Source organism: Ranitomeya variabilis, chromosome 1 (assembly GCF_051348905.1).
Source record: "Ranitomeya variabilis isolate aRanVar5 chromosome 1, aRanVar5.hap1, whole genome shotgun sequence".
Lineage (NCBI taxonomy): Eukaryota > Metazoa > Chordata > Amphibia > Anura > Dendrobatidae > Ranitomeya > Ranitomeya variabilis.
The window spans coordinates 1,169,221,752-1,169,510,109 of record NC_135232.1 but is presented as its reverse complement, the minus strand read 5'-3'; the positions used below and the strand labels follow the sequence as shown (position 1 = coordinate 1,169,510,109).

The 288,358-nt window shown below is 45.6% G+C and overlaps 1 protein-coding gene and 1 long non-coding RNA gene across 5 annotated transcripts; both read right to left on the bottom strand.

The window, feature by feature from the left end:
* Positions 1-95,038: 95,038 nt before the first annotated feature.
* Positions 95,039-106,887, bottom strand: LOC143793489 (uncharacterized). The gene is made up of 2 exons (XR_013220144.1): positions 106,386-106,887; positions 95,039-100,716 (listed from the first exon to the last, which is right to left on the bottom strand). It is a non-coding gene; the product is annotated as an uncharacterized LOC143793489 (long non-coding RNA).
* An 8,610-nt stretch (positions 106,888-115,497) lies between these two features.
* Positions 115,498-222,108, bottom strand: LOC143793490 (uncharacterized). Of its 4 annotated transcripts, XM_077280503.1 has the most exons (8): positions 222,005-222,066; positions 192,680-192,771; positions 191,861-192,001; positions 191,592-191,756; positions 175,313-175,436; positions 175,107-175,201; positions 171,409-171,466; positions 115,498-117,429 (listed from the first exon to the last, which is right to left on the bottom strand). In XM_077280503.1, the coding sequence occupies exons 3-8, from the start codon at positions 191,936-191,938 to the stop codon at positions 115,781-115,783; spliced, it is 2,169 nt and encodes a 722-aa protein (XP_077136618.1). In that variant the 5' UTR covers positions 191,939-192,001; positions 192,680-192,771; positions 222,005-222,066; the 3' UTR covers positions 115,498-115,780. The 4 variants fall into 4 exon arrangements, with proteins under 4 accessions (XP_077136618.1, XP_077136620.1, XP_077136617.1 ...); XM_077280505.1 differs by lacking the exon at positions 192,680-192,771 and having other exon boundaries at positions 191,861-191,940; positions 222,005-222,108; XM_077280502.1 differs by lacking the exon at positions 192,680-192,771 and having other exon boundaries at positions 191,861-191,957; positions 222,005-222,061.
* Between the last annotated feature and the right edge of the window lie 66,250 nt (positions 222,109-288,358).

The following is a 288,358-nucleotide window of genomic DNA, read 5'->3' as shown; positions in this document are numbered from 1 at the left end:
AGGGACATTGCCAGAGTTTTTGAACTCTCGCGTGTCAACTCTCTTTACGCCAAACTGGAGAAGTGTCTCTTTGAGCAGGAGTCTTTACCATTACTTGGCTATATCATCTCAGCCAAGGGTTTGGCTATGGATCCTGCCAAGGTAGATTCAGTGTTAAACTGGCAGGAGCCACATTCTCTTAAAGCAGTGCAGCGCTTTATGGGATTTATTAATTACTACCTCCAGTTCATTCCCCACTTCTCTACTCTCGCGGCTCCCTTGTTAGTGCTCACCAAGAAGGGAGCTAACCCTAAGCTTTGGTCTAAAGAAGTTTCTGAGGCTTTTTCCTCCCTGAAATCCCATTTCGCTAGGGCTCTTGTATTGCATCAGCCAGATGTGGATAAGCCCTTCATCCTTGAGTTGGATGCTTCTTCTGTTGGTGCAGGAGCTATGTTGTACCAGAAGGATGCTCCCGGTCGGAAACGGCCCTGCTTCTTCTTTTCTAAATCCTTCTCGCCAGCAGAGAGGAATTATTCTATTGGGGACAGGGAGCTTCTGGCCATGAAGTTGGCTTTCTCTGAATGGAGATATTTCCTGAAAGGAGCTCGGCATCCCTTCCAGGTGTACACTGACCATAAGAATCTGCTTTATCTGCAGACTGCTCAACAACTAAATTCTCATCAGGCTAGGTGGTCACTTTTCTTCTCCCGATTCAAATTTTCCATACATTTTTTTATTGGGAGAGAAGAGTTTACAGGCTGACGCCTTGTCCTGTTCTGTAGTGTCTTCCGAGGAGGGGAATAAGCCGTGACTGATTGTCACTTCGGAGAGTCTGCGAATAGTGGCTCCGTTTTTTTTGGAGTCAGTGCCTCCGGGCAAGACACGTACCACCAAACCTGCGGCCAAAGGTTCTATCGTGGGCTCACATGTCCAAGTTGGGTGGGCACTTCGGGACCAAGAGGATTACTGAGCTCCTGGCGAGGTCATATTGGTGGCCGCAAATGGCGCGCGATGTCAGGGACTACATCCAGGCATGAGTCTCCTGTACCAATAACACTGGTCAACAGCATTTTTGGTGCCAAAGATATTTCATCGAATTTAGGGTATTTTTGGGGTGCTGATTCTGAATATGTCATCAGTTTTGCCAGATTGGCTCAAGTTTTTGAGATTTTTGGTATCTTATTCATAGCACTTGTTGGTAAATGCGACGCATCATCTCATTAATTTCTTTGGATTAGTACTTGAACTGAGCAGTTCTCAATATAGTTTTGTGTTAATTAGTGTTCTAAAAGTTTGTTCATAGCTTGATTTTTGCACTAACTTTATGTTGTTGTCTGTTTTCCAGTGAAAAGCATGAACTCATCAAGAAGAAGTTGTCTTAACGATCCAGACTCATTCTGTTACATTTGTGGTGAATACACACTGCCAAAACATAGAAGAAACATAACAGACTTCGTAAAAAAAGTGTATTTTGCCTATTTTGGGGTTATGCTTGGGGACCAAGACAAGTTTTGGGCACCACACATAGTGTGCAAAGCATGTATCGAATTATTACGAAAATGGAGCAAAGGACAAAGAAAAAGCTTCAAATTTGGTGTTCCAATGGTGTGGAGAGAGCCAAAAAATCATCATGATGATTGTTATTTATGGTAAACACAGGTACAGGCACATCTTCACAATGAGGGACAGGCCTTCTTGCAGATTCCATGTTACTCCCATTTTTGTTTCTTATGCTTATTGAATCCTTGCACTTGCACTGCACAGAAATAACAGTCATCATGATGATTTTTTGGCTCTCTCCACACCATTGGAACACCAAATTTGAAGCTTTTTCTTTGTCCTTTGCTCCATTTTCGTAATAATTCGATACATGCTTTGCACACTATGTGTGGTGCCCAAAACTTGTCTTGGTCCCCAAGCATAACCCCAAAATAGGCAAAATACACTTTTTTTACGAAGTCTGTTATGTTTCTTCTATGTTTTGGCAGTGTGTATTCACCACAAATGTAACAGAATGAGTCTGGATCGTTAAGACAACTTCTTCTTGATGAGTTCATGCTTTTCACTGGAAAACAGACAACAACATAAAGTTAGTGCAAAAATCAAGCTATGAACAAACTTTTAGAACACTAATTAACACAAAACTATATTGAGAACTGCTCAGTTCAAGTACTAATCCAAAGAAATTAATGAGATGATGCGTCGCATTTACCAACAAGTGCTATAAATAAGATACCAAAAATGTCAAAAACTTGAGCCAATCTGGCAAAACTGATAGCATATTCAGAATCAGCACCCCAAAAATACCCCAAATTCATTAAAATATTTTGGACACCAGAAAAAAAAATTTTTTTTTGTTGACCTGTGTAATCGGCCTTCCTGACAGAGGCCTGGAGGCTTGTTACATCCCCTTCCAGTGAAAGATAGGCCTTGGGAGATGGTCGGGATGGACTTCATTGTGGGCTTGCCCAAGTCCCGTAACATTACAGTAATCTGGGTAGTCACCGACTATCTCTCCAAGATGGTACATTTAGTTCCCCTTCTGCGGGGCTTTGGCAGTGCTTTTTGTTTAGCACGTCTTCCGTCTACATGGCATGCCTGACAAAATAGTCAGTGATCGGGGTCCCCAGTTCGCTTATCAGTTCTGGAGACAGCTCTATCGGCTGCTCAGTATTGAGCTCATATTCAGCTTAATCTCTCTTCAGCATATCATCCTGAGATGAATGGGTTGGCGGAGAGGGCCAATCAGACGCTTGACACATACTTACATCACCTCCTCTCTGCCAGGAATGATGACTGGGCATCCTTGTTGCCATGGGCAGAGTTTGCTCTTAACAATGCCATTGCTGATTCTACAGGGCAGACTCCATTTCTCCGTAATTACGGTCAGCATCCGCATGTTCCCATCCCCATGCTCATCTCGTCCTCCGACTTAAGGGTGGTAGACTGAGCTGTGGAGGCTCGTGACATCTGGGACCACACAGGATGCCATCAAGGCCTCTAAGGAGAGAATGAGGGTCTCTGCTGTTGTGCATTGCTGCCCCTCTCCTGTCTTCGTGCCTGGTGACTTGGTGTGGCTCTCAGCTCGTAATATCAAGCTGCACATAGAGTCCACTAAGTTTGCTCCCTGCTATCTAGGTCTTTTCAAAGTCTTTGAGCAGGTAAATAAATGCTGTAGTATATCGCCTGTCCCTTCCACCTCACCTGAATATTACTGACACCTTTCACGTCTCTCTCTTGAAACCGGCTCACATGTCCCGGTTTTCTGAGTCTTCTGCCGGGACTTCGGATACATCTTCCGACAAGTTTGAGGTGAACGTGATTGTCGGTTCCATGGTGGTGCATGGCAAAAAATAGTTTTTGGTCGACTGGAGGGGTCATGGGCCTGAGGACAGGACCTGGGAGCCAGTTGAGCACATTCATGCCCCCAGCTTATTGCTGCCTTTGAGTGTGGCAAGACTCACGGGAGGGCACTAGGAAAGGGGTAATGTTAGGTGCCGGGATTCTCCCTCTGCACAGGATGGATCCCAAGCCTTATCTTCTGCGGTCTCCCATTTGGTCTCGACCGCAGTAGATGCTGCTCAGCAAAGACGTTGGTCTCAGCGTCTTGCTGAGACTCGGGCTGTGTGCATTGTTACTGCTGCCTCTCCAGGTTCAGCTATGGTAACTAATAATAGACAGCAGTGAGCAGTCATTCCTGAGACTAAGTCCAGGATTTGCTCTACTGAGCATGCTCATGAGGTGGCAACCTATCATTGGTGGTCGGTCGTCAGCTGCTCAGGTCCTGTGCCGGCTTCAGATTGGCCCACGAGAAAGGTCCTTTCTGATTGGCACAGTCTATAAAATGATCTTTGGCTCGCCCGTCGGTGCGCTAAGATCATTTATGTCATATGTGTGTGTGAAACACTACGGTAGTGTGGACTTGTTTGTGTATGCTCAGGGTAGGTGTATAGCCTTTAGAATTTCAGCACATCTATGGGTTGAAAAGTCCATAGATGAAATGTAGCTTTAATATCTGTACAGTGTCACCTTTCAAGACCTGGACTTACATTGGTTCGCCTTGAATATTTCTGGAATCCTCCATGTCATGGCAAAGGTGTGATGTCTTTAGTCAGCACAGCAAGGGTTAAATTGACTCTTCCTTGCTAAACATAGCACCATAACCAGACCTTAGTCCTAATACACAGGACACACGTCAGGGTTGTAGCTTCCGGACAATTACCTTATTGTTCACCAGCTTTCAACAAAGCTTTATAGGTAATAGGAAACCACTGGAACTTGATAAAAACATAACACAGTTCATCTTAGCATCATAGGATCATCATCCTCTGTAATTCTGGTTGTCAATGGTGAAATGAATTGTAATGGACACAGTCTATTACACAGGTCAACAAAAAAAAAAAATTTTCTGGTGTCCAAAATATTTTAATGAATTTGGGGTATTTTTGGGGTGCTGATTCTGAATATGTCATCAGTTTTGCCAGATTGGCTCAAGTTTTTGAGATTTTTGGTATCTTATTTATAGCACTTGTTGGTAAATGCGACGCATCATCTCATTAATTTCTTTGGATTAGTACTTGAACTGAGCAGTTCTCAATATAGTTTTGTGTTAATTAGTGTTCTAAAAGTTTGTTCATAGCTTGATTTTTGCACTAACTTTATGTTGTTGTCTGTTTTCCAGTGAAAAGCATGAACTCATCAAGAAGAAGTTGTCTTAACGATCCAGACTCATTCTGTTACATTTGTGGTGAATACACACTGCCAAAACATAGAAGAAACATAACAGACTTCGTAAAAAAAGTGTATTTTGCCTATTTTGGGGTTATGCTTGGGGACCAAGACAAGTTTTGGGCACCACACATAGTGTGCAAAGCATGTATCGAATTATTACGAAAATGGAGCAAAGGACAAAGAAAAAGCTTCAAATTTGGTGTTCCAATGGTGTGGAGAGAGCCAAAAAATCATCATGATGACTGTTATTTATGGTAAACACAGGTACAGGCACATCTTCACAATGAGGGACAGGCCTTCTTGCAGATTCCATGTTACTCCCATTTTCGTTTCTTATGCTTATTGAATCCTTGCACTTGCACTGCACAGAAATAACAGTCATCATGATGATTTTTTGGCTCTCTCCACACCATTGGAACACCAAATTTGAAGCTTTTTCTTTGTCCTTTGCTCCATTTTCGTAATAATTCGATACATGCTTTGCACACTATGTGTGGTGCCCAAAACTTGTCTTGGTCCCCAAGCATAACCCCAAAATAGGCAAAATACACTTTTTTTACGAAGTCTGTTATGTTTCTTCTATGTTTTGGCAGTGTGTATTCACCACAAATGTAACAGAATGAGTCTGGATCGTTAAGACAACTTCTTCTTGATGAGTTCATGCTTTTCACTGGAAAACAGACAACAACATAAAGTTAGTGCAAAAATCAAGCTATGAACAAACTTTTAGAACACTAATTAACACAAAACTATATTGAGAACTGCTCAGTTCAAGTACTAATCCAAAGAAATTAATGAGATGATGCGTCGCATTTACCAACAAGTGCTATAAATAAGATACCAAAAATCTCAAAAACTTGAGCCAATCTGGCAAAACTGATGACATATTCAGAATCAGCACCCCAAAAATACCCTAAATTCGATGAAATATCTTTGGCACCAAAAATGCTGTTGACCAGTGTTATTAATGAATACTGTAGTTCACCACACACTCTAATAGAATTGCGTACAATAGGTCATGCAAACTAAAGTGTAAATTTATTAATAAGTCTGGGAGCGTAACAGAATAAAGCAGCTCATGCGATCTTACACAACGTTTCGGCTCCACCGGAGCCTTTTTCACGTAATCGCTGTAAATAAAACATATATACATCCAATAAATAAAATATAACGAAAATATAACATAAAGCAAGAACCTATACGGGGGAAAAAACATACATAATATACAGAAATGCATCCTCCTGGTGACAACATAGTCTGATCACTTCTGCTAATGCAAGCCTGCCTATGGGTCATTTCAATTGGAGAATCGATATAGGAGGCACATAAACTGTTTCAGGGATCAATGTAGGGATCAAAATAATGCATTGAGGTGGGTAAGAAGAAGGTTCTCGAGGTGGGTGCCTTATAGAAAGTAGCACTGATGAAAGAAGTAGTGTACACCAAGGGATACATCTATAGTGACAATGATGGATATACTCTCTACTTTCAAAACAGAAAAATATATTACAAAATATAGGTATATTACCTTAATCCAATATGAGGAAAACATGCAGAAGGGAGGGCAGAGGAAAGAGATCCCAATGGTGACACTTATACTGAAAAGAACAGTGAGAAAAAATTAGCATAAAGCTGATAAGTAATAGAGGTGCCCTATTAATACAGACAAGTAAAGTACCTAGTTAGAATGCAACTGCCCGTATGTAGTTGGTAGTGGCCAGACGTAAACACTCTGTAAAAAAATGAATGGTACATATGTACATCCTTGATGATTAAATATAGTGGTGTCCAGAGGGCAGTGCAGGACCCTCGGTGGTTACCTGTCAATCTTGCTGTGTAAAGCGGCGCTCCCGCGCCCTGCTTGTGCTTGGCGTGTGTAGTCCATGTTAGGGGTCTGGGTTAAATGCGGTACAGCAGCGCCGCACTGGAAGTGCGTGGTGGGGACCGGATGTGACGTATCGCAACTAATACTTGTGTAGTGCGCATGCGCTGGTGGTGTTATGGTAACCAGGTAAACTTCATGTCTGTCCACCATTGCTGTGTGTGTAGTGCGCAGGCGCTTGCAACTCCGGACTGCAAATAAGCACTATCAAGTCTGTACTGCTGTTATGGGCAATAGGTGTTATATTACTGGTATCTAACAGGTGGGGGGGGAATATGGAGGGGGCCTAAATAGAGAACCAATTAGTGTAACTGGGAAAGTATGGAGGGGTTATAGATGAGTAGTTGGATATTATGGCCAGGAATGGTTATACAAAATACAAGAAGGGGGTTAGGGCAAACTCACCTAGTGCCATAACATACTAGCGGGTCTGTAAGATAAGAGAGAAGAAATGTATTAATAAAATGCTCATGATAACCAATCAATCTCCCTGTTGAGCCCTTTTGGGGTAAGGGTGTCTAATTTGTGTATCCAAAAAGTCTCACGCGATTTAAGTAGTTTAATATGATCACCCCCTCTTCTGGGGCGGGGGACATGCTCGATGACCTGAAACTTAAGTTGGGCCACTGTATGCCTGTGTCTCGAAAAATGGTCTGGAAGGGGAAGCCATGTCTTGCCACACCTGATTGTAGACTTATGGCTAGCGATGCGGTCCTTTATGTGCTGTGTGGTTTCTCCCACATAGAGGAGTCCACACGGGCATTTCACCAAGTAAACAACAAAATTAGAATTACATGTATAGAAACCACGTATTGGGTAGGTTTTTCCAGTCCTGGGATGAGTTATGTTATCCTTTTTAATGATAATGGAACAGGCTGCGCAGTTTAAGCAAGGGAAGGTGCCGTTGCGTCGTGTCTTAAGAAATCTTTGCGTAGTGTTGGGACGTGCACTGCCGATGCCTGCTCTGACCAATTTGTCTTTAATGTTGGAGGGTCTTTTCCTACACATTAAGGCTGGTTCTCCAAAAGGGGCAATTTTGGGATAGGCTTTCGCAAGTAAAGGCCAGTGTCTCTTGATAATGGAATACACTTTTGGCATGAGTGGGTGGAACGTGTGTACAAAAGGGATCCTTTCTTTTGGACTTACTCGAGGAGAAGGAGATGGAGGTGCTAAAGTGCGTATTTTCTCTTGATTAAGGAGTCTAGGAGGATAGCATCTTGACCAGAATTTAAGTGTCATTGTGTCCAATCTATCATTTAGGCTATTGAAGTCCGAGACAATACGCGCCACTCTATTGAACTGAGACCGTGGCAAGCTATTTTTCATGCTTCGTGGATGGCAGCTGGTGTAGTGTAAAAGACTATTGCAGTCTGTGGGTTTGCAATAAATATCGGTAGAAAGATGTCCCTCACTATCCTTCACAACCATGGTATCCAGGAACGGTACAGATTGAGTGCTATGGTGGATGGTGAACTGGAGTTCCTTAAAAATGGAATTAAGATGGGAGTGAAAAGATCCGAGAGCGTCAGGTGTGCCTGTCCAAATCAGAAAAATATCATCAATATCACGATGATATCCTGAGACGTGTTGTAGGAACAAGGTGTTATTGAATACGTACGTGGTTTCGAAATTATTCATAAAGGCATTAGCGTAGGCTGGCACGACGTTCGAGCCCATCGCGGTGCCACACTTCTGAATGTAAAAAGTGTCCTCATATAGGAAATAGTTATCATGAAGCACCAGATGGAGCAGGTCAAGGCAAAATTGAATGGCTTCTCCTGACAAAGAGGATTGATGTAACAGGTACTTTGTGGCCTCAATACCTTTTGTATGTTGGATTGAGGTGTAAAGGCTATTGACATCCATAGTGACAAGGGTACTATCTGGTGGTACTGTGCCTAGTTGATTAATTACTTTAAGGAAATGTCCAGTGTCAAGGAGGAAAGATGGGGTCAGTTTAATCAATGGTGTCATAATTCTCTCCAGGAATATAGAGAGGGGAGACAGGATCGAGTCCGTAGAGGCAACTATAGGTCTACCTGGGGGATTTTTTAGTGATTTATGACTCTTAGGTAAAACGTAAACAACCGGTGTGACCGGATGAGGATTTGATAAGTAGGTTGCCGTTTTCTGATCGATAATGCGGCGTGAAAGATATGTGTCAATCACTCTATGAATTTTGCTACTGATAGTGGCCACCGGGTCCCTGGGTATGATGCCATAAGTGTCTGTGTCAGACAATTGGCGGGTTATTTCATGCATGTATTGAGTACGGTTCATCACCACAATGGCTCCCCTTTGTCTGCTGGTTTTAGAATGATAGACTTATTGGTGTGCAGAGAAGAAAGAGCTTGTTTCTCAATTAGAGAAAGATTAGAATGCATAGGGAATAGACCCAGCTGTTGTTGGTGAGATAGAGAATTTACCTCCTGGTCCACCAAAGAGATGATGGTTTCCGGGGCGTGGTACATGCGCGGAGGACAAAAATTGCTACGGTTGTGAAGGCCGAGAGTGGTGATAGACAATTCAGGTATAGAGTTACTCTCCAGCGGGGTTGTGGGATTCTGGGTAGTGCCGTTATTTAGTCCAAAATGAGTCTTAAGTCTGACCGTCCGATAGAATCGCTCAAGATTCTTTTTCAGTTGGAAAGAGTCCCAAGTTGGTGTAGGGCAGAAAGATAGTCCCTTCTGTAGGACCATGAGTTCCGCAGGGGAGAGCAGATGGTCCGAGATATTGATCACTAGGTTCGAATTCTCACCTGTGATCGTGTGGTCATTCTTTCGCCGGGATCGCCTTGTGGGTCTCCTTGATGTTGTCCCCCTCTGCGGCTTTTGGATAAAAAACGTTGACGACCGGACTGTGTAGAGGAGTCACTTTCCGAACTTTAGGATACATTTCTGCGTGGGTATCTTGGTCGACGCCAGGTAGTGGTAGAGGAATGGGTCCATTTGTAAACCCAGTTGTTGATATAGTCGTCAGAGTCTCTCTGAAACTTCTGTTGCTTGCGTTCTTGTAGAACTTTCTGATGTTCCGCGAGTGCTTTGTCCGTTTTACTTTTCAAGGTAGTCCACTCGGCCGAGGAGAGAGTAGTTGACAGTTGTGCCTCTATGGACTGAATATTCTGTTTGGTCTCAGTTATGGCCTTCTGGAGATACTCTATGGTCAGTATTATAATATCAAGGGAGCATTTATTAAGGATTTTCTTGTATTTCTCGCAATACTCTGGATTGTCGGAAAAAAGGGTAGGCTGGAGGTTACACCTGAGCCCCCTGGGGATCTTGTTCTGTCTATGGTATTCAGCTAGAGTTGTGCAGTGGAGATGGTAGGAAATTAGTCTATGTTTCTCCTTCTCAAAATCCCTGGTCCTCAGTTCATGTACTGGGGTCCTAAGGAATTCGTTTGAGCCTGTCACTTGGGACAGTATGTTGGAGCTAGTGGCCAGATCGTATGCAAAAGTGTCGGTAGACATGGATCTTTTTGCACTTAAAGGAAGTGACCGGTGCTAACGCCAATGTAGACAATGTAAGGAAAGATTTTGGCGTGCACTCAGTATTATTACACCTATTGCCCATAACAGCAGTACAGACTTGATAGTGCTTATTTGCAGTCCGGCGTTGCAAGCGCCTGCGCACTACACACACAGCAATGGCGGACAGCCATGAAGTTTACCCGGTTACCATAACACCACCAGCGCATGCGCACTACACAAGTATTAGTTGCGATACGTCACATCCGGTCCGCACCATGCACTTCCGATGCGGCGGTGCTGTACCGCATTTAACCCAGACCCCTAACATGGACTACACACGCCAAGCACAAGCAGGGCGCGGGAGCGCCGCTTTACACAGCAAGACTGACAGGTAACCACCGAGGGTCCTGCACTGCCCTCTGGACACCACTATATTTAATCATCAAGGATGTACATATGTACCATTCATTTTTTACAGAGTGTTTACGTCTGGCCACTACCAACTACATACGGGCAGTTGCATTCTAACTAGGTACTTTACTTGTCTGTATTAATTTTTTCTCACTGTTCTTGTCAGTATAAGTGTCACCATTTGGATCTCTTTCCTCTACCCTCTCTTCTGCATGTTTTCCTCATATTGGATTAAGGTAATATACCTATATTTTGTAATATATTTTTCTGTTTTGAAAGTAGAGAGTATATCCATCATTGTCATTATAGATGTATCCCTTGGTGTACACTACTTCTTTCATCAGTGCTACTTTCTATAAGGCACCCACCTCGAGAACCTTCTTCTTACCCACCTCAATGCATTATTTTGATCCCTACATTGATCCCTGAAACAGTTTATGTGCCTCCTATATCGATTCTCCAATTGAAATGACCCATAGGCAGGCTTGCATTAGCAGAAGTGATCAGACTATGTTGTCACCAGGAGGATGCATTTCTGTATATTATGTATGTTTTTTCCCCCCGTATAGGTTCTTTCTTTATGTTATCTTTTCATTATGTTTTATTTATTGGATATATATATGTTTTATTTACAGCGATTACGTGAAAAAGGCTCCGGTGGAGCCGAAACGTTGTGTAAGATCGCTGTCATGATTCTCAATGGCGAGAGAACATAGCCCAGCATATATGAGAACTAGCTCTTGGAAGATGGAAACTATACTGACCATGAACTAAACCTGCCGCACAACTAGAAGTAGCCGGGTAGCATGCCTACGTTTTTTTTATCCCTAGATGCCCAGCGCCAGCCGGAGAACTAACTAATCCTGGCAGAGGAAAATACAGTCCTGGCTCACCTCTAGAGAAATTTCCCCAAAAGGCAGACAGAGGCCCCCACATATATTGGCGGTGATTTAAGACGAAATGACAAACGTATGAAAATAGGTTTAGCAAAATCGAGGTCCGCTTACTAGATAGCAGAAAGACAGAAAGGGCACTTTCATGGTCAGCTGAAAACCCTATCAAAACACCATCCAGAAATTACTTTAAGACTCTAGCATTAACTCATAACACCAGAGTGGCAATTTCCGATCACAAAAGCTTTCCAGACACAGTAACGAAACAGCAGCTGTGAACTGGAACAAAAAGCAAAAACAAACAAGGACAAAAGTCCAACTTAGCTGAGAGTTGTCTAGTAGCAGGAACATGCACAGAAGGCTTCTGATTACATTGTTGACCGGCATGAAACTGACAGAGGAGCAAGGTTATATAGCGACTGCCACATCCTGATGGGAGCAGGTGAACAGAGGGGATGATGCACACAAGTTCAATTCCACCAGTGGCCACCGGGGGAGCCCAGAATCCAATTTCACAACAGTACCCCCCCCTCAAGGAGGGGGCACCGAACCCTCACCAGAACCACCAGGGCGATCAGAATGAGCCCTATGAAAGGCACGGACAAGATCGGAGGCATGAACATCAGAGGCAGTGACCCAAGAATTATCCTCCTGACCGTATCCCTTCCATTTGACCAGATACTGGAGTTTCCGTCTGGAAACACGAGAGTCTAAGATCTTTTCCACAACGTACTCCAACTCACCCTCAACCAACACCGGAGCAGGAGGCTCAACGGAAGGCACAACCGGTACCTCATACCTGCGCAATAATGACCGATGAAAAACATTATGAATAGAAAAGGATGCAGGGAGGTCCAAACGGAAGGACACAGGGTTAAGAATCTCCAATATCTTGTACGGGCCGATGAACCGAGGCTTAAACTTAGGAGAAGAGACCCTCATAGGGACAAAACGAGAAGACAACCACACCAAGTCCCCAACACAGAGCCGAGGACCAACACGACGACGGCGGTTGGCAAAAAGCTGAGTCTTCTCCTGGGACAACTTCAAATTGTCCACCACCTGCCCCCAAATCTGATGCAACCTCTCCACCACAGCATCCACTCCAGGACAATCCGAAGATTCCACTTGACCGGAGGAAAATCGAGGATGAAACCCCGAATTACAGAAAAACGGGGACACCAAGGTGGCAGAGCTGGCCCGATTATTGAGGGCGAACTCCGCCAAAGGCAAAAAAGCAACCCAATCATCCTGATCCGCAGACACAAAACACCTCAAATATGTCTCCAAGGTCTGATTAGTCCGCTCGGTCTGGCCATTAGTCTGAGGATGGAAAGCAGACGAAAAAGACAAATCTATGCCCATCCTAGCACAGAATGCCCGCCAAAATCTAGACACGAATTGGGTCCCTCTGTCAGAAACGATATTCTCCGGAATACCATGCAAACGAACAACATTTTGAAAAAACAGAGGAACCAACTCGGAAGAAGAAGGCAACTTAGGCAAGGGAACCAGATGGACCATCTTAGAGAAACGGTCACACACCACCCAGATGACAGACATCTTCTGAGAAACAGGCAGATCCGAAATAAAATCCATCGAGATGTGCGTCCAAGGTCTCTTCGGGATAGGCAAGGGTAACAACAATCCACTAGCCCGAGAACAACAAGGCTTGGCCCGAGCACAAACGTCACAAGACTGCACAAAGCCTCGCACATCTCGTGACAGGGAAGGCCACCAGAAGGACCTTGCCACCAAATCCCTGGTACCAAAAATTCCAGGATGACCTGCCAACGCAGAAGAATGAACCTCAGAGATGACTCTACTGGTCCAATCATCAGGAACAAACAGTCTACCAGGTGGGCAACGATCAGGTCTATCCGCCTGAAACTCCTGCAAGGCCCGCCGCAGGTCTGGAGAAACGGCAGACAATATCACTCCATCCTTAAGGATACCTGTGGGCTCAGAATTACCAGGGGAGTCAGGCTCAAAACTCCTAGAAAGGGCATCCGCCTTAACATTCTTAGAACCCGGTAGGTATGACACCACAAAATTAAACCGAGAGAAAAACAACGACCAGCGCGCCTGTCTAGGATTCAGGCGCCTGGCAGACTCAAGGTAAATTAAATTTTTGTGGTCAGTCAATACCACCACCTGATGTCTGGCCCCCTCAAGCCAGTGACGCCACTCCTCAAAAGCCCACTTCATGGCCAAAAGCTCCCGATTCCCAATATCATAATTCCGCTCGGCGGGCGAAAATTTACGGGAAAAAAAAGCACAAGGTCTCATCACGGAGCAGTCGGAACTTCTCTGCGACAACACCGCCCCAGCTCCGATTTCAGAAGCGTCGACCTCAACCTGAAAAGGAAGAGCAACATCAGGCTGACGTAACACTGGGGCGGAAGAAAAGCGGCGCTTAAGCTCCTGAAAGGCCTCCACAGCATCAGGGGACCAATCAGCAACATCAGCACCCTTCTTAGTCAAATCAGTCAATGGTTTAACAACATCAGAAAAACCAGCAATAAATCAGCGATAAAAGTTAGCAAAGCCCAAAAATTTCTGCAGACTCTTAAGAGAAGAGGGTTGCGTCCAATCACAAATAGCCTGAACATTGACAGGATCCATCTCGATGGAAGAGGGGGAAAAAATGTATCCCAAGAAGGAAATCTTTTGAACCCCAAAAACGCATTTAGAACCCTTCACACACAAGGAATTAGACCGCAAAACCTGAAAAACCCTCCTGACCTGCTGGACATGAGAGTCCCAGTCATCCGAAAAAATCAGAATATCATCCAGATACACAATCATAAATTTATCCAAATAATCGCGGAAAATGTCATGCATAAAGGACTGGAAGACTGAAGGGGCATTTGAAAGACCAAAAGGCATCACCAAATACTCAAAATGGCCCTCGGGCGTATTAAATGAGGTTTTCCACTCATCCCCTTGCTTGATTCGCACCAAATTATACGCCCCACGGAGATCAATCTTAGAGAACCACTTGGCCCCCTTTATACGAGCAAACAAATCAGTAAGCAGTGGTAACGGATATTGATATTTAACCGTGATTTTATTCAAAAGTCGATAATCAATACACGGCCTCAAAGAGCCGTCTTTCTTAGACACAAAGAAAAAACCGGCTCCTAAGGGAGATGACGAAGGACGAATATGTCCCTTTTCCAAGGACTCCTTTATATATTCTCGCATAGCAGCGTGTTCAGGCACAGACAGATTAAATAAACGACCCTTAGGGTATTTACTACCCGGAATCAAGTCTATGGCACAATCGCACTCCCGGTGCGGAGGTAGTGAACCAAGCTTGGGTTCTTCAAAAACGTCACGAAAGTCAGACAAGAATTCAGGAATCTCAGAGGGAATAGATGATGAAATGGAAACCAAAGGTACGTCCCCATGAGTCCCTTTACATCCCCAGCTTAACACAGACATAGCTTTCCAGTCGAGGACTGGGTTATGAGATTGCAGCCATGGCAATCCTAGCACCAAAACATCATGTAGATTATACAGCACCAGAAAGCGAATAATCTCCTGGTGATCCGGATTAACACGCATAGTCACTTGTGTCCAGTATTGTGGTTTATTACTAGCCAATGGGGTGGAGTCAATCCCTTTCAGAGGTATCGGAGCCTCCAATGGCTCCAAATCATACCCACAGCGTTTGGCAAAGGACCAATCCATAAGACTCAAAGCGGCGCCAGAGTCGACATAGGCGTCCGCGGTAATAGATGATAAAGAACAAATCAGGGTCACAGATAGAATAAACTTAGACTGTAAAGTGCTAATTGAAACAGACTTGTCAGGCTTCTTAGTACGCTTAGAGCATGCTGATATAACATGAGTTGAATCACCACAATAGAAGCACAACCCATTTTTTCGTCTAAAATTCTGCTGCTCGCTTCTGGACAGAATTCTATCACATTGCATATTTTCTGGCGTTTTCTCAGTAGACACCGCCAAATGGTGCACAGGTTTGCGCTCCCGCAGACGCCTATCGATCTGAATAGCCATCGTCATGGACTCATTCAGACCCGCAGGCACAGGGAACCCCACCATAACATCCTTAATGGCATCAGAGAGACCTTCTCTGAAAATCGCCGCCAGGGCGCACTCATTCCACTGAGTAAGCACAGACCATTTGCGGAATTTTTGGCAGTATATTTCAGCTTCATCTTGCCCCTGAGATAGGGACATCAAGGCCTTTTCCGCCTGGAGCTCTAAATGAGGTTCCTCATAAAGCAACCCCAAGGCCAGAAAAAACGCATCCACATTGAGCAACGCAGGATCCCCTGGTGCCAATGCAAAAGCCCAGTCTTGAGGGTCGCCCCGGAGCAAGGAAATTACAATCCTGACCTGCTGTGCAGGGTCTCCGGCAGAGCGAGACCTCAGGGACAAAAACAATTTGCAATTATTTTTAAAATTTTGAAAGTGAGATCTATTCCCTGAGAAGAATTCGGGCAAAGGAATTCTAGGCTCAGACATAGGTGCATAAACAACAAAATCTTGCAAATTTTGTACTTTCGTGGCAAGATTATTCAAACCTGTAGCTACACTCTGAAGATCCATTTCAAACAGGTGAACACAGAGCCATTCAAGGATTAGAAGGAGAGAAAGAGAGGGAGGCTGCAGTATAGGCAGACTAGCAAGTGATTCAATTATGAGCACACTCAGAACTAGAGGGAAAAAAAAAAAAAAAATTGTAGCAGACTTCTTTTTTCTCTCCTTTCTCAGCAGTAATTTAACCCTTTTTTGGGCCGGTCAAACTGTCATGATTCTCAATGGCGAGAGAACATAGCCCAGCATATATGAGAACTAGCTCTTGGAAGATGGAAACTATACTGACCATGAACTAAACCTGCCGCACAACTAGAAGTAGCCGGGTAGCATGCCTACGTTTTTTTTATCCCTAGATGCCCAGCGCCAGCCGGAGAACTAACTAATCCTGGCAGAGGAAAATACAGTCCTGGCTCACCTCTAGAGAAATTTCCCCAAAAGGCAGACAGAGGCCCCCACATATATTGGCGGTGATTTAAGACGAAATGACAAACGTAGTATGAAAATAGGTTTAGCAAAATCGAGGTCCGCTTACTAGATAGCAGAAAGACAGAAAGGGCACTTTCATGGTCAGCTGAAAACCCTATCAAAACACCATCCAGAAATTACTTTAAGACTCTAGCATTAACTCATAACACCAGAGTGGCAATTTCCGATCACAAAAGCTTTCCAGACACAGTAACGAAACAGCAGCTGTGAACTGGAACAAAAAGCAAAAACAAACAAGGACAAAAGTCCAACTTAGCTGAGAGTTGTCTGGTAGCAGGAACATGCACAGAAAGGCTTCTGATTACATTGTTGACCGGCATGAAACTGACAGAGGAGCAAGGTTATATAGCGACTCCCACATCCTGATGGGAGCAGGTGAACAGAGGGGATGATGCACACAAGTTCAATTCCACCAGTGGCCACCGGGGGAGCCCAGAATCCAATTTCACAACAGATCGCATGAGCTGCTTTATTCTGTTACGCTCCCAGACTTATTAATAAATTTACACTTTAGTTTGCATGACCTATTGTACGCAATTCTATTAGAGTGTGTGGTGAACTACAGTATTCATCATTATTTGAGACCTATTGGTCCATTACACCTGCACCTCGGCCTCTAAGACTGAGTGCACGCCAAAATCTTTCCTTACATTCTATTATTACTCAGAAATCATAGCTTTGTTACCTTGTGGGACTTCTGGATAACGGCTTTTTCTTCTTACAACTTTTAAGAATCAATTGACTTTAGAAATGTGAAAAGTCTTTATTAACATAGTTCCAGTATTTTGCTTGAAGTCTTCATTCCCTATTCTATACCAAATCTGTTAATTTTCCTAACCTATAATATCACAGCGTACCATAGCAATCAGTAATATCCATGTAATTATTATCAGAATATTAATATGGAATTCATATTTGGAATAGTAAAACAATAATAAATGATAATACAATGTTAACCATATTCTTCATGTGATAGAATATTTTTATGTCATAGGTGTAATTACTAGTGATGAGCGAGTATACTCGTTGCTTGGGTTCTGTGCATCAGCTCTGTAGCTTATAAGGCTCCCTGATAGCTGAATTGCTGTTTGTACGCCACTGTGCAAACCAACTGCTTTTTTAAAAGCAAAAGTCCTGCTGCTCCTTTCTGCAGTTATCTTGTTTATTTGTTCACACTTTTGTGTGCAGCAGTCCTTTTTATTGCTGCCATACTTGTCCTGAGATCATTGTAGGGAGATTGAAATTGTACTACAGTCCTTGTATTTTTTCATATATCTTCCAGCCACTTTCTGCCACTTACATTGTGTTGTGTTATACACTGGGCTGCCTGAGTTTTGGTGCAGTCTCCCCCCCAAAAAATGGAGATTCAAATTGTCACAAAGTGGATATACGTCAGTTCTGTTAGTTTGTCGTATATTAGCCAGCCACGTTCTGCCACTCACATTGTGTTGTGTTATACACTGGGCCTGAGTTTTGGTGCAGTCTCCCCCCAAAAAAAGGGAGATTCAAATTGTCACAAAGTGGATATAAGTCAGTTCTGTTAGTTTGTCGTATATCAGCCAGCCACGTTCTGCCACTTACATTGTGTTGTGTTATACACTGGGCCTGAGTTTTGGTGCAGTCTCCCCCCCCCCCCCCCCAAAAAAAAGGGAGATTCAAATTGTCACAAAGTGGATATACTTCATGTGAAGAAACCAGATTGTATCTTAATTTCCCAGACAACCATGTTTTGCAAAAACAAAAGAACTGGCCTTTTATCTGTATATTGGCTTGTGAATTTAAGTGTTTATGTCTGGTGGGTCAAGAAGACAGACTTGCCCACTGATATACTATCTAACATACTGTGTAAAGGCTGAGTCACACATAACGATATCGTTAACGATATCATTGCAATGTCACGCTTTTGGTGACGTAGCAACGATCCCGCTAACGATCTCGTTATGTGTGACAGCGACCAACGATCAGGCCCCTTCTGGGAGATCGTTGGTCATTGGGGAATGATCAGGACCATTTTTTGGTCGCTGATCACCCGCTGTCATCGCTGGATCGGCGTATGTGACGCCGATCTAGCGATGTGTTCACTTGTAACCAGGGTAAATATCGGGTTACTAAGCGCAGGGCCGCGCTTAGTAACCCAATATTTACCCTGGTTACCATTGTAAAAGTTAAAAAAAAAACAGTACATACTCACATTCTGATGTCTGTCACGTCCCCCGGCGTCCACAGGGTTAAAACTGCTTTCGGCAGGAGCGCTGCTAATGCACGCGCTGCTGCCCAGAGCTTCCCTGCACTGACTGTGTCAGCGCCGGCCGTAAAGCAGAGCACAGCGGTGACATCACCGCTGTTACTGCCGGCGCTGACACATTCGGTGGACGCCGGCGGGGGACGTCACAGACATCAGAATGTGAGTATGTAGTGTTTTTTTTTTTTTTTTTACTTTTATAATGGTAACCAGGGTAAATATCGGGTTACTAAGCGCGGCCCTGCACTTAGTAACCCGATGTTTACCCTGGTTACCCGGGTGCTGCAGGGGGACTTCGGCATCGTTGAAGACAGTTTCAACGATGCCGAAGTCATTCCCCTGATCGTTGGTCGCTGGAGAGAGCGGTCTGTGTGACAGCTCCCCAGCGACCACACAACGACTTACCAACGATCACGGCCAGGTCGTATCGCTGGTCGTGATCGTTGGTAAGTCATTTAGTGTAAAGGTACCTTAAGTCTGTCATAGTGACTGTACGTTGAGTGGGTTAAGCTTTGTTTATTGATGTGTGCTTATATGCTATTAGTGCTACTTAATCCCATCACCATTGTTTACCTTATCTTGATGTTGGACTGAAAGACCCTGGGTATTTCTAAAAATAGCTTACATGCCTTGGGTATAAAATGACTCAGAGTTCACATCCTGAGAGTCTGAAGTAACACAGAGCTATCAGCCAGACATTCTGAAAACCACCCAACAGACAAGAGAAAGGACTGCAGCCAATTCATCATGGCACCATCACGAGGGACACTGATCTAGGATTCTATAGGATACAACCTAGGGGTTTTCGGCTTTGGTTGGAAGGACACAGATCTGATCCATTGACCATCTCTGCACCATGGATATGTTTGGAGAAAGCCAGGGTTGGGACCCGCTGGTCGCCTGGTTCCATGGAGATGGTCAGATAAGCCAGGTGGTGACTCTCGTGTCAACTGGCTTTGAACCTTGTATGGACTCTATGGACAGTTCTTGGTCATCTCCCTATGCTTGTCGTTACCCCGTCTCTGTGCGTTCATCCACAGATGGAGTAGCGACCCAGGGAGCTCTGACATCCTGTCATACTGGAAATACATGGAGACGCAGTGATCTTTCATATGCGCCCATATGACCCTGGGAGCTCTGACATTGTGTCATACTGGAAATACGTGGAGACGCAGTGATATTGTTTATGTAACGAAACAATTCCAGCCATGGTGAGATTGTTCTGTTTGCTATTGTGTGTTGTGGTTCAATAAAGTATTGCCACACTGTTTTACCTTAAACCTGTGTTGTCTGTGTAGTGTATTGCCCACGGGGAGATAGAGCGGGCGTCCTGTGGTATGAGCCGTGGTCCATGCAGTCTTGCTAAAGACAGCCGGGCCACTGACCCCATTTCTCCACACTTCAGTTCTGTTAGTTTGTCATATATCAGCCAGCCACGTTCTGCCACTTACATTGTGTTGTGTTATACACTGGGCCTGAGTTTTGGTGCAGTCTCCCCCAAAAAAAGGGAGATTTAAATTCTCAACAAATTATATACACCTTCTACCTTGTTTTACAGTACCATATAACGGTTGTTATTTTGGTTAGATTTTCCCAAAAATGAGGAAGTCTGGTGGAAGAGGCCGTGAGCGGTCATTGCCAGCTGGTGCTGATGGTGGTGGTGGTGGTGGAGCATCTGGTGGTAGTGGGAAAAGCAAAATAGCACCTAAGGCTGGAGGTGTTGAGCCAGCGTCATCGTCTGGCTACACAAGGCCTCGAAGACTCCCTTATCTTGGAGTAGGAAATCCGCTTTTAAAGCCGGAGCAGCAGGAAAAAGTTTTGGCTTTCCTTGCTGACTCAGCCTCTAGCTCTTTCGCCTCCTCTTCAGAAAGTTCAAAATATAAAAGCAGCGAGTCGTCAGTGGATGCTCCCGGTCAGGAACAAGACGTTTCCTTGTGTCCTTCACCCAAACCAAAAGTGAAGGATGCGTCAGGCGACACTACAGGTTACTCCATGGAGCTCTTTACACATACCATGCCTGGGTTAGAAAGGGAAATTGTTAACTGCCCATTACAAGATGAATCGGACATGGAGTGCACTGATGCACAGCCACAGCTAGATTATTATGCTGTTCTATTGGCTCAGATCACTACATTGCTCTCGCAGTGTACTCAGCCAGAATCTGACCCTGATGAGACTGGTGCCCCGTCCCGAACGCTATAGCACCTTACACAGTGACACAGAGGAAGGTGCACATGACATTGAAGAGGAGGTGATAGATGACCCAGTTGTTGACCCAGATTGGCAGCCATTGGGGGAAGAGGGTGCCGCTGCCAGTAGCTCAGAAGCGGAGGAGGATGATCCGCAGCAGCCATCTACATCGCAACAGCTGTCATCTGGCAGGCCCGTATCAGGCCAAAAACGTGACAAAAACAGTTTTAGGACAGCATGGCCATCCGGTGAAAGTAGCACAGCATGCAATGCCTGAAAAGGTATTCGATAGTAGGAAGAGTGCAGTGTGGCAATTTTTTTACCAAGATCCGAATGAGCAGTCAAAAGTTATCTGTAAGAAATGCTCAAAGACCTTTAGCAGAGGGAAGAATCTTCAAAATTTAAATACAACGTGCATGCGTAGACATTTAACCAGCATGCACTTGCAAGCCTGGACTAACTACTAAACGTCCCGTACCGTTGGTGCACCTGCTCAGAATGAAGGTAGTCAGCAACGCTACATTGCTTCCCTCACTTTAAACCCACCGCTTAAGACACCACCAGCAGCAAATGTGGAGGTATCGTCGCAAGGCCAAAGCAGTCAGGGAATCACAATGTTTTTGGTAGGAAACACTGTATGTAGGCCAACATCGAGAATACCATCACCAACCCTCTCTCAATCCGCCATGTCCGCCACCACCACCGCTAGTTCCACCATATGCAGCTCTCCAGTCCAGCTCACCCTACAAGAGACTCTCGATAGGAAAAGAAAGTACTCATCCGCGTACACAGGGTTTGAACGCCCACATTGCTATACTAATCTCGTTAAAGATGATGCCCTACCGGTTGGTTGAAAGCGAAGCTTTCAAAGACCTGATGGCCTACGCAGTACCACGCTATGACCTACCCAGTCGGCACTTCTTTGCGAGAAAAGCCATCCCAGCCCTCCACCAGCATGTCAAAGACCGCATTGTTCATGCACTGAGGCAATCAGTCAGTGGTAAGGTGCACCTCATAACAGATGCATGGACCAGTAGGCATGGCCAGGGACGTTACGTGTCCATCACGGCGCACTGGGTTAATGCGGTGGATGCAGGGTCCACAGGGGACAGCCATAGTGGGAAATACACCAAAAACAGGCAGAGATGCTTACCTGTCTGAATGGGCCTCAATACAAATGCACAAGCAGGGTGCAGCGGACCCAAACAAAATAGCAAATGCACAGGTGCAATACCTAATGAAACAGCCAGCCTTCAATCAGGGTTTGGCCGTGTGGTACACCAATGCACTGAGATACATACTCTGTATGTGGCGTGTTCACACAAGGAATGCAAAGCGTCTGGCTCCAGCCTATTAATGGTTCTGTACACTGTGGCCTCTGTTCACACAGGATGCATTTTAGCACTGGGCAGCCCGCCATAGGGCGTCATTAATAGGCTGGAGCCAGACGCTTTGCATTCCTTGTGTGAACACGCCACATACAGAGTATGTATCTCAGTGCATTGGTGTACCACACGGCCAAACCCTGATTGAAGGCTGGCTGTTTCATTAGGTACTGCACCTGTGCATTTGCTATTTTGTTTGGGTCCGCTGCACCCTGCTTGTGCATTTGTATTGAGGCCCATTCAGACAGGTAAGCATCTCTGCCTGTTTTTGGTGTATTTTCTTGAATTTTTCCTTTTTTGGTGTTTTTCATGACAGCCATAGTGGGACAGTTCTGCCTAGCCCACGGTCTAGGAAGCAGTTGGCTGTAGGCGTTCGCCACCCCTCCTCTTCCAGAAGCGAAAGCTCGTCCACAGAGCGCAGTCGCACGACCACTCCATCTGCAGCTGCCAGTGTTGCACACGAGGTGTCCCATTATCAAACAGCTAGTGGTAAGCGTCAGCAGGCTGTGTTACAAATGAAGTGTTTGGGCGACAACAGACACCGCGGAAGTACTGGCCGAGTTGCAGCAAGAAACTCAGTCATGGCTGGGCAGTGTACATCTTGAGGCAGGCAAGGTAGTCAGTGATAACGGAAGGAATTTTATGGCTGCCATAGCCCTTTCAGAACTGAAACACATACCTTGCCTGGCTCACACCTTGAACCTGGTGGTGCAGTGCTTCCTGAAAAATTATCCGGGGTTACCAGCCCTTCTCCTGAAGGTGCGAAGACTTTGCTCGCACATCCGCCGGTCGCCCATACACTCCAGCCGTATGCTGAACCATCAGTGATCGCTGAATTTTCCCCAGCACCGCCTAATAATCAACGTTACAACAAGGTGGAACTCCACACTGCACATGGTTCAGAGGCTGTGCGAACAGAGGCGTGCTGTAATTAATTTGTGGGAGGATACACATACACGGGCTGGCACTTGGATGGGAGACATGGAGTTGTCTGGTGTGCAGTGGTTGAAGCTACAAGACCTCTGTCAAGTCCTTCAGTGTTTTGAGGAATGCACACGGCTGGTAAGTGCAGACGACGCCATCATAAGCATGAGCATCCCACTAATGCGTCTGCTTATGCAAAGTTTGACGCACATTAAGGAGTAGGCGTCTGCAGCCGAGGAGGAGGGAAGCCTTGATGACAGTCAGCCATTGTCTGCTCAGGGAACTCTCCTGGACGAGGTGGCGGACGAAGAGGAGGAGGAGGAGGATGATGGAGATGAATATTTATGGGAGGAGGATGCTTCTCAGGGGGCAATAGAAACTGGTGGCATTGCAAGGTCAGGTACAGGGTTTTTGTGGGACACAAGTGACGTTGATTTGCAAGAAAGTGCTCCTCAACCCAGCACAAGCGGTGAATTGACACCTGGAACATTGGCCCACATGGCTGAGTATGCCTTGCGTATCCTAAAAAGGGACCCCCGCATTATCAAAATGATGACCGATGACGATTACTTGTTGGCTTGTCTCCTGGATCCACGATATAAAGGAAAATTACAAAATATCATGCCACATGAGAACCTTGAGCAAATATTGGCTATCAAACAAGCAACTCTTGTAGACCGTTTGGTTCAGGCATTCCCAGCACACAGCGGCGGTCTTGGTTCTCACACGAGCCGTAGGGGGCAACATGGCAGAGGTGTTAGAGGTGCACAAATCCAAAGTGGCGTTGGACAGAGGGGTTTTATGACCAGGTTGTGGAGTGATTACACAATGACCGCTGACACGACAGGTACTGTTGCATCGATTCAAAGTGACAGGAGACAGCATTTGTCCAGTATGGTTACAAACTACTTTTCCTCCCTTATCGATATTCTCCCTCACAGGTCATTCCCCTTTGATTACTGGGCATCTAAAATAGACACCTGGCCTGAATTGGCAGAATATGCATTACAGGAGCTCGCTTGCCCTGCTGCTAGTGTGCTATCCGAAAGAGTCTTCAGTGTTGCTGGTTCAATACTGACCGAAAAAAGGACACGTCTGGCTACCCAAAATGTTGATGATCTAACCTTCATTAAAATGAACCACTCATGGATTTCAAATTATTTGGCCCCACCTTCCCCTGCTGACACGTAGCTTGCCTGAAGAATGTCTTGCTTTTGGCTTCCTCTTACTGACTTCTCGAATTCCTCCATTTGCAGCTGCTGAATGTCCACCATAGGCCATTTTTATACCTCCCTAAATGGGCTGACTCCCCCCACAGGGCTGAGGTCACCACCTGGCGCAAGCACCCGTGCGAGTGCCGTTTGCCTGGACAGGTGGGTGTGCACACTCTTGGGCGACGGTACTGGCACAGGGTCCCTCATAGTAGAATGAAGTGTCTCTGATGGTGGTGGTGCACAACCAATGTCAGACACACCATCGTAATATGAGGGGCCCTGTGCCAGTACCGCCACCCACGAGAGAGTGTTCCCCCCCAGCTGGAACAGTGCTCTACCACTTGCAATACTTACCTCTCCCTGCTCCACCACTGTGTAGTCTGTGCTGTTAAATCCTTCAATGGCACTGCCAATACAAATTTGTTGAAATGATAGATGATAGTTAAAATATACAGGGGCCCTGGCCTCCATTTAGACCAGTTAATACTTTGCGCCTACTACCACTGTCTGCTACTCAGCAGAGGAGCCCACCCCTGTACCTAGCTATGCCACCTGTTTATTTATGATCAATTTTTTGGCAGACATTCAGCCCACTTTATTATATGGGCCTACTAACTATGTCTGCCGCTCATTACAGTTGTCCTCCGCTGAACAAAGCAATGACTCCTGTTTAGTCCTGTTACCAATTTTGAACTGCATTTAGCCCACATTATTATTTGGGCCTACTAACTGTGTCTGCCACTCCTTACAGTTGTCCTCCACTGAAGAAAGCAATGCTGCCTGTTTAGTCCTGTTACCAATTTTGAACTGCATTTAGGCTACTTTATTATTTGGGCCTACTAACTGTGTCTGCCACTCATTACAGTTGTCCTTCACTGAACAAAGCAATGCCGCCTGTTTAGTCCTGTTACCACATTTGAACTGCATTTACAGTTGTCCTCCGCTGTAGTACTGTTACCAACTTTGAACTGCATTTAGCCCACTTTATTATTTGGGCCTATATCTGTGTTTCTTCCTCATCCTGCCCATTGCCCAGCCACTGATAGATGAGTCTGCTGGTACAATGACCCAGACCACTACATTCCCCTTGCACTCTACACAGCCAGAATCTGACCCTGCTAAAAGTCAGGTTCCCCTTCCCGCATACTACACTATGTTCCAAATTATTATGCAAATTACATTTTTCTCAGATTTTCCTAAAAGGTCGGGGCAAATGACAGTCAGTCTAATAAAAGTCATCACCCGTTAGATTATACATTGAATTTTATTGAGAAACCTCCCAATGATAACAGTATAATCTCCAAAATGAATAAAAACTCAAAATGCACTGTTCCAAATTATTAGGCAGAGTACAATTTCTAAACATTTGATATGTTTTAAAGAACTGAAAATGCTCATTTCTGGAATTTGCGGCATTAGGAGGTCACATTCACTGAACAAAAAAGCTATTTACCTCCAAAACATCCCAACAGGCCAAGTTACATGTTAACATAGGAACCCTTCTTTGATATCACCTTCACAATTCTTGCATCCATTGAACTTGTGAGTTTTTGGAGAGTTTCTGCTTGTATTTCTTTGCGTGAAGTCAGAATTGCCTCCGAGAGCTGCTGTTTTGGTGTGAACTGCCTCCCACCCTCAGAGATCTTTTGCTTGATGATACTCCAAAGGTTCTCTATAGGGTTGAGGTCAGGGGAAGATGGTGGCCACACCATGAGTTTATCTCCTTTTATTCCCATAGCAGCCAATGACTCAGAGGTATTCTTTGCAGCATCAGATGGTGCGTTGTCATGCATGAAGAAGATTTTGCTCCTGAAGGCACGTTTCTCCCTTTTATACCATGGAAGAAAGTTGTCAGTCAGAAACTTTATGTACTTTGCAGAGGTTATTTTCACACCTTTAGGAACCTTAAAGGGCCCTACCAGCTGTTTCACCATGATTCCGGCCCAAAACATGACTCCTCCACTCCTTGCTGACGTCGCAGCCTTGTTGGGACATGGTGGCCATCCACTACTCCATCCATCTGGACCATCCACAGTTGCTCGACACTCATCAGTAAACAAGACTGTTGGAAAATTAGTCTTCATGTATGTCTGGGCCCACTGCAACCGTTTCTGCTTGTGAGCACTGTTAAGGGGTGGCCGAATAGTAGGTCTATGCACCACAGCAAGCCTTTGAAGGATCCTACACCTTGAGGTTCGAGGGACTCCAGAGGCACCAGCAGCTTCAAATACCTGTTTGCTGGTTTGTAATGGCTTTTTAACAGCTGCTCTGTTAATCCGATTAACTTGACTGGCAAAAACCTTCCTCATTCTGCCTTTATCAGCACGAACACGTCTGTGCTCAGATTCAGCCACAAATCTCTTCACAGTATTATGATCACGCTTAAGTTTTCGGGAAATATCTATTGTTTTCATCCCTTGACCAATGCATTGCACTATTTGATGCTTTTCAGCAAGAGAGAGATCCTTTTTATTTCCTATATTGCTTGAAACCTGTGACCTGCTTAATAATGTGGAACATCATTTTTAAGTAGTTTTCCTTTAATTAGAATCACCTGGAAAACTAATTATCACATGTGTTTCAGATTGATTTCAGTGATCCATTGAGCCCTGAGACACAATACCATCCACGAGTTTATTTGAAAAACAAAACAATTAAATCTTTACGACACTGAAATCCAATTTGCATAATAATTTGGAACACAGTGTATACCACCTTACACGGGGACAAAGAGGAAGGTGCAGATGAAAGTGCAGGTTCCTTCATCAGGTGGGGGGGCATACTCGTTGGTGACGTCACTGGCACAGGGCCCCTCATAGTATGCAAAAGTGCCTCTGCCGGTGGGAGGCGCCACCCGCCGTCAAACACACCGCTGTACTATGAGGGGCCCTGTGCCAGTGCCAATGCCAACGAGTGGGCCCCCCTGCTTGCTCAGGATTCAAGCACTTGCAAAGATGAAATACTTACCTCTCCCTGCTCCACCGCCGTGACGTATTCCATGTTTCCTGGGCCCACGAAAATCTTGAGCCAGCCCCCCCACAACTTTAGCCAAATGACCAACAGTTTTCAATGCCTATCTATTATTATAAAGTAAATTAAGATTGACAAGCTTCAGTAATAAGAATTGATGTTTTTGGCATTAAATGGGCACTGTAGGTGTTTTCCTGTCCTCCACTCACTGCCGACTTTGATTCCCCATTGACTTGCATTGGGTTTCGTGTTTCAGTCGGCCCCCGACTTTTCGCAATAATCGGCCGATTTCACCCGACCCGACTTTTGACAAAGTCGGGTTTTGCGAAACCCGACTCGATCCGAAAAAAGTAAAAGTCGCTCAACTCTAATTGCTATGATACGCTGTGATATTATAGGTTAGGAAAATTTACAGATTTGGTATAGAATAGGGAATGAAGACTTCAAGCAAAATACTGGAATTATGCTAATAAAAACTTTTCACATTCCTAAAATCAATTGGTTCATAAAGGGAACATGTCACCCCCAAAATTGACGATGAGTTAAGCCCACCAGCATCGGGGGCTTATTTACAGATTTCTGGAATGTTGTAGATAAGCCCATGATGTATCCTGAAAGATGAGTAATAATAGACTGCGTCAATTACAATTCATTTCACCATTGACAACCACGATTGCAGTATCTAAACTGACAACCACAGTTGCAAAGGACAATGATCCAATGATGCTAAGATGAACTGTGTTATCATGTTTTTATCAAGTTCCAGTGGTTTCCTATCACCTATAAAGCTTTGTTGAAAGCTGGTGAACAATAAGGTAATTGTCAGGAAGCTACAGCCCTGACGTGTGTCTGACTAAGGACTGGTTATGGTGCTATGTTTAGCAAGGAAGAGTCAATTTAACCCTTGCTGTGCTGACCAAAGACATCACAGCTGTGCCAAGACCAGTGCGGATGACATGGAGGATTCCAGAAATATCCAAGGCGAACCAAAGTAAGTCCAGGTCTTTAAAGGTGACACTGTACAGATATTAAAGCTACATTTCATCTATGGACTTTGTTTTCTTATCAACATTTGAATTTATGGACTTTGATTGACCCATAACACATGGCCTCTATAATATCTGCACGATATCATCTATTTCAAAGGAATTGTCATATCAAGACTGTGTTTTAAAAGTACCAAGAAGAAGAATGGAAGACATTAAGATGAAGACCAGATGACATCAGATGATGATGATCGGACCTGTGATGCTTCGATTTCAATTTAGGGAAATATAATTATACGTTTTATATGAATATTAGTCACGGCTTACTATAACATTAATTCATTGTGTTATTGAGTACCTATAACAATAATCTGATATTATTATTATTATTATTATTATTATTATTACTAATATTATGGATATTAAATTATTTTGCCAAAGAAGAAGAAAAGAAAAAAGAAAATCTTATTATGATGAACTTTTCTATTTTGAGGGTTCCACTCAATGTCTGTCTCCCTCAAACGGGGGAATTCTTAAATATGAATTATTGGTTATTCATTTATTCTAAATACACTCAATTTTATACTAAGCACATTGCCTTTTGCTGACATTACATTATTATTATTGCTCCTGTATATTTAGCTCAGAGTAAAAGTTAACACCATATACAGAGAACATGTGCTCTGTGGGACATATATAACACATGACCCACATTACTTCACACACACTCTACACAGACTTCAGACTGAGTGAACAGATGTTATGTGAGTTAGTCACGTGCGTCTTGATGGACTTCTACCATGCTTTTGATGGAGAAAGACGCCATTTACCATTTAGGATCACAGGAAAGATGGGGAGCAAACTTTGATATGGACAATCTGTTTGTAACTATTTCACCTGTTTTATGTATTGCTGCAATGATGCTTTTTGGTGGACAATCCAATAAAGCACTACATTTTTTGTAAGAAATATCATTTTCTTTTTCTTTGGAGTATCGCATCTGATAAAGAGTCCTGAATAAATATACAAAATGAGTATTTTTAACAAAATCCATAATAGCTGCATATAGGGTTTATTTATTTCCCAACGAGTTAAAAAATGATGAATGAGAACAACTGATTATCTGATAATAAACCCTTCCAAAAAATGTATTATTTATACAAAGGTAATAGAAAAATAAAACTACAGAAATTCAATGCTGTGAACCCCAAAATGATGCCACTGAAAAATACAACTCATCCTGAAAAAATAATCCCCATAAGACTGTCACTAAAAAAAATAAAAAACCTAAGGGTTTTTATGGAAACTGAGAATAGAGAAGTGAAAAAAAAGATCTGTCATAAAGGCCAAAACTGCATGTGACACCAAGGAATGAAAAGTCCTGGAAACCCTTTTCTGAAGAACTGCTTCAACTAAAGGGATGTTTATACAAAGCTTTTTTGCAGAGCCTAGAAAAAATAACTATAATTGTTTTACAGAATGCTTGAAAGATATTTCTATTAAATTTCTACTGTAACATCACTTAGCAGTTCATATGTTCATCTTTTTTGAGTGCTCTTTTTCCTTCTTCAGCTGTTTACAAACACCTTGTGGGAAATAAAATCATGACACTTCTTGGAAATGGTTTCTGATGGAATCCACTACAAATTAGGCACTCTCCAAATTAGGCCGCAAAAAAATCACCCAAACACTTGAAAATCACTCGAGGAAATTAAAAACTCCTCCGAGAACTCTCTAAAGAAGGGGTACTTTAGCAAGCAGTATCTGAGAGAAAACTTCTTGTTTTTGCCATGTGCTCAAAGCATAAGACACATTGTGAGCATTTAGTGCATGCACAGCTCATTTCAGATACCATTTCTATTGTTGTCTAAAGAGGTCCTATTTAAAATCAGGAGAAACGTTAATAAAATATTGTCAAAGATTACACAGCTATGAGGGTGGGTCATGCAGATCCCCTGACCATTACCACTTTGTCAAAGGAGCTCAATTCTGCTGCCTCCAATAGTCAGGACAATACACAATTACCAATGATTTATGGATGAGGCAACGGCGGCTTCCACTACTAGGCCAGTTATTGGGGAACTAACAGTGATCGTATGGTATATACCCCTCTGATTCCAACACATGGAATATACAGTTGAGACCAGAAGTTTACATGCACTATATAAAAAGACACATCTCATGTTTTTCTAAATATCTGACATGAAATCAGAATAATCCTTTCCGGTTTTACATCCATTAGGAAATCCATAATTATTAATATTTGCCAAATGCCAGAATAATGTGAGAGAGAATGTTAGAATGTTTTGCATTTTTTTACTTTACTGCAAAGTCACAAGTTTATATATACTAAGATTACTATGCCTTTAAACAATTTGGGACTGCCTATATGATGATGTCATGTGTTTGGAAGCTTCTGATAGTTTTTTTGCAACATTTGAGTTAATTAGAGACACACTTGTGGATCTATTTTAATGCATACCTGAAACACACTGCTTCTTTGCGTACCATCATGGGAAAGTCTCAAGAAATCAGCCAAGATATCAGGAAGAGAATTGTGGACTTGCACAAGTCTGGCTCATCCTTGGGTACAATTTCAAAATACCTGACTTTGCCTCGTTCACTGTACAAACAATTAAACACAAGTAAAAACAAGATGGGAATCTCCATCCATCATATCACTCAGGCATGAGATGGGTTATGTGTCCCAGAGATGAATGTGCTTTGGTCCGACATGTGCATATCAACCCAAGGACAAAAGCAAAAGACCTTGTGAAGATGATGGCGGAAACTGATAGGATTTTGTCAATATGCACAGTGAAACAAGTACTGTATCAACATGGGCTGAAAGGCCACTCTGCCAGGAAGAAGCTATTACTCCAAAAGAAACATAAAAAGCCAGATTAATGTTTGCAAATGCACACAGGAACAAAGACCTTACTTTTTGGAGACATGTCCTGTGGTCTTATGAAAGTAAAATTGAACTTTTTAGGCATAATGACCATCGTTACGTTTGGAAGAAAAAGGGAGAAGCTTGGAAGTCTTAAGAACACCATCCCAACATTGAAACACGGGGGTGGCCGCATCATGTTGTCGGGTTGTATTGGTGCAGGAGGGACTGGTGCACTTCACAAAATAGATGACATCATGAGAAAAGAAGATTATGTGGCAATACTAAAGCAACATCTCAAGATGTCAGCCAGGATGTTAAAGCTTGCGTGGAAATGGGTCTTCCAAATGGACAATGACCTGAAGCATACTGCCAAAAGGGTAACAAAGTGGCTTTAGGATAGCAAAGTCAATGTTTTGTAGTGGTCATCACAAAGCTCTGATCTCAATCAATCCTCTTGAAAATTTATGGGCAGATGAAAAGGCGACCTACAAACCTGGATCAGTTACAACAGTTTTGTCAGGAGGAATGGCCCAAATTCCAACCAACTAATGTGAGAAGCTTGTGGGAGGATATCCCAAACATGTGACCCAAGTGTAATGCTGCTGCAGTGCAGTATAGCGCAACCTCCACCAGGGGATGCTGGTGAGGGAAGAGAAGTTGCACACACAGCATACCACTAAGCAGCAGCACAAGCGCCACCTGGTGGTGAAACAGTGGTCAGATAGGCCAAGTCAGAAACAGGACAAGAAGTACCAGAGGTCACAGCAATACTCATGGTCAAATACAAGCCAGAAGTCAGAGCCAGACGGGAGCAGAGATAACAGAGAGGAGAGACAGTCAATCAGATCAGAAGACAAGCCAGGTCACATAACAAGAGGTCCAAGAACAGGGAGCAAACACAAGACAAGCAGGGAGGCAGGAAAGGGAAGTCACAGGAAAAGAGTAAATGGTCAGAGAACAAGACACAGTATCAAGGGGTCAGCTGCTCAACCCTGGGAGCATGAACTATCACTGACATTGGTCTGCAGGCCACAGCAGACTGAAATAGCCACACAGATACCAAAATGAGGCAGAGAAGGTTAACTCCCACATGACCAGACCGGGGACAGTATAACATGAAACAAACCCTGGCCCAGACCAACCGATCCGCATGGACAAAACGCGCCGGCACCCACTACCGGTCCTCAGGATCGTAACCCTTCCAATGGACCAAATACTGAAAATAACTGTGGAGCATGCGAGAATCCACAACCCGTTTCACCTCATACTCGGTCTGGCCATCTACCACAACTGGTGCGAGGGAGACTCCCTGAGGAAGACACAGACAGCTTCAGAAGCATCATATGGAACGCATTGGGGATCCGCAATGATGAGGGCAGGTGCAGGCAAAAGGCCACAAGATTAACCACCTCTAAAATTTCATAAGGACCAATAAACTTGGGACCCAACTTAGCTGAAGGAATCCTCAACCTTATATTCTTGGTGGCTAACCATACCTTTTCCCCCACCTGGAAAGCCGGCCCCACCGAACGTCATCTATCCACAAAAAATTTGTTCTTGACCTCCCCAATGTTTTTCTGAACCTCCCTCCAGACCTCCCCCAACCACTGAAAGGCCGAATCTGCCCCTTGACACCCCGAATCCAGCTGGGAAAACTCAACAAAGTGAGGGTGAAACCCATAGTTGCAAGAGAATGGGGAAGTACCAGTGGATTGATTGACACGATTATTGAAAGCGAATTCTGCCATGGGTACTGCAGAGCACCAATCATCCTGTCTAGACGTGGCAAGACTCTGCAATATCTGCACCAAAGACTGATTAGTCCTTTCAGTCTGACCGTTGGTCTCGGGATGATAGGCCAATGAAAAGATCAGATTGATACCCAGCCTTTTACAAAAAGCCCTCCAGAATTTCAAAACAAATTGCACCTGTTACGGAACCCCCCAGCACCCAGAATATGTTGTGCAGTTATATGTATGTATAATAGGTTCCATGTGAAATGCATCAGTCCACAGGCTGCACCCCTGGGCAGAGGGGACAAGATATTCTCCTTCTGACCTCCCCCACATTTGTAATTCCCACAGTAAATATCGGCAGGCTCCGGCCACCTGCGGCTATTGTAATGTATGTCTGGCCTGCCCTCTGTATCTGTGTGATATATTCTGTGTCCTGTGAGTAAAGTGTTGTCACACTGGAAATACGTGGAGAAGCAGTGATATTTTATATGCGCCCATGTAATGAAGCCATTCCAGTCAGCGTCCTTCATTCAGAATCCAGCCAAAGCAGAGTGGACCTCCTAAAACACGGGGTGGTACTGAAAGAGATACTCCAGCACATCAGACCCCGTTACACTGGTGGCAGACAGCGGGATGTGATACCCCATCTACAGGAGGAAAGGAATGAATGGAAAACAACTACCAGAAGTTAAAGAGGACTACATTAAAAGACCTGGTGGAAGCTCGAGCGTTAATCGCCAGCAACAAAACAAAAGCGGATTTGATAGCAGCCATCATGGAACACGACAGCGCCCCCCAATGTGAACAGAGGGAGGTAAAGAACAAACTGGCGTTCTATGGCCCAAACCCTGCAGTAGAGCTCATACGAGAGGTGATGGCTGATGTGCGTACGGATCTGAAGGAAAAGGTGGCAGAGCAGACCAGGATAGAGCTAGCTAAGATGGAGATGACAGAGCGGAGAGAGGAGAGTCAGCGAGCAGGGGGAGCTCTGGCCTCCGCCCAGTTACCTTCAACAGTAAGCCACAAAAAGATCCAGTATAATGCCTTCCGACAGTTGGGGGAGGCAGAGGAAGACATTGATGGCTTTCTGCAGGACTTTGAGCAGCAGTGTGCCCTGCATCAAGTGAAGCCGGAGGAATAGGTTCAGATTCTGGCCAGCAAGCTGACAGGCTGGGCAGCGGATGCCTATCGCACGGTACCTGATGAGCACTGTATGGACTATGAGCGGATCAAAGAAGTGATTTTGGCCCGGTATGCGCTGACACCAGAGGCATACCGCCAAAAGTTCCGCGGACTTATAAAATGGGTAACCGATACCCACGCCTGTAAATTACGGTGGTCACTGCTACAGTGGGTACAAGGGAGCCAAGCAACCAATAAGGAGGACGTCCTACAGCTCTTCTTGTTAGAGCGATTCTTTAATGGACTAACCCCCGAGACACAGGAATGGCTTTGGGACAGATGACCAACGACTCTTGAGGAGGCCGCTCGTCTGGCCGACGAACACCATGATGCCAGGAGGTCTCAGTCGGCTGGATCAAAGATGGTCACTAGGGGTCCTCCCATGGGTCTGGAAGCCCCCAAACCACAGAAGATTTTCGGTGGACCAGCTCAAAACCCGACCTACCACAGTCGCCCTGGGGCGCGATGCCACACCTGCCATCAGCTGGGCCACCTGCAAAGACAATGTCCCAACTGGACTCAGCATACCCAGTGGCCAAAGGCGGGAACAGCTACCTTCAGCCGGGCCGCTGTACATTGCTACCAAGGCGAAGCTGATCCGGCATTGTGGGCTATGACTAACCAGGGGATGGAGGAGATGGAGGACGTGCTGCATGAAGTAGACCCCGTGCAGGTGGCCCGGGCAGATAATCGACAACAGCATCAACAGGTCGGGTGGGTTAATGGGAAACGCATGCAGGGACTAAGAGATTCCGGATCAACTTTGACCCTTGTGAAGCCTCATCTCGTCCGGGACCAAGAAAAGACGGACCGGACAGTGGTAGTCCGTGCAGCAGGGGGAGCAATACATCGACTGCCCACTGCCAGGATTAACCTGAACTGGGGAGTCAGGGATGGCCTGGTTGAGGTCGGCTTGATGGAGGAATTGCATGCAGACGTCTTGCTGGGAAATGACTTGGGGCCTATGTTGTCTGCTTTCTCGGTCGGCCCTCTGGCTGAAACATATCCTGTGACCACCCGGAGACAAGCTCGAGCTGCGGAGGCGGAATCACACTCAGAGGTGGCCCAGGTAAGACATCCCAGCCCTACACGTATTCCCATAGCCAGACACATTTCTTGGGCCACCCCAGCTGGAGTTACTTGAGGATCCTTCATTGGAGGGATATCGTGGGAAGGCACAGGAGGGAAGAGGAGTACTGGAAGGGGAGCAGTTTTTATTGCAGCAGGGACTCCTCTACTGGGTTACTGAGCAGCACCACACAGGGACGAGCCCCACTATAAAACAGCTGATAGTTCCCAAGAAGTACAGGCAGGAGTTACTGTGAATCTCTCATGACATACCCTTGGCCGGGCACTTCGGTGTCAGTCACACCAGGCATCCTCTGCCACAAAACTTCTTTTGGCCGGGGGTAACCTATGATGTTCTTCAGTACTGCCAGACCTGTGACAGTTGCCAGTGCATTGGCAAGATAGGAGATCGCTGCCAGGCCAAATTATGCCCCCTCCCCATTGTGAAGGAGCCATTTAGCCGAGTAGCGGTCGATCTGATAGGGCCGTTAGCCAAACCCAGTCAGTCAGGGAAAAGGTATATATTGACAGTGGTAGATTATGCCACACGGTATCCAGAGGCGGCTGCCCTGCTCCAGGTTTTTTCACGGGTTGGATTTCCCCGGGAGATTATCTCGGACCAGGGTACCCAGTTTACAGCAGAAGTGACCAACCAACTGTGGAAGCTGTGCGGTGTAAAGTCCATTAGAAGCGCCCCATACCACCCGAAAACCAATGGGTTGTGTGAACGCTTTAACGGAACGTTGAAACAACTCATTGGGACTTTTACCAGGACCTATAGGGACTGGGAGAAATTCTTGCCACACCTCCTGTTTGCCTATCGAGAGGTGCCCCAAGAATCCACGGGGTTCTCCCCGTTTGAACTGGTATACGAAAGGCGGGTAAGGGGACCCCTAGACTTAGTGCTAGAACACTGGGAAGGGGAGGGCACCATAGAAGGGGTACCTATTTTACCCTATGTGCTGGAATTCCGGGACCGCCTACAGGAGCTGACCCAGGCTGTATGTGGGAACCTGCAGGTGGCCCAACAGCGCCAGCGCGTATGCTGCGATCGGAGGGCCAAAGAATGCACCTTTGAGATAGGACAGAAGGTCCTGGTGTTAGAACCCACTAGGCAGAACAAGTTCCAAGCTGCATGGCAGGGGCCCTACCAGGTAGTGGGGAAAATAGCCGACACCACCTATAATGTCGCCGATTGTGACGACCCCAGGGTTATCCGCATGTTCCACGTGAACATGCTGAAGCCCTACCGGGAGCGCCCTGAAGAGGTAGTGGCCATCTGTGAACCTGAAGCAGAGGATGTAGCCGGACTCCCCTTGCCTGATGTCTGAGGGGAGAGGACTCAGTCTAAAACATGGGACCAGGTACACTGGGGTGAAGACCTAGGTCCCCGGGAGAGACAGCAGGCAGAGGCGTTGTTGAGGCAGCGACAGAGGATGTTTTCAGGGAGACCGGGGTACACTCACCTGGCACAACACAAGGTTGAGACCCAGGATCAGACCCCCCTGAGACAACCCCCCTTCCGCATCCCTGAGTCTGTACGAGAAGGGATGCGACAAGAGATACGAGAGATGTTGCGTTTAGGGGTCATTGAAGAATCAGATAGTCCCTAGTGCCCAAGAAGGATGGGACTACACGGTTTTGTGTAGACTATCGCAGGCTCAATGAGAAAACGGTGACGGGTGCGTATCCCATGCCGCGCTTGGATGAGCTGTTCGACCGGCTGGCGGGGGCAAAGTATTTGACCACCATCGATCTATGCAAAGGCTACTGGCAGATTCCCCTTAGTCCTGATGCTATTCCCAAGTCTGCATTTGTCACCCCGTTCGGCTTATTCCAGTTTCGAGTTATGCCATTCAGGATGAAGAATGCCCCTGCGACCTTCCAGAGGCTGGCTGACCGGCTTCTGGATGGTCTCCAGGACTATGCTTGTGCCTCCAAGCAAGTATACAAAGAATAGAGAAATTGCAGCACTCACCTATAAATCTTCATTTCTTTATTAAACATAACAATCCATTGTGGATGTGGCACAAAGACGGCTTGGCATATGAGGGGAGCAGGGATGTGCAGAGACGAGACAGACGACGGCCGTTTCGCGCAACTGCACTTCTACAGGTCCATGTGTATTGTGCTAGTGATGTCATTTCCTTTTATAGGATTTAGACATTTCACAATTTATACAAATACATATGTGACAGTATTTAAAAACAACATTTACTCGTACTGCATGACACGAACATGCAACCACCTAGATGAAGACTGACATATCAAGTTTTTCATTCAATCCCCAGGGACCCTGCGCATTCGTTTTAAGGATCCACCTGGCTTCCCGTTGCAAAAGCAATCTATTGTGGTCACCACCTTGCTTAGGAAAATTAACCATTTCTAGTCCGGCAAACCTCAACACATTTGGATCACCGCCGTGGGTTTCTTGTATATGCTTTACAAGGCGTGCTCTCCCCCTGCCCGTAAGAATTGAATTATAGTGCTCACGAAACCTTACCATAAGGGGTCTTATCGTTTTGCCTATATAAAATCGGTTGCAGGGGCAGAAGATCACGTAGACCACAAATTTGCTTTTGCACGTTATAAAGTCTTTCACAGTGTGAATACATGTACCTATCCTTAATGGATTATCTGTTTTATAAAGGGAGCACATACTGCAATTTCCACACTTGTGGTTACCCTGTGGTGCAGATTTCTCAATTCAATTTATATTTCGCTTTTCAATGCGTTTTCTTACCACTCAGTCTCCTATGTTACTCGAACGTTTATACGAAAACAAAGGGGTGGTTGTTGCAAAGTCTGCATCTTTTTGCAGAACGTGCCAATTCTTACGTATTGCTGCGTGTATTTGATTGTCTAATGGACTATGTTTAAATATAAATGGGAACCTGCGATTTTCATTGCGTTTTTTTGTCCCATCGTCCTTTTTATTTTTTCTTTTACTTCCCTTTTTCAAAAGATCTATTTGGGACAAAGCTGTCGCTCGCGTTTCGGCCTCATGTAATAAATACTCTGAGTATTCTCTCTTTCTAAAGCGCATTTTTAGCTCTTGGATTTGTTTTCTATAAGTCTCATCACAATTATTAATTTTTCTTATTCTCACCATTTGGCTAAATGGGATGCTGCGTTTTGTATGGCTAGGGTGAGCACTTTTGAAGTGTAAAACACTATTTGTTGCCGTTATTTTTCTATGAACGCTTGTCATTATAGAACCCTCTTTTATTTCAACCTTTACATCTAGAAATTCTAGCTCACTACCTCCAAATACAGACATGAATTTCATATTTTCGTCATTATTTTCATTTAAGAATCTAACAAAATGATTAAAAGTTTGCTCTCCTCCATCCCAAATTATGAAGATATCATCAGCAAAACGCAAAAAAAGACGTATATGTTTTACGTAGGGGTTCTGGGATCCGGTGACATGCCTCTCCTCAAACGCTGCAAGAAACAGGTTTGCAAAGACGCATGCCACCGGAGTACCCATGGCAGTTCCAACCCTTTGGCGATACCATTTATCCAAAAATTTGAACGTATTGTTTGACAAAACGAATTCCAAACTGTCTGTTATGAATGATACAAAATCCTGGTCCTTATCCGTATTCGACAAGATGCGGTGAATTGCTTCTATTCCCTTCTGTTGTGGGATTCTCGTGTACAAATTGACGATGTCTATAGATGTTAAGGCAAATGTGGGCTGCCAAACAACGTCTTTTAAGGCCAAAAGAAAATCCCCTGAATCTTTAACAAATGAAGGACAAATCTTTTGGCCTTAAAAGACTTTGTTTGGCAGCCCACATTTGCCTTAATATCTATAGACATCGTCAATTTGTACACGAGAATCCCACAACAGAAGGGAATAGAAGCAATTCACCGCATCTTGTCGAATACGGATAAGGACCAGGATTTTGTATCATTCATAACTCATTGAAATAAAAGAGGGTTCTATAATGACAAGCGTTCATAGAAAAATAACGGCAACAAATAGTGTTTTACACTTCAAAAGTGCTCACCCTAGCCATACAAAACGCAGCATCCCATTTAGCCAAATGGTGAGAATAAGAAAAATTAATAATTGTGATGAGACTTATAGATAACAAATCCAAGAGCTAAAAATGCACTTTAGAAAGAGAGAATACCCAGAGTATTTATTACATGAGGCCGAAACGTGAGCGACAGCTTTGTCCCAAATAGATCTTTTGAAAAAGGGAAGTAAAAGAAAAAATAAAAAGGACGATGGGACAAAAAAACGCAATGAAAATCGCAGGTTCCCATTTATATTTAAACATAGTTTATTAGACAATCAAATACACGCGGCAATACGTAAGAATTGGCACGTTCTGCAAAAAGATGCAGACTTTGCAACAACCACCCCTTTGTTTTCGTATAAACGTTCGAGTAACATAGGAGACTTAGTGGTAAGAAAACGCATTGAAAAGCGAAATATAAATTGAATTGAGAAATCTGCACCACAGGGTAACCACAAGTGTGGAAATTGCAGTATGTGCTCCCTTCATAAAACAGATACAGGTCCTTCTCAAAAAATTAGCATATAGTGTTAAATTTCATTATTTACCATAATGTAATGATTACAATTAAACTTTCATATATTATAGATTCATTATCCACCAACTGAAATTTGTCAGGTCTTTTATTGTTTTAATACTGATGATTTTGGCATACAACTCCTGATAACCCAAAAAACCAGTCTCAATAAATTAGCATATCAAGAAAAGGTTCTCTAAACGACCTATTACCCTAATCTTCTGAATCAACTAATTAACTCTAAACACATGCAAAAGATACCTGAGGCTTTTAAAAACTCCCTGCCTGGTTCATTACTCAAAACCCCCATCATGGGTAAGACTAGCGACCTGACAGATGTCAAGAAGGCCATCATTGACACCCTCAAGCAAGAGGGTAAGACCCAGAAAGAAATTTCTCAACAAATAGGCTGTTCCCAGAGTGCTGTATCAAGGCACCTCAATGGTAAGTCTGTTGGAAGGAAACAATGTGGCAGAAAACGCTGTACAACGAGAAGAGGTGACCGGACCCTGAGGAAGATTGTGGAGAAGGACCGATTCCAGACCTTGGGGAACCTGAGGAAGCAGTGGACTGAGTCTGGTGTGGAGGAAATGGGCTACAGGTGCCGCATTCCCCAGGTAAAGCCACTTTTGAACCATAAACAGCGGCAGAAGCGCCTGACCTGGGCTACAGAGAAGCAGCACTGGACTGTTGCTAAGTGGTCCCAAGTACTTTTTTCTGATGAAAGCAAATTTTGCATGTCATTCGGAAATCAAGGTGCCAGAGTCTGGAGGAAAACTGGGGAGAAGGAAATGCCAAAATGCCTGAAGTCCAGTGTCAAGTACCCACAGTCAGTGATGGTGTGGGGTGCCATGTCAGCTGCTGGTGTTGGTCCACTGTGTTTCATCAAGGGCAGGGTCAATGCAGCTAGCTATCAGGAGATTTTGGAGCACTTCATGCTTTATGGAGATGAAGATTTCATTTTTCAGCACGACCTGGCATCTGCTCACAGTGCCAAAACCACTGGTAAATGGTTTACTGACCATGGTATTACTGTGCTCAATTGGCCTGCCAACTCTCCTGACCTGAACCCCATAGAGAATCTGTGGGATATTGTGAAGAGAAAGTTGAGAGACGCAAGACCCAACACTCTGGATGAGCTTAAGGCCGCTATTGAAGCATCCTGGGCCTCCATAACATCTCAGCAGTGTCACAGGCTGATTGCCTCCATGCCACGCCGCATTGAAGCAGTCATTTCTGCCAAAGGATTCCCGACCAAGTATTGAGTGCATAACTGAACATTATTATTTGATGTTTTTTTTGTTTGTTATTAAAAAACACTTTGATTTGATTGGACGGGTGAAATATGCTAATTTATTGAGACAGGTTTTTTGGGTTATCAGGAGTTGTATGCCAAAATCATCAGTATTAAAACAATAAAAGACCTGACAAATTTCAGTTGGTGGATAATGAATCTATAGTATATGAAAGTTTAATTGTAATCATTACATTATGGTAAATAATGAAATTTAACACTATATGCTAATTTTTTGAGAAGGACCTGTAATCCATTAAGGATAGGTACATGTATTCACACTGTGAAAGACTTTATAACGTGCAAAAGCAAATTTGTGGTCTACGTGATCTTCTGCCCCTGCAACCGATTTTATATAGGCAAAACGATAAGACCCCTTATGGTAAGGTTTCGTGAGCACTATAATTCAATTCTTACGGGCAGGGGGAGAGCACGCCTTGTAAAGCATATACAAGAAACCCACGGCGGTGATCCAAATGTGTTGAGGTTTGCCGGACTAGAAATGGTTAATTTTCCTAAGCAAGGTGGTGACCACAATAGATTGCTTTTGCAACGTGAAGCCAGGTGGATCCTTAAAATGAATGCGCAGGGTCCCTGGGGATTGAATGAAAAACTTGATATGTCAGTCTTCATCTAGGTGCTTGCATGTTCGTGTCATGCAGTACGAGTAAATGTTGTTTTTAAATACTGTCACATATGTATTTGTATAAATTGTGAAATGTCTAAATCCTATAAAAGGAAATGACATCACTAGCACAACACACATGGACCAGTAGAAGCGCAGTTGCGCGAAACGGCCGTCGTCTGTCTCGTCTCTGCACATCCCTGCTCCCCTCATATGCCCAAGCCGTCTTTGTGCCACATTCACAATGGATTGTTATGTTTAATAAAGAAATGAAGATTTATAGGTGAGTGCTGCAATTTTTTTATTCTTCGTATACTTGCTTGGACTGCTACAGACAAATGCAAAGCACCTCCTAATCTTCCATGGTCCGTTATTTCCCCACAGCCTAAGAAGGATCTTATATTTGAGACAGTTAAAATTGGAGCTATATGTTCCTTCAGTGCCGGTTCAATCTCTTGGCTATGCTTGTGCCTTCCTGGATGACATGGTCATCTACAGCGCGAAATGGGAAGAGCATCTAAATCACCTAGAGACAGTATTAGACAGGATCCACAAGGCCGGAATCACCCTGAACCCAAACAAGTGTCACTTGGGCAAAGCAGAGGTTCAGTATTTAGGGCATTGGGTGGGAAGTGGGAAACAGCGACCAGAACCAGCCAAGATTGAGGCCCTAGCTAAATGGCCCACCCCACGTACTAAAACCCAGGTCATGGCATTTCTAGGGACAGCGGGGTATTACAGGAAATTTGTTCCCAATTACAGCAGCATAGCCAAGCCCCTCACTGATCTGACCCATAAGAACCAACCCCGCCAGGTAACCTGGACCCCAGAGTGTGAGGAAGCCTTCCGCCGGCTAAAAAACGTCCTCACCAATACCCCTGTATTGGCCGCACACGATCCAACTAAACGTTTCCTTGTTCACACGGATGCTTCTATGTTTGGATTGGGGGCAGTACTGAGCCAAGTCGGGCCGGACGGCTAAGAACACCCGGTAGCTTACCTGAGTCGGAAACTACTGCCCCGTGAAGTAAGCTATGCGGCCATCGAGAAGGAGTGCCTGGCGGTAGTATGGGCACTCAAAAAGTTGGAACCATATTTGTATGGACGACAGTTTTCCCTCCTAACGGACCATAATCCCCTAGTCTGGCTTAATCGGGTCTCCGGAAACAACGCCAGATTACTGCAGTGGAGTTTAGCCCTACAACCTCTGGACTTCACCATCCACTACAGACCTGGCAAACAAAATGGTAACGCCGATGGACTAAGGCTAGTTTCACATTAGCGTTTAAATCCACAGCGTTTAATCCGCATACGCAGGTGGTGGAAAAAACACATATAAACGCGTACAAACGCGGCATTTTTTAGACGCATGCGTTACCGCATGCGGTTAAAAAAACGCCGCGTTTGTACGCGTTTATATGCGTTTTTTCATGCATTTGCATTTTTGGTGCTCTTGATGAGAAATTTCACAAGAGAAAAATCAAGATAACCAGACACTGCTAATGGGGCTACAGAGGGCGTGTATTATGGGATTTCTCTATATAGACCCCTGAACAGCTGGAATCTTCAGATTTTGCTCCTGTATCATGTGTCATGATGGATCTTCGCATGGAGAGCTTTTATTTCAACCTGGATTTAAGCATCAAGCTGTTTCTTGCCTGTGCTTTAGCTTGGGAGCAAGACAGAAATCGCAAAAGATGGAGAAGGAGACATCGTAGGCGTTTTTGGAGACACCCTATTATCTAACTACGTGAGAGCCGTGGAGCCTATCACACGCTGTATGGCGAGCTTAGTGCCAACCCGGAGAAATTCCATGAATATACAAGGATGTCGCAAGACTCGTTCCGGGATTTGCTTGCTCATGTCCAAGGAGCCATACGGAGACAGGACACCCAGCTCCGTAGAGCGATTCCACCGGAGGAACGTCTGCTGGTTACATTAAGGTACGTTCCAAATCTAAAACAATGACAGTCCAAATTTTGTGTTTTCTGACATGTATGTTTTGGGTATTTTCCTTTCTTTCTTTAGCGTAACCACACCATAAATAGAATAGTTTGTAATTTTTGGGGGGTTTCTTTTTCTTACTGATTTCTGGCAACCGGAGAGAGTTTATCATCCCTCCACTTCCAATACTGGCTTGGAATATCCACCCTGTCCGGAATAGTTGCGGACACCTGTCGGGCTTTGTGGAATGTACTCCGGGATGAGTTTATACCCCTTCCCACCGTCAACATGTGGCTTAAAATTTCGGAAAAATTCTGGAGTGTGTGTGATTTCCCCAACTGTTTAGGAGCGGTGGATGGAAAGCACATCCGCATTATCAAACCTGCCAGAACAGGATCGGAGTATTTCAACTATAAAAAATATTTTTCTGTTGTGCTCATGGCAATAGCTGATGCGAACTGTCCCTTCATCGCCGTGGACATTGGAGCTTTTGGCCGTGGCAACGATTCCCAGACTTCCAAGAACCCGGATATGGGCCGCCGTGTGTATGGCAAAAATTTCAATTTTCCCCCGCCACAACCTCTCCCCAACACTCAAGGTCCACCGATGCCATTTTTTATGGTTGGGGATGAGGCCTTTCAGATGTGTGAAAACCTACTGAAGCCCTATTCCAGTCAGGACTTGAACCACACTAGAAGGATCCTTAACTACAGACAGACCAGGGCCCGAAGAACAGTAGAGTGTACCTTTGGCATTCTGGTCTCTAAATGGCGCATTCTTGCATCAGCCATAAATCTAAAAGTGGATACAGTCGACGAGGTGGTCAAAGCCTGTGTGGTTCTGCACAATTATATAATGGCTAAGGAGCAACCCAACATTGAACTGGATGAACCAGTTGTACACCCACTGCCCGATTTCCAGCATCACCCGCTGCAGTCAACTGCAGCAGTTGGTCACATGCAAGACCAATTTGCTGCCTTTTTTGATTCAGATATTGGACGTGTGTCATGGCAGGACAATGTTGTGTAAATGTCCTGTTGTAATTTGATCTGTACCAGTAATTTTCTGAAATGATAATATTTCTCATTAATAAACTTTAGTTTTGGTTGTGTTGTCCGTGTCTCCTATGTTTTTCCTCTACAAACCAAGGCTGTCCTAAAACTAGCAGTATTTGGTCTGTATTTAATATCAGTATTTGTAATCCAAAACCAGGAGTGGGTCATAAAGGCAGAGGTGCTAGTTATTATGTTAATATCATAATTTACTTATTTTTCCACTCCTTGTTTTGGCTTACAAATACTGATATAAAACACTGGCCACATACTGCTAGTGTTATGGCAGCCATGTTGCTTTATTGGTAAGCTTGGTGACGTCATTGCGTTCTGATTCTCTTCTGCTGTATCCATTGGACAGAGACTGAAGAGACAATGACTGTCACACTAAAGAGATCTATACTCATCAAGTCAGGTGTCAGAAATAGTGTTGAGCATTCCGATACTGCAAGTATCGGGTATCGGCCGATATTTGCTGTATCGGAATTCCGATACCGAGTTCCGATATTTTTGCGATATCGGAAATCGGAATCGGAAGTGTGCGGTGCCTATGGTTCCCAGGGTCTGGAGGAGAGGAGACTCTCCTTCAGGCCCTGGGATCCATATTCATGTAAAAAATAAATAATAAAAATAAAAAATATTGATATACTCACCCCTCCGGCGGACCCTGGACCTTAGCGATGTAACCGGCAGCCTCCGTTCCTAAGAATGAGTGAGTGTAGGACCTGCGATGACGTCGCGGCTTGTGATTGGTCGCGTGAGCGGTCACGCGACCAATCACAAGCCGCGAAATCATCGAAGGTCCTTCACTCTGCATTCTTAGGGAACGGAGGCAGATGCTTGGACCGGTGTGAGCCGGGGCCGTCAGAGGGGTGAGTATATCAATATTTTTTATTTTTATTCTTTATTTTATACATGAATATGGATCCCAGGGCCTGAAGGAGAGTTTCCTCTCCTTCAGACCCTGGGAACCATTCCGATATTTTGTGTCCCATTGATATGCATTGGTATCGGGTATCGGTATCGGCGATATCCGATACTTTTTGGGTATCGGCCGATCCAATCCGATACCGATACCTTTGCATATCGGAAGGTATCGCTCAACACTAGCCAGAAATAATGAATTCATGATGCACATACAGCTTCATGAATTCACTACTTCTGACACCTGTGCAGGTGAGCATAGATATGCCGTATGTGATCACCATCGTCCCTTCAATTTGTGTGTAATAGATTATGTACACAGAAGAGAAAATGGAGGTTATACAAGGCAGTTCTCTACTCACCAGGTCACGTGTCCTAACTAATGAGTTTTTTGACACCTGACCTGTTCAGTAGAGTTTTGCACTGTATGTCCGCCATTTTCTCTTTTGACTGCAACACTAGTCAGAGACAAAGTAGAAAGAAGAGATTATGGAGATAATACAAGTATACATTTTTTGGCCCACCTCATATCTCTAGACTAAAGACACACAAAACTGCAGTCTTTTTTTTTATAACTACTGGAGATATGATGTAGCCAAAAAATAAAGAGTGTGGCGAAGTTTCTTATTTGGCGCACGGTGTGTGTTGCCGGCGGCGGAAGACACAATAAACCAAACATAATTGGGGCAAATCAAATTTTTTGTATTTTTTAACAACCAAAAAATGTATTTAACTGCGCCGGCTTGGGGTAGAGTGATGTAAACGGGGGTTGTGTGAAGCACTGAGGCCTGGCTAACCGTGGACGACGCAGAGGTGGCAGGAGAAGGGGCAATGAAACTAGTAGGGTCTGGAAGTTCAGGGATGGGGCTTGACACATGAGAGGCTTGAGACACACTGGAAGGGTGAGACAAACCTGACATTACAGACACATTGGGAGGTGAAGGGGGAGGAATACTAAGAGTCCTCTGGTTTTTTGTTTTTTGGGGGGTTTGCCGGGTTCTGGGAAGCCTTGGTGGGCTCATATGGTGTGGCATAGTAGTGGGTGACCTGTCAGGGTCCGACTGCACCATGCCAGAGTCCATATTGCTCGTAGAACGTGCAGCCATGCCAGAGTCCATAGTGCTCGTAGAGCGTGCAGCCATGTCAGAGTCCATAGTGCTCGTAGAGTGTAAGGCCATGCCAGAGTCCATAGTGCTCATAGAGCGTAAGGCCATGCCAGAGTCCATAGTGCTTGTAGAACTTGCAGCCATGCCAGAGTCCATAGCGCTTGTAGAGCGTAAGGCCATGCCAGGGTCCTGCTGCATCGTGGTGGTGGCGGTACAGAAGGCTATGCCAGGGTCCTGCTGCATCGTGATGGTGGCGGTATGCAAGGCCATGCCAGGGTCCTGCTGCATCGTGGTGGTGGCGGTACGCAAGGCCATGCCAGGGTCCTGCTGCATCGTGGTGGTGGCAGTACGGAAGACCATGCCAGGGTCCTGCTGCATCGTGGTGGTGGCGGTACGGAAGGCCATGCCAGGGTCCTGCTGCATCTTGGTGGTGGCAGTACGGAAGGCCATGCCAGGGTCCTGCTGCATCGTGGTGTCAGTGGAGGAGGTCCAAGCAGGAGCAGCGGTTGTCATGGTGGTGGCGGTGGGATGTCCAACTGCACTCGGCATGGTGGTGGTGCTGTAGTGGTGTCCGGCAGTGCTAGGAATTCAGGTGGCCATGCACCGGTATGCAGCAGAGGTCGGCATTGAGGTTAGTCGTGACAGTGAAGGCACAGGTGGATATGCCGACACTGTCTGCTGGAAATACCGACTCTGTTGCATAGCCTGCACGTAAGCATTGCAGGCCTGCATGACACTCAGCTGGAGATCAGGAGCAAGGTGTTCCGACATGCCCGGCTCAATTTGGATAAAAAAATGATGTGCTGGCCTCTGGAGATCGGCTTTCACTTGGTCAAGGCTTTTGGTGACCTCCTGGACGTGCATTCAAGAGGTTATGTGAAATATCCATTTGGTCACTCAAAGCCTTGATTGCGTCGTGTAAAACCGAGCTCAAGTGCAAAAACTTGGGCATGAGTGACCTGTCCGATGCCCTCTGCCGCTGCCGGGAGCCCCCCAAAAAAGGGGCAGTGGAAGAGGACTGCGAAAAGGGAAGACCTGATGGACCAGCTCCCTGGTCTCCAGTTAGTGTGGAAGGCCCACTTGCTGCAGCGCTGCTGGATGGCTGGGACGGGTAAGTGGCTGTCGGATGAAGGACCGCTCCAGAACCTGGGCCAACAGTTGTGCTCCATGTGCTGTGAAAAAAGGAAAAAGAAAATTAATACCAAAAATTAACCAGACACAAAATCCTGTGGAATAGAAATATACAGATTATGGCAATACAATACAACCTAATGCAAGGGAACATTACTTACGTTCTCTGGGCAAGGACCGGTCTTAAAAATGCCAGAACGTGATGGTATTTGTATTTTCTGATCCTTGCTCCTGAACCACTGGGAACACGGCTCTCTTGACGCAGGTCCTTGTTGAAGCAGTCCTTCATTGAATGTCAACGTGTTTTGACTTTGGCCACTGTTAAAAAAAAAAAAAAAAAAAGGTCAGAAAATGGACTTTTGGCCATGCTCACACGACTGTGTGTGATGAGAGAAACTCCTGAGAGTTTCTTTCATCACACACAGTTGTGTGAGCACGGCCAAGGTCTCTGCTGCTTCACACTGCAGTGCAATACTTACCAAATGCATTTCAGACCCGAGTCGGTGCGTTGTCCCAGCCATCCCACATCTCTTTGGCCACCTCATTCCATAGGTGCCGGATCGTGACGTTGTTTGAGTGCAGTGGATCCCGGATGTCCCACAACGGGACTCGCTCCTGGACCAGGGAGATGAGGAGGTCATTTTCAATTAGGTCATCCTCCCATTGTGGAACCTAAAAATTAAATAAAGTCATTAAAGTTTAGTGAATTAACATAAGGAAAAAAAAGAAAAAAGAAATGGCATGAATAGGAAAGTCAACATACAAAAGGATTCCAGAAGAAAAAAGTTAAGAAATAGGAATGGAAAGAAAAGAAGATTCATGAATATTAGACTGAGGATACAGTAAACAGTCAGCCTTGTATACGTACCCACTGCCATCTTTCCACCCGACCTTGAGTCCGCTGCTCCTGCCCAGTTTGTGCCGCAGTTGAAGAAGAGCTCTAAAAAATTGAAAAATTCAAATTGTCACATGTGTAGATGTGACAGTGAATACTTACCAATCTGACGAGGCAAGTACTCACCTCACTGACATGCTCGACTTCCGACTGCCCAGGATGAAACTCCTCATCAGAAGAAGAAGCAGAAGACATTCTGATGCATGCAGAAAGAAAGAAATACAAGAAATTAGGACATGTAATGACAGAAAATAGAAAATAAAGGCATTGGCTAGGATATACTCACATTGTTCAGGGTCTTGTTTTCCTCCAAGATGTAGCCTGTGTCTCGTCTGCTTCAGTGTCTGCTGAGTAGTGACCTGCAAATGTCCACTCCCTCCCTTTATCACCTTGTATGTGAGGGGTGGCTTATCAGTGTCTAGACATGTTTTTCGCTATTGAAACGCATGCGTTCACGAACGCAAGCAAACGCATGTGCTTGTGAACGCATGCGTTCATATAGACAGCAATGTGTTTTTTTGCCACAATCCTTGCTCAATCGACCGCATACGGTTCCAGGCGGCAAATTGACGCCTCTAAAAATTACTACATGTTGCATTTCCGCACCAAGTCGCAAACGACGAAACGACACATGCGTCGTCAAACGCGGCAAAATGCGAAGAATCAAAAACGCATGCGTCCCTAATGTTAAATATAGGAATACACAACGCATGTGGCTATATGCGGTAGAAACACTGCGGACACAACCGCAAATGTGAAACCAGCCTAAGTCGACAAACGGAACTTGTAACCCCATAAACTTGGGTCATCCCCAAACCGATCCGTTAAGGATCCGACTGTGTATGCCGATCGCGTCGCTGAAAAGGGGAGCCGTGTTACGGAACCCCCCAGCACCCAGAATATGTTGTGCAGTTATATGTATGTATAATAGGTTCCATGTGAACTGCATCAGTCCACAGGCTGTGCCCCTGGGCAGAGGGGACAAGATATTCTCCTTCTGACCTCCCCCACCTTTGTAATTCCCACAGTAAATATTGGCAGGCTCCGGTGTTGTGAATTTACCTTTTTGGCTCCCTCTAGTGGTTACTAGTGATTTGACTCTGGGAATGTCTGCCATCCCTTGTATGCTCACCTGGGTCGTTAGGTCAGGGGTGTTGCTATATAAGCTCCCTGGACCTTCAGTTCAATGCCTGGCAACGTTGTAATCAGAGCTAATCTGTTGTGCTCTTGTCTACTGATCCTGGTTCCTGCTAGATTAAGCTAAGTCTGCTTTCTTGCTTTTTGCTATTTGTTTTTGTTTGCATTTTTGTCCAGCTTGTACATAATCTGTATCCTAACCTTGCTGGAAGCTCTAGGGAGGCTGGAGTTCTCCCCCCGGGCCGTTAGACGGTTCGGGGGTTCTTGAATTTCCAGTGTGGATTTTTGATAGGGTTTTTGTTGACCATATAAGTTATCTTACTACATTCTGCTATTAGTAAGTGGGCCTCTCTTTGCTAAACCTAGTTCATCTCTGTGTTTGTCATTTCCTCTTACCTCACCGTTATTATTTGTGGGGGGCTTGTATCCAACTTTTGGGGTCTATTCTCTGGAGGCAAGAGAGGTCTTTGTTTTCCTCTTCTAGGGGTAGTTAGTCCTCCGGCTGGCGCGAGACATCTAGCGACCAACGTAGGCATGTTCCCCGGCTACTTCTAGTGTTGGCGTTAGGAGTAGATATATGGTCAACCCAGTTACCACTGCCCTATGAGCTGGATTTTTGTACTTGGCAGACTTACTTGTTCCTCTGAGACCCTCGCCATTGGGGTCATAACACTCCGGCCACCTGTGGCTATTGTAATGTATGTCTCGCCTGCCCTCTGTATCTGTGTGATATATTCGGTGTCCTGTGAGTAAAGTGTTGTCACACTGGAAATACACTATGTTCCAAATTATTATGCAAATGACATTTTTCTCGGATTTTCCTAAATGGTCGGTGCAAATGACAGTCAGTCTAATAAAAGTCATCACCCGTTAGAGTATACATCGAATTTTATTGATGAAACCACCCAATGATAACAGTATAATCTCCAAAATGAATAAAAACTCAAAATGCACTGTTCCAAATTATTAGGCACAGTAGTATTTCTAAACATTTGATATGTTTTAAAGAACTGAAAATGCTCATTTGTGGAATTTACAGCATTAGGAGGTCACATTCACTAAACAAATAAGCTATTTAACTCTAAAACATCCTAACAGGCCAAGTTACATGTTAACATAGGAGCCCTTCATTGATATCACCTTCACAATTCTTGCATCCATTGAACTTGTGAGTTTATGGAGAGTTTCTGCTTGTATTTCTTTGCATGAAGTCAGAATAGCCTCCCAGAGCTGCTGCTTTGATGTGAACTGCCTCCCACCCTCATAGATCTTTTGCTTTATGACACTCCAAAGGTTCTCTATAGGGTTGAGGTCAGGGGAAGATGGTGGCCACACCATGAGTTTATCTCCTTTTATGCCCATAGCAGCCAATTACTCAGAGGTATTCATTGTCATGCATGAAGATGATTTTGCTCCTGAAGGCTTTTTAGACCATGGAAGAAAGTTGTCAGTCAGAAACTCTATTTACTTTGCTGAGGTAATGTTTACACCTTCAGGAACCTTAAAGGGCCCTACCAGCTGGTTCCCCATGATTCCAGCCCAAAACATGACTCCTCCACCTCCTTGCTGACGTTGCAGCCTTGTTGGGACATGGTGGCCATCCACCAACCATCCACTACTCCATTCATCTGGACCGTCCAGAGTTGTTCGATACTCATCAGTAAACAAAACTGTTTGAAAATTAGTCTTCATGTATGTCTGAGCCCACTGCAACCGTTTCTGCTTGTGAACACTGTTTAGGAGTGGCCGAATAGTAGGTTTATGCACCACAGCAAGCCTTTGAAGGATCCTACACCTTGAGGTTCGAGGGTCTCCAGACGCACCAGCAGCTTCAAATAACTGTTTGCTGCTTTGTAATGGTATTTTGGCAGCTGCTCTCTTAATCCAATGAATTTGTCTGCCAGAAAACTTCCTCATTATGCCTTTATTTGCATGAACTCTGTCTGTGCTCTGTTTCAGTCACAAATCTCATCAGAGTATGATGATCACTCTTATGGTTTTGTGAAATATCTAATTTTTTCATACCTTGTCCAAGGCATTGCACTATTTAAAGCTTTTCAGCAGCAGAGAGATCCTTTTTATTTCCCATATTGCTTGAAACCTGTGACTTGCATAATAATGTGGAACATCATTTTTGAGTAGTTTTCCTTTAATTAGAATCACCTGGAAAACTAATTATCACATGTGTTTAAGATTGATTTCAGTGATTCATTGAGCCCTGAGACACAATACCATCCACGAGTTTATTTGAAAAACAAAACAATTAAATCTTTAAGACACTTAAATCCAATTTGCATAATAATTTGGAACACAGTGTACGTGGAGAAGCAGTGATATTTTATATGCGACCATGTAATGAAGCCATTCCAGTCAGCGTCCTTCATTCAGAATCCAGCCAAAGCAGAGTGGACCTCCTAAAACACGGGGTGGTACTGAAAGAGATACTCCAGCACAGCAGACCCGATTACAGCACCCCTCTATCAGACACCACCCTGACAGGCACACCATGCAATCAGACCACATGCTCAATGAATAGTTTTGATAGTCTAAGCATTAGGATGCCCTGCCAATGATACAAAATTCACCTGTTTACTGAACCTATCATCAACTACCCATATCACAGTTTTGCCATTAGAGAGGGGAAGATCGGTGATAAAGTCCATGGACAGACGAGTCCACGGTCCATCTGGAATTGGCAGTGGCACCAATTCCTCGGCCGGCCGGTTGTGGGAGGTTTTTGCGCTGGCACAAGTTTTGCATGAGGACACGAACCCAGTGAGGTCAGAAGCCAGCGAGGGCCACCAAAACAGAGTATCGATGGCTTTACGCGTGGCCGAGATTCCAGGATGCCCACTCAGAGCCGCGTCATGGAACTCCCGAAACACCCTTAACCGATGCTGAACGGGCATGAAGAACTTATTATTAGGTACAGATGGAGGAACAAGAGATTGGGCCTCACGAATCTCCCGATCCAATGCCGAGGAAACCACAGCCACCACCACTCCGCACTGAAGAATGGAGGAAGGAGGTGATATTGGATCCAGACTGCAAGATAAGGCAACAGCCATAACATTCTTGGACCCCTGCCTGAAAGTGATAGAAAGCTGAAATCAAGAAAAAAAAGTGACCACTTTGCATGTCTCGGGGTTAAACGTTTGGCGGACTCGATGTAAGACAGGTTCTTGTGATGCATAATGACAGTGATATGATGGACAGCCCCCTCTAAACAATGCCTCCATTCTTCAAATGCCAATTTAATGGCCAATAACTCCTGGTTACCCACATCATAATTCCTTTCAGCAGAGGAAATTTTTTTCAAAAAGAAGGCACAGGGTCTCAAGTTAGTTAACTTGTTGGGCCCCTGGGACAACACCACTCCCACCTCCGAGGCATCTACCTCCACAATAAACGGTTTAGACAAATCAGGTTGAATCAGCGGGCGGACATGAAACAGTTTTTTAAAAAAGAAAATGCCGCCAAAGCTGTGGCTGACCAGTTTTTGAGATCAGCCCCTTACATGTTAAATCAGTGAGGGGTTTGACCACTTGAGAAAACCCCTTGATGAATTTTCTATAGTAATTAGCAAAACCCAGAAAATGCTGAAGACCAGGGCCGGCGTCAGCACCCAGTGCACCCGGGCAAGTGCCGGGGCCCTGAGCAGGCAGGGGGCCCATTTGCCATCGGGGACACTGGTACGCTATAGTGCCAGCCCCCGCGAGTGGACCCACCACCTGCTCCAAGCCCCAGCACTTGCGATACTTACCAGGAAGACGCCGATGGTGAGGAGTCCAGAGCAGAGCAGCGTCAAGCAACGAGAGGTGAGTATTTTGTTTTTTTTAATATTTGGAGCAATATATGGGGACCATCAGAAGGGGCCCATATATGGAGCATTATATGGGGCTAATTCTATATGGAGTATCTTATGGGGCCAATTTAATATGGAGCATCTTATAGGGCCAATTCAATATGGAGCAGTATATGGGGCCAATTTCATATGGAGCAGTGTATGGGGCCAATAATATATGAAGCTCCTTATGGGACTAATTATATATGGAGCATTTTATATGGCCAATTATATATGGAGCATTATATGGGGCCCATTATACATGGAGCATCTTATGGGGCCAATTATTTTTGGAGCATTATATGGGACCCATTCTGTAAGGAGTATTATATGGGCCCATTCTGTATAGACCATCATATGGGGCCCATTCTGTATCGAGCAATATATGGGACTCAGTATACTGTATGGGGCCGATCATATACTGTACGGAGTATTATATGAGGCCCATTATAAATGGAGCAATAGATGGGGCCCATCATATACTGTATGGAGAATTATATGTGGCTCACTATACTGTATGGAGCATTATATGGGTCAATTCCGTATGGAGCAATATATGCGGCTCATTCTGTATGGAGCACTGTGTGGTGCCCATTATACTGTATGGAGCATTATATGGGGCTCATTATTTTGTTTGGAGCAATATATGGGGCTCATTATTCTGTATAGAGGACTGTACTGTCCGGTTTCTGAGCTAATGTAGAATGTACAATAGATAATAATAATTTTTATTTATATAGCGCCAACATATTCCGCAGCACTTTACAATTAAGCGGGGACATGTACAAACAATAAATTCGGTACGAGTTAAGAAAATTTAAACAGTGACATTAGGACATAGATATCACTCATGTAATGTAAGAAGTGAAATCTTTGGCATTGTACTATACCTATATTTCTCTGCCATATCGATGCATTAAGAATTGTGGTATGTGTTAAAGGGGCCCACTGGGACTCTTTCGCCCAGGGCCCATGAAAACCTGGAGCCAGCTCTGCTGAAGACCCTTGAGATCTCTGGGTTGCACCCAATCCACAATAGCCTGTACCTTTCTAGGGTCCATACGAAACACCTCAGTATACAAAATGATCCCTAGAAAGGACAATTCGTGAGCAAGAAATTAACACTTCTCCAGTTTTAGCAAAGAGTGAGTTCTCTCTGAGTCTCTGGAGAACCGTACGGAGGTGACCCATGTGACTCTGTTTATCCAAAGAATATATGAGGATATCCAGATAAACTACCATGAAGTGCCCAATAAAATCTGAGAAAACATGATTAATAAAATTCTGGAATACCGCGGGCACGTTTGTCAGGCCAAAGGACATAACCAAATTTTCAACCCTCAGAGGTGAGAAATGCAGTTTTCCACTCATCCCCCTCCCCCATACGGATGAGATTATATGCTCCCCTGAGGTCCATCTTAGAGAACCACCTAGCCCCCGACAGTTGATTGTACAAATCAGGTATAAGTGGGAGGGGGGATAAGTTTTCCTTACAGTGATTTTATTCAATTCTCGAAAATCGAGGCATGGGCGTAAACCACCATCCTTTTTCTCAACAAAAAAGAACCCCGCTGCCACAGGTGAAACAGCTTGCCGGATGTGCCCTTTACAAAGGCTATCAGAGATATACTCCTTCATGGCAGCCCTCTCAGGGCCGGAGAGATTGTACAGATGGGCATTGGGCAATTTGGCACCAGGAACAAGATCAAAAGCACAATTGAATGAGTGGTGTGGTGGTAGAACCTCAGCCTCCTTTTCGGAGAACACATCCTCAAAGTCCTTCAGGTGCTCCGGAATACCCTCCAGACTGACGGATGACACAGATACAGAAAAAAGACATTTCTTTGAACAATTGGGACCCCAGTTCACAGTGTTCTGAGCTTCCCTGTCAATGACCGGGTTATATACTAGTAACCAGGGGAACACCAACACCAATCCCGCCAGCAGATTGTCCAGAACAAAACATGTAATACACTCTTGATGACAAGACCCCACCTTGAGGATAAACTCCTCAGAGACAAACTTAACCACATTCTTAGCAAGAGGATTTTTATCAATGGCCACGATATTAATGGGAGTTTCCAACCTGTCTGTAACTTACATTTGGCCACCAAATCAGAGTCAATCAAGTTCAGTGATGACCCACAGTCCACAAAAGCTGAAGTGGGAGTACAACAGTTTTCAACAAAGAGTTCCAGTTCCAATTGTAATTTAAGTAGTGACGAAAATGGTACCTGAGAGTCTGGGCAACCTCTTCGATAGTTACCCAGACTTAGGTGTTTCCCGACACCTTGGAAATAGGAGGACAGGAAGGACAGTCCTTTCTCCAATGTCCAGGATTCCCACAGTAGAATCAAAGTCTCCCTTCCCGTCATCATCTTCTCTCCCTTTCCTTGGTGATAGTGGTGGTCCCCACTTCCATGGGCTCTGAATAAGGTACGGCATCAGGATTACTTGGAAGGAGTGGGACTTCTCACTGCAAGACACCCCTCTCTGGATCCATATAATCCATATGGATGGCCTGAGTCATAGCCTCCTCCAAGGAACTAAGTGGTGGAGAGCCAGAACATCCTTCAGATGGTCCAACAGTCCCCTCCCCAACTGCTATTTGAGCACTGTGTCCAGGACACCTCAGGGGACCCTCGCTTGAACTCCGAGCTATACCACTCGGCTGAGCACTTTCCCTGAACCAGACCCATGATTTGGATCACGTATGATATGGGCAAGAAAGTTTTCAGCATTCCTTGGCAGAGTGTCCCATGCATTCACTTATGGCTCGTACTTGAGGGTTTGGGAAACCTCTCCCTTAGTGAAGACTTAAATCGCCCCAGTTTGTCCTCTTACCAGTTCATGGGTCTCACTGGCATCCCTGTAAGCCCCCTTTCCTAACTCGCTGGGGCTGTACTTCCACATAGCCCTGCTTGATTGGTAGATTGGTAGCACAAACATCAGCCAATGTTGCAACCTCATTCAGACTGAGTGTTTTTTGATCCACCAGCATTCTTTTAAGTCACCTCGGAGCTTGGACATAAATTGTTCCAGCGTGAATATATCCAAGACATGTTATGCTTCCCAAGTCCCCAATCCTTCTATCCACCAACTGAATGCCGTATGTAATGTGTTGGCTAAACTCTTGGTGCTTGTGTGCACCGATTCGGGTACCCAGATTCATACAGCTTCCTAAATTGGAAAGCTACTAACATTGAAGGTAGGAAAAGCTGTTTACACTTCTTTTCCTAGGTTATCTGCATTCACCAAGTGTTATACAGCTGATGGTTTAAATTGGAAGTATCGGGACACTATATTATTACTATTTTTGTGCGGACTATACAGGACCTTTATCTTTTATATTTCGCCATTTTACATTTTGACATTCGCTATTACCCAGCGCGTACCTGTATATACCGAGGTATATACAATTTTACATTTTAGTTATTTTTATTTAGGGACCACATCACATTTGAAGTGAGTTTGAGGGGTCAATATAGCAGAAAATACTCAAAAGTGACACCATTCTAAAAACTACACCCCTCAGGGTGCACAAAACCACATTCAAGAAGAGTATTAACCCTTCATGTGCTTCACGAGAACTAAAGTGGAAGGAAAAAATGAACATTTTACTTTTCTCACCAAAAATTTACTTTGGAACCAATTTTTTTATTATCACAAGGGTAAAATGGACCATAAAATTTGTTGTGCAATTTCTCATGAGTACGCCAATACTCCATACGTGGGGGAAAGCCAATGTTGGGCGCATGACAGGGCTCAGAAGGGAGGGAGCACCGTTTGACTTTTTGAACGCAAAATTGGCTGAAATCAATGGTGGCACCATGTCACGTTTGGAGACCCCCTGATGTTCCTAAACAGTGGAACCCCCCAATTCTAACTCCAACCCTAACCACAACCCTAACCCTAACATACCCCTAACCCTATTCCCAACCCTAACCGTAATCCCAGCCATAACCACAACCCTAACCCAACCCTAACTTTAGCCCAACCCTAACTTTAGCCCTAACCCTAGCCCAACGTTAATCTTAGCTCAACCCTAACCCTAGGTCTGTATAGCCCCAACCCTAACCCTAATGGAAAAATGGAAATAAAAACCTTTATTTTATTTTTACCTAACTAAGGGGATGATAAGGGGGGTTGATTTACTATTTTTTTATTTTGATCACTGTGATAGGCTTTATCACAGTGATCAAAATAAACCAATAGAAAAAATTTCCTATTGTTGCAGTGTCTTCCGCAGATCTCGGTGGGTGCACTGCGCATGCGCCCGCCATTTTCTTCCCAGAAGAAGATGCTGCCAGCTGGGAAAAATCACAAGGGGATGCAGGAGGTACCGGGGAGGGATTTAAGGGCTTGAGATAATTTTTCAAAGGAATATGAAATATTCAGGTCTCTTTCTGATTTAAGTAAATTTATATTCTTTATGTCATCATTGAACCATTGATTGATCTATATTTTTATTTTTTGTATTATCAAAAATAATTGAGATTGTTCTGGGGAAAGTAAGGAGGAATTTTAATTTTGTATTTATGCATTCCTCTTTTTTATATATAAATTTGAGTCACTTTTAAGAGAGTTAAATGTTTGTAATTGTCCAGAGATAGGGTCTTGTAGGGTGTCTGATAGGTGAGATATTCTAGATGATGCCTATAGGTTTATTAAAACTTTCGGTATGGTAAGTTCTAAGAATATGTTTGATATATTATGAGTATTAATCTTAGATACTTTATCCTTACATGCATGATGTATTTTTTTCCATGCATATACTGAGGCCTAAGAGTGGGGAAGCTTAGTAATTTAAGTTTTACATCAATAATAAAAGCCTGAATTAGAGATGTGAGAGGGATGTTGTTGTTGAGATACTTCTCGATCTCTAACGAGTCTGATTTCCATGATTGGAGAAACCATTTTTCTGTCTGGCTTATTAAACTGGTTAATATCCTGTAAGGTTGGCTAATCCCATGCCACCTCTTTTGTTTTTACTTAGAATGTGTTTTGCTATTCTGGGCATCTTACTTTTCCATATAAATTTGGACATTTGTTGCTGTAGCTTTTTAAGCTAGGTGACTGGAATGATCAAGGGGATTGTGCAGAATATATAGAATATTTTGGGTAGAAACAACATTTTGTATAAAGTTGTCTTTCCTAACCAGCTATTATCAAAGTTGGATAGCTATGCTAATTCGCCTTGAATGCTCTTATTTATTCTGTGTAAGTTTTCCTTGACATCAAAACCACAAAAAGAGGACTTAATAATAATAATAATAATAATAATTTTTTTTATATAGCGCCAACATATTCCGCAGCGCTTTACAATTTATAGAGGGGACTTGTACAGACAATAGACATTACAGCATAACAGAAATCACAGTTCAAAATAGATACCAGGAGGAATGAGGGCCCTGCTCGCAAGCTTACAAACTATGAGGAAAAGGGGAGACACGAGACTTGAAAATCCTCCAAAAATCTATAAAAACACCAAGAATCAGGCAGAGATGCTTACCTGCCCAGGCCTCAAAACAAATGCACTAACAGGTTGCAATGGACCCAATTACAGATGGTGGCTACACAGGTGCAGTAATACCAATGAGACAGCCAGCCTACAATCAGGGATTGACCATTTGCTACACCAGTGCGCAAAGAGATACAGTCTGTATGTGTCAATGTTCACACACAGGAGATGCAGAGCATCTGGCTCACAGCCTATTAATGACGCCCCCACTCTTAGATCAGGCAGGCTGCCCAGTGCTAAATAAAATTGCATCCTGTGTGAACAGAGGCCTCAGTTTACAGAGCCATCTGGGCCCAACTGCACCCTGAAAAGATATAAAGTGCAAAAAACACATAGCAATATACAGTATGTGAGTTATTAGTTGATATTTTGGCCAAAACACGTAAGCTCACAACCCACGTCATGGGTCCTTACGTTTTGTGAGTCCTACTCTAACATCAAAACCACAAACAGAGGACTTGAAAATCCTGTAAAAATCTATAAAAAACACCAAGAAACAAGCAGAGATGTTTACCTGCCCAGGCCTCAAAACAAATGCATTATCAGGGTGCAGTGGACCCAATTACAGATGGCGGCTACACAGGTGCAGTAATACCGATGAGACAGCTAGCCTACAATCCAAGGCTGTTTCTTGGTGTTTTTTGTAGATTTTTGGAGGATTTTCAAGTCCTCTTTTTGTGGTATTGCTATGTGTTTTTTGCACTTTATATCTTTTCAGGGTGCAGTTGGGCCCAGATGGCTCTGTAAACTGTGGCCTCTGTTCATACAGGATTCATTTTAGTTAGCACTGGGCAGCCCTCCTGATTTAAGAGTGTGGGCGTCATTAATAGGCTGTGAGCCAGATGCCCTGCATCTCCTGTGTGTGAACATTGCCACATACAGACTGTATCTTTTTGTGCACTAGCATACCAAACGGCCAATCCCGGATTGTAGGCTGGCTGTCTCACTGTTAAAAATACTTATTTTGTATATTTACTTATTCAGGACTCTTTACCAGATGCGATACTCTAAAGAAAATGTCATATTTCTCATAAAAAATGTAGTGGTTTATTGTATTGTCCACCAAAAAGCATAATTGCAGCAAAACAAAATAGGGTAAATAGTTACAAAGAGATTGTCCATATCAAAGTTTGTTCCCCATCTTTCCTGAAATTCTGAATGGTAAATGGTGTCTGTCTCTGTCATGAAGTATGGTAGAAGTTATCAAGAAGCACATGCCTAACTCACATACCTGCTGTCGATCTTGTCTGAAGTCTTTGCCATGTCTGCAGGGAGTGAAGAAGCCCTCAAGTGACAGCCCCCCTCCTGTGAGTCGTGGATATATATGTCCCATAGAGCACGTGTTCTCTCTATATGGTGTTAACTTTTACTCTGAGCTAAGTATACAGGAATAGCACATGCAATGTCAGCCAATCCTTCCACGAGGCTCAGTACAGAATTGAGTGTAATAATAAGTCAATAATCACTAACTAATATTTAACAATTACCCATTTTGAGGGTGACAAATATTAATTGGAACCCTCAAAGTAGATATATTGATAAAATCTTCTTTCTTCTTCTTTGGCAAAATAATTTAGTGTCCATAAAAAAAAAAAATAATAATATTGTTATACATGCTTAATAACATAATGATATGTAAATTCATGTTATGGTAAGCCTTGACCAATATTCATATAAAATATATATTATACTTCCAAATATCTAAATTGAAGCATCTCAGGTCCGATCATCATCATCTGATGTCATCTGGTCTTCATCTTGATGTCTTCTGTCTTCTCCTTGGTTCTTTTAAAACAATCTTTATTATAATTCTTTTGAAATACATGATAGCATGTAGATATTGTAGAGACCGTGTGTCATCATGTGTCAATCAAAGTTCATAAATTCAAATGTTGGTAAGAAAAGAAAGTCCATAGATGAAATGTAGCTTTAAATATCTGTGCAGTGTCACCTTTAAAGACTTGGACTTACATTGGCTCACCTTGGATATTTCTGGAATCCTCCATGTCATCCGCACTGGTCTTGTAACAGGTGTGACGTCATTGATCAGCAAAGCCAGGTTTAAAATGACTCTTCCTTGCTAAACATAGCACCATAAGCAGTCCTTAGTCCTAATGCACAGGACACATGTCAGGGTTGTAGCTTCCTGACAATTACCTTATTGTTCACCGGCTTTTCTTCGAAGCTTTATAGGTGATAGGAAACCACTGGAACGTGATAAAAACATGACAACACAGTTCATCTTAGCATCATAGGATCATCGTCCTCTGTAATGGTGGTTATCAATTTAGATACTGCAGTCGTGGTTGTCAGTGGTGACATGAATTGTAATTGACACAGCTTATTATTACTAAGAAATCATATAGCATTGTTACCTTGTGGAACTTCTGGATAGCGGCTTTTTCTTCTTGCAACTTTTAAGAATGAATTGAATTTAGAAATATGAAAAGTCTTTATTATCGTAACTCCAGTATCTTGATTGAAGTCTTCATTCCCTAATTCTATACCAAATCTGGTAATTTTCCTAACCAATAATACCACAGCAATAAGTAATATCCATATAATTATTATCAGAATATTAATATGGAATTCATATTTGGAATAATAACAATATTACAATAATATACAATAATAAATAATACATTATCAACCATATTCTTCATGTGATAGAACATTTTTATGTCATAGGTGTAATTACCTTTCAACCCATAGATGTCAGTGTTTCCATCTTTATTACTAAAATTTTATTAATAGAATATATATGATTAGTGTTGAGCATTCCGATACTGAAATATCGGGTATCGACCGATATTCGCGGTATCGGACTTCCGATACTGAGTTCCGATACTTTTAGTATATCGAATACCGGAATCGGAAGTTCCCCAAATGCAATGAGCCAGTTTGATTTTATTCATCCAATGAGGATCCTAAGAAGTGTGGGCACATCTTGTTATGCATGTTGGGCATGTTAACTAATGGCATGGCTGTGATTGGCTGCTGAAATGTCATGATGCACTATGAAAGCAGCCGACGCATTTTGGGTTCACTCTGCTGTGAATTCAGTTAGGGACAGGATGCTGCTGTTCTGAGGGACAGTTTGAGCTAGCGATTTGCTTTATTGTGCTTTACCCAGGCTACTTTATCAACTGCTGTGTGAGAAGCTTTCTTATGCCTTGCAGCGCTGTTCACGGCTGTCTGCAAGGTCTCTGTGTGTGAGTGCAGCTCACGCTGTAGTGTGTTCTGCAGCCACCTCCGGTTGTAGTCCGCTCAGCGTGCATCACTGCCTCATACATTGTCCTTTTTTGCATTAGTGCTGCTCATTTTTCCTGATTTCTCCTATTAGTGTGGTTCCATCCATATCCAGCTAGATTGCTTGCAAAAAACTATATAGGAGTAGATAGAGGAGCCTTTCTGCAGCCTTGTGCCCTGCAGCCCCAGCCAGATTAGTTTTAGCCTATTTTTTGGAGCCTCATCTATTGCATTGTACGTTACCTTCCTGCATTGTAGTAGCTACAAAAAGTTTGTGATACTATCGGTTTTACATCTTTGGGCACATCCAGTGTCTTTTTGTGTAAAAAACAAAAGTTAATAAAGTTCACCAAACACTCCACTTTACAGTTGTGTAGGCCACATTAGCTCATATTAAAGTTTAGTCCACACTTTATAAAATTAGTGTTCCTTATACCTGTTAGCAGCTATTCAGGAATAAGCACACTAAGCCCTTAGTACTTTTCTGCCTATCTTTATCAGTCTACCAAGATGAAGAAGGCAGGGAGTAAGGCACGTGGTAGTGGGCATGGAGTTTCTGCAGGGAGAGGATGTTGGGATTCTGTGCCTGCTGCGGGCACCAGTGACTCAGCATCCCCCAGTTTTACCAGGGAACAGTCCTTTATGCGCAGCTTTATAGGAGCTCGCCGTACCCCACTGCTGCGGGAGGAACAAATTGAAGCCGTTGTCGGATGGATGGCAGCTAACGCATCAACTTCAATTAGTTCCAGATCCTCTCAGGTCCAGAGCACTGAAGAGCACCCATCTGTCTCTTCACCACCTGCCAAATTGCCCAGGCAGTCAGAGAGCCCTGGACAGGAGCCATCTCTACTTCTGTACTCTGAATCTCTTGGTTTGGAAAGAGGGGGCCAGCCAAGCAGCATTCTAGAATTTGAAGAGGTAGTATGCAGTGATGTGCAACAGCTTTGTCTCTCTGAATCTGAAGAGGCAGGTGGGCCAGTGCCTATGGTCAGCACACCTCAGTACCCTCAGTACGCATCTGATGATGAGACTCAGGTGCCACTTTCTGGTGCGTACTGTGCTGTCGAGACTACCCAGGAGAAGTAGTTGTTTGAAGAGGGTAATGTAGATGATGAGGTCCTTGACCCATCATGGCGTGAGGTATAGGAAGGTGGTGGGAGCAGCTATGAGGAAGAGATTCCCCAAATGGCCCAAAAAGGAGGGAGAGGGAGGGGGCAGACTTGGTTGCATGTAGCCTCCACTTCAGCAGCCATTAGGAGCATGCATCTTCCAAAACCCAAAACAGGCACTCCCACGACTTGCAGTGCCTGGTCTTTTTCTGACACAGTTGCAGATGACATTTGCTTTGTCAAATGCAAGCTGTGTAATTAGAAAGCGAAAAGAGGGAAAAGTGTCAGCAACCTCAATACCACAAATATGTGGAAACATGTGCGGACCAAGCACGTGGTGGAGTTACAAAGACACACTGAAGACCTAGGCCAACCTACAGCGCCACCTACCACCTCTTCAGCTCGTGTTGTAACCTCTTCCTCCAGCTCACACACAGCTCATTCGGCTTCCTCACAGGATTGCCATGGAAGAACCTCTGGCACTGTTGTACAGAGACTGTTATGACCCCAATGGCGAGGGTCTCAGAGGAACGTGGAAGTCTGCAGAATACAAAAATCCAGCTCATAGGGCAGTGGTAACTGGGTTGACCATATATCTACTCCTAACGCCAACACTAGAAGTAGCCGGGGATCATTCCTACGTTGATTCTAGATGACACGCGCCAGCCGGAGAATCTAGCTACCCCTAGTAGAGGAAAACAAAGACCTTTCTTGCCTCCAGAGAAGGGGACCCCAAAGCTGGATAGAAGCCCCCCACAAATAATGACGGTGAGGTAAGAGGAAATGACAAACACAGAAATGAACCAGGTTTAGCACAGAGAGGCCCGCTTACTGATAGCAGAATAAAGAAAGGTAACTTATATGGTCAACAAAAACCCTATCAAAATCCACACTGGAAATTCAAGAACCCCCGAACCGTCTAACGGTCCGGGGGGAGAACACCAGCCCCCTAGAGCTTCCAGCAAAGGTCAGGATATAGATTTGGAACAAGCTGGACAAAAATACAAAACCAAAACCAATAGCAAAAAGCAAAAGGCAGACTTAGCTGATATAACTGGAACCAGGATCAGTAGACAAGAGCACAGCAGACTAGCTCTGATAACTACGTTGCCAGGCATAGAACTGAAGGTCCAAGGAGCTTATATAGCAACACCCCTAACTAACGACCCAGGTGCGGATAAAAGGAATGACAGAAAAACCAGAGTCAAAAAACTAGTAACCACTAGAGGGAGCAAAAAGCAAATTCACAACAGTACCCCCCCCTTAGTGAGGGGTCACCGAACCCTCACCACGACCACCAGGGCGATCAGGATGAGCGGCATGAAAGGCACGAACTAAATCGGCCGCATGAACATCAGAGGCGACCACCCAGGAATTATCCTCCTGACCATAGCCCTTCCACTTGACCAGGTACTGAAGCCTCCGCCTGGAGAGGCGAGAATCCAAGATCTTCTCCACCACGTACTCCAACTCGCCCTCAACCAACCTGACCTGCTCCACATGCGAATCCCAATTATCAGAAAAAACCAAAATATCATCCAGATAAACAATCAAAAATTTATCCAGATACTTCCGGAAAATGTCATGCATAAAGGACTGAAAAACTGAAGGCGCATTGGAGAGCCCAAAAGGCATCACCAAGTACTCAAAATGACCTTCGGGCGTATTGAATGCGGTTTTCCATTCATCACCTTGCTTAATGCGCACAAGGTTGTACGCACCACGAAGGTCTATCTTGGTGAACCACTTGGCACCCTTAATCCGGGCAAACAAGTCAGACAACAGCGGTAAAGGATACTGAAACTTGACAGTGATCTTATTTAAAAGCCGATAATCAATACAAGGTCTCAAAGATCCGTCCTTTTTTGCCACAAAAAAGAATCCCGCACCAAGAGGGGAAGAAGACGGACGAATATGTCCTTTCTCCAGAGACTCCTTGATATATGAACGCATAGCGGTATGTTCAGGTACCGACAGATTAAACAGTCTTCCCTTAGGAAATTTACTGCCTGGGATCAAATCTATAGCACAGTCACAGTCCCTATGAGGAGGCAGTGCACTGGACTCAGACTCACTGAAGACATCCTGATAATCAGACAAATACTCTGGAACTTCCGAAGGCATAGAAGAAGCAATAGACACAGGCAGGGAATCCCCATGAATACCACGACAGCCCCAACTTGAGACTGACATAGCCTTCCAGTCCAGGACTGGATTATGGGTCTGTAACCATGGCAGCCCTAAAACAACCAAATCATGCATTTTATGTAAAACCAGGAAACGTATCACCTCGCGGTGTTCAGGAGTCATGCACATGGTAACCTGTGTCCAATACTGCGGTTTATTTGCTGCCAATGGTGTAGCATCAATACCCCTAAGAGGAATAGGATTTTCTAATGGTTCAAGAGTAAAACCACAGCGCTTAGCAAATGAGAGATCCATGAGACTCAGGGCAGCACCTGAATCTACAAACGCCATGACAGGATAAGATGACAGTGAGCAAATCAAAGTTACAGACAGAATAAATTTAGGTTGCAAATTACCAACGGTGACAGGACTAACAACCTTAGCTATACGTTTAGAGCATGCTGAGATAACATGTGTAGAATCACCACAGTAGTAGCACAAGCCATTCCGGCGTCTATGAATTTTCCGCTCATTTCTAGTCAGGATTCTATCACATTGCATTAAATCAGGTGTCTGTTCAGACAACACCATGAGGGAATTTGCGGTTTTGCGCTCCCGCAACCGCCGGTCAATTTGAATAGCCAGTGCCATAGTATCATTCAGACCTGTGGGAATGGGAAAACCCACCATAACATTCTTAATGGCTTCAGAAAGGCCATTTCTAAAATTAGCGGCCAGTGCACACTCGTTCCAATGTGTCAGCACGGACCATTTCCGAAATTTTTGGCAATACACTTCAGCCTCGTCCTGCCCCTGAGACATAGCCAGCAAGGCCTTTTCTGCCTGAATCTCAAGATTGGGTTCCTCATAAAGTAAACCGAGCGCCAGAAAAAACGCATCAAGATCAGCCAATGCCGGATCTCCTGGCGCCAGCGAAAAAGCCCAATCCTGAGGGTCGCCCCGTAAGAACGAAATAACAATTTTTACTTGCTGAGCAGAATCTCCAGATGAACAGGGTCTCAGGGACAAAAACAATTTACAATTATTCACGAAATTCCTAAACTTAAACCTGTCTCCGGAAAACAGTTCAGGAATCGGTATTTTAGGTTCTGACCTAGGATTTCTGATAACATAATCTTGTATGCCCTGCACACGAGTAGCCAGCTGGTCCACACTTGTAATCAAGGTCTGGACATTCATGTCTGCAGCAAGCATAGCCACTCTGAGGTAAAGGGGAAAAAGAAAAAAAAAAACTCAGAATCTTCTTTCTTATAATCCCTCTTCTGCAATGCATTAAACATTTAATACTGGCCTGGCAAACTGTTATGACCCCAATGGCGAGGGTCTCAGAGGAACGTGGAAGTCTGCAGAATACAAAAATCCAGCTCATAGGGCAGTGGTAACTGGGTTGACCATATATCTACTCCTAACGCCAACACTAGAAGTAGCCGGGGATCATTCCTACGTTGATTCTAGATGACACGCGCCAGCCGGAGAATCTAGCTACCCCTAGTAGAGGAAAACAAAGACCTTTCTTGCCTCCAGAGAAGGGGACCCCAAAGCTGGATAGAAGCCCCCCACAAATAATGACGGTGAGGTAAGAGGAAATGACAAACACAGAAATGAACTAGGTTTAGCAAAGAGAGGCCCACTTACTGATAGCAGAATAAAGAAAGGTAACTTATATGGTCAACAAAAACCCTATCAAAATCCACACTGGAAATTCAAGAACCCCCGAACCGTCTAACGGTCCGGGGGGAGAACACCAGCCCCCTAGAGCTTCCAGCAAAGGTCAGGATATAGATTTGGAACAAGCTGGACAAAAATACAAAACCAAAACCAATAGCAAAAAGCAAAAGGCAGACTTAGCTGATATAACTGGAACCAGGATCAGTAGACAAGAGCACAGCAGACTAGCTCTGATAACTACGTTGCCAGGCATAGAACTGAAGGTCCAAGGAGCTTATATAGCAACACCCCTAACTAACGACCCAGGTGCGGATAAAAGGAATGACAGAAAAACCAGAGTCAAAAAACTAGTAACCACTAGAGGGAGCAAAAAGCAAATTCACAACAAGAGACACAGTGTCATTCCACCCACAGAACCACGTTCCCTGTCATCCTCACACTCCCAGGCCAGTCTACAGCCATCGGCAGCACAGGCATGGGAGAAAAGGCACCCATATCCGGCAAACCACCCCCGAGCACAGGCTCTGAATGCTGGCATTGCAAAACTACTATCCCTTGAAATGCTCTCATTCAGGCTGGTGGAGACTGACACCTTCCGTAACTTCATGACATTGGCAGTCCCACAATACAACGTGCCCAGCTGCTTTTATTTTAGCAGGCAAGCCGTCCCTGCCTTGCAAAAGCATGTGGAGGGAAAAATTAAACATGCGCTACTAAATGCCGCGTCAGTAGCAAGGTCCACCTGACCACCGATGTGTGGACCAGTAACCATGGACAGGGACGATATCTTTCCCTCACTGCCCATTGGGTAAATGTTGTGGAGCCGGGTATAGATCTTGAGAGTGGCGCTGTACGTGTTCTGCCAACTCCAAGGATTGCAGGAATCCAGTCTGTACATATTGACTCCTCCTCATACTCCAGTTCCTCTGAATCAGCGCTGCAGGAGCCATCACAGTCTACCTCCACATGGACCCGTGAACGCCTACCTGTTACGACTGATATGAGCACAGCCATGGCCAAATGTCAACAGGCTGTATTGAAATTAATTTATTTGGGGAATCGAAGCCACACAGCGCAAGAGCTCTGGAATGCCATCAAGCAGCAGAGCGACGTGTGGTTTGTGCTAGCAAATCTCCAGCCAAGTATGGTAGTGTGTGACAATGGCCGAAATCTGGTGGCAGCTCTGGGCCTAGGCAACCTCACTCACATCCCATGTCTGGCACATGTGCTCAACTTGGTCATGCAGAGTTTTTTGAGGGATTATCCGGATCTTGATGCACTGCTGCACAAGGTCCGCATAGAGTGCGCTCACTTGCGGCGTTCCAGCATGGCAAGATCGCGCATTGCAGCTCTACAGCGCCGATTCCGCCTTCCGGAACATCGCATCATATGTGACCTACCCACCAGGTGGAATTCAACGTTGTGTGAGCAGCAGGCAGCAGTAATGGAGTACCAGCTGCATCAGGCGCAAACAAGTCACACTGCGCGCCGTTCACACTTCACCACCACTGAGTGGGACTCTATGAAGGACATCTGCCACATTTTGCGTGCCTTCGATGATTCCACGAGGATGGCGAGTGCAGATGATGCACTAGTCAGCATAACTATCCCCCTTATCTGCCTGCTTGAAAAAACACTGCAAGCACTAAGGGAGGAGGTTTTGGAAGAGGTGGAGGATGAGGAGTCACAAATGCCATCTGCTTCTGGACAGTCTGCGCAATGTGGTTCCTCACAAAGGCCTAGGCAGGGGACACTTTGTGAGGAGGATGAGGAGGAGTCAATGGAGGAAGAAGACATCTGTCCAGAGGAGGGAGGTGCACAATGCTCTAGTAGTCAGTATGTAGAGTGAGGGTGGGGTGATGCAGAGCAGGGTGGGGTGATGCAGAGCAGGCAGAGATGATGCCTCAAGCAGGGCACTGTTGTGAACTCTGTTTTTGGGCTCCCTCTTGTGGTCACAAGTGGCACTGTGTGAGTGTTGTCTTTGGGCTCCCTCTGGTGGCTCTTTGTGTCATTCTGCAGGTCTGAGGTTGGATCAGCTGTCTCGTTATCTGTTAGCTGGTTCCTATTTAGTTCAGCTGGACTCTCAGTGGTTGCCTGCTGTCGTTGTATTCAGTGCTATTCTGATTGCTCCTGTCTACATCCGTTATCAGTCTCTCCAAGAGAAGCTAAGTTTTGTTTGCTTATTTTTGCTCATCTGTGTTCAAGATGTGTCCTAGTATATGATGTGTTTTGTTAGAATCAGGTTTGCGGTCAGTCCAGTTACCACATCCCCAGAGCTTGTCCTATTATCTCTGACTTAGCTGGTTAGATTTGTGATCCTAAGCCACTGGGATCATAACAGTACAGCATGCCTGAAAAGTGTTTAATGCATCGCAGAAATGGGATAAGAGAACTCCTGAGTACAATTTTTTTTTTCCTCTCCCTTTGCTGCAGTCTGTCCAGCTTCTCTCATCCCCTTAATTTCTGGGTGGCTTTGAGTTCAGCTGCAGACATGGATATTCAGAGTCTGACTTCTAGTGTGGATCATCTTGCTGCAAGGGTGCAAAGCATTCAGGATTTTGTTGTTCACAGTCCTATGTCTGAGCCAAAAGTACCTATTCCTGAGTTGTTTTCTGGAGATAGATCTAGGTTTCTGAATTTTAAGAATAATTGTAAATTATTTCTTTCTTTGAGACCTCGTTCCTCTGGTGATTCCGCTCAGCAAGTTAGAATTGTTATCTCCCTGTTACGTGGCGACCCTCAAGATTGGGCCTTCTCCCTGGCGCCGGGAGATCCTGCATTGCTGAATGTGGATGAGTTTTTTCTGGCGCTTGGATTGCTTAATGAGGAACCTAATCTTGAGAACCAGGCAGAAAGGGCCTTGCTGGCTCTCTCTCAGGGCCAGGATGAAGCTGAGGTGTATTGTCAAAAATTTCGGAAATGGTCGGTGCTTACTCAATGGAATGAGTGTGCCCTGGCTGCAAATTTCAGAGAAGGTCTTTCTGAAGCCATTAAGAATGTTATGGTGGGGTTCCCCACGCCTGCAAGTCTGAATGACTCAATGGCTTTGGCCATTCAGATTGATCGGCGTTTGCGGGAGCGCAAGTCTGCGCACCATCTGGCGGTGTTTTCTGAACAGAGACCTGAGTCTATGCAATGTGACCGAATTCTGACCAGAATTGAGCGGCAAAATCATAGACGTCAAAATGGGTTGTGCTTTTACTGTGGTGATTCAACTCATGTTATCTCAGCATGCTCTAAGCGCGTAAAAAAAATTGCTAAATCTGTCACCATTGGTACTATACAGCCTAAATTCATTTTGTCTGTTACTTTAATTTGTTCTTTGTCATCCTACTCGGTTATGGCTTTTGTGGATTCAGGTGCTGCCCTGAACCTGATGGATTCTGTGGTGGATAGGTTGCAGCAAATTTGGAACCATGTGGTGGACAATTTGAAGTTGTCACAGGAGAAGGCTCAGCGCTTTGCCAACCGCCGTCGCGGTGTAGGTCCCCGACTTCGTGTTGGGGATTTGGTATGGCTGTCTTCTCGGTATGTTCCTATGAAGGTTTCCTCTCCTAAATTCAAGCCTCGCTTCATCGGTCCTTATAAGATTTTGGAAATCCTTAACCCGGTGTCATTTCGTTTGGACCTCCCAGCGTCGTTTGCCATTCATAACGTGTTCCATAGGTCTTTGTTGCGGAGGTATGTGGTGCCTGTGGTTCCTTCTGTTGAGCCCCCTGCCCCGGTGCTGGTTGAGGGCGAATTGGAGTACGTGGTGGAGAAGATCTTGGATTCTCGTATTTCGAGATGGAGGCTTCAGTATTTGGTTAAGTGGAAGGGCTATGGTCAGGAGGATAATTCCTGGGTTGTCGCCTCTGATGTTCATGCGGCCGATTTGGTTCATGCCTTCCATGTGGCTCATCCTGATCGCCCTGGGGGTTTTGATGAGGGTTCGGTGACCCCTCCTCAAGGGGGGGTACTGTTGTGAACTCTGTTTTTGGGCTCCCTCTTGTGGTCACAAGTGGTACTGTGTGAGTGTTGTCTTTGGGCTCCCTCTGGTGGCTCTTTGTGTCACTCTGCAGGTCTGAGGTTGGATCAGCTGTCTCGTTATCTGTTAGCTGGTTCCTATTTAGTTCAGCTGGACTCTCAGTGGTTGCCTGCTGTCGTATTCAGTGCTATTCTGATTGCTCCTGTCTACATCCGTTATCAGTCTCTCCAAGAGAAGCTAAGTTTTGTTTGCTTATTTTTGCTCATCTGTGTTCAAGATGTGTCCTAGTATATGATGTGTTTTGTTCCAGCTTGCTAATATGTGATTTCCCTGCTTGCTGGTGCTCTGGGGTGCTGAGTTGCTCCCCCCACATCGTTAGTTGGTGTGGGGGTTCTCGCATTCTCTGCGTGGATATTTTTGCATAGGGTTTTTTACTGACCGCACAGATCCCTTGCTATTTTCTGCTATCTAGCGTTAGCGGGCCTCATTTGCTTAACCTGTTTCATCTCTGCGTTTGTCTTTTCCTCTTGACTCACCGTTATTATTTGTGGGGGGCTTCTATATCTTTGGGGTATTTCTCTGAGGCAAGTGAGGTCTTACTTTCTCTTTAGGGGTAGTCAGTTTCTCAGGCCGTGAAGAGACGTCTAGGATTTCAGGAAACGTTCCATGGCTACCTTTAGTGTGTTTGGTTAGAATCAGGTTTGCGGTCAGTCCAGTTACCACATCCCCAGAGCTTGTCCTATTATCTCTGACTTAGCTGGTTAGATTTGTGATCCTAAGCCACTGGGATCATAACAGGGCACAGCGTTTCTTGGCCAGTTGGCAGTCTGCAGCACATGGTTGATTTCATGCTGCAGTGACTGAGAAATGACCGCCGCATCGCCCACATTCTCAACACAGCTGATTATTGGGTTTCCACCCTCCTACATCCTCGCTACCGGGACAACTTACAAAGCCTCATAACACCGTTGCACCGGGAGCGTAAAATGCAGGAGTACCAAGACACACTGGTGCATTCCATCATGTTCTTCATTCCACCCGAGAGCAGTGCTGCTAGTGCTTTACAAAGCAGCTCAGTGCGTCGAGGCAGTGGAGGAAGCTCTGCACAAAGAGGGAGCAGAAGCAGCGCCTCAGCACAAGGCAAGACCAGTATGGCCCAAATGTGGCAAAGTTTTGCGTCCCCGCCACAAATGTCTACACCATCACAGATGGCTCCAGTCAGCAGGAGGCAATGTTTCCATCAGATGGTGACAGACTACATGTCTTGCCCTCTCAGTGTTCTCCCAGATGGCTCTTCCCCCTTCAAGTTTTGGGTCTCTAAGCTGGATACATGGCCAGAGCTTAGCCAGTATGCATTGGAGGTGCTGGCTTGCCTTGCTGCTAGTGTATTATCGGAACAAGTATTTAGTGCCGCAGGTGGTGTACTAACAGACCGTCGCATGTGACTATCCGATAACGTTGACTGGCTTACTTTTCTGAAAATGAGCAAGGCCTGGATCTCGCAGGAATTTGCCAGTCCTCTTCCAGATTAAATAATTGGTTGGCAACAGTATCCAGGTCTCCTGTTGTGTTCATGTTTCTACCACCTGAACTGTAATCCCTGGGCTCCAACACAGCCAGTTGCTGCTCAGAAGTGCCATCTGCTCAGTCAACACATGTTCCAGTGTTATTGTGGTTCAGTAACGTCAGCTGATCCCCTGCTGTGTGTCCGGCAATTTCTCCTGCTCTGTCCACATTCACACTACTACTGATTTTAAACTGGCTCCAATTAGGCCTCTGGCTACACTCTGTTTCTAGTATTTAACCTGGGCTCCAACACAGCCAGTTGCTGCTCAGAAGTGCCGTCTGCACAGTCAACACATGCTCCAGTGTTATTGGAGTTCAGTAACGTCAGCTGATCCCTTGCTGTGTGTCCGGCAATTTCTCCTGCTCTGTCCACATTCACCCTACTACTGATTTTAAACTTGCTCCAATTAGGCCTCTAGCTACACTCTGTTTCTAATATTAACTCTGGGCTCCAACAATGCCAGTTGCTGTGCAGAAGTGCCGTCTGCACAGTCAACACATTCTCCAGTGTTATTGGGGTTCAGTAACATCAGCTGATCCCCTGCTGTGTGTCCGGCAATTTCTCCTGCTTTGTCCACATTCACACTACTACTGATTTTAAACTGGCTCCAATTAGGCCTCTGGCTACACTCTGTTTCTAGTATTTAACCTGGGCTCCAACACAGCCAGTTGCTGCTCAGAAGTGCCGTCTGCACAGTCAACACATGCTCCAGTGTTATTGGAGTTCAGTAACGTCAGCTGATCCCTTGCTGTGTGTCCGGCAATTTCTCCTGCTCTGTCCACATTCACCCTACTACTGATTTTAAACTTGCTCCAATTAGGCCTCTAGCTACACTCTGTTTCTAATATTAACTCTGGGCTCCAACAATGCCAGTTGCTGTGCAGAAGTGCCGTCTGCACAGTCAACACATTCTCCAGTGTTATTGGGGTTCAGTAACATCAGCTGATCCCCTGCTGTGTGTCCGGCAATTTCTCCTGCTTTGTCCACATTCACACTACTACAGATTTTAAACTTGCTCCAATTAGGCCTCCGGCTACACTCTGTTTCTAGTATTTAACCTGGGCTCCAACACCGCCAGTTGCTGCTCAGAAGTGCCGTCTGCACAGTCAACAGATGCTCCAGTGTTATTGGGGTTCAGTAACGTCAGCTGATCCCCTGCTGTGTGTCCGGCAATTTCGCCTGCTCTGTCCACATTCACACTACTACTGGTTTTAAACTTGCTCCAATTAGGCCTCTGGCTACACTCTGTTTTTAGTTTTTACCCTGGGTTCCAGCACCGCTAGCTGTTTCCCAGCAGTGTCTTCGGCATGGGTACTCCCTCCTGTCCAGCCTGGTTCCAGCACGCCAGCTGCTTCCGGGTAGTGTCAACGTCACTTTGCCTCCAATACGGTGTCCTGTTGTGTTGCGGTTGGGTTAGCCGACTCTATGGTGCCTGCAGTTTAGGTGCTTCCTATGTGGGCTGCGGGATCTGGCAATGAAGGCTGGTTCCGTAGTGCCAATAGGACAAGCACCCCCTGTAGGACTGTGGGTTTCGGTAACTCCGGCCGGCTCGCGGCCTTGCAATTTTTTTTTCATGTGTACCTTCTGCTGCCTATCTGAGTTCCAGTGCCATTAGCTGGTTCTTTGGAAGTTAATCTTGAATATGTCCCCCTGGGTTCCAGTAACAAGGTTTTTGGCTTTTCCTACCATACTATGAGTCATGAGACCTTTCATACATCAAACGTATTGTTACTCTTGTGTTACATTCCCTCTCAGCAGCTGCTCTTACGCTCATCTGTCACCTTTCAGTCAGACTGTGACACATATAAGTTCAAACCACATATTCCTCATACAAAAATATGAATACATGTATAGTAACCCAACTTATTGTATCCTATTTATCAATGCATTGAAAACTATTAAATTTAATATCTTAATATTTCTTTGAATAATCCCCAAATACACATAACATAAAACTTTGTAAACCATTCTATAGATTGAAGGACTCATAAGAAAATTGGGTATGAGTTGTAACCATATATTTGGTGCAGGGGCTGCAACTGAATCCGAACCTTGAAACTTAGGCCTAAAGAATTGCTTTGACTTGCAAAAGTTGAGGTCGCTCAGAAGTTCTTCTCACAGGCTACCAGCTTTAAGTTGCATAAACTAAAATAGGGGTATATGGTATCCTTATTATTAGCCCACTTTTGAAATGTCACCTGCTGCGACTGTCATGTCATACCATGCAGTAAAGATATATATATATATATATATATATATATATATATATATATATATATATATATTACCATGCAAAGAAAAAAATCTGCAAAATGTTACTAACAATTTAACAGGACACAAAAACTAAAGCTTAGATTCAGTTATATATTATTTATTTTAAGTGTTAAATATATAAAATCATGCAATTATTATAACTTCCTGTGTAAATAAAGACATAAATGCATGAAATTCTGCTTTTGAAATGAAAATTCTAAGGAAAAATAAAAGATATTTGTGAAATATCATATTCATCCAGAAACAAAACAAATCAAGAGAATGCCAGAGTGTGCAAAGCAGTCATCAAAGCAAAAGGTGGCTACTTTAAAGAACCTAGAATATAAGACATAATTTCAGTTGTTTCACACTTTTTTGTTAAGTATATAATTCCACATGTGTTAATTCATAGTTTTGATGCCTTCAGTGTGAATGTACAATTTTCATAGTCATGAAGATTCAGAAAAATCTTTAAATGAGAAAGTGTGTCCAAACTTTTGGTCTAAAATTCTCAAATGACAGCCTGTGAGTTGTGGATATGTATATGTCCCATAGAGCACGTATTCTCTCTATATGGTGTTGACTTTTACTCTGAGCTAAATATACACGAATAGCACATGTAATGTCAGCCAAACCTTCCACAAGGCTCAGTACAGAATTGAATGTAATAATACGTCAAGAATCAATATTTAATATTTAACACTCATTGGTATTACTGCACCTGTGCAGTTGCCATCTGTAATTGGGTCCACTGCACCCTGTTAGTGCATTTGTTTTGAGGCCTGGGCAGGTGTCAGGATTCATACCGCACTGCCAACAATATGTCACGGATCACAGGGAAAACACCTTTATCATCCCCACCACTCACACCAATTTGTCATGCTTCGGGGCTGTTTAGTAACCCTTGGTTCCTTTTGAAGGGGATTTATCTATATCCCACTTCCCAGTTCCGGTTTGGAACTAGCAGCTCTCTGGTGCCCCCCTTACCCTCAGGTCAGTCGGAGTACTGCACCTAGGGTAATTAGTCACCTAAAAGGCTGCCTGCTATGTACTGTCTATTGGGCATGCTACAGCGAGGGCGATATAACTACTCCCAGTTTTGGTCTACAAAAATAAATAAATTCTGACATGGACTTTAAGAACAGTTTTAGACTAATTTGAGGGCGCTGAATTCAAATCTGATCTTATAATTTGTCTATCACATCACGTTTTTGCGCTATAGGTATATAGCCCATTTTCAAGAATTCCATGATAAATATAAGTAGTGTATGAAAAGTGCCGGTTTATACGGTTCACTAAGGTAAATTTAGTTTTCATTCAGTCTCCCAATAAATGTGAGAATATCTTTGTTTTCTTTGAACATGCATAATTCCCATTTGTTATGATAACACCCTTGTTTTATGTGCTACTGGGACAGTAGAGCTACAGCAGAGCATTGGGTGAAAACTGAATGGCCTCAGCGACAGAGTTTGGCATCTGGCGATAAGAATGTCATCCATGATCCTCTAGTGGATAGGAAGGACATTGTCTTTCCTCCCTTACACATAAAACTTGGATTGATGAAGCAGTTCGTCAAAGCTCTCAATCACAGTGGAGAATGCTTTAACTATATATGTTCAACTTTTCCTGGTCTAAGTGAAGAGAAGAAAAAGGCCAGAATATTTGATGGACCTCAAATAAGAACACTTAATGAGAGACCCAAATTTTATCACATCAATGAATGAGACAGAAGAAAGAGCTTGGAATGCATTTTGTAATGTGGTGCAGAATTTTCTAGGGAATAAGAAAGCAGACAACTATGAAGAGATTGTGGAAGAGCTAATAATGAGTCTGTGAAATCTTGGATGTAGAATGAGTATCAAGATTCACTATTTGCACAGCCATTTGGACTTTTCTCCAGAGAACCTTGGGGATGTGAGCGAGGAACAAGGGGAGCGTTTTTATCAGGACATTAAAACAATGGAAGAACGGTATCAAGGCCGGTGGGACTCACATATGATGGCTGACTATTGCTGGAGCTTGATGAGAGACATCACAGATCAGCCAAGAAAAGAAAGTTCAAATAACTGCCATTTGTCATTCATCTAGGGGCCATATATATATGTGTTTTTAGTTTCAAAAAGGTTTTATTGAAATTTCAACTTCAACATTCATAAAACGAAATTGCAATGTAAATTAACTCCCTCGCAGGGGAGTCTATAACTATGAAATAAAAGAACACATATTCCTTATAGATACAAGGGTGGACAAGACAAAGACACCACAAGGGAAGAACAAGAAGGAGAGGGGCAACTGTATTTACTTTTTAATTAATTACAAACATTATCCCCACGGAATCGAGTCGCTATGGGGATATATGGAGAGTCTGACTCAAGTGTAAATTAGGATGTAGATCCATCCAAGGGCCCCATATCTTAAAGAACTGATCCCACATATCATTTCTAGTGGCCTCAATGCATTCATAGAACATAATGTTATTCATCCTTTCCTTAACCATTCGTAGCGACAATGTGGGATTCCTCCATTTCGAAGCAATGTGAATTTTAGTAGCCATAAAGAGAAAAGAAACCAACTTAAATAGGTTTTTAGGAAGAGCCGGGTGTCTCGCGCCAAGCAGAAAGACAGAGGCGTCTAGATTGGTTTTTTTCCCCACCAGTTGGTCAACTAGAAGGTTTATCTTTTGCCATAAGTTGGACACCACTGGGCAAGTCCACCATATATGTTTCATGTCCCCAGGTAGGTTACATCCCCGAAAGCATAAATTTGAGACATTGGGAAATATGCTATGAAGTTTAGTTGGCACTAGATAAGTCCTATGAAGGACCTTGATCGAGGTTTCCACTAGTGATGACTGGTGACTGCCCTTAGTTAGCGTGTCGCAGCACCTCCTCCAATTTTCCAACGTCAGCTCGACACCCAACTCCTCCTCCCACCGTCTCATGAAACCCAACTTCTTCGTATCATGGGGTGGGTTTATAATAGAATAAAGCAAAGATATTGTCCCTCTTCCCATTGGGTCTGAAAGGCATTTTTGTTCATAGCTGGAGACAGGAACGGGGCGTTTACCATGGGTTAGGCCACCTGCAAAGTGTAAAATCTGGTTAATGTGCATTGTTTCTCTAATCGGGGGTTCAAACTTCCTCACGAATTCTGCTCTGTCCATCAGGACACCAAAGGGATCACACAAGTGTTTTAATGTGGTAATTCCTCTCAATATCCACCACCAAGTGAACAAACGTGAGTCCAGACCAGGAGTGAACATTGGGTTACCTAATATAGAGGTTAATGGGGAGGGGTCTGATTGCAGTGAATATTTGAATCTAGCCCTTCTCCACAAATTGAAAGAGTGAGCAGTATAAGGTGCTGTTATAAATAGTTGTTTGGGGATTTTTCCCGTAGACCACATTAGGCCTGGCAATGAGAGTGGCTTAATAAGATGTGACTCTAGATGAACCCACCTTGGCTTGTTATTTTGTGCGCAGATACTTGTTAGTTGTGCTATTTGTGCCGCTTTATAGTATAGGGATAGATTTGGAAGCGAAACTCCACCATGTCTTCTATGGAAGAACATTAATTTTTTGGGGATTCTAGCCCTTTTATTCTGCCATATAAATTTAGAGATTGTGGCATGAAGGCCTGAAAACGTTTTAGCTGAAATCGGTATTGGGAGAGATCTAAAAAGGTACAAAAACCACGGAAGGGTCACTATTTTTATTGTGTGGATCCTACCCAGCCAAGATAGATTCCGCGAAGCCCATGTGGATAAGTCAGTGTGGAGGTTCTGGATAAGTGGTGTGTAGTTCCATTTGTAGAGATTAGCTTTGTTTGTTGTAATATTTATTCCCAGGTAGGTTAAATAATTGTCCCTCTTTGTGAATTTAAATTGGGAGGTGATATTATCTTGCGTAGTTTTGCTGGTATTGATAAAGAGAGCTTCCGATTTATCTTTATTAATTTTCAGCCCTGAGATGTCTTCAAATATATTAAGCAGAGAGAGGAGATTGGGAATTGTTGTATGGGGGTTGGTAATAGTCAAAAGAAGGTCATCTGCAAATAAGCTAACCTTGTATTGTTCGCCTAAGTTAGTTAATCCAGTAATGTTCTGATTTGTTCTAATGGCTTCTGCCAAAGGCTCCATGGCCAGGGCAAATAACGCCGGGGAGAGTGGGCATCCCTGTCTGGTACCACGCTGAATAGATATGGGAGAGGGGTCCAACGTCGGGAGCTTTAGATATGCTGTGGGAAAGTCATAGAGTAATTTAATACATTCTATAAACTCCCGGGTGAAACCAAATTTAGATAGGACATGAAAGAGATAGTTCCAGGAGAGTGAGTCGAATGCCTTCTCAATGTCTAAGGCTAATATTAAAAGTTGTTCCCTATGGGAGTTTGCCGTGTGGATAAGGTTAATATTGCGTCTGATATTGTCCGGGGCCTGCCTAGACGGGATAAACCCCACCTGGTCCTTGTGAATAAGAGAGGGCAATATGCGATTTATTCTACTTGTGATAATTGCAGTGAATATTTTTAAATCCACATTTAGTAAAGAAATAGGCCTAAAGTTCTTGGTCAGTAAGTGGTCTTTTTTTGGCTTGGGTAGAATTGTAACATGGGAAACCAGAAACTCTGGGGGCATTTTAGAGCCATGAAGGAGGGCATCTCCAAATTTTTTGATATGGGGCGAAAGAATTTCAGCAAATTTTTGGTAATAAATGGCCGTGAGTCCGTCAGGACCAGGGGCCTTTCCCTTTTTCAAAGCTTTAATAACTGATTGGATTTCTTCTATAGATATTTTGGAGTGAAGTTGTTTAGCTATTGCATCTGTGATTTTAGGTAGATGTAGGTTTTGTAGAAATTGTTGGATCGGGTGAGGAGGTAAAGGTTTGGGCTGAGTATATAAGTTTTGGTAATATTCGTGGAATGTTCTATATATAGTATCTGGGTGGGAAGAAATCCTCCCCGAACCATCTTTTATTGAAAAAATCGTGTTGATCATTTCCCTAGAACGTAACTTGCGGGCTAATAACACTGGTCAACAGCATTTTTGGTGCCAAAGATATTTCATCGAATTTAGGGTATTTTTGGGGTGCTGATTCTGAATATGTCATCAGTTTTGCCAGATTGGCTCAAGTTTTTGAGATTTTTGCCAAAATCATCATGATGACTGTTATTTATGGTAAACACAGGTACAGGCACATCTTCACAATGAGGGACAGGCCTTCTTGCAGATTCCATGTTACTCCCATTTTTGTTTCTTATGCTTATTGAATCCTTGCACTTGCACTGCACAGAAATAACAGTCATCATGATGATTTTTTGGCTCTCTCCACACCATTGGAACACCAAATTTGAAGCTTTTTCTTTGTCCTTTGCTCCATTTTCGTAATAATTCGATACATGCTTTGCACACTATGTGTGGTGCCCAAAACTTGTCTTGGTCCCCAAGCATAACCCCAAAATAGGCAAAAAACACTTTTTTTTACGAAGTCTGTTATGTTTCTTCTATGTTTTGGCAGTGTGTATTCACCACAAATGTAACAGAATGAGTCTGGATCGTTAAGACAACTTCTTCTTGATGAGTTCATGCTTTTCACTGGAAAACAGACAACAACATAAAGTTAGTGCAAAAATCAAGCTATGAACAAACTTTTAGAACGCTAATTAACACAAAACTATATTGAGAACTGCTCAGTTCAAGTACTAATCCAAAGAAATTAATGAGATGATTTTTTTTGTTGACCTGTGTAATTTGCTCGGCTTGTTAGCGAATTTGTAAAATTTGGCTCGCGTCCAAGTCAAGGCCTTCTCAGTTCTAGTGGTGAGGACGGCATCTAATTGAGTTTTAGTCTCCTGAATTTGTTTGGAAAGGTAGAGAGAGGTGGACATCTGGTTGGCTTGTTCTAACTTTGCTAATTTATTTTCTAATCTGGTTTGTAGTTCAGTTCTCGTTTTTTTCCTTTGAGCAGCCAACTTAATTATTGAGCCCGTTATAAATTTTTTGTGTGCCATCCAAATGGTTCCGGGGGATACATCGCCAGAAGTGTTAAATTTAAAATATTTGATTAATTCGTCCTTAATTGTATTTGTGATCACAGGGTCAATAAGTAGTGATTCGTTAAGTCTCCATCTATATAGGCCAGAGGTGGACACATTAAATTTGAATACTGAGAGTACCGCGTCATGGTCAGACCATGCGGAATGTACGTGGCGTGAGAATAGAACTGTGGGAAGTGAGGTAGTTTTTGTCAACTGAAGATCTATTCTGGAGTATGTTTTGTGGGCGGGGGAGTAGTACGTATAACCTCTATTATTACCGTTCATCTCTCTCCATATGTCTGCCAGGTGATGGTCCTTTAATAATCGGGAAATTTTTTTCCTCTCATTTTTAGTAATGTCAGTACGTCTTATAGCGTTGCTGTCCAATGTAGGATTTATCGTGAAATTAAAATCTCCGCACCATATCAGGTGCTGGAAGGAGTATTTATCTAGCTTGTTTAAAATGGACTTAAAGACCTGAACCTGAGAGGAGGCAGGAAGGTAGCTATTTACTAAACAAAGTTTTTGCCCTTGTAATGTGCCTAGTAGGATTAAGAACCTACCCTCATCATCCGATATGGTATGTGTTATCTGTATTGGGAAATTGTTTTTGAGAAAAATTGCTACTCCTTTTGTTTTACTTGTGCCTGAAGATGTAAAGACGCGAGAATAGTTCTGGTCAAAGTACTTTGGGCATGATGAGGTGGAGAAGTGTGTTTCCTGAAGACAAAGGACATCAGGATTCTGTTTTTTATAGTCCAGAAAAGCCTTTTTGCGTTTAATGGGGGAATTAAATCCCCTCACATTATGGGATAAGACCCTACACATAGACGGGTTGAATTAGTGTTGCATATATAGGCTTACCCCTGAGTTTTCTCCCATCCCTGAACATCTCCCGGCATCGATCCACACGGAGTCCATGTAAAGAGGTAGAGCAATCTGAGCAGACATCTACGAACCTGCATAAAGCAAATACAATAGAAGGGGGGGGAGGAAGACGGAACAGGACAACATAGAACAAACATTTAGAATCAAGTGGGCTAAAAGCCCAGATAACTTAGTGTACTGGTGAACCATATTATGTGGAAACGACCAGGCTTCACTAAAATTGGGTAACATGTGAAAACCCCTAACAAGTCCAACCCCTTAAAATTGTTAAACATCCCGGGTATCCATGGTAATGCATCAATAAAACTTAACAAGACCATAGGACCCCATGAAAATATTTGCACCGACTATCCATTTCAAATTGGGGGGAGGGGGGGAGGAGAAGAGTAGGAAGGGATAAAAGTAGGGGAGGAGAGGAGTGGGGAGGAAAGAAGGAGTGAAAGGGAGAGGTAGGAGGGGAAAGGGTAGGTGGGGTAGCGGGGAGGGGAGTGGGGGGGAAGTGGGGGGGTATAAGGGGAAGATTGGAGGAGGAAAGGGGTAGAGTGGAAGGGGGGGTGTAAAACAAAAAGGGGGGGAGTAAAGGGGGTAGAAGGAAAGGGGGAAGGGAGGAATGTAAGTGAGCTCCTTGGGAGGTATTAAAAACCTCCAACTCTATCCGAACAACTTGAATCATTCTTTCCCAAATGATGTTCCATTTTCGTAGGTATTAAGCGCAGAAAGAAACAGTGTTTGGTACATTTAAAAGAGAACGCCGCATTGTTCAATATCTTTCAAGTGACATTTGCACGTTGGCTTCTTGTTACTCTTGGGACCTCTTTCCACTCCCTACTTGGTCTGGGCTTTCTCTGAGGCAGAGGTTGAGGATCATCTGATATCTTGAAACCCAATTGCTCAATCATACGTCTTCCCTCCTCAAATGATCGACACGTGAAGTGCTTGTTATCATGGGAAAAAGACAGAGCGAATGGAAAGCCCCATCTATATCTTATTTTGGCAGCTTGCAAAGTTGTAGTGAGAGGTCTGAACTCCCTGCGCCTATTCAGAGTGGCAGGAGCTATGTCAGCATATAGATGAACTGAGTTTGGAACACCTGGGAGATTTGGGGAGTCCCGTGCTGCTGTTAAAATTAGGTCTCTGGTCTCTTCATAGTGTAACTTCAGGACTACATCCCTTGGAGTGTTATCAGACCTTGGCTTGCCCAGTGCTCTGTGTATCCTAGTGATGTGTAGCGTGGTCCGGTCTGCCTGTGGGAGAAGGGCAGAGAACAGGCCAGATGCAGTCTCTTTTAGTGACACTATTGATTCAGGGAGACCCCTTATGCGGAGATTGCTTCTCCTTGATCGATTTTCATAGTCCTCACACTTAATTTCTAGGTCATGAATGCGCTCCATTTGTTGTCTTATTTGCTCCTGATCTTCTTCAAGTGCGTCTGCCACCGTATCCATTTTGTCCTCTAGTGAGGAGGTGTGCTGTAGTATCTCTGTAGCATTTTTGCCGTAACTGATTTCATGGCAAGAGTCAGCTCCTGCCTGAATGTCTCCTGGAGTGTTTTTATAAGAATAGCTGTGGGCACCACAGTGTCTTCCTGTGTCAGCCCCCCCTCGTCGTCCCCTGCATTGTCCTGCCGCACGGCGAGGGGGTTAGTGATATCTGGTGCTGGAGTTGTGGCCACCATTTTGGAGTTGCCAGAATCTGACAGCAGATCTACTATTGAGCGGCTTGCCGGCTGGGTGGAGCCTCCTTTCTTTGGCATGGTAGCGTGCCGGGGCCCAGGATAGGTAAGAGGAGCTCTGATGTCCTTTTTGCAATAGTCGGCGTGCTAATAGGGGTAGTTCTGGACCTAACGGGGGGCGAAGCTCATAGCCACCAAACACCATCATCAAGCCTCGCGCCTGTGCCCCAAAGTATACTGATTGTAATGTTAGTATTCAGGTTAGGCACCAAGTGACTGTGAGATTATCCTGCAAAGCGATTTTTAGATTATGCAGTACGCGAATAGAGGTAGCACGAAAAAGTACACTCAGGCCCAACGATCGACTACAGCGACCTGTCTGGATGAAAAATAAATTGTATTTCCTCTATGCTGCCACCAAGTGGCGTAGCGGCACCACAAATATCCTTTGTATAGCTGGCTGTCATAGGCTGCATTCGTAGAGGAGAATTTCAGCATTGGCAGTGTGCCAGATAGCATATAGTAATTTGATCAGTAGGCGTTACTCTTGTTCTAAGTCGGGACCACACTATACCTCCAATAAAAACGAAATAAAAGGAAAAAAGAAAAAGAAAAAAAACTAAATAAAATAAAATTATATTTTAGGGAAGACTTGAGCACTGATGATCAAGGCAGGGGGCAGTAAGTCTCCCAATGCTTAAATATGAATTTATGCAGTATGATGCTGTTAGCATTGAGGTTGATGAGGTCGGAGAGGGGGATTGTTATGTTGAAAGTACTCCTGTTTATTGTGTGACAACTTGGTGCGCCTTTATCTGTAGGAGGGGAAGGAAAGATGGTGTCGACCCCACCAAAGGAACGAAGCAACGTCTTATATATGTGGAGTACCACCGCGATCGTCACCTCGCACCCCCAATTAGTGGCAGTGGAGGGGTCCCAGCAAAGGACAATACAGCGGGAGCAGACCTATTCTGAGTAGCTGGGGCCTCTCTCTGCGCCCCGCGAGGAGCCCAAGATGGCGTCGGGTTCGGCGGGAAATCCCCAGGTCCGTCTCCTCTCTTCAGAGATGCGCCGTCACACCAAGACAGCCGCTGGGCTGATAAGGGTTCAGGGCGCCGCCGAGGACGTTAAGCCCGCACAGCGGCGTCGCCGATAAGTGCGTCCGGGCTCCTCCGCAGGCACCCCGGGCAGGACGCAGTAGCTGGGGCACAGTGGCGGCGGATCTCCCTCCACCCAGCGGACAGTAGCGACCACCAAGCCTCGAGGGACCCCAGCACTGAGAGGCGACAAGCTGCAGAAGCGGTGAGCTGGAGTGAGGGAGTGTGTCCGGGGGGAGTGCAGTTAGTACCTCTCTGAAGCCGGCGAGACACTCTGTATGCAGGGTCCACAAGTTGTTTAAGATGGCGGCGTCTCTCTTGCCTCTCCCCCTTCCCTCCGGAGTTCATGGGTCCCGTGCTGAGGTGTGGCACACCATTCACCGCCAACTTCTTCCAGAGACAGCCACAACCTGAAATTCCCTCCAAGGAGTTAGTTTTGACTCTGTGGGGCCTGAAAAATCGGTATTAAACCAGAGCCAGACAGGAGCTCCTAAGAAGTGCGACCGTTCCCTCTTGCAGCCAGGCCACGCCCCCCATATATGTGTTTTTAAATTTGTAGTTTAATTCTGTAAGTATATTTGATTTGCTGTAACATAGACTTTGTAATCTTTGTTATTCCTTGATTAAAAATATACAATGTAGTATCGAAAATCATGTGTTTTTATCATAAAACATTAGATAGGAGTAATTTTCATTAAATTTTTTAAATATCTCGAAATCCTGATGTGATAGCCAAAAACGGAGTTCATATTCGTAATCAGCAGCCAAAATTGACTTAAAATATGTTTTAAAACCTTTAGCCAGAAAAATTGCGTTGACCAGTGTAATCAATGCCGCCGGTTGCTGCAAAGATGCCAATTGCACAGGACAAGGTATGCTGCCACCAGCTCCGATTAACGGGACCGGAGCCAACCCAAATCAGTAGCATAATTCACCTCAGAGGACGCACAGTTTGTTATAGAGCAGGGAGAGACAAGCTAGTAATTTTAGATTTTACTCTAAAAAAGGGTAGGCAGTGTTTACAAAGTATAAAAAGATATTATAAAGCAGACAAATCATATGTACAATACAATTACAACTAAAAAAGGATTAAAAGTGGAAATACACTTACATAGCGTTATGTCGTCTTATCTCATGACTGGCCGTGTGCTGTGGAGGAGGGGATACATCTAGATGCATGCCACACATCTGTATCTCAGCTACACCCCAGACAAAGAATTCAGAAGGCAGCTTGCTTCACTACTTGTTTCTTAGCCTAAAACCCAGGTACTCCCCCTGCTGTGACATCACTTAGAGGCTGAAACTTTATTATTATTATTTATTTATATAGCACCATTAATTCCATGGTGCTGTACATGAGAAAGGGGTTACATACAGGGTTATAGCTATCATTTACAGTAAACAGGTTTACAGTGACACACTGGTACAGAGGGGAGAGAACCCTGTCCTTGCGGACTTACATTTTATGGGATAGTGGGGAAGATACAGAAGGTAGGGGTACCCTTCCATTTTCTTAGAATATGAAAACTATTTTTGCATACCTCGCTGTATGAATCACGTATTCGAACTACACCAGGTTCCAGGGGTGCACAACGTCGGGGTGATTGTCTTAAGTGTAAACATAGAATAATTACTTGAACCGTTTACTGAGAAATCCGCACTTTGCCTTGTTGCGTTTAGCTGCTAGCAGTTTTAGTGGGTGATAGATCTATCGATGGACATCCGGAATATATAATTCTTATATCCCTATCCCGGATTGGTGCCACTATATATCACATTAATAGAACAAAGAAACTCAGGGCTTCTACACCACTTTCAACTAGTACCAAGTGGAAAGGGGAAATGAGTAGTTTTAGGGAGATTTGTCTGCTGCCGCTAAAGCCATAAAAATTCTTGAGGTGGGAGGGAAAATTAGTTTTAGGATTCACACACACTCACAAGAAGCAGGCAGAGAGAGAAGAGGGGGGTCGGAATGGCCCCTAGCATGTCTTGTAAAGTTATATGTACCCTTCTGAAACCAAACTCACAATGACATTTTTTACATTATTGTGACACCTCCCCCTTTTGGACTGTGCTATGGAGGCAGAACCTCTCGGTACTCCTCCATGCGCACCTCAGCAGGTTCACCCTGGTGGGACAACCCATCTGCATTGCCATGCTCCCTGCCCATTTTGTGTTCGATGGTAAAGTCCTACTGCTGGAGAGGAAGGCTTCAGCGTAGTAACCTTCCGTTGGTTTCACACATGGCTTGTAGCCAGCGCAGAGGGTTGTGGTTCGTCACCACAGTGAAGGTGCACCTGTACAGGTAGGGCTGCAAACGTTGCAGGGCCCAGACTATGGCCAGGCACTCCTTCTCAATGGTGGAACAGGCCACTTCCCTAGGCGGAAGCCTCCGGCTCAGGTACAACACGGGGTGCTCATGGTTCCCCAAGTCGACCTGGCTGAGCACAGCACCGAGGCCAAACTCGCTGGTGTCGGTCTGCACCAAGAACAGTCGACTGCTGTCGACTGCTTTCAACACAGAAGCATTGCACAGGGCTGTTTTCAACACCTGGAAGGTCCCCTCACAGCCATCAGTTCCGTCGACTATGTGGGGTATCTTCTTCCTGGTGAGATCCGTTAAGGGTTTTGCCAGGCTACTATACTGCACGAAGCGCCTCTAGTACCCTGCAGTGCCCAGGAAGGACATCACCTGTTTCTTGGTCCTGGGGGTGGGCCAAGATGCGATCGCGTCCACTTTCCCAGGCTCTGGCTTTATGGACTTCCCACCTACACGGTACCACAGGTAGTGGACCTCTCACGCCCATCTGGCACTTTCCTGGCTTGATGGTCAGACCGGCTTAGTGAATTCGCCTGAGCACCTCAATATGTTGCAGGTGTTCATCCCAGGAGGTACTGAAGATGGCAATGTCATCCAGGGTTCTTCAGACCCTGAAGTAGGTGGTTGACCATCCACTGGAAAGTGGCAGGGGCATTCTTCATGCCAAAGGGCATGACCATGGACCCATACAGTTCAAAGGGTGTGATAAAGGCGGACTTCACCTAAGCCTCGGGGCTCAGGGGAATCTGCTAGTATCCTCGACTCAGATCCATTATGGTCAGATATTTTGTGCCAGCTAACCGCTCAAGCAGCTCCTCGATGCGTGGCATTGGGTGTGCGTCAGAGGCTGTGATGGCATTGAGCCCCCTGTAGTCCAGGCAGAACTGGGTGGTCCGATCCTTCTTTGGCACGAGAACTACAGGTGAGGCCCACGTGCTCTTTGACCATTGAATCACCCCCCAGCTGTATCTCATCGATCTCCTGGTGCATAACCTCCGATAGGGTGTTTGCTGTAGTGGGGCATGATTCCCCATGAGTCCACCTCGTGGACCGCTAACATAGTCCTTCCAGGTCGATTGGAGAACACGACCTGGAAGGCTTTCAGTATGGTCCACAACTGCGACTGCTGGGGTTCGGTTAACAAGGCACTTACCTCCACATCCTCTATGGAACCATCGGCCTTAGCTTGGGCCAGCTTGTCTAGAAGGGGGCCTTCCTCCCCATCTTCGTGCAGGCTGCAGACCGGTAGGACATAAGGTTCAAGTTCGTGCTGAGCCTTCATCATATTGACGTGAAAGACCTTTCGCCTACCCCGAGCGTGGTCAAGCGTGACCAGGTAGGTGACCGGGTTGAGCTGTTAATGAACAACATATGGGCCCTCCCTGGCTGCCTGAAGCTTATCCTTTGGTACGGGGACAGGCACCCACACCTTTTGACCCACGTGGTAGGTCCGCTCCCGGGCTTTCTGTTCGTGCCAGTGCTTCTGATCAGCCTGAGCCTGCGTCATGTTGTCATGCACCAACTGCGTCAAGGTCTGCATTTTGTCACTGAAGCACATGACATACTCCACTATGGACACTTCAGAAAGGTTCAGCTTCTCTTCCCAGGATTCTCTTACCAACCCAAGGGGTCCCCGGACTCGCCTGCCGTACTTGAGCTCGATGGGGGAGAACCCCGTCAAGGCCTGCGGAATCTCTCGGTAATCGAATAGCAGGTGTGGGAGGTACCGTTCTCAGTCGCGTCCTTGGATCTCAACCAACATGTATAGCATCTGTTTGAGGGTACCATAGAAGCGCTCACACAAGCCATTGGTCTGTGCGTGATACGCACCCGATACCAAATGCTTCACCTGCATTTTCTTACAGAGAGCCTGCATTAGGAGAGACATGAATTGGGTCTCTTGATCGGTAAGCATCTCCCTGGGAAATCCTACCCATGAAAAGATAGCCAACAGGGCATCCGCCACCTTATCTGCCCTAGTTGAGGACAGAGCTACTGCCTCTGGGTACTGGGTAGCGTAGTCTACCACTGTGAGGACATATTGCTTTCCAGAGCTGCTGGGGACGGTCAGCGGGCCCACAATGTCCATCGCGATCCTCTGGAAAGGCTCGTCTGTCACTGGCAAAGGGATCAGGGGAGCCTTAAGAGCAGGCTCTGCCTTTCCCACTCTGGCAGGTGATACAGGAGTTGCAGTAGTTTGTCACATCTGTCCCGATCTTGGGCCAATAAAAGTGTTGAGACAGCTGGGCCTTAGTTTTGCTGATCCCCAAGTGTCCAGTGAGCGGGATCTCATGGGCAATCTGCAACTCACTCCAGAATTGGTGTGGGACGACCAGCTGTCTTTCCCTCAACCACTCCTTTTGGGATTTTCTGGATACTGTCTCCGGGTACAACTCCCTCATTCCCAGAACACCCTCTCCTTATCAGTCACGGAGGTGGGCATCTCGGCAAGGTGTCTCAAATTCTCGAAGCTCGCATCTGAGTGCAGAGCGGCCTGGAACTCCTGGCTAGGGGCAGCCAGAAGCGATGTCAGGGTCCCTTCCCGACGGGAACCCTCTGGGACCTGCTGCAGATCCAACTCTGGTTCAGTCACGCCTGTGACTGAGGAGGGTCCAGAAGGCAGAACGTTATCTGCGCTCCGGCACTCTTCTGCAGGTGACAGCAGCTACGTAGGCTGTCTCCCCGGGGATTTCCACAGACCCATCAGCCGGCGCTGCTATGGGTGCTACCTCCCCATCCATCCCCAACATCCCAGGAGCAGTGCTACTTATGGGGCAGTTACCTTCCTCTGTGGCACTGGTCACTTGCATGGCATCACCTTCCTGTCATGTCGGACGCTGTTCAGACCAGGTCGTTCGACGGACAGCGGTAATTCTGCTTTTGACCACTATGTGCTCATTGGCGTCGGCTAGATTTTATCTAGCTGGTCCGGGGTTAATTTACCTGATGCTCGGATTGGAAGCTGGGCCATGCCCATTGCCTTTAAATAGTTCTCCTGAACATTGGGCGTCGCCGATTATAGCTTGTCTTGTGCGTTGTTATCTCGGTCTGGAGTGGTGAGCTAGTAGTTGGAGTATCATTGCTGGTGGTGTATTTCCCTTTGTCTTATTTACTCCTTCCTATATTTGGATTTATTTTGCCCTGCACATTTATAGTGTATTCTGAGTGACTGCGGCGTGGTGTATATTTTCCGTTATCCTTGTCTGTTCTAACTGTGGGTATTGGTGTATGATCTTTTCACTGGGTGGTGGGCGGTGGTTTCAGCCTAGGGTTGAAACAGGAGACAGGGTGAGGGTCGAGGCCTAGACATGCACACCATCAGTGTAAACTCTAGGTAGAGGGTCAGTCAGGATTTCCCTAGTCTGAGGGAAATTGCAGGGGCCCGGGTTATTAGCTCTTGCCCACCTAGTCTCCCCGTGACACTTCCTCACGGTTCCCATGCATCTCCCCATTTCCCTGAGCACCATCGCTTGCTCCTGTTAGGGGTTCCTCAGCCATCCCACTCTGCGGAGTGATGTGGCTAAGCACTCCTGCACCTGAACATATCATCCTTGGGACACAACTGGTTAGCAGGTAACACATGCACATTTTCATCATCAGCATTATCAGTATTACCCTCGGCATTTTCAGAAAAATCATTATCAAGTACATCATTAATCAGTAAAGCATTGTCATGTAAGGGCTTGTTCACACTTTCCTTTTTTTGCTGTGGATTTTTCAGCTGCGGATTTTGAAAAACCGCATTGCAAAACCGCGGTGGCTTCACTGCGTTTTTTTGTGCGGTTTCTACTGCGGATTCCACTGCGGGTTTCCAACTGCACTTTCCTATTGGTGCAGGTGGAAAACCGCTGCGGAATCCGCAGAAAGAATTGACATGCTACTTCTTTTTTTCCGCAGAAAATCAGCGCGGATTTTCAAGCGGAAAAACGCAAAGTGGGCACAGCGGTTTTTGGTTTCCATAGGGTAACATTGTACTGTACCCTGCATGGAAAATGGCTGCGGATCCGCAGCTGCAAATCCGCTGTGGATCCGCAGCAAAAACCGCAAAGTGTGAACATAGCCTTATACATGCAATTTCCCATTGCTATCATCAGCATTCGATCAGGGAGGGAAGTCAGGGACATAGAATGCAACCATCCTCCCCTAATCAGTCCCCAATAAAACATCAGTGGGCAATTTGTCAGACAGCCCCACTTCCTTCACCCCGCTCCCGGCATCTCAATCTATATACACCCAGGCCATTAGCAAGGGACAGCGGATGCCCCCAATCCCAGTGATAGTCAGGGTTTTCCCTGGAATCTCTTAAGGGGCTGCCAGTTCGGCCCTTCCGATTTACGGTTGGCCTCATAGGCATCGGCAATCTGTGCTGCTTTAGTCACATCTTTGGGCTCTCTGTCCATCACGAACTGTCACAACTCAGCTGGGTAAAGATGTAAGAACTGGTCTTTGATCATCAGGTCCCGCAGCTGTGCAAAGGTGGTCACTGACAGTCCTTGGGTCCACGGGTCAAAGTGGGTCCGGAGTCCATGCGCCACATCACTGTAACTGTCGTGTGAGCCACGTTGGAGTCTCCGGAACTTTCTACGGTAAACCTCAGGTGGAAGCTGGGACTTGGTTATCAGGGCCTGCTTGATGGCCTCATAGTCACTATCTTGATCTTGAGGGAGAGCAGCAAACGCCTCCAGAGCTTTGCCTCTTAGCCCTGGGGTCAGGTATTGGGCCCATTGTTCCCCAGGCAGCCGGTACTGTCTGCAGGCTTTCTCAAATGCCCGCAGAAAAGTGTCCAAGTCCCCGTCCTTTTCCATCACAGGAAAGTGCTCTGGCCGGAGTTTAGGGTTCTGAGCGCTGTTGCGCTCGCAGCTGGACTGGGATGACATCTGAAGTCGGGCTAACTGCAGCTGATACTCCTGCATCGCTTGACACTCAGGTCTTCACCTCAGCTCAGTGCTCGGCTCTCTTGTGGTATTGCTGGATCCGCGCCAGACGTCCATCATGGTCGTTGGCGGGGAGTTGTTCCAAGGTCGCCAGCAGGTTGGGGTCCAATCTGCCCTGGTTGTAAGTAGGGCCAGCATTCAGCGGTTGGACCTCTGCTGCAGCACCATTTTTGCTGGTTTCTGCGGCCACTGGGCTCTGAGAGAGGGCTGGGTCTGCTTCAAACTGCACCAGTTCAGTGACCATTTGAGCCTTGGTTTTGCCATGGGGGTCCAGGCCATGGTAAGTGCATACCCCAACAAGAATGTCCTTCTTCTGCTGGGTGTACCAGGCTTCTCCTTTTGCAGCCATCACTGCCAAATAAAAGATAGGATAGAAAAAACGAAGAGAAGGGTAGGGGGTAATCACAAGTATACACAATTGTCTCAGGACTAGTAAACACTGAGCTTGGGATCCGGGTTTGTGATCCGTTTGCCCAAGTATGGAGTGTTGGAGTTTTCCATTTAAAGTTATATTTATTTATTAATTTTTTTTCTTGTTTCTTATTCAAGAAAAAGATTTAGATTTATCTGTATTTATTTTGAATAATGAGGCTTTTGTTAATGTTTGTTTGGTTTCTGAGATGACAGCTGTTGGATTTATTACGCCTGTTATGGATATTAATATGTGTCAGCATATAAACTAATTTTATGCTGTCTTAAGCTAGTAGATATTCCTTTGATGTTATTATTTGATCTTATAGATTCCACAAAGTGCTCCATTATCACGGCAAATAGGGTTGAGAGGGGGTACCCCTGTCTCGTGCCATTGGAGATGGGGAAGTTTGATGATAAGTAGTTTTAGCTAGTACATTAGTTGAGGTAACTGAGTATAAGGTCATTATGCTTTTTTAATATTTGGCCAGTAAATCCAAATTTTTCTAAAGTTGACCACATAAATCCCCAGTGTACTCTGTTGAATGCCGTATCTGCATCCAAAGATAGGAGCAGAGAAGGGGTTCATTTTTTTGTATAAGGGAGGAAAGGTTATAGTTCTTCTAGTGGAGTCAGAGGCTTGTCTTTTGCTGACAAAACCAACCTTGTCTGAGTGAACCACACTAGGGATCATTTTTGCAAGACTTTGGGCTAAAAGTATAGCATATACTGTAACTTTACATGAGTTTAGTAAAGATCTAGGCATATAGCTGGTTACTTTGGTTGGACCTGCACAGCTTTTAGGTATAACTATAACTGTGGCCTTTAGCATCTCTTTGGGAAAACTTCCATCTATTGCGGCTTTATTTAGGATGTCAGTTAATAGAGAAATTATAAGTTCTTCAAATGTTTGTATGTATTCATTAGAAAAACCATCAGGTCCTGGACCTTTCCCCTTTTTCAGTGCCCTGACAACGGAGCAAACCTCATCTTCTGTAAATGGTCTGTTTAGGTAAGGTAGTTGTTCTTCAGATATTGCGGGGATGTTGATTTTTTAAAGGTAATTTGTTATAGTTTCTTGATTGGTCCGTTTGTATCTTCTTTTAGATTATAAAGTTGGGTATAATAGGAGGCGAAGGCTTCTGCAATTTTTGGGAGTGTGTTATTAAATTCTTATTGTCTACAATTTCTTTTATCCTTGTTTTATTTCTAATTCTCTTATCTCTCTTGGCCACTAATTTGGTAACTGTATTTAGAATAATAATGATTTAACTGATTGGATCCATTTGTCAAATTCATCGGCTAAGAGGGATTTGATCTCTATTCTGAGTTGTAGAATTTCTTGGTGGAAGGTTATGGGAAATTTCATTTCTAATCCGGCCAGGTTATTAGAGATAGTTTTGAGAGCCTCTTAGTACTGTTTTGTGACCATTTCAACGGGTATAAGTAGATGTTTCTCCTGGCTTATTTTCTTTAAAGAAATTTTGTATATCCCTGCTTATTACTTTTTTGCACTGTGGAATTTGCATTAAATATGTATTATATCTCCAAATGTCATTCATGTTAACTTGGTAGTTTGATTGAATACTAAATCCACCAGGTGAGTGGTCAGACCATGGATTTTTTTGTCCCATTTAGATTTTTTTATAGTTTTGGCGGAAATATACATCAGGACCAGATCTATATGAGAAAATATACAATGTTTGTCCAAGTAATAGGTGTATTCTTTAGAAAAAGAATTTAGGGTTCTGAAAACATTGCACAATTCTTCTTTAATTAACCAGTTACTTAGTGTTGTAGATTGGTGTCTTGTTAAGGAGGTGGAGTCTAAGGGTGCCTCGGGAACTATATGGAAGTCTCCAAACAATATTAGAATACCTTTGCAAACTTCTGATTCTTTGGATATTATTTCATCCAATTGGTGTATTTGACCTTTGTTGGGGAGGTAGATATTTACAATGGTATATGTAGAGTTCTCCAAGTTACATACAAGAATATATCTGCCATTTTCATCTCATGTTTCTAACAGAAGCTGGAATGTGACTGTGTCTCTTTTTAGAATCATTACTCCTGCCTTCTTTCTAATGCTCGAAAATTAAAAAATGTGAGGGAAAACCTTGTTTTCAAATTTGGGAGGTTTACTGCTTGATAGCTTAGTATCTTGGAATCAAATTATGGTGTAGTTAGATGATGTTTCCTGTTTCCAGTCATGAAAGGTCTTTTGTGGACAATATAGTCCTCCAACGCAGTGTTCCCTAACTCTACTCCTCAAGGCCACCAACAGGTCATGTTTTCAGGATTTCCCTTGTATTGCACAGGTGATGCAATTATCACCTGGGCAATACTAAGGAAATCCTGAAAACATGACCTGTTGGTGGGCCTTGAGGACTGGAATTGGGGAACACTGCTCTAACGAATAGTGAGAGGATATTTGGACTCATCTTTAAGCATTAGAGGGAAGAAGTAATCACACCAGTCAATGTACTTAAAGGTAATTTTTTTATACAAATGAATCACTACATTTTTATTACATTTTTGCATTACTTATTCTGAAATAAGTTTTGGATTTCAACCTGTGGGAGTATAACAGAACAAACAATACAACATTAGGAACATACATACATACATTTCATCTAGGTCTAGTCTGACTAGAAGATTCCTGGAAGGTGTCCAGGTGTAGACTGTTCCTGGGTATGACCTCCATAGCAGGGTAAAGTTCTGGTAGAGCTAGGGCACCCCAACCATTCTGTAGCTTAAGTAGTCTGTGGATACTTACTGTAGGAGGTAAGATAGATTCAGGTATGCCTCTGAGCTTGAAATTATTCCTCCTGCTCCTGTCCTCTATATCTGCAATTTTTTAGTTTTGTGACTTGTTTTTTTTTACAAGAATATTATCCTTTTGTATGGCTATTTGGGATTTAGATATGACACCAATTTTCTCCTCAGACTTCAAAACTCTAATATTAATACAATCAATGGAAGCTTGTGGTTGATCAAACTTACTGGAGTTCTTGATCAAACTTCTAGGATATTGTTAAGTGCCACCATAATATCTTTGATGCTTGTTACATCCAGAGTGGATCCAGAGTTGTTGCGCTGTAATTCGGAGTTCCCCTTTAAATGTGCTAGATTCGTTTTAAGAGAGTCTGCAAGGTCCAGTCTGGGCTTTTGCTTATATGGGGACTGTCTTCTTCATGTCCTGGGTCATTTATTGACTCACCCTTGTCAGTGTATATAACAGAAGAGTTTATCGTCATGGCTACTTTCATGCTTTGTCACTCACACGAGTCTTTCTTTTAATTGTGTTACTCTCGGGAGTCTTCGTCTTTCTCGGTGTGGTGGAGGATGGAGAAGTTTTCTGTAGACATCTGCAGACACATTGCTGGCATGGATGGGGCATCTAGTATTGCATGCCACAGGTAAGACTTGAGGTCTGGCATAGGCTGGCTACTAGAGACTGAGGCTTTCTTGCGGCCTAGTTCTTTTTGCGCTGTTGCTGGCGGAGGCCCAGTGTCTATCATTCGTCCTGGTTTTAATACTCATCTAGGTGCCTGGAGTGTTATGGAGTAAGATGGGTGGAAATGATGCCTTTTTAAGGCACTTTTAGTCTCTTATTTATGGGCTCAGCTGTGGAGCCTCAGCACAGTGCAACCATTCAGTAGTACTTCAAGCCATGCCCCCTTCACATTTTTGTGAATTGAAGGTAAGGCTGGCCTCACATCTACAAGCCTTTAGAAGTTTCCTTAGTTACCGGTTTCTAAAGGTGGGTGAGCTGCGTAGGTTAGATTTTGCTCTTTTCTGAACATGCCTGTAAGCATTTTAATGTTTTCTCTATGACACATATGACTTTAAATGAATATCAATTTTAGTTGATATAATTGTAAGAAATATTTTTATCCACATTTAATTTTGGGGGGCAGGTTAGCCATTTGTTGCAAAATATCTTATAGTTTTCTTCATTGTGAACAGGCACTTAAAGGTGTATTGTCAAGTTGATATTAATCCCCTATAAGGGCCAATTGGTTTGCACACGGACCAATAATGCTTGGACTTGTCACGGTTCTACTACCCCAAACATGAGAGCTTCATATATTTCTATGAGGCAGTCATAATAATAATAATAATAATAATTTTATTATTATTATACATTTTTATATCGCCATTTATTCCATGGCGGTTTACATGTGAAAATGGGGCAAATATAGACAAATACAATTAAACATGAGCAAAAAACAAGGCACACAAGTACATAAGGAGGGAAGCCCCTGCCCGCGAGGGCTCACAGTCTGCAGGGGATAGGTGAGGATACACTAGGAGAGGGTAGAGCTAGTTGTGTGGCAGTTCAGTAGGTTGAGGATCACTGCAGGCTGTAGACTTGTCGGAAGAGGTGAGTCTTCAGGTTCTTTTTGAAGGTTTCTATGGTAGGCGAGAGTCTGATGTGTTGTGGTAGAGCATTCCAGAGAATGGGGGAAGCACGGGAGAAGTCTTGGATGCGGTTGTGGGAAGAAGAGATGAGAGGGGAGTAGAGAAGGAGATCTTGAGAGGATCGGAGGTTGCGTATAGGTAAGTATCGGGAGACCATGTTACAGATGTATGGAGGAGACAGGTTGTGGATGGCTTTGTATGTCATTGTAAGGGTTTTGAACTGGAGTCTCTGGGCAATAGGAAGCGAGTGAAGGGCTTGGCATATGGGAGAGGCTGGGGAATAGCGGGGAGACAGGTAGATTAGTCGGGCAGCAGAGTGTAGGATGGATTGGAGTGGTGCCAGAGTGCTAGAGGGGAGGTCAGAGAGTAGGAGGTTGCAGTAGTCAAGGCGGGAGATGATGGCATGGACTAGTGTTTTTGTGGTGTCGCGGTCAATGAAAGTGCGGATCCGGGAGATATTTTTGAGTTTGAAATGGCAGGAGGAGGCAAAGGCTTGGATATGTGGCTTGAAAGAGAGGGCAGAGTCGAGGATCACCCCGAGGCATCAGGTGTGTGGGACTGGGGAAAGTGAGCAGCTATTGACATTGATAGACAGCAGGTCTGGTGGAGGGGTAGAGTGAGATGAGGGAAAGATGATGAATTCTGTTTTGTCCATGTTCAGTTTTAGAAAGCAAGCAGAAAAGAAGGCCGAGATAGCAGACAGACAGTGTGGGAAAAAGAAAAAAGGGGAGAAACGAGAGGTGGATGGTAACAATTGCTTTCGTTGTTCGGACCAGCCATAGTGCAAGGCTCAGGTGTTCATGTAAAGCTGCATGAACCAGTTAACAGCCTAAATATGTAGCAGTACAGACACAGAGGGCTATTAACTGCATAAAGTGTATGAGAACATGATGCGAGGAACCTAAATATGGTTTAAGTTTTTTTTGTGTGAATGGGCCACACAGGGATAGTTAGGTTAATGTGTTGAGGCGGTAGGCCAGTCTGAACAAGTGCATTTTTAGGGCAAGCTTAACCCCTTCAAGACGCAGGCCTTTTTCGTTTTTGCATTTTCATTTTTCGCTCCCCTCCTTCCCAGCGCCATAACTTTTTTATTTTTCCCTCAATATGGCCATGTGAGGGCTTATTTTTTTGCGGAACGAGTTGTACTTTTGTACGACACCAATGGTTTTACCACCTGTACTAGAAAATGGGAAAAAAATTCCAAGTGTGGTGAAATTGCAAAAAAAGTGCAATCCCACACTTGTTTTTTGTTTGGCTTTTTTGCTAGTTTCAATTAATGCTAAAACTGACCTGCCATTGTGATTCTCCACATCATTGCAAGTTCATAGACGCCAAACATGCCTAGGTTATTTTTTATCTAAGTGGTGAAAAAGAAATCCAAACCTTGCTAAAAAAAAAAAAAAATTGCGTAATTTTCTGATACCCGTAGCGTTTCCATTTTTTTGGATCTTGGGCCGAGTGAGGGCTTATTTTTTGCATGCTGAGCTGATGTTTTTAATGATACCAATTTTGTGCAGATACGTTCTTTTGATCGCTCGTTATTGCATTTTAGTGCAATGTTGTGACAACCAAAAAACGTAATTCTGGCGTTTTGAATTATTTTCTCGCTATGCTGTTTAGCGATCAGGTTAATCCTTTCTTTTATTGATAGATCGGGCGATTCTGAATGCGGTGATACCAAATATGTGTATGTTTGATTTTTTTTTGTTTTATTTTGAATGGGGTGAAAGGGGGGTGATTTAATATTTTATATATATTTTTTAAAATATTTTTTAAAACTTTGCCATGCTTCAATAGCCTCCATGAGAGGCAAGAAGCTGGCATAGCCTGATCGCCTCTGCTACATAGAAGCGATGCTCAGATCGCTCCTATGTAGCTGAGTCCCTGCATTGCTATGAGCGCCGACCACAGGGTGGCACTCACAACAATCCGGCATCAATAACTATAGAGGTCTCAAGGAGACCTCTGGTTGTTATGCCGATGCATCGCTGACCCCCGATCACATGACGGGGGCCGGCGATGCGCACATTTCCAGCCTGATGGCCGGAAGCAGTAGTTAGATGCAGCTGTCAGCATTTGACAGTGGCATTTATCTAGTTAATAGCGGCGGGTGGATCGCGATTCCACCTGCAGCTATTGCGCGCACATATCAGCTGTACAAAACAGCTGACATGTCTCGACTTTGATGTGGGCTCAGTGTCGGAGCCCACATCAAAGGGGGAGACACGACATGCGCTGTACAAGTACGGCTCATGTCGTGAAGGGGTTAAAACTGTGGGGATTAATCATATTAACCTGGCTGCTGCATTAAGGATGGACTGGAGAGGGGAAAGTCGAGTGAGGGTAAGGCCAATTAATAGAGCGTTACAGTAGTCCAGGCGGGAGTGGATCAGGGCGACAGTGAGGGTTTTTGTTGTTTCCATGGTGAGAAAAGGGCGGATTCTAGAGATGTTCTTTAGGTGTAAGCGGCACGAGCGGGCAAGAGATTGTATATGGGAGGTGAAGGAGAGATCGGAGTCAAACATAACACCCAGACAGCGCACCTGCTGCCGGGGTGTTATTATGGTGCTACCCACGGAGAGGGAAATGTCAGATTTAGGGAGGTTAGTAGATGGCGGGTGTTACGCTCCCGCCTGCCTCGCCGCATGTGCCTCATACTCACCTCGCTGCAGCGTCCCGGCACGTCCTCCACGGGTGCGAGCGCTCTGGGTTCCTCAGCGCACGCGCACACGTCTTTCTTTGAAGCCTGGCCGTGTCTTCTGCGCCGCCCTGTGCACTCCGACCCGGAAGGTATGCTCCCACTCTCTTTATCAGGCCACCTCTTCCTATCGGCGGTGCCTGATTGTCATTTGTCTCCGTCAAGTGAATCTGGCTCCACGTCCTCCTGGCGTTCTTTCCTGTCTGGTTGTTCTCCGCTCACTTCCGTTGTAACTAATCTTGGTCTTCCTCCTTGTGCCTGTCCTCCAGTGTCTCCCTTCCAGTCCGTTTTCCAGTGTCCCCCTTCCAGTCTGTTTTCCAGTGTCCCTGCCTGTCTTCCTGCCTGTCCTCCGGTGTCTTCCTTCCTATCCGTGTTACAGTGTCCCAGCCTGCCTGCCTGCCTCCGTCTTCCTCCTAGTCCGTGTTCCAGTCTCCAGCCTGCCTTCCGTGTCCTTCCTCCGGTCCCTGCTCTCGTGGTTAGTCCTCCTGTTCATCTTCTCCTTCCAGTCCGCACTCCCATGCTCTCCCTGTTTCTGTCTTGTTAGTCCTTATTTTACCCTATTAGTTGCCATCTTGCCCATCTTCTTTACCAGCTGCCGTGGCGATAGTCTCCCTCGGGCCTGCGCCTAACGCTCCCTGTATAGGGGGTTGTACACTTGGTCAGCTCGCCCGTGGGAGGTTCGTTGTCACGGTCCAGTGGGTCCACCCTATAGGTTCCACGTCTAATCCTCTCAGCGGGAGCAGAAGTTCAGTTTTGGAGAGGTTGAGTTTCAGATAAAGAGCGGACATGATGTTGGAGACTGCAGACAGTCAGTGGCGTTCTGTAGTACAGCGGGGGTAAGGTCAGGGGATGATTTGTATAGTTGTGTGTCATTAGCATAAAGATGGTACTGAAAGCCAAATCTGCTGATCGTCTGTCCAATTGGGGCCGTGTAGAGAGAGAAGAGAAGGGGGCCAAGGACTGTGAGAGAAGAGAAGGGGCGGTAAGTGTGACTTGTGATTCAGTGAAGAGGTATTTGGAAAGCCTTTAACAAATACCTGTGTGTTGTGAATTTGGATTCTGGGCTCCCCCGGTGGCCGCTTGTGGAATTGGACTTGTCATCCTCTTTCCTGTTTCACCTGATTCCATCAGTAGTGGGTGTCGCTATTTAAGCTCATTTCTCTGGTGGTTTCTTGCCGGTCAACAATGTTATCTGATGCCTCTCAGTGCTTGTTCCTGCTTCTAGACAACTACTAGATAAGTTGGACTTTTGTCCATGTTTTGTTTTGCCTATTTGTTCCAGTTCACAGCTGAAGTTTTGTTACTGTGTCTGGAAAGCTCTCGTTGATCAGGGATTGCTACTCTGGCGTTATGAGTTAATGCCAGAGTTTAAGGTAATCTCTGGATGGTGTTTTGTTAGTGTTTTTCTGCTGACCATGAAAGTATACTATCTGTCTTCTGCTATCTAGTAAGCGGACCTCAAATTTGCTAAGACTATTTTCCTGCTGCGTTTGTTGTTTCATCTGAACTCACCGTCATTATATGTGGGGGGCTACTGTCTTCTTTGGAATATTTCTCTAGAGGTGAGCCAGGTCTTATATTTCCCTCTGCTAGCTATTTAGGTCTTAGGCCAGAGCTGGGCATCTAGCGATAAATAGGAAATGCTACCTGGCTATTTCTAGTTGCGCGGCAGGCTTAGTTCATGGTCAGTATAGTTCCATCTTCCGAGAGCTTGTCCCTCTATAGGCTTGCTATGATCTCTGCCTGCAGAGATCATGACAGTTTGACCGGCCAGTAAAGTGTTAAAGACCCAGGTTGAGAAAGGAGAGTTATAAGAAGTCTGCTGGAATTTTTTTTTTTTTTTTTTTTTCCTCCAGTCTGCCTTGCTGCAGTCTTTTTTCTCTCTCTCCTCCTAATCTCTGTATGCTCTGTGTGCACCTGACAATAATGGATCTCCAGAGTGTAACTGCGGGTTTGAATAATCTCATCACGAAAGTACAAAATTTACAAGATTTTGTGGTACATGCTCCGGTATCTGAGCCGAGAATTCCTTTGCCGGAGTTCTTCACAGGGAATAGAGCTAGCTTCCAGAATTTCCGAAATAATTGTAAGCGTTATTTGTCCCTGAAGTCTCGTTCAGCTGGAGACCCTGCTCAGCAGGTTAGGATTGTGATTTCCTTGCTCAGGGGTGACCCTCAAGATTGGGCCTTCTCATTGCCAGCAGGGGATCCTGCGTTACGCGATGTGGATGCGTTTTTTCTGGCCTTGGGCTTGCTTTATGAGGAACCTCATTTGGAACTTCAGGCAGAAAAAACTTTGATGGCACTATCTCAGGGGCAAGACGAAGCTGAAGTTTTCTGCCAAAAATTCCGTAAATGGTCTGTGCTTACTCAGTGGAATGAGTGCGCCTTGGCGGCAACTTTCAGAGAAGGTCTCTCTGATGCCGTTAAGGATGTTATGGTGGGGTTCCCTTTGCCTGCAGGTCTGAATGAGTCCATGACAATGGCTATTCAGATTGATAGGCGTCTGCGGGAGCGCAAACCGGTGCACCATCTGGCGGTGTCTATGGAAAAGACGCCAGAAAGTATGCAGTGTGATAGAATTCTGTCCAGGAGCGAGCGACAGAATTTTAGACGGAAGAATGGATTGTGTTTCTATTGTGGGGATTCTACTCATGTTATATCGGCATGCTCTAGGCGTACAAAGAAGCTTGATAAGTCTGTTTCCATTGGCACCATTCAGTCTAAGTTTATTTTGTCTGTAACCCTGATTTGCTCTTTGTCATCCATTGCCACGGACGCCTATGTTGACTCTGGCGCCGCTCTGAGTCTTATGGATTGGTCCTTTGCCAATCGTTGTGGTTTTGATTTAGAGCCTTTGGAGACTCTTATTCCTCTGAAGGGGATTGACTCCACCCCATTGGCTAATAATAAACCACAATACTGGACACAAGTAACCATGCGTATCAATCCGGATCACCAGGAGATTATTCGTTTCCTGGTGCTGTATAATTTACATGACGATTTGGTACTGGGATTGCCATGGTTGCAGTCTCACAACCCAGTCTTGGACTGGAGAGCAATGTCTGTGTTGAGCTGGGGATGTAAGGGTATCCATGGGGACGTACCTTTGGTTTCTATTTCGTCGTCCATTCCCTCTGAAGTCCCTGAGTTCCTCTCTGATTATCAAGACGTCTTTGACGAACCCAAGCTTGGGTCGTTACCTCCGCACCGTGAGTGCGATTGTGCCATAGATTTGATACCGGGTTGTAAATATCCAAAGGGTCGTTTGTTTAATTTGTCTGTGCCGGAACATGCTGCTATGCGGGAATATATAAAGGAGTCTTTGGAAAAGGGACATATTCGTCCATCTTCTTCTCCCTTGGGAGCTGGGTTTTTCTTTGTCTCAAAAAAAGACGGCTCTTTGAGACCATGTATTGATTATCGGCTTCTGAATAAGATCACTGTTAAGTATCAATACCCATTGCCATTGCTTACTGATTTGTTTGCTCGTATAGAGGGTGCTAAGTGGTTCTCTAAAATTGATCTTCGTGGGGCGTATAATTTGGTGCGGATCAGGCAGGGGGATGAGTGGAAGACCGCATTTAATACGCCCGAGGGCCACTTTGAGTATTTGGTCATGCCTTTTGGTCTTTCTAATGCCCCTTCAGTTTTCCAGTCTTTTATGCATGATATTTTCCGCGATTTTCTGGATAAATTTATGATAATATATCTGGATGATATTCTGATTTTTTCTGATGACTGGGACTCTCATGTCCAGCAGGTCAGGAGAGTTTTTCAGGTTCTGCGGTCTAATTCTTTATGTGTGAAGGGGTCTAAGTGCGTTTTTGGGGTCCAGAAAATTTCCTTTTTGGGGTATATTTTTTCTCCCTCTTCCATTGAGATGGATCCCGTCAAGGTGCAAGCTATTTGTGACTGGACTCAGCCCTCCTCTCTTAAGGGTCTTCAGAGATTTTTGGGCTTTGCCAACTTTTACCGCCGATTTATTGCTGGTTTTTCGGATGTCGTTAAACCACTGACTGATTTGACCAGACAAGGCGCTGATGTTGCTAATTGGTCCCCTCATGCTGTAGAGGCCTTTCAGGAGCTTAAGCGCCGTTTTGCCTCTGCCCCTGTGTTGCGTCAGCCTGATGTGAATCTGCCTTTTCAGGTTGAGGTTGACGCTTCGGAGATCGGAGCTGGGGCAGTGTTGTCGCAGAAAGGTTCCGACTGCTCCGTCATTAGGCCTTGTGCCTTCTTTTCTCGCAAATTTTCGCCCGCAGAGCGGAATTATGATGTTGGGAATCGGGAGCTTCTGGCCATGAAGTGGGCGTTTGAGGAGTGGCGCCATTGGCTCGAGGGGGCTAGGCATCAGGTGGTGGTATTGACTGACCACAAAAATTTGATTTATCTTGAGACTGCCAGACGCCTGAATCCTAGACAGGCGCGCTGGTCTTTATTTTTTTCTCGCTTTAATTTTGTGGTGTCATACCTACCGGGTTCTAAGAATGTTAAGGCAGATGCCCTTTCTAGGAGTTTTGACCCGGACTCTCCTGGTAATTCTGAACCCACAGGTATCCTTAGGGAGGGAGTAATTTTGTCGGCCGTTTCTCCTGATCTGCGGCGGTCCTTGCAAGAGTTTCAGGCGGATAGACCGGATCGTTGTCCGCCTGATAGACTGTTTGTTCCGGATGATTGGACCAGCAGAGTCATCTCTGAGGTACATTCTTCTGCATTGGCAGGTCATCCCGGAATTTTTGGTACCAGGGATTTGGTGGCAAGATCCTTCTGGTGGCCTTCTCTGTCACGAGATGTGCGAGTCTTTGTGCAGTCATGTGACGTTTGTGCTCGGGCCAAGTCTTGTAGTTCTCGGGCTAGCGGACTGCTGTTGCCTTTGCCTATTCCTAAGAGGCCTTGGACACACATCTCGATGGATTTTATTTCAGATCTGCCTGTTTCCCAGAAGATGTCTGTCATCTGGGTGGTCTGTGACCGTTTCTCTAAAATGGTCCATTTGGTTCCTCTGCCCAAGTTGCCTTCTTCTTCTGAGTTGGTTCCTCTGTTTTTTCAGAATGTTGTCCGATTGCACGGTATTCCTGAGAATATTGTTTCTGACAGAGGTACCCAATTTGTGTCTAGATTTTGGCGGGCATTCTGTGCTAGGATGGGCATAGATTTGTCTTTTTCATCTGCTTTTCACCCTCAGACTAATGGCCAGACCGAGCGGACTAATCAGACCCTTGAGACATATCTGAGGTGTTTTGTCTCTGCTGACCAGGATGATTGGGTTGCTTTTTTGCCATTGGCAGAGTTCGCCCTCAATAATCGGGCCAGTTCTTCCACCTTGGTGTCCCCGTTTTTCTGTAATTCGGGGTTTCACCCTCGATTTTCCTCCGGTCAGGTGGAATCCTCGGATTGTCCTGGAGTGGATGCGGTGGTGGAGAGATTGCATCACATCTGGGGGCAGGTTATGGACAATTTGAAGTTGTCCCAGGAGAAGACTCAGCGTTTTGCCAACCGTCATCGTCGTGTTGGTTCTCGGCTTTGTGTTGGAGATTTAGTGTGGTTGTCTTCTCGTTTTGTCCCTATGAGGGTCTCTTCTCCTAAGTTTAAACCTCGGTTCATCGGCCCTTATAGAATATTGGAGATTCTTAATCCTGTTTCTTTCCGTTTGGACCTCCCTGCGTCCTTTTCCATTCATAACGTTTTTCATCGGTCGTTATTGCGCAGGTATGAGGTACCTGTTGTACCTTCAGTTGAGCCTCCTGCTCCGGTGTTGGTTGAGGGTGAGTTGGAGTACGTTGTGGAGAAAATTTTGGACTCTCGTGTTTCCAGACGGAAACTCCAGTATCTGGTCAACTGGAAGGGTTACGGCCAGGAGGATAATTCTTGGGTCAATGCATCTGATGTTCATGCTTCTGATCTTGTTCGTGCCTTCCATAGGGCTCATCCTGGTCGCCCTGGTGGATCTGGTGAGGGTTCGGTGCCCCCTCCTTGAGGGGGGGGTACTGTTGTGAATTTGGATTCTGGGCTCCCCCGGTGGCCGCTTGTGGAATTGGACTTGTCATCCTCTTTCCTGTTTCACCTGATTCCATCAGTAGTGGGTGTCGCTATTTAAGCTCATTTCTCTGGTGGTTTCTTGCCGGTCAACAATGTTATCTGATGCCTCTCAGTGCTTGTTCCTGCTTCTAGACAACTACTAGATAAGTTGGACTTTTGTCCATGTTTTGTTTTGCCTATTTGTTCCAGTTCACAGCTGAAGTTTTGTTACTGTGTCTGGAAAGCTCTCGTTGATCAGGGATTGCTACTCTGGCGTTATGAGTTAATGCCAGAGTTTAAGGTAATCTCTGGATGGTGTTTTGTTAGTGTTTTTCTGCTGACCATGAAAGTATACTATCTGTCTTCTGCTATCTAGTAAGCGGACCTCAAATTTGCTAAGACTATTTTCCTGCTGCGTTTGTTGTTTCATCTGAACTCACCGTCATTATATGTGGGGGGCTACTGTCTTCTTTGGAATATTTCTCTAGAGGTGAGCCAGGTCTTATATTTCCCTCTGCTAGCTATTTAGGTCTTAGGCCAGAGCTGGGCATCTAGCGATAAATAGGAAATGCTACCTGGCTATTTCTAGTTGCGCGGCAGGCTTAGTTCATGGTCAGTATAGTTCCATCTTCCGAGAGCTTGTCCCTCTATAGGCTTGCTATGATCTCTGCCTGCAGAGATCATGACACCTGTGTGAATTGGTGTGAGTTGCTGAATTGGGAGTAGCTATATTCACAAGGGGTTAACTTAGGGTGGGGGCTCATAATTAAGGGTTTATAAGGGGCAGCTGTTTGGGGCTCAAGTCCTTTTTGGAAGTGCATTTGAACAGCAAGGTGGATTGCTGTTGAGGGGAAATAGAGAAAAAAAAATCTATAAATCTTCAGCATAGCGAGTGTGAACGAGCTGAGTGTGACCTGAGCGTAAGGCTACTTTCACACTAGCGTCGTGCACTGCACATCGCAATGTGAAAGCGCCGCACAACGGTGGCAGCGGATGCAGTTTTACAACGCATCTGCTGCCCCATTGTGAGGTGCGGGGAGGCGGGGGCGGAGTTCCGGCCATGCATGAGTGGTCGGAAAAGACGGTCACAACGCACATAAAAATATTACATGTAACTTTTTTTGTGGCGATGGTCCGACGCAACACGACACAACCATCGCACGACGGTTGCGACGTGTGGCAATATGTCGCACTGCGACGCTAATGCAAGTCTATGGAGAAAAAACGCATCCTGCAAGCAATTTTGCAGGATGCGTTCTTTCTACAAAACGACGCATAGCGACGTGCAGTGCACGACGCTAGTGTGAAAGAGGCCTAAGTGTGAACGGCGGTAAGTCTGACTTGTGATTCAGTGACTTTGGATTCAGGGAGTTTCCAAGGGAGGAATTACTGAATTGCTGTCTGTTTTTTATTAATACTTTGTATTTATTTTTTATTTAACATTTCTGTGTGGTGCAATCCCCATTAGGAAATGTGCTCCACTATTGTTTATGCCATCCAGTGCACATCTTGCCACATGTATATAATCCTTGATCAGCTGGTTGAGGGTGCATACTGCTGTGCGAGATGTGAGCACGTTGAGCATTTGGAAGCCCAGATTCTGGATCTAAATGTGCAGCTGGCAACACTGAGATCCATTGACAACATGGAAAGGAGTCTTCTGCTCACTGAGCAGACGCTCAATGGGATAGATGAGGGGGGATGGTAGGTTGGAGCTGCAGGACAGTGAAGTAGCAAGCTGGGTGACAGTTAGGAAGCGGGGTAGAAGGAAGAGTGCCAGGGAGGCTAGTCCTGATCTGGCACACCCCAATAAGTTTGCTAAGTTGGCAGATGAGGGGGGTGCCAGTACAGGGGTAGCACTGCTGCAGCCAGGCATGTCCTCTGAAAGCCGGAGGAGTGACTGCTCCAGTACGGAGGGAAATAGGAGAGCAGGGCAGGCCAGACAGGTGCTGGTAGTGGGGGACTCAATAATTAGGGGAACAGATAGGGCAATCTGTCACAAAGACCGGGATCGTCGAACGGTGTGCTGCCTACCTGGCGCTCGAGTCTGACACATCGCTGATCGGGTGGACAGATTACTGGGAGGGGCTGGTGAGGACCCAGCGGTCATGGTGCACATTGGCACAAATGACAAAGTTAGAGGTAGGTGGAAGGTCCTTAAAGATGATTTCAGGGAATTAGGCTGCAAGCAAGGACCTCCAACGTGGTATTTTCCGAAATGCTGCCTGTGCCACGCCAGAGAGTCAACGGAAGATTAGGGAGGTTAATAAGTGGCTCAAGAACTGATGTAGGAAGGAGGGGTTTGGGTTCCTGCAGAACTGGGCCGACTTCTCAGTTGGCTACAGGCTCTACGCTAGGGACGGGCTGCACCTCAATGGGGAAGGTGCAGCTGTACTGGGGGAGAAAATGGCTAGAAGGTTGGAGGAGTGTTTAAACTAGGGATTGGGGGAGGGTATCCAATTTATAGGAGGGGAAGATAGGGCAGATAGAGACCTGGGCACAAATAAGGAAGTTGGGGGTGGCGGTGGCATGGGGGGTGGGGTTAGAACAGTTAATAATTTAAGAAAGAATAGAGATACAGAGAGGAACATCAAGTGCATGTATACCAATGCCAGAAGCCTTGCCAACAAAATGGATGAATTAGAACTAATGTTGTTGGAGCATAATTATGACATGGTGGGGATATCTGAAACATGGCTGGATGAGAGCCATGACTGGACTGTTAACTTGCAGGGTAATAGTCAGTTCAGAAATGACCGTACAGATAAGCGAGGGGGAGGGGTGTGTCTGTATGTAAAATCGTCCTTAAAGCCCATCCGGCATGATAATATAGGTGAATTTAATGAAAATGTAGAGTCCCTGTGGGTGGAGATAAGGGGAGGGGGAAAAAATAATAAATTACTGATAGGGGTTTGTTATAAATCTCCAAAAATAATGGAAGCAATGGAGAATATCCTCGTAAAGCAAATAGATGAAGCTGCGACTCAAGGAGAAGTCATTATTATGGGGGACTTCACCTACCCTGAAATAGATTGGGGAACAGAAACCTGCAGTTCCAGCAAAGGTGATCGGTTTTTGACAACTATGAGAGACAATTACCTTTCACAACTGGTTCAGAACCCAACAAGGAGGAGGGCACTGCTAGACCTAATACTAACCAACAGGCCAGACCGCATATCGAATATAAGGGTTGGGGGTCACTTGGGGAATAGTGATCACAAAATAATAAGTTTTCATGTCTCCTTTAATAAGATGTGTAGTAGAGGGGTGACAAGGACACTAAACTTCAGGAGGGCAAATTTCCAACGGATGAAAGAGGACCTTGGTGCAATTAACTGGGACGATATCCTGAGGCATAAAAGTACACAAAGAAAATGGGAGACGTTTATTAGCATCCTGGATAGGACCTGTGCACAGTATATACCGTATGGGAATAAACATACTAGAAATAGGAGGAAACCAATATGGCTAAATAGAGCTGTAAGGGGCAATAAGTGACAAAAAGAAAGCATTTAGAGAATTAAAGGAAGTAGGTAGTGAGGAGGCATTAAATAAATACAGAAAATTAAATAAATCCTGTAAAAAGCAAATCAAGGCAGCAAAGATTGAGACAGAGAGACTCATTGCCAGAGAGAGTAAAAATAATCCCAAAATATTCTACATAAATAGTAAGAAACTAAAAAATGAAACTGTTGGCCCCCTTAAAAATAGTCTGGGGGAAATGGTGGATGAGGATGAGGAAAAAGCCAATATGCTAAATGACTTTTTTTCATCAGTATTTACACAAGAAAATCCCATGGCGACAATATGATCAGTGATAACAAAAATTCCCCATTAAATGTCACCTGCTTAACCCAGCAGGAAGTATGGCGACGTCTAAAAATCACTAAAATTGACAAATCTCCGGGCCCGGATGGGATACACCCCCGAGTACTGTAGGAACTAAGTACAGTCATTGATAGACCATTACACTGGTCAACAGCATTTTTGGTGCCAAAGATATTTCATCGAATTTAGGGTATTTTTGGGGTGCTGATTCTGAATATGTCATCAGTTTTGCCAGATTGGCTCAAGTTTTTGAGATTTTTGGTATCTTATTTATAGCACTTGTTGGTAAATGCGACGCATCATCTCATTAATTTCTTTGGATTAGTACTTGAACTGAGCAGTTCTCAATATAGTTTTGTGTTAATTAGTGTTCTAAAAGTTTGTTCATAGCTTGATTTTTGCACTAACTTTATGTTGTTGTCTGTTTTCCAGTGAAAAGCATGAACTCATCAAGAAGAAGTTGTCTTAACGATCCAGACTCATTCTGTTACATTTGTGGTGAATACACACTGCCAAAACATAGAAGAAACATAACAGACTTCGTAAAAAAAGTGTATTTTGCCTATTTTGGGGTTATGCTTGGGGACCAAGACAAGTTTTGGGCACCACACATAGTGTGCAAAGCATGTATCGAATTATTACGAAAATGGAGCAAAGGACAAAGAAAAAGCTTCAAATTTGGTGTTCCAATGGTGTGGAGAGAGCCAAAAAATCATCATGATGACTGTTATTTATGGTAAACACAGGTACAGGCACATCTTCACAATGAGGGACAGGCCTTCTTGCAGATTCCATGTTACTCCCATTTTCGTTTCTTATGCTTATTGAATCCTTGCACTTGCACTGCACAGAAATAACAGTCATCATGATGATTTTTTGGCTCTCTCCACACCATTGGAACACCAAATTTGAAGCTTTTTCTTTGTCCTTTGCTCCATTTTCGTAATAATTCGATACATGCTTTGCACACTATGTGTGGTGCCCAAAACTTGTCTTGGTCCCCAAGCATAACCCCAAAATAGGCAAAATACACTTTTTTTACGAAGTCTGTTATGTTTCTTCTATGTTTTGGCAGTGTGTATTCACCACAAATGTAACAGAATGAGTCTGGGTCGTTAAGACAACTTCTTCTTGATGAGTTCATGCTTTTCACTGGAAAACAGACAACAACATAAAGTTAGTGCAAAAATCAAGCTATGAACAAACTTTTAGAACACTAATTAACACAAAACTATATTGAGAACTGCTCAGTTCAAGTACTAATCCAAAGAAATTAATGAGATGATGCGTCGCATTTACCAACAAGTGCTATAAATAAGATACCAAAAATGTCAAAAACTTGAGCCAATCTGGAAAAACTGATAGCATATTCAGAATCAGCACCCCAAATTCATTAAAATATTTTGGACACCAGAAAAAAAAATTTTTTTTGTTGACCTGTGTTATTTTTAATCTTTAAAGAGTCTATAATAACAGGGTCTGTACCACAGGACTGGCGTATAGCAAATGTGGTGCCAATATTCAAAAAGGGGACAAAAACTGAACTCGGTAATTATAGGCCAGTAAGCTTCACCTCTACTGTGGGTAAAATCCTGGAGGGCATTCTAAGGGATGCTATACTGGAGTATCTGAAGAGGAAGAACCTCATGACCCAGTATCAGCACGGGTTTACTAGGGACCGTTCATGTCAGACTAATCTGATCAGCTTCTATGAAGAGGTAAGTTCCGGACTGGACCAAGGGAGCCCAGTGGATGTAGTGTATATGGACTTTTCAAAAGCTTTTGATACGGTGCCACACAAAAGGTTGATACATAAAATGAGAATAATGGGGATAGGGGAAAATATGTGCAAGTGGGTTGAGAGCTGGCTCAGGGATAGGAAACAAAGGGTGGTTATTAATGGAGCACACTCGGACTGGGTCGCGGTTAGCAGTGGGGTACCACAGGGGTCAGTATTGGGCCCTCTTCTTTTTAACATATTTTTTAATGACCTTGTAGGGGGCATTCAGAGTAGAATTTCAATATTTGCAGATGACACTAAACTCTGCAGGGTAATCAATACAGGGGAGGACAATTTTATATTACAGGATGATTTATGTAAACTAGAAGCTTGGGCTGATAAATGGCAAATGAGCTTTAATGGGGATAAATGTAAGGTCATGCACTTGGGTAGAAGTAATAAGATGTATAACTATGTGCTTAATTCTAAAACTCTGGGCAAAACCGTCAATGAAAAAGACCTGGGTGTATGGGTGGATGACAAACTCATATTCAGTGGCCAGTGTCAGGCAGCTGCTACAAAGGCAAATAAAATAATGGGATGTATTAAAAGAGGCATAGATGCTCATGAGGAGAACATAATTTTACCTCTATACAAGTCATTAGTTCGACCACACTTAGAATACTGTGCACAGTTCTGGTCTCCGGGGTATAAGAAAGACATAGCTGAACTAGAGCGGGTGCAGAGAAGAGCGACCAAGGTTATTAGAGGACTGGGGGGTCTGCAATACCAAGATAGGTTATTACACTTGGGGCTGTTTAGTTTGGAAAAACGAAGGCTAAGGGGTGATCTTATTTTAATGTATAAATATGAGGGGACAGTACAAAGACCTTTCTGATGATCTTTTTAATCATAGACCTGAGACAGGGACAAGGGGGCATCCTCTACGTCTGGAGGAAAGAAGGTTTAAGCATAATAACAGACGCGGATTCTTTACTGTAAGAGCAGTGAGACTATGGAACTCTCTGCCGTATGATGTTGTAATGAGTGATTCATTACTTAAATTTAAGAGTTTAAGAGGGGACTGGATACCTTTCTGGAAAAGTATAATGTTACAGGGTATATACACTAGATTCCTTGATAGGGCGTTGATCCAGGAAACTAGTCTGATTGCCGTATGTGGAGTCGGGAAGGATTTTTTTTCCCCAAGGTGGAGCTTACTCTTTGCCACATGGTTTTTTTTTGCCTTCCTCTGGATCAACATGTTAGGGCATGTTAGGTTAGGCTATGGGTTGAACTAGATGGACTTAAAGTCTTCCTTCAACCTTAATAACTATGTAACTATGAGTCCTGAGGTACCCCGACAGTGAGAGGAAGAGGAGATGCAGTGGAGCCAGAGAACATAACACTGAAGCAGCGCTCAGAAAGATAGGAGGAGAACCAGGAGAGAGCAGTGTCCTTATTGCCTAGTGACTGGAGCCTAGAGAGTAGGAGAGGGTGGTCAACAGTGTCAAAAGCTGCAGAAAGGTCGAGAAGAATGAGCAGAGAGTGGTCACCGTTACGTTTTGCTGTCAGAAGGTCATTGGTCACTTTGATGAGTGCAGTTTCTGTCGAATGTAGGGGGCGGAAACCGGACCGTGAAGGGTCTAGGAGGGAGTGAGTGGAGAGGTAACGGGTAAGGTGGGAGTATATCAGGCGCTCCAAGAGTTTAGGGATGAAGGGGAGATTGGAGACCGGTCTGTAGTTGTTTGTGCAGGATGGGTCGAGGGTGGGTTTCTTTAGTAATGGAGTAATGATAGAGTGTTTGAAGGAGGAGGGGAAAATGCCAGAGGAGAGGGAGAGACTAAAGATTGTAGTTAGGTGAGTTGTGATGACTGGAGAGAGAGACTGGAGGAGGTGTGAGGGAATGGGGTCGGTAGTGCATGTAGTCGGACAAGAAGAGGAGAGGAGCCTGGAGACTTCTTCTGTGATGGGATCGAATGTGGTGAGTGAGCCAGGGGAAATGCAGGGAGGGATGGGAGTCACTGAACTTGGTGATTGGGGGTGGATTTCCTGACGGATATTGTCTATTTTCTCTATAAAGTGGGAGGCCAGGTCATCAGCACAAATGTCTGTGATAGGGGCTTGTGCTTTTGGCCTGAGGAGGGAGTGAAAGGTGTCAAAAAGTTTCTTGGAGTTGTTGGATAGTGAGGACATCAGGGTGGTGAAGTAGGTCTGTTTGGCGAGGTGAAAGGCAGAGTTATAGGTCCTTAACATAAATTTGAAGTGTGTGAAGTCTTCTGGTGTGCGTGTTTTCCTCCATAAGCATTCAGCACACCTAGAGCATCGCTGGAGAAATCGGGTTTGCGATGTGAGCCAGGGCTGTTTCACTCTTTGTTTGGAGGTTCTGAGGGTGAGGGGAGCTACTTGGTCAAGGGTGCTTCTGAGAGTATCATTGAAGTGATGTACAGCCAGATCAGGACAGGAAAAAGAAAAGATTGGGGACAATGATGAGTGTAGAGAGTCTGAAAGTGTATGAGGGTTAATGGCTTGTAGATTTCTGACTGAATGGTAGGTAGGAGGGTGCTGGGGTGAGCGAGGATTTGTGAGTGTGAAGGAGAGAATGTTGTGCTCAGAGAGGGGAAGCGGTGAGTTATCTAGGTAGGAGATTGAGCAGAGCCGGGCGAAAAACAGGTCCAGGGTGTTACTGTCTTTGTGTGTTTCAGAGGTTGAGAGCTGTGAGAGGCCTAGAGAAGTGGTTAGTGATAGAAGCTGGGATGCAGATGTGGAAGTGGGGCTGTTAATGGGGATGTTGAAGTCTCCCAGGATAAGAGTTGGTAGTTCTGAGGACATGAAGTGCGGCAGCCAGGCAGAGAAAGGGTCCAGGAAGTGGGAGGGTGAGCCTGGGGGCCGGTATATGACCGCTACTCTGAGGGAGAGGGGACAAAAGTGCCTGATGGTGTGGACTTCAAAAGAAGGGAATGAGAGTGATGGAACTGGGGGGATAACCTGGAAAGTGCATTGTGGGGACAGGAGTATGCCGACTCCACCACCAGGTCTGTTTGTGGGTCTCGGGGAATGGGAGAATTGCAAGCCACCATGGGAAATGGCAGCAGGAGAGACAATGTCAGAATCCTGAATCCAGGTTTCCGTGAGGGCCAACAGATTCAGAGAGTTTTTCAGAAAGTAATTGTGCAGGAAAGGAAGCTTGTTGCATACAGACCGTGAATTCCAAAGGGCACAATTAAAAGAAGGAGATGAAGGAGTGCAATTAATATTAGTAAAATTATTAAGGTTTCGATGTGAGATAGGGTAGGGGTTGAGGTTGGTGGATGGTGGACCGGGGTTGGGGGAGATGTCCCCTGAAATCAGTAGGAGTAGGAAGATAAAGAGCAAGTAGTTTTTGGAATTGCATGAAGTTTTTTGTGCAGTGTGTTTGGGCAAGATGGACTGAGGTTTTTCAAGAAGGTGAGAAGTACATGGGAGCTGTACATGGGAGAGGGAAGGAGTGAGGAGCTGATGTATGAGTCTTGATGGAGGGGGGATTGGGCGGTGAGAGTGGATTGCAAGGGAACATAGGAGGATAGGAATAAAGTACAGATAGAAGGGAGAGCAGAGTGTGGGTTACCTGACTCCTGCCCTGACAAACTGCCATGGAATAACTGCTGTATCACAATGCTTATCTTCGTGACGCTTTGCTTCGGGATGCTTGCGTGCACCCCCACATGTGTGCACCCCTAAGAATGTTTCTAAATTTATAGTCCAGACTGCTGGGTCAGAAGAGATGGATTGTGGGAACTGGTTGAGGATAATTTGGCAGCTGGGGCCAGCACACCAGAGTTTCTTAGTTTTTTTTTAGATGATCAAAGACATTCAGCCTGGTAACATCTATTTTAACACCTTCCACCAGATATGATCTACACTGATCCCAGTCACTGATCCCAGACCACTGAAGTTAACTGACAACTGCAGTAGGCTGGTCTTTGGCACACTCATAATAACAAATGGGAAAAAGGAGATGGTAATCCAGCAGAACAAATGTAGTAAAATTCAGGAAAAAAACTGCGTCAAAAAATAAATAAAATACACGGGTGGAATCACCAGCGGCACACTGACCAATGCGTCACAACCATGATTAAGGATTCCTAGCTGAAACACATTGGTCAGTGTGCAGTTGGTGATTCCACTCTTGTATTTTATTTATCTTTTGACAATAATTTTTTTTCTTAGATTTTACTACATTTGTCCCACTGGATTACCATCTCCTTCTGCCCATTGAAGACTTGCCTTGTCCTGGGCTATCCACGCGGGACTTCTTATCTGTATTCCTACAAAGTGGTGAGATGACTTTCTTCACATTTTTCTCCATAATACAAATGGAGTTGTTATTCAGAGCCTCAGATCCTGGGATTGGTGGGGTGTCCATTGCTCAGACCCCCAGAAATCAGGATGTTATCTGCTTTGCAGTAGATTGGGGATAACTTTAAAACTTGATAACACACCTTCATGCAACATATCAGAGAAGACATCATCTGGCAATATCCTACAATTTCAATATTAAAATGGCATATTTGTTGTGTGAGATTGCTGATGTTGAACAAGTCCTGATTTTTGGATAAAACATTTCCCACATTCTGAACATGAAAATGGCTTCTCCCCTGTGTGAATTCTTAAATGTTGCATGAGACCTAATTTCTGTCTAAAATATTTCCCACATTCTGAACATGAAAATGGCTTCTCCCCTGTGTGAATTCTTAAATGTTGTATAAGACTTGATTTCTGGCTAAAACATTTCCCACATTCTGAACAAGAAAATGGTTTCTCTCCTGTGTGAATCCTCTGATGTCGAACAAGACGTGATTTTCGGATAAAACACTTCCCACATTCTGAACATGAATATGGCTTTTCTCCTGTGTGATTTTCTTGAGGTTTCTCAATATGATGTTTAAGCTTATACCACTTCCCACATTCCAGGCATGAACATGATTTTTCTGCTGTATGAGTTATCTGATGTTCAACAAGATGTGATTTTCTAGTAAAACATTTTCCACATTCTGAACATGAAAATGGTTTCTCACCTGTGTGACTTCTTAGATGTTGCATGAGACCTGATTTCTGACTAAAACAATTCCCACAATCAGGACATGAAAATGTTGTATTTTTTGTGTGAAATGTTTTTTCTCCTGTGTGAATTCTCTGATGTTTAACAAGATCTGATTTCTGGGTAAAACATTTCCCACATTGAGAACATGAAAACGGCTTTTCCCCAGTGTGAATTCCTTGATGTCTCTCAAGGTGATGCTTCAACTTAAACCATTTCCCACACTCCATGCATGAAAATGGTTTATCTTCTGTATGAGTTCTCTGATGGCTAAGAAGATGTGATTTCCGAGTAAAAGATTTCCCACATTCTGAACATGAAAATGGCCGGTCATCTATGTGAATTCTCTCATGTATGGAAAGACTATATTTCTTTCTAAAACATTTTCCACATTCTGAACATGAAAATGGCTTTTCTGCATGAATTCTGTAAGGGGTAACAAGGTATGATTTCTGAATAAAACTATTCTCATCAGGACAAGAAAATGGTTTCTCATCTGTATGAATTCTTAGATGTTCCACAAGAGAATTTTTGCGCATAAAGCATTTCCCACATTCCAAACATGAAAACGGCTTCTCCCCTGTGTGACTTCTATGATGTTCAACAAGATTTGATTTATTGGTAAAACATTTCCCACACTCGGAGCATGAATATGGTTTCTCTCCCGTGTGAATTCTCTGATGTCTCTCAAGACAATCTTTACGTATAAAGCATTTTCCACATTCCAAACACGAAAATGGCTTCTCCCCTGTGTGAATTCTATGATGTCCAACAAGATGTGATTTCCTAGTAAAAGATTTGCCACATTCAGAGCATAAAAATGGCTTCTCTCCTATATGAATTTTCTGATGTTCCTCTAGAGCTGATTTTCTAGTAAATGATTTTCTACATTCGGAACATGAAAATGGCCTTTCATCTATGTGAATTCTCTTATGTATTGAAAGATTAGATTTCTTTTTAAAATGTTTCCCACACTCAGAACATGCAAATTTTTTTGCCAGTGTCAGTTCTGAGCTTTTTTTGACAATCCATGATGGGCTATCGTCTACTTTAAAATGGGGAAATAAAGGGAGATATCCATGGGAGCCTCCTATACATTTTTCACCTGCAATAACAAATATATATTATGATTTATACTTAAAATCGATACAATGAGCAAAACGTGTATAAAAATACGTTAGCAAAGCAAGATTTACACACAGTTGCAGCAAATAATTAGTGGATCAACACTTTCAAGTTTCTTATGCAGGTTGTCTTATCAGAGTGAAAAATATCTTCAGATTAGATTTAGCATTACAACTGAGTTTGCATGGCGAGATCATGTCCAGCTAGGTGCTTTACAGCCCCAAATACAGCCCCAAATACAGGGTAAATGTAGCAACTATTTTAATTGGTGTCCCAACAGTCACAAAAATGAGCAGTGGTGTTCTAGAAATAAAATGTTCATTCTGTTATTTGCATCTCTGCTTGTGGATACAACCCATGAGTTTATTTATCCTGGTGTGAAGGTTTGTCTTTTTTGGTAGGATATGTCATAGTTTTCATTAACTCAAATTTGTGTCTCAAAAGCACGGATACATTTTGATTCTGTTATGGGAGCAGGATTTTTCTTTTATTAATAGGTATTTTTGCATCTGTAAAGAGTTATAATTAAAAATAATACATTAATGACCCTGCTATTATGATACCTGCTGTTGCAACAATACTTGAATATACAGTATAGACCAAAAGTTTGGACACACCTTCTCATTTAAAGATTTTTTTCTGTATTTTCATGACCATGAAAATTGTACATTCACACTGAAGGCATCAAAACTATGAATTAACACATGTGGAATTATATACTTAACAAAAAAGTTATATACTTAACAACTGAAAATATGTCTTATATTCTAGATTCTTCAAAGTTGCCACCTTTTGCTTTGATGACTGCTTTGCACACTCTTGGCATTCTCTTGATGAACTTCAAGAGGTAGTCACCGGGAATGGTTTTCACTTCACAGGTGTGCCCTGTCAGGTTTAATAAGTGGGATTTCTTGCCTTATAAATGGCGTTGGGACCATCAGTTGTGTTGTGCAGAAGTCTGGTGGATGCACAGCTGATAGTCCTACTGAATAGACTGTTAGAATTTGTATTATGGCAAGAAAAAAGCTGCTAAGTAAAGAAAAAGGAGTGGCCATCATTACTTTAATAAATAAAGGTCAGTCAGTCCGAAAAATTGGGCAAGCTTTGAAAGGGTCCCCAAGTGCAGTGGCAAAAACCATCAAGCGCAGCTACAAAGAAACTGGCTCACATGAGGACCGCCCCAGGAAAGGAAGACCAAGAGTCACCTCTGCTTCTGAGGATAAGTTTATCTGAGTCACCAGCCTCAGAAATCGCAGGTTAACAGCAGCTCAGATTAGAGACCAGGTCAATGCCACACAGAGTTCTAGCAGCAGACACATCTCTACAACAACTGTTAAGAAGAGACTTTCTGCAGCAGGCCTTCATGGTAAAATAGCTGCTAGGAAACCACTGCTAAGGACAGGCAACAAGCAGAAGAGACTTGTTTGGGCTAAAGAACACAAGGAATGGACATTAGACCATTGGAAATCTGTGCTTTGGTCTGATGAGTCCAAATTTGAGATCTTTGGTTCCAACCAACGTGTCTTTGTGCGACGCAGAAAAGGTGAACGGATGGACTCTACATGCCTGGTTCCCACTCTGAAGCATGGAGGAGGAGGTGTGATGGTGTGGGGGTGCTTTGCTGGGGACACTGTTGGGGATTTATTCAAAATTGAAGGCATACTGAACCAGCATGGCTACCACAGCATCTTGCAGCGACATGCTATTCCATCCGGTTTGCATTTAGTTGGACCATCATTTATTTTTCAACAGGACAATGACCCCAAACACACCTCCAGGCTGTGTAAGGGCTATTTGACCAAGAAGGAGAGTGATGGGGTGCTACGCCAGATGACCTGGCCTCCACAGTCACCAGACCGGAACACAATTGAGATGGTTTGGGGTGAGCTGGACCGCAGAGTGAAGGCAAAAGGGCCAACAAGTGCTAAGTATCTCTGGGAACTCCTTCAAGATTGTTGGAAGACCATTCCTGGTGACTGCCTCTTGAAGTTCATCAAGAGAATGCCAAGAGTGTGCAAAGCAGTCATCAAAGGAAAAGGTGGTTACTTTGAAGAACCTAGAATATAAGACATAATTTCAGCTGATTCACACTTTTTTGTTAAGTATATAATTCCACATGTGTTAATTCATAGTTTTGATGCCTTCAGTGTAAATGTACAGTTTTCATAGTCATGAAAATACAGAAAAATCTTTAAATGAGAAGGTGTGTCCAAACTTTTGGTCTGTACTGTATGTATATTTGCTGCTTTGTCTCCAATTTTTGGAATATTTTTTTAACTTTATTTATTAAAAGTTATATTTTAGGGATCCTTGTTGTTTTGGTTTTTGTGTTGGTCTAGGGCAGTGGTTCCCAACCTTTCTGACCTTGAGAGCCACATTCAGCTCTGCAAGAGAGTAGCGAGCCACATCCAGCTCCTGTCCCCCCTCACTGTAGTGGAAACCAAAGGCCTCATTACCGGTATAATGATAACCAAAGCTTTTCCATGCAAATCACCCCAAAGCAGTATAACAAGGTCCAGGAGTTCCCACCACACTCAGCATTCTCCCATCACGCACTCCCAACACAGTCACATCCAGATTCAAGCAGCTGCTCTGACCAGTAGTATGATCCTGTCTCCAGCGTACCATACTTAAAATATCTCTAAACCCCCCAAACCAGTAGAATTATACCCAAATCTGTTCTTCTCTGCAGGGCTACTCACAAAGTTTACCATTTTGAGATGTGCTCTTCATACCAGTTTACTAAATCTGTAGCTAATGCACCAAGATGGCAGACAGCTGTGAGCCACAGTTCATGGGACCGCGCGCCACATGTAGCTCTCAAGCTACAGGTTGGGAACCACTGGTCTAGGGTCTCAATAGATTTAATTTGGTTGACAAACCACTCCAGTCTGTCCTCAACTCTGCTGCCCGGCTAATCCACCTCTCTCCTCACTACTCCCGTTTCTCCCCTGTGCAAATCCCTCCACTGGCTCCCAATCCCCCAACGAATCCAGTTCAAACTACTAACACTGATCTACAAAGCCATCCACAACCTGTCCCCTCTCTATATCTCTGAACTAATCTCCCAATATCTTCCCTTATGTAATCTTTAGTGATGAGCAAACGTGCTTGCTACTACTCGGAGCTCGCCTGAGTATCACTATGCTCGGTGTACTCGACGAGCACCGAGTATTTTCAGGATTATTCGGCAGGAGCTCGGGTCTCCGCTCTGCAATTTTAGCGCTTTTTAGAGCGCCAAAGACCATGCAGGGATTGTCTGCCATGCTCTATAAGAGACCTGGCGCTGCCCTGCTCACCGCATTCTGCTCCGGACTTAGCTAGTGTAGGGAGAGCTGCTGCTGAGATAGGGTCAGAATCGTTTGCGGCGGCAGCGCTAGGTAGACAGGGGAGTCTATGTGCACCTATCCACATAAGTGCAAGACCTGCAGGCACTGTATGTGAGTATATAGATCTCACAGCATACCACAAAAAGCTCCATCACTGTCTGCTGCTGCTTATTTAATATCTACCTAGCTGCAGTTATCTGTGGCAATTTTTTTTATTTTGCAGCTTATGCCTACTCATTTTATTCTAAAGCAATCCATAGCCCCATTTTTTCTACAAATATTTGCTTGTTAACACTGCAGACTACAGCCAGGTCATTGCAATAGTAGAGCGTGCAAATCTAAGAATTAAATTTTTTTTTGTCCCAGGCATCAGATGTGAGTGAGTACTATCTAATATTTTGTAGTGTCTTACAACATTTTTGGACACCATTTTGCTGCCCCAAAAATCTGTAGCTGGCCCAAAAATATTTAGCTACAGTTCTTATATTTATCACTGTGAGTTGTACGCCACACGCATCGCATATCATTGCGCTAAATATCTTACAATTTTAGTACTCCATTTTTTTTTTGTGTCATAGCCAACTTGTTGACACAATTTTGGTGTGCCCAAAAAAATCAAGGCCACATTCTGATCAGTCAGTAATCTCAGGCTGACGCCTGGTGTATCTGTGGTGTAAAAATCTTTGCTTCGCAGGCATGTTGCATAGTTCTATCTGCTTGCCTTGTTCTACTCAGTATTTATTGTTTTCCAAAATTACCAAAAACATACAAAAAATGTATACAGTCTGATATCTCCGTCAGACACCTGGTGTATCTGTGGTGGAAAAATCTTGGCTTCGCAGGCATGCGTTGCACAGTTTTGTCTGCTTGCCTTGTTCTACTCAGTATTTGTTGTTTAAAAAATATTTTTAAAAAACAAACATTTTAACTGTCTGTTATCTCCATCAGATGCCTAGTGTATCTGTGGTGGAAAAATTTTGGCTTCGCAGGCATACGGTGCATAGTTCTGTCTGCTAGCCTTGTTCTACTCAGTATTTATTGTTTTCAAAAATTACCAAAAAACATTTAAAAAGTTTTTATACAGTCTGTTATCTCGTCAGACGCCTGGTGTATCTATGGTTGAAAAATCTTGGCTTCGCAGGCATACATTGCATAGTTCTGTCTGCTAGCATTGTTCTACTCAGTATTTATTGTTGTCCAAAATAACCAAAAACATACAAAAAAATGTATACAGTATGTTATCTCCGTCAGACGCCTGGTGTATCTGTGGTGGAAAAATCTTTGCTTCGCAGGCATACGTTGCATTGTTCTGTCTCCTAGCCTTGGTCTACTCAGTATTTATTTTTTTAATTTTTTTTTTTTTTAATGTAAAAAAATGTATACAGTCTGTTATCTCCGTCAAACGCCTGGTGTATCTGTGGTATCCAAATCTTCGCTTTGCAGGCATACTGATCACATAATTTTTCTCTAAATAAATCCATTTGTATTGAGCTTTTCAAATATTTCAGTAGTCCATTTAAAATGGGCAAGGCAAGGGACAGGGAAGTGGACGTGATGCTGATGGTGCATGCAGAGGATGAGGCCATGGCCAAGCTGAAAGTGGGCCACAACAAAGACCCACATCTTTGCACTTGACCTTCCTGTCCCAGTTTCTAGTGGACCGCAGCACACCACTATTGAAGCCAAAACAATGTGAAACGGTTGTTGGTTGGATAGCGGATAATGCTTCCAGTCACTTAGCCACCACCATGTCTCCACACGGTCAAGTCTGAGTAGCTGTGAGTGTGGACCAGATATTACTCACCCTGATCCTCCTTCCTCCCACCATGCCAAGTGCCCTGAGACAACTGATCCCACACTTGGACACTCCCAAGAGCTGTTCAGTTTTCCCTTTCCTTTAAAGATTCCGGACTCTCGGCCGGTCAACTTGAAGTGGGGTTAGATGAGATCACATGTAGCGATGCCCAAAGATTTGAACAGCCCGGTCACAAGAAGGTGAATGTGGGAAAGTGTCAGAAGAGGTGGACGATGAGACAATTGCCAGAAAGTCAGGAGGAGCATTGGTGCAGATGTGGAAGACAAGGTGGTGGATGACATAGTGACTGACCCAACCTGACAGGAGGACATGCAGAGTGAGGACATCAGCACACATGGGCAAGGAGGCATATCACCCCAACAGGTAGGAAGAAGCAGTATGGTGGCCACAGACAGAAGGCGTGCATTCGTTCCCCGCAACACCAACATGAGGGAAGTTGCCATTCCAGCTGTTAGATCTTCCTAAGTCTGGTTATTTTTTAAAGACTCTGCTGATAACCCCAAACAGGCCATTTGCAGCACCTGCCGTGCTTACATCAGCGGGGTAGCAACTACCAGGCTGACCACCACCAGCATGATCAGGCACATGGCAGCAAAGCACCCGACTTTGCGGGCCGAATCTCAGGCTCCAGGAACACTGTCTGCAGGTGACACCACTGCTTCCACTGTTTTGCATAGAAGCCAATCCCCAGTCCACTGTGCATATGAAGATGCCTCTGGCCCTGCACCTGTTGTTGCCCACAGTCAAGCAGCACCATCACCAATCCCATCCACGTCCTTGTCCCAGCTAAGCCTTCAGTTGTCTATACCCCAGTCATTGGAATGCAAGCGGAAATACCCAGCCAACGCCCCACAGGCCACAGTACTAAATTCGAACATTTATCGTCTGCTTGCACTTGAAATGTTGCTTTTTAGGCTTGTTGAGACGGAAGCTTTCCGCAACCTGATGGCGGTGGCGGTCCCAAGGTACTCGGTCCCCAGTCGTCACTATTCCTCCGTACCGGAATTACACCAGCATGTGTCCCACAACATTACCCATGCCTTCAACAATGCTGTTACTGGGAAAGTCCAGCTAACGACTGACACATAGACAGGTGCGTGTGGGCAGGGACGGTACATCTCACTGACGGCATTCTGGGTTAAAATAGTGGAAGCCGGGACCCAGTCAGACCTTGGGATGGAACACATCCTCCCCACGCTGAGGATTGCGGGCCCTACATCAATCAGGGTTGCCCCCAGTCTACAGCTCCTGCACCACCTCCTCCTCCTCTTCAGCCTCCATCTCTGAAATGAACACATCAGTCAGGAGCTGGAAGCACTGCAGTACTGCCTCAGCCAAGCGGCAACAGGCTGTACTGAAGCTAATCTGCTTATGTGACAAACTGCACAATGCTGAAGAGTTGTGGACAGTGCTGAAAGATCAGTCAGAAATTTGGATGACACCGCTGAACCTACAGCCAGGCGTGGTCGTGTGTGACAATGGCCGGAACCTCTGAGGCAAGGTGAGCTCACACACGTACCTTGCCTGGCCCCTGTGCTTAACCTTGTGGTTCAACATTTTCTTAAAAGCTACCCGGAGCTGCCAGATCTGCTAGTGAAAGTACAGCATCTGCCCATTTTAGAAAGTCAGCTACAGCTTCAGCCGCCCTTGCCGTGATTCAGCAGTGTTTGCAGCTTCCAGCTCACCGACTGGTGCGTCCCCACATGTTGGAACTCTACACTGCATATGTTGGAAAGGATTTGTGAGCAGAAGAGGGAAGTTGTTGACTACCAGCATCAACAAGGCCATCGATATTCAGTTCAGACTCCACACATAAGACCTCAGGAGTGGACATGGATGTCAGACATATGTACCATCCTCCAAAACTTTGAGGACTGCACCAAGATAGTGAGCGGCGATGACGCCATAATTAGCGTCACCATCCCACTTCTCTGCATTCTGAAAACCTCTCTGCTCACAATTAAAGAGGATGCATTGCCCGCAGAGCATGAGGACATGGAGCAAGGAACCATACAGGGTGATTACACTCAGCCCAGCCTCTTGTGGTCCCAATGAGGATTGGTAGACAATGAGGAGGAAGAACAGGAGCTACTTTCATGCACTATAGATGGAACTAAAAGCACAGCTGTCATACCGTCTGTTCAGCGGGGATGACCTGAGGACAGGGAGGAGGAGGACAGCATGGTCAGTCGTCTTGTTGGTGAGGACACGTTAGTCTTGCCTGTTAGCAGTCTGGCACGCATGGCTGACTTTATGTTGCGCGGCGTTTCCCGTGACCCTCGCATTAATAAAATTTTCGGGGACACTCATTACTGGTTGGTGACACTTCTAGAGCCACGCTACAAGGAGAACTTTCAATCTCTTTTTCCAGAGGCAGACAGATGTATTAAAATGTTGCATTACCAGAGAGCCCTTGAAGCGGAATTACTTTAAAAATTCCCATGTGAGAATGCTGGCAGCAGACTTCAGAGTTTGTTGTACAACCAAGGAGTCCAAGTGACAGAGACAGAAGTACAATTCAGCTCAGGCAGGGGAACAATAGCAAAGTTCTGGGACAGTTTTCTCAGACCGTCCCATCGTGGCAGCACAGATGCAAGGGGTGCTGTCACAAGAAATGCAATGTTTGGAAAGATGCTGAGGGAGTAACTTGTAGATCGTACAAACGTCCTCCGTGATTCCCCTGTCCCTTTTAATTATTTGGTATCCAAGCTGGACCCATGGCATGAACTGGCTCTCTACACCTTGGAGGTCCTGGCTTACCCTGCTGCTAGTGTTCTGTCAGAGTGGGTTTTTAGTGCCGCTGGTGGAATTATAACAGATAACAGCATCCGCATGTCAACTGAAAATGCTGACAGGCTGACTCTTATAAAAATGAACAAGGGCTGGATTGGGCAAGACTTCTGTACACCACCAAGTAAAAACAGCGAAATATAACCTCTAATACATTCTCTTTTTTGGGGAGGTGTATTCTCATGCATGTCTTAACAACCACACATGGGTATACGCTTCCTGATTTGGTCTGTTTGGTGTTATCCTCCTCCTTATCCTCATCATCCACAACCACTAGAACACCAGGGTGAATGTATTCCGTGATGCAAAAGTCACTAAATTTTTGGGCAAGGGTGTTTTTATGATGCCTGTTAATAATTTGAAACCAAAACAAATGTTACTCCCCCAGGGGGAAATGTCATAAAAATGAGATGTATGTATATTCTTCCCATTTATTCTTGTATTTTCCAGTTTTCCTATCTCTGGACCATCCTCTTATTACCTACTGTATACTGTAACTATCCAATATAAAAATATTGAAATACTATTATATTACATTTTTATTTATATCCTTGTCTCTGATCTGTTGCTAGGGACCAACATATCTCGTTGGACACATTCTGGCTTCAGATCTATGAACCTGTGTCCGCCCCTCCCTTTTGTTATTTTCTTTCATAGGTGGATTCACATCCTTTATTTATTTGTTTGATTTCAGTATGATTTATCATTATGTCTCCTCATTCTCTGCCACTAGATTACCATGGTGAATGTGTTGTATGCTGCTACAGCCATTCAATTTTTGTGCAAGGGTGTCTATGATGTCCATAAAATATTTTTTTTAAATGTACCCCCCATGGGGAAATGTTTGTTAGCCCATGCACTTCGTGTATGGGCATTACAAGTCTAGGAGACCAGCTCCTTTATATTGGGCCTAGTTTTTAATGAGACCTTCCTCATTGTGTCATCATTCTCCGCCACTAGATCACCATGGTGAACATGTTGTATACTGCTAAAGACATTAAATTTTTTGGCAAGGGTGTTTTTATGATGCCAGTAACTAATTTGAAACCAAAACAAATGTTACTACCCCCGGGGAAAATGTCTTAAAAATGAGATGCACGTATATTCTTCCCATTTATTCTTATATTTTCCATTTTTCCTATCTCTAGACCATCCTCTTATGACCTAGTGTATACCACTCCAATATAAAAAAAATTGAAATACTATTATATTATTTTTTTATTTATATCCCTGTCTCTGAGCTGTTGCTAGGGACAAACATATCTCGTTGGACACATTCCGGCTTCATTACTATGAACCTGTGTTCGCCTCTCCCTTTTGTTATTTTCTTTCATAGGTGGATTCATATCCTTCATTTGTTTCATTTCAGTATGATTGATCATTCATTATGTCGCCTCATTCTCCGCCACTAGATCACCAGGGTTAACGGGTTCTGTGCTGCTACAGCCAGTCCAATTTTTTTCAAGGGTGTCTATGATGCCCATAAAATATTTTTTAAAAATGTACCCCCCATGGGGAAATGTTTGTACAATTTTAGTACTCCAAACGTTTTATTTTAGTGTCATAGCCTATTTATTGACACAATTTTTGTGGTACCAAAAAAATCAAGGCCACATTTTCATCACTCTGTTATCTCCATCAGATGCACGGTGTATCTGTGGTGTCTAAATCCTTGCTTTGCAGGCATACATTGCATTTTTTGGTCTGCTAGGCTGCTACCTTTGGTGGATACAGCATTTTGTTGTTTTTAAAATTGTGAAAAATACAGGCCACATATTGAAACAGTCTGTTAGGCTACTTTCACACTAGCGTCGGGCTCGGGCGAGGTTCCCGACGCTAGCGTTGTCTCTGCCGCACAACGTGGGCAGCGGATGCATTTTTCCAGAGCATCCGCTGCCCCATTGTGAGGTGCGGGGAAGTGCGGGGAGGTGGGGGCGGAGTTCTGGCCGCGCATGCGCGGTCGGAAAAAGCGGACCGTCGTGAGCAAAAAACGTTACATGTAGCGTTTTTTGGTCCCGACGGTCCGCCACAACACGGCGCAACTGTCGCACGACGGTTGCGACGTGTGTCAATCCGTCGCAATACGTCGCTTAATGTTAGTCTATGGGGAAAAAACGCACCCTGCAAGCACTTTTGCAGGATGCTTTTTTTCGGCAAAACGACGCATTGTGGCGGATTGCAGTTAACGCTAGTGTGAAAGTAGCCTTATCTCAGTCACACGTCTGGTCTATCTGTGGTCTGCAAATCTTGGCTTTTCAGCACACATTCCACTTTGTGGTCTGCTACCCTTGGTGTATACAGTATTTTGTGATTTTTAAAATATTAAAAAATACATCCCACATATTGAAACAGTATGGTATCTCCGTCACATATCTGGTCTATCTGTTGTCTTCAAATCTTGGCTTTTCAGCCATACATTCTAGTTTTTGGTCTGATACCCTTGGTGTATACAGTATTTTGTGGTTTGAAAATTTCAAAAAATACAGGCCACATATTGAAAGTCTGTTATCTACGTCCGACACCCGTTCTATATGTGGTCTAAAAATAGTTGTTTTTCATGCATACATTCCAATTTTTGGTCTGTCTAATACCCTAGGTCTATACACTATCTTGGTAAAAATAAAAATAAAAAAATAAATAAATATATATATATATATATATATATATATATATATATATACACACATATATATATATATATATATATATATATATATACTGTGTATATATTACAGTGTGGTAGTTCAGTGACATGCCTCATCTATCGGTGGGCTACAAGTGTGCTTTTGAGGCTTCCATGGTCCATTTTTGATGTGGGTTACCCTAGCTCTAAACAGTCTACACTATTTTGTACTGCATTTTAAAAAAATAAATTTTTTACCCCCCATGGGGAAATGTTTGTCAGCCCATACACTTAGTGTATGGGCATTACGAGTCTAGGAGACCCGCTCCTTTGGAATGTGACAGGTTTTTTTTAGGCGGCCCCCCTCCATGTTTCTTCCAAGGGGGGATTGGGGTGCGTTCAAATTTGGGTCAAGGCGGCCCTTGCATTCAATGCATAAGAAACAGTATGGCAGGACCAACTGAAGACTGTGAAGTGGGTTTTCCTGTGGTCATCCAGTACTTGGGTTCAAAGGCTTATTGGGGTGCATATGACTGGGTAGCAGGGCAGGCCTTGCATTCAGTGCAACATTTTTTAAGGAAGCCCTCCTGTGCCTCTCGTGAAAGGGGTATTGTGGTGCGTTGTAATTCTTGGCAGCCCAGCCACTCACTGCATAGGCAATAACAGCATAGGAGACCCACTGTTTAATAATGGCCCTTTAAGAATATTAATGCCGCCTGATGCCCCTCTAAAAATAGGCTTTGTGACTTTAAGGGTATGTGTCCACGGTCAGTAGACGCTGCGTGTTTGACGTGCAGCGTCAAACACGCAGCGTCCAGATGTTCCAGCATAGTGGAGGGGATTTTTTGAAATCCCGTGTCCACTATGCGTGGAAACCCGCACGCAGCGGGCCTGCGACTCCGGACATGCTGCGCGTCTTTTCAGATCACAGCATGTCCGTGCTACCTGTGGCGACGCTGCGTCGCCGCAAGTAATATCACAGGACCCTATGGCGAGGGGTGCGATGATCCCGGATGTGTACAGTACACATCCGGCATCATCGCGTCCCAGAAAGGGGGCGGGGCTTAGCGCCGAGCGGCTTCACTGCTCCGGCGATACCGCCGGCCATCCTGATCGTGGACACGCAGCCTTAGGGTATGTGTCCACGTTCAGGAAACGCTGCGTTTTTTACGCAGTGTTGAGCAGCATGCATGAAAAATGCAGCGTCCAGATGTTACAGCATAGTGGAGGGGATTTCATGAAATCCTGTCTCCACTATGCAGTAAAAGACGCATGCGGCGGACCCGAGAAAACTCACATGCGTCTTTTAAGAACGCAGCATGTCCTTACATTGCAGAAAAAACTCAAGGACAACGCAGGTGACCTGCCAGTGACCTCAGGTGCAGATTTGGTCAGGATTTTACCTGCATAAAATCCTGACCAAATCCTGAGGCAATCCTGAATGTGGACACATACCCTAAGAGTCCTTCCTTCATAAACCAAACAAGATGATTTTTTCCCCCTATGTGGTAAGGGATTACTTGCTGCTTTTTATGCTTGTTCACTAGCGCCGCTCCATTTCTTCTATAAACCTTCTTTCCCTCAACCACACCAGTAGCTGGCAGCTTGTGCATTGCTTACCAACTAACCACTATTTACCTACTATCACAATGAGTATCCTCTGGGAGGATAGAAAAGAACGTATCCAATATATTCAATCATTCTTTAATTTAGGGCAGTATTATTAACGACAAAAATATACATAACATTAAAGAGTCATTGAGACAATTGGAACAATTACTTCTTAAAGAAACACGGGACCTATGGGAAGTTGTTACCCTTGAAAGATATTTAGCCTTTGATAGTATCCCGAAGGGCTTACAAATTCAAAAACACCTGTCAGGGGACATAGGTGACGACAGAACTCTAAGGGAATGGGACTCTCTACTTAAGACTTTTTCCAAACAGGCAGTTTCCTTTATTATTTGTAAACGGAAAGACCAACTAATGGTGAGTAAATGCGAAATCTCCAGATTATTTAAAGAAATTGATCCATATAAAGACCACCCGGAGATAAGGAGCTTATCAAATAGCATAAAAAATCGTGTTAATAATAAAGAGAAAGAAATTATAGAAAAAAAGAAAAAGAAATTTGGCCGTGAGGCTATCCCCTCTTTCGAATCTAGATCCTATTATAATGAACTTGAAACAATTGATCAAGTAGATGGCAGTCTTCTATCTGCCAATTCATCAGAAGAAGAGTTTTCTGTGCATCCTACTCCAGAAATGAATGAGGCACCGGCTTTAATTAATCCTCAAGGAGACTCTGCTTCTATGAGTGCTTCACATACAGAGCCCACCGAGACCCCCAAACTATAGCCTTGACTGAAACTCCATTAGTGACGCAGAGTCGCTTTGATGTTCTGGATCCCACAATAGAATCACCCATCAATAATTCTCCGGAACCGCACACCAGCAGACTGATGCAAACTAAAATAAAAACCAGATTACAACAACATCAAGCCCCCCAAAAAACTGACAAAGAAAAAACGCTACAGAGGCTGTATGGTGGGGAAACTCTCCCAAAAAAAGAAAGTACAACGTGAAAAAATAAATGACGATACACAAAAGATCTATAACCTAAGTAAATATACACTAAAGGATAATGAAACCCTACTGTTACAAAAGGGCTTGAAGTATGCCCCGGCCACTAAATTTAATAAGGCTTATTGGGTGTATATGACTTGATAGCAGGACAGGCCTTGCATTCAATGAAACTTTTTATTAGAAGGCCCTCCTGTACCTCTCGTGAAAGGGGTATTGTGGTGCGTTGTAATTCTTGGCAGCCCAGCCACTCACTGCATAGGCAATAACAGCATAGGAGACCCACTGTTTAATAATGGCCCTTTAAGAATATTAATGCCGCCTGATGCCTCTCTAAAAATAGGCTTTGTGACTTAGAGAGTCCTTCCTTCATAAATCAAACCAGATGGGTCTCCTTATGTGTCACACACCACATGGCCAGCTAGGGTTGTTACATGTTACAATGACATTTCCCAGTGAATGTATTTGCAGTAGTTGAAAGCAATGTAAAAGTTGAAAAACGCATCAAAATGCTGTGTGTGAACGTAGCCAAAGTGGTGGAGGAACATTTTGGTCTGCTGTAAATTATTTTGCCTTATATACAAGTCGTTACGCTGGAAATGATGTACCTTAACATATTTCCCAGCAAAATGCATTTTGGTTACATTTTTATATGTTTTTTGGTGCACCTGTAAAAATGGCGTGAAACTCAGACAACATTGCTTACAGCTGGGACCTTGGAGTCAGGAAAGCTTCCAGGGGCGATCCCCATGATGTTCCTGTGTCATTTGAGCAGTGTTTCCATTATTTTTTGACATTTTTAGACCTTAAAAGGACTCCCAGGGGGGATCGCGGTAAAAAGACTCAGGTTTCCCCTAGACTTACATTGGGCTCGTTGCTCGGGTCGAGTACCCGAGTATTCCAATCTGCTCAACCCGAGCAACGAGCACCCGAGCATTTTAGTGCTCACCCATCACTAGTAATCTTCAATCCCCAAAGACCTCCTACTCTCCTCCACACTTATTCATTCCTCACACAACCGCCTCCAAGATTTCCAAAATATCCCATATCCTCTGGAATTCCACGCCTCAACACGTCCCATTATCCACCACCCTTGAATCCTTCAGATGGAACCTGAAAATCTCTTCAGGAAAGCTTACAACCTGAAATAACCATTCTGCCGCCTCACCACCACCAGAGCTGCTGCACCCCTGACATCCTGTCTCTTCCCCATTATCTCGTAGAATGTAAATCCACAAGGACAGGGTCCTCTCCCCTCTGTACCAGTCTGTCATCGTAAATGTGTTTACTGTAAGTTATATCTATATCATTGTATGTAACCCCTTCTCATGTACAGCACCATGGAATTAATGGTGCTATATAAATCTATCTATATAATTGTCTAAGGGGTACTTCCGTCTTTTTGTCTGTCTGTCTGTAACGGAAATCCCGCGTCGCTGATTGGTCGTGACCAATCAGCGACAGGCACAGTCCGGCTGCGAACTGGCCCCTCCCTACTTTCATCTAGTCAGCGCTCACACAGGGATAATGGCTGTGTTAGACCACGTTATGCCACGGTGTAACGCAGTCCGTTAACGCTATTAACCCTGTGTGACCAACTTTTTACTATTGATGCAGCCTATGCAGCATCAATAGTAAAAAGATCTAATGTTAAAAATAATAAAAAAAATAAAAAATCATTATATTCTCACCTTCTGGCGCCTTTCCCGCTCCTCGTGATGCTCCGGTGCAATGAATGCACTGCGGTCTCACGAGATTATGATGTAGCGGTCTCGCGAGACCGCAATGCATTCTTCGGACCGGAGCATCGCGAGGAGCATCACTAAACACCTGGCCTGGATCCAGGGGCTGCTGGAAGGTGAGTATATAACTATTTTTTATTTTAATTCTTTTTTTTAACAGGGATATGGTGCCCATACTGCTATATACTACGTGGGCTGTGCTATATACTACGTGGCCTGTGCAATATACTACGTGGGCTGCGCTATATACACTGCATGCAGAATTATTGGGCAAGTTGTATTTTGAACCAGTTACAGAAGAAGAAGTAAGCAGGCTCCTTGCATCTTCTCGCCCGACCACTTGCACCAGCGACCCCATTCCGTCGCATCTCCTCCAGTCCCTTTCCCCGGCTGTCACCTCTCACCTAACAAAAATATTCAACCTTTCCCTCACTTCCGGTATTTTTCCCTCCTCATTTAAGCATGCCATCATACATCCACTACTTAAAAAGCCCTCCCTCGATCAAAATTGTGCCGCTAATTATAGACCTGTCTCTAATCTTCCCTTCATCTCTAAACTCCTGGAACGCCTGGTCCACTCCCGTCTTACCCGCTATCTCTCAGATAATTCTCTTCTCGACCCTCTTCAATCTGGTTTCCGCTCTTTACACTCTACTGAAACTGCCCTCACTAAAGTCTCTAATGACCTACTAACAGCTAAATCTAATGGTCACTATTCCATGCTAATTCTCTTGGATCTCTCCGCAGCATTCGACACTGTGGATCATCAGCTCCTCCTCACTATGCTCCGCTCCATCGGCCTCAAGGACACCGTTCTCTCTTGGTTCTCCTCCTATCTCTCTGGCCGATCCTTCACTGTTTGTTTTGCTGGTTCCTCCTCCTCTCACCTTCCCCTTACTGTTGGGGTTCCTCAAGGATCAGTCCTAGGCCCCCTCCTCTTCTCTTTGTATACTGCCCCTATTGGACAAACAATCAGTAGATTTGGTTTCCAGTACCATCTCTATGCTGACGACACCCAATTATATACCTCTTCTCCTGTTATCACGCCGACCTTTTTAGAAAACACCAGTGATTGTCTTACCGCTGTCTCTAACATCATGTCCTCCCTCTATCTGAAACTGAACCTGTCAAAAACTGAACTCCTCGTGTTCTCTCCCTCTACAAACCTACCTTTGCCCGACATTGCCATCTCTGTGTGCGGTTCCACCATTACTCCAAAGCAACATGCCCGCTGCCTTGGAGTCATCCTTGATTCCGAGCTTTCATTCACCCCCCACATCCGATCACTGGCTCGCTCTTCTTATCTGCATCTCAAAAACATTTCCAGAATTCGCCCTTTTCTTACTTTCGACTCTGCAAAAACTCTTACTGTCTCACTTATTCATTCTCGTCTGGACTATTGTAACTCTCTACTAATTGGCCTACCTTTTACCAGACTCTCCCCGCTCCAATCTGTCCTGAATGCTGCTGCCAGGATCATATTCCTCGCCAACCGTTACACCGATGCCTCTACCTTGTGCCAGTCATTACACTGGCTACCCATCCAATCCAGAATCCAGTACAAAACTACTACCCTCATCCACAAAGCACTCCATGGCTCAGCACCACCCTACATCTCCTCTCTGGTCTCAGTCTACCAACCTACCCGTGCCCTCCGCTCTGCTAATGACCTCAGGTTAGCATCCTCAATAATCAGAACCTCCCACTCCCGACTCCAAGACTTTACACGTGCGGCGCCGATTCTTTGGAATGCACTACCTAGGTTAATACAATTAATCCCCAATCCCCACAGTTTTAAGCGTGCACTAAAAACTCATTTGTTCAGATTGGCCTACCGCCTCAACGCATTAACCTAATTATCCCTGTGTGGCCTATTAATAAAAAACAACAACATAATCACGTTCCTCCATCATGTTCTCATACACTTTATGCAGTTAATAGCCTCTGTGTCTGTACTGTTACATACTTAGGCAGTTAACTGGTTCATGCAGCTTTACATGAACACCCGAGCCTTACACTATGGCTGGTCCAAATAACTAAAGCAATTGTTACCATCCACCTCTTGTGTCTCCCCTTTTCCTCATAGATTGTAAGCTTGCGAGCAGCAGGGCCCTCATTCCTCCTGGTATCTGTTTTGAACTGTGATTTCTGTTATGCTGTAATGTCTGTTGCCTGTATAAGTCCCCTCTATAAGTTGTAAAGCGCTGCGGAATATGTTGGCGCTATATAAATAAAATTATTATTATTATTATTATTAGAGGATTATTTTTATTATTGATCAACAACTATGTTCTCAATCAACCCAAAAGACTCATAAATATCAAAGCTTAATATTTTTGGAAGTTGGAGTGTTTTTTTTTTTAGATTTGGCTACCTTAGGAGGATATCTGTTTGTGCAGGTAACTATTACTGTGCAGAATTATTAGGCAACTTAATGAAAACCAAATATATTCCCATCTCACTTGTTTATTTTCACCAGGTAAACCAATATAACTGCACAAAATTTAGAAATAAACATTTCTGACATGCAAAAACAAACCCCCAAAAATGAGTGACCAATATAGCCCTCTTTCTTTATGATGACACTCGGCAGCCTCCATCCATAGATTCTGTCAGTTGCTTGATCTGTTTACGACCAACATTGTGTGCAGCAGCCACCACAGCCTCCAGACACTGCTCCGAGAGGTGGACTGTTCTCCCTCCCTGTAGATCTCACATTTTATGAGGGACCACAGGTTCTCTATGGGGTTCAGATCAGGTGAACAACGGGGCCATGTCATTATTTTTTCTTCTTTGAGACCTTTACTGGCCAGCCACACTGTGGAGTAGTTGGAGGCATGTGATGGAGCATTGTCCTGCATGAAAATCATGTTTTTCTTGAACGATACCGACTTCTTCCTGTACCACTGCTTGAAGAAGTTGTCTTCCAGAAACTGGCAGTAGGTCTGGGAGTTGAGCGTCACTCCATCCTCAACCTGAAAAGGTTCCACAAGTTCATCTTTGATGATACCAGCCCATACCAGTCCCCACCTCCACCTTGCTGTTGTCTGAGTCGGAGTGGAGGTCTCTGCCCTTTACTGATCCAGCCTCTGGCCCATCCATCTGGTCCATCAAGAGTCACTCGCATTTCATCAGTCCATAAAACCTTTGAAAAGTCAGTCTTAAGATATTTCTTGGCCCAGTCTTGACGTTTTAGCTTAATGTTTCTTGTACAAATGTGGTCGTTTTCAGCCTTCCTTACCTTGGCCATGACCCTGAGTATCGCACACCTTGTGCTTTTTGTTACTCCTGTGTTGTGGATTCTGTTTGTGGGCTCCCTCTGGTGGTTACTGCTGGTACTGGGTGACTTTGGTGGGTTGCGGCCTTTGGTTTCCACCTGTCCATCAGAGGCTGGGTGTTTCCTATTTTACCTGGCCTTTCTGTCATTCCCTTGCCGGCTATCAATGTATTCAGATGTGCTCTGTTTGGTTCCTGCCTACCTGCTCCCAGATCTTTCAGGATAAGCTAAGTGCTGATTTTCAGTTGTTTGGTTTTTTGTCCAGCTTGCTTATTATGTCTCTATGCTAGCTGGTAGCTCTAGTGGACTGAGGTTCTCCCCATGTGCCATGAGTTGGCACATGGGTTCTTGTAATCTCAGGATGGTTTTTTTGATTAGGGTTTTTTGCTGACCGCTCAGTCCCCTTTTGTATCGTTCTGCTTTCTAGTTTACAGCGGGCCTCAATTTGCTAAAACTATATATATCATCTCTATGTGTGTGCCTTCCTCTCATTTCACCGTCAATACATGTGAGGGGGCAACTATATCTTTTGGGGTTCATTCCTCTGGAGGCAAGTGAGGTCTTTATTTTCTCTGCAGTACTAGTTAGCTCTTAGGCTGGTGCGTGGCGTCTAGAACCAACGTAGGCACGCTCCCTGGCTATCTCTAGTTGCGTTTGTCAGGCGTAGGGCAGCGGTCAGCCCAGGTTCCATCACCCTAGAGCTCGTCCGTTATCTATTTGTACTTTGCTTGTCCTGTGCTATCCCTAGCCATTGGGGATTCATGACAGTATAGCCGGCCTACAAAGTGTTAATTGTTTGGGCTGAAGCAGGAGAAAAAGAACTGTTTAAGGAAAATTTTTATTTTTTTTCCCTTCAGAGTTTTGCTGCCTAGCCCTTAATTGCTGTCTAGCTGCTTCTTACCTCCTCTTAACCCTTGAATGGCTCTGATCTTAGCTGTTTAACATGGATGTCCAGAGTTTGGCTTCCAGCCTGAGTAATCTCGCGGCAAAAGTTCAAAACATACAGGATTTTGTTGTTCACACTCCCATGTCTGAACCTAGAATTCCTATTCCAGAGTTCTTTTCTGGAGATAGATCTACCTTCCTGAATTTCAGGAACAATTGTAAATTGTTTCTTTCTTTAAAATCTCGCTCCTCTGGAGACCCTGCTCAACAGGTCAAGATTGTAATATCTTTCCTGCGGGGCGACCCTCAGAATTGGGCATTTGCGTTGGCACCAGGGGATCCTGCATTGCTCAGTGTGGATGCGTTTTTTCTGGCATTGGGATTGCTCTATGAGGAACCTAACCTAGAGATTCAGGCTGAAAAGGCTTTATTAGCCCTCTCTCAGGGGCATGATGAAGCGGAAATATATTGTCAAAAATTTCGGAAATGGTCGGTGCTTACTCAGTGGAATGAGTGCGCCCTGGCTGCAAACTTCAGAAATGGTCTTTCTGAGGCCATTAAGGATATTATGGTGGGGTTCCCTACGCCTACAGGTCTGAATGAGTCTATGGCTATGGCCATTCAGATTGATCGGCGTTTACGGGAGCGCAAACCCGTGCACCAGTTGGCGGTGTCTTCTGAACAGGCACCTGAGACTATGCAATGTGATAGAATTCAGTCCAGAAGTGAACGGCAAAATTATAGGCGGAAAAATGGATTGTGTTTTTATTGTGGTGATTCAGCTCATGTTATATCAGCATGCTCTAAACGCACAAAAAGGGTTGATAAATCTTTTGCCATTGGTACTCTGCAGCCTAAGTTCATTTTGTCTGTGACTCTGATTTTTTCACTGTCTTCCATTTCCGTCGATGCCTATGTGGATTCGGGCGCTGCCCTGAGTCTTATGGATTGGTCAGTTGCTAAACGCTGCGGTTTTAGTCTGGAGCCTCTGGAAGTTCCTATTCCTCTGAAGGGAATTGACTCTACACCATTGGCTATGAATAAACCGCAGTATTGGACACAAGTGACCATGCGCATGACTCCCGTTCATCAGGAGGTGATTCACTTCCTTGTACTGTATAATTTACATGATGTACTAGTGCTTGGTCTGCCATGGTTACAAACTCATAATCCTGTCCTGGACTGGAAAACAATGTCTGTGTTAAGCTGGGGATGTCAGGGGGTTCATGATTATGCACCTCCGATTTCAATCGCTTCATCTACTCCTTCTGAGATTCCTGCGTTTTTGTCCCACTATAGGGATGTTTTTGAGGAGCCTAAGCTCAATTCGCTCCCTCCTCATAGAGAGTGTGACTGTGCTATAGAATTGATTCCTGGCAGTAAGTTCCCTAAGGGTCGTTTATTTAATCTGTCACTGCCAGAGCATACTGCTATGCGGAATTATATTAAGGAGTCCTTGGAAAAGGGACATATTCGTCCATCTTCATCCCCTCTGGGAGCAGGTTTCTTTTTCGTGGCTAAAAAAGATGGTTCCCCGAGGCCTTGTATAGATTATCGCCTTCTGAATAAGATTACGGTCAAATACCAGTATCCATTGCCATTATTAACTGATTTGTTTGCTCGCATTAAGGGGGCTAGGTGGTTCACTAAGATAGATCTTCGCAGTGCGTATAATCTGGTGCGGATAAAACAGGGTGATGAGTGGAAAACCGCATTTAATACGCCTGAGGGCCATTTTGAGTATTTGGTAATGCCTTTTGGACTCTCCAATGCTCCGTCAGTCTTTCAGTCCTTTATGCACAATATTTTCCGTGAATATCTGGATAAGTTTATGATTGTGTATTTGGATGATATTTTGGTGTTTTCTGATGACTGGGAGTCTCATGTTCTACAGGTCAGGAAGGTGTTTCAGGTTCTGCGGGCCAATTCTCTGTTTGTGAAGGGTTCAAAGTGTCTCTTCGGAGTCCAGAAGATTTCTTTTTTGGGGTACATTTTTTCTCCTTCTACTATTGAGATGGATCCCGTCAAGGTTCAGGCTATTTGTGACTGGACACAACCTACATCTGTTAAGAGCCTTCAGAAGTTCTTGGGGTTTGCTAATTTTTATCGTCGGTTCATTGCTAATTTTTCCAGTATTGTCAAACCATTGACTGATTTGACTAAAAAGGGTGCTGATGTTGCTGATTGGTCTCCTGCGGCCGTGGAGGCCTTTCAGGAACTTAAGCGCCGGTTTTCTTCTGCTCCTGTGTTGTGTCAACCAGATGTTTCACTTCCTTTTCAGGTTGAGGTTGATGCTTCCGAGATTGGAGCGGGGGCGGTTTTGTCACAGAGAAGTTCTAATGGCTCGGTGATGAAGCCATGTGCATTCTTCTCTAGAAAATTCTCGCCCGCCGAGCGCAATTATGATGTGGGTAATCGGGAGCTTTTGGCCATGAAGTGGGCATTTGAGGAGTGGCGTCATTGGCTTGAGGGTGCTAAACATCGTGTGGTGGTCTTGACTGATCACAAGAATCTCATTTACCTTGAGTCTGCCAGGCGTTTGAATCCTAGACAGGCTCGTTGGTCGTTGTTTTTTTCTCGTTTCAATTTCGTGGTTTCATACCTGCCAGGTTCAAAGAATGTGAAGGCAGATGCTCTTTCCAGGAGTTTTGTGCCTGACTCTCCTGGAGACTCTGGGCCTACTGGTATCCTTAGGGATGGGGTAATATTGTCCGCCGTATCCCCAGACTTGCGACGTGCATTGCAGGAGTTTCAGGTGGATAAACCAGATCGTTGTCCACCAGAAAGACTGTTTGTTCCGGATGATTGGACCAGTAGAGTCATCTCCGAGGTCCATTCTTCTGTGTTGGCTGGTCATCCTGGAATATTTGGTACTAGAGACTTGGTGGCCAGGTCTTTTTGGTGGCCTTCCTTGTCTAGGGATGTGCGTACCTTTGTGCAGTCTTGTGAAGTGTGTGCTCGAGCTAAGCCTTGCTGTTCTCGGGCCAGTGGGTTGTTGTTGTCCTTGCCCATCCCGAAGAGGCCTTGGACGCACATTTCCATGGATTTTATTTCTGATCTTCCGGTTTCACAGAAAATGTACGTTATCTGGGTTGTGTGTGACCGCTTTTCTAAGATGGTTCATTTGGTGCCCTTGCCTAAGTTGCCCTCCTCCTCTGAGTTGGTCCCTTTATTTTTTCAGAACGTGGTCCGTTTGCATGGGATTCCGGAGAATATCGTTTCTGACAGGGGATCCCAGTTTGTGTCTAGATTTTGGCGGACGTTTTGTGCCAAGATGGGCATTGATTTGTCTTTCTCGTCTGCATTCCATCCTCAGACGAATGGCCAGACGGAGCGAACTAATCAGACCTTGGAAACTTATTTGAGGTGTTTTGTTTCTGCTGATCAAGATGACTGGGTTGCTTTTTTGCCACTGGCCGAATTTGCTCTTAATAATCGGGCTAGTTCTGCCACGTTGGTCTCTCCTTTTTTTTGTAATTCGGGGTTTCATCCTCGTTTTTCCTCTGGTCAGGTGGAGTCTTCGGATTGTCCTGGAGTGGACGTGGTGGTGGACAGGCTACATCAGATTTGGAATCAGGTGGTGGACAATTTGAAGTTATCTCAGGAGAAGACTCAGCAGTTTGCTAATCGCCGTCGCCGCGTGGGTCCCCGACTTCTTGTTGGGGATTTGGTGTGGTTGTCTTCTCGTTTTGTCCCTATGAAGGTCTCTTCTCCTAAGTTCAAGCCTCGGTTCCTCGGTCCTTATAGGATCTCGGAGATTCTTAACCCTGTATCTTTTCGTTTGGATCTCCCAGCATCGTTTGCTATTCATAATGTGTTCCATCGGTCATTGTTGCGGAGGTATGAGGTGCCCGTTGTTCCTTCGGTTGAGCCTCCTGCTCCGGTGCTGGTGGAGGGAGAATTGGAGTATGTTGTTGAGAAGATCTTGGATTCTCGTGTTTCCAGACGCAAACTCCAGTATTTGGTTAAGTGGAAGGGTTATGGTCAGGAGGATAATTCCTGGGTGGTCGCCTCCGATGTTCATGCGACTGATTTGGTCCGCGCCTTCCATAGAGCTCACCCTGATCGCCCTGGGGGTTCTCGTGAGGGTTCGGTGACCCCTCCTCAAGGGGGGGGTACTGTTGTGGATTCTGTTTGTGGGCTCCCTCTGGTGGTTACTGCTGGTACTGGGTGACTTTGGTGGGTTGCGGCCTTTGGTTTCCACCTGTCCATCAGAGGCTGGGTGTTTCCTATTTTACCTGGCCTTTCTGTCATTCCCTTGCCGGCTATCAATGTATTCAGATGTGCTCTGTTTGGTTCCTGCCTACCTGCTCCCAGATCTTTCAGGATAAGCTAAGTGCTGATTTTCAGTTGTTTGGTTTTTTGTCCAGCTTGCTTATTATGTCTCTATGCTAGCTGGTAGCTCTAGTGGACTGAGGTTCTCCCCATGTGCCATGAGTTGGCACATGGGTTCTTGTAATCTCAGGATGGTTTTTTTGATTAGGGTTTTTTGCTGACCGCTCAGTCCCCTTTTGTATCGTTCTGCTTTCTAGTTTACAGCGGGCCTCAATTTGCTAAAACTATATATATCATCTCTATGTGTGTGCCTTCCTCTCATTTCACCGTCAATACATGTGAGGGGGCAACTATATCTTTTGGGGTTCATTCCTCTGGAGGCAAGTGAGGTCTTTATTTTCTCTGCAGTACTAGTTAGCTCTTAGGCTGGTGCGTGGCGTCTAGAACCAACGTAGGCACGCTCCCTGGCTATCTCTAGTTGCGTTTGTCAGGCGTAGGGCAGCGGTCAGCCCAGGTTCCATCACCCTAGAGCTCGTCCGTTATCTATTTGTACTTTGCTTGTCCTGTGCTATCCCTAGCCATTGGGGATTCATGACACTCCTGTAACATTGCAGCTCTGAAATATGGCAAAACTGGTGGCAAATGGCATCTTGGCAGCTTCACGCTTGATTTTCCTCAATTCATGGGCAGAAATTTTGCACCTTTTTTGCCCAATACGCTTCTTGCGTCCCTGTTGGCTATTTGCCATGAAACGCTTGATTGTTCGGTGATCACGCTTCAAAAGTTTGGCAATTTCAAGACTGCTGCATCCCTCTGCAAGACATCTCACAATGTTGGACTTTTCAGAGCCCGTCAAATCTCTCTTCTGACCCATTTTGCCAAAGGAAAGGAAGTTGCCTAATAATTAAGCACACCTTATATAGGGGTTTGATGTCATTAGACAACACCCCTCCTCATTAAAGAGATGCACATCACCTGATTTACTTAATTGGTAGTTGGCTCTCAAGCCTGAACAGCTTGGAGTAGGACAAAATGTATAAAAAGTAAAAAAGTATCATGTGATCAAAATACAACTTGCCTAATAATTCTGCACACAGTGTACTACGTGGGCTGTGCTATATAGTACGTGGCTGTTCTATATACTACGTGGCTGTGCTATATACTATGTGGGCTGTGTTATATGCTACGTGGGCTGTTATATGCTATGTGGCTGTGTTATATGCTACGTGGCTGTGCTATATGCTATGTGGGCTGTTATATACATGGGCTGTTATATACTATGTGGCTGTGTTATATGCTACGTGGCTGTGCTATATGCTACGTGGGCTGTGCTCAGGTACGGACTGGGGCTGAAATTCAGCCCTGGCATTTGAAATCACATAGGCCCGTGCCATCCCCATCCGCAAGCACCAGATGGGATATATTACTAATATTACCCTGGATGGAGGAAAGGAAGATTTACTGCAAGACCAATATTTCTAATGATACCCGTGGCCTGCTGGGGTAAGTGACAGAGTCAGCAACTTTGTGCTCCACCACAACTCTTAACAGTATGGGTGTTTTGAGAACACCAATTCTGTTAACAACATAGCAGACAAGGCAGCCCATGACCAGACCGGCCCTTCTGGCATTTGCCAGAATTGCCAGATGGCCAGTCCGGCCCTGGCTGTGCTATATGCTACGTGGGCTGTGCTATATACGTCGTGGGTTGTGTTATATACTACGTGGCCTGTGCTATATGCTACATGGCTGTGCTATATTCTACGTGGGCTGTGTTATATACTACGTGGGCTGTGTTATATGCTATGTGGCTGTATCTGTGCATCATGAATCGTAGTATGTGTTAAACAGGGTGGCCCACTGAGACTCTTTTGCCCGGGGCCCTCAAAAACCTTGAGCAGGCCCTGGCTTCACTGATTTGTCATGCCCGGTCAGCCGCGAACAATCAGCGATAGGCGCAGTCCGGCCGTGAATTGCGCGGAATTTGAACCACACTTCGCTAATTGGTCGCGGCCAGCCGAATCCTGTGTATAAATTGCATTATTCTGAAAACTTCATAAATAAACTACATACATATTCTAGAATACCCGATGCGTTAGAATCGGGCCACCATCTAGTAAATAATAACCATTTACTCAAACTTTCATGTGTGATGTGTTTTGCTGCGTTTTTCAGATAGGTATTTGATATTTCACTTTCTGACATGTTGTGAATTTGGTGTATTTTCTGGTGTAGGTGTTTTCTATTACAGTCCACCTCAACCCTCTTTCCAAATTTGCATACACTACACACATTATTATTTACCATATGGACCATTGTGTCCTCTATACCTGATTGATATCCTCACTAATAGAGTAGACTGTGCTGAGTTTCAGATAACTGAAATATTTGCATAATCGCCTATTGTTCATTCCATATTTAGTGTTTAATTTATGTCTTTCTGCTTTTTTAAATAAAGAACAGTAAAAGTTATATTTTAACTAATTCTCACATTAATGCTGTGGACAATATTTGAACTGTGAGTCACAATTCATACTTTTCATGCTTGATTAATGGATTGTGGCTATATTGATTGGTGCTGTGGGCTTGACCACGTACATGGATTGGAAATGCATATTGTATCAAGAGCTGGGGTTAGATACTCTTCTTCTCCCCTCAGGGACTCCTCCACCTCCAGCCAGCAGAAGCCTTCCTAAGAAGCACCAATCCTGGAACCCTGGATGAGGCAGATGGTTGCCTTGAAGATCAAGAGGAAGGACCGAAGAATGTCAGACATATCCAACGATGCGTCTGCAGAAAGATTCTACTGCACCAGGGTTCTCTAAGATAGAAACCTTTAGAGTCCAGACCTTCTTGGCCGATATGTTCTTTGTGAACTTCACCATGGTGAACACTTGAAGAAGATGTAAAAGGCAGTAGGACCAGATTTACCTTTCCTTTGCTTCATAGATTCCGGTACTATCCAGAGAGATGAGAGGGGGATCACAGTTTCCATACAGAATACGCAAACCCCAGGCAAGGACATCACCAGGTTCCTGAGACGCTTCTGTACGGTGAAAGCTTTGGAATTGAAACATGATGACTTATTGGCAGGTGCTAAGCCCCAGCAAACTGCGAATAGGATACCATTTGTATCAACATACTGCCCGGTTAGCAGGCACTCTGCATAGACACTGGCCCTTGTTACAGAGGGGTCTTCCATCTATATCGGATTTTGTTTCTTGGCCTCTTCTTTCCAATACCCCTATGGGGTAATCTAAAAGATAGATTGGTTAAATGTGACTTTGGACTATCAAGGATGGTGTCACAAACCACATTCAGCACCCCCAGACTTGGGAACTTTTTTTTTTTTTTTTTTTTTTGGGGGGGGGGGTATTTCCACTGTCTGGGGTGTGCATGTTGTGGTAATATGATTGAGGGGGCTGTTTTATCACCCCCATACTAGGAAGCAATACTCTCTTACGGTAAGATACACATGCTCATCAAATTTCGTGGTACATGTAATTTCTTGTCCATGTAGCTTGTATTATATAGAGGAGACTAGCATGGAGATTAGGGCCCGTATTAGTAAACATAAGAGTACGATTAGGACTGGTCTCCCCAATTTGCCTGTTCCAAAATACTTCATTGAGAACAGGCACTCGGTGAAGCATCTGAGATCTAGGTTCATAGACAGTGTTCCTTTGCAGAGAAGAGGTGAAGACAGACTTTGGTTTTTGAAAAGAAAAGGATTTGAGATGGATTATTTTTTTTTTTAACAAGGAAGTCTTCAGCCAAGAAGGTTGAATATTGAATAAAATTTACAAAATAGTCTGCATGAATCTCCTTTGTGTTCCTCGTTATCGTCTGTATGTGCTATTTTATCAGATCTATGGCTATGTGTTGTATTATAGATTTCATCTGCTATGGAGTTAGGATGGAGGTGGATCGAGATGTGAGGACTGAATATATGTGGATTACCAGACACAGACATTGATACTTTTGTGATACACTTTCCTCTCCTTACCTTTTACTCCTTCCCTACTCATGCATAGGTATTGTGATACATCATTCACTTGGGGTGTTATCATGGACGATTGTAAACAACTTAGGGTCATGACTTTGACTGGGTGACCTTTGCGAACCCGGTGTGTCTCCTGGGCATCACCTTTGCCGCAATCATGTGATCGTTGCTGTGGTGACTCTTGGGGAAGCAATCCAGAGATGTGCGCTGCCCGTGTATGCGCAGTGTGCTCATGCGATTGGATGGTGCGCACACTTGCGTATGGATGAAGGTTTATGCCAGTGGGGTTAGGACCTTGGTTCCCATACCGACATGGATGCCTTGTGGTTATAGACATGCCTTCCTTATGCCTCCAAGCTTGTGTTTTGGCGTGCTTTGATGGGATGCCTCTGATTGGACATACGGAGTGGGTCATCTAAATATCCATGACCCGCTGTGCAGAGGTTGGATCTCTGTAATCATGACAATGACGATGCTGCCCTTGGATTGGATGATTATCAAAAACTCTGCTTGCAAATAGGGTTTGAGTGGCTACTTTTGGTGATTTTCTTTCTGTTTATTCTATAACATATGAAGTTGTTTGTATAGGTCGGTATGGGAACCAAGGTCCTAAATATACCTATAAAGAGAAAAATCAGACAAATTGAAAATTTTGCAGTGGTCTCTTAATTTTTGCCAGAGCTGTATATTACAGATGAAGAATTTCCCTATTAGTGCTGTAAATCAGATATCTTGTCTATATTCAATATAAAAATTCACCAGCTATAAGTGAGCATAGTGGTCCTGGAAACCAGATACAATCCGATCTTCCAGGTCATGAATAAACATACGGGCTAGTAAATTAGCTAGCACCAGAGCATGCCAGTTACAGGTCAATGGGAGGTGTGTGTCCTCACATCCAGTCACCAGAATACATCCCAGTGTCATGGCAACCCGGCTCCAATCACATGCCACACGCTCTAACATTGATCATGCATGGGGTGCTTCCCACCGTGACCTCGGTAAACCCCGCGTCACAGGGAAGGAGAACTCACTCACCATGACGTGCAGAAACAGCGTGCACAGACAGACCGCCTCATCGCGGTTATGTGACCGCAGCTACAGTGACATCAAAGAGATGTGCATGTATGCTCATATGGTCAGTCAATCCTGGCTTAGAAATATTAAGCCTGTGACAGTAACCCCCTTTCTACGAGGGACCTCTGGAACCTCAGAACCCGGGTTTATCAGGGTATGGACTGGATCAGCCTGCCCGCATCGACATCAGATGGTGGTACCCACATCCTCTCTTCAGGACCATATCCCTTCCAGCGTACCAGATACTGAAGCGACCGACGAGCTAAGCGAGAATTAACGATATTAGCTATATGAAATTTCAAATTTTCATCCACAATGACAGGAGATGGCGGTAGCGGTCATGGTACAGAGGATGCACCTTATTTCTTGAGTAGAGATCGATGAAACACATTATGGATCCTAAAAGTGAGTGCCAAAGCAAGGTAGAATGCTATGGGATTGACAATGGCCACAATCTTATAAGGATCCATGAACCTGGGACCCAGTTTCCAAGAGGGAAACTTCAACTTAATGTTCCTTGAGCACAACCACACCCAGTCACAAACACGCAGGTCTGGACCCAAGAAATGTCTCCAATAAGCCACACTCCTATATTTGGACCCTGTCAAGGTTCCATCCTTCAGCGTGTCTGGGATAGTTATTGACAGCTCAGCCATCCAACCTGGTAGAGGGGCGTGCTGAGCTGTCAGTGTGTTGATGGACAGCTCAATTATCCAATTGGATACTGGCTGTCTCCAAGTGTTCATTATCCCAGATGATTGCCACGCTACTTAACTGAGCTATTTCTTCCAGACCTCTGCAAGACATACATTCAGCTAAGCATGGTTTGTTTCCTCTTTGCGTAAGTTCTGTATGTAGATTTTTCGTTCCCTGACCTTGGTCCTCTTTCTGACCATCTGTTTATTTAACCCCTTCAGCTTTTATCCACTATCTTCCTGGTATTCTGACCTCGGAAAGTTACCTACCTACTCTTTTGTCTCTTCCTTCTGTTTATGACATACCCTACTGGCTTCTGACCTTGGTCTCCTTGACTATTCTGACTCACGGATTGCCAGTGAGTAGTGACTAGCGTCACATTACTTCAGGCTAATACGTTTTTCTTTTTCGCCAGTATGGATCCTGTTCACACACTTTGTGACCAGGTAGCAAATTTGACGCAGATGACTAAGGAATGTCAGAGTCTAAAGTCATTGCAATTTCATTTGCAGGGTCATATACTGTAAATAATTTGATGAAGACCCCCTATAGCCCTCCACTACCGGCAGTGGCTGTTACTTCCGTACCCTCTGATGTATAGTTGGTCTCTCCCGAACCTGTGATATCCCACTCTGATAAATTTTCGGAAGAGAAAAGACTAGTTTAGGGTATTCAGGGAGAGCTGTAGGTTATTTTTTACTGCGAGGGGGTTGTCAGACCTGGGCATTTTCTTTGTCCTCTCAAGCCCCAGAACGTTTTTTTTTTGACAGTTTAGATCTAATATATGATGAACCCAACAGAATTCAGGTCACTGAGGCTAAAATCATGAACCTCGTACAGGGGGGGTTGCACAGCTGAGGACTATTGTACTGAGTTCCATCAGTGGTCCACCGAAGTTCTATGGAACATACTGAGGACTAAGGGCACACTTGTCGCCCGAAACGCGTCCAGCAGGTGCTGGTTGCTCTCCGTTACCTATCATGCCGGTCATGTTCTAGCAGCGTTTTAAAGTGATTCAATAAAGTCTCTACATTTTATCCTTGGAGCTGGATTCACACCTTCTTTTTCTACATTTCATCCAGTGTTGTGGCAGCAATACTTCGTCTCCGTGCTCGGACTGAAACCTACTATTTCGTATGGATGATTTAAGGGTGAGCTGAAATACCTTTTTTTTTTTTTCCCTGTGCCTGACCTTAATACCTATGAAGACACAGTGGCAACTTGCGGGGGCCGGGGCGTCTCTAGGGTCCCTATAAAAAGCCTCAGGCCATCAGTCATACGGGTTTGTCCTATCCATACCATCTGGGGGACAGAGAGGAAGAAATAACATCTAGAACATCTACAAGAGTTGTGAGGACCTTACCGGGAAGCTCAGCAGGGAGGTACTACAACACACAGGCGCTAGTAGGAAGGCTACTGATTTCCACCTGGATAAGGGGCCTCTGGATTTGCCTTCAGACCGACCGGACTCTGCCTGCCCTGTCATCTGGCGCTCCGGGCTGAGGATACCATCTGAAGTCTTCAGTAAACAAGGTAAAAGACTGAAAACCTGTCCCCTCGTTCTTTACTGCACCTTGCCCATATATAAACTCTTTTACTGGACACCCCTGAGGGCCACGGACCGGGTCAGCCACTGTGACATCCCCCGAACCGTAGGACCCGGTGCCGAGTACCCCATTGCCCTACTCTGGGGGCGATCCATTTTGGCGTCACGAACAGGATCTACTTAAGCCTGAAAAATCGGGTCATGTGCGCCTAAGAACTGTGCCAGAACTGTATGTGAACTGCGATTTGCTTAAAGACTGTCTGTTGCAAATTGCCGCCAAAATCCGCCATTGCCACGCCGTGTGGAGTGCGAGGGGAGGAGCCATAGCTTCGTGGGCGGAGCCAACCAAAAAGAGCACGAAGCAAGAAGACGGGTACCGTGCTGCTGCCTGGAAAGCCGGAATATAACTCAGAAAAAGATGACATATAGTCTAAAGTAGAGATATAACCAAATCTTTATTATTAAAATTATTACACCAGGCATGAAGAAATGAAAAAACAGAAAACAAAATCAGAAACAAGCTGCACAGGCATTGGCAGGAGGCCTGTGACAGGAGGTCAGATAATCACTCTGAAAGCCGGAAGTGGAGACGCCGTGCAGCAGAGCCGCCAGAAGAGACGCTGCAAAGTGCCGATTCTGGAGAGGAACCCCGACTTCCACCAGGTTAGCAGAGGGGAGGAGCGGCCATGTCCGATCCGGGAGGGGAAGTAGATGCGGACTTGGAAACGCCTCCAGGCCCCGCAATAGGCGCAGGCGCAGACCTTGTACCGCCGCCGGGTACCGCAGAGCTTACCGCTCCCATCAGCCAGCCGGACACTGCCACGGCTGCAGCGGCCATAATGCCCTTCTCCATGCCATACATACCTGGAGCAGCCTGGCTCCCACGATACTCTGGAGAATCACATACATTAACTGACTTTAGAGAAGGGATCTGAAGCCTGCTTTAGTTTTATCCCCTGACAGAGCCTCGGAAAGTTCACATGGTAACAGGCCAACTGTTTGGAGCGGCTCTGAGAGAAGTGAAGTCCTAGCCCGCTGCGGATAAGAGAACTGCGCAGCAGGTCTTTGCAAAGCTTAAAACCACCTTTGACACCCGCACTGCTACAGAAATTAAATTGAAGTTCTATGGGTGCAAGCAGAGGCCGCAGGATAGCTTACGGGACTATGCTCTTAATCTCCAGGAGGCACTGCGGGGAATCAAGCAGGATGATCCAAACAGCATGCAAGATGAGGATAAACTCCTGAAAGAGCGGTTCATCGAGGGGCTCCTGTGCAGTCACCAAAGGGCCCAACTGCACCTCCTGGCCATGCAGAATCCTGACCTTTGCGCAATTTAAAGACAAGGCCATCCAATTGCTACAGGAGCGACAGCCCAGCCATACAGTACTTCCTAGGCATCAAGCCCTCACGTACCACCAGGAGGTGGCGCCAGATCCTCAAGTTTCTGCCGATGCCCAGATCCTGGAAGACGATTCACCTGCAGGACTACGCCTCCAGATGCAGGAGCTGACCAAGAGCGTTGCTGCCTTAGCGCGGACCGTGCAGTCCCTACAGGAGGCCCCCAAGGAGAAGATCAAGCAGGCTTCCAGACCGGAGGATGTTCCCTGACAGAGACGACGATCGCTTTCATCAGGACGGACGACCCGTCTGCCGCCGCTGCAACCAGGTGGGCCACATTGCAAGTTACTGTCATTTAAACGAGCAACCCCTGGGGCAGAGGGCCAGCCCCCAGGAGTAGGACGACCAGGCCCACAAAACTGGAGGAGAGCCAAGTACATTGGAGGACGACCTGTTCTCCCCATTGTGATCAACGGTATTCCCATGAACGCTCTGTTGTTGGACACAGGTTCTCAGGTGACAACTATGCCTTACATCCTTTATAAACGTTATTGGGAGGACACCGACATTACTCGTGGCCCTGATGATGATTGCACCATAATAGCCAGTAACGGTCAGCCATTGCCACAAGTGGGGTACAAAGAGGTCACCATTAAAGTGGGGCGGGTAGAATTGAAAGCCCAAGGAATTGTGATTGTTGATATTGACCGACGTGAATGTAACCCCATGATGACCATTGGTACTAATGTTATAGAAAATTGTCTTGCAGAGGTTATTGTCTTGTTACAGCAGGTGGCAGAAACAGCTGGTTACAGTGAATAGCGTGCCTTGCAGAAAGAAATCCGAGCTCTGATGCAGAGACAGCAGGTAGAACTGACTGGTGGAGAAATTGGCCGTGTCACCGTGAGTGATTCAATCCCCACTGCAATACCCCCCAGGAGCGAAATGTTAATATGGTGTCGGGCAGCAATAGGCCTCAGAGGTAAAGACTATCAAGCCCTGGTAGAACCTGTGTATTCAGAAAGTAGGCCCACCCTCCTGACAACCAGAGGGGTGGTTGAAGTCCGCAAGGGGAGGGTGCCAGTACGTGTCCTTAACTGTGGAGAGGAAGAGGTCCACCTAACCAAATATGCCACACTTGCCAAATTGTTTGCTGTTGATAATAATGTGATACAGGCGACAGAGCCCTTGGTCCCGTCCAACCAGGCGGAGGACAATGGCTCTGCAGGATAAATGGAAGATTGGTGTCAGAAATTGTACGTAGGCACTGACTCTACCCCATCACACCAAAAACAAGGGGCCTACAGGGTGGTTCATGAGTATGAGCGGGTATTCAGCAAGCACCCCCTAGGTTTTGGGCAGGTAAAAGGGATTCAACATCATCCCCACAGGAGATCATCCACCCATTAAAGAGAGATACTGTCCTGTACCCCCAGCTCATTATCAGTGTGCCAAAGACATGTTGCGAGAGGTGAAGGAGGCTGGGGTAGTTAGAGACAGTTGTAGCCCCTGGGCAGCTCCATTAGTCCTCGTCAGAAAGAAGGATGGCACGATGAGGATGTGTGTTGATTATAGGCAGATAAACCGCATTACACATAAAGATGCATATCCACTGCCTAGAATAGAAGAGTCATTAGCTGCTTTAAAATCTGCTAACTACTTCTCTACCTTGGATCTCACCAGTGGGTACTGGCAGGTTCCCGTAGCAGAGGCGGACAAGGAAAAGACGGCCTTCACCACACCGATGGGTCTCTGTGAATTCAACTACATGCCATTCGGACTGTGCAACGCCCCAGGAACGTTCCAGAGGATGATGGAGTGCTGCCTTGGACACAAGAATTTCGAAACCGTCCTGCTGTACTTGGATGATGTCATAGTCTTCTCCAAAACCTATGAGGACCACCTGAAGCACCTGGCAGAGGTGTTCGAAGCTCTGTCCAACTTTGGCCTAAAGGTAAAACCGTCCAAATGTCATCCATTAAAGCCTAAAGTGCAGTACCTGGGCCATGTGGTGAGTGCCGAAGGGGTGGCCCCAGACCCTGACAAGGTCACTGTGATCAGAGACTGGCCGAAGCCCAGCAATCTCCATGAAGTCCGGCAGTTCCTCGGGTTGGTAGGCTCCTACAGGAGGTTCATCAAAGACTTCACCAAGAAAGCCGCGCCATTGCAAGACCTGTTGGTGGGCCAACCAAGAAAACCAAGGGTAAGAATACCTCATTTGACTGGAATGACAGCCTGGAAGGATCCTTCACTTGTTTTAAGTTGGCGCTGACGGGAGAAGAGGTGCTGCCCTACCCTGAATATGACCAACCGTTTGTGCTGTATACGGATGCCAGCAACATGGGACTGGGAGCCGTATTGTCCCAGGTCCAGAAAGGCAAAGAGAGGGTAATTGCTTACGCCAGCAGGAAACTTCGTCCCACTGAAAGGAACCCTGACAACTACAGTTCCTTTAAGCTGGAGTTCCTCGCCATCGTTTGGGCAGTGACGGAGAGGTTCAAGCACTACCTGGCCTCAGCAAAATTCACCGTCTTCACGGACAACAATCCACTGACACACTTGGACACAGCGAAACTCGGTGCCTTGGAGCAGTGGTGGATGGCCCGGTTGTCCAACTATGATTTCACCATCAAGTACCGGGCAGGGCACAAGAATGCGAATGCCGATGCGTTGTCCAGGATGCCCAACTTGCCAGAAATGGGAGAGGACTCGGAAGCACTTGAAGAAATAGAGTTGCCAGCTTTAGCTAAGTAGTCCCAAAGCAAGATGTGCCAATGGTTCTGGAAGCGTACCACGATGGAGCAGGACACTTCAGATGGAGGAAGTTGGAGAGTCTGCTTCGTGGATAGTTCTACTGGATTGGCATGAAGAAAGCCATCGAAAAGTGGTGCTGAGAGTGTGGCCCATGTAGCCTACGCAAGAAGGACCATGACAGCCAAAGGGCTCCACTACAGCCCATCATCACCAAACGACCGCTCGAACTGGTCGCGCTAGATCATGTGAAGCTAACACCCAGCCGGTCAGGCTATGTCTATGCCCTAACCATCGTAGATCACTACTCTAGATTCCTGGTAGTTGTGCCTGTCAAAGATCTGACAGCAAGGACAGCAGCCAAAGCCTTCCAGCAGTACTTCTGTAGACCACAGAAGGTACCCGGAAAAGGTACTGACTGATCAAGGACCAGCCTTTGAAGCGGAAGTGTTCCAGGAATTCTGCAACTTATACGGGTGTAAAAAGATCAGAACGACACCTTATCACCCCCAAACCAATGGGATGTGCGAAAAGATGAACCAAGTGGTAATCGACTTACTGAAGACCTTGCCTGTGGAGGAACGGAACTTATGGCCAGCAAAGTTGCCCGACTTGTTAGATATGTACAACCACATCCCAGTGAATTCCACCAACTGTACCCCAGCATACCTGATGAGGGGAAGATCCAGCAAGTTACCTGTTGATCTAGACATGGGGGTCCTAACCCCAGAAGATACCTCGCCAGATGCAGATTGGGAAACAGAAAGGCAGCAAAGGTACCGCAAAGTACAGGAATGCGTGGAAAGAAGTCTAGCCCAAGCCAGACAAAAACAAGAAAGGGACTACAACCAGCATGCTCCTGCAGTTCCCTTGTCACCAGGTGAACAGGTACTCTAACGGAAAAGGAGACTACACAAACTTGACGACCAATGGGAAGTAGAACCATATACTGTCCTGCCATCCAACTTTGACAATACAAAGGTCTGTCTCATCAGCAAAGATGGAGGAGAAACTTCGACAGCAATATCCAGGGACCACCTCAAAGTATGCCCTGACAAGTTGAGAGATAGAGGAACAGATCCAAGAACGTCTCCACCCGTGGAAGAGGAGAAGGTGATACACACTGTTCTTGGCAACTTTCCCCAGTCTTGGACTCAAATAAATCAGGCCATCGTGGTACCTGTTTGACGTTTCGACAGCCGAAACCGCCGGAACCAAATGTGATGCCAGATCATCTGGAACCAAAAGAGACTCTGCACCAACAGATTCCAATAGCCGATGCGATCCCAGCCGTAACTCAGCCACAGCAGATTCCAGAGGATGCCAGGCCAACAGTTGAATTGGCAAGTCCTCCCTCTGCTGTCGGTGAATCTGCCATGCCCACAATTAGTAGCAGCAGTCCTGAGAGCTCCAGCATACCACTGCTACCTAGACTCACTAGAAGTGTAGCCAGAAGACAGTGCACACCAGCGATAGCAAGCATAGCGGACCCTGTTAGGTCACTAGCAACCCCTGCACTGCGGAGGTCTACACGTAGCACCAAGAATCAAACCCCAATTCGCTACAAAACTTGGAAATATTAATGGTTGCTGCTGTTTATTTGAAAACGTTTGTATATATATCTTTGTTACAGGTTTAAAATGGACAATGGAGTAATGGACAGTTAATTGCTCCAAAACCTTCATTATACTTTTAAAGAAATCCCTTTGTTTACCCGGGATCCTTGCTGTTTCAACTTTGCACTCACTGAACTGGGAGTCATGAACTGTGCATGACCAAGACTTTCACAACGTTCAAGTGTCCTCACCTCCCATAAAGGGACGCACTACTTTTGCATAAGTTGTTCATAGCATTTCAAAATTGTATGTCTTTTGCTAATATGTATTGTTGTTCTTCTTTTCCCAGTCCCGGAGTACTGGATTTAACGGGGGGGGGGGGGGGGGGGGGAGGAGGGCGGTGCCCCAGTGTCCTGGTTGTCGCAGTGATGTCATTATCCTTTCAGGGGAGAAGTGATGTCATGTCTGAAGGCAATGAAAGACAACCACATTCAGGTATCACACACATACAACATGTTCACACTCCAGACCAGAAGGGGGAGCTCTAAGCCTGTTTAGGGTGAACTCCCCTTTTTAACATCCTGATCTGGAGGGAAAAGGGGTTCAGAGTTCAGTTCCTGTCAGGCAGAGAGAAGGAGAGGAGCTCTGCTGGCATGAGGTGCTGCAACTCCTGGGAAAAGACACTAAAAGGTGAACATACTGCAGAGAGTGTGCAGGAAAGCAGAGCACAGGGGAGGAATACCAGAGGGAGATCAGCCAGGAACAAGCTGCTCCTTTCTGAGGCGCAGAAGCCGGTAGCCAGAAACACCGAGGGAGTAACTGTCTCCAAGCCTTGCTCCAGAGACCGGCAGGACAGTCAATTCCAAGTTGGCTGCCCGACCTTAATACCTAAGAAGACACAGTGGCAACTTGCGGGGGCCGGGGCGTCTCTAGGGTCCCTATAAAAAGCCTCAGGCCATCAGTCATACGGGTTTGTCCTATCCATACCATCTGGGGGACAGAGAGGAAGAAATAACATCTACAAGAGTTGTGAGGACCTTACCGGGAAGCTCAGCAGGGAGGTACTACAACACACAGGCGCTAGTAGGAAGGCTAATGATTTCCACCTGGATAAGGGGACTCTGGATTTGCCTTCAGACCGGCCGGACTCTGCCTGCCCTGTCATCTGGCGCTCCGGGCTGAGGATACCATCTGAAGTCTTCAGTAAACAAGATAAAAGACTGCAAACCTGTTCTCTCGTTCTTTACTGCACCTTGCCCATATATAAACTCTTTTACTGGACACCCCTGAGGGCCACGGACCGGGTCAGCCACCGTGACATCCCCTGAACCGTAGGACCCGGTGCCGAGTACCCCATTGCCCTACTCTGGGGGCGATCCACATGCATAATGATATTAATGATTTTTTATCAACTTGTGAATTCTGCGCACGCACTAAGATCAGTCATAGCCGCCAGCTGGACAATTGGCTCCATTGCCAAATTCCAAGAAAGACCATGGACTCATTTGTCCATGGACTTCATTACAGATTTACTATCTGGGTGGTAGCTGATTGATTCAGCAAACAAGCTCATTTTGTTCATTTGTCAGGATTACCTAATGCAGAGACACTCTCCAGGTTGTTTATTTCTCATATTGTAAGGTTACATGGGATCCCTCTGAACATTATGCCTGATAGGAAAGTACAATTTGTCTCTAAATTCTGGAGCAAACTCGGGATTGACTTGTCATTTTAATCTGCTTACTACTAGTGTTGAGCGATACCGTCCGATACTTGAAAGTATCGGTATCGGAAAGTATCGGCCGATACCGGCAAAGTATCGGATCTAATCCGATACCGATACCCGATACCAATACAAGTCAATGGGACACCAAGTATCGGACGGTATCCTGTATGGCTCCCAGGGTCTGAAGGAGAGGAAACTCTCCTTCAGGCCCTGGGATCCATATCAATGTGTAAAAGAAAGAATTAAAATAAAAAATAGGGATATACTCACCCTCCGACGCAGCCTGGACTTTACCACCGTAACCGGGAGCCGTTGTACCTAAGAATGCGCGCTTGAAGGGCCTTAGATGAGGTCACTGCGCTCTGATTGGTCCATAGCGGTCGCGTGACCGCTACGCGACCAATCACAAAGCAGTGACGTCACCTAAGGTCTTTCAAGCGCTTGAAATACCTTAGAAGACGTCCGCAGCTTCTGATTGGTCGCGTAGCGGTCGCGACCTATTCAAGCGCGCTCTAAAAACCCATCTCTTCAAACAAGCCTACCACATCAACTACTCAGTAAACTAACTTTGCCCTGTTCCCTCCTTCCAAATATCACTCTGAATCTGCACCCTACTATTCATCTGTCTCCACACCCTCCATGCACATGATAACTGCACTTGATACTTGACTATTGCACTTAAACACACGGGCTGATGACCGGATCATGCAGCTTTGTATGAAAATCCCTATGTATTATAATTGCCAGACCTGAAATAACGAGCACTTTGCACCTATTGTGTCCCCCCATTCCCTTGTAGATTGTAAGCTCGAGAGCAGGGACCTCACTCCTAATGTCACTGTTTAAATTGTCTTAACTTGTATTGAATTTGTCTGTATAAGTCCCTGCTTAATTGTAAAGTGCTGTGGAATATGTTGGCGCTATATAAATAAAGATTATTGTTATTATTATTATTAGTGTATACTCAGCCAGGGAGCAATACTTGGAGCAATACTCCTCCGCCGGCCAGTCTCCCTGCTGAAGCGGACGTAGTGTGGACTGAGCCAGGGTGCAATACTTGGAGCAATACTCCTCCGCCGGCCGGTCTCCCTGCTGAAGCTGACGTAGTGTGTACTCAGCCAGGGAGCAATACTTGGAGCAATACTTTTCCGCCGGCCGGTCTCCCTGCTGAAGCTGACGTAGTGTGTACTCAGCCAGGGAGCAATACTCCTCCGCCGGCCGGTCTCCCTGCTGAAGCTAACGTAGTGTGTACTCAGCCAGGAAGCAATACTCCTCCGCCGGCTGGTCTCCCTGCTGAAGCTGACATAGTGTGTACTCAGCCAGGGAGCAATACTTGAAGCAATACTCCTCTGCCGGCCGGTCTCCCTGCTGAAGCTGACATAGTGTGGACTCAGGCAGGGAGCAATACTTGGAGTAATACTCCTCCGCCGGCCAGTCTCCCTGCTGAAGCTGATGTAGTGTGGACTCAGCCAGGGAGCAATACTCCTCCGCCGGCCGGTCTCCCTGCTGAATCGGACGTAGTGTGTACTCAGCCAGAGAGCAATACTCCTCCGCCAGCCGGTCTCCCTGCTGAAGCTGACGTAGTGTGTACTCAGCCAGGGAGCAATGCTTGGAGCAATACTCCTCCGCCGGCTGGTCTCCCTGCTGAAGCTGACGTAGTGTGGACTCAGCCAGGGAGCAATACTTGGAGCAATACTTGGAGCAATACGTGGAGCAATACTCCGCCGGCCGGTCTCCCTGCTGAAGCTGACGTAGTGTGGACTCAGCCAGGGAGCAATACTTGGAGCAATACTCCTCCGCCGGCCGGTCTCCCTGCTGAAGCTGACGTAATGTGGACTCAGCCAGGGAGCAATACTTGGAGTAACACTCCTCCGCCGGCCGGTCTCCCTGCTGAAGCTGACATAGTGTGGACTCAGCCAAGGAGATGCAATCAGGGTCATCGTATATATGATCCAGCATCCGAAAAAAATTCCCCCACCGTCTGGAGCGACTAGGAGTCAGATGGGAGAGAGAATGCTCATGCTTGGAGGTCACCCTGAAGGAGAGAGATTACAATTCACACCCATTACTCCTCAGTTCCTGAGGAACAAGGACTTAACCTGAAGTATAGTTTACAGGCCTCTCTGAAAACAACAAACTTGTGTCCCCCAGAGAACCTGTCAGGAAAAGCGATCTTGAGCTCCACTTAGGGTTGCCTGGGAGTCATTGTCACAGATCCCAGGGAGGATAGCTTTATCATTACAGAGTATATACACTAGATTCCTTGATAGGGTGTTGATCCAGGGAACTAGTCTGATTGCCGTATGTGGAGTCGGGAAGGAATTTTTTTCCCCAATGTGGAGCTTACTCTTTGCCACATGGTTTTTTTTTGCCTTCCTCTGGATCAACATGTTAGGGCATGTTAGGTTAGGCTATGGGCTGAACTAGATGGAGTTAAAGTCTTCCTTCAACCTTAGTAACTATGTTACTATCCCCGCCGCTCACACTAATATGTCATGAACTGGAGTGTTTGGTTGCCCCTGGCTCTTTCTGAAGGGGATTTATCTATATCCCACTTCCAGTTTGGAACTTGCAGCTCTTTGGCGCCCCCCCTCACCCTCAGGTCAGACAGGGTACTGGACCTAGGATAATTAGTCACCAGAAAGGCTGCTTTACTATGTACTGGCTAATAGGCATGCTGCAGCGAGGGCGATATAACTACTCCCACTCAGGCGGGAACAATAATTATCAATGCCGTCTGTCGCTACCAGGTCTCCCAAACACAGGACAAATCCGCTGCCACCAGCTCCGTTTTATTAATTAATAACGGGTCCGGAGCCAACCCAGATTAGTAGCATAGTTCACTTCAGAGGACGTGACAGTACGTTACAGAGCAAGGAAAAACGAAGCTAGTAATTTTATATATTTTTTACTCCCAAAGATAGGAAGTCCTTACAAAAGGGTAAAAAGATATTATAAAGATATTATAAAGACGATTATGTATATACAGACGATTACAAATAAAAAGGAATTAAAGTTGAAAAAAAACACAGTTTCCTCATATCATTTCAGATCACGGCAAACCATGTGGCTGGGGGAGGGGCGACACCAAAATGCATCAGAGCAGCTTGCAGAGCTGCTGTTAGCTCTCTTCCTAGGCAAAGACAGTGAAACATGAGCTCTCACGGTCTTTTACCCCCTGGTCGTGAAATCACTGAGTGGGCGGAGCTATGGAATGCATTCCTACCTTCTCAGAGGGACTCAGAGTTATGGATCATTCATATCCAGGATGCAACCTTGTATAGCGATGATGGAATTACCATTGATATTGTTTTGCAGCTAGCATTCTATTATGACCAAACATGACCTGGCTATGCCCTGTCTGACCTGAGGGCAAGGGGGGCGCCAGAGAGCTGCAAGTTTCAAACCGGAACTAGGAAGTGGTATATAGATAAGCCCCTTCAGAAAGAACTGGGCAACCAAACAACCCCAGTTCATGACATATTAGTGTGAGCGATTGGGATGATAAAGCTATCCTCCCTGGGATCCGTGACATATTAACGCATTGGGTGATGGCTCGGCCGATGCACATACCAAATATATAACTTTCCTATCTGTATCAATAATTGGGGTCAAGTTATGTCTTACTATTACATTTGCACATGAACAAAAGAGCACATGGTTTCAGACAAAAGACTAGTTTTCTGCTCACTCCTGCATTGGAGAGGGAGGGGGGACAGAGTCCCACACTGGAGTTTCAGGTTACAGCTGTATTGTCAGCAGGGAGCAAGAGTTGAGAGGAAGGGGGATAGGAAAGCCCGCAGCGTGTGTCTGTGCTCAGCTTTAATGGACAAATATAGACCAACAATGGAACCATCAGTGACAAGTAGCTACATAGACCAAAAACCCTGAGGTAAGGTCCATAGCACATTAGAATAGGACACTCCTGGTTAGAGCAATGATACAGAAAAAAAAAAGCTTTAGAATCAGGTTGACATGTGGCAGCTATGTCCGTAACAATAAAATCATCTGTATTGATATAGTATCATGATTTCAATATATGTTGGAGTAAGTGGGAGAAATATCCTATAAACGGATATCACCGCTAAAGTGCGCATTAGAATTCTTCAATCCTCACACCCCCATAGCTCATAGATGTCTACAACCGCTTACCCACGATGAATAAAGCAGGACCCGCGCCACGCCGACGTGCATTTCGCTTTCGCTTCTTCAGAATGCGGTAATGTTTAATGTGCCAAGCCAGGGTATAAATATAGTTATCCAAAAGTGTCCATCATCTCGGCGCATGTGTCCGGAAGTACGCGCAGGGAGATGCATCACTTCCAGCAAGGTCCGATGATGCTGCGTGCCAGAGACGCAAATATGACGCCACTGACCCGAACACATCATCCACCAGCGCCATCAGCAATGCTCCGGAATGCAGAAAACCAGAGACATGCGCACAAGGACACCAAAGGGCGATATACACTATGTTCCAAATTATTATGCAAAATTACATTTTTATCAGATTTTCCTAAATGGTCGGTGCAAATGACAGTCAGTCTAATAAAAGTCATCACCCGTTTGAGTATACATCAAATTTTATGGAAGAAACCTCCCAATGATAACAGTATAATCTCCAAAATGAATAAAAACTTAAAATGCACTGTTCCAAATTATTAGGCACAGTAGAATTTCTAAACATTTGATATGTTTTAAAGAACTGAAAATGCTCATTTGTGGAATTAGCAGCATTAGGAGGTCACATTCACTGAATAAAAAATCTATTTAACGCCAAAACATCCCAACAGGCCAAGTTACATGTTAACATAGGACCCTTCTTTGATGTCACCTTCAGAATTCTTGCATCCATTGAACTTGTGAGTTTTTGGAGAGTTTCTGCTTGTATTTCTTCGCATGAAGTCAGAATAGCCTCCCAGAGCTGCTGTTTGGATGTGAACTGCCTCCCACCCTCATAGATCTTTTGCTTGATGATCCTCTAAAGGTTCTCTATAGGGTTGAGGTCAGGGGAAGATGGTGGCCACACCAGGAGTTTATCTCCTTTTATGCCCATAGCAACCAATGACTCAGAGGTATTCATTGCAGCATGAGATGGGCATTGTCAGCATGAAGATGATTTTGCTCCTGAAGGCACGTTTCTGCTTTTTAGACCATAGAAGAAAGTTGTCAGTCAGAAACTCTATATACTTTGCAGAGGTCATTTTCACACCTTCAGGAACCTTAAAGGGCCTTACCAGCTGTTTCCCATGATTCTGGCCCCAAACATGACTCCTTCACCTCCTCGCTGATGTTGCAGCCTTGTTGGGACATGGTGGCCATCCACCAACCATCCACTACTCCATCCATGTGGACTATCCAGGGTTGCTCAACACTTATCAGTAAACAAGACTGTTTGGAAATTAGTCTTCATGTATGTGTGGGCCCAATACAACCATTTCTGCTTGTGAACACTGTTTAAGGGTGGCCGAATAGTAGGTTTATGCACCACAGCAAGCCTTTGAAGGAGCCTACACCTTGAGGTTCGAGGGACTCCAGAGGCACCAGCAGCTTCAAATATCTGTTTGCTGCTTTGTAATGGCTTTTTAGCAGCTGCTCTCTTAATCCGATGAACTTGCCTGGCAGAAATCTTCCTCATTATGCCTTTATCAGCACAAACACATTTGTGCTCAGATACAGCCACAAATCTCTTAACAGTACGATGATCACACTTATGTTTTTGGAAAATTTCTACTGTTTTCATCCCTTCACCAAGGCATTGCACTAGTTGATGCTTTTCGGCAGCAGAAAGATCCTTTTCCTTTCCCATGTTACTTGAAACCTGTGGCTGCTTAATAATGTGGAACATCATTTTTAAGTAGTTTTCCTTTAATTAGAATCACCTGGAAAACCAATTATCACATGAGTTTAAGATTGATTTCAGTGATCCATTGAGCCCTGAGACACAATACCATCCACGAGTTTATTTGAAAAACAAAACAATTAAATCTTTATGACACTTAAATCCAATTTGCATAATAATTTGGAACACAGTGTAAAGTGAGTAAATCATGTGCCACCAACCCATAATAATATTATGCAATGTATCATGTATTGGGAGCAGTATGTACACACAAACACTATCTATAATTAACTGCTCTCACCCAAAAATATTAATAATAAACATCATAAAATCCGTGACTAATAAATAATAATGACATACATAATATATAAATATATATGAATATATCCAATATACATTAATCAGCATATAAAACACAAGTGACAATAAAACATAACAGTAAAAGAACTTCACTCCCATTAGTAGACATATGATAGATATATTCATTTAAGGGCTGGCCCAAAAAGATCTTTCTTAGTTCACCCCTTCGAGTTGAAATTTATTTTTCCTTTTTGTGACTAAAGATAATATACCATAAAAATAAATTAAAAACAAAAACAGACACATATAAACATTAAAACAAGGAAAATAAGTCTGGAGACTAGTGATGAGCGAGTGTACTCGTTGCTTGGATGGTCTCCGAGTATTTGTTAGTGTTCGGAGATTTCATTTTGTTGCAGCAGCTGAATGATTTACAGCTACTAGCCAGGCTGAGTACATGTGCGGGTTGCCTGGTTGCTAGGGAATCCCCACATGTAATCAAGTGCGCTAGTAGCTGTAAATCATTCAGCTGCCGCGTTGAAAACTAAATCTCCGAGCACTAACAAATACTCGGGAAAACCAGAGCAACTAGTACACTCGCTCATCACTACTGGAGACATATCTGCCTATAAAAATGAGCTGACGCTCAATTGCTCATTTAAACCTGCCGGGGTCATGGTTTCAAGCACTGCAATCCAACGGCATTCTCTTTGGGCTAGTATGCGCTTTGTGTCATCTCTCCTCATGCCGGTGCGAATCCTGTCAATTCCCCAAGCCTGTAATTTATCCGGATTACAATTGTGTTTAAGCCTAAAATGCCTTGGAATCGGCTTAAGGGAACTCACATCCTCCACGTCTCGGGCGGCCACAATGTCCCTCACGTGTTCAAGTATTCGAATACGCAATTCACATGAAGTTAGGCCAATGTAAATCTAACCACAGGGACACACCGCATAGTAGACCACAAATATGGTACTACAAGTGATGTATTCCCTGATCTTGTACTCCCTGTGGCCGTCCGACGACATGAAGGACATGGCCCGCTTCAAATTTTTGCAGGCTAAACAGTTACCACATGGATAGAAACCTATCTTGGGTTTCCCAGCTTTAAAGTGATCAGGAGTTTTTGCAACATAATGGCTTTTAACCAGAATATCTTTTAAATTGTTGCTTCTTCTCGCCGTCATAAGGGGACGTTGTGGAAGGCATTTCTGCAACACAGGGCCTGTCTTCAAAACAGGCCAATGATGATTCAATATTTGACGAATATTATCCCATCTATGATTAAAAGTTGAGATATATCTTAACTCGACATCTTTTTTAGCAGTCGATTCTCTCCACCTGCTCCCCAGCAACCCATCTCTAGAGGCTTTTTGGCTCTCATGTACCCTCCTTTTAATGGACCTTCTACTATAGCCCCTTTGTCTGAATCTTTCCCCAAGATCCACAGCCTGCTCTTCAAATAGTGTATCAGTGGTACATATCTTCCTAGCTCGGAGGAATTGTCCAGTGGGGATGGCTCTGATCGTGGAACGCGGATGTGAGGATGATGCGTGTAAAAGGGCATTAACCGAGGTCTCTTTGCCATATAAATTGGTATGTATTGAACCATCCTCCTGAATTTAAGTAAAACATCCAGGTACGAGATTTCTCTCTGATGGTATGTGTATGCGAGATAGATGTTGGAGTCATTGTGATTCAATACTGACATAAAAGTGTGTAACTCTGAAATTGGGCCCTGCCAGATGAAAAGGACATCATCAATGTACCTGTACCATCCGAGAATCTGGGGGGTTCCAAAAAGATAGCCCTTTCCCCAAAACCCAAAAATAAATTTGCATAAGAAGGCGCACATGCCGCCCCCATCACAGTCCCTTGTTTCTGTAAGAAAAAAAGGATTCTTAAAAGTAAAAAAGTTATGTGTCAGGATGAAATCCAACACCAACTCACATACATTGGCCTCAAGATTGCTTGTCTCAAGAAAAAAATCTCTCTGCCCTTAAACCATCTTCATGACAGATGCTGGTATACAAAGACTCAATATCCACCATGACAAGAACCATATCCGCGTCCACGAACAGGCCATCTAAACGCCTCAGGACATCAGAAGTGTCCCTGACATTGGAGGGCAGTGTCTCGACCCGTGGACGTAAATAATTCGATGAATTTACATGTCGTGTCCCATAGCCCTCCTATTCCAGAGACAATAGGACGCCCCGGTGGAGAGACAGGGTCTTTGTGGATCTTGGGGAGAAGATAAAAAGTGGGCACTACTGGGGAATGTACTAAAAGTCCACCCAACACTTTCCAAGATCCTATGTAATTGTCACTAAAAACTAGATAAAGGACTCTGAGGTAGTTGTATATATGTGTCCTTACAGTATTAAGCAACTGGCTCATGGTTTCCTTCTCCTATTTCTCCGTCGGCCAGATGACCACGTTTTCCCCCTTGTCTGCTGGCTTGATAATCACATCGTCCCATGCCTGAATCTCACCCAAAGCTTGTCTTTGGGATAAATTTAAATTATCTTTTTTTCTTATAGATGCTGACATTTCTCAAATCATTTGTGACTAATCTAGTGATAATCTCCACTTGGAGACATATAGACAAAGGGGGAAAAGTGGTGCATCTGGCCCAAATTGGGGGCAGAGGTACACTCTAGCGTGTTTGTCCGAGCGTTTTTGTCACCTTTAGGTGACACCATCAGTTTCCTTTTATTGTTAAGAGTTTCCCCTTTTCCATCGATTATCTCTCCCAAAATCTCTCCTCTCCCAAAGTGATCTCACATTAGCTGGGCCTTGCGCTCCATCCTCAACCGAAGATACAGAAGAGACCGAGGTTGATCTCCCTCTAATAAAAGGTATGGTTTTGTTAGTATTGTGACCCTGCCATCTATGGATGTAGCAGAGCTCAGTGTGTGTGATCATAGACAATCAAATATATCATATTCCTGACAGTCATGGTCCGCAAACCTGAAGTGTTCAAGTGCTGCAAAACAACAGTGTGTTGATCTGCCACCTCCAGGCTGAGCTGCTGCAGTTGCCCTGTCAGAGCAGTGATAGGATCCGTAATGGATCTGTGACGGATGGCGCAGGGGAAGGGGTGTGTCGACTTCACTCACATCTGGGGAGAGGAGAGAAGGACCCATCAGAAATCAGCTCTCTGGTGCTCCCATTTGCCCCAGGTCAGTCAGGGAACTGCACCGATGGCAAATAGTCGCCGGAAAGGCTTCCCTTATAGGTACGAGTTATTGAGGAACTCCCAGTGAGGGGGATATATATCACCAGTCCAGGCTGGGGATATATATATATATATATATATATATATATATATATATATATATATATATATATATATATATATATATATATATACACTCACCGGCCACTTTATTAGGTACACCATGCTAGTAACGGGTTGGACCCCTTTTGCCTTCAGAACTGCCTCAATTCTTCGTGGCATAGATTCAACAAGGTGCTGGAAGCATTCCTCAGAGATTTTGGTCCATATTGACATGATGGCATCACACAGTTGCCGCAGATTTGTCGGCTGCACATCCCAAAGATGCTCCATACAAGGCAGGATGGATCCATGCTTTCATGTTGTTTACGCCAAATTCTGACCCTACCATCCGAATGTCGCAGCAGAAATCGAGACTCATCAGACCAAGCAACGTTTTTCCAATCTTCTACTGTCCAATTTCGATGAGCTTGTACAAATTGTAGCCTCAGTTTCCTGTTCTTAGCTGAAAGGAGTGGTACCCGGTGTGGTCTTCTGCTGCTGTAGCCCATCTGCCTCAAAGTTCGACGCACTGTGCGTTCAGAGATGCTCTTAGGCCTACCTTGGTTGTAACGGGTGGCGATTTGAGTCACTGTTGCCTTTCTATCAGCTCGAACCAGTCTGCCCATTCTCCTCTGACCTCTGGCATCAACAAGGCATTTCCGCCCACAGAACTGCCGCTCACTGGATTTTTTTTCTTTTTCGGACCATTCTCTGTAAACCCTAGAGATGGTTGTGCGTGAAAATCCCAGTAGATCAGCAGTTTCTGAAATACTCAGACCAGCCCTTCTGGCACCAACAACCATGCCACATTCAAAGGCACTCAAATCACCTTTCTTCCCCATACTGATGCTCGGTTTGAACTGCAGGAGATTGTCTTGACCATGTCTACATGCCTAAATGCACTGAGTTGCCGCCATGTGATTGGCTGAATAGAAATTAAGTGTAAACAAGAAGTTGGACAGGTGTACCTAATAAAGTGGCCAGTGAGTGTATATATAAACCTCCAGACCGTCACTGTCAAAGTTCCTCACTAACACAGTACGGTATGCTGCCACCAGTCCCTCGTTCGATATACAAGCCCCGTCCGACAACAGGCTTATATCGGGTCAAAAAACAACCCTGGGGTAGCGTATAATATAACCAACCGAGCATGCGGACGTGGGGATTCGTGAATCGAGATAAAAGAGCAGCCCAAGATTAATGTTATATTTAATCGTCGAAAAGGAGCATTAGAAATATACAATTACATATTTTCAAAAGCAGATATGCAAGTATAAAGTCAAGAGTGTAATACAAGGGTAGGGTATAGATAGATTGCAATTACCATGTTATGTAGCATGTGACCACAGGGAGGCACTGATGGATCACAGGTCATGTAACGGACATCCTGCCAGTAGAAGAGCTCAAACCAAAATGAGGAACTGCCTAATATCTCCAAGGCTGCTCCCTCCCACATGCTGCACCAACCCCTGGGCTGGGCCGCCTCCCTACTCCCATATCTGAGAGTATGATTTTCCAGGCAGAACTAGGGATGGCCCATAACCTTCCGCCCGTAGTTTCAAATGAGTCGGCGCCAGTGCCAATGGGTTCCGCTGGATTTTATCTGTGCAGGGAGACCAAAAATACGGCTACTGTATTTCGTTCTTGGTAGCTATGCTTTATAACTCCATAACACAGGGTTCAGGAGGTGACTAAATAGTTTGGGCGTGTGGGGAAAGGAATGCCGATTCCGATTATGTGCTTGGCTAGGCTCAGAGATATTGCATTCTGTTATTATATGTTATTTTCCAGATTCCATATCTCAGATCCTTGCACTGGTTAGTTGGGAGCTGAATTGCCACAATGGCAGCCTGAGTTAAACAAAGGAAGCCAGTTGTCTCCTAGCTGCATAAGAGTTCACACCCTTGGGATAATTGCTGGAGACACAGAGTCTATGGCTTTCGGTTCCTCCTGGAGGGAGCTTCAAAAGACTTGTTGCTTGGGTTAATTAAACAAAAACAATGTGGAATCCCAAGGGTGGGTCCTGAGTTTGGGAGCATGCATTCTGGGGCAAAATGTATCTGACAGGGCCTTCCATCAGATATCAAAATGATATCAATCTGATATTTTCCCATATCTCACAGGATCAAAAAACAGTTTCGGTCAGAGCTAATGTCACAACTCTGTTGTCGGGTGTCCCGGGACCTGGGAATCCTTCCCTGTCCCTAATGCTATGGGAGCCCTAGCTTGCCCTGTTCCCCAGATTCCTTCTGATGGTGAAGACGCCGGGGCCACGTACCTTGCCTTAGCTCCTGAATCCGCCCTCAGTCTGGAGGGGAGTAGCAGTGTACCGTAATACACCAACAAGACTAACAAGGTAGTACGAACAGGGGTAATGAAAAAAAACAAACATACTATGAAGATCTGAGGTTGTGTGTAGCAATAATCAACTAGGCAGGTTAACGATGCAACTATTTTTTATTCCTTATGTCCATGGTTGTACAGCAAATCCAGGTAGATGACCAAATACAATGTCCTCAGTCCACAAGCTCCCACCTTGGGATCAGTAGTTCCACTGCTCCCATACCAGACGATACTCACTGTCTCCCAACTTTAGGTTGGTCCGCAGCTTTTGGTATCGCTAGACAGTATAGTGTGCAGTGACAGCCTATGTTCCTCCAGACAATTGATATCACGACCATAGCTCATGGATACCTCTCCAGACAACAAACGATCTCCATAATCCATAAGCCATGTGCTCCAGGACGTCATCTTCGATCCTCTCCCTTTGAAGTCACTCTACACACTGCCTCACTAAACATTTGTTTTTTTTTCCTCCATTCCCCTTAAACATTTGCTTTTAGCTCAATGAATGAAGTACATTCCATAAGCTCATCACCTAGGACCGCATGTGAGACCCCCTGTGGTGATGGCTCCCCTGGGTCTACTATACCCATCCACACACTGGGCCTAGAGGCTAGGAGCACAATGGCTTGAGACCTTGAGATACAGATAAGATTAATAAAATTATTGCTTTACATTTACCTTTAGCAATCTCCTGTCTGGCCTTCCTCTGACAGCCTTCCTCTGCTTGCTGTCACTGAATGGAAACAATGATTCCTGAGGATGAACTGACAAGCAAGCAAATCTATAATAAAATGCAACAATAACATTGATGCAACCAGTGCTCCGTGCTGGAAAAGTCTGCATCCTGTAGAGCTGTGGACTCTGCTCTAGGTCCATTCGTCCAATAGTCTTTAAGTGGCCAGCTCCTCACAGTCCTCCCCCACTTTTTCAGCATGGACACAAATGTAAGAGATTTCACGTTCATGAGCATAAACTCTACAGTCTCAATTCCACCCTGGTGTACCTCGGCAGAGTAGACATCTCTAGCTTTTCTCATATAATCTTTCAGATCCTGACAACTCCCTGATTGGGGAAACCCAGAGATGAGGACTCTGTATTCAGTTAGGGCATGTGCACACGCAGATTTTGTGCAGAAAATTCTGCACCACTTTTCCTACATCTCCTGGCAGAATCCGCAGCCACAAATTTGCCGCAGTTTTTGTGCGGATTTTCTGCAGTTTTTGCCACTGCGGATTTCTATCATGGAGGGGTGCAGAAACGCTGCAAATCCGCACAAAAGAAGTGACATGCACTTCTTTTAAATCCGCAGCAATTCCACATTGATTTTTCTGCACAACTTTTTTTTTTTTTTACACATTGATTTACATGGTACTGTAAATCACAGTGCGGGTCTGCAGCATTTCTGCGTGGAAAAACCCGCTGCAGATCCGCAGCAAATCTGCATCGTGTGCACACAGCCTTAGGGTCAGATAAATCCACCAAATGCCTTGTCCAATAGCCACCAACAACCTCCAGCCATGCAGCATAAGCTATCTCTGACAATGTGTGATAGCCAGGGCCCAGATTATATAGGCGATGGGAGTGACTAACAGTGCACAGCTGAGAGCCTTAAAGCATGAAAGCTTCCAGGGGCTCTCAACTGAGCAGACTAACCCCTGCACTGCTAAAAGAAACTTGCACTGTTTAATATGAAGGCAAAATGCTTCTAATCAGTGCAGAATCAGAATCAGTACCAGAAATCAGACGTTGCGGTCTTCTGACTCCTCTCTGTCGCAGTAAACCCCTGACACATGGATTTTTGTATTTATTTATTGTTACAGCACTGTTATTGGTTGGTCAGAATTGAACAGCCAATCACAGCGATCGCCGACTCGGGTGTAGGGGGGTAGGCATTACAGACCTCCAGGGTGATGTTCAGGGATGGCCAGCAGCAGCAGTAAGGTCATCACGCGATGAAGCGCGGTGAACGGAAATAGCGGCGCCGTATATATCGTTTTGCGGGAACACAGCTCCTGCAGCGCTGCATATATATGGAAAATGTCAGGATGGGGTTATACAAAGTACCAACAATTTTGTCCATCTGTGTATGTTGAAATCCCAAGGAGGGACAGTAACCGTACTGAAGGTTATCAATAGTGTCAAAGATCGCAGTCTGGGGGGTTCACGCTACCTCACTGTTACCTTTTTGCTATCTGCTGCCCCTCTGTAGTCAGGAAAATTATGCAATTGACTGACAATTAACGGAGGAGGATGCAGCTGTTTCAACTAACGGAGGAGGATGCAGCTGTTTCAACTATTAGGCCAGTTATTGGGAAACTAACAATGAGCGTATGGTATATACACCTCCAACCTTACAACGCACGGAACACATATATACCCTGATATGATCACTGCTAAGTCCACAATAACCCAAGAACTACTCGCTGCCATCAACAGTCTTATACAGGGCTAACTGGATGCCTGAGTTCTGGTAGCATATGGCTTTGGGGTGTGGTTTGCAGTACAAAAGGAACAGAACGATTACTTTTTATACTTAATCCATGAAGATAGTCAGTGTTCATAAAAAATATACAAAAGATTTTACAAAGGGGACAAAACAAAACAGCATACACAATTACATAAAATAAAAGTTGAAACAAAAGAAACTAACTACGCTGGTCACAGAGATTGCTCAGCTAGCAAAGGAGAGCACTGCTATTGGAAACATACAGTGGACGGGAATCATGCATACACTGATATGTATCTCTCTACATGAAGACAGACCATAATTCGCCTTGACCTTTTATCACCACCTGAGTTACACCCACACACTCCTCCCTCGATGACTTAACATGGGCCAAGATGTGTAATGTTCGCAGCTCTTCAGGATTTTATGAAATTTCCAACTTATGAGATATTTTCGGCCCTGAAGATTACAGACGTTCTATATCGCAGTCATATGTTTTATTAGGATTTTACCTTTCTATAGATAGGACACATGACATGGTTGGTCTAAGTGATCTGACCACTATTGATTTGGGGCTTATAGGCATTTGTCACAGTTATGAGAAAATATACATATTCTTACCCGGTTAGTCCTGAAGTTGAAAATGTATGTTTCATCAATATTGGATCTATATAAACCCCAATATTCATAACCTTCCATTAGCACCAAATCGACTGACTGCAGCATGTGCTTCCCAGGGACAAAAGAGACTTCTCCATCTATGTGTAAAAACATGTTCCTTTGCTATCTGGAACTCAGAAAACATCTTTCCTGTTTAATTACCTGTATTCTGTGGGGAGTCTTAATTAGTTTTGTCACTTCTCAGCCATATGCAATTTCCTCACTTCCCATTAGCTGTGCAATTCTATTTCAAATAGTGCAAGCTCTTGACCCTCTAGAGAGATTCTGTGTGAGAGAGGAGGGGGGTAAATGCCCCCTCACTAGATTGGTATTATGGAACGTAATGTTTTCTATGACAAATAGCTAAACCTATTGATCAAACAACACTCTGCCAGTCAGACATCTAAGGAAGAGCTGACATCAGTTCTAGAGTTAATATTCTTATCTAATCCTGCTTGCGAAAGATCTAAGAGATCTAAAATTGAATAATAGGCTTCTCTTCTGAACCCAATCATTAGAGAATTTCAGGATGACTATTATAAACATTAGGTGGGACGCAGTGCGTGTATCCTGGAGAGGTTGGGACATGGTGTACATACCCTTTGAGAAGCCGAGATACAGTACATGTAACCCAAGAGGCCAGGACACAGTACACGTACTCCAGAGAGAGGCTGAGACATGGTGCACATACTCTCAAGAACCCGGAACATGGAGCATGTTACCTCAAGAGGCCAGGACAGGATGTGCATACCCCTTTGACATGGCTGATGTGCGTACGTGCATACATGGCTCATGTCACCTCTAAAAGATGGGTATACTGTGGACATGCAATATACCCGAGAGACCGCTACATAATAGTCTGGAGACTAGCCCCCTGGGGTCTAATTAAGAAACCTTGAAAATCATGGTGTCATGGAACCTGCTCACTTATTTTGCTCTTGTGGTCCGGACACTCACAGATTGTAGGCTCTGGTAATTCGGAATATGTATTATCCATCCCAGTGAGGGAAAGCAAGGAGAACATTATAGGTATAAAGAGGAGGGCAGCAGAAGATTTATGGAAGACTCTTACCATATACTGATGCTGTTCTGGCATTTTCCATTCCACTCTTCGTTCCGCCATCACTTTCCTGCAAGAACCCAACAGGACATGAAAAAAATTTGAAAAACAAAAAAAGAACTTACCGTAGATGCTCCTGAGTTCACAGGAAGGTGAATCCCCTCTCTTAGAAGCAGTACCTAATATGGCCCTAAAGGAAAAGGATCGGTCTTCGTGGCGATCACATGGCATCCACATTCAGCCAAGTGTATGAATTATTGGAAATAATCGGGTGGCGAAGGGCTGAGCTCACTCCCACCAGCTCTGGCACAGCCTTTACAGTAAAGAAGCCTGGTATTCCTGCTGGGGACTGCACCCTCTTGTCTCCTGTCCTTGTGGTGGTCCTACTCATCTCTTACATCTGCACTGATGGATTATGTCCCCCCTTAGATGACTCATTGGCACACTGTAGATGAAGCGACAGTAATGCAGTCACACTGTGTCCAGAATTAGGAGTACTTGATAGCATTACCGTATTTTTCGGACTATACGATGCACCGACCCATAAGAAGCACCCCAAATTTTGGGGAGGAAAATAAGAAAAAAAAGATTTTTAATAAAATGGGGGTCCGTCTTATGGTCCGAATTTATGGTAGCTTATTTGGGGGGGGTGACGGCGGTGGAGTGAGGTCACAGGAGGCAGGTTCCCTGCTGCTGATTTCCTGGCGGTGGGCTTCAGGCAGATGGCTGCCTCTGGTGGCTCAGCCGAGACCTCTATCTGTGCATGCGCCGTCTCCGGGGGCCATTTTCCTAAAGCCATGGGATTCAGGAAAATGGCCACCAGAGGCACAGCACGTGCAGACTGAGATCTCGGCAGAGCTGAAATCCCATTCTGCGCATGCCCTTCTTCCAGGGGCCATGTTCTTGAATCCCGCCACTGGGAAATCAATGTGCAGAGTGGGAACTCCGCTCTTCCTCATCATTCCAGCCCAGGGCCCGCAGCATCGCCCCACTTTTGCTGCCATCGCCAGATTCCTGGAGCAAGGACCCTCCTGTGGTCCCGCCCCACTACTGCCGCCCCGCCGGTAAACTCCATTCGGACTATAAGACGTACCCCAAATATGGGAGAAAAAAGTGTGTCTCATAGTCCAAAAAAACATATTATATGCGCCGTACAGGCAGTTGACATGCTAGCATTTACCGTCGAGGGATTGTCTGCACGTAATCAATGGGCGCAAAGGGGAAGATGTATTACAGAGTCTAAAATAAAAACTACCCATTCACGCAGAGCAACCAATCACAGGGCCATTCTCATTTTATATTGAAGGCTGAGCTGTGATTGGCTGTTATTGATGTTTCCATCATGTTTTATGACACCAGAAACCTTTTCACTGCCGCTATCACATTCAACATAAAGAAACAGCGCGCACCCTATTGGGGCGAGCACTCCACTGCTGAGCTCGTACTGAAATGCCAAGCGCACAGCCACATCCCTCTCCTGAGCTCACATCCTACAGCCACGAGCGTACGTCACAGGAGAGCTCACATATTACAGCTGCTGAACCCGTTCCCCGCTACTCAGGGCCGGCTCCAGGTCTTTGTGGGCTCCGGGCGAAAGAGTCTCAGTGGGCTCCTATAACACATACCACGATTCATGATGCAGAGTTAGAGCAGAGAAATATAGGTATAATACAATGCCAAAGATTTCACTTCTTACATTAGACTGATATCTATTGTGCATTATACAGTAACTCACAAACCGGACAGTATAGTGGTCCATACAGTAATATGGGCACCACACAGTCCTCCATACAGTATTATGTGCACCACATAGTCCTCCATACAGTATTATGTGCACCACATAGTCCTCCATACAGTAATATGGGCACCACATAGTAATGAGAGCGTATTATGGCCAAGCATGTACTCCACTGCCAAGTGCACCCACATTAATAATAATAATAATAATAATAATAATAATAATAATTTTATTTCTATAGCGCCAACATATTCCGCAGCACTTTACATTATAGAGGGGATTTGTACAGACAATAGACATTACAGCATAACAATAATCACAGATCAAAACAGATACCAAGAGGAATGAGGGCCCTGCTCACCAGATACCAAGAGGAGTGAGGGCCCCGATCACCAGATACAAGAGGAGTGAGGGCCCTGCTCACAAGTTACCAAGAGGAGTGAGGGCCCTGCTCACCAGATACCAAGAGGAGTGAGGGCCCTGCTCACCAGATACCAAGAGGAGTGAGGACCCTGCTCACCAGATACCAAGAGGAGTGAGGGCCCTGCTCACCAGATACCAAGAGGAGTGAGGGCCCTGCTCACCAGATACCAAGAGGAGTGAGGGCCCTGCTCACCAGATACCAAGAGGAGTGAGGGCCCTGCTCACCAGATACCAAGAGGAGTGAGGGCTCTGCTCACCAGATACCAAGAGGAGTGAGGGCCCTGCTCACCAGATACAAGAGGAGTGAGGACCCTGCTCACCAGATACCAAGAGGAGTGAGGGCCCTGCTCACCAGATACCAAGAGGAGTGAGGACTCTGCTCACCAGATACCAAGAGGAGTGAGGGCCCTGCTCACCAGATACAAGAGGAGTGAGGGCCCTGCTCACCAGATACCAAGAGGAGTGAGGGCCCTGCTCACCAGATACAAGAGGAGTGAGGGCCCTGCTCACCAGATACCAAGAGGAGTGAGGGCACCGATCACCAGATACAAGAGGAGTGAGGGCCCTGCTCACCAGATACCAAGAGGAATGAGGGCCCTGCTCACCAGATACCAAGAGGAGTGAGGGCCCTGCTCACCAGATACAAGAGGAGTGAGAGCCCTGCTCACCAGATACCAAGAGGAATGAGGGCCCTGCTCACCAGATACCAAGAGGAATGAGGGCCCTGCTCACCAGATACCAAGAGGAATGAGGGCCCCGATCACCAGATACCAAGAGGAGTGAGGGCCCTGCTCACCAGATACCAAGAGGAATGAGGGCCCTGCTCACCAGATACCAAGAGGAATGAGGGCCCCGATCACCAGATACCAAGAGGAGTGAGGGCCCTGCTCACCAGATACAAGAGGAGTGAGGGCCCTGCTCACCAGATACCAAGAGGAGTGAGGGCCCTGCTCACCAGATACCAAGAGGAATGAGGGCCCTGCTCACCAGATACCAAGAGGAATGAGGGCCCCGATCACCAGATACCAAGAGGAATGAGGGCCCTGCTCACCAGATACCAAGAGGAATGAGGGCCCTGCTCACCAGATACCAAGAGGAGTGAGGGCCCTGCTCGCAAGCTTACAAACTATGAGGAAAAGGGGAGACTCGAGAGGTGGATGGTAACAATTGCTTTAGTTATTTGGACCAGCCATAGTGTAAGGCTCAGGCCAGTTATCAGCCTAAATATGTAGCAGTACAGACACAGAGTGCTATTATCTGCATGAAGTGTATGAGAACATGATGGGAGGAACCTGATTATGGTTGAAGATTTGTGAATGGGCCACTCAGGGATAGTTAGGTTAATGCGTTGAGGCGGTAGGCCAGTCTGAACAAATGCGTTTTTAGGGCACGCTTAAAGCTGTTGGGATTGGAGATCAATCGTATTAACCTGGGTAGTGCATTCCAAAGAATTAGCGCAGCACGTGTAAAGTCTCCATTGCCATGGAGAGGGTCAGTAAGAAGCTTCAATACATCAATCTATGAAAGACTTCCAGAAGTCTTCACCCACCTCATCGTCCTGCAGGACATTTCTCTTTTCCTCCTCATCCAGGCAGTATAAAGGACGTGGCCATCTCGCTGCTGAATCTCTCTGACAGCAACGATCTATAGAAGATAAAGTCGGAATGCATCATCTATAGGTGATCATCAGAAAATGGGGCATCTAGGAGAACCTCAGCCCAGATCTCCCCTATTATCAGGATAGTCTCCTATTACCTGGAGATGAGAGCAGCTGATGGTCCTCCACCATAAAGTTCTTGTACTGATCCTTGTGTCCAGTTATATAATCCCACTCCTCCAGGGAGAAATAAATAGCAACGTCCTGACACCTGAGAAGAACCTGACAACCAACAAGGCAAACATCACACAGAATCCTCCAGTATACACTGTATAATCTCCCAGCAGTCTCCTCTCATCACCCAGAATCCTCCAGTGTATACTGTATAATCTCCCAGCAGTCTCCTCTCATCACCCAGAATCCTGCAGTGTACACTGTATAATCTCCCAGCAGTCTCCTCTCATCACCCAGAATCCTCCACAGTATACTGTATAATCTCCCAGCAGTCTCCTCTCCTATCACCCAGAATCCTCCAGTGTATAATGTATAATCTCCCAGCAGTCTCCTCTCCTATCACCCAGAATCCTCCAGTGTATACTGTAAAATCTCCCAGCAGTCTCCTCTAATCACCCAGAATCCTCCAGTGTATACTGTAAAATCTCCCAGCAGTCTCCTCTAATCACCCAGAATCATCCAGCGTATACTGTATAATCTCCCAGCAGTCTACTCTCATCACCCAGAATCCTCCAGCGTATACTGTATAATCTCCCAGCAGTCTCCTCTCCCATCACCCAGAATCCTCCAGTGTATACTGTATAATCTCCCAGCAGTCTCCTCTCCTATCACCCAGAATCCTCCAGTGTATACTGTAAAATCTCCCAGCAGTCTCCTCTCATCACCCAGAATCCTCCAGTGTATACTGTATAATCTCCCAGCAGTCTCCTCTCATCTCTTCTCCCAGAATCCTCCAGTGTATACTGTATAATCTCCCAGCAGTTTCCTCTCATCACCCAGAATCCTCCAGTGTATACTGTATAATCTCCCAGCAGTCTCCTCTCATCTCTTCTCCCAGAATCCTCCAGCGTATACTGTATAATCTCCCAGCAGTCTCCTCCCATCACCCAGAATCCTCCAGCGTATACTGTATAATCTCCCAGCAGTCTCCTCTCCCATCACCCAGAATCCTCCAGTGTATACTGTAAAATCTCCCAGCAGTCTCCTCTCATTACCCAGAATCCTGCAGTGTACACTGTATAATCTCCTAGCAGTCTCCTCTCATCACCCAGAATCCTCCAGTGTATACTGTATAATCTCCCAGCAGTCTCCTCTCCTATCACACAGAATCCTCCAGTGTACACTGTAAAATCTCCCAGCAGTCTCCTCTAATCACCCAGAATCCTCCAGTGTATAATCTCCCAGCTGTCTCCTCTCATCACCCAGAATCCTCCACCGTATACTGTATAATCTCCCAGCAGTCTCCTCTCATCACCCAGAATCCTCCAGTGTATACTGTATAATCTCCCAGCAGTCTCCTCTCATCACCCAGAATCCTCCAGTGTCTACTGTAAAATCTCCCAGCAGTCTCCTCTAATCACCCAGAATCCTCCAGCGTATACTGTATAATCTCCCAGCAGTCTCCTCTCCTATCACCCAGAATCCTCCAGTGTATACTGTAAAATCTCCCAGCAGTCTCCTCTCATCACCCAGAATCCTCCAGCGTATACTGTATAATCTCCTAGCAGTCTCCTCTCCTATCACCCAGAATCCTCCAGTGTATACTGTAAAATCTCCCAGCAGTCTCCTCTCATCACCCAGAATCCTCCAGTGTATACTGTATAATCTCCCAGCAGTCTCCTCTCCTATCACCCAGAATCCCCCAGTGTATAATGTATAATCTCCCAGCAGTTTCCTCTCATTACCCAGAATCCTCCAGTGTATACTGTATAATCTCCCAGCAGTTTCCTCTCATTACCCAGAATCCTCCAGTGTACACTGTATAATATCCCAGCAGTCTCCTCTCCTCTCATCACCCAGAATCCTCCAGTGTATACTGTATAATCTCCCAGCAGTCTCCTCTCCTCTCATTACCCAGAATCCTCCAGTGTACACTGTATAATATCCCAGCAGTCTCCTCTCCTCTCATCACCCAGAATCCTCCAGTGTATCTACTATATAATTGTCTAAGGGTCACTTCCATCTGTCCTTCTGTCTGTAACGGTTATTCGTTCGCTGATTGGTCTCGCCAGCTGCCTGTCATGGCTGCCACGACCAATCAGCGACGCGCACAGTCCGGAAGAAAATGGCCGCTGCTTACTCCCCGCACTCACTGCCCGGCGCCCGCATACACCCCTCCGCTCACCGCTCAAACATGGTTAATGCCGGCGGTAACGGACCGCGTTATGCCGCGGGTAACGCACTCCGTTACCGCTGCTATTAATCCTGTGTGACCAAGTTTTTTACTATTGACGCAGCCTATGCAGCGCCAATAGTAAAAACATCTAATGTTAAAAATAATTTAAAAAATTAAAAATGATTATATACTCACCTACGCCGCCTTTCCCGCTCCTCGGAATGCAACCGCCACGTTCCGTTGGCACAGATGGTCTGGCAGAAGGACCTGCCATGACGTCACAGTCATGTGACCTCGACGTCATCACAGGCCCTGCGCGAGCAGGCTGGGACCGGAAGCTGCCGCCTGTACCTTTTTTATTTATTAACCTGTCACATACGTGGCTAGGCAATATACTATGTGGCTGGGCAATATACTACGTGGCTGGGCAATATACTACGTCGCTGGGCAATATACTACATGGCTGGGCAATATACTACATGGCTGGGCAATATACTACGTCACTGGGCAATATACTACGTGGCTGGGCAATATACTACGTGGCTGGGCAATATACTATGTGGCTGGGCAATATACTACGTGGCTGGGCAATATACTACATGGCTGGGCAATATACTACGTCACTGGGCAATATACTACGTGGCTGGGCAATATACTACGTCGCTGGGCAATATACTACGTCGCTGGGCAATATACTACGTGGCTGGGCAATATACTACGTGGCTGGGCAATATACTATGTGGCTGGGCAATATACTACGTGGCTGGGCAATATACTACATGGAAGGGCAATATACTACATCACTGGGCAATATACTATGTGGCTGGGCAATATACTACGTCGCTGGGCCATATACTACATGGAAGGGCAATATACTACATCACTGGGCAATATACTATGTGGCTGGGCAATATACTACGTGGCTGGGCAATATACTGCGTGGCTCTGTGCTGTATGCTACGTCGCTTGGCAATATACTACATGGCTGGGCAATATGTCATGAATCCCCAATGGCTAGGGATAGCACAGGATAAGCAAAGTATAATAAGTATCGGACGAGCTCTAGGGTGATGGAACCTGGGCTGACCGCTGCCCTACGCCTGACAAACGCAACTAGAGATAGCCAGGGAGCGTGCCTACGTTGGTTCTAGACGCCACGCACCAGCCTAAGAGCTAACTAGTACTGCAGAGAAAACAAAGACCTCACTTGCCTCCAGAGGAATTAACCCCAAAGATATAGTTGCCCCCCACATGTATTGACGGTGAAATGAGAGGAAGGCACACACATAGAGATGATGTATATAGCTTTAGCAAATAGAGGCCCGCTGAAAACTAGAAAGCAGAATGACACAAAAGGGGACTGAGCGGTCAGCAAAAAACCCTAATCAAAAAAACCATCCTGAGATTACAAGAACCCATGTGCCAACTCATGGCACATGGGGAGAACCTCAGTCCACTAGAGCAACCAGCTAACAAGAGACATTCTAAGCAAGCTGGACAAAAAACCAAACAACTGAAAATCAGCACTTAGCTTATCCTGAAAGAACTGGGAGCAGGTAGGCAGGAACCAAACAGAGCACATCTGAACACATTGATAGCCGGCAAGGGAAATGACAGAGAGGCCAGGTAAAATAGGAAACACCCAGCCTCTGATGGACAGGTGGAAACCAAAGGCCGCAACCCACCAAAGTCACCCAGTACCAGCAGTAACCACCAGAGGGAGCCCGCAAACAGAATCCACAACAGCAATATACTACATGGCTGGGCAATATACTACATCGCTGGGCAATATACTACATGGCTGGGCAATATACTACGTGGCTGGGCAATATACTACGTCGCTGGGCAATATACTACGTCGCTGGGCAATATACTACATGGCTGGGCAATATGCTACATCGCTGGGCAATATACTACATGGCTGGGCAATATACTACGTGGCTGGGCAATATACTACGTCGCTGGGCAATATACTACATGGCTGGGCAATATACTACGTCACTGAGCAATATACTACGTCGCTGGGCAATATACTACATGGAAGGGCAATATACTACATGGCTGGGCAATATACTACGTCACTGAGCAATATACTATGTGGCTGGGCAATATACTACGTCACTGGGCAATATACTACGAGGCTGGGCAATATACTACGTGGCTGGGCAATATACTACGTGGCTGGGCAATATACTACATCACTGGGCAATATACTACGTCACTGAGCAATATACTACGTGGCTGGGCAATATACTACGTGGCTGGGAAATATACTACGTCGCTGGGCAATATACTACGTCGCTGGGCAATATACTACGTGGCTGGGCAATATACTACGTGGCTGGGCAATATACTACGTCGCTTGGCAATATACTACATGGCTGGGCAATATACTACATGGCTGGGCAATATACTACGTCACTGGGCAATATACTACGTGGCTGGGCAATATACTATGTCACTGAGCAATATACTACGTGGCTGGGCAATATACTACGCGGCTGGGCAATATACTACGTGGCTGGGCAATATACTACGCGGCTGGGCAATATACTACGTCGCTGGGCAACATACTACGTGGCTGGGCAATATACTACGTCGCTGGGCAATATACTACATGGCTGGGCAATATACTACATGGCTGGGCAATATACTATGTCACTGGGCAATATACTACGTGGCTGGGCAATATACTACGTGGCTGGGCAATATACTACATGGCTGGGCAATATACTACATGGCTGGGCAATATACTACGTCACTGGGCAATATACTACGTCACTGGGCAATATACTACATGGGCTGTGCTATATACTACGTGGCTGGGCAATATACTACATGGCTGGGTAATATACTACGTCGCTGGGCAATATACTACATGGCTCTGTGCTGTATACTACGTCACTGGGCAATATACTACATGGCTGGGCAATATACTACGTCGCTGGGCAATATACTACGTCACTGGGCAATATACGTCACTGGGCAATATACTACGTGGCTGGGCAATATACTACGTCACTGGGCAATATACGTCACTGGGCAATATACTACGTCACTGGGCAATATACTACATGGCTGGGCAATATATTACGTGACTGGGCAATATGCTACGTCACAGGGCAATATACTACGTCGCTGGGCAATATACTACGTGGCTCTGTGCTGTATACTACGTCGCTGGGCAATATACTACATGGCTGGCCAATATACTACGTCGCTGGGCAATATACTACGTCGCTGGGCAATATACTACGTCGCTGGGCAATATATTACGTGGCTGGGCAATATATTACGTGGCTGGGCAATATACTACGTCGCTGGGCAATATACGTCACTGGGCAATATACTGCGTGGCTGGGCAATATACTACGTGGCTGGGCAATATATTACGTGACTGGGCAATATACTACGTCACAGGGCAATATACTACGTCGCTGGGCAATATACTACGTGGCTCTGTGCTGTATACTACGTCGCTGGGCAATATACTACATGGCTGGCCAATATACTACGTCGCTGGGCAATATACTACGTTGCTGGGCAATATACTACGTGGCTGGGCAATATACTTCGTGGCTGGGCAATATACTACGTCACTGGGCAATATACTACGTCACTGGGCAATATACTACGTCACTGGGCAATATACTACGTGGCTGGGCAATATACTACATGGCTGGGCAATATACTACATGGCTGGGCAATATATTACGTCACTGGGCAATATACTACATGGCTGGGCAACATACTACGTCACTGGGCAATATACTACGTCGCTGGGCAATATACTACGTGGCTGGCCAACATACTACGTCGCTGGGCAATATACTACGTCACTGGGCAATATACTACATGGCTGGGCAATATACTACATGGCTCTGTGCTGTATACTACGTCGCTGGGCAATATACTACATAGCTGGCCAATATACTACGTCACTGGGCAATATACTACGTCGCTGGGCAATATACTACGTGGCTGGCCAACATACTACGTCGCTGGGCAATATACTACGTGGCTGGGCAATATACTACGTGGCTGGGCAATATACTACGTGGCTGGGCAATATACTACGTCACTGAGCAATATACTACGTGGACATGCATATTCTAGAATACCCGATGCGTTAGAATCAGGCCACCATCTAGTACTGTATAATCTCCCAGCAGTCTCCTCTCCTCTCATCACCCAGAATCCTCCAGTGTATACTGTATAATCTCCCAGCAGTCTCCTCTCATCACCAGAATCCTCCAGTGTCTACTGTATAATCTCCCAGCAGTCTCCTCTCATCACCCAGAATCCTCCAGTGTATAATGTATAATCTCCCAGCAGTCTCCTCTCATCACCAGAATCCTCCAGTGTATACTGTATAATCTCCCAGCAGTCTCCTCCCATCACCCAGAATCCTCCAGTGTATACTGTATAATCTCCCAGCTGTCTTCTCTCATCACCCAGAATCCTCCAGTGTATACTGTATAATAACCCAGCTGTCTCCTCTCATCACCCAGAATCCTCCAGTGTATAATGTATAATCTCCCAGCAGTCTCCTCTCATCACCCAGAATCCTCCAGTGTATACTGTATAATCTCCCAGCTGTCTCCTCTCATCACCCAGAATCCCCCAGTGTACACTGTATAATCTCCCAGCAGTCTCCTCTCATCACCCAGAATCCCCCAGTGTATAATGTATAATCTCCCAGCAGTCTCCTCTCATCACCCATAATCCCCCAGTGTACACTGTATAATCTCCCAGCAGTCTCCTCATCATCAGAATCCTCCAGCGCATACTGTATAATCTCCCAGCAGTCTCCTCCCATCACCCAGAATCCTCCAGTGTATACTGTATAATCTCCCAGCAGTCTCCTCTCATCACCCAGAATCCCCCAGTGTATACTGTATAATCTCCCAGCTGTCTCCTCTCATCACTCAGAATCCCCCAGTGTCTACTGTATAATCTCCCAGCAGTCTCCTCCCATCACCCAGAATCCTCCAGTGTATACTGTATAATCTCCCAGCAGTCTCCTCTCATCACCCAGAATCCTCCAGTGTACACTGTATAATCTCCCAGCAGTCTCCCCTCATCACCCAGAATCCTCCAGTGTATACTGTATAATCTCCCAGCAGTCTCCTCTCATCTCTTCTCCCAGAATCCTCCAGTGTATACTGTATAATCTCCCAACAGTCTCCTCCCATCACCCAGAATCCTCCAGTGTATACTGTATAATTTCCCAACAGTCTCCTCTCATCACCAGAATCTTCCAGTGTATCCTGTATAATCTCCCAGCAGTCTCCTCCCATCACCCAGAATCCTCCAGTGTATACTGTATAATTTCCCAACAGTCTCCTCTCCTCACCCAGAATCCTCCAGTGTATCCTGTATAATCTCCCAGCAGTGTCCTCTCCTCTCATCACCCAGAATCCTCCATTGTATACTGTATAATCTCCCAGCAGACTCCTCTCATCTCATCACCCAGAATCCTCCAGTGTATAATGTATAATCTCCCAGCAATCTCCTCTCATCACCCAGAATCCTCCAGCGCATACTGTATAATCTCCCAGCAGTGTCCTCTCATCACCAGAATCCTGCAGTGTACACTGTATAATCTCCCAGCAGTCTCCTCTCATCACCCAGAATCCTCCAGCGCATACTGTATAATCTCCCAGCAGTCTCCTCTCATCACCCAGAATCCTCCAGCGCATACTGTATAATCTCCCAGCTGTCTCCTCTCATCACCCAGAATACTCCAGTGTATACTGTATAATCTCCCAGCAGTCTCCTCTCCTCTCATCACCCAGAATCCTCCAGTGTACACTGTATAATTTCCCAGCAGTCTCCTCTCATCATCCAGAATCCCCCAGTGTACACTGTATAATCTCCCAGCAGTCTCCTCTCCTCTCTTCTCCCAGAATCCTTCAGTGTATACTGTATAATCTCCCAGCAGTCTCCTCGCCTATCACCCAGAATCTTCCAGTGTATACTGTATAATATCCCAGCAGTCTCCTCTCATCACCCAGAATCCACCAGTGTCTACTGTATAATCTCCCAGCAGTCTCCTCTCATCACCCAGAATCCTCCAGTGTCTACTGTATAATCTCCCAGCAGTCTCCTCTCATCACCCAGAATCCTCCAGTGTATACTGTATAATCTCCCAGCAGTCTCCTCTCATCACCCAGAATCCTCCAGTGTATACTTTATAATCTCCCAGCAGTCTCCTCTCATCTCCCAGAATCCTTCAGAGTATACTGTGGAATCTCCCAGCAGTCTCCTCTCCTCTCATCACCCAGAATCCTCCAGTGTCTACTGTATAATCTCCCAGTAGTCTCCTCTCATCACCCAGAATCCTCCAGTGTATACTGTATAATCTCCCAGCAGTCTCCTCTCCTCATCACCCAGAATCCTCCAGTGTATACTGTATAATCTCCCAGCAGTCTCCTCTCATCACCCAGAATCCTCCAGTGTATAATGTATAATTTCCCAGCAGTCTCCTCTCCTATCACCCAGAATCCTCCAGCGTATACTGTATTATCTCCCAGCAGTCTCCTCTCATCACCCAGAATCCTCCAGCGCATACTGTATAATCTCCCAGCTGTCTCCTCTCATCACCCAGAATCCTCCAGCGCATACTGTATAATCTCCCAGCAGTCTCCTCTCATCACCCAGAATCCTCCAGTGTATACTGTATAATCTCCCAGCAGTCTCCTCTCATCACCCAGAATCCTCCAGTGTATAATGTATAATCTCCCAGCAGTCTCCTCTGCTATCACCCAGAATCCTCCAGTGTATAATGTATAATCTCCCAGCAGTCTCCTCTCATCACCCAGAATCCTCCAGTGTATACTGTATAATCTCCCAGCTGTCTCCTCTCATCACCCAGAATCCACCAGTGTATAATGTATAATCTCCCAGTAGTCTCCTCTCATCACCCAGAATCCCCCAGTGTACACTGTATAATCTCCCAGCAGTCTCCTCTCATCTCTTCTCCCAGAATCCTGCAGTGTATCTATATATATAATTGTCTAAGGGTTTTTCCGTCTGTCTGTCTGTCTTTCTGTCTGTCTGTCCTGGAAATCCCCCCCCTCTGATTGGTCGAGGCCGCCAGGCCTCGACCAATCAGCGACGGGCACAGCATGGCGATGATGATGTCATAAAGGTTGCCTCGACCAATCAGCGACGGGCACAGTCTGCCACGAATTCTGGAATCATCATTGTCCATATACTACGGGGACATGCATATTCTAGAATACCCGATGCGTTAGAATCGGCAACAATCTAGTACTGTATAATCTCCCAGCAGTCTCCTCTCATCACCCAGAATCCTCCAGTGTATACTGTATAATCTCCCAGCAGTCTCCTCTCATCACCCAGAATCCTCCAGTGTATACTGTATAATCTCCCAGCAGTCTCCTCTCATCACCCAGAATCCCCCAGTGTACACTGTATAATCTCCCAGCAGTCTCCTCTCATCACCCAGAATCCTCCAGTGTATACTGTATAATCTCCCAGCAGTCTCCTCTCATCACCCAGAATCCCCCAGTGTACACTGTATAATCTCCCAGCAGTCTCCTCTCATCACCCAGAATCCTCCAGTGTATAATGTATAATCTCCCAGCAGTCTCCTCTCATCACCAGAATCCTCCAGTGTATACTCTATAATCTCCCAGCTGTCTCCTCTCCTATCACCCAGAATCCTCCAGTGTATAATGTATAATCTCCCAGCAGTCTCCTCTCATCACCCAGAATCCTCCAGTGTATAATGTATAATCTCCCAGCAGTCTCCTCTCATCACCCAGAATCCTCCAGCGCATACTGTATAATCTCCCAGCTGTCTCCTCTCATCACCCAGAATCCTCAGGTGTATACTGTGTAATCTCCCAGAAGTCTCCTCTCATCACCCAGAATCCTCCAGTGTATACTGTATAATCTCCCAGCAGTCTCCTCTCATCACCCAGAATCCTCCAGTGTATACTGTATAATCTCCCAGCAGTCTCCTCTCATCACCCAGAATCCTCCAGCGCATACTGTATAATCTCCCAGAAGTCTCCTCTCATCACCCAGAATCCTCCAGTGTATACTGTATAATCTCCCAGCTGTCTCCTCTCATCACCCAGAATCCTCCAGTGTATCTATATATATAATTGTCTAAGGGTTTTTCCGTCTGTCTGTCTGTCCTGGAAATCCCGCCCCTCTGATTGGTCGAGGCCGCCAGGCCTCAACCAATCAGCGACGGGCACAGCATGGCGACAATGATGTCATAAAGGTCAGGCCTCGACCAATCAGCGACGGGCACAGCATGGCGATGATGATGTCATAAAGGTTGCCTCGACCAATCAGCGACGGGCACAGTCTGCCACGAATTCTGGAATCATCATTGTCCATATACTACGGGGACATGCATATTCTAGAATACCCGATGCGTTAGAATCGGGCCACAGTCTAGTAATGTATAATCTCCCAGCAGTCTCCTCTCATCACCCAGAATCCTCCAGTGTATAATGTATAATCTCCCAGCAGTCTCCTCTCCTATCACCCAGAATCCTCCAGTGTATAATCTCCCAGCAGTCTCCTCTCATCACCCAGAATCCCCCAGTGTATACTGTATAATCTCGCAGCTGTCTCCTCTCATCACCCAGAATCCTCCAGTGTATACTGTATAATCTCCCAGCAGTCTCCTCTCCTATCACCCAGAATCCTCCAGTGTATACTGTATAATCTCCCAGTAGTCTCCTCTCATCACCCAGAATCCCCCAGTGTACACTGTATAATCTCCCAGCAGTCTCCTCTCATCACCCAGAATCCTCCAGTGTATACTGTATAATCTCCCAGCTGTCTTCTCTCATCACCCAGAATCCTCCAGTGTATACTGTATAATATCCCAGCTGTCTCCTCTCATCACCCAGAATCCTCCAGTGTATAATGTATAATCTCCCAGCAGTCTCCTCTCATCACCCAGAATCCTCCAGTGTATATTGTATAATCTCCCAGCTGTCTCCTCTCATCACCCAGAATCCCCCAGTGTACACTGTATAATCTCCCAGCAGTCTCCTCTCATCACCCAGAATCCCCCAGTGTACACTGTATAATCTCCCAGCAGTCTCCTCTCATCACCCAGAATCCTCCAGTGTATAATGTATAATCTCCCAGCAGTCTCCTCTCATCAGAATCCTCCAGCGCATACTGTATAATCTCCCAGCAGTCTCCTCTCATCAGAATCCTCCAGCGCATACTGTATAATCTCCCAGCTGTCTTCTCTCATCACCCAGAATCCTCCAGTGTATACTGTATAATCTCCCAGCAGTCTCCTCTCATCACCCAGAATCCTCCAGTGTATACTGTATAATCTCCCAGCTGTCTCCTCTCATCACTCAGAATCCTCCAGTGTATACTGTATAATCTCCCAGCAGTCTCCTCTCCTATCACCCAGAATCCTCCAGTGTACACTGTATAATCTCCCAGCAGTCTCCCCTCATCACCCAGAATCCTCCAGTGTATACTGTATAATCTCCCAGCAGTCTCCTCTCATCACCCAGAATCCTCCAGTGTATACTGTATAATCTCCCAGCAGTCTCCTCTCATCACCCAGAATCCTCCAGTGTATGCTGTATAATTTCCCAGCAGTCTCCTCTCATCACCAGAATCCTCCAGTGTATCCTGTATAATCTCCCAGCAGTCTCCTCTCATCACCCAGAATCCTCCAGTGTATACTGTATAATCTCCCAGCAGTTTTCTCTCCTATCAGCCAGAATCCTCCAGTGTATAATGTATAATCTCCCAGCAGTCTCCTCTCATCACCCAGAATCCCCCAGTGTATACTGTATAATCTCCCAGCAGTCTCCTCTCATCACCCAGAATCCTCCAGTGTATAATGTATAATCTCCCAGCAGTGTCCTCTCCTCTCATCACCCAGAATCCTCCATTGTATACTGTATAATCTCCCAGCAGTCTCCTCTCATCTCATCACCCAGAATCCTTCAGTGTATAATGTATAATCTCCCAGCAGTCTCCTCTCATCACCCAGAATCCCCCAGTGTATACTGTATAATCTCCCAGCAGTCTCCTCTCATCACCCAGAATCCTCCAGTGTATAATGTATAATCTCCCAGCAGTGTCCTCTCCTCTCATCACCCAGAATCCTCCATTGTATACTGTATAATCTCCCAGCAGTCTCCTCTCATCTCATCACCCAGAATCCTCCAGTGTATAATGTATAATCTCCCAGCAGTCTCCTCTCATCACCCAGAATCCTCCAGCGCATACTGTATAATCTCCCAGCAGTCTCCTCTCATCACCCAGAATCCTCCAGCGCATACTGTATAATCTCCCAGCTGTCTCCTCTCATCACCCAGAATCCTCCAGTGTATACTGTATAATCTCCCAGCAGTCTCCTCTCATCACCAGAATCCTCCAGCGCATACTGTATAATCTCCCAGCTGTCTCCTCTCATCACCCAGAATCCTCCAGCGCATACTGTATAATCTCCCAGCAGTCTCCTCTCATCACCCAGAATCCTTCAGTGTATACTGTATAATCTCCCAGCTGTCTCCTCTCATCACCCAGAATCCTCCAGTGTATAATGTATAATCTCCCAGCAGTCTCCTCTCCTATCACCCAGAATCCTCCAGTGTATAATGTATAATCTCCCAGTAGTCTCCTCTCATCATCCAGAATCCCCCAGTGTATACTGTATAATCTCCCAGCAGTCTCCTCTCATCACCCAGAATCCTCCAGTGTCTACTGTATAATCTCCCAGCAGTCTCCGCTCAACTCTTCTCCCAGAATCCTCCAGTGTATACTGTATAATCTCCCAGCAGTCTCCTCTCATCACCCAGAATCCTCCAGTGTATACTGTATAATCTCCCAGCAGTCTCCTCTCCTCTCATCACCCAGAATCCTCCAGTGTACACTGTATAATTTCCCAGCAGTCTCCTCTCCTCTCATCACCCAGAATCCCCCAGTGTATACTGTATAATCTCCCAGCTGTCTCCTCTCCTCTCTTCTCCCAGAATCCTCCAGTGTATACTGTATAATCTCCCAGCAGTCTCCTCGCCTATCACCCAGAATCTTCCAGTGTATACTATATAATATCCCAGCAGTCTCCTCTCACCCAGAATCCTCCAGTGTCTACTGTATAATCTCCCAGCAGTCTCCTCTCATCACCCAGAATCCTCCAGTGTATACTGTATAATCTCCCAGCAGTCTCCTCTCATCACCCAGAATCCTCCAGTGTATACTTTATAATCTCCCAGCAATCTCCGCTCATCTCCCAGAATCCTTCAGAGTATACTGTGGAATCTCCCAGCAGTCTCCTCTCCTCTCATCACCCAGAATCCTCCAGTGTCTCCTGTATAATCTCCGAGCAGTCTCCTCTCATCATCCAGAATCCTCCAGTGTCTACTGTATAATCTCCCAGCAGTCTCCTCTCATCACCCAGAATCCTCCAGTGTCTACTGTATAATCTCCCAGTAGTCTCCTCTCATCACCCAGAATCCTCCAGTGTATACTGTATAATCTCCCAGCTGTCTCCTCTCATCACCCAGAATCCTCCAGTGTATACTGTATAATCTCCCAGCTGTCTCCTCTCCTCTCACCCAGAATCCCGCAGTGTATACTGTATAATCTCCCAGCAGTTTTCTCTCCTATCACCCAGAATCCTCCAGTGTATAATGTATAATCTCCCAGCAGTCTCCTCTCATCACCCAGAATCCCCCAGTGTATACTGTATAATCTCCCAGCTGTCTCCTCTCATCACCCAGAATCCTCCAGTGTATAATGTATAATCTCCCAGCAGTCTCCTCTCATCACCCAGAATCCTCCAGTGTATACTGTATAATCTCCCAGCTGTCTCCTCTCATCACCCAGAATCCTCCAGTGTATAATGTATAATCTCCCAGCAGTCTCCTCTCCTATCACCCAGAATCCTCCAGTGTATAATGTATAATCTCCCAGCAGTCTCCTCTCATCACCCAGAATCCTCCAGTGTATAATGTATAATCTCCCAGTAGTCTCCTTTCATCATCCAGAATCCCCCAGTGTACACTGTATAATCTCCCAGCAGTCTCCTCTCATCTCTTCTCCCAGAATCCTGCAGTGTATCTATATATAATTGTCTAAGGGTTTTTCCGTCTGTCTGTCTGTCCTGGAAATCCCGCCCCTCTGATTGGTCGAGGCCGCCAGGCCTCGACCAATCAGCGACGGGCACAGCATGGCGACGATGATGTCATAAAGGCCAGGCCTCGACCAATCAGCGACGGGCACAGTCTGCCACGAATTCTGGAATCATCATTGTCCATATACTACGAGGACATGCATATTCTAGAATACCCGATGCGTTAGAATCGGGCCACAATCTAGTACTGTATAATCTCCCAGCAGTCTCCTCTCATCACCCAGAATCCTCCAGTGTATACTGTATAATCTCCCAGCAGTCTCCTCTCATCACCCAGAATCCTCCAGTGTATACTGTATAATCTCCCAGCAGTCTCCTCTCCTCTCATCACCCAGAATCCTCCAGTGTACACTGTATAATTTCCCAGCAGTCTCCTCTCCTCTCATCACCCAGAATCCTCCAGTGTACACTGTATAATTTCCCAGCAGTCTCCTCTCCTCTCATCACCCAGAATCCCCCAGTGTATACTGTATAATCTCCCAGCAGTCTCCTCTCATCTCTTCTCCCAGAATCCTCCAGTGTATACTGTATAATCTCCCAGCAGTCTCCTCGCCTATCACCCAGAATCTTCCACTGTATACTGTATAATCTCCCAGCAGTCTCCTCTCCTCTCCTCACCCAGAATCCCCCAGTATATACTGTATCATCTCCCAGCAGTCTCCTCTCATCACCCAGAATCCTCCAGTGTCTACTGTATAATCTCCCAGCAGTCTCCTCTCATCACCCAGAATCCTCCAGTGTATACAGTATAATCTCCCAGCAGTGTCCTCTCCTCTCATCACCCAGAATCCTCCAGTGTATACTGTATAATCTCCCAGCAGTCTCCTCTCCTCTCACCCAGAATCCTCCAGTGTACACTGTATAATTTCCCAGCAGTCTCCTCTCCTCTCATCACCCAGAATCCCCCAGTGTATACTGTATAATCTCCCAGCAGTCTCCTCTCATCTCTTCTCCCAGAATCCTCCAGTGTATACTGTATAATCTCCCAGCAGTCTCCTCGCCTATCACCCAGAATCTTCCACTGTATACTGTATAATCTCCCAGCAGTCTCCTCTCCTCTCCTCACCCAGAATCCCCCAGTATATACTGTATAATCTCCCAGCAGTCTCCTCTCATCACCCAGAATCCTCCAGTGTCTACTGTATAATCTCCCAGCAGTCTCCTCTCATCACCCAGAATCCTCCAGTGTATACAGTATAATCTCCCAGCAGTGTCCTCTCCTCTCATCACCCAGAATCCTCCATTGTATACTGTATAATCTCCCAGCAGTCTCCTCTCATCACCCAGAATCCTCCAGCGCATACTGTATAATCTCCCAGCTGTCTCCTCTCATCACCCAGAATCCTCCAGCGCATACTGTATAATCTCCCAGCAGTCTCCTCTCATCACCCAGAATCCTTCAGTGTATACTGTATAATCTCCCAGCTGTCTCCTCTCATCACCCAGAATCCTCCAGTGTATACTGTATAATCTCCCAGCAGTTTTCTCTCCTATCACCCAGAATCCTCCAGTGTATAATGTATAATCTCCCAGCAGTCTCCTCTCCTCTCATCACCCAGAATCCTCCAGTGTCTACTGTATAATCTCCCAGCAGTCTCCTCTCCTCTCCTCATCCAGAATCCTCCAGTGTCTACTGTATAATCTCCCAGCAGTCTCCTCTCATCACCCAGAATCCTCCAGTGTCTACTGTATAATCTCCCAGCAGTCTCCTCTCATCACCCAGAATCCTCCAGTGTATAGTGTATAATCTCCCAGCTGTCTCCTCTCATCACCCAGAATCCTCCAGTGTCTACTGTATAATCTCCCAGCAGTCTCCTCTCATCACCCAGAATCCTCCAGTGTATAATGTATAATCTCCCAGCAGTCTCCTCTCATCACCCAGAATCCTCCAGTGTCTACTGTATAATCTCCCAGCAGTCACCTCTCCGGTCAGCAGCTCAGTGATCTTGTCGGCGAGTTCTAGGATCTCCTTTTCAGGTATGGTGGAGTGCGGGGTTTCTGTGTTGCTGCTCTTGCTCCTCCTCCTTCCTCCGGACACATGGGGGGTCACACAGTCACGGGACGTCTTCTTCACCACCGTGTGCTCCTGTGTATGGTGAGAGACGCTGATCACTACATGGAGTCTCTTAATCCTTCATCTTTCTAGTCATTCTCTGCTGTATTACTAGAGATGTCACATGAATCTCTCACCTCTCCTTTTATCAGGTCGATTATCTTTAGGGCGAGGGTTACTATCCCTGCAGCCATGTGTCGTCTGTCCTTGTCCATCTCTGAGGACCAAAAACCACTGTCGCATAAAAGAGAGTTTAAAATGTCCTAGATGTAAAGAACCTTAGGGAGAACACGGAGAATAGAGCACAGTGTCACAATCATGGATTACATTGTCTCACTGGGAATTAGCATAGGATTAGAAATGGATGTGACATACAATATTTGAAGAAAAGTATATGCCCCCTCCAAGACTAGAGATGAGTGAATTTGCTCAGGTTCTCTCTTATTCGGAAAGCTATGAGCGAATTTGCTCAGGTTCCCTCTTATTCGGAAAGCTATAAAGGTTGCCGAATAAGCTGCAGAGGGAACTCTGCTTCCTAGATCGCGCCGAATGATGAGCTGTTCCGCGCCGCAGCTGCATGTGTCACGGCTGTGTGACAGTCACAACACATGCATGGAGAGCCCAACAAACAGGCTGTCACACAGCAACGCCACATGCAGCTGCGGAGCCAAACAAACAGGCAGTCACACAGCCTCGACACATGCAGCTGTGTTACGCTTTTGGGACCAGGAGAACAAGATAGGTGAACCCACTGAACCGAAACAGCGAACCTCCCCAGGACGAGTGGACCAGATAGACCACCCCCTATACAGGGAGCGTTAGGAGCAGGCCCAGGGGAGACTACTGCACGGCAGCCGGTACCAAGGCAGGGATGACGGGGAAAAAACAAAATAAGAAAGATGAACAGAAGTGGGTAACGGGAAACAGACTAAACAGGAGGAGAACGGGAGACAAACCGGTAGACAAGATGAGGACACTGGACCAAGGACGGAAGGACTAAACTGAGGAACAGGAGCACCGGGGTAGCGGAGACACAGGAGGACTGGAGCTGAAAAGAAGCAAGTAAAAGGCAAGGGTTAGGCACAGGGACGAGAAACTAGAAACGTAGGACAATACGGGAAGCGAACGCAGAGTACGCAGAGAAGCGAGAGAGCCAGAGACACTTGCAAAAGAACAAATGACAAACAGGCACAGGGGAAAGGAAGAGGCGACCTTAAATGCAGAGTGGCAGCGTACCTTCCGGGTCATGGTCCTCCAGGACCACAGAGAGCAGCGGCAGGAGCGGCAGTAGAAAAGAACAGTGTGCGCATGTGCAGAGAGGCCTAATGCGCGCGCGCCCGACAGGAAGCAGGAGGCGGGAGAGCGAGCAGAGGAGACGGTGCTGGAGGAAGAACAGGAGCGCGCCGGGACGCCGTGGAACGGTAAGTATGAGCGGACAGCAGGGGCCGCGGCGGTGATAACGGCGACCCGACAGTACCCCCCTCCTTACCCCCCCCCCCCCCTCCTAAGACCAGAAAGAAATCTAGCCAAAACTCGAGGAGCTTGGATGTTCTCCTGAGGTTCCCAAGATCTCTCCTCCGGACCAAAACCCTTCCAATCCACCAGAAAAAGGTCCTGCCCCTTACTTTTTTCATGGCTAGAATGTACTTGATCTCAAAAACATCATCAGCGGAGACCGGCCGAGAAAAATGAGTAGAAGAGGCATGAAACTGGTTGAGGACAAGTTGCTTCAGGAGGGAAACGTGGAAGGAATTAGGAATACGAAGCGAGGGAGGTAGCTTCAACTTGTAAGAGACATAATTAATACGGGTCAAGATCTCCAAAGGTCCAATATAACGGGGACCCAATTTACGAGAAGGAATCTTTAAGCGAACAAATTTAGAGGATAACCATACCCTATCACCAGGACGATATAAGGGAGGATCTAAGCGCCTCTTGTCAGCATGCCTTTTCATTCTGTCACGTGCAAACTCAAGAGCGGTTTTGGTCTCCTGCCAGATCCTGGAGAACTCCCCGGACAGAAGATCAGCCGCCGGTACCCCCGAGACAGGAGGAACCGGTAGGGGTACACCAGGATGTTGTCCGTAGACGATAAAGAAGGGCGACTTGGAAGAAGATTCACTGGGATGGTTGTTGTATGCGAATTCAGCCCACGGAAGAAGATCGGACCAGTCACTGTGATGAGAATTGGAAAAATGACGAAGATAAGTCACCAGAGTCTGATTAGTGCGTTCCACTTGACCGTTGGTCTGTGGGTGGTAGGCAGAAGAGAAGTCGAGCGAGATGTTCATAAATTTGCAGAAAGCTCTCCAGAACCGAGAGGTGAACTGAACTCCTCTATCCGAAACGATATGTTGAGGGAAGCCATGAAGACGAAAGATATGGCGAACAAAAATTTTTGCCAAATCAGGTGCAGAGGGTAAACCAGGAAGGGACATGAAATGAGCCATTTTGGAAAATCTGTCCACAACAACAAGAATGACAGTGCAGCCGGAAGAGCGAGGCAAATCGGTGATAAAATCCATTGCAATGTGTTGCCACGGAGCTGAAGGAACAGGCAGCGGATGAAGAAGTCCACAGGGCCGTCGCCTTGGTATGTTGTTCTTGGCACAAGATGGACAGGAGGCAACAAAATCTTGAACATCCTGGGAAAGAGTTGGCCACCAGTAGTAGCCGGACAGAAGCAGAAGAGTCTTCTTTAGACCAACATGACCAGCAAATTTGGAAGCATGGCCCCAACGTAAGACCCGCCTCCTATTGCGCTCAGAGACGAAGGTCTTGCCCGGAGGCAATGAAGACAGATTAACGGGAGCTACTACGATGACTTTGGAGGGATCCAGGATGTGCGAAGCCTCCTCCTTAGAATCGACAGACAAAAAGGATCTGGAGAGAGCATCAGCCTTAAGATTTTTATTGCCAGGATGAAAATGTAACTCAAAATTGAAACGAGCAAAGAAGAGGGACCATCTAGCTTGCCGAGGATTAAGTCTCTGTGCTGAACGAATATAAGCTAGGTTCTTGTGGTCCGTATAGACCCTGAACGGGTGAATAGCTCCTTCCAATAAGTACCTCCACTCTTGTAAGGCCAACTTGATGGCCAATAACTCCCTGTCACCAATCGAATAGTTTCGCTCAGAAGAGGAGAAAGTCTTGGAAAAGAAACCGCAGGTGACGAGTCGCCCAGACGAAGTTTTTTGAGAAAGTACTGCCCCAGCTCCCACTGCAGAAGCGTCCACTTCGAGAATAAAAGGTTTGTTAACCTGAGGGCGATGAAGCACGGGAGAAGGCTTGTTTTAGAGACAGGAAGGCATCTTCAGCTTCGGCGGACCAGAAGTGAGGATCGGATCCCTTGCGAATCAAAGAGATGATGGGTCTGATCAGAGAAGAAAAGTGAGGGATGAACTGTCGGTAATAATTCGCGAAACCGATGAATCGCTGGATAGCTTTGGTACCTAGAGGACGAGGCCAATTGAGCACGGCGGACACTTTCTCCGGGTCCATACATAAACCAGAGTCGGAGATAACGTATCCCAGGAAAGGAAGAGATGACTGCTCAAAAGCGCACTTCTCGATCTTGGCGAATAGGCGATTCTCCCTCAGACGCAGAAGAACAAGACGAACGTCCCTTCTGTGAGAAGATAGGTCAGGAGAGTAAACGAGAATGTCGTCCAAATATACCATAACACAAGAATACAAAAGATCTCGGAAAATGTCATTCACAAATTCTTGGAATACTGCGGGGGCATTGCATAAGCCCAAGGGCATGACCAGGTACTCATAGTGACCATCTCTGGTGTTGAAAGTGGTCTTCCACTATCTCCGGAACGAATTCGGATAAGGTTGTAGGCCCCGCGAAGATCCAATTTAGTAAAAATTCGTGCACCCCGTAGCCGATCAAAAAGTTCAGGAATGAGAGGAAGTGGATATTTGTTCTTGATAGTAATACAATTAAGACCTCGGTAGTCAATGCAGGGGCGGAGAGTTCCATCCTTTTTCTTGACAAAAAAGAATCCTGCGCCTGCAGGAGAGGAGGACTTCCGGATGAAACCCCTGGCCAAATTTTCCTGTACATACTCGGTCATAGCTTGAGACTCAAGAGGATTCAGCGGGTAAATGCGTCCTCTGGGTAGAGTTGAACCAGGAACGAGGTTGATCGGGCAGTCATATGGACGATGCGGGGGCAAGTTCTCCGCCACTTTTTTGTCGAAGACATCAGCAAAGGAATGGTAGGCCGAAGGCAAACCTGCCGGAGGAGAAATAGAGACAGACGAGCTTAAAGGAACAACAGGACGCAGACATCTAGTCTGACAGGAATGACCCCATCGGAGGACATCACCAGACCGCCAATCCAAAACAGGCTCGTGTATTCTTAACCATGGAAGACCTAGAAGAAACGAATGAGACAGTGATAGCAACACGTAAAAGGCAATCTTCTCCCGATGCAAAGCTCCGATTTGCAACTCCACTTCTTCGGTGACCAAGGTAACGGTCTTCTGCAAGGGCCAACCGTCAACAGAAGCTAACTGCCGAGGAGAGTCCAAGGATCTGACAGGAATTTGAAACCTACTGACCGCCTCGAGTTGAATAAAATTCCCAGCCGCTCCTGAGTCAACATAAGCTACCTCAGAAAAACGAGACGAACCCACATGCAACAGAACAGAGATAGTAAAAGGTAGAGAGGTATCACTATCACCTAGGTAGGCCTCCCTTACCTGTCCTAGGCGGAAGAGTTTCCCGGCTTCACCGGACAGGAACGTAGAAGATGGGAGGCGCTGCCACAGTAAAAGCAGAGACCCTGTGCAAGTCTCTCCTTACGACGCTGTTCCGCCGGCTTGATACGGTCCACTTGCATAGGTTCAGGTGCAGAGGCTGAAGAAGAAGAGGCCGGTAGAGAATGAGGAGGACTGCGAGAAGACGGAACTGGTCGGGGCAATCTTCTCTCCCTGGCAGATTCGCGGAGACGTTCCTGAAAACGCAAATCTATGCGGGTTGCCAGGGAAATAAGATCCTCCAGGGAAGTTGGAGTATCTCTACCCGCCAACTCGTCCTTAATTCGACCAGACAGACCGCGCCAAAAAGCCCCAACCAAAGCCTCGTTGTTCCAGCCCAGCTCGGAGGCCAAAGTACGAAAATGAATGGCGTACTGGCCGACAGAAAGGGAACCCTGGCGGAAATTAAAAAGAGACTCTGTGGTAGAAGCTAACCGCCCCGGCTCATCGAAAACCTTACGAAAGGTCTCCAGAAACGAAGAAAGTTGGGAGACGAGAGGATCATCTCGTTCCCAGAGGGGATTGACCCAGGCCAGATCCGCTCCCTCCAAGTGAGACACAATAAATGCCACCTTAGCGCGGTCAGTGGGGTATTTGTTGTGAATTCTGCTTTTGGGCTCCCTCCAGTGGTTGTAGGTGGTAATGCAGTTGTCCCTGAGTTGCAGTCCTGGTCAGGTGTATCTGCTGATTGCAGTTCTGACTGGGGTATTTAGGCGTGCAGGATTCATTAGTCCTTGCCAGTTGTCCATGGTTGTTGGGAGGTTTCGGTCCTGGTTTGGTTCCTTCTGCCAAATCAGCAAAGATAAGTGTCTGGTTTTGTTTCTGTGTGCTTAATAATTCTGTGCTATTCAGTGTTTTTTGTCCAGCTTAGATTGTGTCAGTATTTTCTCAGTCTTGTTGGATTCTCTGGAGTGGCAGATATACATTCCATGTCTTTAGTTAGATTGTGGAACTTTTTGTATTATCTGCTGTGGATATTTTTGGAAGGGTTTTAATACTGACCGCTTAGTATTCTGTCCTATCTTTCCCTATTTAGCTAGAGTGGCCTCTTTTGCTGAATCCTGTTTTCTGCCTGCGTGTGTCTTTCCTCTCCTACTCACAGTCAATATTCGTGGGGGGCTGCCTATCCTTTGGGGTTCTGCTCTGAGGCAAGGTAGTATTCCTATTTCCATCTATAGGGGTATTTAGTCCTCCGGCTGTGTCGAGATGTCTAGGGTTTGTTAGGCACACCCCACGGCTACTTCTAGTTGCGGTGTTAGTTCAGGTTTTGCGGTCAGTACAGTTTCCACCTACTCCAGAGAAAGTTCATGCGGCTCCAAAGTCACCGGATCATAACAGTACAACTGGCCCACTATGAGTTAAGTGCATCTCAGAAGAAGGGAAGAAAGGTGTTGAGTCATTTTTTTTCTGCAGTTTGCTTTGCCTTTTTTTCCCTCTTTCTCTGGGTGGCTAAGGAGTCTTGTGTTAGCATGGATGTTCAGGAATTAGCTTCTCGTGTAGACCAGCTTGCTGCTAGGGTACAGGGAATTTCTGATTATATTGTTCAGACTCCTGTTTTAGAGCCGAAGATTCCTACTCCTGATTTGTTTTTTGGTGACAGGTCCAAATTTTTGAGTTTTAAAAACAACTGTAAACTGTTTTTTGCTTTGAGACCTCGATCCTCTGGGGATTCTATTCAGCAGGTTAAAATCGTAGTTTCCCTGCTGCGTGGTGATCCACAGGATTGGGCATTTTCCCTGGAATCTGGGAATCCGGCTTTGCTTAATGTAGATTCCTTTTTTCAGGCTTTAGGACTATTATATGATGAACCTAATTCTGTGGATCAAGCGGAGAAGACCTTGTTGGCCCTGTCTCAGGGTCAAGAGGCGGCAGAATTGTATTGTCAGAAATTTAGAAAATGGTCTGTGTTGACTAAATGGAATGATGATGCTTTGGCTGCAATTTTCAGAAAGGGTCTTTCTGAATCCGTTAAAGATGTTATGGTGGGGTTTCCCACGCCCGTCGGTCTGAGTGATTCTATGTCTTTGGCCATTCAGATTGATCGGCGCTTGCGGGAGCGCAGAACTGTGCGCGCTGTGGTGTTGTCCTCAGAGCAGAGTCCTGAGCCAATGCAGTGTGATAGGATTCTGTCTAGGACAGAACGACAAGGACTCAGACGTCAGAATAGGTTGTGTTATTATTGTGGCGACGCTTCTCATGTCATTTCAGTCTGCCCTAAACGGACAAAGAGGATCGCTAGCTCATTTACCATCAGTACTGTACAACCTAAATTTCTGTTATCGGTGTCCCTGATCTGCTCATTGTCATCATTTTCTGTCTTGGCGTTTGTGGATTCAGGCGCCGCTTTGAACTTAATGGACCTTGAGTTTGCAAGGCGTTGTGGTTTCCCCTTGCAGCACCTTATTCCTTTAAGGGGCATTGATGCTACACCTTTGGCTAAAAATAAGCCCCAGTTTTGAACACAGGTGACCATGCGCATGGCGCCAGCCCATCAGGAAGATTGTCGATTTCTGGTATTGCATAATTTACATGATGCTATCGTGTTGGGTTTTCCGTGGTTGCAGGTACATAATCCTGTGTTGGATTGGAAGTCTATGTCTGTGACTAGTTGGGGTTGTCAGGGGGTTCATAATAATGTTCCTTGTTTAATGTCCATCTCCTCTTCTTCCTCTTCCGAAATTCCAGAGTTTTTGTCTGATTTTCAGGATGTATTCGATGAGCCCAAGTCCAGTTCTCTTCCACCGCACAGGGACTGTGATTGTGCTATTGATTTGATTCCAGGCTGTAAGTTTCCTAAGGGCCGACTCTTCAACCTGTCTGTGCCTGAACATACCGCTATGCGGAGTTATGTTAAGGAGTCTTTGGAGAAAGGGCATATTCGGCCATCTTCTTCACCAATGGGAGCGGGATTTTTTTTTGTTGCTAAGAAGGATGGCTCCTTGAGACCCTGTATTGATTATCGCCTCTTGAATAAGATCACGGTCAAGTTTCAATACCCTTTATCTTTGCTTTCCGATTTGTTTGCTAGGATTAAGGGGGCTAGTTGGTTTACGAAGATTGACCTTCGGGGGGCATATAATCTTGTTCGTATTAAGCAGGGTGATGAATGGAAAACTGCGTTCAATACGCCCGAAGGCCATTTTGAATACCTTGTGATGCCGTTCGGGCTCACTAATGCTCCATCTGTTTTTCAATCTTTCATGCATGATATCTTCCGGACTTATATTGATTAATTCTTGATTGTATATTTGGACGATATTTTGATTTTTTCTGATGATTGGGAGTCTCATGTGGAACAGGTCAGGATGGTATTTCAGATCCTTCGTGACAATGCTTTGTTTGTGAAGGGGTCTAAGTATCTCTTTGGGGTGCAGAAGGTTTGTTTTTTGGGTTTTATTTTTTCTCCTTCATCTATTGAGATGGATCCGGTTAAGGTTCAGGCCATTCATGATTGGATTCAACCCACGTCCGTAAAGAGCCTTCAGAAATTTTTGGGTTTTGCAAATTTTTATCGCCGTTTCATTGCTAACTTTTCCAGCGTGGTTAAACTCTTGACCGATTTGACGAAAAAAGGCGCTGATGTGGCGAATTGGTCCTCTGCGGCTGTTTCTGCCTTTCAGGAGCTTAAACGTCGATTTACTTCTGATTCGGTGTTGCGCCAACCGGATGTTTCCCTTCCGTTTCAGGTTGAGATTGACGCTTCTGAGATTGGCGCAGGGGACGTTTTGTCCCAGAGGGATCATGTTGGTTCCTTGACGAAACCGTGTGCATTCTTTTCCCGTAAATTTTCGCCTGCTGAACGCAATTATGATGTCGGCAATCGGGAGTTGTTGGCTATGAAGTGGGCATTTGAGGAGTGGCGACATTGGCTTGAGGGAGCTAAGCACTGTATTGTGGTCTTGACCGATCATAAGAATTTGATTTACCTCGAGTCTGCCAAGCGGCTGAATCCTAGACAGGCTCGATGGTCCTTGTTTTTTTCCCGTTTTGATTTTGTGGTCTCGTATCTTCCGGGTTCCAAGAATATTAAGGCTGATGCCCTTTCTAGGAGTTTTTTGCCTGATTCTCCTGAGGTTCTTGAACCGGTCGGCATTCTGAAAGAAGGGGTGGTTCTTTCTGCTATTTCCCCTGATTTACGACGAGTTCTTCAGGAATTTCAGGCTGACAGACCTGATCGTTGTCCAGTGGGGAAACTGTTTGTTCCTGACAGATGGACTAGTAGAGTGATTTCTGAGGTTCACTGTTCTGTGTTGGCTGGTCATCCTGGTATTTTTGGTACCAGAGACTTGGTTGGTAGGTCCTTTTGGTGGCCTTCTTTATCACGTGATGTGCGTTCTTTTGTGCAGTCCTGTGGGACTTGTGCGCGGGCCAAGCCTTGTTGTTCCCGTGCTAGTGGGTTGCTTTTGCCATTACCAGTCCCTGAGAGGCCCTGGACGCATATTTCTATGGATTTTATTTCTGATCTTCCGGTTTCCCAGAGGATGTCGGTTATCTGGGTTGTTTGTGACCGGTTTTCTAAGATGGTTCATTTGGTGCCTTTGCCTAAATTGCCTTCCTCCTCAGATTTAGTTTCGTTGTTTTTTCAGCATGTGGTTCGTTTGCATGGTATTCCGGAGAATATTGTGTCTGACAGAGGTTCCCAGTTTGTTTCTAGGTTTTGGCGGGCCTTTTGTGCTAGGCTGGGCATTGATTTATCTTTTTCCTCTGCATTTCATCCTCAGACAAATGGCCAAACCGAGCGAACTAATCAGACCTTGGAGACTTATTTGAGATGCTTTGTGTCTGCTGATCAGGATGATTGGGTGGCCTTTTTGCCATTGGCAGAGTTTGCCCTTAATAATCGGGCTAGTTCGGCTACTTTGGTTTCGCCTTTTTTTGTAATTTTGGTTTTCATCCTCGTTTTTCTTGTTGGCAGGTTGAGCCTTGTGACTGTCCTGGTGTGGATTCGGTGGTTGACAGGTTGCAGCAGATTTGGGCTCATGTGGTGGACAATTTGGTGTTGTCTCAGGAGGAGGCTCAACGTTTTGCTAACCGTCGTCGGTGTGTTGGTTCCCGGCTTCAGGTTGGGGATCTGGTCTGGTTGTCTTCCCGTCATGTTCCTATGAAGGTTTCTTCTCTTAAGTTTAAGCCTCGGTTTATTGGTCCTTATAGGATTTCTGGGATTATTAATCCGGTGTCTTTTCGATTGGCGCTTCCGGCCTCTTTTGCTATCCATAATGTCTTCCATAGATCTTTATTGCGGAAATATGTGGTACCCGTTGTTCCCTCTGTTGATCCTCCGGCCCCTGTGTTGGTTGATGGGGAGTTGGAGTATGTGGTTGAGAAGATTTTGGATTCTCGTTTTTCGAGGCGGAGGCTTCAGTATCTTGTCAAATGGAAGGGTTATGGCCAGGAGGATAATTCTTGGGTTTTTGCCTCTGATGTCCATGCTGCTGATTTGGTTCATGCTTTTCATCTGGCTCGTCCTGATCGGCCTGGGGGCTCTGGTGAGGGTTCGGTGACCCCTCCTCAAGGGGGGGGGGTACTGTTGTGAATTCTGCTTTTGGGCTCCCTCCGGTGGTTGTAGGTGGTAATGCAGTTGTCCCTGAGTTGCAGTCCTGGTCAGGTGTATCTGCTGATTGCAGTTCTGACTGGGGTATTTAGGCGTGCAGGATTCATTAGTCCTTGCCAGTTGTCCATGGTTGTTGGGAGGTTTTGGTCCTGGTTTGGTTCCTTCTGCCTTCTGCCAAATCAGCAAAGATAAGTGTCTGGTTTTGTTTCTGTGGCACACATGCTGTGTGCTTAATAATTCTGTGCTATTCAGTGTTTTTTGTCCAGCTTAGATTGTGTCAGTATTTTCTCAGTCTTGTTGAATTCTCTGGAGTGGCAGATATACATTCCATGTCTTTAGTTAGATTGTGGAACTTTTTGTATTATCTGCTGTGGATATTTTTGGAAGGGTTTTAATACTGACCGCTTAGTATTCTGTCCTATCTTTCCCTATTTACACTGTGTTCCAAATTATTATGCACAAAGCGTTTAGGAGTGATAAGGTTAGAATTTTTTTGTTTGTCATTTAAACTCATTGATGGTGATGTGTGTCAGGGCTCTTTAACCCCTCTGTGACCTTTGACGTACTATCCCGTCGAGGTGACCTGGGCCTATCTGACCCTTGACGGGATAGTACGTCATAGCCGATCGGCCGCGCTCACGGGGGGAGCGCGGCCGATCGCGGCCGGGTGTCAGCTGACTATCGCAGCTGACATCCGGCACTATGTGCCAGGAGCGGTCACGGACCGCCCCCGGCACATTAACCCCCGGCACACCGCGATCAAACATGATCGCGATGTGCCGGCGATGCAGGGAAGCATCGCGCAGGGAGAGGGCTCCCTGCGGGCTTCCCTGAGCCCCCCGCAGCAACGCGATGTGATCGCGTTGCTGCGAGGGTCTTACCTCCCTCCCTGCTTGCTCCAGACCCGGATCCAAGATGGCCGCGGATCCGGGTCCTGCAGGGAGGGAGGTGGCTTCACAGAAGCCTGCTCAGAGCAGGCACTGTGAAGCAGCCTGCACTTCAATCAGATCGGTGATCTGTCAGAGTGCTATGCAAACTGGCAGATCACCGATCTGTATTGTCCCCCCCTGGGGCAAAGTAAAAAAGTAAAAAAAAAATTTTCCAAATGTGTAAAAAAAAATAAAAAAAAATATTCCAAAATAATGAAAAAAAATATATATATTATTCCCATAAATACATTTCTTTACCTAAATAAAAAAAAAAAAAACAATAAAAGTACACATATTTAGTATCGCCGCGTCCGTAACGACCCGACCTATAAAACTGGCCCACTAGTTAACCCCTTCAGTAAACACCGTAAGAAAAAAAAAAAAAAACGAGGCAAAAAACAACGCTTTATTATCATACCGCCGAACAAAAAGTGGAATAACACGCGATCAAAAAGACAGATATAAATAACCATGGTACCGCTGAAAGCGTCATCTTGTCCCGCAAATAACGAGCCACCATACAGCATCATCAGCAGAAAAATAAAAAAGTTATAGTCCTGAGAATAAAGCGATGCAAAAATAATTATTTTTTCCATAAAATAGTTTTTATCGTATAAAAGCGCCAAAACATAAAAAAAATAATATAAATGAGATATCGCTGTAATCGTACTTACCCGAAGAATAAAACTGCTTTATCAATTTTACCAAACGCGGAACGGTATAAACGCCTCCCCCAAAAGAAATTCATGAATAGCTGGTTTTTGGTCATTCTGCCTCACAAAAATCGGAATAAAAAGCGATCAAAAAATGTGACGTGCCCAAAAATGTTACCAATAAAAACGTCAACTCGTCCCGCAAAAAACAAGACCTCACATGACTCTGTGGACCAAAATATGGAAAATTTATAGCTCTCAAAATGTGGTAACGCAAAAAATATTTTTTGCAATAAAAAGCGTCTTTCAGTGTGTGACGGCTGCCAATCATAAAAATCCGCTAAAAAACCCGCTATAAAAGTAAATCAAACCCCCCTTCATCACCCCCTTAGTTAGGGAAAAATAAAAAAAAAGTATTTATTTCCATTTTCCCATTAGGGCTAGGGTTAGGGCTAGGGTTGGGGCTAGGGTTAAGGCTACAGTTAGGGTTGGGGCTAAAGTTAGGGTTAGGGTTGGGGCTAAAGTTACGGTTAGGGTTTAGATTACATTTACGGTTGGGAATAGGGTTGGGATTAGGGTTAGGGGTGTGTCAGGGTTAGAGGTGTGGTTAGGATTACTGTTGGGATTAGGGTTAAGGGTGTGTTTGGATTAGGGTTTCAGTTATAATTGGGGGGTTTCCACTGTTTCGGCACATCAGGGGCTCTCCAAACGCGACATGGCGTCCGATCTCAATTCCAGCCAATTCTGCGTTGAAAAAGTAAAACAGTGCTCCTTCCCTTCCGAGCTCTCCCGTGTGCCCAAACAGGGGTTTACCCCAACATATGGGGTATCAGCGTACTCAGGACAAATAGGACAACAACCTTTGGGGTCCAATTTCTCCTGTTACCCCTAGGAAAATACAAAACTGGGGGCTAAAAATTAATTTTTGTGGGAAAAAAAAGGATTTTTTATTTTCACGGCTCTGCGTTATAAACTGTAGTGAAACACTTGGGGGTTCAAAGTTCTTACAACACATCTAGATAAGTTCCTTGGGGGGTCTAGTTTCCAAAATGGGGTCACTTGTGCGGGGCTTCTACTGTTTAGGTACATTAGGGGCTCTGCAAACGCAATGTGACGCCTGCAGACCATTCCATCTAAGTCTGCATTCCAAATGGCGCTCCTTCCCTTCCGAGCCCTCCCATGCATCCAAACGGTGGTTCCCCCCACATATGGGGTATCAGCGCACTCAGGACAAATTGGACAACAACTTTTGGGGTCCAATTTCTCCTGTTACCCTCGGGAAAATACAAAACTGGGGGCTGAAAAATAATTTTTGTGGGAAAAAATTTTTGTTTTATTTTTACGGCTCTGCATTATAAACTTCTGTGAAGCCCTTGGTGGGTCAAAGCGCTCACCACACATCTAGATAAGTTCCTTAGGGGGTCTACTTTCCAACATGGTGTCACTTGTGGGGGGTTTCTACTGTTTAGGTACATTAGGGGCTCTGCAAAAGCAATGTGACGCCTGCAGACCATTCCATCTAAGTCTGCATTCCAAATGGCGCTCCTTCCTTTCCGAGCCCTCCCATGCGCCCAAACAGTGGTTCTCCCCACGTATGGTATATCATCGCACTCAGGACAACTTGGACAACAGATTTTGGGGTCCAATTTCTCCTGCTACCCTCGGGAAAATACAAAACTGGGGGCTAAAAAAATAATTTTTGTGGGAAAAAATTTTTGTTTTATTTTTACGGCTCTGCATTATTAACTTCTGTGAAGCCCTTGGTGGGTCAAAGCGCTCAAAACACATCTAGATAAGTTCCTTAGGGGGTCTACTTTCCAAAATGGTGTCACTTGTGGGGGGTTTCAATGTTTAGGCACATCAGTGGCTCTCCAAACGCAACATGGCGTCCCATCTCAATTCCTGTCAATTTTGCATTGAAAAGTCAAACGGTGCTACTTCCCTTCCGAGCTCTCCCATGCGCCCAAACAGTGGTTTATCGCCACATATGGGGTATCAGCGTACTCAGGACAAATTGTACAACAACTGTTGGGGTCCAATTTCTTCTCTTACCCTTGGGAAAATAAAAAATTGGGGGCGAAAAATAATTTTTGTGAAAAAATATGATTTTTTATTTTTACGGTTCTGCATTATAAACTTCTGTGAAGTACTTGGTGGGTCAAAGTGCTCACCACACCTCTAGATAAGTTCCTTAGGGGGTCTACTTTCCAAAATGGTGTCACTTGTGGGGGGTTTCAATGTTTAGGCACATCAGGGGCTCCCCAAACGCAACATGGCGTCCCATCTCAATTCCAGTCAATTTTGCATTGAAAAGTCAAATGGCGCTCCTTCGCTTCCGAGCTCTGTCATGCGCCCAAACAGTGGTTTACCCCCACATATGGGGTATCGGCGTACTCAGGACAAATTGTACAACAACTTTTGGGGTCCATTTTCTCCGGTTACCCTTGGTAAAATAAAACAAATTGGAGCTGAAGTAAATTTTTTGTGAAAAAAAGTTAAATGTTCATTTCTATTTAAACATTCCAAAAATTCCTGTGAAGCACCAGAAGGGTTAATAAACTTCTTGAATATGGTTTTGAGCACCTTGAGGGGTGCAGTTTTTAGAATGGTGTCACACATGGGTATTTTCTATCATATAGACCCCTCAAAATGACTTCAAATGAGATGTGGTCCCTAAAAAAAAAATGGTGTTGTAAAAATGAGAAATTGCTGGTCAACTTTTAACCCTTATAACTCCCTAACAAAAAAAAATTTTGGTTCCAAAATTGTGCTGATGTAAAGTAGACATGTGGGAAATGTTACTTATTAAGTATTTTGCATGACATATCTCTGTGATTTAAGGGCATAAAAATTCAAAGTTGGAAAATTGCAAAATTTTCAAAATTTTCGCCAAATTTCCATTTTTTCTGCAAATAAACGCAGGTAATATCAAAGAAATTTTACCACTATCATGAAGTACAATATGTCACGAGAAAACAGTGTCAGAATCGCCAAGATCCGTTGAAGCGTTCCAGAGTTATAACCTCATAAAGGGACAGTGGTCAGAATGCGCGCGCGCCCGACAGGAAGCAGGAGCCGGGAGAGCGAGCAGAGGAGACGGTGCTGGAGGAAGAACAGGAGCGCGCCGGGACGCCGTGGAACGGTAAGTATGAGCGGACAGCAGGGGCCGCGGCGGTGATAACGGCGACCTGACAAGCTGCGGAGCCAAACAGGCTGTCATACAGCCACGCCACATGCAGCTGCAGAGCCAAACAAACAGGCAGTCACACAGCCACGACATATGCAGCTGCGGAGCCAAACAGGCTGGCACACAGCCACAACATATGCATGGAGAGCCCAACAAACAGGCTGTCCCACAGCCACAACACATGCTGCTGCGGAGCCAAACAGCTCATCAGCTGGCGCGATCCAGGAAGCAGTGTTGCCTCTGCAGCTTAATCGGCAAGCGCTATAGCTTGCCGAATAAGAGGGAACCCGAGCAAATTCGCTCATCTTTATCCAGGACCTTTTCTGTCCTCCCATCCCACATCCATAGACATTTATATGGAGCTCCCACTCTTCTGGGAAGGTTTTTTACTAAATTTTGGAGATGTCTGTGAGAATTTTTGCTCTTTCAGCAAGAAGACAACTTGTGAGGTGAGACTCTGATGTTTGATGGAAGAGCCACGCTCACAATCTCCATTGTAGCTCATTGATAAGAAGTCCTATATAAGGCAAATATCTGAATAATAAAAATGAGAGTGACGCAAGCTACTAATAGAGGTACATGTTGTAGGCGTCCTCAGGGAGGAGCAATAGAAAGAAACACAAACTATGGATAGGAATGATCTCCATGAGACATGTAACTATTCAGGTCACAAGCAGGTCACAGGCAGAAACACCCCCTGCAAGGAAACAGATATAATCTAATAACATAATCGTGGGAAGAGACAGGTACAAGGCCCAATGGGGTCTGACACCAGCCTAGAGTAAGCCTGATAAAAAGGAGAGAGCCAGAATGGGGAAAGGGTAAGGAAGGGGCAGAGGCGTGGGAGAAGCCAACGTGTATGCGGCTTCGTCAGGGCAAGTGCACCCGGTTTAGTGTCATATTGGTGCACCCCACTCCCTAAGATTGATGTGGACCTAGATAATGGGCAGCAACATACAGTAGAATGGTGTTTAACATGGAGAAATGCAAAATTCTACATCTTGGCAAGAAAAACAAAAATTACATCTATAGAATGGGAGGAATAGAACTATTCAACAGCACGTGTGAAAAACACTTGGGTATACTAATAGATCACAGACTACACCTGAGTCAACAGTGTGATGCAGCAGCTAAAAGGCAAAAGATTCTAGGATATATTATGAGCTTTCTTCAAATATCTGAAGGAATCTCACGATGTACAGTAAAGGGATCATCATTATTCTCATTTCCACATGAGAATGAATGGAATGAAACTGAAAAGGAGAAGATACAGATTAGATATTACAAAAAACTTTTGACAGTGAGGGTGATCAGTGAGTGGAACTGGCAGCCCGAGAGGTGGTGAGTTTTCCTTCTATATAAGTCTTCAAACAAAGGCTGGACAGACATCTATCTGAGATAGTTTAGTGAATCCTGCGTTGAGCAGGAGGTTGGACACGACAGCGCTGGAGTTCCCTTCCATATCTGACAATCTAGGATTCTATGAAATCAGGCAAACGTGCAAGACTCCTTGTGTATACCCCAATGCTCTCCTTTACGAGGAATTTCCATGACAGGGGGCTCTGTAGACAAGATGTGAACACAGGGATGTTTGGGGCATTAAGGAGACCTCATGAATGAGACATCATTGTGAGCTCTTACTGAGCTTTGACATCACTGTGAGCTCCTTCTGGACTGTGACTTCACTGGGAGCTCCAACTGGACTGTGACTTCACTGGGAGCTCTTACTGAACTGTGAAGCCACTGGGAGCTCCTACTGGACTGTGAAATCACTGGGAGCTCCTACTGGAAAGAGATGACACTGGAAGCTCTTACTGGAAAGAGATGACACTGGGAGCTTACTGGACTGTGAAATCACAGGAAGCTCCTATTGAACTGTGACTTCACTGTGAGGTCCTACTTGGCTATGACGTCACTGTGAGCTCCCACTGGCCTGTGATGTCACTGAGAGCTCCTACCGGACAGTGACATCACTGTGAGCTCCCACTGGGCTGTGACGTCACTGTGATCTCCTATTGGGCTGTGAAGTCACTGTGAGCTCCTACTGTGAGCTCCTACTAGACCGTGACATCACTGTGAGCTCCTACTGTGAGCTCCTACTGGACTGTAACATCACTGTGAGCTCTGTCATGAATCCCCAATGGCTAGGGATAGCACAGGACAAGCAAAGTACAAATAAATAACGGACGAGCTCTAGGGTGATGGAACCTGGGCTGACCGCTGCCCTACGCCTGACAAACGCAACTAGAGATAGCCAGGGAGCGTGCCTACGTTGGTTCTAGACGCCACGCACCAGCCTAAGAGCTAACTAGTACTGCAGAGAAAATAAAGACCTCACTTGCCTCCAGAGGAATGAACCCCAAAAGATATAGTTGCCCCCTCACATGTATTGACGGTGAAATGAGAGGAAGGCACACACATAGAGATGATATATATAGATTTAGCAAATTGAGGCCCGCTGTAAACTAGAAAGCAGAACGATACAAAAGGGGACTGAGCGGTCAGCAAAAAAACCCTAATCAAAAAACCATCCTGAGATTACAAGAACCCATGTGCCAACTCATGGCACATGGGGAGAACCTCAGTCCACTAGAGCTACCAGCTAGCATAGAGACATAATAAGCAAGCTGGACAAAAAGCCAAACAACTGAAAATCAGCACTTAGCTTATCCTGAAAGATCTGGGAGCAGGTAGGCAGGAACCAAACAGAGCACATCTGAATACATTGATAGCCGGCAAGGGAATGACAGAAAGGCCAGGTAAAATAGGAAACACCCAGCCTCTGATGGACAGGTGGAAACCAAAGGCCGCAACCCACCAAAGTCACCCAGTACCAGCAGTAACCACCAGAGGGAGCCCACAAACAGAATCCACAACAGAGCTCCTACTAGACTGTAACATCACTGTGAGCTCCTACTAGACTGCGACATCACTGTCAGCTCCTACTAGACTCGGACGTCACTGGGAGCTCCTACAGGACTGTGACATCACTGGGCGCTCCTACAGGACTGTGACATCACTGGGAGCTCCTACAGGACTGTGACGTCACGATGAGCTCATACTGGACTGTGACGTCACGATGAGCTCATACTGGACTGTGACGTCATGATGAGCTCATACTGGACTGTGACGTCATGATGAGCTCATACTGGACTGTGACATCACGATGAGCTCATACTGGACTGTGACATCACGATGAGCTCATACTGGACTGTGACATCACGATGAGCTCATACTGGACTGTGACATCACGATGAGCTCATACTGGACTGTGACATCACAGAGCGCTTCCTGGACTGTGACGTCATTGGGTGCTCTGATTGAACTGTGACTTCACTGTGAGCTCCTACTGGACTGTAAAGTCACTGTGAGCTCCTACTGGGCTGTGACGTCAGTGTGAGATCCTACTGGGCTGTGATGTCACTGTGAGCTCCTAGTGGGCTGCGATATCACTGTGAGCTGATACTGGACTGTGACGTCACTTTGAGCTCCTACTGGACTGACATCATTGTGAGCTCCTAATGGGCTTTGACATCACTGTGAGCTCCTACTGGACCATGACGTCACTGTCAGCTCCTACTGGGGTGCAACATCACTGTGAGCTCCTACTGGGCTGTGACGTCACTGTGAGCTCCTACTAAACTGTGACGTCACTGTGAGCTCCTACGGTGAGCTCCTACTGGACAGTGACATCACGGTGAGCTCCTACTGGACTGTAAAGTCACTGTGAGCTCCTACTGGGCTGTGACGTCAGTGTGAGATCCTACTGGACTGTGATGTCACTGTGAGCTCCTAGTGGGCTGCGATATCACTGTGAGCTGATACTGGACTGTGACGTCATTTTGAGCTCCTACTGGACTGACATCATTGTGAGCTCCTAATGGGCTTTGACATCACTGTGAGCTCCTACTGGACCATGACGTCACTGTCAGCTCCTACTGGGGTGCAACATCACTGTGAGCTCCTACTGGGCTGTGACGTCACTGTGAGCTCCTACTAAACTGTGACGTCACTGTGAGCTCCTACGGTGAGCTCCTACTGGACAGTGACATCACGGTGAGCTCCTACTGGACTGTAAAGTCACTGTGAGCTCCTACTGGGCTGTGACGTCAGTGTGAGATCCTACTGGACTGTGATGTCACTGTGAGCTCCTAGTGGGCTGCGATATCACTGTGAGCTGATACTGGACTGTGACGTCATTTTGAGCTCCTACTGGACTGACATCATTGTGAGCTCCTAATGGGCTTTGACATCACTGAGCTCCTACTGGACCGTGACGTCACTGTCAGCTCCTACTGGGGTGCAACATCACTGTGAGCTCCTACTGGGCTGTGACGTCACTGTGAGCTCCTACGGTGAGCTCCTACTGGACAGTGACATCACGGTGAGCTCCTACTGGGCTGTGACATCACTGTGAGCTCCTACAGGGCTGTGACGTCACTGTGAGCTCCTACTGTGAGCTCCTACTGGCCTGTGACATCACTGTGAGCTCCTACAGGGCTGTGACGTCACTGTGAGCTCCTACTGTGAGCTCCTACTGGCCTGTGACATCACTGTGAGCTACTACTGGACTGTGACTATATAAATAGGAGAAAAACTGGAGTAACCAATAAGAAAGTACAAAATTTATTTCAAAAAATCAAAGAAAAACACATATAATAAAATTGTCAATCAGGACAAGGACACGGAAGTACATACAGTAGTGAGGTGCATATGGGAGTTCAGAGGTAGTACATCTATCTGATTTACATTTGAATGCTTGTCCATATGCTAGGTAAGTAGAGCCAAAAATAAGGCACAATAGATAAAGCCCAAGTATTGTATAACAATGCGGGGATCCACAGAAGCAGCGGGAGCTCTATAACAAGGTTTAAAGCCAAAAGTAAGGCAGGGTAAATCAAGATAAATCAAGCCCAGCTGGAGATCCGCAGAGTAAAGGGACTGTATCATAAATAAAGGGCAAAACTTACCAAGCCCAGTGCACAACACTACTCACATGGTAATGAGCCCCAAATGATGGCGGGTGACCCCAAAATTTGTTTTTTTGAAATAAATTTTGTACTTTCTTACTTATTTATTGGTTACTCCAGTTTTTCTCCTATTTATATAGTTACATTACGGAGTCAATAAAATATTGTGAATGTGGGTTGATACTATTTAGTATTCCCACTATTGGCATATTAAATATACAATGGGGTTTTTTTCTTCTGTGTCTACTGGACTGTGACGTCACTGTGAGCGCCTACTGGGCTGTGAAGTCATTGTGAGCTCCAACTGAGCTGAGAAGTCACTGAGATTTTACTGGACTGTGACGTCACTGTGAGCTATTACTGGTCTTTGATATTACTGTGAGCTCCTATTGGACTGTGAACTCACAGGGAGCTCCTACCGGACTGTGACCTCACTGGGAGCTCCTACTGGAAAGAGACGTCACTGTGAGATCCTACTGAACTGTGACATCACTGGGAGCTCCTACTGGAAAGAGACGTCACTGTGAGATCCTACTGAACTGTGACATTACTGTGAGCTCCTACTGGGCTATGACATCACTGTGAGCTCCTACTGGGCTGGGACGTCACTGTGAAATCCTACTGGGCTGTGACGTCACTGTGAGCTCCTACTGGGCTGGGACGTCACTGTGAAATCCTACTGGGCTATGACATCACTGTGAGCTCCTACTGGGCTGGGACGTCACTGTGAAATCCTACTGGACTGTGACGTCACTGTGAGCGCCTACTGGGCTGTGAAGTCATTGTGAGCTCCAACTGAGCTGAGAAGTCACTGAGATTTTACTGGACTGTGATGTCACTGTTAGCTATTACTGGTCTTTGATATTACTGTGAGCTCCTATTGGACTGTGACCTCACAGGGAGCTCCTACCGGACTGTGACCTCACAGGGAGCTCCTACCGGACTGTGACCTCAATGGGAGCTCCTACTGGAAAGAGACGTCACTGTGAGATCCTACTGAACTGTGACATCACTGGGAGCTCTGTCATGATTCCCCAATGGCATGGGAACATCAGAAGCACAAAATAACAGACTAGCTCTCGGGTGATGGAAACTCAAGCTGATCGTGACCTAAATCTACCACACAACTAACAGTAGCCAGGAAGCATTCCTACGGCTGCCTAAATGCCACGCGCCAGCCGGAGAACTAACTACACCTGGAAGAGGAAGGAACAGACCTGGCTTACCTCTAGTGAAATTCCCCAAAGATGATAGTAGCCCCCACATATATTAACGGTGAGTTCAGAGGAAAAGACATACACAGTATGAAGGTAGATTTAGCAAAGCGAGGTCCACTTACTAGATAGAGGAAGGATACAAAAGAGGACTTCACGGTCAGCTGAAAAACCCTTTCAAAAACCCATCCTGAGATTACTTTAAGACTCCTGTGTCAACTCATGACACAGGAGTGGCAATTTCAGTCCACAAGAGCTTCCAGTAACAGGGAATGACAAAACTGTAAACTGGACAAAAAATACAAAACAAAAAGGACAAGAGTCCACTTAGCTGATCAGCAGACTAGTAGCAGGAACATGCAACTGAATGACTCAGGTTACAATGATGACCGGCAAGGAAGTGACTGGAGAGCAAGGCTAAATAGGGAACTCCCAAAACAGATGGAAACAGGTGAGCTGAGGGAGAAAAGCACACACAAGCCTCCAGTACCACCAGCCACCACCAGGGGAGCCCAAAAAGCGGATCACAACAGTACCCCCCCCTTAAGGAGGGGGCACCGAACCCTCACAAGAACCGCCAGGGCGACCTGGATGAGCCCTATGAAAGGCACGAACCAAATCCGAGGCATGAACATCAGAGGCAGTTACCCAAGAATTATCTTCCTGACCATAGCCCTTCCACTTAACCAGATACTGGAGTCTCCGCCTGGAAATACGGGAGTCCAAGATCTTCTCTATAACGTACTCCAATTCACCCTCAACCAGCACAGGAGCAGGAGGCTCAGCAGAAGGAACCATCGGCACCTCGTATCTCCGCAACAACGACCGATGGAACACATTATGGATAGCGAAAGATGCCGGGAGGTCCAAACGAAAGGAAACAGGGTTAATAATCTCCAAAATCCTATAGGGACCGATGAACCTAGGCTTAAATTTAGGAGAAGAAACCCTCATTGGGACAAAACGGGAAGACAACCACACCAAGTCCCCAACACGAAGGCGAGGACCAACCCGACACTGGCGGTTAGCAAACCGCTGAGTCCTCTCCTGGGACAAATTCAAATTGTCCACCACTTGTCCCCAAATCCGATTCAACCGATCCACCACAACATCTACTCCAGGACAATCCGAAGATTCCACCTGACCAGAAGAAAAACGGGGATGAAACCCCGAATTGCAAAAGAAAGGGGAAACCAAAGTGGCAGAACTAGCCCGATTATTAAGAGCAAACTCCGCCAACGGCAAAAAGGCAACCCAATCATCCTGATCCGCAGACACAAAACACCTCAAATACGTCTCCAAAGTTTGATTAGTTCGCTCCGTCTGGCCATTAGTCTGAGGATGGAAGGCAGACGAAAAAGACAAATCAATGCCCAACCTGGCACAGAATGCCCGCCAAAATCTAGAAACGAACTGGGTACCCCTATCAGAAACGATATTTTCAGGAATACCATGCAAGCGAACCACATTTTGAAAAAACAAAGGAACCAACTCAGACGAGGAAGGCAACTTCGGTAATGGCACCAAATGAACCATCTTAGAAAAACGGTCACACACCACCCAGATAACAGACATCCTCTGAGAGACAGGAAGATCAGAAATAAAGTCCATAGAGATGTGCGTCCAAGGCCTCTTTGGAATAGGCAAGGGCAACAACAACCCACTAGCCCTAGAACAACAAGGCTTGGCCCGAGCACACACATCACAAGACTGCACAAAAACACGCACATCTCGAGACAGAGATGGCCACCAGAAGGATCTAGCCACCAAATCCCTGGTACCAAAAATTCCAGGATGACCCGCCAGCGTAGAAGAATGAACCTCCGAGATGACTCTACTGGTCCAATCATCAGGAACAAACAGTCTACCAGGTGGACAGCGATCAGGTCTATCCGCCTGAAACTCTTGCAAAGCACGTCGCAGATCTGGGGAAATAGCGGATAATATCACCCCATCCTTAAGGATACCTGTAGGTTCCGAATCACCAGGGGAATCAGGCTCAAAACTCCTAGAAAGGGCATCCGCCTTCACATTCTTAGAACCTGGTAGATATGAGACCACAAAATTAAACCGAGAGAAAAACAACGACCAGCGCGCCTGTCTAGGATTCAGGCGCCTGGCAGACTCAAGGTAAATCAGATTCTTGTGATCAGTCAAAACCACCACCTGATGTCTAGCACCCTCAAGCCAATGACGCCACTCCTCAAATGCCCACTTCATGGCCAAAAGCTCCCGATTACCGACATCATAATTTCTTTCGGCGGCAGAAAATTTTCGAGAATAGAACGCACAAGGTCTCATCACTGAGCAATCGGAACTTTTCTGCGACAAAACCGCCCCCGCTCCGATCTCGGAAGCATCGACCTCAACCTGAAAGGGGAGAGAGACATCAGGCTGGCGCAACACAGGGGCAGACGAAAAGCGGCGCTTAAGTTCCCGAAAGGCCTCCACAGCGGCAGGGGACCAATTGGCCACATCAGCACCCTTCTTAGTAAAATCCGTAAGAGGCTTAGCAACACCAGAAAAACCAGTTATAAATCGACGATAAAAATTAGCAAAGCCCAAGAACTTCTGAAGACCCTTTAGAGAAGTAGGCTGCGTCCAGTCACAAATAGCCCGAACCTTGACAGGGTCCATCTCAACAGAAGAAGGGGAAAAAATGTACCCCAAAAAAGAAATGTTTTGAACCCCAAAAACACACTTAGAACCCTTTACACACAGAGAATTCTCCCGCAAGACCTGAAAAACCCTCCTGACCTGCTGAACATGAGACTCCCAGTCCTCAGAAAAAATCAAAATATCGTCCAAATACACAATCATAAATTTATCCAGATATTCACGGAAAATATCATGCATAAAGGACTGAAAAACTGAAGGTGCATTAGAAAGGCCGAAAGGCATTACTAAATACTCAAAGTGGCCCTCAGGCGTATTAAATGCGGTTTTCCACTCATCCCCTTGCTTAATTCGCACCAAATTATACGCCCCACGGAGATCAATCTTGGAGAACCACTTAGCCCCCCTTATGCGAGCAAACAAATCAGTAAGCAGCGGCAACGGATACTGATATTTGACTGTAATTTTATTCAGGAGACGATAATCAATACAAGGCCTCAGAGAGCCATCCTTTTTAGAGACAAAGAAAAAACCCAGCTCCTAAAGGTGACGAAGAAGGACGAATATGTCCCTTTTCCAGGGACTCCTTAACATACTCTCGCATGGCAGCATGCTCAGGTACAGATAGGTTAAACAAACGACCCTTTGGAAATTTGCTGCCTGGAATCAGATCTATGGCGCAATCACACTCTCTGTGGGGAGGGAGAGAACCAATTTTAGGCTCCTCAAAAATATCCCCAAAATCCGACAAAAAAGCCGGAATCTCAGAGGGAATAGATGACGAGATAGAAACCAAAGGTGTGTCCCCATGAGCCCCCCGACATCCCCAGCTTAACACAGACATAGTTTTCCAGTCCAGTACTGGGTTATGAGATTGTAACCATGGTAATCCAAGCACTAAAACATCATGTAGATTATGCAACACGAGGAAGCGAATCACCTCCTGATGGTCTGGAGTCATACGCATAGTCACTTGCGTCCAGAACTGTGGTCTATTACAAGCCAGAGGTGTAGAATCAATACCCTTTAGAGGTATACGAACTTCCAGAGGCTCCAAATCAAACCCACAGCGCCTGGCGAAGGACCAATCCATGAGACTCAGAGCGGCACCAGAGTCCACATAGGCATCCACGGTAATAACTGATAATGAACAAATCAGAGTTACAGACAGAAGAAATTTAGACTGTAAAGTGCCAATAGAAACAGACTTGTCAACCTTCCTAGTACGTTTAGAGCATGCTGATATAACATGCGCGGAATCACCACAATAGAAGCATAACCCATTTTTGCGCCTATAATTCTGCCGCTCGCTTCTTGACAGAATTCTGTCACATTGCATTTTCTCTGGCATCCCTTCAGAAGATACCGCCAAATGGTGCACGGGTTTGCGCTCCCGCAAACGCCGATCAATCTGAATCGCCATTGTCATGGACTCATTCAGACCTGTGGGCGTTGGAAACCCCACCATGACATCCTTAACGGCATCAGAAAGGCCCTCTCTGAAATTTGCCGCTAGGGCACACTCATTCCACTGAGTAAGCACAGACCATTTACGAAATTTTTGGCAGTATATCTCAGCTTCATCTTGCCCTTGAGACAGGGCTATTAAAGCTTTTTCAGCTTGAGTCTCCAAATTAGGTTCCTCATACAGCAACCCTAAAGCCAGAAAAAACGCATCCACATTGAGCAACGCAGGATCCCCTGGTGTCAATGAAAATGCCCAATTTTGAGGGTCACCTCGCAGCAAAGAAATCACAATCTTAACCTGCTGAACAGGATCTCCAGAGGAGTGAGGTCTGAGAGAAAGGAATAATTTACAATTATATTTGAAATTCAGAAACCGAGATCTATCTCCGGAAAATACCTCTGGTGTAGGAATCTTAGGTTCAGAAATAGGGGTACGTATAACATAATCTTGTAAATCCTGAACCTTCGTAGCAAGATTATTAAAACCTGCAGCCAAACTCTGAGGGTCCATCCTTAAACCGGAGAGATCAGAGCCATTCAAGGGTTAGAAGGAGAGAAAGGCAAGGCTGTAAATAGAGCAGAAATACAACTGAGCCAACTAAGTAGCAAACATGAGAGGGAAAAAAAAAAAAAAATCTACAGACTTCTTTTACTCTCCTTTCTTCAGCCAATTACTTTAACAGCGGCCGGTCATACTGTCATGATTCCCCAATTGCATGGGAACATCAGAAACACAAAATAACAGACTAGCTCTCGGGTGATGGAAACTCAAGCTGACCGTGACCTAAATCTACCACACAACTAACAGTAGCCAGGAAGCATTCCTACGGCTGCCTAGATGCCATGCGCCAGCCGGAGAACTAACTACGCCTGGAAGAGGAAGGAACAGGCCTGGCTTACCTCTAGAGAAATTCCCCAAAGATGATAGTAGCCCCCACGTATATTAACGGTGAGTTCAGAGGAAAAGACATACACAGTATGAAGGTAGATTTAGCAAAGCGAGGTCCACTTACTAGATAGAGGAAGGATACAAAAGAGGACTTCACGGTCAGCTGAAAAACCCTTTCAAAAACCCATCCTGAAATTACTTTAAAACTCCTGTGTCAACTCATGACACAGGAGTGGCAATTTCAGTCCACAAGAGCTTCCAGTAACAGGAAAGGACAAACTGTAAACTGGACAAAAAATACAAAACAATAAGGACAAGAGTCCACTTAGCTGATCAGCAGACTAGTAGCAGGAACATGCAACTGAATGACTCAGGTTACAATGATGACCGGCAAGGAAGTGACTGGAGAGCAAGGCTAAATAGGGAACTCCCAAAACTGATGGAAGCAGGTGAGCTGAGGCAGAAAAGAACACACAAGCCTCCAGTACCACCAGCCACCACCAGGGGAGCCCAAAAAGCGGATCACAACAGAGCTCCTACTGGAAAGAGACGTCACTGTGAGATCCTACTGAACTGTGACATTACTGTGAGCTCCTACTGGGCTATGACATCACTGTGAGCTCCTACTGGGCTGGGACGTCACTGTGAAATCCTACTGGGCTGTGACGTCACTGTGAGCTCCTACTGGGCTATGACATCACTGTGAGCTCCTACTGGGCTGGGACGTCACTGTGAAATCCTACTGGACTGTGACGTCACTGTGAGCGCCTACTGGGCTGTGAAGTCATTGTGAGCTCCAACTGAGCTGAGAAGTCACTGAGATTTTACTGGACTGTGATGTCACTGTGAGCTATTACTGGTCTTTGATATTACTGTGAGCTCCTATTGGACTGTGACCTCACAGGGAGCTCCTACCGGACTGTGACCTCACAGGGAGCTCCTACCGGACTGTGACATCAATGGGAGCTCCTACTGGAAAGAGACGTCACTGTGAGATCCTACTGAACTGTGACATTACTGTGAGCTCCTACTGGAAAGAGACGTCACTGTGAGATCCTACTGAACTGTGACATTACTGTGAGCTCCTACCGGACTGTGACCTCACAGGGAGCTCCTACCGGACTGTGACCTCACAGGGAGCTCCTACCGGACTGTGACCTCACAGGGAGCTCCTACCGGACTGTGACCTCACAGGGAGCTCCTACCGGACTGTGACCTCACAGGGAGCTCCTACTGGAAAGAGACGTCACTGTGAGCTCCTACTGAACTGTGACATCACTGTGAGCTCCTACTGGACTGTGACGTCACTGTGAGCTCCTACTGGGCTATGACATCACTGTGAGCTCCTACTGGGCTGGGACGTCACTGTGAAATCCTACTGGGCTGTGACGTCACTGTGAGATCCTACAGGGCTGTGATGTCACTATGAGCTCCTACTGGGCTTTGACATCACTGTGAGCTTCTACTGGCCTGTGACATCACAATGAGCACTTACTGGACTGTGACGTCACTGTGAGCTTCTATTGTTCGGTGACATCACTGTGAGCTCTTCTGCGACATCACTGTGAGCTCCTACTGGGCTGTGACGTCACTGTGAGCTCCTACTGGACTGTGACGTCACTGTGAGCTCCTACTAGACTATGACGTCACTCTGAGCTCCCACTGGACTGTGACATCACTGAGCTACAACTGAATTGTGAAAACACTGAGCTCCTATTGGGTTGTAACGTCACTGTGAGCTCCTAATCTGCTGTGACATCACTGTGAGCTCCTACTGGGATGTGACGTCACTGAGCTCCTACTGGGCTGTGACGTCACTGTGAGCTCCTAGTTGGCTGTGACATCACTGTGAGATCCTAGTGGGATGTGATCTCACTGTGAGCTCCTACTGGGCTGTGACATCACTGTGAGCTCCTAGTTGGCTGTGACATCACTGTGAGCTCCTACTGAACTGTGATGTCACTGTGAGCTCCTACTGGGCTGTGACGTCACTGTGAGCTCCTAGTTGGCTGTGACATCACTGTGAGCTCCTAGTGGGCTGTGATAACACTGCGAGCTAATACTGGACTGTGACGTCACTGTGAGCTCCTACGGTGAGCTCCTACTGGACAGTGACATCACTGTGAGCTGTGATATCACTGCGAGCTAATACTGGACTGTGACGTCACTGTGAGCTCCTACTGGGGTGTAACATCACTGTGAGCTCCTACGGTGAGCTCCTACTGGGCTGTGACATCACTGTGAGCTCCTACTGGGCTGTGACGTCACTGTGAGCTCCTACTGGGCTGTGACCTCACTGTGAGCTCTTACGGTGAGCTCCTACTGGACAGTGACATCACTGTGAGCTCCTAGTGGGCTGTTATATCACTGCGAGCTAATACTGGACAGTGACATCACTGTGAGCTACTACTGGACTGTGATGTCACTGTGAGCTCTTACTGGACAGTGACATTACTGTGAGCTCCTATTGGACTGTGACATCACTGTGAGCTCCTACTGGGCTTTTACATCACTGTGAGCTCCTACTGGAGTGTAACATCACTGTGAGCTCTTACTGGACTGTGATGTCACTGTGAGCTCCTACTGGGCTATGACATCACTGAGTTCTTACTGGGCTGTGACGTCACTGTGAGCACTTACTGGTCTGTGACGTCACTGAGCTCTTACTGGGCTGTGACGTCACTGTGAGCTCCTAGTTGGCTGTGACATCACTGTGAGATCCTAGTGGGATGTGATCTCACTGTGAGCTCCTACTGGGCTGTGACATCACTGTGAGCTCCTAGTTGGCTGTGACATCACTGTGAGCTCCTACTGAACTGTGATGTCACTGTGAGCTCCTACTGGGCTGTGACGTCACTGTGAGCTCCTAGTTGGCTGTGACATCACTGTGAGCTCCTAGTGGGCTGTGATAACACTGCGAGCTAATACTGGACTGTGACGTCACTGTGAGCTCCTACGGTGAGCTCCTACTGGACAGTGACATCACTGTGAGCTGTGATATCACTGCGAGCTAATACTGGACTGTGACGTCACTGTGAGCTCCTACTGGGGTGTAACATCACTGTGAGCTCCTACGGTGAGCTCCTACTGGGCTGTGACATCACTGTGAGCTCCTACTGGGCTGTGACGTCACTGTGAGCTCCTACTGGGCTGTGACGTCACTGTGAGCTCCTACTGGGCTGTGACGTCACTGTGAGCTCCTACTGGACAGTGACATCACTGTGAGCTCCTAGTGGGCTGTTATATCACTGCGAGCTAATACTGGACAGTGACATCACTGTGAGCTACTACTGGACTGTGATGTCACTGTGAGCTCTTACTGGACAGTGACATTACTGTGAGCTCCTATTGGACTGTGACATCACTGTGAGCTCCTACTGGAGTGTAACATCACTGTGAGCTCTTACTGGACTGTGATGTCACTGTGAGCTCCTACTGGGCTATGACATCACTGAGTTCTTACTGGGCTGTGACGTCACTGTGAGCACTTACTGGTCTGTGACGTCACTGAGCTCTTACTGGGCTGTGACGTCACTGTGAGCTTTCTGGTCTGTGACGTCACTGTGAGCACTTTCTGGTCCGTGACGTCACTGTGAGCACTTTCTGGTCTGTGACGTCACTGTGAGCCGACTACAATCAAGAACAAATCAGGAGCTGAGCACATACGACAGTAAGCTACAGGTGAAGGAACATGGAAACTGTGGAAGTCGCCACATCAGTCACCGGAGACCAAAAGAACAGAGTACAGACCGATATTGGAGCAACGAATGCGCTTTACTCACAATCTTGTAAAAAGCCCTTTAATGACGTGAGGTCACTTGCTCAGAAATGAACGTTTGTGGCTACAGGACCTTCCATGACGTCAGGGTCAGGTGACTAGTCACATGGGACAACAGATCTCCAATCCCCGCCCACTACTCCCAGCTCTGCAGGCACCGCGTCCCTCTGCTACTGTGAACTGTGGACACGGAGCGCAGCTGTGCGGGGTCTGTGCGGTGCCGCCCTGTGCGCACTGTCCGAATACCCGCTCTCCTACCTTCACAACTCCCAGCGGCTGCCGCTCCTCCGGTTCCTCCCCGCTCCTGTCCACAGTGTCACGTCATAGAAAGAGGCAGAGCCCTCATATCAACCATTTCCCAGTGACGCTAAGAGGGTGGAGCCTATCACCCACCAACAGTGACGTCATTACATAGACTGTATATAGGAGAGAGGTGATGTCATTACCTGACTGTATGTAGGAGAGCAGTGATGTCATTACCTGACTGTATGTAGGAGAGCAGTGATGTCATTACCTGGACTGTATGTAGGAGAGCAGTGATGTCATTACCTGGACTGTATGTAGGAGAGCAGTGATGTCATTACCTGACTGTATGTAGGAGAGCAGTGATGTCATTACATGGACTGTATGTAGGAGAGCAGTGATGTCATTACCTGACTGTATGTAGGAGAGCAGTGATGTCATTACCTGGACTGTAGGTAGGAGAGCAGTGATGTCATTACATGGACTGTATGTAGGAGAGCAGTGATGTCATTACCTGACTGTATGTAGGAGAGCAGTGATGTCATTACATGGACTGTATGTAGGAGAGCAGTGATGTCATTACCTGACTGTATGTAGGAGAGCAGTGATGTCATTACATGGACTGTATATAGGAGAGCGGTGATGTCATTACCTGACTGTATGTAGGAGAGCAGTGATGTCATTACATGGACTGTATGTAGGAGAGCAGTGATGTCATTACCTGGACTGTATGTAGGAGAGCAGTGATGTCATTACATGGACTGTATATAGGAGAGCGGTGATGTCATTACCTGACTGTATGTAGGAGAGCAGTGATGTCATTACATGGACTGTGTGTAGGAGAGCGGTGATGTCATTACCTGACTGTATGTAGGAGAGCAGTGATGTCATTACCTGACTGTATGTAGGAGAGCAGTGATGTCATTACCTGGACTGTATGTAGGAGAGCAGTGATGTCATTACATGGACTGTATGTAGGAGAGCAGTGATGTCATTACATGGACTGTATGTAGGAGAGCAGTGATGTCATTACCGGACTGTAGGTAGGAGAGCAGTGATGTCATTACCTGACTGTATGTAGGAGAGCAGTGATGTCATTACATGGACTGTATGTAGGAGAGCAGTGATGTCATTACCTGACTGTATGTAGGAGAGCAGTGATGTCATTACATGGACTGTATGTAGGAGAGCAGTGATGTCATTACCTGACTGTATGTAGGAGAGCAGTGATGTCATTACATGGACTGTATATAGGAGAGCGGTGATGTCATTACCTGACTGTATGTAGGAGAGCAGTGATGTCATTACATGGACTGTGTGTAGGAGAGCGGTGATGTCATTACCTGACTGTATGTAGGAGAGCAGTGATGTCATTACCTGACTGTATGTAGGAGAGCAGTGATGTCATTACCTGGACTGTATGTAGGAGAGCAGTGATGTCATTACATGGACTGTATGTAGGAGAGCAGTGATGTCATTACATGGACTGTATGTAGGAGAGCAGTGATGTCATTACATGGACTGTATGTAGGAGAGCAGTGATGTCATTACATGGACTGTATGTAGGAGAGCAGTGATGTCATTACATGGACTGTATGTAGGAGAGCAGTGATGTCATTACCTGACTGTATGTAGGAGAGCAGTGATGTCATTACATGGACTGTATATAGGAGAGCGGTGATGTCATTACCTGACTGTATGTAGGAGAGCAGTGATGTCATTACCTGACTGTATGTAGGAGAGCAGTGATGTCATTACCTGGACTGTATGTAGGAGAGCAGTGATGTCATTACATGGACTGTATGTAGGAGAGCAGTGATGTCATTACATGGACTGTATGTAGGAGAGCAGTGATGTCATTACATGGACTGTATGTAGGAGAGCAGTGATGTCATTACATGGACTGTATGTAGGAGAGCAGTGATGTCATTACATGGACTGTATGTAGGAGAGCAGTGATGTCATTACCTGACTGTATGTAGGAGAGCAGTGATGTCATTACATGGACTGTATATAGGAGAGCGGTGATGTCATTACCTGACTGTATGTAGGAGAGCAGTGATGTCATTACCTGACTGTATGTAGGAGAGCAGTGATGTCATTACCTGGACTGTATGTAGGAGAGCAGTGATGTCATTACATGGACTGTATGTAGGAGAGCAGTGATGTCATTACATGGACTGTATGTAGGAGAGCAGTGATGTCATTACATGGACTGTATGTAGGAGAGCAGTGATGTCATTACATGGACTGTATGTAGGAGAGCAGTGATGTCATTACATGGACTGTATGTAGGAGAGCAGTGATGTCATTACCTGACTGTATGTAGGAGAGCGGTGATCTCATTACCTGGACTGTATGTAGGAGAGCAGTGATGTCATTACATGGACTGTATGTAGGAGAGCAGTGATGTCATTACATGGACTGTATATAGGAGAGCGGTGATGTCATTACCTGACTGTATGTAGGAGAGCAGTGATGTCATTACATGGACTGTGTGTAGGAGAGCAGTGATGTCATTACCTGACTGTATGTAGGAGAGCAGTGATGTCATTACCTGGACTGTATGTAGGAGAGCAGTGATGTCATTACATGGACTGTATATAGGAGAGCGGTGATGTCTTTACCTGACTGTATGTAGGAGAGCAGTGATGTCATTACATGGACTGTGTGTAGGAGAGCGGTGATGTCATTACCTGACTGTATGTAGGAGAGCAGTGATGTCATTACCTGACTGTATGTAGGAGAGCAGTGATGTCATTACCTGGACTGTATGTAGGAGAGCAGTGATGTCATTACATGGACTGTATGTAGGAGAGCAGTGATGTCATTACATGGACTGTATGTAGGAGAGCAGTGATGTCATTACCTGACTGTATGTAGGAGAGCGGTGATCTCATTACCTGGACTGTATGTAGGAGAGCAGTGATGTCATTACATGGACTGTATGTAGGAGAGCAGTGATGTCATTACATGGACTGTATGTAGGAGAGCAGTGATGTCATTACCTGACTGTATGTAGGAGAGCGGTGATCTCATTACCTGGACTGTATGTAGGAGAGCAGTGATGTCATTACATGGACTGTATGTAGGAGAGCAGTGATGTCATTACATGGACTGTATGTAGGACAGCAGTGATGTCATTACATGGACTGTATGTAGGAGAGCAGTGATATCATTACATGGACTGTATGTAGGAGAGCAGTGATGTCATTACCTGACTGTATGTAGGAGAGCAGTGATGTCATTACCTGGACTGTATGTAGGAGAGCAGTGATGTCATTACCTGACTGTATGTAGGACAGCAGTGATGTCATTACCTGACTGTATGTAGGAGAGCAGTGATGTCATTACCTGACTGTATGTAGGAGAGCGGTGATGTCATTACCTGACTGTATGTAGGAGAGCAGTGATGTCATTACCTGGACTGTATGTAGGAGAGCAGTGATGTCATTACATGGACTGTATGTAGGAGAGCAGTGATGTCATTACATGGACTGTATGTAGGAGAGCAGTGATGTCATTACCTGACTGTATGTAGGAGAGCAGTGATGTCATTACCTGGACTGTATGTAGGAGAGAGGTGATGTCATTACCTGGACTGTATGTAGGAGAGCAGTGATGTCATTACATGGACTGTATATAGGAGAGCAGTGATGTCATTACATGGACTGTATGTAGGAGAGCAGTGATGTCATTACCTGACTGTATGTAGGAGAGCAGTGATGTCATTACATGGACTCTATGTAGGAGAGCGGTGATGTCATTACCTGGACTGTAGGTAGGAGAGCAGTGATGTCATTACATGGACTGTATATAGGAGAGCAGTGATGTCATTACATGGACTGTATATAGGAGAGCAGTGATGTCATTACATGGACTGTATGTAGGAGAGCAGTGATGTCATTACATGGACTGTATATAGGAGAGCAGTGATGTCATTACATGGACTGTATATAGGAGAGCAGTGATGTCATTACATGGACTGTATATAGGAGAGCAGTGATGTCATTACATGGACTGTATATAGGAGAGCAGTGATGTCATTACATGGACTGTATATAGGAGAGCGGTGATGTCATTACCTGACTGTATGTAGGAGAGCAGTGATGTCATTACATGGACTGTATGTAGGAGAGCAGTGATGTCATTACATGGACTGTATGTAGGAGAGCAGTGATGTCATTACCTGACTGTATGTAAGAGAGCAGTGATGTCATTACATGGACTGTATATAGGAGAGCAGTGATGTCATTATATGGACTGTATGTAGGAGAGCAGTGATGTCATTACATGGACTGTATATAGGAGAGCAGTGATGTCATTACATGGACTGTATATAGGAGAGCGGTGATGTCATTACCTGACTGTATGTAGGAGAGCAGTGATGTCATTACATGGACTGTATGTAGGAGAGCAGTGATGTCATTACATGGACTGTATGTAGGAGAGCAGTGATGTCATTACTTGACTGTATGTAAGAGAGCAGTGATGTCATTACATGGACTGTATATAGGAGAGCAGTGATGTCATTACATGGACTGTATGTAGGAGAGCAGTGATGTCATTACATGGACTGTATGTAGGAGAGCAGTGATGTCATTACCTGGACTGTATGTAGGAGAGCAGTGATGTCATTACCTGACTGTATGTAAGAGAGCAGTGATGTCATTACCTGGACTGTATATAGGAGAGCAGTGATGTCATTACATGGACTGTATATAGGAGAGCAGTGATGTCATTACCTGACTATGTAGGAGAGCAGTGATGTCATTACATGAACTGTATGTAGGAGAGCAGTGATGTCATTACATGGACTGTATGTAGGAGAGCGGTGATGTCATTACCTGACTATGTAGGAGAGCAGTGATGTCATTACATGGACTGTATGTAGGAGAGCAGTGATGTCATTACATGGACTGTAGGTAGGAGAGCGGTGATGTCATTACCTGGACTGTATGTAGGAGAGCGGTGATGTCATTACCTGACTGTATGTAGGAGAGCAGTGATGTCATTACATGGACTGTAGGTAGGAGAGTAGTGATGTCATTACATGGACTGTATGTAGGAGAGCGGTGATGTCATTACCTGACTGTATGTAGGAGAGCAGTGATGTCATTACATGGACTGTAGGTAGGAGAGCGGTGATGTCATTACCTGGACTGTATGTAGGAGAGCAGTGATGTCATTACGTGAACTGTATGTAGGAGAGCAGTGATGTCATTACATGGACTGTATGTAGGAGAGGAGTGATGTCATTACCTGGACTGTATGTAGGAGAGCAGTGATGTCATTACATGGACTGTATGTAGGAGAGCAGAGATGTCATTACCTGACTATGTAGGAGAGCAGTGATGTCATTACATGGACTGTATGTAGGAGAGCAGTGATGTCATTACCTGACTGTATGTAGGAGAGCAGTGATGTCATTACATGGACTGTAGGTAGGAGAGCGGTGATGTCATTACCTGGACTGTATGTAGGAGAGCAGTGATGTAATTACATGGACTGTATGTAGGAGAGCGGTGATGTCATTACCTGACTGTATGTAGGAGAGCAGTGATGTCATTACATGGACTGTAGGTAGGAGAGCGGTGATGTCATTACCTGGACTGTATGTAGGAGAGCAGTGATGTCATTACATGGACTGTATGTAGGAGAGCAGTGATGTCATTACATGGACTGTATGTAGGAGAGCAGTGATGTCATTACCTGACTGTGTGTAGGAGAGCAGTGATGTCATTACCTGGACTGTATGTAGGAGAGCAGTGATGTCATTACATGGACTGTATGTAGGAGAGCAGTGATGTCATTACCTGACTGTATGTAGGAGAGCAGTGATGTCATTACATGGACTGTATGTAGGAGAGCAGTGATGTCATTACCTGGACTGTATGTAGGAGAGCAGTGATGTCATTACATGGACTGTATATAGGAGAGCAGTGATGTCATTACCTGACTGTGTGTAGGAGAGCGGTGATGTCATTACATGGACTGTAGGTAGGAGAGCAGTGATGTCATTACATGGACTGTATGTAGGAGAGCAGTGATGTCATTACATGGACTGTATGTAAAGAGCAGTGATGTCATTACATGGACTGTATATAGGAGAGAGGTGATGTCATTACCTGGACTGTATGTAGGAGAGCAGTGATGTCATTACATGGACTGTATATAGGAGAGCAGTGATGTCATTACATGGACTGTATGTAGGAGAGCAGTGATGTCATTACCTGACTGTATGTAGGAGAGCAGTGATGTCATTACATGGACTCTATGTAGGAGAGCGGTGATGTCATTACCTGGACTGTAGGTAGGAGAGCAGTGATGTCATTACATGGACTGTATATAGGAGAGCAGTGATGTCATTACATGGACTGTATATAGGAGAGCAGTGATGTCATTACATGGACTGTATGTAGGAGAGCAGTGATGTCATTACATGGACTGTATATAGGAGAGCAGTGATGTCATTACATGGACTGTATATAGGAGAGCAGTGATGTCATTACATGGACTGTATATAGGAGAGCAGTGATGTCATTACATGGACTGTATATAGGAGAGCAGTGATGTCATTACATGGACTGTATATAGGAGAGCGGTGATGTCATTACCTGACTGTATGTAGGAGAGCAGTGATGTCATTACATGGACTGTATGTAGGAGAGCAGTGATGTCATTACATGGACTGTATGTAGGAGAGCAGTGATGTCATTACCTGACTGTATGTAAGAGAGCAGTGATGTCATTACATGGACTGTATATAGGAGAGCAGTGATGTCATTATATGGACTGTATGTAGGAGAGCAGTGATGTCATTACATGGACTGTATATAGGAGAGCAGTGATGTCATTACATGGACTGTATATAGGAGAGCGGTGATGTCATTACCTGACTGTATGTAGGAGAGCAGTGATGTCATTACATGGACTGTATGTAGGAGAGCAGTGATGTCATTACATGGACTGTATGTAGGAGAGCAGTGATGTCATTACCTGACTGTATGTAAGAGAGCAGTGATGTCATTACATGGACTGTATATAGGAGAGCAGTGATGTCATTACATGGACTGTATGTAGGAGAGCAGTGATGTCATTATATGGACTGTATGTAGGAGAGCAGTGATGTCATTACCTGGACTGTATGTAGGAGAGCAGTGATGTCATTACCTGACTGTATGTAAGAGAGCAGTGATGTCATTACCTGGACTGTATATAGGAGAGCAGTGATGTCATTACATGGACTGTATATAGGAGAGCAGTGATGTCATTACCTGACTATGTAGGAGAGCAGTGATGTCATTACATGGACTGTATGTAGGAGAGCAGTGATGTCATTACATGGACTGTATGTAGGAGAGCGGTGATGTCATTACCTGACTATGTAGGAGAGCAGTGATGTCATTACATGGACTGTATGTAGGAGAGCAGTGATGTCATTACATGGACTGTAGGTAGGAGAGCGGTGATGTCATTACCTGGACTGTATGTAGGAGAGCGGTGATGTCATTACCTGACTGTATGTAGGAGAGCAGTGATGTCATTACATGGACTGTAGGTAGGAGAGTAGTGATGTCATTACATGGACTGTATGTAGGAGAGCGGTGATGTCATTACCTGACTGTATGTAGGAGAGCAGTGATGTCATTACATGGACTGTAGGTAGGAGAGCGGTGATGTCATTACCTGGACTGTATGTAGGAGAGCAGTGATGTCATTACATGGACTGTATGTAGGAGAACAGTGATGTCATTACATGGACTGTATGTAGGAGTGGAGTGATGTCATTACCTGGACTGTATGTAGGAGAGCAGTGATGTCATTACATGGACTGTATGTAGGAGAGCAGAGATGTCATTACCTGACTATGTAGGAGAGCAGTGATGTCATTACATGGACTGTATGTAGGAGAGCAGTGATGTCATTACCTGACTGTATGTAGGAGAGCAGTGATGTCATTACATGGACTGTAGGTAGGAGAGCGGTGATGTCATTACCTGGACTGTATGTAGGAGAGCAGTGATGTAATTACATGGACTGTATGTAGGAGAGCGGTGATGTCATTACCTGACTGTATGTAGGAGAGCAGTGATGTCATTACATGGACTGTAGGTAGGAGAGCGGTGATGTCATTACCTGGACTGTATGTAGGAGAGCAGTGATGTCATTACATGGACTGTATGTAGGAGAGCAGTGATGTCATTACATGGACTGTATGTAGGAGAGCAGTGATGTCATTACCTGACTGTGTGTAGGAGAGCAGTGATGTCATTACCTGGACTGTATGTAGGAGAGCAGTGATGTCATTACATGGACTGTATGTAGGAGAGCAGTGATGTCATTACCTGACTGTATGTAGGAGAGCAGTGATGTCATTACATGGACTGTATGTAGGAGAGCAGTGATGTCATTACCTGGACTGTATGTAGGAGAGCAGTGATGTCATTACATGGACTGTATATAGGAGAGCAGTGATGTCATTACCTGACTGTATGTAGGAGAGCAGTGATGTCATTACATGGACTGTATGTAGGAGAGCAGTGATGTCATTACCTGGACTGTATGTAGGAGAGCAGTGATGTCATTACATGGACTGTATGTAGGAGAGCAGTGATGTCATTACCTGACTGTATGTAAGAGAGCAGTGATGTCATTTCCTGGACTGTATATAGGAGAGCAGTGATGTCATTACATGGACTGTATATAGGAGAGCAGTGATGTCATTACCTGACTATGTAGGAGAGCAGTGATGTCATTACATGGACTGTATGTAGGAGAGCAGTGATGTCATTACATGGACTGTATGTAGGAGAGCGGTGATGTTATTACCTGACTATGTAGGAGAGCAGTGATGTCATTACATGGACTGTAGGTAGGAGAGCGGTGATGTCATTACCTGGACTGTATGTAGGAGAGCGGTGATGTCATTACCTGACTGTATGTAGGAGAGCAGTGATGTCATTACATGGACTGTAGGTAGGAGAGCAGTGATGTCATTACATGGACTGTATGTAGGAGAGCGGTGATGTCATTACCTGACTGTATGTAGGAGAGCAGTGATGTCATTACATGGACTGTAGGTAGGAGAGCGGTGATGTCATTACCTGGACTGTATGTAGGAGAGCAGTGATGTCATTACATGGACTGTATGTAGGAGAGCAGTGATGTCATTACATGGACTGTATGTAGGAGAGGAGTGATGTCATTACCTAGACTGTATGTACGAGAGCAGTGATGTCATTACATGGACTGTATGTAGGAGAGCAGAGATGTCATTACCTGACTATGTAGGAGAGCAGTGATGTCATTACATGGACTGTATGTAGGAGAGCAGTGATGTCATTACCTGACTGTGTGTAGGAGAGCAGTGATGTCATTACCTGGACTGTATGTAGGAGAGCAGTGATGTCATTACATGGACTGTATGTAGGAGAGCAGTGATGTCATTACCTGACTGTATGTAGGAGAGCAGTGATGTCATTACATGGACTGTATGTAGGAGAGCAGTGACGTCATTACCCGGACTGTATGTAGGAGAGCAGAGATGTCATTACCTAGACTGTATGTAGGAGAGCAGTGATGTCATTACCTGACTATGTAGGAGAGCAGTGATGTCATTACATGGACTGTGTGTAGGAGAGCAGTGATGTCATTACCTGACTGTATGTAGGAGAGCAGTGATGTCATTACATGGACTGTGTGTAGGAGAGCAGTGATGTCATTACCTGGACTGTATGTAGGAGAGCGGTGATGTCATTACCTGGACTGTGTGTAGGAGAGCAGTGATGTCATTACCTGACTGTATATAGGAGAGCGGTGATGTCATTACATGGACTGTATGTAGGAGAGCAGTGATGTCATTACCTGGACTGTGTGTAGGAGAGCAGTGATGTCATTACCTGACTGTATGTAGGAGAGCAGTGATGTCATTACCTGACTGTATGTAGGAGAGCAGTTATGTCATTACATGGACTGTATGTAGGAGAGCAGTGATGTCATTACATGGACTGTAGATAGGAGAGCAGTGATGTCATTACATGGACTGTATATAGGAGAGCAGTGATGTCATTACATGGACTGTGTGTAGGAGAGCGGTGATGTCATTACCTGGACTGTGTGTAGGAGAGCAGTGATGTCATTACCTGACTGTATGTAGGAGAGCAGTGATGTCATTACATGGACTGTATGTAGGAGAGCAGTGATGTCATTACATGGACTGTATGTAGGAGAGCGGTGATGTCATTACATGGACTGTATATAGGAGAGCAGTGATGTCATTACATGGACTGTATATAGGAGAGCAGTGATGTCATTACATGGACTGTATGTAGGAGAGCAGTGATGTCATTACATGGACTGTAGGTAGGAGAGCAGAGATGTCATTACATGAACTGTATGTAGGAGAGCAGTGATGTCATTACATGGACTGTATGTAGGAGAGCAGTGATGTCATTACATGGACTGTATGTAGGAGAGCAGTGACGTCATTACCTGACTGTATGTAGGAGAGCAGTGATGTCATTACATGGACTGTATGTAGGAGAGCAGTGACGTCATTACCCGGACTGTATATAGGAGAGCGGTGATGTCATTACATGGACTGTATGTAGGAGAGCAGTGATGTCATTACATGGACTGTATGTAGGAGAGCAGTGACGTCATTACCCGGACTGTATATAGGAGAGCGGTGATGTCATTACCTGGACTGTATGTAGGAGAGCGGTGATGTCATTACATGGACTGTATGTAGGAGAGCAGTGATGTCATTACATGGACTGTGTGTAGGAGAGCAGTGACGTCATTACCTGACTGTATGTAGGAGAGCAGTGATGTCATTACATGGACTGTATGTAAGAGAGCAGTGACGTCATTACCCGGACTGTATATAGGAGAGCGGTGATGTCATTACCTGGACTGTATGTAGGAGAGCAGAGATGTCATTACCTGACTATGTAGGAGAGCAGTGATGTCATTACATGGACTGTATGTAGGAGAGCAGTGATGTCATTACCTGACTTTGTGTAGGAGAGCAGTGATGTCATTACCTGGACTGTATGTAGGAGAGCAGTGATGTCATTACATGGACTGTATGTAGGAGAGCAGTGATGTCATTACCTGACTGTATGTAGGAGAGCAGTGATGTCATTACATGGACTGTATGTAGGAGAGCAGTGACGTCATTACCCGGACTGTATGTAGGAGAGCAGAGATGTCATTACCTAGACTGTATGTAGGAGAGCAGTGATGTCATTACCTGACTATGTAGGAGAGCAGTGATGTCATTACATGGACTGTGTGTAGGAGAGCAGTGATGTCATTACCTGACTGTATGTAGGAGAGCAGTGATGTCATTACATGGACTGTGTGTAGGAGAGCAGTGATGTCATTACCTGGACTGTATGTAGGAGAGCGGTGATGTCATTACCTGGACTGTGTGTAGGAGAGCAGTGATGTCATTACCTGACTGTATATAGGTGAGCGGTGATGTCATTACATGGACTGTATGTAGGAGAGCAGTGATGTCATTACCTGGACTGTGTGTAGGAGAGCAGTGATGTCATTACCTGACTGTATGTAGGAGAGCAGTGATGTCATTACCTGACTGTATGTAGGAGAGCAGTTATGTCATTACATGGACTGTATGTAGGAGAGCAGTGATGTCATTACATGGACTGTAGATAGGAGAGCAGTGATGTCATTACATGGACTGTATATAGGAGAGCAGTGATGTCATTACATGGACTGTGTGTAGGAGAGCGGTGATGTCATTACCTGGACTGTGTGTAGGAGAGGAGTGATGTCATTACCTGACTGTATGTAGGAGAGCAGTGATGTCATTACATGGACTGTATGTAGGAGAGCAGTGATGTCATTACATGGACTGTATGTAGGAGAGCGGTGATGTCATTACATGGACTGTATATAGGAGAGCAGTGATGTCATTACATGGACTGTGTGTAGGAGAGCGGTGATGTCATTACCTGACTATGTAGGAGAGCAGTGATGTCATTACATGGACTGTGTGTAGGAGAGCGGTGATGTCATTACATGGACTGTATGTAGGAGAGCAGTGATGTCATTACATGGACTGTAGGTAGGAGAGCGGTGATGTCATTACCTGGACTGTATGTAGGAGAGCGGTGATGTCATTACATGGACTGTATGTAGGAGAGCAGAGATGTCATTACATGGACTGTATATAGGAGAGCAGTGATGTCATTACATGGACTGTATGTAGGAGAGCAGTGATGTCATTACATGGACTGTAGGTAGGAGAGCAGAGATGTCATTACATGGACTGTATGTAGGAGAGCAGTGATGTCATTACATGGACTGTATGTAGGAGAGCAGTGATGTCATTACATGGACTGTATGTAGGAGAGCAGTGACGTCATTACCTGACTGTATGTAGGAGAGCAGTGATGTCATTACATGGACTGTATGTAGGAGAGCAGTGACGTCATTACCCGGACTGTATATAGGAGAGCGGTGATGTCATTACATGGACTGTATGTAGGAGAGCAGTGATGTCATTACATGGACTGTATGTTGGAGAGCAGTGACGTCATTACCCGGACTGTATATAGGAGAGCGGTGATGTCATTACCTGAACTGTATGTAGGAGAGCGGTGATGTCATTACATGGACTGTATGTAGGAGAGCAGTGATGTCATTACATGGACTGTGTGTAGGAGAGCAGTGACGTCATTACCTGACTGTATGTAGGAGAGCAGTGATGTCATTACATGGACTGTATGTAGGAGAGCAGTGACGTCATTACCCGGACTGTATATAGGAGAGCGGTGATGTCATTACCTGGACTGTATATAGGAGAGCGGTGATGTCATTACCTGAACTGTATGTAGGAGAGCGGTGATGTCATTACATGGACTGTATGTAGGAGAGCAGTGATGTCATTACATGGACTGTGTGTAGGAGAGCAGTGATGTCATTACCTGACTGTATGTAGGAGAGCAGTGATGTCTGTTGTGATCCGCTTTTTGGCTCCCCTGGTGGTGGCTGGTGGTACTGGAGACTTGTGTGTTCTTTTCTGCCTCAGCTCACCTGCTTCCATCAGTTTTGGGAGTTCCCTATTTAGCCTTGCTCTCCAGTCACTTCCTTGCCGGTCATCATTGTAACCTGAGTCATTCAGTTGCATGTTCCTGCTACTAGTCTGCTGATCAGCTAAGTGGACTCTTGTCCTTATTGTTTTGTTTTTCTTGTCCAGTTTACAGTTTTGTCATTTCCTGTTACTGGAAGCTCTTGTGGACTGAAATTGCCACTCCTGTGTCATGAGTTGACACAGGAGTCTTAAAGTAATTTCAGGATGGGTTTTTTGAAAGGGTTTTTCAGCTGACCGTGAAGTCCTCTTTTGTATCCTTCCTCTATCTAGTAAGTGGACCTCGCTTTGCTAAATCTACCTTCATACTGTGTATGTCTTTTCCTCTGAACTCACCGTTAATATACGTGGGGGCTACTATCATCTTTGGGGAATTTCTCTAGAGGTAAGCCAGGTCTGTTCCTTCCTCTTCCAGGCGTAGTTAGTTCTCCGGCTGGCGCATGGCATCTAGGCAGCCGTAGGAATGCTTCCTGGCTACTGTTAGTTGTGTGGTAGATTTAGGTCACGGTCAGCTTGAGTTTCCATCACCCGAGAGCTAGTCTGTTATTTTTGTGTTTCTGATGTTCCCATGCCATTGGGGAATCATGACAGTATGACCGGCCGCTGTTAAAGTAATTGGCAGAAGAAAGGAGAGTAAAAGAAGTCTGTAGATTTTTTTTTTTTTTTTCCTCTCATGTTTGCTACTTAGTTGGCTCAGTTGTATTTCTGCTCTATTTACAGCCTTGCCTTTCTCTCCTTCTAATCCTTGAATGGCTCTGATCTCTCCGGTTTAAGGATGGACCCTCAGAGTTTGGCTGCAGGTTTTAATAATCTTGCTACGAAGGTTCAGAATTTACAAGATTATGTTATACGTACTCCTATTTCTGAACCTAAGATTCCTACACCAGAGGTATTTTCCGGAGATAGATCTCGGTTTCTGAATTTCAAATGTAATTGTAAATTATTCCTTTCTCTCAGACCTCACTCCTCTGGAGATCCTGTTCAGCAGGTTAAGATTGTGATTTCTTTGCTGCGAGGTGACCCTCAGAATTGGGCATTTTCATTGACACCAGGGGATCCTGCGTTGCTCAATGTGGATGCGTTTTTTCTGGCTTTAGGGTTGCTGTATGAGGAACCTAATTTGGAGATTCAAGCTGAAAAAGCTGTAATAGCCCTGTCTCAAGGGCAAGATGAAGCTGAGATATACTGCCAAAAATTTCGTAAATGGTCTGTGCTTACTCAGTGGAATGAGTGTGCCCTAGCGGCAAATTTCAGAGAGGGCCTTTCTGATGCCGTTAAGGATGTCATGGTGGGGTTTCCTATGCCCACAGGTCTGAATGAGTCCATGACAATGGCGATTCAGATTGATCGGCGTTTGCGGGAGCGCAAACCCGTGCACCATTTGGCGGTATCTTCTGAAGGGACGCCAGAGAAAATGCAATGTGACAGAATTCTGTCAAGAAGCGAGCGGCAGAATTATAGGCGTAAAAATGGGTTATGCTTCTATTGTGGTGATTCCGCGCATGTTATATCAGCATGCTCTAAACGTACTAGGAAGGTTGACAAGTCTGTTTCTATTGGCACTTTACAGTCTAAATTTCTTCTGTCTGTAACTCTGATTTGTTCATTATCAGTTATTACCGTGGATGCCTATGTGGACTCTGGCGCCGCTCTGAGTCTCATGGATTGGTCCTTCGCCAGGCGCTGTGGGTTTGATTTGGAGCCTCTGGAAGTTCCTATACCTCTGAAGGGTATAGATTCTACACCTCTGGCTTGTAATAGACCACAGTTCTGGACGCAAGTGACTATGCGTATGACTCCAGACCATCAGGAGATGATTCGCTTCCTCGTGTTGTATAATTTACATGATGTTTTAGTGCTTGGATTACCATGGTTACAATCTCATAACCCAGTACTGGACTGGAAAACTATGTCTGTGTTAAGCTGGGGATGTCGGGGGGCTCATGGGGACACACCTTCGGTTCCTATCTCGTCATCTATTCCCTCTGAGATTCCTGCATTTTTGTCGGATTTTGGGGATATTTTTGAAGAGCCTAAAATTGGTTCTCTCCCTCCCCACAGAGAGTGTGATTGCGCCATAGATCTGATTCCAGGCAGTAAATTTCCAAAGGGTCGTTTGTTTAACCTATCTGTACCTGAGCATGCTGCCATGCGAGAATATGTTAAGGAGTCCCTGGAAAAGGGACATATTCATCCTTCTTCATCACCTTTAGGAGCTGGGTTTTTCTTTGTCTCTAAAAAGGATGGCTCGCTGAGGCCTTGTATTGATTATCGACTCCTGAATAAAATTACTGTCAAATATCAGTATCCGTTGCCGCTGCTTACTGATTTGTTTGCTCGCATAAGGGGGGCTAAGTGGTTCTCCAAGATTGATCTCCGTGGGGCGTATAATTTGGTGCGAATTAAGCAAGGGGATGAGTGGAAAACCGCATTTAATACGCCTGAGGGCCACTTTGAGTATTTAGTAATGCCTTTCGGCCTTTCTAATGCGCCTTCAGTTTTTCAGTCCTTTATGCATGATATTTTCCGTGAATATCTGGATAAATTTATGATTGTGTATTTGGACGATATTTTGATTTTTTCTGAGGACTGGGAGTCTCATGTTCAGCAGGTCAGGAGGGTTTTTCAGGTCTTGCGGGAAAATTCTCTGTGTGTAAAGGGTTCTAAGTGTGTTTTTGGGGTTCAAAAGATTTCCTTTTTGGGGTACATTTTTTCCCCTTCTTCTGTTGAGATGGACCCTGTCAAGGTTCGGGCTATTTGTGACTGGACGCAGCCTACTTCTCTAAAGGGTCTTCAGAAGTTCTTGGGCTTTGCTAATTTTTATCGTCGATTTATAACTGGTTTTTCTGGTGTTGCTAAGCCTCTTACGGATTTGACTAAGAAGGGTGCTGATGTTGCCAATTGGTCCTCTGCCGCTGTGGAGGCCTTTCGGGAACTTAAGCGCCGCTTTTCGTCTGCCCCTGTGTTGCGCCAGCCCGATGTCTCTCTTCCCTTTCAGGTTGAGGTCGATGCTTCCGAGATCGGAGCGGGGGCGGTTTTGTCGCAGAAAAGTTCCGATTGCTCAGTGATGAGACCTTGTGCGTTCTTTTCTCGAAAATTTTCTGCCGCCGAAAGAAATTATGATGTCGGTAATCGGGAGCTTTTGGCCATGAAGTGGGCATTTGAGGAGTGGCGTCATTGGCTTGAGGGTGCTAGACATCAGGTGGTGGTTTTGACTGATCACAAGAATCTGATTTATCTTGAGTCTGCCAGGCGCCTGAATCCTAGACAGGCGCGCTGGTCGTTGTTTTTCTCTCGGTTTAATTTTGTGGTCTCATATCTACCAGGTTCTAAGAATGTGAAGGCGGATGCCCTTTCTAGGAGTTTTGAGCCTGATTCCCCTGGTGATTCGGAACCTACAGGTATCCTTAAGGATGGGGTGATATTATCCGCTACTTCCCCAGATCTGCGACGTGCTTTGCAAGAGTTTCAGGCGGATAGACCTGATCGCTGTCCACCTGGTAGACTGTTTGTTCCTGATGATTGGACCAGTAGAGTCATCTCGGAGGTTCATTCTTCTACGCTGGCGGGTCATCCTGGAATTTTTGGTACCAGGGATTTGGTGGCTAGATCCTTCTGGTGGCCATCTCTGTCTCGTGATGTGCGTGTTTTTGTGCAGTCTTGTGATGTGTGTGCTCGGGCCAAGCCTTGTTGTTCTAGGGCTAGCGGGTTGTTGTTGCCCTTGCCTATTCCGAAGAGGCCTTGGACGCACATCTCGATGGACTTTATTTCTGATCTTCCTGTCTCTCAGAGGATGTCTGTTATCTGGGTGGTGTGTGACCGTTTTTCTAAGATGGTTCATTTGGTGCCATTGCCGAAGTTGCCTTCCTCGTCTGAGTTGGTTCCTTTGTTTTTTCAAAATGTGGTTCGCTTGCATGGTATTCCTGAAAATATCGTTTCTGATAGGGGTACCCAGTTTGTTTCTAGATTTTGGCGGGCATTCTGTGCCAGGTTGGGCATTGATTTGTCTTTTTCGTCTGCCTTCCATCCTCAGACTAATGGCCAGACGGAGCGAACTAATCAAACTTTGGAGACGTATTTGAGGTGTTTTGTGTCTGCGGATCAGGATGATTGGGTTGCCTTTTTGCCGTTGGCGGAGTTTGCTCTTAATAATCGGGCCAGTTCTGCCACTTTGGTTTCCCCTTTCTTTTGCAATTCGGGGTTTCATCCCCGTTTTTCTTCTGGTCAGGTGGAGTCTTCGGATTGTCCTGGAGTAGATGCTGTGGTGGATCGGTTGTATCGGATTTGGGAACAAGTGGTGGACAATTTGAATTTGTCCCAGGAGAGGACTCAGCGGTTTGCTAACCGCCAGCGTCGGGTTGGTCCTCGCCTTCGTGTTGGGGACTTGGTGTGGTTGTCTTCCCGTTTTGTCCCAATGAGGGTTTCTTCTCCTAAATTTAAGCCTCGGTTCATCGGTCCCTATAGGATTTTGGAGATTATTAACCCTGTTTCCTTTCGTTTGGACCTTCCGGCATCTTTCGCTATCCATAATGTGTTCCATCGGTCGTTGTTGCGGAGATACGAGGTGCCGGTGGTTCCTTCTGCTGGGCCTCCTGCTCCTGTGCTGGTTGAGGGTGAATTGGAGTACGTTATAGAGAAGATCTTGGACTCCCGTATTTCCAGGCGGAGACTCCAGTACCTGGTTAAATGGAAGGTCTATGGTCAGGAAGATAATTCTTGGGTAACTGCCTCTGATGTTCATGCCTCGGATTTGGTTCGTGCCTTTCATAGGGCTCATCCAGGTCGCCCTGGCGGTTCTTGTGAGGGTTCGGTGCCCCCTCCTTAAGGGGGGGGTACTGTTGTGATCCGCTTTTTGGCTCCCCTGGTGGTGGCTGGTGGTACTGGAGACTTGTGTGTGCTTTTCTGCCTCAGCTCACCTGCTTCCATCAGTTTTGGGAGTTCCCTATTTAGCCTTGCTCTCCAGTCACTTCCTTGCCGGTCATCATTGTAACCTGAGTCATTCAGTTGCATGTTCCTGCTACTAGTCTGCTGATCAGCTAAGTGGACTCTTGTCCTTATTGTTTTGTTTTTCTTGTCCAGTTTACAGTTTTGTCATTTCCTGTTACTGGAAGCTCTTGTGGACTGAAATTGCCACTCCTGTGTCATGAGTTGACACAGGAGTCTTAAAGTAATTTAAGGATGGGTTTTTTTAAAGGGTTTTTCAGCTGACCGTGAAGTCCTCTTTTGTATCCTTCCTCTATCTAGTAAGTGGACCTCGCTTTGCTAAATCTACCTTCATACTGTGTATGTCTTTTCCTCTGAACTCACCGTTAATATACGTGGGGGCTACTATCATCTTTGGGGAATTTCTCTAGAGGTAAGCCAGGTCTGTTCCTTCCTCTTCCAGGCGTAGTTAGTTCTCCGGCTGGCGCATGGCATCTAGGCAGCCGTAGGAATGCTTCCTGGCTACTGTTAGTTGTGTGGTAGAATTAGGTCACGGTCAGCTTGAGTTTCCATCACCCGAGAGCTAGTCTGTTATTTTTGTGTTTCTGATGTTCCCATGCCATTGGGGAATCAAGACAGATGTCATTACATGGATTGTGTGTAGGAGAGCGGTGATGTCATTACATGGACTGTATGTAGGAGAGCAGTGATGTCATTACATGGACTGTATGTAGGAGAGCAGTGACGTCATTACCCGGACTGTATATAGGAGAGCGGTGATGTCATTACCTGGACTGTATGTAGGAGAGCGGTGATGTCATTACATGGACTGTATGTAGGAGAGCAGTGATGTCATTACATGGACTGTAGGTAGGAGAGCAGTGATGTCATTACCTGGACTGTGTGTAGGAGAGCAGTGATGTCATTACCTGACTGTATGTAGGAGAGCAGTGATGTCATTACATGGACTGTGTGTAGGAGAGCGGTGATGTCATTACATGGACTGTATGTAGGAGAGCAGTGATGTCATTACATGGACTGTAGGTAGGAGAGCGGTGATGTCATTACCTGGACTGTATGTAGGAGAGCGGTGATGTCATTACATGGACTGTATGTAGGAGAGCAGAGATGTCATTACATGGACTGTATATAGGAGAGCAGTGATGTCATTACCTGGACTGTGTGTAGGAGAGCAGTGATGTCATTACCTGACTGTATGTAGGAGAGCAGTGATGTCATTACATGGACTGTATGTAGGAGAGCAGTGACGTCATTACCCAGACTGTATATAGGAGAGCGGTGATGTCATTACATGGACTGTATGTAGGAGAGCAGTGATGTCATTACCTGGACTGTGTGTAGGAGAGCAGTGATGTCATTACCTGACTGTATGTAGGAGAGCAGTGATGTCATTACATGGACTGTAGATAGGAGAGCAGTGATGTCATTACATGGACTGTATATAGGAGAGCAGTGATGTCATTACATGGACTGTGTGTAGGAGAGCGGTGATGTCATTACCTGACTGTATGTAGGAGAGGTGATGTCATTACCTGGACTGTGTGTAGGAGAGCAGTGATGTCATTACCTGACTGTATGTAGGAGAGCAGTGATGTCATTACATGGACTGTATGTAGGAGAGCAGTGATGTCATTACATGGACTGTATGTAGGAGAGCGGTGATGTCATTACATGGACTGTATATAGGAGAGCAGTGATGTCATTACATGGACTGTGTGTAGGAGAGCGGTGATGTCATTACATGGACTGTATGTAGGAGAGCAGTGATGTCTTTACCTGACTGTATGTAGGAGAGCAGTGATGTCATTACATGGACTGTGTGTAGGAGAGCAGTGATGTCATTACATGGACTGTATGTAGGAGAGCAGTGATGTCATTACATGGACTGTAGGTAGGAGAGCGGTGATGTCATTACCTGGACTGTATGTAGGAGAGCAGAGATGTCATTACATGGACTGTATATAGGAGAGCAGTGATGTCATTACATGGACTGTATGTAGGAGAGCAGTGATGTCATTACATGGACTGTAGATAGGAGAGTAGAGATGTCATTACATGGACTGTATGTAGGAGAGCAGTGATGTCATTACATGGACTGTATGTAGGAGAGCAGTGATGTCATTACATGGACTGTATGTAGGAGAGCAGTGACGTCATTACCTGACTGTATGTAGAAGAGCAGTGATGTCATTACATGGACTGTATGTAGGAGAGCAGTGACGTCATTACCCGGACTGTATATAGGAGAGCGGTGATGTCATTACCTGGACGGTATGTAGGAGAGCGGTGATGTCATTACATGGACTGTATGTAGGAGAGCAGTGATGTCATTACATGGACTGTGTGTAGGAGAGCAGTGACGTCATTACCTGACTGTATGTAGGAGAGCAGTGATGTCATTACATGGACTGTATGTAGGAGAGCAGTGACGTCATTACCCGGACTGTATGTAGGAGAGCGGTGATGTCATTACATGGACTGTATGTAGGAGAGCAGTGATGTCATTACATGGACTGTGTGTAGGAGAGCAGTGATGTCATTACCTGACTGTATGTAGGAGAGCAGTGATGTCATTACATGGATTGTGTGTAGGAGAGCGGTGATGTCATTACATGGACTGTATGTAGGAGAGCAGTGATGTCATTACATGGACTGTAGGTAGGAGAGCAGTGATGTCATTACATGGACTGTATGTAGGAGAGCAGTGATGTCATTACCTGGACTGTGTGTAGGAGAGCAGTGATGTCATTACCTGACTGTATGTAGGAGAGCAGTGATGTCATTACATGGACTGTGTGTAGGAGAGCGGTGATGTCATTACATGGACTGTTGTTGTGTATCCGCTTTTTGGGCTCCTCTGGTGGTTGCTGGTGGTACTGGTGACTTGTTTGCACTTTGCTTCTTCTGTTCACCTGCTTCCATCAGTGTTTGGGAGCTTCCTATTTAGCCTTGCTCTCCAGTCATTTCCTTGCCGGTCATCATTGTAACCAGAGCCTTCGGTTGCATGTTCCTGCTACTAGTCTGCTGATCAGCTAAGTGGACTTTGTCCTTTTGTTTTGTACCTTTTGTCCAGTTTGCAGTTTTTGTAATTCTCTGTAGCTGGAAGCTCTTGCGGGCTGAAATTGCCACTCCTGTGTCATGAGTTGACATAGGAGTCTTAAAGTAATTTCAGGATGGTTTTTGAAAGGGTTTTCAGTTGACCGTGAAGTCCTCTTTTGTATCCTTCTGCTATCTAGTAAGTGGACCTCTCTTTGCTAAATCTACTTTCATACTGTGTATGTCTTTTCCTCTTAATTCACCGTTATTACATGTGTGGGGCTGCTATCATCTTTTGGGGTATTTCCCTAGAGGTAAGCCAGGTCTGTTTCTTCCTCTATCAGGCGTAGTTAGTCCTCCGGCTGGCGCGTGGCATATAGGAAGCCGTAGGTATGCTCCCTGGCTACTGTTAGTTGTGTGGTAGATTTAGCTCATGGTCAACTCGAGTTTCCATCACCCGAGAGCTCGTTCGTTACTTATATGTTTCTTACGTTCCCTTGCCATTGGGAACCATGACAGTATGACCGGCCATGTGTTAAACTTATTGGCAGAAGAAAGGAGAGAAAAAAGAAGTCTGTAAATTTTTATTTTATTTTTTTTTCCCTTTTTCCTCTATGCTTGCTCCATAGTTGGATCTGTTGTATTTCAGCTTTAATTACAGCCTTTGCCTTTCTCTCCTTATAATCCTTGAACGGCTCTGAGCTCACCTGTTTAAAGATGGATCCTCAGAGTTTGGCTGCAGGTTTAAATAATCTTGCTACGAAGGTTCAAAATTTACAAGATTTTGTTATACATGCTCCTATTTCTGAACCTAAAATCCCTACACCAGAGGTGTTTTCCGGAGATAGATCTCGGTTTTTGAATTTCAAATATAATTGTAAATTATTCCTTTCTCTCAGACCTCACTCCTCAGGAGATCCTGTCCAGCAGGTTAAGATTGTAATCTCTTTGCTGCGAGGTGACCCTCAAAATTGGGCATTTTCATTGGCACCAGGGGATCCTGCGTTGCTCAATGTGGATGCGTTTTTCCTGGCGTTAGGGTTGCTTTATGAGGAACCTAATTTGGAGATTCAAGCTGAAAAAGCTTTGATAGCCCTATCTCAAGGGCAAGATGAAGCGGAGATATACTGCCAAAAATTTCGTAGGTGGTCTGTGCTTACTCAGTGGAATAAGTGCGCCTTAGCGGCAAATTTCAGAGAGGGCCTTTCTGATGCCGTTAAAGATGTTATGGTCGGGTTCCCTGCACCTACAGGTCTGAATGAGTCCATGACAATGGCAATTCAGATTGATCGGCGTTTGCGGGAGCGCAAACCCGTGCACCATTTGGCGGTATCTTCTGAAGAGACGCCAGAGAAAATGCAATGTGACAGAGTTATGTCCAGAAGCGAGCGGCAGAATTATAGGCGTAAAAATGGGTTATGCTTCTATTGTGGTGATTCTGCTCATGTTATATCGGCATGCTCTAAGCGTACTAGGAAGGTTGACAAGTCCATTTCAATTGGCACTTTACAGTCCAAATTTATTTTGTCTGTAACCTTGATTTGTTCATTATCAGTTATTACCGTGGATGCCTATGTGGACTCTGGCGCCGCTCTGAGTCTTATGGACTGGTCCTTTGCCAGGCGCTGTGGGTTTGATTTAGAGCCTCTGGAAGTCCCTATACCTCTGAAGGGTATTGATTCTACACCTTTGGCTTGTAATAAACCACAGTTCTGGACGCAAGTGACTATGCGTATGACTCCAGACCATCAGGAGGTGATTCGCTTCCTTGTGTTGTACAATTTACATGATGTTTTGGTGCTTGGATTACCATGGTTACAGCCTCATAACCCAGTCCTTGACTGGAAGGCTATGTCTGTGTTAAGCTGGGGATGTCGGGGGGCTCATGGGGACACTCCTATGGTGTCCATTTCGTCATCTATTCCATCTGAGATTCCGGCATTTTTGTCTGATTATCGTGATATTTTTGAAGAGCCTAAGATTGGTTCACTCCCTCCTCACAGGGATTGTGATTGCGCCATAGATCTGATTCCTGGCAGTAAATTTCCAAAGGGTCGTTTGTTTAACCTATCTGTACCTGAACATGCTGCTATGCGCGAGTATATTAAGGAGTCCCTGGAAAAGGGACATATTCGTCCTTCTTCATCACCTTTAGGAGCCGGTTTTTTCTTTGTCTCTAAAAAGGATGGCTCTCTGAGGCCTTGTATTGATTATCGTCTCCTGAATAAAATTACAGTCAAATATCAGTATCCGTTGCCTTTGCTGACTGATTTGTTTGCTCGCATAAGGGGGGCTAAGTGGTTCTCTAAGATTGATCTTCGTGGGGCGTATAATTTGGTGCGAATTAAGCAAGGGGATGAGTGGAAGACCGCATTTAATACGCCTGAGGGCCATTTTGAGTATTTGGTAATGCCTTTCAGCCTTTCTAATGCACCTTCTGTCTTTCAGTCCTTAATGCATGATATTTTCCGTGAATATTTGGATAAATTTATGATTGTGTACTTGGATGATATTTTGATTTTTTCTGATGACTGGGAGTCTCATGTTCAGCAGGTCAGGAGGGTTTTTCAGGTTTTGCGGGAGAATTCTTTGTGTGTAAAGGGTTCAAAGTGTGTTTTTGGGGTTCAAAAAATTTCATTTTTGGGGTATATTTTTTCCCCTTCTTCTATTGAGATGGACCCTGTCAAGGTTCGGGCTATTTACGACTGGACGCAGCCTACTTCTCTGAAGAGTCTCCAGAAATTCTTGGGCTTTGCTAATTTTTATCGTCGATTTATAGCTGGTTTTTCTGGCGTTGCTAAACCTCTGACGGATTTGACTAAAAAGGGTGCTGATGTTGCCAATTGGTCCCCTGCTGCCGTGGAGGCCTTTCGGGAGCTTAAGCGCCGCTTTTTGTCTGCCCCTGTGTTGCGCCAGCCTGATGTTTCTCTTCCCTTTCAGGTTGAGGTCGATGCTTCCGAGATCGGAGCAGGGGCGGTTTTGTCGCAGAAAAGTTCCGACTGCTCAGTGATGAGACTGTCAAGGTGAAAATATATATCTTTATACTCTTTTTGTACTTTTATACTTTTATACTGTGAAACAATAAGTTTTCCCCTGCTAATGCAAATGTAACTGTATTTAAAGATGGTTGTCAGTGTTCAGTTTCGTTTCAGGTTAGTATTCGAAGAGTTAACTTTCATTTCTTCAGAATCGAAACTCAGGAATGTGAAGAAAAGGAGGATTCACCAGAAGATGTCAGAACAAATCAGAAAGACTGAATGCTGGCTTAAACCCCGCCTAATGCACGCCTTCCCCTAACACTCAATATAGTATTGTGTATTTTTAGAATAAAGCCAGTTGCTGTGACCGTTACACACGTGTGTGTGGATTCACGAGCATGCACTGAGATTGAACCAGCTACCTGTCTGACTCATTCTTACCCGGTACCACATGCTTATAGTTTAATTTGGAATGACTGGTGAATGAGGATTTATATTGTCGTTTACGACCCCGACAATTTGGCACCCAACGTGGGGCGTGGCCAGCGATCCGAGACCCTCTGGACCCATGCCTGGATGTCTGTGGATGATACCCGTAGTGGCTGACCTCGAGGACTGATCACCCTCCGTACACGGTAAGTGGCGATCATGTACATTGTATATGTCACACTTGCTAGTGTCTCAGCCGTTATTGGTTTGTCTGTGGTCTCTTTGGGTCCGGGAGGTGACCGATCGAGTGGTGAGATCGAATGTGATCCTGTGCCACGCTCTGAACCAGCAACTGAGAGACGTTGCATTCTGTGCGTCCTCTGTACACCACACCTCCTCCACCGGTCATTGTACTCCGTTCAACCACCCTACCCGTGACTATTGTCTAGTAGTGAAGTGGACTGAAAAAAATTGAGCCAGTTGTAGATTGTGGGGCAGCTTAGAGAAAGGGATAGGAGACGCAGCCTCTGTGATATTGTACTAACCGGTAATTAAGACGTCCCAAGTGGGGGACCACCAGAATTTTGAGTACAAATAGGTAATTAAGACGCCCTGTACGGAGCCACCAGAAATAGGTAATTAAGACGTCCCGGAACGGGACCACCAGAAACAGGTAATTAAGACGCTCCGTACGGGACCACCAGAATTTTTGTGGAGGGCTCTCACTAGGAGACCGCCTCCCGACTGTTTGGGATATCGTGGCAGGATAGTCTGTTAATCACTGTTGTTCAGGTTAGGGATGGAAATATTGAGCGTGAGGCTCTTTTTCTTATACGTTGAGCGAGAGGCTCCGTGTTTTTAGAATATCAGTGTTGAAGATCGCTGCCAGTGGCCTACTGCAGGAGGCCATAGTATCCTGGGAGCCAAGCTGCGTATCTTACAGCAAAAGAAGTCTGTGCCCCACAAGTTAGATGAGGATGCTGTGGAAGTCAAGACAATAGTCACGGGAGGGCAAGAGACAGTCAAGAAGCTTATCTGCGAGTTGCGCGAAGCTTAAAGAACAAAGGATGAGAATAGGTTGATGGAGAGGAAGGATCAGACAATATAAAACCCGTATTTGGTTATAAAATGCCTTTGAACTGTGATCTTACAGATTGTAAAATGGCCGCCGTGCCACTGGTGATGAAAATGCAGTCCCAGCCACCGCCCTGTAATGGCGGCGGAAAGAGATCTCCAGAAGTGTAGGTGTGTCCTGTTTGTGTTGTGCAGAATCCAACCTGGGTGGAGACCTGCCGCGTGTGTGTGTACGGACCGTCCTTGGGGCTCCGCCCAGACCACGGATGATTATAGGAAAGTTTTGTAGAAATTAAGTCTGAAAACTGCTGTAATTTGTTACTTTGTAGAGGATACGGAGCTTTGTATCAGTGCTATGTAGTGTAGGGGAGGGGCGGAGCAGACCGCTGCGAGCTTCTCTTTTCTCCTTATCTGCGCTACGTGCTGGAGTAAGGGGGGCATACATCTGGGCTTTTGTATTCTCCCTTGTGCGCTGTGGAATGCAGTGATTTTTCTTATCACCGTGTTACTAGATGGGAGGGGCTGAGTGAGCCCCTGCGCGACCTGCTTGCAATTTTTCCCCTCGGTGCTGTGGGCTACAGAAAGGGGGGCAATGTATTGCATTTTTATTTTTTTTTTTGTGGACAACTCCATACTGCCATATCTCTCTCCTGATGAACCCAGACATGTGGGGGAAACGCGTCGAGAGCGTCTTTGAAGGTTTTTTCATCTACTAATTGGTGTCTGAGCCACGGTATCTGGACTGGTCATCTATCTTGGGATTATGAACACAGCAGATGAGTACACTATCAATTGAATGTGAAGCTTTAATTATGACTTCAGGTTACCCTGCTGTGTATAGTCATCTTCTCTTTGTTTTTCAGTCAGACGTGGTGGCACTATAATATATTTATGGCAAATATATCTTTTATACCATATTGTCATCAGTCAGCTTTATAGTGGGATTAGGTGCATATTCAGAATTGTTTTTTATCTTTAATAGTGTGGTGGATACACCTTATGTATATATAGAGTCCCTATCCTCTGCCTTACAGCACATTGGAGGGGGAGGGCCTGAGATGTAATGTAGATTGTTCACATACTACTACAAGTTAATATCAGCCATCTGGCCTTCTGTTTCTGCCCTATTATCTTATAGGGAAAAGGTAGGAGATTAGGGGCAGCCGTCGTACGAGCGGGGGCGCCATTCTCGTTACCTCTTAGGGTGTCAACCTCCGCACCTAGGCAGAGTGATTTTAGGGTGTACTTTTTGCAGTTGAAGGGATAGTTCACATCTATCTATACACCCTTCTAGCAAAGAGTAGGTGTCACGTATGTTGACCACTGCTAATGTGTGACATTTTTTATGATATGCACTACCTAAGTATATATTTATAATCTGTGGGGGTTATTTACACTCCCCCCTTTCTTGAGCTGACTTTTTTGTTATAGGGTTTGTTTCTTATATGTGGGGTTTTTTGTATGTAAAATGAATAATAAAATATCAAAGTTTTATATGGGGGGTCTTTTTTGTTAAACCAATGTATTGCATTCCAAAGTTTTCTCTGTCCTTGGTTTAGTACACACTGAGAGATTTATGTTTAAAGCAATAAGTACTGTATGAAATTGAAAGTGAAATAGACCTGCCTAGTCTTAGATGAAAACTTGTAAGTAATTGAAAGATTGGTAAAAGGCACCAATATATCCTGGACTGCCGAGAAGTTCTGTGGGTGTCTTATGGTAGTATTTAAAGATCTGGGATTCCCATTGTAATAAAAAGCCCATTCATACCTTTTTGTAGTAGACCCGATATTGAGATTTCCACTCCGGATGATATATTGAAAATAGTAAAGAGTTTTTTCAAAAGAATTTAGCCCAGCAGGAAAGACAAGGATTAAGTCACTAGCTGTAATAATTCTTGCTCGCTCACTGGCCCCCATCGCTGCAGCTGCGAGATCAGTGTTTTTTATCTCCATGTAACAGATTCCAGTTTTTGCCCCCTCCTATCGTACATGCAAGTCCAGCTTCACACTGCAATACGCCTTTAACCCTGTATAGGAATCTAACTCCCTCTAAGCTTCGTCATGTCAATTTTCAGACCAAGAGCTTGTTTTAATCGGTGTAAATGGCAGACCCCCCAGCCCGGAAAGGCCCCTACATCTCCTCTTCCCGTGAAACCTTCACACTTACAAGGCCAGATTTTCCAGGAATCTGAAGTTTGGTTCCCCTGTCATTCACGCTACAACATCACACTTCAGGAATCCCAGGTTCTTTTCTCAGTAGGGTATGGGGACATAATTACCCACCAGGCAGGAGCCATAGTGAACCCAGCTAACTCTACCCTGTCACATAGAGGTGTTTGGCCCAACAGATAGCAAAAAAGGGGGGCCAGTTATAGCCCAAGAGTGTCAGGCCTACCTTGCCGCTCATGGCCCCTTGCATCCAGGAGACGCTATGTCCACCCAAAGAGGGAATTTGCCCTGTGATATAGTGCTACACACTGCAGGCCCTATATATGATTACAAGACACCCGAGCACTGCTGCATAGTATTGCAGACAGAGCTCACCTGCAGGACATGCCACAGGTGTGCTGACTCAGCTTCATGGAGACAAACAGAGACCTGTTGCTTATTATAGTGGCCGCCTGGATACGGTGGCAAGAGGGAAGTCCCTTATGTGTTTGGGCTGTGTTGTCTGTCCAGCTGTTGCTACACAAATCTTCAGAGATTGTTTTGGATTATCCACTGATGGTCCACACCCCACACGATGTTTATAGTATCCTTAATCAAGTACAACCTAGCCACATGTCCATGGCTAGACAGCTGCGATTTCAGTGTGCTATTCTCATGCCTACTAATGTGACTTTGAAAAGGTGCACTGTCCTGAACCCCGCTACTCTTCTCCTAGTTCCCGTGGATCCAAAGGGGGGAGGAGTAGGTGACATGAACAAGGACACTTTTTCTTTCTAGAATGGATCCAGAGGAACAAGATTAGGTTTCCAAATCACATGAATGTCTAGAATTGATGTTTCTTGAAACGGCTGGTCTCTAGTGTGCCTATTCTAATGCTGATTTTGAGCTTTTTGTAGATGGATCCCGTCACCAAGATGACTGAGGACGCTACTGTACCAGATATGCTGTGGTCTCAGAACATGAGGTAATCAAGGCAGAGTCAATGCCAGCTCATATGTCTGCACAAGAAGCAGAAGCTCAAGGCGCTTACAGAAGCGTGCAAACTAGCAGAAGGTAAGACTGTAAATATCTACACTGATTCCAGGTATGCTTTTGGCATTGCACACGGTTATGGGCCTATCTGGAGAGCCAGGGCTCTCCTGACAGCAAATGGCCACCCCTTTAAACATGCTGAGGCAGTCCAGCAACTTATGAATGCACTACAGTTTCCCACCTAAGCAGGCATCATAAAGGTAAAGGCACATAGCAAAGGCACTGATGGATGGACAAAAGGGTAACGCACTGGCAGACCAGGCTGCCAAGAAAGCAGCAAGCACTCCTGTAGCCTCTCAAGTACATCACCTAGACACCCCACCATCTCCACTTGTGTTGAAAGACATCTTAGCCCGGTTACAAAAACAGGCAAGTAAGGAGGAGAAAGATAGGTGGCAAAAGATAGGGGCTTGCTCTGATACCGTCACTGGACTATGGGGGAGGGGTGAAAAGGTCTGCCTACCACAGGTACTGTACCCAATGATGGCACAGGTTCTGCACGGGAATGTGCACCACTCGAAGACGGCCATGTGTGACACCCTACAGAGACAATGGATTGCCCCCCGAGTTTTCCACCTGCGCAGAAAGGCAGGTACAGAGCTGCATGATATGTGCCACACATAATCAGAGTAGGACAGTGAAAACCCCATCCAAACACACTCCCCGGCCCTTTAACCAATTCCAGAGACTGCAGATTGATTAAATTCAGTTACTCAGGGTAGGGACGTATGAGTATGTGTTGGTCTGCATTGATTTATTTTCAGGTTGGCCAGAAGCCTACCCAGTTGCCATGGCTACGGCTAGGACAACGGCGAAGAAACTGATGGCTGAGATCATATGCAGGTATGGAGTTCCTGAAGTCATTGAAAGCGATCGGAGTTCCCATTTTACTGGAGAGATCATGTCAGAGGTAATGGCAGCACTGGGGGTAAGTCAAGCATTGCATACTCCATACCATCCGCAGAGTAGTGGAAGAGTGGAGAGACTAAATGGAATTTTTAAGCTTAAAATCCAGAAGGCAATGGCAGAGACTGGTAAACCATGGACAGAATGCCTTCCTCTAGCTTTGTTTTCAGTAAGATATACCCCAAACAGGAAGACAGGACTGTCACCGTATGAGATTCTGTTTGGCAGGAGCCCCAATCTTGAATGTTTCTTTCCACAACAGTTGCAGCTCAAGTACCAGGACTTGACTAGCTATGTGCAGGCCTTACATGGACACCTTGCCAAAGTGCATTTAACCGTTTTCAGTTCTTTTCCAGACCCAGACAAGGTTCCTGGACACCATCCCTTTGTGCCAGGAGACCTGGTGTATGTGAAAAAGTTTGTGTGCAGAGATTGTCTCCAGCCGAGATTTGAAGGACTCCACACGGTGATCCTGGTCACCCCCCACTGCAGTAAAACTTGAAGGAAAGAGCACCTGGATCCACGCTTCACACTGTAAAAGAGACCGAACCAGGGTTTAGTCACAGTAGTGACTGAAGGGAAATGTTGCTGTTGTTTTTGATCCTGGAACTGAGGGCTATCCTCGCCCCTACCTCTTTGGTTCCTATTGTAAAAATAAGAATTCTAGTCCCACTATTCTCTGGGTAAACCTGACAGCCCCGGTGAATATCTGGCGATTTGATTTCTGTGATGTAGTCAAGTGCCTCAAGACTGAACGGGTGGTGTTGTGAATTTGGATTCTGGGCTCCCCCGGTGGCTACTGGTGGAATTGAACTTGTGACATCATCTTCCCTGTTCACCTGTTCTGATTAGATCTGGGTGTCGCTATATAACCTGGCTTCTCTGTTAGATGCTTGCCGGTCAACAATGTTATCAGAAGCCTCTCTGTGCTTGTTCCTGCTCCCAGACATCTACTAGATAAGTTGGACATTCGTCCATGTTTTGTTTTTGTATTTTGGTTCCAGTTCACAGCTGCAGTTTCGTTACTGTGTCTGGAAAGCTCTTGTTGATCAGGAATTGCCACTCTGGTATTATGAGTTAATGCCAGAGTCCTAAAGTAATTTCTGGATGTGTTTTGTTAGGGTTTTCTACTGACCATGAAAGTATGCTTTCTGTCTTCTGCTATCTAGAAAGCGGACCTCAAATTTGCTAAAACTATTTTCCTGCTGCGTTTGTTGTTTCATCTCATATCACCGCCAATATATGTGGGGGGCCTCTGTCTCCTTTTTGGGCATTTCTCTAGAGGTGAGTCAGGTCTTATATTTCCCTCTGCTAGCATTATTTAGTTCTCCGGCCGGCGCTGGGCATATAGGGATAAAAAGTAGGACATGCTACCTGGCTACTTCTAGATGATGCGGTAGGTTTAGTTCATGGTCAGTACAGTTACATCTTCCAAGAGCTTGTTCCTATTGAGGCTTATGCTAGTTCTCTGGCCATGGAGATCATGACAGTTTGACCGGCCCACTAAAGGGTTAAAATCCTTGGCTGAGAAAGGAGAGAAATAAGAAGTCTGCTGAGAAATTTTTTTTTTTTTTTTTTCTCTAGTTGTGAGTGTGCTCTTAATTGGATCACTTGCCAGTCTGTCTATGCTGCAGTCTTTCTTTTTTTTCTCTCTCCTTCTAATCTTTGAATGGCTCTATGTTCACCTGTCTATAATGGATCTACAGAGTGTAACTGCAGGTTTGAATAATCTCGCCACGAAAGTACAAAGTTTGCAAGATTTTGTTGTTCATGCTCCGGTATCAGAGCCGAGAATTCCTTTGCCGGAATTCTTCTCAGGGAATAGATCTAGCTTTCAGAATTTTAGAAATAATTGTAAGTTGTTTTTGTCCCTGAAATCTCGTTCTGCTGGAGACCCTGCACAGCAGGTTGGGATTGTGATTTCCTTGCTCCGCGGCGACCCTCAAGATTGGGCTTTTGCATTGGCACCAGGGGATCCTGCGTTGCGCAATGTGGATGCGTTTTTTCTGGCCTTGGGCTTGCTTTATGAGGAACCTCATTTGGAACTTCAGGCAGAAAAAACTTTGATGTCCCTATCGCAGGGGCAAGATGAAGCTGAAATTTACTGCCAAAGATTCCGTAAATGGTCTGTGCTTACTCAGTGGAATGAGTGTGCCTTGGCGGCTACTTTCAGAGAGGGTCTCTCTGATGCCATTAAGGATGTTATGGTGGGGTTCCCTGTGCCTGCGGGTCTGAATGAGTCCATGACAATGGCCATTCAGATCGATAGGCGTCTGCGGGAGCGCAAACCAGTGCACCATCTGGCGGTGTCCACTGAGAAGACGCCAGAAAACATGCAGTGTGATAGAATTCTGTCCAGAAGCGAGCGGCAGAATTTTAGACGGAAAAATGGGTTGTGTTTCTATTGTGGGGATTCTACTCATGTTATATCAGCATGCTCTAAGCGTACTAAAAAGCTTGATAAATCCGTTCCCATTGGCACTTTACAGTCTAAATTTATTTTGTCTGTGACCCTGATTTGCTCTTTGTCATCTATTACTACGGACGCCTATGTCGACTCTGGCGCCGCGTTGAGTCTTATGGATTGGTCCTTTGCCAATCGTTGTGGGTATGATTTAGAGCCTTTGGAGACTCTTATTCCTCTGAAGGGGATTGACTCCACCCCATTGGCTAATAATAAACCACAATACTGGACACAAGTGACTATGTGTATTAATCCGGATCACCAGGAGACTATTCGTTTTCTGGTGCTGTATAATCTACATGATGATTTGGTGCTGGGATTGCCATGGCTGCAGTCTCACAACCCAGTCCTTGACTGGAGAGCTATGTCTGTGTTGAGCTGGGGATGTAAGGGGACTCATGGGGACGTACCTTTGGTGTCCATTTCATCATCTATTCCCTCTGAAATCCCTGAGTTCCTGTCTGATTATCGTGACGTCTTTGAAGAACCCAAGCTGGGTTCATTACCTCCGCACCGGGAGTGCGATTGTGCTATAGATTTAATTCCGGGTAGTAAATACCCAAAGGGTCGTTTATTTAATCTGTCTGTGCCTGAACATACTGCTATGCGAGAATATATAAAGGAGTCCTTGGAAAAGGGACATATTCGTCCATCGTCATCTCCCTTAGGAGCCGGTTTTTTCTTTGTGTCAAAAAAAGACGGCTCTTTGAGACCATGTATTGATTATCGGCTTTTGAATAAAATCACGGTTAAATATCAATACCCATTGCCGTTGCTGACTGATTTGTTTGCTCGCATAAAGGGGGCCAAGTGGTTCTCTAAGATTGATCTCCGTGGGGCGTATAATTTGGTGCGGATCAGGCAGGGGGATGAGTGGAAAACCGCATTTAATACGCCCGAGGGCCACTTTGAGTATTTAGTGATGCCTTTTGGTCTTTCAAATGCTCCGTCAGTTTTCCAGTCCTTTATGCATGATATTTTCCGCGATTTTTTGGATAAATTTATGATAGTGTATCTGGATGATATTCTGATTTTTTCGGATGACTGGGACTCTCATGTCCGGCAAGTTAAGAGGGTTTTTCAGGTTTTGCGGTCTAATTCTCTGTGTGTCAAGGGTTCTAAGTGCGTTTTTGGGGTTCAGAGAATTTCCTTTTTGGGATATATTTTTTCTCCCTCTTCCATTGAGATGGATCCTGTCAAGGTTCAAGCTATTTGTGATTGGACGCAGCCCTCTTCTCTTAAAAGTCTTCAGAAATTTTTGGGCTTTGCCAACTTTTATCGTCGATTTATTTCTGGTTTTTCGGATGTCGTTAAGCCATTGACCGATTTGACTAGACAGGGTGCTGATGTTGCTAATTGGTCCCCTGATGCTGTGGAGGCCTTTCAGGAGCTTAAGCGCCGTTTTTCTTCTGCCCCTGTGTTGCGTCAGCCTGATGTGACTCTTCCTTTTCAGGTTGAGGTCGACGCTTCTGAGATCGGGGCTGGGGCAGTGTTGTCGCAGAAAAGTTCTGACTGCGCCGTGATGAGGCCTTGTGCCTTCTTTTCCCGTAAATTTTCGCCCGCTGAGCGGAATTATGATGTTGGGAATCGGGAGCTTTTGGCCATGAAGTGGGCGTTTGAGGAGTGGCGCCATTGGCTCGAGGGGGCCAGACATCAGGTGGTGGTATTGACTGACCACAAAAATTTGATCTATCTTGAGACCGCCAGGCGCCTGAATCCTAGACAGGCGCGCTGGTCATTATTTTTCTCTCGGTTTAATTTTGTGGTATCGTACCTACCGGGTTCTAAGAATGTTAAGGCGGATGCCCTTTCTAGGAGTTTTGAGCCTGATTCACCCGGCAACTCTGACCCCACAGGTATTCTTAAGGAGGGAGTTATCTTGTCAGCCGTTTCTCCAGACCTGCGGCGGGCCTTGCAGGAGTTTCAGGCGGATAGACTGGATCGTTGTCCGCCTGATAGGTTGTTTGTTCCTGATGATTGGACCAGTAGAGTCATCTCTGAGGTACATTCTTCTGCATTGGCAGGTCATCCTGGAATTTTTGGTACCAGGGATTTGGTGGCAAGATCCTTCTGGTGGCCTTCCCTGTCACGAGATGTGCGAGGCTTTGTGCAGTCTTGTGACGTTTGTGCTCGGGCCAAGCCTTGTTGTTCTCGGGCTAGTGGATTGTTGTTGCCCTTGCCTATTCCTAAGAGGCCTTGGACGCACATCTCGATGGATTTTATTTCGGATCTGCCTGTTTCTCAGAAGATGTCTGTCATCTGGGTGGTGTGTGACCGTTTTTCTAAGATGGTCCATTTGGTTCCCCTGCCCAAATTGCCTTCTTCTTCCGAGTTGGTGCCCCTGTTTTTTCAAAATGTTGTTCGTTTGCATGGTATTCCTGAGAATATCGTTTCTGACAGAGGAACCCAATTTGTGTCTAGATTTTGGCGGGCATTCTGTGCTAGGATGGGCATAGATTTGTCTTTTTCGTCTGCTTTTCACCCTCAGACTAATGGCCAGACCGAGCGGACTAATCAGACCCTGGAGACATATCTGAGGTGTTTTGTGTCTGCTGACCAGGATGATTGGGTTGCTTTTTTGCCATTGGCGGAGTTCGCCCTCAATAATCGGGCCAGCTCTGCCACTTTGGTGTCCCCGTTTTTCTGTAATTCGGGGTTCCACCCTCGATTTTCCTCCGGTCAGATGGAATCCTCGGATTGTCCTGGAGTGGATGCGGTGGTGGAGAGATTGCATCATATCTGGGGGCAGGTGATGGACAATTTAAAGTTGTCCCAGGAGAAGACTCAGCTTTTTGCCAACCGTCACCGTCGTGTTGGTCCTCGGCTTTGTGTTGGAGATTTGGTGTGGTTGTCTTCTCGTTTTGTCCCTATGAGGGTCTCATCTCCTAAGTTTAAGCCTCGGTTCATCGGTCCGTATAAAATATTGGAGATTCTTAACCCTGTTTCCTTCCGTTTGGACCTCCCTGCATCCTTTTCTATTCATAACGTTTTTCATCGGTCGTTATTGCGCAGGTATGAGGCACCGGTTGTGCCTTCCGTTGAGCCTCCTGCTCCGGTGTTGGTTGAGGGTGAGTTGGAGTACGTTGTGGAAAAAATCCTAGACTCCCGTGTTTCCAGACGGAGACTCCAGTATCTGGTCAAGTGGAAGGGATACGGCCAGGAGGATAATTCTTGGGTCACTGCATCTGATGTTCATGCCTCTGATCTGGTTCGTGCCTTTCATAGGGCCCATCCTGATCGCCCTGGTGGTTCTGGTGAGGGTTCGGTGCCCCCTCCTTGAGGGGGGGGTACTGTTGTGAATTTGGATTCTGGGCTCCCCCGGTGGCTACTGGTGGAATTGAACTTGTGACATCATCTTCCCTGTTCACCTGTTCTGATTAGATCTGGGTGTCGCTATATAACCTGGCTTCTCTGTTAGATGCTTGCCGGTCAACAATGTTATCAGAAGCCTCTCTGTGCTTGTTCCTGCTCCCAGACATCTACTAGATAAGTTGGACATTCGTCCATGTTTTGTTTTTGTATTTTGGTTCCAGTTCACAGCTGCAGTTTCGTTACTGTGTCTGGAAAGCTCTTGTTGATCAGGAATTGCCACTCTGGTATTATGAGTTAATGCCAGAGTCCTAAAGTAATTTCTGGATGTGTTTTGTTAGGGTTTTCTACTGACCATGAAAGTATGCTTTCTGTCTTCTGCTATCTAGAAAGCGGACCTCAAATTTGCTAAAACTATTTTCCTGCTGCGTTTGTTGTTTCATCTCATATCACCGCCAATATATGTGGGGGGCCTCTGTCTCCTTTTTGGGCATTTCTCTAGAGGTGAGTCAGGTCTTATATTTCCCTCTGCTAGCATTATTTAGTTCTCCGGCCGGCGCTGGGCATATAGGGATAAAAAGTAGGACATGCTACCTGGCTACTTCTAGATGATGCGGTAGGTTTAGTTCATGGTCAGTACAGTTACATCTTCCAAGAGCTTGTTCCTATTGAGGCTTATGCTAGTTCTCTGGCCATGGAGATCATGACAGGGTGGTAAAGGGGATCATCCAGTTTTATATATGTGTTACCAGAAATGACAACAATAATTGTTATTATTGGACAGATGCTGCCTGGAATACGGGAGATGATTGGGGATATAAACCTAGCGAAGCCATGTTCCCTAAGGATGGGACGGGTAGGAGTTTCCGTGTGAAAATGCATCTAACAGCCCTTCTACAACCACCTAGAGGCTGTAAATGGGGTAAAAGTTGTCACCCCCTCCTCCTGAATCTTGAAAGCCCCCAATCTGCTGATCTGCAGACGTTCGTACTGGGAAGGCATTATAATTATGTATTTAGTAGTGGATACTATGGGAATTTAGGCCATATACAGCTCCAGGATATTAGCTCTAGACCAACCAAGGCCCCTGTTACCAGTACACCTAAAACAGGCCCAGGTGAGCGTTTGCAAAATATAGTTAATGAAGTGATCCCCATTGCAGGTCTCAGTTGGCAAGAGGTTTTCTCCATAGAAACACAAACAGCCCCAAGGAAAAACCTATGGTTAGAATGGGTGAGATACAATGTAAGAGTCCAGAATATCTCTGTAGGATGTATTGCTTGTGCTGCTGCGAATACACACCTATACACACATGCATTGCTTTTTCCTGATGACAACACCACTGCCTGTGTCATGAATCTGTTGAAAGGTTTGAAGTCCACTGATTGCCCAGATTATGTCCCACTAATTCATAAGGAACCTAAACTAAAGGTCCCAGGAGAAGTAACCGTATTAGCTGACAATTACACCTGCTATAATTCCCACGACACCACAGGTACACTAGTAGGGATCTTCGAGACAGGTTTCTGCAAAGGGAACAGTTCTCTAGATACTGATTTGCTAATCAAACATACAGAATATATGTACGACATTTATTGGTTATGTGGAGACGGTAAGCTCCGTCCTAGGTTGCCTAATGCCTGGATAGGCCAATGCACCCTTGTTAAACTAGCTATGCAGTTCAAGATTTTACCTTGAGATCCAAAGACACCTGATGAACCTACCAGAAAGAGGAGAAGCCTTGATCAGCGCCACATGAGTTATGAAGAAGATCCACTAGTATATATTGATGCCATTGGAGTGCCAAGGGGGGTGCCTGACCAGTTTAAAGCCCAGAACCAGATTTATGCCGGCTTTGCTTCTATAGTACCACAGATGCAGATTAATAAAAATGTTGAATGGATCAAATATATATATTTATATATTACAATGAACAAAGATTTGTCAATTATAGCTGTGATGCCTTTTAGGGTATAGTTGAGGATTTGGGCCCTAACACTTGTATGACCCGTACTGCAACCCGACCTAAGAGAATTACACTGAAACCTGTCCAGACAAGATCACATGCAGTGATATAAGAAGCTGACACAGGATTGTGGTTGGCGGATAGTGGGGACATTAACTTTTAGGAGTAGGCTGACAGTAATCCTTTTGGGAAGGAGCTGTAGACCAGCATGTCATGTCGCCCCCACCACCAGAGAACCAACCACATCAGGTAGGGTAAGACAGATACAGGAGTATTATCCCTGGAGGCCCTCTGACTAGCTAGCTACACAAAAGCAATTGGCTGACCCTGAGAACCAACCTTTCTCATTTTACAAACAAATAATGATAATATGATAGATGTATAAGTACACCTGGGCAGGCCTAGGTAGTTAGTGAGCACAAAAATAGGTGACGTGCTAGGACGCAAATTAAGATTTTCTACAGATGTGACAAAGGAGAGAGTGTAGAGCTATACTTTGGACGGTTACAGCTGAAATGGGAAGATATGGAGTACAGTCCCATAAACCCACTTGATGTTAGAGTATAGGTAAATACATTCATTGACGGTATGACCAAAGACATACGAGACGAAATATAGACAGCCAGACCTGAATGGCGAAATGTAGATCCGAAAGATCTCCTGAAGGTTGCAAAAAGAAGTTGAACAAATTAGGACAATAAGACGACGTGTCATGTATGCTGGAGTAGACACATCTTTCTTCTCCAGTTGGTTAGGTGAGATCAAGGGATTCCTTCAATAAGTTTGTTTGGTACTAATTGCCCTCCTTATAATTGGATCGATAATTCTCTGTTGTGTTATTCCTTGTATAAAAAGGTTATTGCCAAAGCAACTCCGACTGGCACCTTCCTCAATCAAGAAGTAGACCCACCAGAGTACAATGGTACTGATCCAAGGGAGATCCCGAAGTACATTCCTCTCAAGAGAATAGACAAAACCCCCCATTCTCAGATGATGCTAAGAGACTTAGTTTAGGGACAGTGGGAGAACTCCATGTGAGGTTAGTGAAGGGTTCAGCTGCCTGGAGGCCTCTCGCTAGGGGAGAGTTTCTGAGGTGTCTGGATGAAGAAATCCACCTCCCCTTTTCCCATCACATGGACAGTCTCGAAGGATCTTTCTTTAAGGGAAAAACTTAGTGTTTAGGGGGGATTGTCAAGGTGAAAATATATATCTTTATACTCTTTTTGTACTTTTATACTTTTATACTGTGAAACAATAAGTTTTCCCCTGCTAATGCAAATGTAACTGTATTTAAAGATGGTTGTCAGTGTTCAGTTTCGTTTCAGGTTAGTATTCGAAGAGTTAACTTTCATTTCTTCAGAATCGAAACTCAGGAATGTGAAGAAAAGGAGGATTCACCAGAAGATGTCAGAACAAATCAGAAAGACTGAATGCTGGCTTAAACCCCGCCTAATGCACGCCTTCCCCTAACACTCAATATAGTATTGTGTATTTTTAGAATAAAGCCAGTTGCTGTGACCGTTACACACGTGTGTGTGGATTCACGAGCATGCACTGAGATTGAACCAGCTACCTGTCTGACTCATTCTTACCCGGTACCACATGCTTATAGTTTAATTTGGAATGACTGGTGAATGAGGATTTATATTGTCGTTTACGACCCCGACAAGACCTTGTGCATTCTTTTCGCGAAAATTTTCGGCCGCCGAGAGGAAATTATGATGTTGGTAATCGGGAGCTTTTGGCCATGAAGTGGGCATTTGAGGAGTGGCGTCATTGGCTTGAGGGTGCCAGACATCAGGTGGTAGTTTTGACTGATCACAAGAATTTAATTTATTTGGAGTCTGCCAGGCGCCTGAATCCTAGACAGGCACGTTGGTCGTTGTTCTTTTCCCGGTTTAATTTTGTGGTCTCGTACTTACCGGGTTCTAGGAATGTGAAAGCAGATGCTCTTTCTAGGAGTTTTGAGCCTGACTCTCCTGGGAATTCTGAACCTGCTGGTGTCCTTAAGGATGGAGTGGTTTTGTCTGCTGTCTCTCCAGATTTGCGACGTGCTTTGCAAGAATTTCAGGCGGATAGACCTGATCGTTGTCCGTCTGGTAGACTGTTTGTTCCTGACGAGTGGACCACTAGAGTCATCTCGGAAGTTCATTCTTCTACTCTGGCAGGTCATCCTGGAATTTTTGGCACCAGAGATTTGGTGGCTAGATCCTTCTGGTGGCCTTCCCTGTCTCGAGATGTGCGTGTTTTTGTGCAGTCTTGCGATGTGTGTGCTCGGGCCAAGCCTTGTTGTTCTAGGGCTAGTGGGTTGTTGTTGCCCTTGCCTATTCCGAAGAGGCCTTGGACGCACATCTCTATGGACTTTATCTCGGATCTCCCTGTTTCTCAGAAGATGTCTGTCATCTGGGTGGTGTGTGACCGTTTTTCTAAAATGGTTCATTTGGTGCCATTGCCTAAGTTGCCTTCCTCATCTGAGTTGGTCCCTCTGTTTTTTCAAAATGTGGTTCGCTTGCATGGTATTCCGGAAAACATCGTTTCTGACAGGGGTACCCAGTTCGTGTCTAGATTTTGGCGGGCAGTCTGTGCCAGGTTGGGCATTGATTTGTCCTTTTCGTCTGCATTCCATCCTCAGACCAATGGCCAGATGGAGCGAACTAATCAAACTTTGGAGACTTATTTGAGGTGTTTTGTGTCTGCGGATCAGGATGATTGGGTTGCCTTTTTGCCGTTGGCGGAGTTTGCTCTTAATAATCGGGCTAGTTCTGCCACTTTGGTTTCTCCTTTCTTTTGCAATTCAGGGTTTCATCCGCGTTTTTCATCTGGTCAGGTTGAATCTTCGGATTGTCCTGGAGTGGATGCGGTGGTGGATCGGTTGCATCGGATTTGGGGACAAGTGGTGGATAATTTGGAATTGTCCCAGGAGAGGACTCAGCAGTTTGCTAACCGTCGTCGTCGTGTTGGTCCCCACCTTCGCGTTGGGGACTTGGTGTGGTTGTCTTCCCGTTTTGTCCCTATGAGGGTTTCTTCTCCCAAATTTAAGCCTCGGTTCATCGGTCCTTATAGGATTTTGGAGATTCTTAACCCTGTTTCCTTTCGTTTGGACCTCCCGGCATCTTTCGCTATCCATAATGTGTTCCATCGGTCGTTGTTGCGGAGATATGAGGTACCGGTGGTTCCTTCTACTGAACCTCCTGCTCCTGTGCTGGTGGAGGGTGAATTGGAGTACGTCGTAGAGAAGATCTTGGACTCCCGTATTTCCAGACGGAGACTTCAATATCTGGTTAAATGGAAAGGCTATGGTCAGGAAGATAATTCTTGGGTAACTGCCTCTGATGTTCATGCCTCGGATTTGGTTCGTGCCTTTCATAGGGCTCATCCAGATCGCCCTGGCGGTTCTTGTGAGGGTTCGGTGCCCCCTCCTTAAAGGGAACCTGTCACCCCCAAAATGGCTGGTGAGGTAAGCTCACCGGCATCAGGGGCTTATCTACAGCATTCTGTAATGCTGTAGATAAGCCCCCAATGTTACCTGAAAGAGGAGAAAAAGACGTTAGATTATACTCACCCAGGGGCGGTCCCGCTCTGGTCCGCGTCCGATGGGTGTCTCCGGTCCGCTCCGGCGCCTCCCATCTTCATTCCATGGCGTCCTCTTCGGGTCTTTACGCCGCGGCTCCGGCGCAGGCGTACTTTGTCTGCCCTGTTGAGGGCAGAGCAAAGTACTGCAGTGCGCAGGCGCCGGAAAGGTCAGAGAGGCCCGGCGCCTGCGCAATGCAGTACTTTGCTCTGCCCTCAATAGGGCAGACAAAGTACGCCTGCGCCGGAGCCGCGGCGCGAAGACCCGAAGAGGACGTCATGGAACGAAGATGGGAGGCGCCGGAGCGGACCGGAGACACCCGTCGGACGCGGACCAGAGCGGGACCGCCCCTGGGTGAGTATAATCTAACGTCTTTTTCTCCTCTTTCAGGTAACATCGGCGGCTTATCTACAGCATTACAGAATGCTGTAGATAAGCCCCTGATGCCGGTGAGCTTACCTCACCAGCCATTTTGGGGGTGACAGGTGCCCTTTAAGGGGAGGGTACTGTTGTGTATCCGCTTTTTGGGCTCCCCTGGTGGTTGCTGGTGGTACTGGTGACTTGTTTGCACTTTGCTTCTTCTGTTCACCTGCTTCCATCAGTGTTTGGGAGTTTCCTATTTAGCCTTGCTCTCCAGTCATTTCCTTGCCGGTCATCATTGTAACCAGAGCCTTCGGTTGCATGTTCCTGCTACTAGTCTGCTGATCAGCTAAGTGGACTTTGTCCTTTTGTTTTGTACCTTTTGTCCAGTTTGCAGTTTTTGTAATTCTCTGTAGCTGGAAGCTCTTGCGGGCTGAAATTGCCACTCCTGTGTCATGAGTTGACACAGGAGTCTTAAAGTAATTTCAGGATGGTTTTTGAAAGGGTTTTCAGTTGACCGTGAAGTCCTCTTTTGTATCCTTCTGCTATCTAGTAAGTGGACCTCTCTTTGCTAAATCTACGTTCATACTGTGTATGTCTTTTCCTCTTAATTCACCGTTATTACATGTGGGGGGCTGCTATCATCTTTTGCGGTATTTCCCTAGAGGTAAGCCAGGTCTGTTTCTTCCTCTACCAGGCGTAGTTAGTCCTCCGGCTGGCGCGTGGCATATAGGAAGCCGTAGGTATGCTCCCTGGCTACTGTTAGTTGTGTGGTAGATTTAGCTCACGGTCAACTCGAGTTTCCATCACCCGAGAGCTCGTTCGTTACTTATATGTTTCTTACGTTCCCTTGCCATTGGGAACCATGACAGACTGTATGTAGGAGAGCAGTGATGTCATTACATGGACTGTAGGTAGGAGAGCGGTGATGTCATTACCTGGACTGTATGTAGGAGAGCGGTGATGTCATTACATGGACTGTATGTAGGAGAGCAGAGATGTCATTACATGGACTGTATATAGGAGATCAGTGTCACGATTCACACCGAGACTGTCACCAATTGTCAAGATCCCTTAGCCGCTGCCCACAATATGTCACGGATTGGGGTGACTTTAGACCAACAGACGGCTATCACATGTGCAGGGGGGTTATCCTAGTTATCCCTCCACTGCCACAATGTGATGAAAAAAAAACACACACGAGGTTACTGACCTCTTGTTTACAGCAGGGGCTTATTTTAGGTATCCCACTGCTCTTCAGTATACCATGAACTGCAGGGATTTGTGTATATCCCGCTTACAGTTCCACTTAAACCTTGCAGCTCTCTGGCGCCCCCCTTCCTCTCAGGTCAGATTAGGTACTGCACCTAGGGTGATTATTCGCCAGAAAGGCTGCCTGCTATGTACTGGCTATTGGGTGCACTGCAGCGATGCGATAACTACTCCCACTCAGGCAGGAACAATAATTATCAAGCCGCAGTCGCTACAGTGACCCCCCCAAAAAGCCGGCACACGGTAAGCTGCCACCAGCTCCGATCAAACAGGTCCGGAGCTAACCCCCAAAATAGTAGCGTAATTCCCTTCAGAGACAGGGTACGTATTTAGAGCAGGAAGAACGAACTAGTATTAAATATGATACCCCATAAATGATTTTTAGGCAGTGTTTATAAAATATTTTACAAAGATGTTACAAATGAGACAATTGCAAATATGTACAAGGTAATTATGAAAATAAAAGGATTAAATGAAGAAAAGATAACACTCACATATTCTCAGATCATTGCATTGCAGGCAACCAGACATCCCAGCTCATTGGTCGTGCTGCTCAGGCCTCACAGGAAAAGACAAGAAGAATGAGCTGGGGATCTGGCCACAAACTTAAGACCTACAGCTAGTGACATCACAGAAAGGGCTGGCTTTTCCAGATCCTCCTACCTTTCAGTCTGAGTACTTTGAATACAAATTGGTCTAATGCTTATAACTCCGTTCCAGTACATATCAGAATCATATCACACCCAGCATTCAGCTTGTATTAACACGAGCTTTCTTATGAGATCAAATATGTCCTATTATTTACAGAGCAATCCCTACTTCTTTCCCCGATGGAGTTAGACGACTGTGTTTAGAGTGATGGGTAGATGCTTCGATGGAGATCAAGAATATGTATTTATCATTCTACTATCCTAAATAGTTTGTCTAATATCTCACAATAACAGAACAAAGGACCGCATGGTTCTAGAAGTTTCTCTAACAGTTCCTGCTAGTACAAATTTCCCTTGCAGCTATGCCCGTCGTAAATACCTTTCGTCAATAAAACTCTCTTCCCCCATCTACATTGGCAAGCAAGCTCAACTCTGAAGTAAAAGAGAAGGGGGGTTTCTTAGCCCACATCCTGGGCTGACAAGAGAACTAAACTTATGATATTTCATACCATATCGTGACACCTCCCCCTTTTGGCGTGCGCTACGGCGGCAGAACCTCTCAGTATGCCTCCATGCGCACCTCCGTGGGTTCACCCTGGCGGGAGAGTCCATCTGCATTCCCATGCTCTTTGCCCGCTTTGTGTTTAATGGTGAAGTCAAATTGCTGAAGGGCAAGGCTCCAGCGTAGCAACCTGCCATTGGTTCCACACATGGTGCTTAGCCAGCGCAGAGGGTTGTGGTCGGTCACCACGGTGAAGGTGCGACCGTACAAGTAGGGCTGCAAGCGCTGCAGGGCCCAGACTATGGCCAGGCACTCCTTCTCAATGGTGGAGTAGGCCACTTCCCTCGGCAAAAGTTTCCGGCTCAGGTACAACACGGGGTGCTCTTGGTCCTCCGAGTCAACCTGGCTGAGCACAGCACCAAGGCCAAACTCACTGGCGTCGGTCTGTACCAAGAACGGTCGACTGCTGTCGACTGCTTTCAACACAGGGGCGTTGCACAGTGCTGTTTTCAACGCCTGGAAGGCCCCCTCACAGCCATCTGTCCAGTTGACGATGTGGGGTAGCTTCTTCCGGGTGAGGTCCGTCAAAGGTTTTGCCAGGCAAATATAGTGCTGCACGAAGCGCCTATAGTACCCTGCAGTGCCCAGGAAGGACATCACATGTTTCTTGGTCCTGGGAGTGGGCCAGTTCACGATCACGCCCACTTTGTCAGGCTCTGGTTTTAGGGTGTTTCCGCCTACCCGGTGCCCCAGGTAGTGAACCTCCCTCATGCCCATCTGGCACTTTCCCGGCTTGATAGTCAGTCCTGCTCGGTGAATTCGCCCGAGCACCTCCTCGAGATGCTGCAGGTGTTCATCCCAGGAGGGACTGAAGATGGCAATGTCATCTAAGTACGCCACAGCGTACTTCTCCAGTCCCTGAAGCAGGAGATTGACCATCCGCTGGAAAGTGGCAGGGGCATTCTTCATGCCGAAGGGCATGACCGTGGACTCGTACAGTCCAAAGGGTGTGATAAAGGCGGACTTCTCCTGCGCCTCGGGGCTCAGGGGAATCTGCCAGTATCCGCGACTCAGATCCATTATTGTCAGGTATTCTGCGCCAGCTAACTTCTCAAGCAGCTCCTCGATGCGCGGCATTGGGTGCGCGTCAGAGGCTGTAATGGCGTTGAGCCCCCTGTAGTCCACGCAGAACCGGGTGGTCCGGTCCTTCTTTGGCACGAGAACTACAGGTGAGGCCCACGCGCTCTTTGACCGTCGAATCACCCCCAGCTGTAACATCTCATCGATCTCCTGGCGCATAATCTGCTGCACCTGGTCAGAGATTCGATAGGGTGTTCGCCGTAGTGGGGCGTGATTCCCGGTGTCCACCTCGTGGACCGCTAACTCAGTCCTTCCAGGTCGGTTGGAGAACACGACCCGGAAGGGTTCCAGTGTGGTTTGCAACTGCAACCGCTGTGGTTCATCTAGCGAGGCGCTTACCTCCACGTCCTCAATGGACCCACGGGCCTTGGCTTGGGCCAGCATGTCCAGGAGGGTGTCTTCCTCCCCGTCTTCGGGTAAGCTGCAGACCGGTAGGACGAAAGGTTCACGTTCGTGATGAGCTTTCATCATGTTGACGTGAAAGGCCTTTCGCCTACCCCGAGTGTGGTCAAGCGTGACCACATAGGTGACCGGGTTGAGCTGTTGGTGGACGACGTACGGGCCGTCCCAGGCTGCCTGAAGCTTATCTGTTGGTACAGGAACCAGCACCCACACCTTTTGACCCACGTGGTAGGTCCGCTCCCGGGCGTTCTGGTCGTACCAGTGCTTCTGATCAGCCTGAGCCTGCGTCATGTTGTCATGCACCAACTGCGTCAAGGTCTGCATCTTGTCACGGAAGCGCATGACATACTCCACTATGGACACTTCAGAAGGGTTCGGCTCCTCTTCCCAGGATTCTCTTACCAACCCAAGGGGTCCCCGGACTCGCCTGCCGTACAGGAGCTCGAAGGGGGAGAACCCCGTCGAGGCCTGCGGAACCTCTCGGTAAGCGAATAGCAGGTGTGGGAGGTACCGCTCCCAGTCGCGCCCTTGTGTCTCAACCAGCATGCGTAGCATCTGTTTGAGGGTACCATTGAAGCGTTCACACAAGCCATTGGTCTGTGGGTGATACGCACTCGATACCAGGTGCTTCACCTGCATTTTCTTACAGAGAGCCTCCATTAGGTGAGACATAAAGTGGGTCCCTCGATCAGTAAGCATTTCCCTGGGAAATCCTACACGTGAAAAGATGGCCAACACGGCATCCGCCACCTTATCTGCCCTAGTTGACGACAGAGCTACTGCCTCCGGGTACCGGGTAGCGTAGTCTACCACAGTAAGAATATATCGCTTTCCAGAGCTGCTGGAGATGGCCAGCGGGCCCACAATGTCCACCGCAATCCTCTGGAAATGCTCCTCTATCACTGGCAAAGGGATCAGGGGAGCCTTAAGAGCAGGCCCCGCCTTCCCCACTCTTTGACAGGTGACACAGGAGCGGCAGTAGTTTGACACATCTGTCCCCATCTTAGGCCAATAGAAGTGTTGAGACAGCCGGGCCTTAGTTTTGCTGATCCCCAAGTGTCCAGCTAGCGGGATCTCATGGGCAATCCGCAACAACTCACCCCGGAATTGCTGTGGGACGACCAGCTGTCTTTCCCTCAACCACTCCTTTTGTGATTCTCCGGGTACTGTCTCCCGGTACAACCTTCCTCCTTCCCAGAACACCTTCTCCTTATCAGTTTTGGAGAATGACGTCCCGGCGAGTTGTCTCAAACTCTCTAGGCTCGCATCTGTGTGCAGAGCGGCCTGAAACTCCTGGCTAGGGGAAGCCAAAAGCGATGTCAGGGTCCCTTCCCCACGGGAACCCTCTTGGACCTGCTCTGGGTCCACCTCTGGTTCAGTCCTACTGATGACTGAGGAGGGTCCGGGAGGCAGACAGTTATCTGCGTTCCGGGCACTCTGACTGCGGGTGACAGCAGCTACGTAGGCTGTCTCCCCGGGGATTTCTACAGACCCATCAGCCGATGCTGCTATGGGCTCTACCTCCCCATCCACCCCCATTACCTCAGGAGCATTGCTACTTATGGGCCAGTTACCTTCCTCGGTGGCACTGGTCAATTGCATGGCATCACCTTCCTCACGGTTCCCATGTATTTCCCCATTTCCGGTAGCACCGACACTTGCCCCTGCTAGGGGTTCCTCAGCCGTCTCACTCCGCAGAGCGACGTGGCTGAGCACTCCTGTACCTACGGACACATCAACTTTCATAGAAACAGCGTTATCAGGTACAGTTGGCACAGGTACAACATTTTCACCATCAATCCTAGGGAAAAAATGGTTAACAGATGCATCATTACAAGATAAAGCATATTCAGGTAACACATGCGATTTCCCATCATCATCATCATCATCATCAGGGTTAACGTTACCCTTATTAGCAGATTGGGGAGGGGTGTCAGGGACGTAGTATGCAAACAACCTCCCCAAATCAGTCCCCAACAAAACATCAGTGGGCAAATTATCAGACAGCCCCACTTCTTTCACCCCGCTCCCGGCACCCCAATCAATAAAAACCCGGGCCATCGGTAAGGGACAGCTGATGCCCCCAATCCCAGTGACAGTTAGGGTTTTCCCCGGAATGATTTCTTCAGGGGCCGCCAGTTCGGGTCGGATGAGGGTTCGTTCAGCCCCGGTGTCCTTGAGGCCGGTAGCAACACGACCTCCCACAGTGACGGGCTGTACGTTGTCACACACCCTCCCAACCACACCACCCACCAAAAGAACAGCTGCATTAGGCCCTGGGGCCTGGGATGAGGGGTTCTTCTGCTTGGCTGGACATTGGTGACTGAGGTGTCCAGTCTGCCTGCAGTGGTAACACTGGCGAAGTTCGGTGGTAGGTCTGGTGCTGTTGGCCACGGGGACAGGACCTCTGGTGTGTTGGCTGGTAGGGGTACTGGCGTTGGCTGCAGGCTTACCCCCTCTCCAGCTGGAGGTGACTGGCTTCCGCACGTCCGATCTACGGTTGGCCTCATAGGCATCGGCAATCTGCGCTGCTTTCGTCACGTCTTGGGGTTCTCTGTCCATCACGAACTGTCGCACCTCAGTTGGGCAAAGACGGAAGAACTGGTCTTTGATCATCAGGTCTCGCAGCTGTGCAAAGGTGGTCACTGACAGTCCTTGGGTCCACTGGTCAAAGTGGGTCCCCAGTCCATGCACCACATCACTGTAACTGTCGTGTGGGCCACGTTGGAGGGTCCGAAACTTTTTACGGTACACCTCGGGTGTAAGCTGGTACTTGGCTATCAGAGCCTGCTTGATGGCCTCATAGTCACCATCTTGTTCTTGAGGGAGGGCAGCAAACGCCTCCAGAGCTTTTCCTCTCAGCCCTGGTGTCAGGTACCGTGCCCATTCTTGTGTAGGCAGCTGGTACTGTCTGCAGGCTTTCTCAAAGGCCCGCAGAAAAGTGTCCAAGTCCCCATCCTTTTCCATAACAGGAAAGTGGTCGGGCCGGGGCTTTGGTGTCTGAGCGCTGCTGGGCTCACGGCTCTGGGCAGTGGAAGGCGTCCCCCCCCGCCGGAGCATCTCCAGTTCATGTTCTCGCTGGGCTTGGCGCTCGGCTCGCTGGGCCTGGGCCTCTCGCTCGGCTCGCTGGGCCTCTCGCTCGGCTCTCTCTGCCTCTCGCTGGGCCTGGGCCTCGGCTCGCTCCTGGTATTGCTGAATCAGCTGCCGACGTCCCTCATGGTCGTCAGTGGGGAATTCTTTCAAGGCCGCCTGCAGGTGGGGGTCCAATTCGCCTGGATTGCTAACGGGGCGAGCATTCAGTGGTTGGACCTCTGCTGCAGCACCATGTTCGCTGGTGCTGGCATCTGCGGCTTCTGGGCTCTGTGAGTGGTCTAGAGCGGCTTCCCATTGCATTAGGGCTGCGACCAGTTCGCTTTTGTTTTTGCTTGCATAGTCAATGTGCTGTGACTTGCATAAGGCAACAAGGGTGTCTCTGGTCTGCTGTTCATAAAAGGCTTCTCCCAGCCCAACCATGGTTGCCAAATAAAAGATAGGATAGAAAAACGAAGAAAAAGGGAAGGGGATAATTACCAGTACACAATTGTCGCACAACTAATAAACACTGAGTTCGTTCTCCAAACTTATTTGCGCAGAGTTCTCGCAAGAACTTTCTGCAAGTTTTTAGTGAGAGGAATGATTGCTCAAACCAAATCACTAATGCTCTAATATCCCACCGCCTTGCCACCAATATGTCACGATTCACACCGAGACTGTCACCAATTGTCAAGATCCCTTAGCCGCTGCCCACAATATGTCACGGATTGGGGTGACTTTAGACCAACAGACGGCTATCACATGTGCAGGGGGGTTATCCTAGTTATCCCTCCACTGCCACAATGTGATGAAAAAAAAACACACACGAGGTTACTGACCTCTTGTTTACAGCAGGGGCTTATTTTAGGTATCCCACTGCTCTTCAGTATACCATGAACTGCAGGGATTTGTGTATATCCCGCTTACAGTTCCACTTAAACCTTGCAGCTCTCTGGCGCCCCCCTTCCTCTCAGGTCAGATTAGGTACTGCACCTAGGGTGATTATTCGCCAGAAAGGCTGCCTGCTATGTACTGGCTATTGGGTGCATTGCAGCGATGCGATAACTACTCCCACTCAGGCAGGAACAATAATTATCAAGCCGCAGTCGCTACAGTGACCCCCCCAAAAAGCCGGCACACGGTAAGCTGCCACCAGCTCCGATCAAACAGGTCCGGAGCTAACCCCCAAAATAGTAGCGTAATTCCCTTCAGAGACAGGGTACGTATTTAGAGCAGGAAGAACGAACTAGTATTAAATATGATACCCCATAAATGATTTTTAGGCAGTGTTTATAAAATATTTTACAAAGATGTTACAAATGAGACAATTGCAAATATGTACAAGGTAATTATGAAAATAAAAGGATTAAATGAAGAAAAGATAACACTCACATATTCTCAGATCATTGCATTGCAGGCAACCAGACATCCCAGCTCATTGGTCGTGCTGCTCAGGCCTCACAGGAAAAGACAAGAAGAATGAGCTGGGGATCTGGCCACAAACTTAAGACCTACAGCTAGTGACATCACAGAAAGGGCTGGCTTTTCCAGATCCTCCTACCTTTCAGTCTGAGTACTTTGAATACAAATTGGTCTAATGCTTATAACTCCGTTCCAGTACATATCAGAATCATATCACACCCAGCATTCAGCTTGTATTAACACGAGCTTTCTTATGAGATCAAATATGTCCTATTATTTACAGAGCAATCCCTACTTCTTTCCCCGATGGAGTTAGACGACTGTGTTTAGAGTGATGGGTAGATGCTTCGATGGAGATCAAGAATATGTATTTATCATTCTACTATCCTAAATAGTTTGTCTAATATCTCACAATAACAGAACAAAGGACCGCATGGTTCTAGAAGTTTCTCTAACAGTTCCTGCTAGTACAAATTTCCCTTGCAGCTATGCCCGTCGTAAATACCTTTCGTCAATAAAACTCTCTTCCCCCATCTACATTGGCAAGCAAGCTCAACTCTGAAGTAAAAGAGAAGGGGGGTTTCTTAGCCCACATCCTGGGCTGACAAGAGAACTAAACTTATGATATTTCATACCATATCATGACAAGCAGTGATGTCATTACATGGACTGTATGTAGGAGAGCAGTGATGTCATTACATGGACTGTATGTAGGAGAGCAGTGATGTCATTACATGGACTGTAGGTAGGAGAGCAGAGATGTCATTAAATGGACTGTATGTAGGAGAGCAGTGATGTCATTACATGGACTGTATGTAGGAGAGCAGTGATGTCATTACATGGACTGTATGTAGGAGAGCAGTGACGTCATTACCTGACTGTATGTAGGAGAGCAGTGATGTCATTACATGGACTGTATGTAGGAGAGCAGTGACGTCATTACCCGGACTGTATATAGGAGAGCGGTGATGTCATTACATGGACTGTATGTAGGAGAGCAGTGATGTCATTACATGGACTGTATGTAGGAGAGCGGTGATGTCATTACCTGGACTGTATGTAGGAGAGCGGTGATGTCATTACATGGACTGTATGTAGGAGAGCGGTGACGTCATTACCCAGACTGTATATAGGAGAGCGGTGATGTCATTACATGGACTGTATGTAGGAGAGCAGTGATGTCATTACCTGGACTGTATGGAGGAGAGCACTGATGTCATTACCTGGACTGTATGTAGGAGAGCGGTGATGTCATTACCTGGACTGTATGTAGGAGAGCAGTGATGTCATTACCTGGACTGTGTGTAGGAGAGCAGTGATGTCATTACATGGACTGTATGTAAGAGAGGAGTGATGTCATTACATGGACTGTAGGTAGGAGAGCAGTGATGTCATTACATGGACTGTATGTAGGAGAGCAGTGATGTCATTACATGGACTGTATGTAGGAGAGCGGTGATGTCATTACATGGACTGTATGTAGGAGAGCAGTGATGTCATTACATGGTCTGTAGGTAGGAGAGCAGAGATGTCATTACATGGACTGTATATAGGAGAGCAGTGATGTCATTACATGGACTGTATGTAGGAGAGCAGTGATGTCATTACATGGACTGTAGGTAGGAGAGCAGAGATGTCATTACATGGACTGTATGTAGGAGAGCGGTGATGTCATTACATGGACTGTATGTAGGAGAGCAGTGATGTCATTACATGGACTGTATGTAGGAGAGCAGTGATGTCATTACATGGACTGTAGGTAGGAGAGCAGAGATGTCATTACATGGACTGTATATAGGAGAGCAGTGATGTCATTACATGGACTGTAGGTAGGAGAGCAGTGATGTCATTACATGGACTGTAGGTAGGAGAGCAGAGATATCATTACATGGACTGTATATAGGAGAGCGGTGATGTCATTGCATGGACTGTATGTAGGAGAGCAGTGATGTAATTACATGGACTGTATGTAGGAGAGCAGTGATGTCATTACCTGGACTGTGTGTAGGAGAGCAGTGATGTCATTACATGGACTGTATGTAGGAGAGCAGAGAGGTCATTACATGGACTATATGTAGGAGAGCAGTGATGTCATTACATGGACTGTATGTAGGAGAGCAGTGATGTCATTACATCGACTGTATGTAGGAGAGCAGTGATGTCATTACATGGACTGTTTGTAGGAGAGCAGTGATGTCATTACCTGGACTGTGTGTAGGAGAGCAGTGATGTCATTACATGGACTGTATGTAGGAGAGCAGTGATGTCATTACATGGACTGTATGTAGGAGAGCAGTGATGTCATTACATGGACTGTATGTAGGAGAGCAGTGATGTCATTACATGGACTGTAGGTAGGAGAGCAGAGATGTCATTACATGGACTGTATATAGGAGAGCGGTGATGTCATTACATGGACTGTATGTAGGAGAGCAGTGATGTCATTACATGGACTGTATGTAGGAGAGCAGTGATGTCATTACCTGGACTGTATATAGGAGAGAGGTGATGTCATTACCTGGACTGTATGTAGGAGAGCAGTGATGTCATTACATGGACTGTATGTAGGAGAGCAGAGATGTCATTACATGGACTGTATGTAGGAGAGCAGTGATGTCATTACATGGACTGTAGGTAGGAGTGCAGTGATGTCATTACCTGGACTGTAGGTAGGAGAGCAGTGATGTCATTACCTGGACTGTTGGTAGAAGAGCAGTGATGTCATTACATGGACTGAATGTAGGAGAGCAGTGATGTCATTACCTGGACTGTATATAGGAGAGAGGTGATGTCATTACCTGGACTATATGTAGGAGAGCAGTGATGTCATTACATGGACTGTATGTAGGAGAGCAGAGATGTCATTACATGGACTGTATGTAGGAGAGCAGTGATGTCATTACATGGACTGTATGTAGGAGAGCAGTGATGTCATTACCTGGACTGTAGGTAGAAGAGCAGTGATGTCATTACATGGACTGTATGTAGGAGAGCAGAGGTGTCATTACATGGACTGTATGTAGGAGAGCAGTGATGTCATTACATGGACTGTATGTAGGAGAGCAGTGATGTCATTACCTGGACTGTAGGTAGAAGAGCAGTGATGTCATTACATGGACTGTAGGTAGGAGAGCAGTGATGTCATTACCTGACTCTATGTAGGAGAGCAGTGATGTCATTACCTGGACTTTAGGTAGGAGAGCAGTGATGTCATTACATGGACTGTATGTAGGAGAGCAGTGATGTCATTACATGGACTGTATTTAGGAGAGCAGTGATGTCATTACCTGGACTGTAGGTAGGAGAGCAGTGATGTCATTACCTGGCCTGTATGTAGGAGAGCAGTGATGTCATTACATGGACTGTATGTAGGAGAGCAGTGATGTCATTACCTGGACTGTATGTAGGAGAGCAGTGATGTCATTACATGGACTGTATGTAGGAGAGAAGTGATGTCATTAAATGGACTGTATGTAGGAGAGCAGTGATGTCATTACATGGACTGTATGTAGGAGAGCAGTGATGTCATTACCTGGACTGTGTGTAGGAGAGCAGTGATGTCACTACCTGGACTGTAGGTAGGAGAGCAGTGATGTCATTACCGGACTGTATGTAGGAGAGCGGTGATGTCATTACCTGGACTGTAGGTAGAAGAGCAGTGATGTCATTACATGGACTGTATGTAGGAGAGCAGTGATGTCATTACCTGGACTGTAGGTAGGAGAGCAGTGATGTCATTACCTGACTGTATGTAGGAGAGCAGTGATGTCATTACCTGGACTGTAGGTAGGAGAGCAGTGATGTCATTACATGGACTGTATGTAGGAGAGCAGTGATGTCATTACATGGACTGTATGTAGGAGAGCAGTGATGTCATTACCTGGACTGTAGGTAGGAGAGCAGTGAAGTCATTACATGGACTGTGTGTAGGAGAGCAGTGATGTCATTACCTGGACTGTATGTAGGAGAGCGGTGATGTCATTACATGGACTGTAGGTAGGAGAGCAGTGATGTCATTACATGGACTGTATGTTGGAGAGCAGTGATGTCATTACCTGGACTGTATGTAGGAGAGCAGTGATGTCATTACATGGACTGTAGGTAGGAGAGCAGTGATGTCATTACATGGACTGTATGTAGGAGAGCAGTGATGTCCTTATATGGACTGTAGGTAGGAGAGCAGTGATATCATTACCTGGACTGTAGGTAGGAGAGCAGTGATGTCATTACCTGGACTGTTGGTAGAAGAGCAGTGATGTCATTACATGGACTGTATGTAGGAGAGCAGTGATGTCATTACCTGGACTGTATGTAGGAGAGCGGTGATGTCATTACATGGACTGTAGGTAGGAGAGCAGTGATGTCATTACATGGACTGTATGTTGGAGAGCAGTGTTGTCATTACCTGGACTGTATGTAGGAGAGCAGTGATGTCATTACATGGACTGTATATAGGAGAGCGGTGATGTCATTACCTGATTGTATGTAGGAGAGCAGTGATGTCATTACCTGACTGTATGTAGGAGAGCAGTGATGTCATTACCTGGACTGTATGTAGGAGAGCAGTGATGTCATTACCTGGACTGTATGTAGGAGAGCGGTGATGTCATTACCTGGACTGTAGGTAGGAGAGCAGTGATGTCATTACATGGACTGTATGTTGGAGAGCAGTGATGTCATTACATGGACTGTATGTAGGAGAGCAGTGATGTCATTACATGGACTGTAGGTAGGAGAGCAGTGATGTCATTACATGGACTGTATGTAGGAGAGCAGTGATGTCATTACCTGGACTGTACGTAGGAGAGCAGTGATGTCATTACATGGACTGTAGGTAGGAGAGCAGTGATGTGATTACATGGACTGTATGTAGGAGAGTGTTGTGAATTTACTTTTTGCTCCCTCTAGTGGTTACTAGTTTTTTGACTCTGGTTTTTCTGTCATTCCTTTTATCCGCACCTGGGTCGTTAGTTAAGGGTGTTGCTATTTAAGCTCCCTGGACCTTCAGTTCAATGCCTGGCAACGTAGTTATCAGAGCTAGTCTGCTGTGCTCTTGTCTACTGTTCCTGGTTCCAGTTATATCAGCTAAGTCCGCTTTTTGCTTTTTGCTATTTTGTTTTGGTTTTGTATTTTTGTCCAGCTTGTTCCAAATATATATCCTGACCTTTGCTGGAAGCTCTAGGGGGCTGGTGTTCTCCCCCCGGACCGTTAGACGGTTCGGGGGTTCTTGAATTTCCAGTGTGGATTTTGATAGGGTTTTTGTTGACCATATAAGTTACCTTTCTTTATTCTGCTATCAGTAAGCGGGCCTCTCTGTGCTAAACCTGGTTCATTTCTGTGTTTGTCATTTCCTCTTACCTCACCGTTATTATTTGTGGGGGGCTTCTATCCAGCTTTGGGGTCCCCTTCTCTGGAGGCAAGAAAGGTCTTTTGTTTTCCTCTACTAGGGGTAGCTAGATTCTCCGGCTGGAGCGTGTCATCTAGAATCAACGTAGGAATGATCCCCGGCTACTTCTAGTGTTGGCGTTAGGAGTAGATATATGGTCAACCCAGCTACCACTGCCCTATGAGCTGGATTTTTGTATTCTGCAGACTTCCACGTTCCTCTGAGACCCTCGCCATTGGGGTCATAACAGGAGAGCAGTGATGTCATTACATGGACTGTATGTAGGAGAGCAGTGATGTCATTACCTGGACTGTAGGTAGGAGAGCAGTGATGTCATTACATGGACTGTATGTAGGAGAGCAGTGATGTCATTACATGGACTGTATGTAGGAGAGCAGTGATGTCATTACCTGGACTGTATGTAGGAGAGCGGTGATGTCATTACATGGACTGTAGGTAGGAGAGCAGAGATGTCATTACATGGACTGTATGTTGGAGAGCAGTGATGTCATTACCTGGACTGTATGTAGGAGAGCAGTGATGTCATTACATGGACTGTAGGTAGGAGAGCAGTGATGTCATTACATGGACTGTATGTAGGAGAGCTGTGATGTCCTTATATGGACTGTAGGTAGGAGAGCAGTGATATCATTACCTGGACTGTAGGTAGGAGAGCAGTGATGTCATTACCTGACTGTATGTAGGAGAGCGGTGATGTCATTACCTGGACTGTATATAGGAGAGCGGTGATGTCATTACATGGACTGTATGTAGGAGAGCAGTGATATCATTACCTGGACTGTATGTAGGAGAGCAGTGATGTCATTACATGGACTGTATGTAGGAGAGCAGTGATATCATTACCTGGACTGTATGTAGGATAGCAGTGATCTCATTACATGGACTGTATGTAGGAGAGCAGTGATATCATTACCTGGACTGTATGTAGGAGAGCAGTGATGTCATTACATGGACTGTATGTAGGAGAGCAGTGATGTGATTACCTGGACTGTAGGTAGGAGAGCAGTGATGTCATTACATGGACTGTATGTAGGAGAGCAGTGATGTCATTACATGGACTGTATGTAGGAGAGCAGTGATGTCATTACCTGGACTGTATGTAGGAGAGCGGTGATGTCATTACATGGACTGTAGGTAGGAGAGCAGTGATGTCATTACATGGACTGTATGTTGGAGAGCAGTGATGTCATTACCTGGACTGTATGTAGGAGAGCAGTGATGTCATTACATGGACTGTAGGTAGGAGAGCAGTGATGTCATTACATGGACTGTATGTAGGAGAGCAGTGATGTCCTTATATGGACTGTAGGTAGGAGAGCAGTGATATCATTACCTGGACTGTAGGTAGGAGAGCAGTGATGTCATTACCTGGACTGTTGGTAGAAGAGCAGTGATGTCATTACATGGACTGTATGTAGGAGAGCAGTGATGTCATTACCTGGACTGTAGGTAGGAGAGCAGTGATGTCATTACATGGACTGTATATAGGAGAGCGGTGATGTCATTACCTGACTGTGTGTAGGAGAGCAGTGATGTCATTACATGGACTGTATGTAGGAGAGCAGTGATGTCATTACATGGACTGTATGCAGGAGAGCAGTGATGTCATTACCTGACTGTATGTAGGAGAGCAGTGATGTCATTACATGGACTGTATGTAGGAGAGCAGTGATGTCATTACCTGACTGTATGTAGGAGAGCGGTGATGTCATTACCTGACTGTACGTAGAAGAGCAGTGATGTCATTACATGGACTGTATGTTGGAGAGCAGTGATGTCATTACCTGACTGTGTGTAGGAGAGCAGTGATGTCATTGCCTGGACTGTATGTAGGAGAGCAGTGATGTCATTACATGGACTGTATATAGGAGAGCGGTGATGTCATTACCTGGACTGTATGTAGGAGAGCGGTGATGTCATTACATGGACTGTAGGTAGGAGAGCAGTGATGTCATTACATGGACTGTATGTTGGAGAGCAGTGATGTTATTACCTGGACTGTATGTAGGAGAGCAGTGATGTCATTACATGGACTGTAGGTAGGAGAGCAGTGATGTCCTTACATGGACTGTATGTAGGAGAGCAGTGATGTCATTACCTGGACTGTATGTAGGAGAGCAGTGATGTCATTACATGGACTGTATATAGGAGAGCGGTGATGTCATTACCTGATTGTATGTAGGAGAGCAGTGATGTCATTACCTGACTGTATGTAGGAGAGCAGTGATGTCATTACCTGGACTGTATGTAGGAGAGCAGTGATGTCATTACCTGGACTGTATGTAGGAGAGCGGTGATGTCATTACCTGGACTGTAGGTAGGAGAGCAGTGATGTCATTACATGGACTGTATGTAGGAGAGCAGTGATGTCATTACATGGACTGTGGGTAGGAGAGCAGTGATGTCATTACATGGACTGTAGGTAGGAGAGCAGTGATGTCATTACCTGGACTGTACGTAGGAGAGCAGTGATGTCATTACATGGACTGTAGGTAGGAGAGCAGTGATGTGATTACATGGACTGTATGTAGGAGAGCAGTGATGTCATTACATGGACTGTATGTAGGAGAGCAGTGATGTCATTACCTGGACTGTATGTAGGAGAGCGGTGATGTCATTACATGGACTGTAGGTAGGAGAGCAGTGATGTCATTACATGGACTGTATGTAGGAGAGCAGTGATATCATTACCTGGACTGTATGTAGGAGAGCAGTGATGTCATTACCTGACTGTACGTAGAAGAGCAGTGATGTCATTACATGGACTGTATGTTGGAGAGCAGTGATGTCATTACCTGACTGTGTGTAGGAGAGCAGTGATGTCATTGCCTGGACTGTATGTAGGAGAGCAGTGATGTCATTACATGGACTGTATATAGGAGAGCGGTGATGTCATTACCTGGACTGTATGTAGGAGAGCGGTGATGTCATTACATGGACTGTAGGTAGGAGAGCAGTGATGTCCTTACATGGACTGTATGTAGGAGAGCAGTGATGTCATTACCTGACTGTAGGAGAGCAGTGATGTCATTACCTGGACTGTATGTTGGAGAGCAGTGATGTCATTACCTGACTGTATGTAGGACAGCAGTGATGTCATTACGTGGACTGTATATAGGAGAGCGATGATGTCATTACCTGGACTGTATATAGGAGAGCGGTGATGTCATTACCTGACTGTACGTAGGAGAGCGGTGATGTCATTACCTGACTGTACGTAGAAGAGCGGTGATGTCATTACCTGGACTGTATGTAGGAGAGCAGTGATGTCATTACATGGACTGTAGGTAGGAGAGCAGTGATGTCCTTACATGGACTGTATGTAGGAGAGCAGTGATGTCATTACCTGACTGTAGGAGAGCAGTGATGTCATTACCTGGACTGTATGTAGGAGAGCGGTGATGTCATTACCTGGACTGTATATAGGAGAGCGGTGATGTCATTACCTGACTGTATGTAGGAGAGCAGTGATGTCATTACATGGACTGTAGGTAGGAGAGCAGTGATGTCATTACCTGGACTGTAGGTAGGAGATCAGTGATGTCATTACCTGGACTGTATGTAGGAGAGCAGTGATGTCATTACCTGACTGTATGTAGGAGAGCAGTGATGTCATTACATGGACTGTATGTAGGAGAGCAGTGATGTCATTACCTGGACTGTAGGTAGGAGAGCAGTGATGTCATTACCTGGAATGTAGGTAGGAGAGCAGTGATGTCATTACCTGGACTGTATGTAGGAGAGAAGTGATGTCATTACATGGACTGTATGTAGGAGAGCAGTGATGTCATTACCTTACTGTATGTAGGAGAGCAGTGATGTCATTACCTGGACTGTATGTAGGAGAGCAGTGATGTCATTACCTGCACTGTAGGTAGGAGAGCAGTGATGTCATTACCTGGACTGTATGTAGGAGAGCAGTGATGTCATTACCTGACTGTATGTAGGAGAGCAGTGATGTCATTACATGGACTGTATGTAGGAGAGCAGTGATGTCATTACCTGACTGTATGTAGGAGAGCAGTGATGTCATTACCTGGTCTGTATGTAGGATAGTGATGTCATTACCTGGACTGTAGGTAGGAGAGCAGTGATGTCATTACCTGGACTGTATGTAGGAGAGCAGTGATGTCATTACATGGACTGTATGTAGGAGAGCAGTGATGTCATTACATGGACTGTAGGTAGGAGAGCAGTGATGTCATTACATGGACTGTAGGTAGGAGAGCAGTGATGTGCTTACATGGACTGTATGTAGGAGAGCAGTGATGTCATTACCTGGACTGTATGTAGGAGAGCAGTGATGTCATTACATGGACTGTAGGTAGGAGAGCAGTGATGTGCTTACATGGACTGTATGTAGGAGAGCAGTGATGTCATTACCTGGACTGTAGGTAGGAGAGCAGTGATGTCATTACCTGGCCTGTATGTAGGAGAGCAGTGATGTCTGTTATGATTTTCCCAATGGCAGGGAAATCAAAATAACAACGGACTAGCTCTCGGGTGATGGGAACTAAAGTGACCGTGACCTGAACCTGACACGACACTGGAAGTAGCCGGGGAGTGTTTCCTACGATGCCCTAGACACCACGCGCCAGCCGGAGATCTAACTACCCCTATCAGAGGAATATACAGGCCTGCCTTACCTCCAGAGATGAACCCCAAAAGGAGATAGCAGCCCCCCACAGATATTGACGGTGAGTCAAGAGGAAAAGACATACGTAGGATGAACAGCAGATTTAGCACAGTGAGGTCCGCTTACTAGATAGCAGAAGTACAGGAAAGAGTCACTTCACGGTCAACTTCAAAACACTACTCAAAAACACCATCCTGAAATTACTTTAAAACTCCAGTGACAACTCATGCCACTGGAGTGGCAATTTCAGTTCACGAGAGCTTCCAGCTACAGAGAGTCACATTGCAAATAGCTGGACAAAAATAGAATAAACTAGAAACAAAATTCAACTTAGCTGAACAGGATCTTGAGGCAGGAGAATGCAGCAGAATGCTACTGATACATTGTTGGCCGGCATCAGACCAGCAGCCAAGCAGCCTTAAATAGGAAACTCCCCTAATGGGTGTCAACAGGTGATCAAGGATAGAAGAAGGCAAATAAGTGACAGTACCATAAAACACCACCGGGGGAGCCCACAAACAGAATTCACAACAGTACCCCCCCCTTAAGGAGGGGGCAACGAACCCTCACCAGAACCACCAGGGCGATCTGGATGAGCACTATGAAATGCACAAACCAAATCAGGAGCATGAACATCAGATGCTGTCACCCAAGAATTATCCTCCTGACCATAGCCCTTCCACTTAACCAGATACTGAAGTTTCCGTCTGGAAACACGGGAGTCCAAGATCTTTTCCACCACATACTCCAACTCACCCTCAACCAGCACAGGAGCAGGAGGATCAGCAGACGGAACAACCGGCACCTCATACCTCCGCAACAATGACCGATGAAAAACATTATGAATAGTAAAAGATGCTGGGAGGTCCAAACGAAAGGACACAGGATTGAGAACCTCCAGAATCCTATAAGGGCCGATAAACCGAGGCTTAAACTTAGGAGACGAGACCTTCATAGGAACAAATCGAGAAGACAACCAAACCAGGTCCCCAACACAAAGACGAGGACCGACACGCCGATGACGATTAGTGAACTGTTGAGTCTTCTCCTGGGACAACTTCAGATTGTCCACAACCTGTCCCCAAATCTGATGCATTCTATCAACCACAGCATCTACTCCAGGACAATCCGAAGACTCCAATTGACCGGACGAAAAGCGAGGGTGAAACCCTGAATTACAAAAAAATGGAGAAACCAAAGTGGCAGAACTGGCCCGATTGTTAAGGGCAAACTCTGCCAATGGCAAAAAATCAAGCCAATCGTCCTGATCAGCGGACACAAAACACCTCAAGTAAGTCTCCAAGGTCTGATTAGTACGCTCAGTCTGGCCATTAGTCTGAGGATGGAATGCAGACGAAAAAGACAAGTCGATGCCCATCCTGGCACAGAACGCCCGCCAAAATCTAGACACAAACTGAGTACCCCTGTCAGACACTATATTCTCAGGAATACCATGCAAACGCACAACATTCTGAAAAAATAGAGGGACCAGCTCAGAGGAGGAGGGCAATTTGGGCAAAGGTACCAAGTGAACCATCTTGGAAAAACGGTCACACACCACCCAGATGACGGACATCCTACGAGAAACAGGAAGGTCAGAAATAAAGTCCATAGAGATGTGCGTCCAAGGCCTCTTAGGAATAGGCAAGGGCAACAACAACCCGCTGGCCCGGGAACAGCAGGGCTTAGCCCGAGCACAAACATCACAAGACTGCACAAAAATACGTACATCTCGAGACAAGGAAGGCCACCAGAAGGACCTAGACACCAGATCCCTGGTGCCAAAAATTCCAGGATGACCTGCCAACGCGGAAGAGTGAACCTCCGAAATAACTCTACTGGTCCAGTCATCAGGGACAAACAGTCTACCAGGCGGACAGCGATCAGGCCTATCCACCTGAAACTCCTGCAAAGAGCGCCGCAGGTCTGGGGAGACAGCTGACAATATCACCCCATCCTTCAGGATGCCAGTAGGTTCGGAATCACCAGGCGAGTCAGGCTCAAAACTCCTAGAGAGGGCATCCGCCCTCACATTCTTAGACCCAGGCAGATATGAAACCACAAAGTTAAATCGAGAGAAAAACAACGACCAGCGCGCCTGTCTAGGATTCAGACGCCTGGCTGACTCAAGGTAAATTAGATTTTTGTGGTCAGTCAAGACCACCACCTGGTGTCTAGCACCCTCAAGCCAATGACGCCACTCCTCAAATGCCCACTTCATGGCCAAGAGCTCCCGATTTCCAACATCATAATTTCGCTCAGCGGGCGAAAACTTTCGAGAGAAAAACGCACATGGTCTCATCACTGAGCAGTCAGGACCTTTCTGCGACAAAACTGCACCTGCTCCGATCTCGGAAGCATCTACTTCAACCTGGAACGGGAGCGAAACATCAGGCTGGCGCAACACAGGAGCAGAAGAAAAGCGGCGCTTAAGCTCCCGAAAGGCCTCCACAGCCGCAGAGGACCAATTAACAACATCAGCACCCTTCTTGGTCAAATCAGTCAAAGGTTTAGCAATGGCAGAAAAACCCGCTATGAATCGGCGATAGAAATTAGCAAATCCCAAGAATTTCTGAAGACTCTTTAGAGAAGTAGGTTGTACCCAATCACAAATAGCCTGAACCTTAACAGGGTCCATCTCCATAGATGAAGGGGAAAAAATATATCCCAAAAAGGAAATTCTCTGAACCCCAAAAATACACTTTGAGCCCTTCACAAATGGAGAATTAGCTCGTAAAACCTGAAAAACTCTCCTGACCTGTTGAACATGAGATTCCCAGTCCTCCGAAAAAATCAAAATATCATCCAAATACACAATCATAAATTTATCCAGATATTCACGGAAAATATCGTGCATAAAGGACTGAAAAACGGAAGGGGCATTCGCGAGACCGAAAGGCATTACCAAATACTCAAAATGGCCTTCAGGCGTATTAAATGCGGTCTTCCACTCATCCCCCTGCTTAATCTGCACCAAATTATACGCACCACGTAGATCGATCTTAGTGAACCACTTCGCCCCCTTTATGCGAGCAAAAAGATCAGTCAGTAAAGGTAACGGGTACTGGTATTTAACTGTAATCTTATTCAGAAGTCGATAGTCGATACAAGGTCTCAATGAACCATCCTTTTTACCCACAAAGAAAAACTCTGCCCCCAGTGGAGACAAAGAGGGGCGAATATGACCCTTTTCCAAAGATTCTCTGATATACTCCCGCATAGCAGTATGTTCAGGTACAGACAAATTAAACAAGCGACCCTTAGGAAATTTACTACCGGGAATCAACTCAATAGCGCAGTCACACTCTCTGTGAGGGGGGAGAGAATCAGTTTTAGGCTCCTGAAAGACATCATAAAAATCTGACAAAAATGCTGGGATCTCAGAGGGAGTAGATGAAGAAATGGGAACCAAAGGTGCATCCCCATGAATCCCCTGACATCCCCAGCTCAGCACAGACATTGATCTCCAGTCCAAGACTGGATTATGAATTTGTAACCATGGTAATCCAAGTACTAATACGTCATGTAGATTATATAACACAAGGAAACGAATAATCTCCTGATGGTCTGGGGAAAGATGCATAGTCACTTGTGTCCAATATTGTGGTTTATTGCTAGCCAAAGGTGTAGAATCAATACCCTTTAAGGGAATAGAAACCTCCAGAGGCTCTAAATCAAACCCACAACGCTTGGCAAAGGACCAATCCATGAGACTCAGAGCGGCGCCAGAATCCACATAAGCATCCACAGTAACAGATGATAAAGTACAAATCAATGTCACGGACAAAAGAAATTTAGACTGCAAGGTACCCATAGAAAAAGATTTATCAACCTTTTTATCAACCTTCTTTATGCGTTTAGAGCATGCTGATATAACATGAGCTGGATCTCCACAATAGAAGCACAACCCATTTTTGCGCCTGTAATTCTGTCGTTCGCCTCTAGACAATACACTATCGCATTGCATATGCTCTGGTGCCTTTTCAGAGGTCACCGCCAAATGATGCACAGGTTTTTGCTCAGAAGATACCGCCATATGGTGCACAGGTTTTTGCTCAGAAGATACCGCCATATGGTGCACAGGTTTTTGCTCAAAAGATACCGCCATATGGTGCACAGATTTTTGCTCAGAAGATACCGCCATATGGTGCACAGATTTGCGCTCCCGTAAACGCCGATCAATCTGGATAGCCAATTTCATGGCATCATTTAGACCTGTAGGCACAGGGAACCCCACCATGACATCCTTCACGGCATCAGAGAGACCTTCTCTGAAATTAGCTGCTAGAGCGCACTCATTCCATTTAGTAAGCACCGACCATTTACGAAATTTTTGGCAGTATATCTCAGCTTCATCTTGCCCTTGGGAAAGAGCTATCAAGGCTTTCTCAGCCAAAATCTCTAAATTAGGTTCTTCATAAAGCAACCCCAAAGCCAGAAAAAACGCATCTACATTTAATAACGCAGGATCCCCTGGCGACAATGCAAATGCCCAACTTTGTGGGTCACCCCGCAATAGAGAAATAACAATTTTAACCTGTTGCGCAGGATCACCAGCAGAGTGAGATTTCAGAGACAAAAACAATTTACAATTCTCTCTGAAATTCAAAAAACGGGATCTGTCTCCGGTAAAAAATTCAGGCATAGGGATCTTAGGTTCAGACATTGGAGCACGTATAACAAAATCTTGTAAGTTCTGGACCTTTGTAGCCAGGTTATTCAGACCTGCAACCAAACTCTGTGGATCCATGATTCAAACAGGTGTAACCAAAGCCATTCAGAGATTAAGAGGAGAGGAAAAAAAAAAAAAGGCTGAAGACTGCAGTTTAAGCAAGGAGTACAAATAAGCACTAAGGTGCACTTTCCAAACACAGAAGGAAAAAAAAACCTTTTCATATCCTTTCCTGCTTTAGTGCATAGTTTTAACACATGTTGGGCCGGCCAAACTGTTATGATTTTCCCAATGGCAGGGAAATCAAAATAACAACGGACTAGCTCTCGGGTGATGGGAACTAAAGTGACCGTGACCTGAACCTGACACGACACTGGAAGTAGCCGGGGAGTGTTTCCTACGATGCCCTAGACACCACGTGCCAGCCGGAGATCTAACTACCCCTATCAGAGGAATATACAGGCCTGCCTTACCTCCAGAGATGAACCCCAAAAGGAGATAGCAGCCCCCCACAGATATTGACGGTGAGTCAAGAGGAAAAGACATACGTAGGATGAACAGCAGATTTAGCACAGTGAGGTCCGCTTACTAGATAGCAGAAGTACAGGAAAGAGTCACTTCACGGTCAACTTCAAAACACTACTCAAAAACACCATCCTGAAATTACTTTAAAACTCCAGTGACAACTCATGCCACTGGAGTGGCAATTTCAGTTCACGAGAGCTTCCAGCTACAGAGAGTCACATTGCAAATAGCTGGACAAAAATAGAATAAACTAGAAACAAAATTCAACTTAGCTGAACAGGATCTTGAGGCAGGAGAATGCAACAGAATGCTACTGATACATTGTTGGCCGGCATCAGACCAGCAGCCAAGCAGCCTTAAATAGGAAACTCCCCTAATGGGTGTCAACAGGTGATCAAGGATAGAAGAAGGCAAATAAGTGACACTACCATAAAACACCACCGGGGGAGCCCACAAACAGAATTCACAACAGATGTCATTACCTGACTGTAGGTAGGAGAGCAGTGATGTCATTACATGGACTGTATGTAGGAGAGCGGTGATGTCATTACATGGACTGTATGTAGGAGAGCAGTGATGTCATTACATGGACTGTAGGTAGGAGAGGAGTAATGTCATTACATGGACTGTAGGTAGGAGAGCAGTGTCACGATATGGTATGAAATATCATATAAGTTTAGTTCTGTTGCTAGCATGCTGTGGGTTAAACCCCCCCCCCCCTTCCCTTTCACTCAGCCAAGAGCTGCCTTGTCAATGTACATGGGGAAGAGAGTTTTATTGACGAAAGGTATTTACGACCAGTATTTCCTGTGGTGGAAAGTGCCCAGCTTTTACTAGATTAGAACCTTCCAGAATATGAAAGTCTTTTGTTCTGTTTTTGGAAGATATTAGGCAAATCGTTTAAGTTAAGACCACGAAAACATATATTTGTAATCTCCATCGAAGGAGCTACCCATCACTCTAAACATGAGCTTTTAACTCCATCAGGGGAAGAAGTAGGGATTTCTCTGTAAATATACATCCCAAATAGGACATATTTGATCTCACTAGAATGCCAGCGATAATACGAGATGAATGAGGGGTATGGTGCGATGATGATATGTTCAGCAGCGGAATTACAAGTCTTAGAAAGATTTAGCTTATACTTAGTCAGAATGCAGAGAGAGGAGGGACTGGGATAGCCAGCCTTTTTGGTGATGTCACCAGGTTAAACTATAACTGTTTTGGCCGGACTCCAGCAGGGAGTCTGTTGCTGGAAGAACAGGTGGGTCTGACCTGAAGAGCTGTACCTCATGCATTGGGATTT

Bases quoted from the DNA above. Each gene is read 5' to 3' on its own strand.
- LOC143793490 (XM_077280505.1), bottom strand. From the start codon at position 191,938: ATGGACAAGGACAGACGACACATGGCTGCAGGGATAGTAACCCTCGCC. The intron at 191,757-191,860 runs GTGAGAGATTCA...CACCATACACAG, and splicing joins TCGACCTGATAAAAGGAGAG to GAGCACACGGTGGTGAAGAA. The intron at 171,467-175,106 runs GTGGGTGAAGAC...GGGTTCTTGCAG, and splicing joins ATGTCCTGCAGGACGATGAG to GAAAGTGATGGCGGAACGAA.